The 258,672-nt window shown below is 43.0% G+C and overlaps 1 protein-coding gene, 1 long non-coding RNA gene, 1 other non-coding gene and 1 pseudogene across 5 annotated transcripts; 1 reads left to right on the top strand and 3 right to left on the bottom strand.

The window, feature by feature from the left end:
• Window positions 1-20,347: 20,347 nt before the first annotated feature.
• Window positions 20,348-152,560, bottom strand: FAM171A1 (family with sequence similarity 171 member A1). 3 transcript variants are annotated; one of them, XM_025000718.2, is made up of 8 exons: window positions 152,240-152,560; window positions 75,747-75,974; window positions 69,473-69,565; window positions 54,367-54,525; window positions 49,266-49,442; window positions 27,532-27,648; window positions 24,054-24,168; window positions 20,348-23,361 (listed from the first exon to the last, which is right to left on the bottom strand). In XM_025000718.2, exons 1-8 carry the CDS (start codon window positions 152,334-152,336, stop codon window positions 21,654-21,656), a joined length of 2,694 nt encoding a protein of 897 aa, XP_024856486.1. In that variant the 5' UTR covers window positions 152,337-152,560; the 3' UTR covers window positions 20,348-21,653.
• A 14,282-nt stretch (window positions 152,561-166,842) lies between these two features.
• LOC132346853 (uncharacterized) lies at window positions 166,843-188,733 on the bottom strand. The gene is made up of 2 exons (XR_009496818.1): window positions 188,592-188,733; window positions 166,843-167,168 (listed from the first exon to the last, which is right to left on the bottom strand). It is a non-coding gene; the product is annotated as an uncharacterized lncRNA (long non-coding RNA).
• A 7,795-nt stretch (window positions 188,734-196,528) lies between these two features.
• On the top strand, window positions 196,529-196,600 carry TRNAE-CUC (transfer RNA glutamic acid (anticodon CUC)). Its single transcript has one exon. It is a non-coding gene; the product is annotated as a tRNA-Glu (tRNA).
• Window positions 196,601-201,392: 4,792 nt separating this feature from the next.
• Window positions 201,393-201,784, bottom strand: LOC112449436 (uncharacterized; annotated as a pseudogene).
• Between the last annotated feature and the right edge of the window lie 56,888 nt (window positions 201,785-258,672).

Here is a 258,672-nt window from a genome sequence, read left to right on the forward strand (position 1 = left end):
GACATGTAACCATGAGAGTAGATCTGGAAGCAGTGAGCTTCTGTCTCTGCACGTTTCCCCCCTTATTCCTCTGAATTACAGCTGTGAGGGCAGGTGTGAGGTTAATTTTCTAAATCCCTTAAATGGCTCAATTTTGGAAGCTCCTGTCCTCCCTAGTCCTCCCCTTGAGAGCCAGTGTGGAGATGCCACACTGCTCCAGGGGATGCCGAGTGGAGTCAGGTCCCCGCTTTGTTTCTTCTCTGGATGTGAGCCCCCAACTCCCCATGCTGAGAAGTGCCCTCCTCTGCCCTAGGGCTTCCGCTGCCGTCCTCAACTGCCTCCGACTGCTTCTCTCCTTCTGATACTTTTTAAAAAAATGAAACAGCAGGACTGCAAGCTAAGAACAAATCCTTCTTGCCACAGCCTAGCACAATCAGTTTAAAATGCTGTTTGTTTTTTTTTTTTTTAAACGGAAATCATTTTAGAAAAAGTCATTACATGACATCTGAAATAGATAAATCAGGAAAGATTGGGAGATTCTGTCTCGGCTCTTGAGCTCACAGAACTCTGTTATATTTTAGAATAATTTGAAAACCAATTGCTTAGGATACTGAAGAAAGAGAAATTACTGGGGGGGAAAATATCAGTAAAAACACTCTGCCTGTTCCCTTAGCTGTTACAAATGTATGGTATAAGGAAATAAGACCAACTAGGGCTGTTTTTTTTTTTTTTAAACCATCAACTTGCACACTTTATTTTTTATTGTCTGTGTGTGTGTACGTATTTATTTATTGGCTGCACCACTCAGCTTGTGGGATCTTAGTTCCTTGGCCAGGAATCCGGGCCCACAGCAGTTAAAGTCCATGTCTTGACCACTGGACCGCCAGGGAATTCCCTTGGGCTCACTTATGAGAGAGCTTTCGTTGAGTTCTTTCATTTTCCCCATTCATAGTGATGGAGGCATTATGACCCGGGTGAACCAAATTAAAAAAAAAAAAAAATGGAGTAGGAAGTCAAAGACAGTGAGTCATACAGAACTATCTCTTTATCAGGATCAGATCCAACAAAAAGAATGATGAACAGGAAATGTCCAATATCAAGTGAGGTTAGAGTTAAAGAAACAAGTTCTACTTAAGCACAGAAAGAATAGAATCAACTTCATGGGCTTGTAACGAAGCCAAAGAGTGTGTCTAGCGTACTCCTTCAGTCTCTTAGTTGCGCTTTATCTAGGCCTAGGAAATGGCAACCCACTCCAGTGTTCTTGCCTGGAGAATCCCAGGGACGGGGGAGCATGGTGGGCTGCCGTCTATGGGGTTGCACAGAGACGGACACGACTGAAGCAACTTAGCAGCAACAGCAGCAGCAGCCCTCAGTTTAATGGTTGTGCGTTTGTCTAGGCTTCTGCCCTGGGAAAATTCAAAATAATGATTTAGGATGGGGATGCTGGTTCCTCTATCGCCTGCCTCTATGCTGCAACCCAGCATCTGTGCAGGTGGGGTCAGTGTCCCTGTGTTTAGCAGGGGAATCATGCCTCCCTTGAGCCCTACTCATCTTTCCTGCAAGCTTTTCCTCTGTTAGGTAGGTAGAATAGGGAAAAGGAGTCCAAAATGGCGGTGGCTAAAAGACAAGGAAGGTCCGAGGACCAGAGTGAAGAGTTCAGGCAGAACAAACAGAACAAACAGCACTCCTGGCTAAGCCCAATTTGCATAGGGCAGGCCCAGGTGGAGGAAAAAACATATAAAAGGAGGAGCCAAAGTGCTTTCTCTTGGACTCTCTCTCCCACGTGCGTACATGAGCTCACTCTCTCTCGCGCGCTCTCTCTCTCTCTCCCTATGCACTCCTCCACTCTTCTTCTCTTCGAGTCTTGGATTCTCCTGCTATCTTCTAAATAAAATGGAGCTGTAACACTGATTTGCCTAAGAGCTGTAACACGGTTTGTCCAAGACCTGAGAGCTGTGATGCGCCGAGGGCTTTAATGTCCGTTGCTCCAAATCTATGTTGTGACGAGACAAAGAACTGAGGAACATACACTCGTGCGACACCTCTATTGATTTGAAGTAAAGAGTTTGGCTTTTTCAACTACATCTGTCTGTTAAAAACTGTCAGATTGTGATCCTCCTCCTTTGGGAAGGAGGAAGAGGAGCATTTCATCCTGAACAAGAGGGACCCAGGCCCATTTGCCTCCACTAGTCCATCTGCAGGTATTTTTCAAGCAGTAACTTTTATAACAAAGCATCAGAGTTGAGTCTCTATAAATGTCCATTGGTAATCACACCAGTGTATTAACAAGGCCATATAGCCGGGCTGGAAGGGCACACAAACAGAGATAACAACCTGGTTCTAAAAGGAGAGGGTGAGATGTATGGGAAGAGTAGCATGGAAACTTACATTACCATATGTAAACTAGATAGCTAATGAGAATTTGCTGTATGGCTCAGGAAACTCAAACAGGGGCTCTGTATCAATCTAGAGGGGTGGGATGGGGCAGGAGATTAAAAAAACAAAGTTGTATCTGTATTCTAAAGTTAATGGAAGGGGAAGGGGAAAGGAGGATAAATAGTTTAATTTAGCCAAAATTTTTTACTTTAGAAGAATTGGTTGATTTAAGTCCTACAACCATTTCTAAGCACTAGCTTTCAAATTAACCAGTTGTTTGAATGAAATGGCAAATTTTCTTTCTTTCCCTCAAGCCAGGCTCACATGGCTACCACTTGGCAAAACCAATACAATATTGTAAAGTAATTAACCTCCAATTAAAGTAAATAAATTTATATTAAAAAATAAATAAAATAAAAATCAGCTGAAAAAAAATGCTTAGTAGTAAATAATAAAAAGCAGAAACTGTCAGGTTGGACATTTCTGGTCACTCTCAATGAACATCAGTCTTACAGACCATTGAAAGTGAAAGTGAAACTTAGTCACAAGTCGGTCGGACTCTGAGATCCCATGGACTGTAGCCTACCCTGCTCCTCTGTCAATGGAATTCTCCAGGCAAGAGTACTGGAGTGGGCTGCCATTTCCTTCTCCAGGGATCTTCCCAACCCAGGGATTGAACTTGAGTTTCCTGTATTGCAGGCAGATTCTTTACCAATTGAGCCACTTGGGAAGGCATACAAACTTTTAGGTGACAAAATGAGTTTCAATTTATTAATCAGAAAATTCAGTCCTGTGAACAGTCAAAACTTCTGCTGGTTTTGCCATTGGACTTTCCTTCCCGGGTGGGGTCACCATGATGGAGAACACAGGATCAGACCGGAGGGCTGTGGTTCGTGCCCTCCTCCTGCCACTCCAGTCTCCTCGCTATTAGAGGTTTCTTCTCCCTCCTCAGCGTCTGGCCCGGGGTTTAGGGGTAGAGGACTGGAGTTCACAGCACTGTTTTGTTTAAAGAAAGCCTCCAAGATGCTCCCACTCTCACGACTCTTTTGTAAGTGGGCTAAGAGAGTGGGAAAGTTCCTAGACATTTTCTTTGTGAGGTCTGCACACCTGTACTCTGCAACACCAGTATCAGCTTCTGGCAAAGCCCTTTCCCTTTCTGAGTCATTCAGAGCATTCTTTGCAAGACTATCTCATTCTTTTTTGCTGGAGTCCAGCTCCAGCAGCCAGGGATTCAACCTGAAGAGATGGACAGTGTTGGCGATGATGACGTAGCCTCTGACTCATAGTACAGAACTACATCTTGATGTAGCCCCTGACTCAAAGTACGGGACTACATGTTTATTTCAAGCTTCAGGTTCTTTTTTATACTTTGACAAAAGCATTAGGTCAGAGGTTTGACGTTTTTAGTCTCCCCTACCCAGATTTACTGTACTTAACTTGTGATTACATTGTAACTCATGCTACATTCCTCAGTTTATTTCTTATCTTTCTAAATCCTGTTTGCCCCTAGCATCTTTAAGATCATTATCTCCTAAAAAGGTTTCTAGCTATTCTTAATTATCCTAAACCCTAAACTCAGCAAACTTCTTTTGCCATAAACATTCCCCTCACAAACAGGTCTCAGATAATAATCCTTCCCATGGCCTCAAGCTGCGGCCTACGTGCTCATCCTGGGACATTCTTTGTAAAGATCCTTGAACAAATGTCAATGATTATTTTATAGATTATTTTCTGGGCACAACTGTAGAAGGCTTCATGCTTTCTCATGCTTCTCTCAAGCACCTTAACATTCTTTCCAGCCAACTCAACCAAAGAAAGGAAAGAACAAGTCAGAATCGCAAGGCCTAACTCCTTCATCCGGGGCCGTGCCTACGAGATGAGGAGAGGGGGTTGGGGCTGTGCCTCCATTTTGTCAGTAATGCCTAACGCAGTTTCTGATACTTTTTCTTTTTAAATTGAAGTATAGTAGACAGCAATGAGGTCAAACCAGTCAATCGTAAAGGAAATTAACCTTTACTCATTGGAAGGACTGATGCTGAAGCTGAAGCTCCAATACTTTGGCCACCTGATGCGAAGAGCTGACTCATTGCAAAAGACCCTGATGCTGGGAAAGATTGAAGGCAGGAGAGGGGGACAACAGAGGATGAGATGGTTGGATGGCATCAGTGACTCGATGGACATAAGTTTGAGCAAACTCCAGGAGATAGTGAAGGACAGGGAAACCTGGCGTGCTGCAGTCCATGAGGCTGCAAAGAGTCAGACACAACGTAGTGACTGAACAACAGCAATAGTTGATCTACAATATTTTGTTAGTTTCAGGTGTTCAGAGTGATTTTGTTTTATATATACATATTTTTTTCCAGATTATTTTCCATTAGAAACTGTTACAAGATAACTGAGTATAGTTCCCTGGGTCATATAGTAAATTCTTAGTTGCTTATCTTTTATTTATTTATTTATTGGATGTGCTGCACAGCATGTAGGATCTTGGTTCTTTGCTAGGGACCAAACCCATGCCTGATGAAGTAGAAGCTGGGAGTCTTAACTACTGGACCACTGGACTTATATAGGGAAGTCCCTATATAATTTATATATAGTAGTTTGTGTCTCTTAATCCCATACTCCTAATTATCCCTGCCCCCTCACTTTCCCCTTTGTTTTCTGCAGGACTAACTCATTCTTAAGAGAGTAAAGGCTGAAGTTTGTAGATGAATCTGGCCTGGCCTCCCTAAGTTCTCTGAACTCTGAACCACATGTAGCTGTGACATTATTTAGCAAGAGGCATCCCTCCTGTGTGCTTCCACATAGAGATGAGCCACTCCCGATTACTCCATGGCATAGTTTCCTCTATCAGACAGAATTTATCTTTCAAAGATGCTCACTCTGTTCACAACTTTACAATCTTGGAGGGGCATGCTGGCTGTACCACTTAATCTATTAACTATCCCCAGGGTCTTTTGGGGATCCCTGGTGGCTCAGCCTGTAAAGAATCTGCCTGCTATGCGGGAGACCTGGGTTTGATCCCGGGGTCGGGAAGATCCCCTGGAGAAGGAAATGGCAACCCACTCCAGTATTCTTGCCTGGAGAATCCCATGGACAGAAGACCTTGGTGGGCTACAGTCCATGGGGTCGCACAAGAGTTAGACACGACTGAGTGACATATATGTGTGTGTGTGTGTATATATATATATATGGACTTCTGAGGCTCCAAGGCTTCAATTCGGCATGAAATCTATACTACTCTTTCTGTTTAGTTTTTCTGTGTGAATTAACCTAAACTCAACCATCCTTGTGGTGGGAGAGTTTCATATACAGACGTCAGAGTCTTATATCTTGTCTACTTGCACGGTTGGTTAGTGTCTCAAATATATGTTTCCTCAACAAAACTGTATCAGGAGAACCAAGTGTGACAGCCTGGCATGGCAGGTGCAGGATCTGCTCCTCTTGGACCACAGAAGTTTTACAAGTAAAGTGCTTAGAGCATATTCCACAGAAGCAAATGCTGGGGCTACAGGACTTGGGGCTCTGTGGACTGGTTAGGAGTTCTACAACCTGAAGCAAGAATGGGAATTTTCTATTCACAACAATTTTAGACAACTCAGAACCTTTCCGTACTGGGACTGGTGACACTTGGAAGGAGAGAGTCAGACAGAGCCGTCACCCTGTTTCTGTCTCGGTCAAAAGCAGAGGGTATGAACAGGTAGATGGCAGAAGGGCCATGAAAGGATTTTGTCAGTTCAATTCAGTTCAGTTCAGTCACTCAGTCGTGTCCGACTCTTTGCAACCCCATGAACTACAGCACGCCAGGCCTTCCTTGTCCATCACCAACTCCCGGAGTTCACTCAAACTCACGTCCATCGAGTCGGTGATGCCATCCAGCCATCTCATCCTCTGTCATCCCCTTCTCCTCCTGCCCCAAATCCCTCCCAGCATCAGAGTCTTTTCCAGTGAGTCAACGCTTCGCATGAAGTGGCCAAAGTACTGGAGTTTCAGCTTCAGCATCATTCCTTCCAAAGAAATCCCAGGGCTGATCTCCTTTAGAATGGACTGGTTGGATCTCCTTGCAGTCCAAGGGACTCTCAAGAGTCTTCTCCAACACCACACTTCAAAAGCATCAATTCTTCGGCGCTCAGCTTTCTTCACAGTCCAACTCTCACATCCATACATCACCACAGGAAAAACCATAGCCTTGACTAGACAGACCTTTATTGGCAAAGTAATGTCTCTGCTTTTGAATATGCTGTCTAGGTTGGTCATAACTTTCCTTCCAAGGAGTAAGCGTCTTTTAATTTCATGGCTGCAGTCACCATCTGCAGTGATTTTGGAGCCCCCCAAAAATAAAGTCTGACACTGTTTCCACTCTTTCCCCATCTATTTCCCATGAAGTGATGGGACCAGATGCCATGATCTTTGTTTTCTCAAATTTGAGCTTTAAGCCAACTTTTTCACTCTCCACTTTCACTTTCATCAAGAGGCTTTTTAGTTCCTCTTCACTTTCTGCCATAAGGGTGGTGTCATCTGCATATCTGAGGTTATTGATATTTCTCCTGGCAATCTTAATTCCAGCTTGTGCTTCTTCCAGCCCAGCGTTTCTCATGATGTACTCTACATAGAAGTTAAATAAGCAGGGTGACAATATACAGCCTTGACGTACTCCTTTTCCTATTTGGAACCAGTCTGTTGTTCCATGTCCAGTTCTAACTGTTGCTTCCTGACCTGCATATAGGTTTCTCAAGAGGCAGGTCAGGTGATCTGGTATTCCCATCTCTTTCACAATTTTCCACAGTTTATTGTGATCCACACAGTCAAAGGCTTTGGCATAGTCAATAAAGCAGAAATAGATGTTTTTTCTGGAACTCTCTTGCTTTTTTGATGATCCAGTGGATGTTGGCAATTTGATCTCTGGTTCCTCTGCCTTTTCTAAAACCAGCTTGAACATCTGGAAGTTCACGGTTAATGTATTGCTGAAGCCTGGCTTGGAGAATTTTGAGCATTACTTTACTAGCGTGTGAGATGAGTGCAATTGTGCAATAGTTTAAGCATTCTTTGGCATTGCCTTTCTTCGGGATTGGAATGAAAACTGACCTTTTCCAGCCCTGTGGCCACTGCTGAGTTTTCCAAATTTGCTGGCATATTGAGTGCAGCACTTTCACAGCATCATCTTTCAGGATTTGAAATAGCTCAACTGGAATTCCATCACCTCCACTAGCTTTGTTCATAGTGATGCTTTCTAAGGCCCACTTGACTTCACATTCCAGGATGTCTGGCTCTAGGTGAGTGATCACACCATGGTGATTATCTTGGTCGTGAAGATCTTTTAGTCATTAGATCATACATTGAAACAATCGGGAGTGAATTTATCAAAGCAAGCAGATAGCAGATAATCATATTGGGTGAGTAATCTCATTGAGAATGTGGTGACTTAATCCACCAAGGGTTTCTGAAATCCTGAATTCCTAGGGCAGGAATGAAGCCTGTGTTACAGGCTTCAGAGGACAGAGGCAGAAAAAACTCTGAGTCATACTATGGCATTTTTATAATTATTCCAAAGGTTATTCTCAAATGAAAAAAGAAGTCATTGTTATTACGGTATTCCTAAAATCAGAGAGATTCTAAGTTATGAGAGATGCCATCATCTGACAGCTAATGTCCCCAAGGATAAAGTTAAGGACACTTCCTGTGTGTGAAAGGATTCCCAGCTTTTAATTAACACATGCATCACCTCACATATTTATCTATTTTTTTTTTTTTTGGAGAGAATGTTTACATTTTTCTCTCTTAGCAAATTCTAATTACTATACAACACAGCATTATCAACCTAGTCACCAAGTTTTTCATCTTATAATGGAAAACTTGTACCCTTTTACCAAGCTCTTCCTAATTCTCCCAACCCCCAGCCCTGGCAACTGCTCTTCTACCTTCTGTTTCTATGAGATTGACTTTATTTCTTTAGACTCCCCGTGTAAGTGATATCATGCAGTACGCTTCTGTGTCTGTCTTGCTTATTTAGCATAATGTTCTCCAGGTACATCCATGGCATTGCACATGGCAGGATTAAGTTTTTTATTCGATTAAAACAAATAAGGTACTGCTGAAAAATTCAAGATGTTAATGTGGTAGTAAGTTCAGCTTTATATCTTCTAGGTACATCTATCTGGAGTCTTATGCACAAAGAATAAACATTCAGAGAAATATTTCTGAGTTCTGTAGAACTGAGTTCTGTAAATAAGATTGTAAACCGACAGCATCCTACTCTTGGTTCCTGTTGTCTCCACTTCTTTTTCCCCAAAAAACTCTCTCCCTTGACTTTCTAAATGGAGTATAAATGTCACTCTTTCTTGGACCTCCCTGGGCTCTCCTTATCATGTTAGCCCTGATCTATTTTATCTGTGAATTATAGTTAAGTCAATCTGGGCTTTGTCTCAGCAGAAAAGGCACCTGTTCCTAAACTGACAGCTGTGATTGACATTGGGATTGGTCAGATGAGTTGGCTGGATGTTCACTTACTGTGCTTTGGGTTTATAGTGTGGGTGTATGTTAAGGCAACATGTCATCGTAAAGGCAGCCACAAGTGGATTTGTCCCCACGCACATTCATAGGTACACCTGCCAAGGTGTATACAAGGTCGAATGTAGAGCTTAAGAGAAACAAAGAAACTTAGTTAAGAAAAAAGGGAAGAAGAGGAGATTTTAAAAATTAATCCAAAACAAATCAACACAGGAGAAAAAAAGAACCCTCCTACACTGTTGATGGGAATGTAAATTGGTGCAGCCACTATAGAGAACAGTGTGGAGGTTCCTTAAAAACTAAAAATAGAGCTACTATATTATTAAATAATCCTACTCCTGGGCATATATCTGGACAAAATTATAATTCAAAAAGATACACGTACCCCAGTGTTAACTGCAACACTATTCACAATAAGCAAGACATGAAAGCAACCTAAATGTCCGTCAACAGATGAATGGATAAAGACAATGTGGTATGTATATATAATGGAATACTACACAGCCATAAAAAAGAATGCAAGAATGCCATTTGCAGCAACATGGATCGACCTAGAGATGATCATACTAACTGAATTAAGTCAGAAAGAGAAAAACAAATACCATACCATATCACATGTGCAATATACAAAAATGACACAATTAAACTTATATACAAAATTGAAATGCACCCATGGACATAGAAAATGAACTTATGATTACCAAAGGGGAAAAGGAATAGGAAAAATTAGGAGTTTGGGATTAACAGATACATTGTATTATATATAAAACAGATAACCAGCAAAGACCTATGGTATAACATAGGGAATTATATTCAATATTTTGTAATAACCTACAAGGGAAAAGAATTTGAAAAAGAATACACAGACACACATATATATCTGAAACACTTTGCTGTATACCTGAAACACCAGATTATAAATCAATTATACTTCAAAAAAAAAAAAAAACCCAACAGAAAAATGAAATTTAAAAGACAATTTAAAAACTCATTCTGTTAATCAGACAGGTTCTGTATCTTAACTTTGGTAAGTCTTTGTTCTCACTCCCTGCTTAATATCAAGGATGGAGACTATGTTCTGTGAACCAAATTAGAAAATGATTTTGATTGTCATTCACAAAATTCATGATTCTTATGTGCCTTCTCTGTTTCTATAATGGGAAAGCACTATAATTCTAAAGCAGAGGAAGTCAGGAATGATCTTTTATTCTCACTTGTATTAATAGAATGGAGAGCATCTAAAATGTAGCAAAATAAGACTTTGTTTTGTCATGGTGACTGGTGATCAATACAGTGGTGACTTAGGGTTGTAATGGTTGGGTGGACATGAGTGATCTAGGACTTTCTGATAAAAATGTTCATATCTTTTTATAAAAGGCTAAAAGCTTCTACAAGTGTACATTCCAGCTGATTTCCAAAGCAAAACAAGTCTTCAAGTGTCTAAATTGTATGTAATGTGTTTGCTTCATGTAACGCAAATCAATACCCCGTTTTCACTGACTAGTTTGTTTCAAGAGCTGAGCTGCCTGGTGTTGAGGTATTCAATTAACACAAAATGCTGAAAGGAATCAGATCAAGTCTTTAATCACAACTCTAGGATAAGCCAAGAGGCTAACTGGGAAAGTGCACCAGTCCCTGCAGTGTCCCGTCTTCCCCCTGGAGTGTGTGTGTGTGTGTGTTTGTGTGTGTGTCTGTGTGTGTGCATACCCTGGTGCAGGAGAGCAGCTTCCCTACACAGAAAAGCTTTGTAACTGCCTATGGTTGGACCTGAAAATTTTCATGTAGTTTTTTTAGCCAAGTGTTATATCTGGCTAGTAGATATATGCTTTATTTCTGGCCTCTGTGACATAGTGGTGACAAACTCAAACTGGTTGATGACAAAGGGAGAATTTACAGGAAGGGTATTGGAACATTTTAAGCAATGGAAAGAAGGGGATGAATAATTAAATTATGAGAAGGACAGTGATATTGGTGAGCTCTGGCAGCCAGGAGTCTCCTCTCACTCACCTCTTCCTTGTGTGAGTCAGGATTATTCTCTCTCATCGTGGCCTGGCTGCCTTAGGCAAAATGGGAACTTTATTGGAAAGCTAGTGGGGTGCCTCAGGTAATCAAAGGAATATGACTTTTAGCAACATTGCAATTTCATATATGCAATTCCACCACTAGTGTCACCTTTCCCAGTTCTGGTTAAAAAAAAAAAAAAAAAAGCTAGAGAAGAACTCTGATTGGCTCCTATCTGGATCAATCACTGTGAATGTGACCAATCAATCTACTCTCATTATGGAGATTCGGCCATTAGGCTCCACCTTGTCTATTGGGCATCATTTTCAGAGAAGGAATTATCAGCCAGAAAATGGCATTGAAGACATCTGTTCAAATACATGATAAGAAACGTCATTTTGGTTTTATGTCTAAGGGTGTAAAGAAAAGAAGAATGATTGAGAAAACTGAGCAAACAGCTTTTCATCTGCCAAATAACTCGTTTTATAAGTAGAGGAAAAACCAAGAGTCACTGCATGGTTCAGCAACTTTGTTTTTATAATTTATCAGTCAGTGTTTTTTTGAGCTCTTATATTCTTCTCCTTTATACGCACACATACTACTGTGGAAGTCTGAGGATACAAAGTGAATCAAAGATGAGGTTTCTGTTCCTTAAAAAAATTACATTTCCTCTATTCCTCTTTTACATTCAGCATACTAAAATTCTAGTTGATTAGCCGATTTGGAACCAGTCTGTTGTTCCATACCCAGTTCTAACTGTTTGCTTCTTAACCTGCATACAGATTTCTCAGGAGGCAGGTAAGGTGGTCTGGTATTCCCATCTCTTTCAGAATTGTCCAGAGTTGTGATCCACACAGTCAAAGGCTTTGGCATAGTCAATAAAGCAGAAGTAGATGTTTTTCTGGAACTCTGTTGCTTTTTAGACCATCCAACAGATGTTGCCAATTTGATCCCTGGTTCATCTGCCTTTTCTAAATCCACCTTGCACATCTGGAAGTTCACAATTCATGTATTGTTGAAGCCTGGCTTGGAGAATTTTGAGCATTACTGTGCTAGCGTGTGAGATGAGTGCAACTGTGTGATAGTTTGAGCATTCTTTGGCATTGCCTTTCTTTGGGATTGGAAAGAAAACTGACCTTTTCTAGTCCTGTGGCCACTGCTGTGATGGCATCTGGTCCCATCACTTGATGGCAAACACATGGGGAAACAATGGAAAGAGTAAGAAGCTTTATTTTCTTGGGCTCCAAAATCACTGCAGGTGGTGACTGCAGCCATGAAATTAAAAGATGCTTGCTCCTTGGAAGAAAAGCTATGACCAACCTAGACAGCATACTAAAAAGCAGAGACATTACTTTGCCAACAAAGGTCTGTCTAGTCAAGGCTATGGTTTTTCCAGTAGTCATGTATGGATGTGAGAGCTGGACTATAAAGAAAGCTGAGCGCCGAAGAATCGATGCTTTTGAACTGTGGTGTTGGAGAAGACTCTTGAGAGTCCCTTGGACTGCAAGGAGATCCAACCAGTCCATTCTGAAGGAGATCAGCCCTGGGATTTCTTTGGAAGGAATGATGCTAAAGCTGAAACTCCAGTACTTTGGCCACCTCATGCGAAGAGTTGACTCATTAGAAAAGACTCTGATGCTGGGAGGGATTGGGGGCAAGAGGAGAAGGGGTAAACAGAGGATGAGATGGCTGGATGGCATCACTGACTCGATGGACATGAGTCTGGGTGAACTCCAGGAGATGGTGATGGACAGGGAGGCCCGGCGTGCTGCGATTCATGGGGTCGCAAAGAGTCGGACACGACTGAGCGACTGATCTGATCTGATCTGAAGGATCGATGATGCCGACCTTTGCTCACCCTTGAAGCTTCACTCTACTAGAATCTGGACTCAATGTCTGCCCCAATTCAATGCTCAATTCTTCTCTGCCTAAGCCCCTTCATGAATATGCATGCACCCTTAGCTTAAAACGTCCCCCATTTTGCAGTTTGGGGAGACACAGCTTTAGGAAATATCCCCGGTGTTCCTCTTACTTAAAAAAAATTTTTTACACAAGTTTGTTACTTATTTTTTAAATGTATGCATACTCCATTCCCTTGGGCTTCCCTGCTGGCTCAGTGGTGAAGAATCTGCCTGCTAATGCAGGAGACACAGGTTTGATCTCTGGGTCAGGAAGATTCCCTGGAGAAGTAAATGGCAACCCACTCCAGTGTTCTTGCCTGGGAAATCCCATGGACAGAAGAGCCTGGTGGGCTACAGGCCATGAGGTCACAAAGAGTCAGACCTTGCTTAGTGACTGAACAATACTCCCATTCTCTTACTTGTTGCAAGTAATAAATCCCTCCTCCTGCTCTTTGGGTTGGTTGTGTCTTTTGGCTCAATAGCCACCAAGAGATGAATCCAGTTTGGGGGTACCATTATTATATTTAGTCTTTTGTGGTTTGGTTCCTTCATAAAATGTTGACACCAATTCTGATATGTGGGTTTTCCAACATCATCAAGCAACTCTCCATCAGCTGGGTGTCCTACAGTTTAACTCAGTTCTGACACTACCTACCTGGAAATAGCATCAGATCTCCCCAGGTTAAGGGCTCAGTCCACACTTCACATGTGTCTCAGTCCAGGTTGCTTCCGGTGCTTCTGATCAAATGGCTATAAATCACACCACCACCCTGTCTTTGGGTCCCATTAATTGAGTAGAGTGGGTCACTGGAGAAGGAAATGGCAACCCACTCCAGTATTCTTGCCTGGAGAATCCCAGAGACAGAGGAGCCTTGTGGGCTGCCATCTGTGGGGTTGCACACAGTCGGACATGACTGAAGTGACTTAGCAGCAGCAGCAGAGTGGGTCACAGAACTTAGAGAAATATTTTACTTCCTAGATTACTGGTTTATCATAAAAGGCTATAACTCAGGGACAGCCAGATGGAAGAGATGCACAAGGCAAGCGATGGGGAAGGAGGTAAGGAATTTCCAGGCCCTCTGGGTGTACCACTGTACCCAGATCTCCAAGTGTTCACCAACCTGGAAATTCTTTCAACCCCATCCTTTTGGGGTTTTATGACATAGGCATGATTGATCAAGTCATTGGCTTTTGGCAATCAATTCAATCTCCAGCACTGCTCCCCTCTTCCAAGGTCAAGGGTTTGGGAGTGCAAGTTCCAACCCTCCAATCACTGGATTGGCTCCTCAAGCAACTAGTTCCCATCCTTAGCTGTGGCCCTAAAATCACTTTATTAACACAAACTCAGGTGTGGTTGAAAGGAATTTGTTATGAAAGACATCTTTAATACTCTCATCACTTAGGAAATTCTAAGGATTTTAGGAGTTCTATGCCAGGAACAAGGATGAAGATGAAATGTATAATCCTTTTTATAAATCACACCTTATTTTGCCCGCCTCTCAAATCTCCCTTTAAGGATGAAGTCTCTCGTTTAACTGATGCTAGTTTGAGTTTGGTGTCTATTATCTGCAACCACACGAACACTATTACATATAAGTGACATGATTGGATTGTACATCACACTTACAGCAGTGTGGGCATGAATGAGGAGACTGGGGTGGGGTCAGTGCGGGGGGGGGGGGGCTGTGACAGCAGTGTTGCTTAGAAATGGGGGGAAGAGGGACAGTCTGGGAGATATTTAGCATATGATAAGTCTTCATGTAAGTATTTATTTTATCCTGACAGCAAAAACGAGGTTTCTGGATCAGCGGCAGACCTATCTTTATCATATGCTTCATTTCATCCTGTGGGGGTGGGGGAATGTGATGAAGATAGATACCACATCACACATATGAAAGGAGGTCTGTGGGAGAGGAACCCCTGAATTAAGAATTTTGGAGCTTTTAAAACAATCCTTTTTGGGAAGAGAAGGAAAGGTCCCTTTCTGTTATAATGAATGTAAATGAAGATCAATGAAAGAATAGCTCCAGGGGAGATAAATCTGTAAATCTCTGTGGAGTAATTCACTCTGTCCTCCAAGGAATGGTTGTATTCACTTAGCCTTAGACCCAGGATGCCAGTAAATTTTGCTCAGAAAGCCCTGACCAGCCAGAAACATGAAAGATTCACATTGCTTCCTGACAGCAGGCAAAATTGATAGGATGTGATTATTGAACCCGGGTGGTGAGGTTGGAAGAGGTTTGGAGGGTGACCTGAGGTTTCTGGCCGGGGAAATTGTATATGGTGAGGCTTTACACTGGGGTAGCAGATGAAGGAGGAAAGTTAGGAAAACTGGGCTTTTTGTTTTTTTGGGTGGAGGGCAGGCCGGGAGGTTCATGGGATGATCTATGATGATTACACTTTGGGACGAGTTGGTTTAGGTGTTTAAGGGTCAGCTGGATGGAGATGCATGGGCAGCAGTTGGAAACCAAGTCTGAATTCCAATAGCAGATTGGGCTGCAGACACAGCCATGGGAATCCTTCACAAGCAGTGCTCTAAAATAGCCATAGGTGTCACAAGAAGGGGAACAGAATAGAAGGGGAATATATAGTATGTGAGTAGGACAGAGGGTTGTCAACATCTAGATTTTTGACAGTGTGAACGAAACAGAGGAGAGCACTGGTCACGTGTCTTAGGCACATGCTGCTCAGCCTGGGGGGATGTTATTGACTGTGTTTGCCCTTCCCAACTGCAAATCTACAGCAGGACTGCTAACCTACCCTAGAAACAAAGGGGAAACCCATCATTCTCAGAGCTTCCCAACAGAAGGCGCTACCAAACTGTGACGTTTCTTCAGAATTTCTAAGGTAGTGAAGCCTAATTATTAACATCTCAGAATCAGCTGGGGGGAGTGTTTTGTTGTTGTTGTTTTGTTTTTAGTATCAGTGCCAGGTTTCCCCTGCTGAAATTTTGATTCTGATTGGTCTGTGATGGGATCCAGATACTTGAGCATGTTTTCCAGCTCCCAGGTGATGCTTCTGTGCTTCTGGGTTTGAGCACCACTGTTCTCAGGTTCGGAGAAGGCAATGGCAACCCACTCTAGTACTCTTGCCTGGAGAATCCCAGGGACGGGGGAGCCTGGTGGGCTACCATCTATGGGGTCGCACAGAGTCGGACACGACTGAAGCGACTTAGTAGCAGCAGCAGCAGCATTTCTCAGGTTACAAGCACATGAGCAACTAACTTAAGGAATTAAGAGCCTGCTACTGTATTTTGCAAAGGGATTTACCTTGGTGGCCACTTGCAAATAAGTTACGGTAATTGGGCACCTACCCCAACGTTATTGCTTTGTAGGTATGTCCTTACACGTGCGAGACCATCATGTAAGGAGGCTGCATTTTCATTGAGGTCCCTGGTTTACATCAGATATTTGGCAAATCATCTTATTTGGACAAAGAGAAGGATCACTCAGCTGAAGCATGTGGGAAGCAGTAAGCACGGGGAAAGATCCTGTTGTTCTGCTATCAGTTTCCTAAAAACTAGCTGAGAAGCTGCTGGTATAACAACAAAAATAACAACAAAGATGACTGTCACACACAGTATAGCAGCAGGATTAGGAAACTACAAGATTAAAAGGATAATTAGGAAGAGCTGTAACAATTTATACTTTTACAGAGCTTGCATTTTATAAGGAGGTTTATTTTTGTAATTAATTAATTTATTTTAATTGTAGGCTAATTACTTTACAATATTGTAGTGGTTTTGCCATACATTGACATGAATCAGTCATGGGTGTACAAATATTGTCTTTTTTGAACTCAACTTCCTCTTTTCCTCCTCTCAAGAGATAAGCAGTGCAGGTACCCTTCTACAACTCGTGAAGTTGGTCACTTGTCTGATTCCCGGAGCTAAGTGTTCTGTGTCCAAATCCAGGGTTCTTTCCGTGACCTTGGAATTTCATTCATCAGTATGGCTTACAAGGCTGCATACTCTGGTCATGTTTGCACATGGCATGTCATAGATGGCAGAGGGTGCAGATGAGCTGCCAGAAAGAGCAGCAGATGGAGAAGCCATCTGAGGAGGTGGACACATACAGGGCTAGGTGTCAGGAGACAGGGCTCTGTCTCGTGCTATGAGCTGAGTGTCTGTGTCCTCCCCAAATTCATATGTTGGGATCCTAGAGCCCAAGGTGATGATAGCATTAGGAGGTGGGACCTTCAGGGTGATTAGGTCATGAGGGTGGAGCCCTCATGAGTGGGATATGTGCCCTTATGGAGGAGGCCCCATAGAGCTCTCTCTACCCTTGTCCACACTGTGAGGATGTGACAAGAAGATGTCTGCTGTGAATCAGTAGGGTCCTCACCCCATCATGCTGGGTGCTCTGATCTCGTGGTCTCCGCAACCATGAGAAATAAACGTTTATTGTTCATAAGGCATCCAGTCTATGGCATTTTGAAAAACAGCCTGAACAAACTAAGTCATCCCATGTGGTCCCTCACTGCCTCTGTGAGGAGGTCGCTTCAACACTCTTGGCTCCAATTCCTCCTGTGTGAGATTACCAAGGCTCTTCCATATTCCACATTCTTAGGGGCTCTAATGACTGTTCATTCTACTGAGGGGAAACAGTCTAATAGGAATTATTAGCCACTTCTGGGTACCAGAACACCAGTATTAAACAAGTCACAATCTCTGTAAAGAATTATAAAGACTTTTATCAGAGATTTTGGTGTGTATTTATATCACAGCTTTGAAAATATAGTTTCAGGGGGGCGGGAAAGGGGGTTGAAATTTCTACTTCACCTAAAGAAGTTGCAAACTTCCAGTTAAAAAATTAAAAAGTCATGGGGATATAATGTACAGTATCATGACTATACTTAATAACGCTTTACTGCATATTTGAAAGTTTCTAGGAGAGTGGATCTTGAAAGTTCTTATCACAAGAAAAAAATTCTCTACCTATGTATGGTGACAGGTGTTGATTTGTGGTGATCACTTTGCAATATATACAAATACAGAATCATTATGTTGTACACCTGAAAATAATATAATGGTAATAAAATTAAAAGAATATATAATAATAATACTGTATATATAAGGTTGTATGTCATATAATATAATGTTGTATGTCAATTATAGCTCAACTAAGAAAAACTCTAAAGACCAAAAGGAAAAGAAAAAGAAATTGTGGGACTCTGAAATAGTTGAAAAATCACCACACATTTCTATCTATAACTATTCATTTTTATCTCCTTGTCCTCCAAATACAGAAGTCTGCAAAAGTAAAATTCAAGGGGATGAGCATGAGAAATCATATATAGAGGTTATTGTATGTGTGGCTTGATTATTTTTAGATTTTATGCTCTGTTTCCTTTTGGTTCTGGTTTCATTTTCTTGGGCACTCTGCCTCCCTGTTTTAGCATTATCTGTGTTTATACTAAATAGAGTTCCCTAAAGCACAGGGTCTCTGTTGTTTAAATAATGTTATATATCTCCTGGCATGGTTTACCACACATAAATTCACTTCTTTCATAAATTCCTCCCCAGTCTTACTATCTGATTCAGCAAAGAAGTCACTCCATGATGGATCAGTGAGTGAAGTTCCAAGATGCATCTTCATCGTTTCAGTTACATTAATTAATCATTAATGTAAAAAACTCTCAACAAATATTTATGCTTTTGCTGCTTGCAATAGGCTGGCTCTGACAGAAATCAACAAAAGCATTCTGCGAGAATCAATTATCAAATGGAATTTACAATTATGCATTTTATTATGATTTGTAATGCATTTTTAATTTAAATGCATTCATTTCCAGAGGGCAGGCCATGTATGAGACACACCACTGATTCTAGCTGAGTGACCTCAATTACTTAACCTCAAGCCTCCATTTAGTTAGGTGAAAAATAAAGAATAAACCCCACAAGATTTTGACAATTGAATGCATTGTTTCCAACATAATGTTTCCAGGTAGAGATTCAACAAACATCAGCCAGATCTCACTCATCTCACCTGGGAGACAGAAGCAGCGCCCGCTGCATCTTAGATGCACACTCACCTGTCTTTCCAGAAGAGAGCTATTTGTCTAGTCTCCTTAAGATGCAGGTGAAAAGTCACCACTAGGTGGCAGAAGCAAGGTGCCTTTGACGGCTTTAGTTCTTCACGCAATATAACTGACCTGGAACTCTGTGATAAGATAAATACACTGTTTAAAGTCCACACACTTAGGGTGCTCTTTCCAGAAAATTCGAGTCTGGTGAGCAAAGTTGGCTCCTTGAGCAAAAAAGTTAGCCTCTGAGCCTCTTTTTGGATCAGTGTAAGATGAGTGAGCTTCATCTTTGGCAGAATCAATTTCCCTTTGGCAAATACACGGCCTTGTCTTTCCAGGAACAGTCTCATGCTTATGGCTGGCTGCTCCACACTTTTCATTATCCTGCCTAACGAAAAGGAATCAGGAAAGCCCCCCTACCCCAATCTTCCTGCTGAATCTCACATCATTAGCACCGACAGGTAATGTGTTACACAGGTAACATGCATTGTAAGTGAAGTTCTTCTTGTTACTAATGCTTTAAGGAGATTATGACTGGCAGCACTGCAGGTTGAGCGACAAATGGGTGGGGACCTCTTGGCATTCCCCCATCACCTATGTCTGCTCTAGTATTCTTCCAGAGGCCACTTCTTTGGAGGGTAATTGACAAATGGTGCTTACCTGGAGTCTTAATGGTGTCTGCCAGGGTTCACCTGCCACCTACTGGTGAGAATGTTCACTTCTAAACAGTCCCCGACTTGTTAAACCACAGATTCGCATCTGTTCAGATACTTCAAAACACTGTCAGGAAATCTCTCAACCGTTTTAAAAGCAAAATACTAAACATCGACATTTGAGAATTTAAAATCATAAAAATCAGCTTGACTTGTTTTCTGCCTTGTGGAATTCATGACTAAAGATTTTATAACAAAACTAGTTTGCTTTACTTATTTCCACTGATTTGTTCTACATTGATGATTCCATGAATGGTTTTGATGAATAGTTTTCACACATCTGGGATGGTTCTGATCATTTGAATGACATCTTTTTGACGCTGGATCAATACTGAAAAGAAAAGAACACACCAGTTTCTTGTAAAGTATGGAAACACAATAAAATGTTACCTTGTTTTCTTGAATGAAACTGAACAGCAAGCTGGGCTTTTATGATTTAACCACGTGTCAATTCCTAGGTGTCTTATGTGTTAGTTTCTTTTGTTTAATTTTTATTGGTGTATAGTTGATTTATTGTGATAGTTTTAGGTGTACAGCAAAGTGAATCAGTTATATATATACACACATATATATATATCTCCATTCTTTTTTAGATTCTTTTCCCAGAGTATTGAGAAGAGCTCCCTGTGCTACACAGTAGGTCCTTACAGTTTTCTGTTTTATATTTAGCAGTGTGTATATGTCAATCCCAATCTCCCAATTTATCTCTCCCCACCATAGGTTAGCCTTTGAATGTAAGTTCAACAACTGCCCTTTCAGACTCCCTAGGAATGAAAAGAGAATTCTTAATGGCAACTCTATAACCAATAATGGCCCAGAATGAATGAAAAGAACCACAAGATAGGGTTTTTTTTTTTTTTTTTTCCTTCAGAGTTTATTCTGAGTTTTCATTTTTGGATAATCAAGCAGCTCTTTAAGGAGAATGCACAGAAGAGTCATTCTGGCACTTTTGGATAGTACATAAGATTTGTTTAATAGTCACATTCAGTCTACTTGCTCAGCCCATACTCCGTGTTTGGTGAGCAAGATCAGCCCATAGGATTTCAGAATTAATACGTAACCGTATATACAAACAGCCAATAAAACCATAATGGTGCCTAGTGGTCAAAGGGGTGGCGTGGGGGAGGGGATCACTAAAGTGTCCTCTAGGCTAGCTTAGCTAAACAGAATCCACGTCACACGTGAGGACGAGAGAGTACACTGAGCTGAAATGAGAATTCTGAGCACAAATGGGCACTTGGCAGCATGCAGTTGAAAGAAAAGGGGATCGTTTAATAACTTTATAAAATCCAGGCAGTTCAATCAAAGAAGTTAAGAAAAACAAACAAAAAAAGCAAAGTAAGGGACTGTCTGTCGTCACTGTAAAAAAGGCACTTGGAGTTAATGGGACCAGAATTGAAGGACTGGCAGCTGATTAAAAACTTCAGTACTATTTCATTAAAAGGCTTGGATGTTAAGAGGTGACACTCAGAAGTTCCTGAAAGGTGATATTGAAATAAACCACCGAGAAGCAGAACAGGTGACAAGGAAGGAATTAAATCCTTACAACCTAATTGTGTGTGTGTGTGTGTGTGTGTGTGTGTTTATCTGTAAAAAGCAAATCAGAAACGAAATCTAACCAAAGCAAAAACCTAAGCAAAGTAAGACCACGAAGCAGCGATGCATAGTTTTCCTTTGAGATAATGCATACCTCCAGACACTAAGTGCCAAGCTAATTTCTCAATAATAATTTCACAGGAGCATTATCATGATAAAATGGATTCAAGCAATGCAAAAAGAGTTTCTTCTGTTCCCAGAATCTGGAGGAGAACTGAGGTTATCATCAGAACCTAGTGACATCAGGACATCACGTGTGGTTTTTCAGTGTCCTCCAGGGTGGACACATCAAGTCCGGGGAACGACACTGACATTCAGACAGACACTACGTTCAGCCCTCTTCCTGGAGGCGAGGCATCCTGTATCATCATCCTTTCTTCTGAGTAAGAACTTGACTTCCTCTCTAACACTTAGACAGCGAACAGGGTAACTGCAGAAAAAAGTCCACTGCCCACGGCAGACGTAGCTCGACTTCCTCCACACACAGGTAAGCGCTTCCTTAAGAAAGAATTTTTGGCAACTGGATCTGGTCCCGGGTTGGGTGGCTCTGGACCGCTCATTTGATGTTGAATGCCATCAAGGGTCTCTCCTCCCGTTTCTGCCACGGGCTCTTCTTGTCTTCTCCCTGGTCGTCATCGTCCTCGTCGTCTTCCTCATCCTGTGGAGCGGATCTCCTCTGGTCGGGACTGGCCGCTGGCTCAGGGGCAACGTCCGAAATTCGCTTCGTCGTCTCCTCCTGCAGGCTGGGCAGCTGGCCGCCGCTCCTCCGGCTGGAGCCGTCCAGCAGGCACCGCAGAGCACTGTCCTCTGGTGTCCCGGCCGTGGTGCCGCCTTCGCTGCCGCTCTGGTCCATGTCCTCCAGGTACACGAGCTGCGTGTAGGCCGAGCTGTCCGCGGCCCTCGACTCCTTCTGCGGATGTTCCTGGACGGGTGGGTGGCTCTGCGGCAGAGTCGAGGGGTCTCCTCTTCCCTTCCGGGCGGATTTTGGTTCATTCATATCCACGCCAGAATCCAAACTGGCATCATTGCTTCCGTTCCTCCCTGCTCTTTGGAGATCAATGTAGGAATGTCTGACGTGCGCGTTGGACCGGCCGTCCAGGGAGACGAACCAGGCCCGGGGGTGGGGAAGGGGCTTCCCACCCCCGAGTTCCAGCAGCGCCTTTTCTGTCAGGAGCTGGACCTCGCTGTTCATCTGAGCCAAGGCCGCGTCGTTCAGAGATGCTGGGATGGAGAGCGACTCCGACATGGATGCGCTCTGCGGGGTCCACTCCCGGGCGCCCGTGTCCTGCAGGTGCTGCTGCGAGATGGCCTGGCAAGAGAGGGGCTGCGCTTGGATCTGCGCGGAGGGGTGTGGGAAGATCCCTGCATGCGGGCTGGATAGCTCGGCCTGCAGCCTTTCGATCTCCAGCTGCGGGTCGGCTGGGACGACCAGGGGCTGGCCCACGTACGAATGGTCCCCTGGGAGTTTCATGTAATGAGCCGGGATGACCAAGGCGGGTAATACTTTCCTGTAAACGCTGTCGTTGACCTGGTCCACGGAACTACAGCAGATCAGCTGGCCGGGTCGCGGGAAAGAGGTAGGTCTTTCCAGGTGGTCCACGGATCGCGACATCATACATTCAGTAGGTCTGCGCTCCAGCAGCTGGTCTTTCTCCGGAGATGAAGGCGCGGGGTACATGTGTTCCTGAATGGTGAGCTTACTTCCTGTGGAAATGTGGGTCACGGAGGCCTGACTCTCTCTGTCCTGCTTTTCGAATAAAGGCTGCGAGAGCATGGCGTTGTAACTCCTTCTGTAATCACTGTTGCCAGAGGACTCGTAGCCTTCCCTTTCCATAGGTTTCCTAGCCTTTAAGGGGAAGATCTCCACCGACTTATGGTAGTCTTTTCCCAACGTCCCACTCGGTGTCAGGTTGTCAAAGGAGATTTGGCTTTTGTCCTCTTCCTTATGAGACAGGAGTTCCTCCCGGGAGCTGAACTCCTGGGAGGTGCTGTAGGAGAGCTTCAGCATGGGTGTGTGCATGTCCACCTCTCCGTTGGAAGACATCATCTCTAAATGGACTCCACTCATCAGCTCCTTTGAGCCTGGGGCATCCGGGGGGCGGCCCTGGCTGGTGACAGAGAGTGGACCGGGGAATTCTGATTCCCGACGAGAAAACAACAGGTTGATGTGTGACATGGAAGTAGATTGATCCCTTTTGGAACTCTCCAGGGTGGCGGGAAGTTGCAGTTTTCTATGGTGCTGGCGGGGTTTCAAGCACTTCCGCCTGTGATCAAAGATACAAACCCCAAGATTAATATCTCAGAACAGTTAGGGTTCTAGCCTAAACCTAATTCTCAGTTCCCACAGGAAGAAACAAGACAACACTAATCAGCAGCCAGAAGCCTTCTCACCCTATACCCTCAGCCTTGTTTTGACGCTGAGGGCTGAAATCTGCAGACTGTACCCCAAGTGCATCCACATTATTCATTCAAAAGCAGAGTCAACAATAAATATTCTCGCAAGTCAATCAGATGAGGCATCACAGTAAGAAAAGTTTGGCTCTGTCCTTGAGAATATCATCTCTTGATTACCACTTAGGACTATTCTGAGGGAACTGTGACAACTGTTGAGCTTATTTTTTTATGACTCCTCTAAAAAAGACATTACTCACAGTGTAATATCCCACTTTGTTTGCAACTTATATGACAGATATTCAGTTCTTGCCCAACAAATTTTTAAAAATATTTATTTATTGGCTGCACTATGTGGCAATATGGGATCTTAGATCCTTAAACAGGGATCGAACCTGTGCTACCTGTATTGGATACTCAGAGTCTGACCCACTGGACCGCCAGGGAAGACCCTTGGATACATTGTTATGAGAAATAAAGTACCTCAACTCAGAAAAGGACCTCGATATCAATATTTGTGCAAGAAATTCCAAGTTAAAAAAAAGCCCCAATGATAAAACTTTACCTGCAATAATATAAAAGGAGACACAGCAAAACCAAAAGAATGAAAGCCATTCCTCCCAAGATGGCCAAAAGAAAGACTGTGTGATACGTGGTGATGTCCTGTGTAACAACCGGACCTGGAAGGTCAGAAAAGGGCATTTTAGATTTGTGAACACCTTTCACTAAAAAGAGAGCATAATGTTTTTCTTATTCTTCTTTGTTTTTGGCCATGTGTCATGTGGGATGTTAGTTCCCCAACCTAGGGATTGAACACGGGCCCTCGGCAATGAGAGTGTGAAGTCTTAACCACTGGCCCACCAGGGAAGTCCCTTTTTTCTTATTCTTATTGGCTGAAGTGTGGAACGGGGGCCAGATGCAAACATCCTTTAGATGTTGTGCCTGCAGCATCACCCAAATTCCCCTCAATGGAAAGGGATTTCCCAAACCATCACCAGAGCACTGTGAATACTCAAATTCTGTATGTAGCATCCACGGTCCCTCCTTAGTCAAGAAGATAGCTGCATTTAGTACCATGTTCATCATTCTAAATACATGACCTTTGAATATAAGAAAACTAGATACATGATCATCATATCATGAATGGGACTCATCCACTCAGAGACATGGCATGAAGACCTGGGGATTTTATGACACTGCAGAAGGAAAAAACAAATCAAAACATGAAATTTTACTCACACTTTCCCTGGGCAATGATTACTATGTACTGAGCCCTTGGCCTTAACAAATAAGTTGAAGTGTATGAAATAAATTTACTATGACTTAAAAAAATCTACAGCCTATTACAGGGACATCATGTGTTTCTAAAATGCCTCCTATTAAAAAAAATAACATCTTTCTAGTATCTTTTCAAAATGGCTAACCTGATGTGGCCACAGACCTCTCCAGAACTTACAGACAAGGTGATCAGAATTAAACCTATTTTCTCTTTAATTTACCTTGGGAAGAATCCCAAGAGGTACTTTAACTTACTCCTTATGTTCAATAGCAGTAAGAATCTGTCTTAACATTGCTAACAAGGGATTGACAGCAATAACGAAAATCTCCCCCAAATTACAATGTTTGGGCACTTACTGGTGTCTAAGTATGCTGACAGTGCTCCAAAAGATGGGAAGGAAGGAATAGTTATTACATATAACATCACAGGAGCATTGTTATGATTATTAAACACCATAAAGACCCACTTATTCATTGATTTTTGATATTTTAAGGGATACATTTCTTTCTAATCTTTAGGAGATAAGTCTCTTAAGCTAGATAAACCCAAGGAGACTTGTTGATTTTTGAAAATAGTGACATTACTTATGTTCAAAAGACAACATCATCCTTTCCCAATTATTAATCATTTCAATGGGGTGAAAGTGAATATTTAAAAAAGTTGGAAAAATTACTGACCACAATGGCCTTAACTGTTTACAGCCTTAATTGTTCAGAGAAAAAAAATTTTTTTTTTTTAACACAGAGCAACCCCACAAACACAGGTAATACCTTGGCAGGGGTCACCAAGAAATCTGAGATACACAAAAAAATAACTTCCAAATAATGGAAGTTCAGTCCTTTAAAGTACCCAAAATGTTATTATTTTATTGAGTTGGCCAAAAAGTTCCTTTAGGGTTTTCCCTAAGATGGTATGGGAAAACCTGAATGAACTTTTTGGCCAACCAAATATCTTCTGCTAAATGGAAATCTTTATAAAGATTTCCCTCATTTCCTTCTTAAACAGAGAATGAAAGAGAAAACTCTATTATTTTCTTGTTGGTTTCGGGTTCGTGAAAGCACAGCATTGCTGTGATTTGTTTTAATAAAAGTGATGATAAATACATATCCTGTGAGATTACCAGTATATGTATTTCTACATTAAATGCCACCAGGGTTTATACTATATATGTTTTTATGGCTTTTTGTCTCTTCCTTCGTTGCTCCTCAGCAAGCTTGGGTCAACCTACATCTAGTATCTAGTTCTCTCTCTTCTTTACAGAAGTAGCTATTAATCTGTCACATAACACATCATCAGGGTTCTTGGAAATAGATCTAAAATAAAATTTAACTCTAATGCACAGGCTTTGGTTTTTAAGGACTTTCTTTCTTTACTCATAATCATATTCTAGACACTTCAAATTTGGAGACTGGGACATTTATGTACTCACTTCATGCCCACATGGCTACAAGAACAATACAGTAAAGGGAAACGCATTCTCTTAAAACCTAGATGTGAAGTGTACGTTTTCTCAGGGTGGGACTATAAAGTAAAGGCAACAGATTTTTCAACACCCATCTTGGGTTGGCCTCTCTCAAATCAGTTACTTTGGGAGTCCTAAGTGTTCATTCCAGTGATAAAATATTTTGTACTTCCATTTTGGAACTGCCTTCCTGGTTAATTGACAAGGGTCAGCTTTTAATCATAGCACATCTTTTTAAATAAAGATTTAAAATTTATTTTTATTTTATTTTTTGAGGCCGACCATTTTTAATGTTGATATTGAATTTTTTACAATATTACAATCTATGTTTTGGCTTTTTGGCCCTGAGGAATGGGGGCTCTTAGCTCCCTGACCAGGGGTCAAATGTGCACTCCTGCATTGGAAGGTGAAGTCTTCACCACTGCACCACCAGGGAAATCCCCAGCATTTTGACCTAGCTCAACTACTTACTTTATTCACCAATCTTGGCGATCGGTGCATTTTAGATATGTCTAAGAAAAATCAACAAAGGAACCCTTGGAAACTCTGAGCATGAAGACTGGCCACCCATGAAGAGTTTCACTAAGGACAGCAGTCCAAAGGAGACAGAGTCTAAAGGCAAGGCATTGTGAGTAATGGAAGCCAGCACTGGAAAGACTTCTCCTAAGGTAACTATTTTGAAAAAACAAAACAAAACAAAACAATTCTAGAATACTCACAGGGATAAATCAGGGTGGTTAGGTTTAAAAATAAATTTACACTTTCGGTGAAAATATTGGTGAAATTAAATTTTAGGGGAAAATATGAATTAATTCATCTATCCTGAGTGGAGGAATATTCTTTTAGACATAAAACAACAGGTTTGCTTTTAAACCTTTCAGAAATGCCCAGTTGAGATTTTTGCCCCAGGAAGCCTTCCACAGTGACTTGCTGCTGCTCCCTCTAATGAGCGCCTTTTCCTACGTCCTCTCTTCTACCAGGCCACAGCTGTTTCAGGAATTAGGGAGGAGGTCTGAACCACTTCTGTGGGCTTTAGATTAAGAATTCCCTATGGCAGCTGTGTGAGCAGAACAGATTCGAGACAGGACTATTTTCTTTGCATTATTCTTACCCTGGATGGGGCAGTGCCAACCAGAACTCCCCCACCCCCACCAAATACCTTCTTCTCATCATTTGATTTTTCACACGTTCAACCATGTTTTAAAAAGATGCGATCTCTCTGCTGAAGTCACTTTCAAAAGCACAGGTAGCCTGAACCGTCAAAAAAAACTGGTTGCCTTCAGGTGTTGGGGACTCTGTTACCTGGGTTGGGAGGAGACATGGCAGCCACCCAGTACCCCAGCTGAGGGGCGATGTATGTCCACGTCAGCTGACTGCCTTCCTGGTGCACGAGGCCAAGACCGCTCTTCAGCCACGTTCCTGTGGGATGTGGAAAAAGACTTCAGCCAGATGCACGCGGAACTCCTAGTTAAGGCTTAAGCACATGGTACAAACCGCCTTAAGTTTCCCATTTAGAACCCATCAGAGAGCCAAACGGTCCAACTCTTGTGGAGCAACTGCGTCTAGCTTTCAGGAAAGCGTTTTTCCTGGCCTTCCTGATTACATTACTCTCAGCCACTGTATCACACGTCCCTGCTTCCAAACACAGATAATTTTAGCAGAAGCCTTTGGAGTTTACTCGTCTGTCACCATGGCCCATCTCCTCCAGAAGCCTTTGGAATTTAGAAGCAGAATAAAGGCAGCATAGAAAGGGTAGGTGGGAGGGGAAACTCCAGTCCTGTTTATATTCCTTATCCTCAAGCAAGTAAACGGATTTTCTATTTGGAATTGCAGACTGGTGCGATCAGAGTTGCTTCAGGAAGTTTAAAAATATATATAGAGAGAGACTCTTTGGTCCCATCTTTGCCAATTCTAACCCAGAAGCCTGGCTTAGGTGAGTAGTTTATGAAGCTTCCAGTTGGCTCTGATGTTGAGAGACACCGAGTGAGTCCAGGTCCGTGCTGCCTTTCAGTTAATACTTTAAAGAGTATTTCACACTAGTGAGCACCTACTGTGTGCTGGCTCGTCACAGCGACATGCTTTATACATGTTATCAGTAGTTTCACAACGACTCTACAGAAGAGGACTCGTTTTCCCCTTTTAGACACTGGAGACTGGTGAGACATGGAATTCTTCTGAGCTGTCCCAGGGGTAGAGAGCAAAGCAGGGGCAGAGTAGGTCTGTCTGTCCTCAAGGTTGGTGCTATTTCCTCTACTCTGCCCTGCTGCATTCCCGACTGAACTTGCCAGCATTTGCAACATTTTCACTTTGTAAGGTTCCCAGGGAGAGTGCTGGCTAGGGCCCCCACCAGCCCACGCACACCCACTGGACCCACCAGCCCAGACATATGGGTCACTTACACAGAGCTCCCCCTATGATTGATCACTCACCCCCTGAAATGGCCATGTGTGGATTCCTGTCCCCTCCAGGCCTAAATTTATCAGCTATGCACCAAATATTCCACCTTCCAGTCTCCAAATCCCTGCCTTTCCTAGGTATATACACACCACTGGGATTCCCAGATGGTGCTAGTGGTAAAGAACCTGCCTGCCAATGCAGGAGACATAAGAGACTCGAGTTCCATCCCTGGGTTGGGAAGATCCCCTGGAGGAGAGCATGGCAACCCACTCCAGTGTTCTTGCCTGGAGAATCCCATGGACAGAAGAGCCTGGTGGGCTACAGGCCATAGGGTTGTGAAGACTCTGATACAACTGAAGCAACTTAGCATGCACACACAAGGTGGCGAGAGTGGATTTCCTTCCCCTCCGAGGGGAAAAAAAACAATACTTGGCAGGGCTTCTAGGGCCTATCAGTTGCCATAGCAACATTCAAATGTATTGGGTGGAAAGGTGCCCCAGCATGCCTCCCATCCCTTCCCCTCCCTCCCTCTCCCCATGTTACTCCTCCTTCCTCCCCCCAGCTTTCCTCCTCCTCCTCTTCCCTTCCTCCTCCTCCTTTTCCCCTCCTCCTCCTCTTCCCCTCCTCATCCTCTTCCCCCCTTCTCCTCTTCCCTCCTCACCCTTCTTCCTCCTCTTCCTCAAAGACAGGAGTTGAACAAAGAAGGAAGATGGGGGAGGCCAGGCATCAGTGGGTGCTTTGTATTGTCCGACCTCCCCATGCAACTGGCTGAACCATGGCTCCGGAGGATTTCAAGTTAGACGAGAAAATAAGCTGGAAGCTCTATGAAGTATGAGGATACATTGGCTGAAGAGCATCAAGCCAGAGATGGTCCAGCCACTCTGAGCTTCACACACTCACTCCAGGAGCTGCTGAGGAAATGGAAACCAGGGCACGTGACACATGCAGCTAAAGCGGTTCTGTGTTGAGTCAGAAAGTCTGCCTGAAGGCAGAGAAGGGATTGTTTGCCACTGCTTCCGGTTTTCCCCTGGGGAACCCGCGCTGTTTAGCTCATGACTTACACACCCCACCCCACTCCCACACGCTCTCCCACAGGAGCAGCCCCGCCAGGATCTCCTATCAGCCAGGAAGCGGCCTGCATTCTTTGGTTTGCAGTTTCCCTCAGATTAGATTCTTGAGTCACTGCTCGTCAAGTGGAGCGGATACGAGGTTAGGCTAAAGGGACCCAGAGGAAAAGAGATGGGGGCTCAGAGTCCTAATTCCTGTTGATCACTCAGGGGAAAGCCACCTACCTGGATGGCTATGTTGCCCTGGCTTTCTACAGCGCAACACAGCCGCATCAACTGGAAATGGACTTTATTTTTCACATTTATTTGGCTGAGCCAGGTCTTAGTTGTGGCATAAGGGATCCAGTTCCCTGACCAGGGATCGAACCTCGGGACCCTGCATTAGGAGAGTGGAGTCTTAACCACTGGACCACCAAGAAGTCTTGGGAATGGACCCTTTTTTTTTTTTTTTTTTCCCCAGAAATGGACTTTTAAAATGTCTCCCAGTTACACTAGGAACAAGGCTAGTGAGTGGACACACCCACACACCCACACACACACACATACCATACAGGCACTGGAGCCTATGATGCTGGTGGGAGCCAGAAAAGCTAGGAAGGCAGAACACCAGCTGCTTTGGGAGCACAGTGAGGAAGGGATGCCCCCTGGGGATGAGGTGGGCTCTGGCGAACAGGCAGGACTTCACGTGGGGGTGGAGGGTGGGGGCGAGCAGAGAGAAAGAGGAGGGAACAGAAGCACAGAGGGGTGCAGAGTGTACCGGGCAAGCTTGATGCGTGATGCCAGGGACAAGAGGGAGGGAGCCCGGGGAGGGCTGGCGCAGGGGTCCCGGTGCCGTTAGCGATGAAAAGCCACCAGGACCCATCCTTGGAGGCACAAAGGTGAGGTCAGAGCTGTTCCGACCGCCTGCCCCTCCCTCACTTCTCCACCCGCTTAGTTCTTCCCAGGTTGGTCCTCCCAACAGACACTTTTACCCGAGTCCAGGATTTTGCCCTCCACTGTTTCAACCTCATATGGTTTCCCTCTCTTCCAAAAGCTTACCCATCCTTCAAGATTCAAGTCACATCCTGTTTATCCTAAGTCCCTCTTGCATGTAGGGGCCTTCCAGGTCCCATCAACCTATTTCTTCTGTCTTCTCAGCACCCAGAAATATTCCCAGCGTGGGAACACGGTGGTATTTGAGTGTGAAAGCCAGACGTGCAACCTCCTCCCCTGCCAAATAATATCAGATGACCTTCTGTGAAAAGCTGGGTGTGGTTGGCAGGAGAGATCTCCTTACAGGAGTGCAGTTAAGCTTGGGATTCTTCTCTTTCTGACCAGAGGGAACAAAGCCAGCTGGGAAAGAAGCATTTATTTCGGACTAAGTTTTCCGTAAAATGTACACGTGTTCAGTGAATAGAGGGTGACTCCATTTTAGGATTCAACAATCATGCTGTTATTGGCAAAAACTATTTCCAAGCTTTCTGTGTTTTGCGGAAGGAAACTGGCTGCAGGGAACACAAGAATTAATGAATTGTGTACCAGAAACATATGCTTCTCATCACTGAAATCCTGAGGGTGTGGGATGAGGGTGTTTTCCCACCTGAGGAACTGCACACATAAGAGATTTTTGTACTCGTGAATGGGAAGCCGGTGCCTGGAATGGAGGCAGGACAGACCAACCTCTGCAGAGTCTCTTTTGTTGAGTGGGTTATGTGACTGCTGGACCTGCAGCCAGGGTACAAAGAGTGAGGACTTTCCGTTCCTGTGGGCACCTCAGCGCTGCTCAGACAGATCAGGGGACGATCCATGCATGCCACCTTCATGCATGTGGCCATTGCCCAGGGAGGGTGGCTGACTGTGCAGTGGGTGTCAGGAGCAGGCGAGCTGGTGGCTACTTGTGTCTCTGTGCTGACGGAGCGCTGTGCTGTGCCAACTACGGAGGCTGCATGTGTGTGAAGGTGGGAGAGCCGTTCTCTGGCATCACCGGAGGAATGAAATCCCACGGTACTAAAATTTCTAGATCATCAGCTTCCAAATTGTTTTTAAAGCATTTGAACTCTTTCTCTTTAATTGAATCTTTGTATTAAGACAATTAAGAAATTAGTATATAAAACAGATAAACAGATAAAAGACAAGCTTCTCTGCAAACAGATGGCGAGAACTCCCCCACTCTACAACCCCCGGGACATCTCCCAAACATGGTTTGGGAGTTATTCTTTCATAGAACTTGGGTCAGATTTGCCAAAGTTTGAAAAGGCAGTTTTCTATAATTCTAAAAAGTGTCATTTACTCCTGCCTCATAAAGTAGAATATAATTTTGATTTTTTCATGGTAATTCAGGGTTATTGTTATGATCAACTGATGCTGGTCCTTAAATATTGATGCCCTTAGGTCCCTACGGAGGAACAAAGTTGTTTGCTCTAATACTAAACAGTTTCAACCCTGGCTGTGTTTTTCTTCCTTCTCCCACTTCCTCCCTCCCCTTCCTTCCCCTGCCCTTCCTATGGGCTTTTACCAGCTCTTCTCTCTCACCGCCACCAACTCCCATATCCCCACCAGGGAACCAGATAACCTGCTACATGAAGACTGCATCTAGAATAAAGTCCACAGGTAGCCACGTGACGGATGAACCCAGACGTGGAACTGAGATACTGTGAATCCAAGTTTACTACTTGGTTTCTTCAACACACACTCGCAGATCAGTTTTCGTCTGAATTCTCTAGAGTGAAACCTCATACAAGGGAAAGATTCAGAGATCCTTTCAAGGAGAAAGACTTTAGTTACCTATACAGCTGGCAAGGTTTGTGGGTATAAGCACCATGAGGTCTTTACTTGGAAGCTGCACTGAACCACAATGCTGATTACACACAGTAATTGACAGGCTCAGAAAGATACCCCTTGCATTTAGCTTATAAGGTCTGATGGGATCTCTTAGCAATCACCAGGGGTGCCACTTTCTTGCTTGGTTACCAAGCAGGAATGAAACCAGCCTTTATTTGCAAAATATAAAGAAGAGTTCAAATTTTAAACAAATAGCGATTCAAAGGGAAAAGAACTCTAAAATGTGAAAAAAGAGCTCCAAACATAATGTCTCATTAGAATATGACTGACAGGGTTCTGATTTTCCTTGCTTTTCCTGACTGGCCCACTTATTCTGCCTGGACGCCTCTATTTTATCTGCTGCACAAGCTCATCTCAGCATTTGGTAACAAGCAGAAAAGACTGTTAGGAGGAGCACTATTGGTTTTGAAAAGGAAACTGTAAGTGAACAACCTGCCCTTGTAATAGATGACACATTGCAGCTGGCAGCCTGCACCTCAGCCAATATACAGAGAAAGACTCTTACAATGGGACTTGTGACCATGTCACACCTTGGGACACTGGGCAGATGAAAGTCCAGCACGATCAAGGACCAACTGACAGCATGGACAATTTGCCTTTCCTAAGATAACGCCTAGTGTGAATTCCAGCTCTGCCGCTCGAGGAGGGTCCAGCTAGGGACAGGTAGTCTCTGGTGGCTGCTTCACAATTCCTTTGTCACATAAACAATAAACGCTTCATCACTTAAGCACTTGTAGTTGAGGATTCTACCAACATGCACAGCTAATGTATTCTTTTTTTTTTTTTTTAAGTCTGTATTGAATTTGTTATAATATTGTTTTATGTTTTGGTTTTTTGGCCGTGAAGCATGTGAGATCTTAACTTCAAGACCAGGGATTGGACACACACCCCCTGCACTGGAAGGTACACTCTTAACTACTGGACTGCCGGGGAATTCCCCTAACATATTCTAATTGATGCTTTTTTTTTTTTTTTTTTTTTTGTGAAAGAGGCTGCAGTGATTTTGACTAGGCCTATAAGCTGGGATGCGAAGAAATGTCACAGCCATGCAGAAAATACATCTCAAAAAAGTTTTATCAATTTAAAGGTGAATGTTCACTGTGAAATAGAATGCTTCTATTCCTACAACTTAACTGTTCACCATGAACTATCTGGAAACATTCATGGCAAGAGGTGAGAACACATACATGCATGACACATGCATGAACTTGGATGGTAGGAACCTCTTCTGTCCTGCCCTTCAGCTGTTGGCTTTGGCCGATGACCATCTCCTCACTTAGGCTGTGGTGACTTCCGGTGAATAATGGATATCGTGGGCATTCACATGTTTGAGGGCAGACTTCCTAAGAGAGATATACTGCTCAGGTCCAGAGTGAGTGCTTATTACTATTACTACTGATAACCATAGCCCGCTTCTCGCCCCCACTCCCCCACCCCCCGCTTCCAAGTATGTTGCATTTCTCTAGAAACCAGAACAAACTTACTTCCCAGGATTTCCATCTGCATTATCTTAAGCCATAACCTCTACTGCATTTTCCTACCAGCTGTACAATTAGAAGTGTCAAAGTCTGAGTCTGTTTTATCACATCCTTTAACAAAACCTTAGTGGGATGAGATCATCCAGAAAAACCAGAAAAGTCCACCAGCCCTTAAGTCACATTCATCGGTACGGCAGAAATAGCGACACTGCCTATTTTTATGACACTGTGGAGCAGCCTTCTTTTTTTCCAAATTAAAGTCTATGCCTTTGAATAGTATGTTCCCTTTCTTAGAATTATTTTTCCATGAACTCTGTGAGGAGGATACATTCCTTGTCAATTACACTGCAAAGTATTTGTTTACCTGGTGGTAAATTATCTAACCATGCTAGTTGAGAGCAATGGAACTGAAGAGTGAAAGTCATATACAGATGGTTGGATTCCTGTAGCTTCAGGCAAGTACATTTTGGACCGGTTTAAAGAAGAATAAAATTAACGGTAACTCACTATAACCAACGACCTTCTGTTCAAAGCATAAAATCACAGGTATAATGAATAATTAGAAATTAAAACAAGAAGGGCATCTGTATTCAGCTATAACATGTTCCCTGGGTATTTTTAGGGCATATTTTGAGGAATAGATTCTTAAAAATAAATTTGATCCAAGCAACTGATTTTTTTTTTCTCCTTTAAACTTTAGCTGAGTGATCACAAGGCTTACTGAAACAAATTTTAGGAGACGGCAGTAATGGGAAACTGTAAAGCTTCTGGCAAGGAGGGCTAGACAAAGTGTATGCCTTAAATAGGTAGCCAGAAGTATTAGCATGCATAATAGCATTAATAAAATTTAATGAGAGAATTTTCAATTTACAATAGGTATATATAAATTCCCAGAAAGTAGTATCAGAGTGGAGGCTAATTAAGCCCATATGGGGAGAAATTTTGTTCATTACCCACTAAATCTAACATTCATCTTGCAATTACATGTCAGATGGGGCTAGGTGAGGTACACAGTCCAGGATTTAGGAGGCATGGCCACTTATCTTCAGCATTAGAAGACTCATTCAAAACGAAGGGTGGCAGAAGAGAGTGAGGCGACAAGCATCTGGACAGATGTGGTAAGATGCTCCCAACCAGCGCTTTGTTCAAGAGGTTGGTATAGTGGAGATTTTGTTCAAATGCAGAGTCTGATTCAGTGGGTCTTGGAGCAAATCGTGAGATTTTGGAGTTTGAATATACCCCCTGTCCAAGGATCACTCTCTGAGTAGCAAAGCTCCACATTATTTGTACTTTTGTGGGTGTGGTGAATCTTTCAGAAAACCCTAGAACCATTTCCTACAATGTTGCCGGGGTGCATCAGCTGGGTGGCCAGTACGTGAAGCAACTTCAGAAATATTTCTAATATATTTCATGAATAATCTAGTCACTTGTCAGACGGCCGATTGGAAGTTGACACACATCTGAGTTCACTCCATAGGCTGCAGTGCATGAAGGCTTAGTGCCTCCAAGTGAACTGGTTGCTGTAGGTGTGGCCAAATTGGTTCCAATCTGGTGACCTCTGTGTTGACCATTTTTTTCTGCCCAGAATGTTCTTGCCCCCCAAGACAGTCCCATGTTAGGTTCCTATGTGTCCTGGCATCTCAGCTCAAATAGCACTCCTCCAAAGCCTCTGTCCAGCCAATCATTCTCCCTGACATCACCCTGCTTAAATTAAATTGTCCTACAGCACTTACTTAATGCCAACAAAGTAAACTGGTTCATTGTCTCCTCCATTCAGAACAAAAACTTCATAATTACAGGTGCCTTCCTTGACTTGTTTTGTCATTCAGTTCAGTTCAGTCACTCAATCGTCTCTGACTCTTTGTGACCCCGTGGACTGCAACATGCCAGGCCTCCCTGTCCATCACTAACTCCTGGAGTTTACTCAAACTCATGTCCATTGAGCTGGTGATGCCATCCAACCATCCCATTCTCTGTTGTCCCCTTCTCATCCAGTTTTCAATCTTTCCCAGCATCAGGGTCTTTTCCAATGAGCTTTGCATCAGGTGGCCAAAGTATTGGAGTTTCAGTTCAGCATCAGTCCTTCTAATGAATATTCAGGACTGATTTCCTTTAGGATTGACTGGTTGGATCTACTTTCAGTCAAGGGACTCTCAAGAGTCTTCTCCAATACCACAGCTCAAAAGCATCAATTCTTCAGTGCTCAGCTTTCTTTACAGTCCAACTCTCACATCTATACATAACTACTGGAAAAACCATAGCCTTGACTAGACAGACCTTTGCTGGCAAAGTAATGCCTCTGCTTTTTAATAGGCTGTCTAGGTTGGTCACAACTTTTCTTCCAAGGAGTAAGCATCTTTTAATTTCATGGCTGCATTTTTTCTCACCAAAAGCCTAGAACTGAGTAAAGTCTGGCACAAAGATGTTCACTATCTATTTGCTGTAATGAGTGAATTGTTCATTTTTTTAAAAAGAGAAGCCAAGAACAGAATTCCCCAGGAAATCTTTCAATATTTAAATGTTGGCAGCAAATTAAAACAAAACAAACAAATAAATGCCCCCAAATCAACTGTATGGGCCAAACAAAATATCTGGGAATGGATAGTTGCTCTGCATCCCCAGATCCAGTCCATTATTCTGTTAAGCCACATTAAGTCTTGGCATAGAAGGAGGAATGCACCAAAATCTGATATTCTAGAACAGGAAGAGGATTTAAAGCCTGAAGGAAATTGTGTTTTGAATCTCCCCTTCTCCATTCCTAGGATAACATACATGTGTACCAGGTACTTCCCCGTGCTGGATTTCAGCTTCTTTCTGATTAAGAAAGAATGTAGGGTTGCTATGAAAACAGTGATGAAAAATGTTGATTTATGGTCCTACCTGTTTTACTAATGAATGAGCTCAGCTGAGAATGAGTAGACAATGAAAGAAAAACCAAACTACTTTCCCCAAATGGTCCTATATTTCTTCCCCTCCAATTTAGGTATATTTCAAACTGCTTATATGAAATGGCAAGTTGTAATGCAGGGATCGAACCCATGTCTCCTGCACTGGCAGGTGGATTCTTAACCACTGGACCACCAGGGAAGTCCTGGGTATTCAATTTAAAGATACTAAGGCTTCACTGTACTTGTACATCTTGTCTGTCTCCCTTATATCATGCTTTACACAAAACACACAAACTAAATATAGGCTGAATTAGAACAATGATGATTATAATAATTATTAGTACTTACAGAACACTTTACCCAGTACTACGCACCACTGTAAGGGTTCTCCATTCTCAACAATTTTATGAGATGGGAAATGATAACTATTATTCCCATTTTACAGATGAGAAAACTGAGGCCCTGAGAGATTAATGGACTTGCTCAAGATCCAGAGGAGCCAGTGTTTACATCCAAGCTGTCTCAATTGCTGGGCTACAGCCTGCCTGTATTCGATACACTCTTGCCAAATGCTGTACAACCAGTGCAACATCCTGACCTATGAAAATGAATTTTACCTCTTAATTTCTCATTTCAGTGGAGACCACTGAAAACTGAAACTATTTTTAAAAAAATACTTGGTTTTAAAATAAATGATGGCAGCTTTGCCTTCCTAATTATTTTTCACCCAGGCCAATCTCAGAACGAGTATATTAATAATAGATGCAGTGCTTCAAATCCAGGCCAAAGGACAGCAAAGCAAGAAGGTTCTGAGGATCTCAGGTAGTAGGGAGAATACACACCTGCCATAGATAATCCACAAAGTAATTATTTTATAAGTGGTAATTAAGAGTTGACTACAACTTAAGACATTTTCTTTCAGGAGGAACATACTGATCTATATACACTCTGAGGCCACAAAGTGGGCAGCCATCATTTGTAAAACTTGCCAAAAATTGTTTCCATTCAACACCAGCATGAAAAGTTCTCCTATATAAATGGACCCTTTAGGAAAATTAAGTCTCTAAGGATAGGATTTTGAAACAAAGTGGACCTGAGCTATATATGGCTATAATTTAGCTAAAGTGATGGTATTGTTTTCTAAACTGTCTCATTTTCTTGTTGTTGTTGGGGGGGCTGGCTACAAACACAAAAGGCTTAACAATTTTTAGGAATGGACTGATAGTACAAGAGTGTTTTTTGAGTTGCTAGGCAACATCAGGAAACAAATGTCCATGTTCTGAGATCACTCAGCATTCGGTCTCCCTGTGGGCAGTGCATGTGTTCCACGGCCAGACTCCGTTCCACTCGGGCAACAGGAGTAGAACACCCCAACTGTGATGCTGATGATCTGCAGCAGCCAAAAGACACCAATCTGTGTCTCAAAAGCAGGTCACATTTTGCTGGCCACCTGGCAGCTGAGGTCTCTGGCCCAAGTTTTTGCTGGACTGGCATAATTTATCCAGATTAAGTCCTACACTTTTAACGGTTCTTTTCTGTTATTTCACTTCAATTAGCTTTCTCTGCAGGTAAATTATCTCCCCCCCACCACACTATATATCTAAGGGAAGCCTGATTCACTGGTATGGACAATTTTTTAAAAACTGAAGTACAGTGGATCTACAATGTTGTGCCAATCTCTGCTGCACAGCAAAGTAACTCAGTTTTACACATGTGCACATTATATCTGAGAATACAGAGACTCTTTTCCTGAGAATTATTTCTTTGTTTCTAAGAGATCACCTTCATTGTGAGAAGACCCATTTCAGGTGATCTTTCTCAAGGATATACTGACATTGTACTTCAGCAGGTAAGTTTGCTTCTTTCTTTGTTTAATTCCCTTAACTATTGAGTCTGGTCATTTTGGAAAAAAAAATTATAAAGATGATATGCATGGTTCTAAAGTTAGCATCACAGATGTAAATACATACTTAACTTTTAGAAACATGAATTCCTTTCTTTTGTTCTAACTTTTGCCCACACAATGCCCTATGGCTCATTCTTGTCATTCAGTCACTACACCTGTCTGGCAATTTGTCACCTGCTATGTAAGAGGCATGGCTCACGGTATATACAGAAAAAGACACACCAGTAATATTTTCATTTTCTTGAAGTGACAAATAGAATATAGTGTTTTAAGAACTCCCATCCTTTTCTCCCCTTGAGAAACAATGAAATGTAACAAAATCCTAGATCTGTACTTTAAATCAAGCTCCATTGTCAGGGATAGGCTGGCCATGACTTACCTAAAAGGGCTAGTTCGATGAGCGACAGCATCAACAGTAAAGCTCACCATCTATGCAGAGACGAACCCACTACCGGCCAATTATGAGCGAGTATCGCTGAATGCCTGATACGTATGCGCCATACATGATAAGAAGCTGGTTCAGTAACCAGCATTTCTATAGCAACGCACACCGCTCTGCAGGCTGCGTTCTGGGAAGGCAGTTAAAACTGGATTCTGCAATGTAGCTTCACTTGGAATCTGCTTTGATTTTTGTCACCTCATTAGAATGAAAGTATTCAAACCAAGTAACCCAAGTTATTATGAAACAGCAGCAACTTATCATAGAGAGGATCTTAAATCATGATTTCTCGGCCACGCAAGGTCAGTCGGTCACTTTCAATTCAAACCACTGACCTGGTTTGCTTATTCATAAGTGACCGTTCCCCAGGGCATCGAATCAGATTGCAGTCTGACCACCTGGGACATGGGGCAGCCATCTGCTGTCCCAGTTACGAGCTAAAGAGAGGAAATGCTATAAAAACAAGCCAGCACACCATCTTTTACTGTCCCGAAAGTCTTGGCTAAGATGCATTCACCATGACCGACAAAACTGCATTTGTCCTACTGGGGAAGAAAAGCAGCTTCTTTCAAAGGTCAAACTGGCCCCTGCACATTCCTGATGAGGTCACTGTATCCCATTCCCTCAGACACACTTGCATACTCAGGCCCCAGGTCCTGGCACTATACTGCTTTGCAAAAGAGACAGCATCATCAGAAGATCACGGGTTAAAGAAATCTGCTAATTCGTCAAAGGAAAAGACGTACATCACTGAATAGAGGCCCCACCTTGTACCGTAAATCAAATGGCATTTTAACAGGGCAGCTGCAGCAAGATCGGCACTGCCAGGAAATGCGGCAAAAGTTTTGACTCTAATGTGTGCAAGTCAGGCTTTTAAAAAAAATCTTTTTTCCTGAGAGTCCACACCACTATCAACCAATTCATACTGTTGTAACAGTTTAAGCAAAACCCAGCTTTACTTCTGTTCTAGGAGACCATTTATCTATTAGGTCACCCTTGTTTGAACATGTGGGTTAAAATACGGAGATGATAATTTTTTTAATGGGAAATTCTTTGCCTGTTCCAAAACAAAATAAAAAACCAAAAAAAACCAACTGTCATTCAAGAAAAAGAAAACTGTGAAAAACAGTAGCACCAAATCAAATCCACTCTAATGGTATTGGGAAGGGAGTATCTCTAATATATGCCAGAGAGCATGTGGAGAAAAGGGAACCCTCCCACACTCTTGGTGGAAATGTAAGTTGGTGCAGCCACTATAGAGAACAGTATGGAGGTTCCTTAAAAAACTAAAAATAGAGCTACCCCATGATCCAGCATTCTTACTCCTGGACATATATCCAGAGAAAACCAAAATTCGAAAAAAATATGGACCCCAATGTTCACTGCAGCACGATTCACAATAGCCAAGACTTGGAAGCAACCTAGATGCCCAACAAGAGATGAATGGATAAAGATGTGGTTCAAATATACAACAGAATATTATTCGGCCATAAAAAAGAATGAAATAATGCCATTTGCACCAACATGGAAGGATCTAGAGATTATCATACTAAGGTCAAGTAAGTGAGACAAAGACAAATTATCATATTATATCACTTATATGTGGAATCTAAAAAAAAAAAGAAAGTAGGTACCTCTACCATTTCTCTCATGAGTAAACTTTCAGTTATCCAGCAGTCAGGAATGGAAGTAATTGAATTAGCATTAAAATGTATATTGCCCTATAACCAAGGTGTTATCACTAAGCATCGGCTGTCATTCAGGGTAAAGTGCTGGAAGGCTGCCTGGATAACAGGAAGTACACACTGACTGAATCAGGCACCCTGTTTGGCCCTGCAGATGGAGAATACACTTGCATTTTAATAATAAGTGGTCAGAGCTCCCCTATGGAATGCATCTTAGATCAGGTGTCACAAACTTTTTCTGTAACAGTCCAGATAGCAAATATTTTTCACTTTGTGGGAACAGCTCTGTTGGTGCAGGAAAAGCTCTCACAGACCTAACATGAACAAAGATGGCATGGTTGTGTTCTAATGTCTTACTCCACTTGGGCTGCTGTAACAAAATTAACTGGATGGCTTATAAACAACAGTAATGCACTTCTTCATTCTAGAGGAAGCCAAGTCCAAGATCAAGGTGCTGGCTGATTCAGCTCTGGTGAGAGCTGGTTTCATTGGTTCACAGAGGTGCCTTTTCATTGTGTCCTCACATGCCATGTCCTCACATGTGGAAAGGCCAAGGGAGCCCTCTGGGGCCCCTTTCATAAGGTGACTAATCCCATTCATGGGGGCTGCGCCCTCATGACCTCCAAAGGCTAATACCATCATCACTTTGGGCATTAGGATTCTAACATATGAATTTGGGGAGAACACAAACATTCAGTCCATAGCACTCAATAGAATTTCATTCAGGGATGCTTAGATTTCATATAATTTTCATGTGTCATTAGATGCTCCCTTCTGATTCTTTCTTCAAACATTTAAAAGTGTAAAAACCATTCTAAGCTTTCAGGCCATAGTTTGTTGACCCTTATTTAAATGAGAAATTCTTAATGGATTCACAAGTTACTAGTTCTGGCTGTTAAACACTTTGAAATTCAAGTACTTTGATTTACCTGAAAAGTATATCAATTAAAGTGTTAAACTGGTTTGAAATGCTAATTGCATTTGAATCAATCATAAATAGTAGATAATTAGTAAATAGTGCTACATGCTTAATACGTGTTCCTATTTTTTTCCCCTGATCTTATAATATTCTTGGAACTTTTCATTTAACTGCAATAATTTAATTTCTACTTAAATAATGACATTATGGATTATATATAATAGTAGAAACACCCTTATGAAATATGTAGGCTTCTGTTGAGCTTAGTAAGTTAAAGAACATATGATTTCTTTGAAATGTCCATCCAAAACTTTAAAGACAAAGTTTTCAGAAAACTTGTTCTGATTCATTTGATCACTTTTGAATGACTTTCCAAATGTTGCCTTTTCAAACAATCTGTTGGAGCCTGGAATTCGACAGTTACAATTTTCACTGTATGGGCTAAGTGAAAAAGACCATTTAAGTGGAACTAGATCAACCATACAATGAAGATTCTCAATGACAGAAGGCTCAACGCCATCGAGAATATTTCCAGAGAGGAAGTAGAGAATTGGATAACTTACTTTTTAGAGGCTTCATGACAATGCACATTTCTTTGTTTTCACTGATTTCTACAGTGTATTAGTTTCCTTTTGCTCCTGTAATAAACAACCACAAACTCAGGGGCTTAAAACGACACAAGTGGGTATTCTCTTATATCTAGAGATCAGAAGCCTGAAATCGGTTTCACTGGGCTTAAGTCAGAGGATCAGTAGGGCTGGTTCTTTCTGGAGACTGACGGAAGAATCCGTTTCAGTTTCTTGTTTCCAGCTTCTCATGGCTGCTTCTGTTCCTTGGCTTGAGGTCCCATTCTCCTTTTCAAAGCGCATCCCTCCAATTTCTGCTTCCATCATTATGTCACCATCTCTGATTCCTCCTGCATCTTGCTTATAAGGACTGTTGTGATTACAGTGGATCCATGAGGATAATCCAGCAGAATTTCCCCATCTCAAGATTCTCAACTGAATCACATTGGCAAAGTCCTTGTACCATATCAAGTCATATTCACAGAGTCCAGGGGTTAGGATGTGGAACTTTTTGGGGGAGGGGGCAATTTTCCAGTCTACCACAGACATCAAACAAAAAAAATTTAAATAAGCTTTTGATCTTTGTGATCTGTATACAAAATAAACTAATGAGAGCAAGGATGCTGCTTCTACAGACCTGTGCCATATTGTTATGATGAATCTGTGTATGACTCCCTAGCGAAAGCATCACTGTATTAGGAATACAGCCTTTTATACCCCCACCTTATTTATCTATATTCAAATATATCCATTCAAAAATGAAGAGGCAGGAAGGAGTAGAAGAAGCACAGCAGCAGGGATAGAAGCTCTAGGGTGGAGAAAATGCAATACAACTGTTCTCTCTCCAGACAACCACTCAAAGCATCATTCTTTAAACATATAGATACAGGTCTAAACATATACAGATATAGATATATAGATATGTAAAGGTAAATTCTATGTATAGAATCATCTTTTACCAATGTTATAATATCTTAAACTGCTCTAAATCTTAAAATATCTAAATGCTGCTCATCTGATTCAATCATTCAGCAAACATTTTAGCTGGGTGCCTTGCAAGTGCCAGGGACTGTTCTGGATCATGAGGATTCAGAGATAAGGAAGACTCAATGAGGACACGGATAATGACTGAGACACTGTAAGGCCATGTTCTTACAGACTTCTAGTGCCACCGCTAAATGGACAACATGCTTAGGAGGGACCAAATTATTGGTCGGAGGATGGAGAAGGTAATTTGAGAGGAGAGACTCTGCTCGTGCAATCATGCAGTGTGACAAGTGATGAGGGGGACCAGGTACATCCAGGGAAGAGCACACAATTGGGTGTGGGAGCAGTGGAGGGTGTGCAGGAGACAGTGGCCGAAAGTGAGCTGGAAAGCTGGGTGGGGACAGCTCTGAAGACATCTGTGTGCCGTGCTGAGTGTGGACAGCCTCATGATGAGTAGCTCTGAGATGCTCTAACAGGGCAAAGGGTCTGTGGTTCTGACAGACAGCCCAGTGGCAACCCAGAAGCCCTGGTAGAGGGAAGGAGAGTGGCAGACAGGTAGACAGCTACAGGAACTGGTCAGAAAGAAGGCAGAGTCTGTACCCAGACAGAGGTTAATGAAGGAGATGAGAAGGTAGGTTGAAGAAACGCTGATCTGACATCAGCACGATCTTGCAAAGGACCAGACATGGCTGCCAGTGGTGCAGGGAGGTGAAGCAAAAGAATAAATGAGCGGGGGTGAACGTCCCTCTGGGCTGTCGATGCAGGGGGGCCTGGTTTGATCCCTGGTCAGGGAGCTAGATCCCACATGCTGCAAAGAAGATTCTGCCTGCTGCAACTAAGACCTGGAACAGCCAAATAAATAAATATTTAAAAAAAGAATAAATGTGGGGTAACTACTGGTGTGTGGTACCCTTAACAAAGAGAGGAAACACAGAAATGAACAGGCATAAAGGCAGAAGCATGCCTGTCTGTTACAGGCACATGAATCTGAGTTTCCTGAAGGATACCTAAAGGCAGATGTCTAATAGACAGTCAGGAACACAGATCAGAGAGCAGACTTAGGTGGATGGGTGGCTGTGCGAGTATGAGAAGTCAGAGGATACAGCCCCAGTGACTGCATATAAAGTGAATTAGGAGCTGGGCCCAGGGCAGAGCCCATATGGCAGGAGAGGAGGGCCCTGGGGGACACTGAGTCAGAGAGCCAAGGGAGGTGGGCCTTCCTGTCTAGAGAAAAGAAACCCTCTAATGCTTCAGAGACATAAACGGGATGAAGAGGTCACTTGATTCCACAATCAGGCAGCTGCTTCTGAGTATCACGACTGTGGTTTCAGGAGACTGGGAGACAGAAGCAGGATTGAAGTGAGTGAGAAGTGGCAGCAGCATGTGGACAACAATCCTTCAAGAAATCTGGGCTAACTAGGACTTCCCCGGTGGTCCAGTGGTTGAGAACCTGCCTTGCAATGCAGAGGATGCGGGTTCAATCTCTGGTCAGGGAACTAGGATCCCACATGCTGTGGAGCAACTACTGAGCCCATGCCCCTAGCTACTGAGCCCGTGCGCTGCAACCAGAGTCTGTGTGCCACAGTGAAAAATCCCACACGACACAACAAGAATCCTTCATGCTGTAACTAAGACCCAATACTGCCAAATATGTAAATAAATAAAAACTGAGCTAACAAGAATCTGGAAAGAAGTGGTCTGGATGTCATGGTTCGAGAAACCCTTCTGCAGAGTGCTAAAGAAACCCTTATCTTTGTTTACTGAATAAACTCTTAAGGTGTACTATGTACCAGGCACTGAACTAAGCTTCTTACAAATATTAACTCATTATTCCCTGGGGAGGTTAACTTGATACGTCAAATTAATTAGGTCACAGCACTCAGATATTTGATCAAACATGCCTGGAGGTTGCTGTGAAGGTATTTTTAAGATGAAATTAACATTTAATTCAGTAGATTTAAATCCACTGATTGAGTAGATTATGCTTCCTGTAGGTGGGCCTCATCTAACTAGTTGAAGGCCTTAAGAAAAACGTGGACCTCCCCCAGGCAAGGGGAAATTCTGCCAGCATATGGCCTTTTGGACTCAAATTGCAGCCTTAGTGTTTCTCTGGGTCTCCAGTCTGCCAGCCCATCCTTCAGATTTTGAACTTGCCAGCCTCTTCAAGTGTATCAGCCAGTTTCATAAAAGAAATCTCTCTCCCTCACAGAGACACACACAGACACAGACACACACACACAGGCACACACATAACACACCCACCCACACACCCACATCCTATTGGTTCTGTTTCTCTGGAGTACTCTGACAAATAAAGACACTCTCCATAACATTAGGTACTATTCTATGACCCAGAGAGGTTATGTAACTTGGCCAGGATCACACAGCCAATAGCTAGCAGAATCGAAATTCTAATCCGTTGTGTCTCAGAGTCCTTGCTCTTAACCACACACTCTACTTTGGAGCACTGCCTTGACGTGTTGGGGACCAACCCGGGTGGACAATGTGAGAAGGAGAATATACAAGGGACGAAGAGCCTCAGGCAAAATGCATGCTGTACAAGTGAGGAAACAGGACAGGTGGTTGGCCTGGGCAGGGCCTCAGAGTTTCCCAAATGGCAGATCCAGGGCTTCAGGAGGCAAAACGCAAGCTTTCCCCTCTCCTTCTACTTTCTGTCCCTGCTTCATCATCCACATCCTTTCCTCCCTACAGAACTCCTGTCTTCCTCAGGGGTTCCCTCAAGTTGCTTTCTCATGGGAGCCCAGGACTCCTTACATCCTGACCAGGAACATGTGACTCAAAGAGTCACCAAGCCATGCAGAATGCACACCAATGACAAAGTGCCCACATGACCCAGTGCCACATGTCCATGTGTGAGGATGATCCTTCTAACAAGTTTGGTGCATCTGGTAAAGCCATGGAATTCAACACAAATAACTATGCAGTCTGTTAGTAATTGTTTGGAAAATTAAACAAAACCAACGTAAAACAAACCACATCCCCTGCAAACTCCAGAAAGCCCAACAAGCATTTAATTCCAAATATAAATTCATAGAACTAGAATTTGACTACTCAAAGAATTCAGTTCAGTTCAGTTCAGTTCAGTCGCTCAGTAGTGTCTGACTCTTTGCGACCCCATGAATCACAACACGCCAGGCCTCCCTGTCCATCACCAACTCCCGGAGTTCACTCATGTGCATCGGGTAGGTGATGCCATCCAGCCATCTCATCCTCTGTTGTCCCCTTTTCCTCCTGCCCCCAATCCCTCCCAGCATCAGAGTCTTTTCCAATGAGTCAACTCTTCACATGAGGTGGCCAAGGTATTGGAGTTTCAGCTTTAGCATCATTCCTTCCAAAGAACACCCAGGGCTGATCTCCTCTAGAATGGACTGGTTGGATCTCCTTGCAGTCCAAGGGACTCTCAAGAGTCTTCTCCAACACCACAGTTCAAAAGCATCAATTCTTCGGTGCTCAGCTTTCTTCACAGTCCAACTCTCACATCTATACACGACCACTGGAAAAACCATAGCCTTGACTAGACGATTAGGTGTCTTTGAAAATACATTTGATACCAAAAATCTCCCAAGAATTTGTATGCATGGTCTAACAATTTAAAACTCTGAATTACGTTATCTGAAAACTTGTCTTTTCAAGTTTTACTTTCATGGGATTGAGAAACCAGTGGGGGTATAAGGTCCATTGTGTTGTCAAAATCCTAAACACAAGCATGTACTCCTTCCTGTAATCTTACTACAAAAGTCAACTGTAAAACTTTCTGGAGGAAAAGTCGTAAATACATATTAAAATCGTTAGAGTTTTGTACTTTTTGAAGTCAGCAAATCTTCTTTTAAAATTTTATCCTAGGGAAATAATCATGGCCATATACAAAGATTTAGCTACGAAGACATTTATCCCAGGACTGGTAAGAATAGTAACTTTTTTTTTCTAATTGTAGGAGATTGAGCAACTGAATTATGACATAAATATACAAGGGTATACTATGCAATATTAATATTGACATTGCAGAATAACCGTTGCTATGGAATAATAATACCAGGGAAAGATGTTCATGATAACAAATGCTTTTTAAAGGCAAGTTCCCACTCCAGTACTCTTGCCTGGAAAATCCCATGGACGGAGGAGCCTGGTAGGCTGCAGTCCATGGGGTCGCTAAGAGTCGGACACGACTGAGTGACTTCACTTTCACTTTTCTCTTTCATGCATTGGAGAAGGAAATGGCAACCCACTCTAGTGTTCTTGCCTGGAGAATCCCAGGGACAGGGGAGCCTGGTGGGCTGCCCTCTGTGGGGTCACACAGAGTCGGACACAACTGAAGCAACTTAGCATAGAACAGTACATAGCATATAATCCCCTTCATGTTAAATATGTATTTTTGGAAGGCAGCCTCTAAGAGGGCCCATGATGTCTACTCCTGCTGTCCATCCACCTGTGTGGTGTTCCCTGCATTGGAACAGCACTGGGCTCTGTGACCACCTGCATATGGAAAGAAGGAGGAAGAGGCCACTTTGACCTTTGATGACAAAAGACCTAAGTCGCCTAATGGTGACTTTCATTTTGCTCCTTTGCCCCTTTGTTTGCTGTTGTTATTGTTTAGTTGTGTCCAACTCTTTTGTGACCCCATGGACTATAGCCCTTCAGGCTCCTCTGTCCATGGGATTTCCCAGGCAAGAATACTGGAGTGGGTGGCCATGCCTTTCTCCAGGAGATCTTCCCTACCCAGGATCGAACCAATGTCTCCTACACTGGCAGGTGGATTCTTTACCACCGAGCCTCCTGAAATCTTGTACTTTTTGTTTGTCAATTTCTCTTGGGTCACTTGCTCCACAGCTCAGTGGAACCACGCTGTCATGGTGTGAGTGGCCCTGTGGGGATGCCCACGTGGTAAGGCATTGAAGCCTCTGGCCACCAGCCAGTGAGGATCTGATGCCTGAAAGCACACTGGTAGCCCCTGCTGGATCCTGAGAGGAGCTGGCTGACAGCCTGACTGCATCCTTGCTCAAGATCTGACTCAGAACCACCCAGCTCGATTGTGCCTGGGTTCCTGACTCTGGGATCCTGACTCCCTGAAATGGTGATGTTCACTGTGGTGTAAAGCTGCTGAGTTTTAGGGTCGGCTGTTATGCCGCAAGAGATAACCAATATACACATGCATAGTGCAATGGCTGGAAGGAAATGCAGGCTCATCTCCAACATACTGTGGGTTCAGATCCAGGCCTATTGCACTATATTAAACATAAGGAGAGTCACAAGAATTTTTGGTTTCCCAGTGCGTTAAAGGTTCTGTTACACTATACTTTAGTCAATTAAGTATGAAACAGCATTATGCCTAAAAAAGCTAATGTATCTATTTAAATTAAGAAATACTTTATTGTGAAAAATGCTTACCATCATCTGACAATACACAGTTGCCACAAATGTTCAATTTGTAAAAAATGCAGTATCTACAAAGTGCAATAAAGCGAAGTCTGCTTGTAATCTAAAATACGGTTAGTAGGTTTCTCTAGGTGATTTTTAGTTTCTTTTTTGTATAATATTGGCAATGTTGTCTTCCTTTTTCAGAACACAGAAAAAAGAAAACCATAAGACCAAGAGAGATTATGGGATCTTCTAAAGAATAAAAGGATAAAAGATTAGGAGAGGCAATTCAAGTCTAATAACCTTTAAAGATTCTTAAGCAAATTAGCTTAAGTGTGGAAAAAAAAAAAAAAAAGGTGTAAGCCTTACCCACCAGAAACCATGCAAAGTGCTGTGAGCAGCAGCATTCAATAACTTCAAGGAAAAGAGACTAGCACAGGCTTCTTAAAATGGAAATCGAACAGTAATGAAGTCCACTAGCCGATCGTTGGCACGGGAGTTTGCTTACCCAGTTTCTGGTCAAACCGCCACGCCGTAACATAGGCATTGTGCCTCAGACTGCTCTGTGTGGCCAGGGGCACGGTGACATAAATGGGGCCATCCACCAGCACCCGCGTTCCATCACTGCTGAGCAAGTGGACGCTGACGGCTGTGACAGGGGTTAGGTCGTACCTGGTGCTGTTTCCTGGAAGCAAGAGGCAGTCTCCATCACATGCACACACAGGACCCAGGTGGGGCTGCAGAAACTGTTTACAGAAAAATGTAACGGCTAACATCTACAAGGATTGGGCCTCCTACAAACCAGGGACTGCATTCAGCATCTTATATGCACAATCCTCACCATGACATCCTAAGGTAGGTAAAAATCCCCATTTTACACATAAACACACTGAGGCTCAGAGATGGGAGTCATGGAAACAGGTCCATGATAGACATTAGTGTGTGGTAGGGCTGAGATCCAAGTTCGGGTCTGTCCATTCTAACCACTGTCCTGTGCTTTCAAAAGGAGTTTCAAAATGGAAGGGGGACTGTCTGTATTGGGAGAGAAGGCATGTGTGTGAAACCCTGAAATCAACTTCTCTACAAAGCGAGCCCTGTACACATGTTAATTACTTGGCAGATCACCACATTGGAACCAAATGTTTTAAATCAGAGACTGCTTTTAAAAAATAAAAAAAAAGAATGAATTTCTTCAAGGAGTACTTCAAAATATTAACTTCTACTAAAAGGACACTATTGAAAACTTGCACTTGAAATATTTATGAGTTATTTTGGTTGCCATTGTTATTTTGATCTGTTTAAAAGGAATTTAATATACCAATTATTCTACATTAGAGGCCTTTTCTCCAAGCCAATGGTTTAATGACTATCTACTTTACAGATAAATTGGGGAATGCTTATGAAAGCGGTATTATATTTATACACTTAAGGGATCCATTTGAGAAGAATTTTTCTCCAGTGAAATATAATATATCATACAAAATGTATTCGGTCATAATTTAAAATCTTCCCTTGAATACAATGAAAACACACTGACAGAAAAATTTAAGCTACATTAGAACATAATTTATTGGGTTTCTTATTAAGCTCCTTATATACCTATCTACTTATCAATTAACTACCTGAGTTAATGCAAACCTCCAGTTAGGACTAAATTTAAACATTTAAAACCAATCTAGTGAATTTGAGAGTTTCACCAACCAGTGGTAGCTAACCTCTTTGCAGAGAAATTTCTATACAGCTAATGTTAGCACTTCGGAGAAGGCAATGGCAACCCACTCCAGTACTCTTGCCTGGAAAATCCCATGGACTGAGGGGCCTGGTAGGCTGCAGTCCATGGGGTCGCTAGGAGTCGGACACGACTGAGCGACTTCACTTTATTTTCTCACTTTCATGCATTGGAGAAGGAAATGGCAACCCACTCTAGTGTTCTTGCCTGGAGAATCCCAGGGATGGGGGGCCTGGTGGGCTGCCGTCTCTGGGGTCGCACAGAGTCGGACATGACTGAAGCGACTTAGCAGCAGTAGCAGCAGTAATGTTAGCACTACCTTTTATGATTCACATCTATCTCTGTTTTCCATTGAAGAAAAAGGGATGGAGATAAGGATTTTATCAAAAGGTCCACATCGGAAGCATAGATTCAAGTTCTGAAATCTTTTAACCTGACCATTTCATTGTAGGGTGAAGAGAACCAAAACCCAGAATTCACCATCTTTTTTTATCACAACATCCTGTGGACAGAGGACCTAAATGTATCCATTGCCCAAAGGCAACACAGCAGCCAAGCCAGATCTCTCTAGGCTCTGCTGAACTCTCCGGATGAGACAGGACTTAAAGACAGATTAAGTGACCTGACTTTATATAAGCAACTTACAGATAACGTTTTCAGTTAGGTAATGCTGCTTCTTTAAAAAAAAAAAAATTAAAAAGTTTTTTTTGGATGTGGACCATTTTAAAAGTCTTTATTGAATTTGTTACAATATTGCTTCTGTTTTGTTTTTTTTAATTGCTTTGTTTGTTTGGCTTTTTGGCCATGAGGCATGTAGGATCTTAGCTCCCTGATCAGGGGTCGAACCACACCCCCTGCATTGGAAGATGAAGTCTTAACCACTGGACCACCAGGGAAGTCCCCAAGGCTGCTTCTTTCATTAAAACGCCAGGCAGGAAGTCTAACCCCGGAAGCAGCAGGTAGAGCAGAAAAGTACTCCACTCTCACCCTCCATCCTTTCCTTACACTTAACACTGCCTCTTGACTCTTAGAAATGGCATCCCTGTTGTCCCTACTCATCCCCTTTTGAGTCTTCATTTCGTATAATCTTGCACATCCCTGGCCCAGGAAGCCCTAGTCCCAGAACCAGATCTGCTACCAACTAATTATGTGGCCTCCCCCAAGTTATTTCACTCTTCTGGGGTCTGTTGCTCTGAGCTGCAAAACTAAGGAGGTTGGACTAGATGCTTTCTTATGAATCTATAGAAAGAAACAAACTGTACTACAAACATTCAAAGTAAGAACAGCACTGAAGAAAGAAGCATATTCATTTAAAGCAATGTGTACTACCAGGTGCATGAGATTTAACATTCTTTAGAAAGTTCTCTGTTCAAAGACATGGCAAGCAATTATATCTGCTTTCTTGAGGGCTCTCTCCTCTCTCAGTGCTTCCACTCCATACCTTCCAAAGGGCTCTCGACCCCCCCCATTTTTCTTATTCTGGAAGCACTCATGCTTTGAAGGGCTACACTGTTTACCTTCCAGCCCTTCTTATGAGACGGCAACTCCTTACAAAACATGGAGTTCTCTATACAAGGACTCTCTCCTTCTTGATGTTCCATCTTGATATTACCTGACTCCTATCACATCCCAATAAAGACAAGCAGAAGCAGCACCCCAGGACCAAGCTAGGAGGCCGCCGACTCATCACTTAGAACAAAAGGGGTTTTGCCCAGATAGCATCCAAAGTTCTGTTTGGCTTTGCACGTTAGTCATATCACTGACTCCTCTCTGTCTTCCCTTAGTTGCCAGCAGAAGTAATTTCTTAAAAACCCTTGCGAACATCACAGAGCAGGTCTGGGCTTTCTTAGCAACCACAGGGGAAGCATGAGGCTGTGAGGATGCACAGGGAAGAGAAAGTGAGGAAGCAACTGAAAGCTCCACGTGGCTGCATTTCTACAGCTCTGGAAACTCTTTCAAAGTGGTGGCAGGAATAAATAACCCCCCTTAGGACACACCAGGGAAGCCAGTCACTCTCCAATCACACTTATGGTCTCTGTTTACTTCACTGAATTCTACTGATAACCTGCCATCTCACATGGATTAGTGTGGTCCAGGCTCTCACACTAAGTTGAAACCTCTTAGGCGCATTTTATAAAACAGGAGGCAAAGGTGGGGCAGAAGAGAAGCCCCAGTTAATGGGCTGCAGGGGTGCCAAGTGGATACCACGCTGGTGGCTGCCTTTCCTGGGAGGAGGCCTGATTCTTCCTAGGTCAACTGGCCAGTTATTTCAGTGGAAAACAAGCTGAATATAACCTTCCAAAGACTTTCTCTCTTCCCTCTGAAATAACAGAGTGATTTTAAAATAAAACAACTCCTCTAAAATCAATTGTTCTATGTCTTCTCTCTGCCTTACTGTCATCTTGCGTTTTATAATTTATTCAAGACATCTTGGAACTGGAGCACAGAAAAATGACTGAGGTCATCCCGCCAACTTCGGGGTTTTATGATGGAGGCTGGATTGGCGGTTTCATGATGGCCTGATTATTATGTTCCCTGAAATACTATTTCCCTCCCAGGCCTATCCATTTAAATGAAAAGTCAACTTTTTTCCCCAACAATATTCACTTAAGATGAACCATGCAACTCTTCTGGGTGTTGGTGATTGACAATTTATTGCATCATTATCAACACAAACATTCAAGGAAAAAGAAACATTTCTCAAAACAGGTACCACAGAGGGAAGAAAAACAGGTAGCAAATCACCGGGTGACCTTGAACTGTAACCAGACATTTATCCACATTCTACAAAATGGATCATATGTTGCAGGGATGAAAGGCTTTTGCAGGATGATCAGTTTCTGTAAAGCACTAGACGATTAGGCGAAATTCAATCAAAGCATCCCTGGGAAATACAGCAACGTACTCACCTCATGGGATTCAACCCAGAACAGCCTTTGTTTTTCAAGTTTATGTTGTGACTCATGTAAAGTATTGGGGAAAGAGAAAGGGGGAGACAAGAAAATGACTCAGGAATTGAGACTCCACCACCCTTTGTTCACCAGAAGGAGGAACGGGGACCATGTTAGCACGGAGTTCTCTTGAGCGCAAATGGAGGTAAAAGGCAGTCTCTCACCAATAAGGAATTATTACCTGTTTTCTGACTGGTGGCTTTCTGTTTCTGTGATCTTTGAGTTCTGTGAGTCCCGCCGGCATAGGGTGAGAATGACTGAGTGGACTTACAGATCTGCCAGGAGATGATTCAAAATCAACTATAAAGCCTGAACACTTGGCCGAGTGGAAGGCAGAAAGAGCAAGCTCAGAGAAAGGGAGGCTGTGAGAAAAGGCTGGATGGACTCAGCCCCTGCAGTCCAGAGTCTTCCCGCCCTGAAGTGCTCCATGTGCTGGTGGCTGGGGGCGCTGCTGTGCTCCTCTGGGAATCAGATTCAATGCCACCCACCCTTCCCTTTCCAGCTGTAATGTGTGGTGAGTAGGGGTGTACATCTCTGCACAGCTGGGCAGGCTGCTCCACCAAAAATGTTCCAGGGGCAAGTGGAGCGAGGTTGAAAACAGGACAGAAAACCTCCAACTCTGATCTGACACTTGAAAAATTCAATGAAAAGAACTTCTGGGAATTAAATATATTTAGGCAGCCAAAGGAGAGCTCAGAGAGGGTGCTTAAGGCAACTGGTCCCAGCAGAAAGGTTCAGCATTTCAAATTCATGAAAATTCAACCCCGCAGTGGTGCAGAATAAATTCCTTAAATGACGGTTTCAGTGCACCAGAACTTGTAGACAGATCTCCCCCTTCTGCACCTCTGGTCCTCCACTTAGAAAGATACAAACACCTATAAAAGATGCAAACACAGATTCCCCCTGCAGAAGACAGACGAGATTGTTACCTGTTCCGTTTCCATCTAATCCTCGCAAATAAGGAAAGCCGTCCACCTCGGAGGGGGAGCTGGCGGCTGTGAGAAAGGCGGTCAGGTCACTGTAGCTGGTGTTCTCCGGCAGCCGCAGGGCTCTTCTCTGGAAGTGCACTCGAGGCTGCGGCCGGGCACCTGCAGATATGAACCTCTGAGTTACCTCCCGGAGAAGCAGTTTCTGTTTTTAGAAAATGCAAACCCTGGAGAGGCTCCTCTAAGGTTTCAGCGTGGCTCCCCTGCCCCCACTCCTCCCCACATCCCTTCTCATGGCCCATTCACGCGGGGCACAGAGATATGACAACATGCTATTATGGGGACAGAAATAATAGCCCATTGTCACGTCTGCTTTGACACAGGATGTTATTTAGGGTTTTCACAAAAAGCTCTATTTGTGAGCAGTCTTTTCACTGCCCAGTCTTGGTCTACGGGTAGGGGTATCGTTTTGGGAAAGAGAGTCTACGTAAGTGAAATGAGTAGATGGCAATCAACATCTTGAAACACACAAGGCAAGAGAAATCCTTTGAGACTGTTACAAACACATCCTTAGTCTTCCTAGTAAAATCCAGTCTAAGTGCATAGATCACGCTGGAGCAGAGCAGGCGGCAGATGTGCCGCTGGACAAGAAATGCAAAGAACCCACAGTGAAATGTCTCTTGGCCTTCCGTCTACTCTGGTGGGTGCATCCAACTCCTGACTATTATGTTATAGATTTTATGATGAGCCTCTTGAACGGATGTGAGAACCACTCCTTCCAGGAAACCCTGTGCAGAAGGACGGCTTGAGCCGACAGCCCCGTTAGACAGTTACCTTGTGACACCATCCGCAGTTTGACTTTGCTCCAGATCTTGTTTTGACTGTAAAACCTGAATGCGTTTTTATCTAATGATGTAGTGAGGGTCACGAGATATAAACGTACTAAATCAGTTTGCACACAATCAGCAAAAAACATCATGAAGACAAAAACTCACAGAGATGGGAGTTGGGAGCATTTACTGATGGAAGTACACATCTCTCTGGGTTAAATAAAGTGATTCCTCAAACACAGTGGTCTGCCCTGATGTTCTGGCCATTGTATAACCTGCTCCAGGCTTGAGGGAGACCATATTTCTCTGTGGTCAGCTGGCTGCTCCCTCTCCTTCCAATTCGTGGTTGTTCTGACACAGCAGCTCTGCCCAGGGCTCATGTTCTTTCATGTCTCCACCAAGGTTACTTTTCACTCTGGATCAGAAACTTTTAGGGGAGGAATAAGCCTGTCAGGAAGTGTTCTAGGGGAATTCTCTAGTGGTCCAGTGGTTAGGACTTGGCATTTTCACTGCTGAAGATCCAGGTTCAGTCCCTGGTTGGGAAATTCAGATCCTGCAAGCTGCCATAGCATGGCCGAAAACCAACCAAACAAAAACCAGAACTGCTGTCAATAAGGGAGTTCTGGAGCTCCAAGGATCATCTAATCTAAGTCTCTTCCGATAGGTGAGGCCACAAAAGCCCAAATGGGCTCACCAGCAACACAGACTTACGGGGTGGGCTGCCTTGACCATGGATGACTGAGGAGGTCACGATGGTACCCTTACCTCCTGGAAACTACTGACTGCATTTCTCAAATGACTGGTCCTCCATAAACACTGGCCCAGCTCTGGAGCCCGTGGGAGCCAGATGCCCAAGCTCGCAATGGTCCTGTTTAATCTGGCTGTTTCCACTGAAGCCAGGTGGACACGCACATCAGTCCTGTTCCATTCCAGACCATTGGTGTCCTTTCCTTACCCCTAAAACACAGCCGTGGTGATGCCCTGGCATCCCTGCTGCTGTGTCGGTTAACTTTCAGCTTGCCTTAGCCTTCTCTCCTCTTCCTCTGATCTCACACCACAGTGATGTCTTCTTGCTGTCCCCTCCTTGGTCTGCACAGAGCTTGGGCGCCTCATGATCTGGGGGTGCTCCACGCATGCTGGGAGCACTGGCCTCACCGGATCCCTCTCCCATCCACCTCCCACACCTTCTGTCTGCCTCTTTCCTTCTTCTCTAAGCTGTCCTCAGAGATTGAAGGTCAAAGCAATCCTTTCTCATCCATCTCCTCACCCTCAACTATATTTCAACATCTTATCCTCCTATTCCCATTTTCTTTTCTTTTTTATTTTTTTGTTAGATAGACACATGACTTTTGGAGTGGTCTCAAACTGCTTGAGCTGCCTTTATTTTTTTAATGTTTTAAAATTAATTTTTATTGGAGTATTGTTGCTTTGGTGGCTCAGCGGTAAAGAATCTGCCTGCCAATGCAGGAGCCACAGAAGATATGGGTTCGATTCCTGGGTCAGAAAGATTCCCTGGAGGAGGGAATGGCCACCCACTCCAGTACTGTTGCCTGAAAAATTCCATGGACAGAGGAGCCTGGCAGGCTACAGTCCATGGGGTTGCAAAGAGCTGGACACGACTGAGCGACTGAGCACAAAGGCACAGAGTTGCTTTACAATGTTGTGTTAGTTTCTGCTGTGCAGCAAAGAGAATCAGCTGTAAGTATACATATAATCCCCTCTTTCTTGGATTTCCCTCCCATTTAGGTCACTATTATTTTTTCAATGATAGTGAACTTTCTGTGATTTGGTTCCCATTCTCCACTGTTCTTCATTCTAAACAACATTGCTGATGTCTGGGTTTTACACACTGAGAAATGGGAAACTCACTACTAGGAATGAAGGGAGGGCATGTCTGCAGTGTTAAGGTGCAAAGAGGGGCCGTTTCCTCATGAGGGTCGAGGCAGAAAGCAGAGGCCAGGCTGGTTACCTCAGAACATGGGTCGGGTACTGTGTGCCCCTTCAGACCCCCTGAGATGGGCAGGTTGAGGTCACTATGAAGGCTTCTTTGGCTGAAAGAAACAGAAACCCACTCAGCCTAGACCAAGGAAAAGGGGAGGCTGCTGAAAGATGAAAGGGAATCCTGCTGAGCCCCAGGAAAGCAGTCCAGCCAGGCCTTACGGGGACCAGCCTAGGACCCCGATACCACAACCAGGGCTGTTCCCAGTTCTCAAGCCACTGGGCATTTCATCTCCATTCTTTTTTTTTTATATTTAAAATTTTAATAATTTGATGCTTTAGTTTTTAAAAGTTCTCCTTAAATTCTATTTAAAAAGGTATCCTTTTCAGATTGAGGGGGTTTTAAATAGGTGACTCCTTTTGTCATTGGTTCCTCATTTTTCTTTTTTTTTGGCCACATCTCTTAGCATGTGGAACTTCTCTGACCAGGAATCAAACCCACATCCCCTGCAGTGGAAGCGTGGAGTCTTAATCTTACTGGACTGCCAGGGAAGCCCCAGTTCCTTATTTTTTAAAATTAAAGTACAATTGATTCACAATATTATGATAGCTTCAGGTGAACAGAAAGGTGATTGAGTTATACATATATAATTTTTTCAGGTTATTTTCCATTATAGGTTCTTACAAGATATTGAATAGTATTCCCTGTTATATAGTAAATCCTTGACGCTTATCTATTTTATATATAGTAATGTGCATCTGTTAATCCCAAACTCCGAGTTTACCCCCACCCACCTCTTTCCCCTTTGGTAACCATAAGTTTGTTTTTGATGTCTGTGAGTCTATTTCTGTTTTGTAAACAGATTCATTTGTATTATTTGTTAGATTCCACATATAAGTTACATCATAGGTCATCCAATTCTGAATCCTCCTGTCTCTGTCTCTCTGCGTGTCTACTTCTCTCTGCCTCTGTGTCTCTGTGTGTCTGTCTCTGCCTCACTCTCGTGCCTGCTCTTACTCCCCGGCTCATCGTGCATTTCCCTGGGAGCTGCATCTCTCCCCTCCTCTCTGCCCCTGCTGCCTTCCTTCCCTTTTCTGTGCAGGAGAAACTGCTCCTAGGCCAGACATGCGTGTCTGTTTTTGGTGGCAGGAGGAGTACTGGGGGGGGAGCACAGAAGGGCGATGTGGAGGCAGGTTTCCTAGGAGATGTGGCTGGTCCAGCTGCTTTGACACACGCTGTGACCAGCACGCACTGATACCTGTGGGGGATCAAACATAGTCCTCCCAGGAGAAAAGGCAAGACCTCTGCCTGGTGAAACGACCAAAGAAACATCTAAGGAGTATAAGGGTTGAAATATTCTAAGCCACAGTGCAAATACAATCTAAAGTGGGTGTGTGTAGGCTGGGCAGGGAATGGTATGTTCTTAAGCCTAAATTTATGTATGAAAGCTGCTACGTTCCCACACTTTTCAGGAAGGACTGGACTGGGTGTGGATGGATGGTGGAGGGGGACAGGGCTGTCTCTCTTCTGTGGATGTCCCTCCCCCACACTCCCCACAGCAGCTGCTTCAAACATCCGCTGTTCTTCTCAAACTTGGGGCTCAACTGCCATCCCCCAAATGCTCATACCCAACTGTACTGAAAACACCAGGGAACCACTTCTGTCTGCACTTCAAAACCTTTCTTCCATCACCTCTGCTGCCTTTCTAGCCCTGCCCTCCCCCAAGGTCAACCCAAGTATTCTGACTTTGCTTGTTTTATTGTAAGACTTGTTATTTGACCAGTTTTTCTGGACTTCATCAAAAGTCTCTCTCTCTAGGGGCTTTTCTTCCCCAGTCAACACATATATTCCTTAGTTTCTCATTGAGAACAATGAGACACGACTTTCACTCTGTTCTCCCCATCAGTCTCCTCTCCTTCCACCCAATGCCCAGGGACGTGGCTTTCACCCTCAGTGCACGCTGCCCTTGGAAATGTCAACTGACGACTGCATAATCTGCAAACCCTGTGACCCTCGCTTGCCTTCACCCCTCCAGCCCTTCACAATGGGGTGCACTGTTCCCCACCCCCGCCAGCAGCCCTCCCTGCTGGCGGTGGCGGTCCTGCCCTCTGCTCTCTGCCGAGTCGCAGGCCTTTGCTCTACGAGTGCTTTCTTTTCCTCCTACTTCTGAGGAGAGATCCTGAAGGCTCAGCACAGTTGCCTCTGCCTGTTCCTGACTCTCTCCTGACTTGTTGCCCTTGCTGCAGCCTCATAGTTACCTTCCTGTCCTGCCGGGGACTCTGCTAAGCTCCATGCCTTTTCAGCACCTTGACCTGGATGCCCACCAGGCACTAAAACCATCACTACCTTCTCTCCCACTTGACAAAGACCTACTCCCCCCAACACCCAGGTGTGATTCCGGGTTGTCAAAATTGTTTTCCCTTTCTACTCTTCTGCACATTCATTCAAGGGACTGCCCCATCTTCCCTTATCAATGTTTCTAGCATTGTCTTTTCCTTCCATTCTGCCTCCACCCTACATGATCTTATACCATCCCTGCCTTCAACTATCACAAAAGTCTCCTAACTTCCCTGTGCTCTAGCCTCATCCCTTTCCTGCCTCATCTATTGATGACTCTCAAATTCTGCTTTGACCATGACCTTACCCTACCTGGAAACTTTCAATGGATCCACCACTTCCAAAATTAATAAAGGAGGCAACAAATCAGAGACCAACGTAGACTCAAACTACAGCTCCACTTATGAGAGGTGAAGTTCAGCGCTTTAGGATTTACAAAGTTCTGGTACACACATTATTTCACGTAGTAATCTGTGTGTGCTATACTCAGTCACTCAGTCATGTCTGACTCTTTGCGACCCCAAGGACTGTAGCCCGTCAGGCTGCTCTGTCCAAGGGATTTTCCCGGCAAGAATACTGAAGCACTGGAGAAGTGATTCTCCAGGATGAAGAAGATGTGGTACATATATATGATGGGATATTACTCAGCCATAGAAAAGAACGAAATGAGGCCATCTGCAACAACACGGATGGACCTGGAGATTATCATACTGAGTGAAGTTAAGTCAGACATAGAAAGATAAATATATGATACAGCTTTTATGTGGAATCTAAAAAATAAAATAAATGAATGACTATAACAAAACAGAAACAGACTCAAGATACACAGAACGAACTAGTGGTTTCCAGTAGAGACAGGGAAGGGGGGAGGGGCAAAATAAGGGTAGGAGATTAAGAGGTATAATTGCTAGGTATAAAACAAATAAGTACAAGGATATAAGATACAGCATAGGGAATATAGGTTATATTGCATAATAACTTCAAGTGGAGTATCACTATGTTGTACATCGAAACTAATTTAACACTGTAAATCAACTATACTTCAATTTTTAAAAAAAGGAGGAAAAAAATGCAATTTGCAAGCACTCTGTGACAAGGAGCGTATTTATGGATCCAGCCTCTGGTGGTAAAGAGCCCTCTGGTAATCGGTGCCTATGTTGGCCCTTCTGCTTCACCACACTGTTAACTTGAAACTGCTGCAGGCTTTCTATATAAAACGCTGTCAACAATGACTGGAGGAGGGAATAGCAAACCACGTCAGTATTCGTGCCTTGAGAACCCTATGAACAGTATGAAAAGGCAACAATGATAAGACAACCGCTTTCCTGACTTTCCAAACGAAACTGAGTGCTAAGTCGTTTCCATTGGAAACATGTGCTTACTTTGAACCATGTGTGCATGTGTGCCTGTATGTGCACACGCGCGTGTGTGTGTGAGAGAGAGAGCGAGAGAGACAGAGAGAGAGAAAGCAATCTCCATAGTTCCACCTGGTCTGATGAGAACGGTTTTAGGGTGTATGCGGTCTGAATTTAGATACCTACCTACAGATAGGAAAACAAGTGAGCGTCAGCAGTCTTTTTATTGTTCAAGGAAAATGCTCATTAACCATGAGCTTATTCTATTTTATTTGGTTGTAAACATTTCAAAACAAAACTTCACCTGAAGCATTAAATCTTGCTAATGAGAACACCTCTGCTTCTCTCATCTCCATCTCTCAGCCAGTGGCCTTCATTCTTTCAAATCTTTTGCTCTAGTGTCACATAAAACCAAACAACGGGGCATCACCCCAAACTATGCACACAATACGTGTGAGGCTCTGTCACCAAACTGTCATCTCACCATCTCCCCCTTCCTCTGGGGGAGTCTGACACATAACATCTAGGCAACACAAAAATTCAAATGGCTGACAGCACTTACATTTCTGACTGGCAAGAGTTTATTTTTTGCTTCTCTGACTCCATTTAAAAAATAAAGAAATGCACCTACACTTGACTAGTTTGAGAATAAAAATTTGAATATAACATTTAGAAATTCAGTTTATATTGGTTTTTCAGAACAGAACTGCAAAGACCAAAAATGATCTACATAAGGTTCTCCTTCCAGCTGGTAAGAAAACAAGAAACAAGATCACCTAGTGTTATCCTGCTACGTCTGTACTCTACTGAGACAAGGAAAGGTACAACTAGTACAACTCAAAAAGTAAGGTGAACTTAAACATTAACAAAGTGTAGACAATCTTTATGGAGAAGGCAATGGCACCCCACTCCAGTACTCTTGCCTGGAAAGTCCCATGGACGGAGGAGCCTGGTGGGCTGCAGTCCATGGGGTCTCAGAGTCAGACACGACTGAGCAACTTCACTTTCACTTTTCACTTTCATGCATTGGAGAAGGAAATGGCAACCCACTCCAGTGATCTTGCCTGGAGAATCCCAGGGACGGGGGAGCCTGGTGGGCTGCCGTCTATGGGGTCGCACAGAGTTGGACACGACTGAAGTGACTTAGCAGACAATTTTTAAAAGCTGGAATGCAAATGAGAAAGGGAAAGGGAGAAATAAATGGTTCTCAGTTTCTGGTTACATAAAAGAGGGAAGTGATACAGCAGACTGAATAAATTAATCATAACAAAAACTACCTGGATGTCTTACATCCCTAGGCTTATAATATGACCAAACTTCCTGCTCCTTAGAGAGAGAGAGAGAGCAATTCTAATACTCTGGCTGTGTGTCTGTGTGCATGTGGGTACCGATGAACTGTCCTCCTCTTAGCAGCCATGACAAAGCAAATAATTAACTGTAGCATGAGCGATCTATACAGGAAGTACAAAAAGCAGTGGGATCTGGATGGATTTTTAAATATACATTTACTCAACCTTTCAATGAACTGCTCATTGTATACCGATACTAAAGTGGGCATGGGGCCAGGCCCTGGGAGTGTAAGGTGAATATGACCCCTTCCTCACTCTTCAGGTTTTTCAGTTTTGTCTGGGAGCTAAGACAATACTGCCAGATATGGCAGGAAGGGTGGTTTTGTGATAAGATACAGAACCCTCAGCTGGAGGGCTGTTTTAATTCTCCTTCCTGGTTACTGATAAGGAATGAAGGGGGCATAAGGGAGGCAGGGATGGGTGGAATCCAAGGTTGGAGCCAGAAGGTGTGGAAGGCACATGGATGCCTAGTTCTGGGTTTAGGGAAGCTCTGGGACCATGTGGCAGGAGTTGGTGAATTTCACTTGAATGCTGTGCCATTAACAAGACTCCATGAATCCCCAGTCTGCTGCTTTCTGCTACAGCCAGCTCCCTTTTGGGATTCATACTTTCTGTTCCCTTTGAATCTGGGCTTGTAGGTGGCCTGGTATGATCACAGATCTGTTGCATCTCATGATTCTATCATTAGCTAAGATCCTCACCTCTTCTGGGTTCTTAGTTCAATTCTAAGAAAAGGAAGAGAGAGAAGAACTTGGGTTGGGGAGATCTACTGGAAAGGAAATGGCAACCCACTTCAGTGTTTTTGCCTGGAAAAATCCCATGGATAGAGGTGCCTGGCGGGGTTGCAAAGAGTTGGACATGACTGAGCAACTAAGCATAGACACATGGGCTTGAATACTTGCCCACTAAAGAGTGGGAGATCTCTAGTCTACTCTAGGAGATCAAACCAGTCAATCCTAAAGGAAATCAACCCTGAGTATTCATTGGAAGGACTGATGCTGAAGCTGAAGCTCCAATACTTTGGCCACCTGATGCAAAGAGCTGACTCATTGGAAAAGACTGTGATGCTGGGAAAGACTGAAGGCAGGAGGAGAAGGGGATGACAAAAGATGAGCTAGTTGGATAGTATCAGTGACTCAATGGATATATGAGTTTGAGCAAACTCTGGGAAATGATGAAGGACAGGGAAGCCTGGCGTGCTGCAGCCCATGGCTTCACAAAGAGTCAGAACACAACTGGCAACCGAACAACAACACAGAATGGGAGAAAACAGTGGTGTGGGGGTTAGAGGGGATGAAATAGCCATCTTGGAGAGTCGGAAAACAAGTAACTCCTCCAGCTGCATGTTCTGCTGTGGCCATGAGTGGCTGAGTCACCCAGGGTCAGAAGTTATTTATTCAGGCAAAGATGGCAGTATTACTCACAAAAGCCAAGACACAGAAACAATGGAAGTGTCCACTGATGGATGAATGGATACAGGAAGTGTATGTATGTGTATATATGTATATGTATACACACACACACACACATATATGCAGTGGAATATTATTCAGCCATAAAAGGAAGGAAATTCTGCCATTTGGGTCAACGTGGATAGACCCTGAGGACATTATGTTAGACATTATGACTGAAATAAATCAGTCAGAGAAATCAGCCAGAGAAAGACAATAAATCAGTCAGAGAAAGACAATATTGTATGATTTCACCTATAAGTGGAATTAGAATGGTAGCCAAAGGCAGGAGGCAGGGGGTGAGAAGAACAGATAAAGGTGGTCAAAGGCACAAACCTCCAGTTATAAGATGAATATGTTCTGGGGACGTAATACATGGCCTGGTGTCTGCAGCAGACTTGGGTATGGTATAAGCTTGGAGGAGGAGGTCACCATTAACCCCACCATAGAGCTGCCAGAACTTACACAAGACTGGGGAAACAGACTCTTGGTGGGCACAAACAGAATCTGTGTGTACCAGGACCCAGGAGAAAGGAGCAGTGACCCCACAAGAGACTGACCCAGACATGCCTGTGAGTGTCCGGGAGTCTCTGGTGGAGGCATGGGTTGGTGGTGGCCTGCTGCAGGGTTGGGGGCACCGAGTGTAGCAATGCATGCATGGGACCTTTTGAAGGAAGTTGCCATTATTTTCACTACCTCCACCATAGTATGGCCCCAGGTAAATAACAGGTCAAGTCAGTCTTGGGAAGCATCACTATGAACAAAGCTAGTGGAGGTGATGGAATTCCAGTTGAGCTATTTCAAATCCTAAAAGATGATGCTGTGAAAGTGCTGCACTCAATATGCCAGCAAATTTGGAAAACTCAGCAGTGGCCACAGGACTGGAAAAGGTCCGTTTTCATTCCAATCCCAAAGAAAGGCAATGCCAAAGAATGCTCAAACTACTGCACAACTGCACTCATCTCACATGCTAGTAAAGTAATGCTCAAAATTCTCAAAGCCAGGCTTCAGCAATATGTGAACTGTGAACTTCCAGATGTTCAAGCTGGTTTTAGAAAAGGCAGAGGAACCAGAGATCAAACTGCCAACATCTGCTGGATCATCGAAAAAGCAAGAAGAGTTCCATAAAAAATCTACTTCTGCTTTATTGACTATGCCAAAGCCTTTGACTGTGTGGATCACAGTAAAGTGTGGAAAATTCTGAAAGAGATGGGAATACCAGACCACCTAACCTGCCTCTTGAGTAAACCTATATGCAGGTCAGGAAGCAACAGTTAGAACTGGACACGGAAAAACAGACTGGTTCCAAATAGGAAAAGGAGTACGTCAAGGCCGTATATTGTCACTCTGCTTATTTAACTTATATGCAGAGTACATCATGAGAAATGCTGGGCTGGATGAAGCACAAGCTGGAATCAAGATTGCCGGGAGAAATGTCAACAACCTCAGACATGCAGATGATACCATCCTTATGGCATAAAGTGAAGAAAAACTAAAGAGCCTCTTGATGAAAGTGAAAGAGGAGAGTGAAAAAGTTGGTTTAAAGCTCAACATTCAAAAAACTAAGATCACGGCAACTGGTCCCATCACTTCATGGCAAATAGATGGGGAAATGGTGGAAATGGTGTCAGACTTTATTTTTCTGGGCTCCAAAATCACTGCATATTGTGATTGCAGACATGAAATTAAAAAACGGTTACTCCTTGGAAGGAAAGTTTTGACTAACCTAGACAGTATATTAAAAAGCAGAGATTTTACTTTGCCAAAAAGGTCCATCTTGTCAGTTCAGTTCAGTTCAGTCGCGTCCAACTCCTTGTGACCCCATGAACTGCAGCACGCCAGGGCTCCCTGTCCATCACCAACTCCCGGAGTTTACCCAAACTCATGTCCATTGAGTCAGTGATGCCACCCAACCGTCTCATCCTTTGTCGTCCCCTTCTCCTCCTGCCCTCAAATCTTTCTCAGCATCAGGGTCTTTTCAAATGAGTCAGCTCTTTGCATCAAGTGGCCAAAGTACTAGAGTTTCAGCTTCAAGGCTACGGTTTTTCCAGTAGTCATGTATGGATTTGAGAGTTGGACTATAAAGACAGCTGAGCACCAAAGAATTGATGCTTTTGGCCTGGCGTGCTGTGGTTCATGGGGTCGCAAAGAGTCGACGTGACTGAGTGGCTGAACTGAACTGAACTGATTGTATATTTGACAGATGCTAAGAGAGTAGATCTTAAAAGTTCTCATCACAAGAAAAAACTGTGTGATAATGGATGTTAAGTAGACTTATGGTGGTGATCACTGTATAATATATACACATATCAAATCATTGAAGATATATGTCTTAGTTCAGTCGCTCAGTCGTGTCTGACTCTTTGCGACCCCATGAATTGCAGCATGCCATGCCTCCCTGTCCATCACCAACTCCCGGAGTTCACTCAAACTCACGTCCATCGAGTTGGTGATGCCATCCAGCCATCTCATCCTCTGTCGTCCCCTTCTCCTCCTGCCCCAGTCCCTCCCAGCATCAGAGTCTTTTCCAATGAGTCAACTCTTCACATGAGGTGGCCAAGGTACTGGAGTTTCAGCTTTAGTATCATTCCTTCCAAAGAACACTCAGGGCTGATCTCCTTTAGAATGGACTGGTTGGATCTTCTTGCAGTCCAAGGGACTCTCAAGAGTCTTCTCCAATACCACAGTTCAAAAGCATCAATTCTTCGGTGCTCAGCTTTCTTCATAGTCCAACTCTCACATCCATACACGACCACAGGAAAAACCATAACCTTGACTAGATGGACCTTTGTTGGCAAAGTAATGTTTCTGCTTTTGAATATGCTATCTAGGTTGGTCATAACTTTCCTTCCAAGGAGTAAGCGTCTTTTAATTTCATGGCTGCAATCACAATATGCAGTGATTTTGGAGCCCCCCAAAATAAAGTCTGACACTGTTTCCACTGTTTCCCCATCTATTTCTCATGAAGTGATGGGACCAGATGCCATGATCTTCGTTTTCTGAATGTTGAGCTTTAAGTCAACTTTTTCACTCTCCTCTTTCACTTTCATCAAGAGGCTTTTGAGTTCCTCTTCACTTTCTGCCATAAGGGTGGTGTCATCTGCATATCTGAGGTTATTGATATTTCTCCCAGCAATCTGATTCCAGCTTGTGCTTCCTCTAGCCCAGCGTTTCTCATGATGTACTCTGCATATAAGTTAAATAAGCAGGGTGACAGTATACAGCCTTGACGTACTCCTTTTCCTATTTGGAACCAGTCTGTTGTTTCATATCCAGTTCTAACTGTTGCTTCCTGACCTGCATATAGGTTTCTCAAGAGGCTGGTCAGGTGATCTGGTATTCCCATCTCTTTCAGAATTTTCCACTTTACTGTGATCCACACAGTCAAAGGCTTTGGCACAGTCAGTAAAGCAGAAATAGATGTTCTTCTGGAACTCTTTTGCTTTTTCAATGATCCAGTGGATTTTGGCAATCTGGTTTCTCTGCCTTTTCTAAAACCAGCTTGAACATCTGGAAGTTCACAGTTCACATATTGCTGAAGCCTGGCTTTGAGAATTTTGAGCATTACTTTACTAGTGTGTGAGATGAGTGCAATTGTGCGGTAGTTTGAGCATTCTTTGGCATAAGACTGGAGGTGGGGAACCATTATACTTCCGTTGTGAAACAACAATGGAAAAGGTAATTAAGGAGAAACTGGAGGTCCCAAGCCCAACAGCCCCCACTGTGGTCCTGATGTGAAAGGATGCTGAGGACTCAGGCCTAGTTCTGCTGTCTCTTAGGAGAAAAGCAGGAGATGACTTAGGGCTCACTGCAGATGACATTAAAATCTATATATCTATTCCTGTTATCTCTCCCAAACTCAGTTCACATATGCTCCCAGACATTTCTCCTTATTTCTCTTTACACACGTCATCTAAGAGCAGCATGTTAACCTCCTTGTTTGTTCCCACAGCTATGCAATAAAAAAAGGAATAAAGTCACCTCACTTGGAGGTGGCACATGGATGTGGTTAGGCAGAGAATGATTGGTGTAAATAGTATTAAAATAAAGGAATAAACAAAACAAAGAAAAACAGGGGGCTCCCCAGGTGGCACTAGTGGTAAAGAACCCACCTGCCAATACAGGAGATTGGGAGATTGGGTTCAATCCCTGGGTCGGGAAGATCCCCTGGAGGAGGGCATGGCAACCCACTCCAGTATTCTTCCCTGGGGAATCCCAAGGACACAAGAGCCTGGTGGGCTACAGTCCATGGGGTTGCAGAGTCGGATACGACTGATGCAACTTAGCACAAATAAAAATGGTTTTTCCAGTAGTTATGTATGTATGTGAGAGTTGAACCATAAAGAAGGCTGAGCACCAAAGAACTGATGCTTTTGAACTGTGGTGCTGGAGAAGACTCTTGAGAGTCCCTTGGACTTCAAGGAGATCAAACAAGTCTATTCTAAAGGAAATCAACTGAATATTCATTAGAAGGACTGATACTGAAGCTGAAGCTCCAATATTTGGGCCACCTGATGTGAGGAGCCTATTCACTAGAAAAGACCCTGATGCTAGGAAGAACGGAGGGCAAGAGGAGAAGAGGGTGACAGAGGATGAGATGGTTGGATGGCATCACTGAATCAATGGACATGAGTTTGAGCAAGCTCCAGGAGATAGTAAAGGACAGGGAAGCCTGGTGTTATGCAGTCCATGGGGTCACAAAGAGTTGGACATGACTTAAGGACTGAACAACAACAAAAAGTAAACAAAAAAAAAGAATCTGATGAAACATTAAAAGACAGGAAATATCATTCTCAGGCCGGTGGCTAAGATGGAAGAAACCAATCATCTCAGCAAAAAAAAGGTTTGACACAAGTCTGATTCCCAGTTCCAATGCCAGCCCCAAACAAAGGGCAAATTCCACAAACCTTCTCTACCAGATTTTCTGGAAGAGAGGTTAGAGGGGTGAGGTCACATTTACACCACTGCACATGAGATGGGCTAAAAACACAAGGGGATAAGAGATAGAAAAAGGCCACACTTGAATGCCTGGGAATTTTTTGTTTTCTTTTTTGGGTGGGAGGAGAAATTTTTTTTATTGTAAAAAACACCTAATATTAAATTACTCTCTTAACCAGGTTTTTTTTTGGCAGGGGGAGGCATGCTACGTGGGATCTTAGTTTCCCAAACAGATCAAATCTATGTCCCCTGCATTGGGAGCATAGAGTCTTAACCCCACTGGACTGCCAGGCAAGTCCCCATTTAACCAGTTTTATGTGTCCAGTGCACCAATGTGAAGTATATTTGCACTGTTGTGCAACAGATCTCTAGAACTGTCCTGTTTTGCAAAACTGAAACTCTAGGGAGTTTCCTGGGGGTCTAGTGGTTAGGACTTGCATTTCCACTGCAGGGGGTGTGGGTTCAACCCCTGGTCAGGCAACTAAGATCTCACAAGCCACAAGGCCTAGCCAAAAAAATTAAAAACAAACAAAATCCCCTGAAACTCTATATACTCAAATGCTTATGAAACTTTTCAGAGTGACCCTATCCATTGGTCACTGAGGCCCAGGCAGGGTCTGGATTCTGACTCTGGGATGAATTTTCTCACCTTTGAAGAAGAGAGGGACATGGTGTGAAAGAGGGCAGAGCCTCTTACCCCTCTGCACTTCAAGGCTGGGTTGATAACAAACAAGGCCACAGCCAACAGTTTCACCGAAATGCCAATGTGTCCATGCACTTGTAGGGACTAGAGCCATTATGTCCAGCTGTGGACATGCTCGTGGCCATCACTACCTGACTACCCATTCCTCATATTTTAACAGTTGGCCCCAAAGTTACCATCGCTCCTCTTTTTAAGTATCAGACATACCTTGGAATCCTGAGACTATCTGGACAACATCTTCATACACCATCAGGGTAGCGGATCGTTCTGGAAGCAGGCCCAGGCTTAGTGAAGAAAATACTGCGGAAACAAAGATGGATATGAGGAAATTCTGATTTCTAAATCAAAGTGCCCATGCCAATTTTTTAAGTACTCTGCATTCTTTGGATTCTCTGGGTTCAAATCAATCAACAACATTGATTTTTTAGTAATGTGACATAATAATAAATATATATCTTTTCTCTACCTCTGGTTCCTGGCTCAAATTCCTGAGTCACCAGAGTATCTTTCTGATCTGATGAGGAGACTCAGGGTGGCCTCCTGTATGCGGACTGGTCACCAAAAAGATCAAACCATGATAAGAATCTTGGAACTTTCAGGCTCACTTCCCATCATTCAGAGAGAATAGATGGGGTGGAAAGCTCAGTTCATGATTGATCACACCTGCCATAATTGATGAAGCTGCCATGAGAGTCCCAAAGGTACAGGCTTTGGGGAACTTCAAGCTGGTGAGTACATTTATGTGCTAGGAGGGTGGTGCACCTCAGCTCCACAGGGATAGAAGCTCCCATGGCGAGGACCCTTCTGGATCTCACCCTGTTGCACCTCTTCATGTGGCTGTTCATCTGCATCCATTATGATACTTGTTATAAACCAGCAAATGTAAGTCATTGTTTTTCTGAGTTCTGGGAGTCATTATAGTGAAAGAAAGGGAGGGATGCATGGGAACCTCTGATATATAGCTGATTGGTCAGAAGTACAGATGACCACTTAGGGCTTGTGTCTGAATTAGAGGACAGTCTCATGGGACTGAGCCCTTAATCGGTAGCATTTGGGCTAATTTTGGACAGCTATTGTCAGACCCTGATGTTGGGAAAGATTGAAGGCAAGAGGACAAGGGTATGACAGAGGGCGAGATGGTTGGACGGCATCACCACTCAATGGACATGAGTTTAAGCAAGCTCCAGGAGATGGTGAAAGACAGGGAAGCCTGGCGTGCTAGGGGGTCTCAAAGAGTTGGACACAACTGAGTGACTGAACAACTGTCAGAATGGAAGTGAATTGTAAGACATCCATTTGGTATCCAGAGAGGAGGAGAACTGGTTGGTTTGAGAAGAAAACCCACTTACTAGGTGTCAGAATTATCATAAACAGAGAGAAAGGAAACAGTTTGTCCTTTAAGTATTGTTAGCAAAAGTCTTTCAAAACTCCATGAGTCCTGCAGTCTCCCATATAACAACTGCTTAGCCTACAACAGTTAACTACATATTTTCTATTCTTTAGAAGTTCTTAGTAAAGTATCTGAACCTCTTCACATTAGGAATCTAATAAAGCTACAATGCACACAGTGTATGTATGTAAAATATTGGATATTAACATTAAAAAAGACTCACAAGTGAGCTTAGGTTAATGGGTACCTCATGATAAAATTTTTTTTTCCTCTGTATTTTGGGAACTAATAAGATGACACTTTCCAGGTGGCACTAATGGTAAAGAATCCACCTGCCAATGCAGGAGATGTAACAGATGCCGGTTCAATCCCTGGGTGGGAAAGATCCCTTGGAGTAGGAATTGGCAACCCACTCCAGTATTCTTGCCTGGAAAATTCCATGGAGAGAGGAGCCTGGCGAGCTACAGTCCATGGGATCACAAAGAGTCGGACAAGACTGAAGCAGCTGAACACAAGATGACAGAACTTGTGCTACTTAAAATTCTTGTTTAATTTTAAGTAGACCTCGACTTCCAACCTAAAAATTCACAAAGCCTACATGTTTCTTGGGAATTCCCTGGCTGAACAGTAGTTAGGACTCAGTGCTTTCACTGCCAGGGTCTGGATTCTATCCCTGGTTGAGGAATTAAGATCCTGCATGCTTCAGGGTGTGGCCAGGGAGAAAAACCTACATGCTTCTGGGTAGAACATGAATTGAAGAAAAAACCCAAATCAATGTAGTATGGAATAACAATAATCACTAACATTACTGAACCCTCACTGACATGTCAGACTTTATTCTAGGTGGTTTAATTTGGATAATTTATTTAACTTTGAAAACAGCTCTCTGAAAGAGGTATTATTAACATGCCCCTTTGACAGGTAAGGAGACAGGTTTCTAGATAAGGAATTAACTTGTCCAAGATCCCAAATCTGGTAAGTAACTGGAGCCAGGATTTGAACTCTGGAGTCTGACCTTCACCTCTACGCTTCACAGACTTAAGTTCAAAGCCTCTTAGACTCCATCCAGGCCTAAGTTCCTATGTCAGTTTCTGCCATACATTAACATGAATCAGCCATAGGTATCTGTGTATCCATCATTCACATTGAACAGATGTCATATTTGCTTCAGATTCAAGCCACTTAATCGTGTCTGATTCTTTGGGACCCCGTGGACTGTAGCGGGCTGCCATTTCCTTCTCCAGGGGATCTTCCTGACCCAGGGATCGAACTCACGTCTCCTGTATTGCAGGCAGATTCTTTACCTGCTGAGCCAATGGGGAAGATTGAATCAGCCATAGGTATACATATGTTACCTCCCTCTTGAACTTCCCTCCCACCTCCCATCCCATCCCACCTCTCTAGGTTGTCACAGAATACCAGTTTGAGCTCCCTGAGTCATATAGCAAATTTCCACTGGCTATCTATTTCACATATGGTAATGTACATGTTCCCATTGAGAGAGTAGTCTCTACATTTAAAGAGGAAGAAAGTAAGGCCTAGAGAGGTAAAGTAACTTTCAGGGAAAATATTAGGAGCCAGAAATACCAAATGCTAAGTAGAGCAATTATTGGGTTCATTCAGGTTTTTGGTAGGATGCTACAGAAAAACCCAAATTAATTTTTGGCCAATCCAATATTCAGCACAATTGGCTCTGGACAGTGCTAGAGGGGACCAATGAGGGGTTGGCCATGGACATGACCCCTCTTTCTACACAGTCCATTTATTTAGCTGCCATCATGTATAAGGCCCAGAGCTAGACGTGCAGAATAGATCACCGTTGGGGGCAGTCTGTGCCCTTACGGGATCTACATTAGATGGAGGCTAAGACACACAACCAAGCGCTACACGACAAGCAGAATGTGACAAAGTGCCCGACAAAGAAGGGCGGACCTTGGTGCTGGGAAAACAATCCAGGGTTCCTCCTAACGTTAAACAAAGAGTCACCGTGCGACCCAGGAACACCACTCCCAGGCACATGCCCAGGAGAACTGAGAATATGTGTTCACACAAACACTTGTACATGAAAGTTCATAGCAACATCAGTCATAATAGCCACAAAGTGGAAACTAAAGGCTGAACATGCTTGGTGTCCCACAGGCAGCTTAAATCCAATCTATGCTATATTCGTCATTGACTATGACCCCAACACTCATGCTTTTCCTTCCCATCTCCTGCACCTCCACCCCCACCTCCACCCACTTTTGTAGGAGCCCCAAGCTTGGGGACAGGGATATACACAGGGAAGGAGTAAGGGATTTCTTTCAGTCAACCTTAGGGAACCACAAGGTGGCCCATCACCCATCTGTTATCCTATCCACTCCATCACCAGTCAGAAACTTGAGATTCAACTCACATTCAGTCAACTTTCTTTCCCTTGTATCTCTCCCATCCATTCTCCAAGGCTTTCTGAATTCTGCCTGCTAAATATTCCTCAGGTTTATCTCCTTTTCTCTAAAATGTTCCTAAAGGATTTCCTCAATTGTACCTATTTCCAACCCACTTTCCATAGCTCTCAAAGCAGTGGTCCCAAATTACAGTCAACATTTTTATCCATAAATACCTGGGGGATGGGGGTTATTGTGGGGAGTTCAGTTCAGTTCAGTCACTCAGTTGTGTCCGACTCTTTGTGACCCCATGAATTGCAGCACGCCAGGCCTCGCTGTCCATCACCAACTCCCGGAGTTCACTCAAACTCATGCCCATCGAGTCGGTGATGCCCTCCCGCCATCTCATCCTCTGTCATCCCTTTCTCCTCCTGCCCCCAATCCCTCCCAGCATCAGAGTCTTTTCCAATGAGTCAACTCTTCGCATGAGGTGGCCAAAGTATTGGAGTTTCAGCTTTAGCATCAGTCCTTCCAATGAACACCCAGGACTGATCTCCTTTAGGATGGATTGGTTGGATCTCCTTGCAGTCCAAGGGACTCTCAAGAGTCTTCTCCAACACCACAGTTCAAAAGCATCAATTCTTCAGCACTCAGCTTTCTTCACAGTCCAACTCTCACATCCATACATGACCACTGGAAAAACCATAGCCTTGACTAGACGGGAGTAGGAACTGTTTATTAAAATCCAGATTCCTTGGTCAATCTGTACAGTCAAATGGGTGAGTCCTGGAATCTGTATATTTTTACAAGCATCTTCTGATGCTAATATCTATTCATCCTCAAGACTCAGCTGCCCTCTCAGCCTCCCCAGGAAACTCCTTCATTTGCTCATGTAGGCTGGTGGACCTGTCCTCCCCAGCATCCCCATCTGCACATAAATCTATCAGAGTATTGATCCCATCAGGAGGAACTGGCTTCTGTGGCTGACTTCATAACTAATGGATAAACCTCCCAGAAGCAAGTCCTGAGTCTCTAGACTTGTATTCTCAGTGGCCAGGGCAGTGTCTGACATATAGTAGGCATTTGACAGGTATAAACTGAACTAAAGAGAATTTTGTGGATGAGGGTAGGTGCTGGGGCTGGATGAGACAGGCATAGCCGCACTTAGCTTCCATGGGCCCCAGAGACAGTGGGAACCATGGTGAGGCAGGTCCCGTGGTGCAGAGGTGAGCATGAATACTGGCCTTGCACCAGGCACTGTGTCAGGTGCTACGCATTTATTGAGCACCGACCATGTTTTAGACCCTGTAAGTGAGTGCACCTACGTTAAATACTTTTTACTCAGAACTGCTCTACAAGGTGGTATCAGGTCCATTTTGCAGAGACTGGCATCAAAGCTGGAGGGGCTCAAGCATAGATTTGGAGCCAGAACCCAGGTCATCTGGTTTCCAAAGTCCATCCTCCCCCCATTACCCTGGCAACAAATGTGCTGGCAGATAATGTGGTCCAGGCACTAGATGGAGTCTGAAGTAAAGGGACAGAGGGGGCACCATCTGTGCTCCCACCTACCCCATCCCCAGCTGAACTCACCTCAGGCTCCATCCTTGCCCCTGGTGGTACGCCAACTGCTTTGCAGGGGTGAAAGGTCATGCAATATTGTGATTTATAATACGTAATATATATTTGGTCTGGGTCTCATTTCTGGCTCACAGCTCCTAAAACCCTTGGAATTTCCTAAGTGATATGGGCAATAAAGGAATCTTCTGTTATTCGTATCAAATGAATGGGACTTTCAATGGGAGTTTCAGTTAATATAATGACTTTTAGGAAAGCTTCACGATAACCTAAGAAGGGGAACTGGTTGCCAGGGGAAACCGTGTGACTAGAGGCTGGAATCTCTCAGTCTCACCGTCCTCTCCCCCTGACCTCCAGGGAGGAGAGAGTGGCTGGAGGTTGAATCAATCACTAATGGCTAATGCTTTAATCAGTTATGCCCACATGATGAAGTTTCCATAAAACCCAAGAGGATGGGGTTGGGTGAGCCTCTTGGTTGGTGAGCACCAGAGGTGCTAGGAGGTGGTACAGCTGGCCAGGGACGGAGGCTCCACGCCTCTTCCCACAGACCTTGGCCTACACATGTCTTCATCTGGCTGGGCCTTTAATAACCTTTACAATAAACTGGTAAGCTAGCAAGTACCAGCTGGGGTTGCAGACTCGGCGACACATTGCTGGATGTGTGGAAACACCATGACACATTTGGTGATTAGACGCGCTAGAAGTGGAATGGAGTATTGAGAGTGGAGGAGCACCAGGAGGGCTTTTCCTGAGCAGGTAAGAAGGTGGGGCAGAGAAAGACAGTCTGGCCATCAGGCCCACCTTTTGGCAGCCTTGCTCTCAGATGCTAAAGTGAGATGAGGAAGCCCCATTTCAGAGCACTGTCCCAATGCCACTGGCTGGTTATGACCCATCGTGTACAGAATGGAACAGTGGAGAAATGAGTAGAAAAGGCTTTGGTTCCATTGTACAAATAGCATTGTGGAGCCCAGCCAGCTTCACACCAGATTCCACCTTCCCTGCACATAAGAGGCACCAAAAACTAGGGCAGAGAATGCACATGTATTTTCCTAATTGTCTGACTTAACGCTTACAAAGTCATTTCTGTGTCTGACTCCACCCCTAGCCTGATCATATGCCCTGTTTTAGAGAAAGGTAAAGACCACCTTACCAGGTAACCGGATGGGCTTCCAGGGGGCAGAGTTTGGCACGTAGGCATGCTTTGTGGCCGTGACAATCAGCTGACTGCCCAGCTTATACTGGAATTTGATGAAGGCGACGCCATCTGTCCCCGAGGTACCAGAGGCAATGGAGACCTGGTTGGTGAAAATCTCAATGAGCGCGTCAGGGACAGGCTGATGGGTGCTGGCATCACTGATGTGGACCTTCAGGGTGACCTCTGGAAGAAGGACAGAGCAACAGAGAACGGTTATTAACTGGGGAACTCCAACAGCGATTCTGTAATAACAGCGAAGGGAGGTAGCAAGTATTCATGGGATATGCTTAGAAAATCTAGACTGGGGACTTTTCTGGTGGTCCAATGGTTAAGACTTCGTGCATCCAATGGTTAAGACTTCCTGTATCCAATGAAGAGTGCACAAGTTTGATCCCTGGTCGGGGAACTAAGATCCCATATTCTATAAGGTGCAGCCAAAACAATGTTTTTAATTAGAAAAAAAAATTCTAGATCTACATCTAAAATATAAATCGTTTTAACCAGAAACATTCTCTTCTTAGCAATTCTTTTTTACTTTACATGATTCCTTATCTTCCTCAAAACCACTGCCTATAACAAACTCCTTTCCTCCTGGCTCCTCCTGGCGGCCCCCCGCCCCCAACAATAATAATTAAGAGAAATATCTCTATTCCTTTAAGACACTGTGCAACAAATACCACGCTTTCTGATCCTGCCCAGTGTTGCTGGTAAACACAGCCTAAGCAAAGCTCAGGCTGCTACACAAGGACCCTGCAGGCACTAAGGTTTGCAGCAAAATTGTGACCTGCAGCAAAATTGTTCAACAATCTGTGATGAACATGGATGTGTACAGCTCAGGGTCGCTGTGCTGGTAATCATGAAGACATGACTGAAAAGTAGTCCCTGCACACAGTACCACCAAGGGGGTGGGCAGACTATCTAAGCAATGTGTCCTGCCCAAACCATGGACCCGCCCCAGTTGTTACTCCATTTAAGGAACCTCCTCCCTTGGGAGGGAGGAAAAGCACCTATTACTTGGTTTTGTTGGATCCCTCGTGCTGCAGCCTTCCCAAAAAATCTTGACTGAATTTCTCTTCCTGATTCCTACTGATTAAAGTGTTCAAGGGCTCGGTTGGTATCACACAGTTAATGCGTTTTTTGGCTAGATGACCATAAGGAATAGCTAAAGAACCCTAGACCCAGGAGTTACATGAGGTCTGCACCCAATAAATCTCTCAAAAACCTTGCAGAGAAAAAAGTGCTACAAAAACTGAACCTGGTTACTCCCTACTATAGGAGAAAACTACTGCCAAAAGAGGGATAAAATCAACATCAAGAAAATCAAGCATATGGCATTACAAAGCATATCTAGTCGATTCCTGCCAATCTTATCAGTGTTATCTTAATGCAGATTCGCAGCACACATTTGCTTTCTTATGGAGCTGGTCTTACTTGCCCCCAGTTATAAATGAATTAATACTCTCATAGCAGAAACCCTCTACAACAGGACAAGTGGGAAGGTGCTTTGTGGTGTTGCACACGGACGATTTACATAATCTTGTAATGCAACATTCACTAGCAACCGGGATTACAAAGTTTCTGCTTTCTCTTCACTGCTGGCTGAGAAGGCAAAAGCAGCGGAAACTTGGAAAAAGTAAAATAATTTCTGAATAAACACAAGAAAGGAGTTCTCCAAAGGTATGGACACCAAGCAGGGAATAAAGAAGATGTGACGAGTTGAGAGAATGGGACTGACACATGTATACTACTATGCATCAAATAGATCACTAATGAGAACCTAGCAAAGAGGTTATTGCGCAGGGAACTACACTCAGTGCTCTGTGATAACTTAAATGAGAAAGAAATCCAAAAAAGAGGGGATATATGTATGCATATAGCTGATTCACTTTGCTGTAGAGTAGAAATTAACATCTTAAAGCAACTACATTCCAATAAAAATTAAGTAAAAAAAGAGAAGAGTTTTCTTATAATCAATGCCCTGGGTTCTACCACTTTAACATGGGAAACCTAGTATAGATTCTTCAATTATATACCTTGAAAAAGATTATTTAGCTACTTCTTTTGGTGTAACAGGATGTGAAAACACATCATTGTGGTTAGGTAATTATTACAGACTACTGGGGTGTCATATGTATTAAAATTTTGCAATTTGTTTTATTATATGAATAAAGAACAGCAGGAACAGCCCACTCATTTGGTAGGTCTACATTTAGCTCATATTTTAAAAATTAGACTTTATTTTTAAAAGCAGTTTTAGGTTCACAGCAAAATTGAGTGAAAGTTACAGAAATGTCCCACTGGGGTATCATTTTTATAGAAACACTTATATTATCCATTCAACAGCAAACAAGATTATTCCCATTAAAAGACAACCAAGGGAGTGATCTTATCATGAGGTGGGGCAGTTCAGTTCAGTTGCTCAGTCTTGTCTGAATCTTTGCGACCCTATGGATTGCAGCACACCCAGCTTCCCTGTCCATCACTAATTCCTGGAGTTAGTGATGCTAACTTGCTTAAACTCATGTCCATCAAGTCAGTGATGCCATCCAACTATCTCACCCTCTGAGAAGAGGTGGGGCACTACATACTATTTATTTATCTCATTTTGCAGAGAAAAGGAAGACCCTATAAATGGCCCGAGACCTAAATATGCAGGAAGATCTACTACTGGGCATTTATCCAGAGAAAATTCTAATTTGAAAATTCTAATTCTATTAATTCTAATACATGCACATCAGTGTTCATAGCAGCACTATTCACAAGCAGGACATGGAAGCAACCTGAATATCCATCAACAGATGGATAAAAAAGATGTGGTATATATATACAGTGGACTGTTACTTAGCCATAAGAAAGAATGAAAAAATGTCATCTACAGCAGCATGAATGAGAGATTATCATATTAAGTGAGGTAAGTCAGAAAAAGAAAAAAAACACCATACAATATCACTTGGAGAAGGAAATGGAGACCCACTCCAATATTCTTGCCTGGAGAATTCCATGGACAGAAGAGCCTGGTGAGCTACAGTCCATGGGGTTGCAAAGAGTCAGACACAACTGAGCAACTAATACACTTTCATCACTTATATGTGGAATCTAAAATATGACACAAATGAACTTATTTACAAAACAGAAACAGACTCACAGACAGAGAACAGACTTACAGTTACCAAAGGGGAAGGTGTGGGCGAGGGATAACTTAGGAGTTTGGGATTAGCAGATACAAATTACTATATACAAAACAGATAAACAGCAAGGTTCTACTGTATAGTACCCAGAACTATATTCAATATCCTGTAATAAACCATACTGGAAAAGAATATATATATACACACACACATACACTGAATCATATTGCTATACAACAGAATCTAACACAACATTGTAAATCAGCTATACTTCCATAAAAAACATTATCCTGAGTATGTCTGTAAGGGTGATTTGGAGAAGATGAACATTTAACTGAATAAAGCAGATCACCCTCCTTCATGTGAGTGGGCCTTGTCCAATCAGTTGAAGGCCTGAAGAGAACAAAATGTCCCCCCAGAGTAAAGGGAGACTTCCTCTTGCCTACCAGCCTCTGAACATTGGCATCTCCTGCTTTCAGACTTGAACTGAATGTCAGATCTTCCCTGATCTCAAGTCTACCAGTGTTTGAACTAGAACTATACCATCATCTCTCCTGGACATCTGGCTTGCTGGCTTACCCTTTAGACCTTGGGACTTGACAGCCTCCATGATCACGTGAGCCAGTTCCTTAGAATAAATCTCTTCCTATAGGCCCATACATCTCATTGGCTCTGTTCTCTGGAGAACCCTGACTACCGCTGCATCCATCATGGGTTCCGATTCTGCAGTGCGTGGTGGGTGGACCCTGGGAGTGTGTGCTCAGACCTCTTCTTGTTTCACACTCTTACTCAGCATTATTTCATGATCAGGAATTCAGTTACCACCTCTACAGCATGCTTCTCAAATTCTCATGGACCAGTGGTAGAATCAAGAAGGGAAAAACAAGTGCTCAGGAATTCTTCCTCCCCTATAATTCAGAACTCCTTTACTCTTGGCAGATTTGAAAAGTTTGACTCTGTGGGCACAAACCAAGTCATTTTCAAAGAGCATATCTGCTTGGTGGGTAGAACACTAAACATTATCTTTTAGTCTAGCATGATCTTTTCATCATCCCCTATCTGCCCACAGACTTAGAACTAAAGGAGACAAGCCTGTTTCAAATTGCTGGTTGGAGAGGAGGCACCCACACAGCAAGTTCAGAGCAAAGACCACAGCAGGAGCGAGAGGAAGGAATCGCAGTGCACCCTTCACAGGGGCACAGCACTTAGCAGAACTGCCTGTGGACACCGAGGGGCCATGCCTCCTCTCCTCCCCTTTTATATTCAAATAGTAATTTATGTCTTTAGTTTTTTCCCACAAATGATAGAAGACATTTACTTCATAACTTCTCATGCCAACTCTAAAATCGACATTCTTCATCGGTCCTATAGTCACCTGCTGAAGAGTACTGCTCCAGATTGCAGCCCCTTCTGTGGTTCTCACTGGGAACACAGCTGGGAGAACCATGCTCATCTCAGTCTGAATAGCCACCAGGCCTTGGTTTCACATCTACTGTAAAAAGATCTGACTTATCACGGAAGGAAAAGTGAAATCTATGGGCTCCATCGTTTTTTGGGTTTTTTTTTTTTTTTGGTTTCTTTCTGTGAAGTTTTTGGCTTCCTCTGATCATTTTTCATGCTTTTTTATACTCCCTCAAATTGGCCTTGATGCTGGGATTTTAATATTTTTCTTCCCTTTTGGTGTTTAGAGCTGTTGGTTCCCACAGCAACCCACCTTGCTGGGAACCAAGTGTTTGCTGGGTTGGTCCATCAGGCTCTGTGGGAAGAAAGTCCACTTCCACCAGCAGATCAAGCAAAGGCTTTCAGTCCAAGCTGCCCAAATGCCCTTTGCTGCTGACCATCAGGGAGAGCAGCAGAAAAGCGAGTCACTGGACTCAGTCTCCAGCGCTGTGATTAGTTATATTTAACTCAAATTCAGGGGAGTCACAACAGCTTCCCATCTCTTATGTCAAAATATAAAAAGTTAGTCATTTGAAAATATTTTCTAAATGGGAGGTTATTTTTAAAATGTTACCTGACCTTTGCTTGAAGAGATTCTGCTCCATACTACTTGGTGCTAACTTTTAACAATATCTGTATATTTATAGAATTGCCACTTCTTTATACAGCAATTACAGGTATATCCTGAGCTGGCCATGTAAAGGGGGAGTTTTCTATCCACTTACTTTACTTCTTTTGGAAATATGAAAGGTTTATCTTCCTTTGTAAGATATCTGATGAAACAAGAATGCATTTTATTTTACTAGCGTTTTCTTATAATTTATTTTCTCTGGTCTCATAGAGTGCATATGCATCTTACCTTGTTCAATTTTATTTTCTTCTTAAAATTTAGTGAATCGTGTGAATGTGCATTCTCATGTACAATCATGTTAGTTCACCTGTCTGTAAGATTACTGTATTGTAAGATGAAACATGTTTTTTTTCTTTTTTGTTTTTTTATGTATCATTTGTGTGAGAAGTATAATAAATCTATTACAGTAGAGTACTATATAGCCTATTGTGTTAGGTGGGTACCTACAGTAACTCTGGCGGACTTATGAACAAATTTGGCTTATGAATATGCTCTCAGAATGGAACTCATTCGTATGTAGGGGACTCATTATACTTTTCCTTTGTTTTTCAACAGTTTGATTAAAAAAAATTAGTGAATCATATCCTTTAAGCAAATTATATGTTTTCTAAAAGAGACATATCTATAATATTATAGACTGTGTAATATTGCTACTGAAACACAAGTCGGTGTGCCCAATGCACAAAGGCCAAACAATACCAAAACATCAGAGTGTGGGGGAGAAAGGTTTATTTAGGGTTGTGCAAGAAGACAGGTGGCTCATGCCTTAAAAACCGCAAATTCCCTAAAAGCTCTCAGCTAAGCCCTTTTCTAGGAAAGGTGAGGGAGGTGAGGGATGAGTTGTAAATACCATCAGTTCTTTGTGTCTGAGCTTTTGTTCCTGAGGTCAGGTCACAGTCAGCTAACAACATTCCTGTACAACTCCACCACGCCAATGTTACTCTGTTTTGACAAGAAAGGTCCCAAGGTATGACTTTCATCCTGCGAGGTCCAGTCCTGGCTGAAAGGAAGAGGATCTAGGCTGGTGGCTTCCTCAGGCCAGGTCCCCAGGCGCTGTCCAGCTGTGATGGCTGAGGGAGCCAGGCGTCCAGGACCCAGCTGGCTTTCAGGCTCCTCAGGTGGCACAAATGGCGGGGCCTGAGTCCCACAGACTGTGTCCTCTGCAGATGGCCACTGCCATGAAGTCACAGAGGCGGGGATGGGGGAGAGGGTCACTGCAGCCTCAAGGCCTGGGTCTGGCCATTGGGTAGCCTTGGCGAGAGCTCTGGAGCCCTGTAGACGCAGCCCCCAGCCTGTTCCCTGGGCCCCTCACTCATCTGCTGGCCCAACGGTGAGTGAGCTGGAGGGCCTCAAGGAGAAGGCCTGGATCTGCTTCTTACCTCATTCTCTGCTTGACAACTACCACTCCATAGACCATTAGCTGAAAATGCCCTCACTAATGGCTGCTCGCTGACAGTTGGCTGCTTGCGGGTATGGTGCACAGCGTCACCGTGTGCTAAGGGCTGCACTCAGGGCAGTGATGCTCTATTACAATATTAGATATCATCTATAATATCATGCATTATATAATCTATATATTAATATGAATTATATCACTATAGTATGCAAATATATTAAAATGATACCAATATATCAATATTAGTATATTAATAGTCAATGAATTGTATATTAATTACATAATTGCAATGTGTATTAATATATTACTTGCATTATATAATATTACCATTATATATTATATATTACATAATATATAGTTATATAGATTATATAAATATTATATCACATTCTTACATATTGTCTGTATAATATAATATATAATGCATGCATATGTGCTCAGTTGTGTCTGACTGTTTGTGACACCATGGACTGTAGCCCACCAGGTTCCCTTGTCCATGGGATTTTCCAGGCAGGAATACTGGAGTGGGTTGCCACTTCCGTCTCTAGGGGATCCTTCCAATTCAGGGATCAAATCCATGTCTCCTGTGTCTTCTGCATTGGTAGGATTCTTTACCACTGAGCCACCTGGGAAGCCCATAATATATAATAGAGCTCAAAGCATTTGACAATTTTTGTGTGGGTTTCATTCTAAAAATAATATTGAGCTTGGTGTTCTGTGCAGAAGAGAAGGGACAAATGCAGGCATGTGTCAGAGGGACACACAGGCTGGCATGAGTGTCTTCTGGCTGCCCCGATGGTCCCCTCAGCATCTGTTCTCTATTAACCACCTTTTGCTCTTGATTGTATCAAGAGGTGCCCTAAAGCCTCTCTATTAACCTGAGGTCACAATATCTGATACAGAATTCCCACCCATGTGAGGCTTTCCTCACAAATGTGTAGCTTAATTATCAGTGGAGGACTATGATCTCCAAACTTCCATTTGAACTTCTACTCACTTGAAAAAGCCCATAAGATATGTTTGCTGCTGCAGCCCTGGGAACTCAGGATCCCACTTTGCGCCTTTCTGTGTTTTCCAGTCTCTAGCAACTGACTCCCACCTGAACCTCATGAAAAGATGGCTCAGTGATGACTCCCGGTCACAGCTTGTTTGGAACATGGATGAAAGCCCTGGTGCAGGAAGTGAGTAAGTGCCGGTCCCAGGCACCCTCCTGCTGGCCACCCATGCTCTGCAGGGCAAATGCTTTGAGCTTACTCCCCATCACATCTCCACAGGCTCTGCACACAGAATATTCTCTCACCTCAACCCCTTGTGTCTGTCCCTCTCATACCTGAACTTATGTCTTGGCAGGGCTGCCAGGATCTCTGGTGCCATAAACCAATGGATTCTTCTCCCTTCCCACAAGAGATATATAAAGAGGATGGAACTGCAGATCATTTCATTAATTACACTTTCTAAGCAACAACACCAAATTGCCAAGAACGTAGAAATACATGATAAACATTCACATTAGTACAGCAATTAAAGAAGCTATGGTAATGTACATAGAATACATGATATATACATGTATGACATATCTTTTTTTCAAGTGACAGGATGCCTTCTCTCCCTGTACTTGAAGCACTGTATAATGGAAATAGAAAATGCAATACTCAAATACCAACAACCTGCTATGACTTTTTGAATGAAGATGCTGTTAAGTCTGTCTATTCGCCAATAAGTTAAATGGCAGAAGTCATTCTCTGCTATTATACCTGGTACAAAATGAGGCTTTCTGAGGCTGCTTCCACACACAGGTTATGCTATAAAAGTAACTATAAAGTGATTATACTCTTGCAACTCATCAAGGGTTTATTTAGGGTATATACCCCAGAATAAACCAAAAACTACTGCTGGATTTACCTGATTCAACTGTACAACTTACATATATAAACAAGTGCTCCCAAGCGAAATAATTTAACTGGGTTTCTACGATCACACCTAAAAGTTATCTAAAAGCAAATGACACTGATACAATCCCACTCTTTTAAAATGACAGCAGAAATCATGTCGATGTAGCTTTAAAAGTACCATATGAAAATATAATTGCTTATCTTGGGGGAAACTTTTCTGAAAAAAATCAAACCAATTTAAAATAAAAGAATGCTTTAACTCTTCAAAAGAAATCAGAATTGAAGCAGTTATTGAATACCAAAATGATGCTAAATATATCAAAAAGAAAAAGCCTCAGTTCCAGTTGTTAAGAACTTTCCCATAAAAATCGATGCATATATATATAAACCTAACAGAGCATCCTTGTTTTCCTCAGATATGAAAGAGAAAGTGTTAGTCATTCAGTTGTGTCTGACTCTTTGCGACCCCATGGACTGTAACCCAAAGGCAATGCCAAAGAATGCTCAAACTACCCCACAATTGCACTCATCTCACATGCTAGTAAAGTAATGCTTAAAATTCTCCAAGCCAGGCTTCAGCAATACATGAACCATGAACTTCCAGATGTTTAAGCTGGTTTTAGAAAAGGCAGAGGAGCCAGAGATCAAATTGCCAACATCCGCTGGATCATCGAAAAAGCAAGAGAGTTCCAGAAAAACATCTATTTCTGCTTTATTGACTATGCCAAAGCCTTTGACTGTGTGGATCACAATAAACTGTGGAAATTCTGAAGAGATGGGAATACCAGACCACCTGACCTGCCTTGTGAGAAACCTGTATGCAGGTCAGGAAACAACAGTTAGAACTGGACATGGAACAACAGACTGGTTCCAAATAGGAAAAGGAGTACGTCAAGGCTGTATATTGTCACCCTGCTTATTTAACTTATATGCAGAGTACATCATGAGAAACACCGGGCTGGAGGAAGCACAAGCTGGAATCAAGATTGCTGGGAGAAATATCCATAACCTCAGATATGCAGGTGACACCACCCTTATGGCAGAAAGTGAAGAGGAACTCAAAAGCCTCTTGATGAAAGTGAAAGAGGAGAGTGAAAAAGTTGGCTTAAAGCTCAACATTCAGAAAACAAAGATCATGGCATCCGGTCCCATCACTTCATGGCAAATAGATGGGAAAACAGTGGAAACAGTGGCTGACTTTATTTTTCTGGGCTCCAAAATCACTGGAGATGGTGATTGCAGCCATGAAATTAGAAGACGTGTACTCTTGGAAGGAAAGTTATGACCAACCTAGACAGCATATTAAAAAGCAGAGACATTACTTAGCCAACAAAGGTCCGTCTAGTCAAGGCTATGGTTTTTCCAGTGGTCATGTATGGATGTGAGAGTTGGACTGTAAAGAAAGCTGAGTGCTGAAGAATTGATGCTTTTGAACTGTGGTGTTGGAGAAGACTCTTGCGAGTCCCTTGGACTGCAAGGAGATCTAACCAGTCCATTCTAAAGGAGATCAGTCCTGGGTGTTCATTGGAAGGACTGATGATGCCACCTGATGAGAAGAGATGACTCATTTGAAAATACCCTGATGCTGGGAAAGATTGAGGGCAGGAGGAGAAGGGGATGACAGACGATGAGATGGTTGGATGGCATCACCAACTCGATGGACATGGGTTTGGGTGGACTCCGGGAGTTGGTGATGGACAGGCAGCCCTGGCATGCTGCGATTCATGGGGTAGCAAAGAGTCAGACACGACTGAGCGACTGAACTGAACTGGACTATAGCCCACCAGGCTCCTCTGTCCATGGGATTTCCCAGGCAGGAATACTGGAGTGGGTTGCCATTCCTGTCTCCAGAGGGATTTTCCTGACCCAGGAATTGAGCCGAGGTCTCCTGCATTGCTGGCGGATTCTTTACCATCTGAGCCACTATGGGAAAGCATGTTATGACTACAACAGCGAAGTGTAAATACGGTAACTTTTTCTCTAAGCTTCATACAATCTCCTTCACAGTTAAAGAAACGAACAGTGATGATGCAACACTGCAGTGACAAGAGAAGCCAGAGGGATTTGTAAGGAAATCACTATAAGAAACCACTTGAAGAAGACTTCGGTTTTATTGGTATTTTAAGCTTTTCACAAAGGTACAAAGTCCCCTTAAGAGAATTTGGAAGAATCTGCAAACTGTGAAGTTAATGAGCAGCATTAAGCATGTCTATAAAATTAACATACACACCACAGCCAAGCTTTAAAGATGTGTTGGAAGATGTTCATGGAATGGTTGCCAAGGGAACCTGGTGGAGGAAAAATTCTCTCTCTGCATGTGTATGTCTTTCCAGATCACCTTATATCTAAAGATATGCAATAAGACAAACATTTAAATGAATTTTAAAATATATTCTAAAGAAAATTTTGAACTCAAAAAAAAAAAAAAGATATGCACTTTTAATAGTTTGTCCAGGTCGCAGTCAAGAGCAAAATTACATGGCATTTCTTTTGAATAAGAAGCTTTCAGATGTTTATTATTAAAAAAAAATTTTAGCAAGTCATTTCTCTCTCTAGGAAGAGATCAGTTAGAAAGTGCTAAATGGTGCGAGTTGTGGGGAAGCTGACATTAATTACTTTTAGAATTTTAAAAAAGGGGCAAAAAAGGCAAACCAAAGAGACTTGCTGGAAGGTTGTGAATAGTCCAAGTGTGTGAGGCTCGCTGGCACTTGAAATGTCACTGCATGAAAGATAAAGATACAAGATCAAAACATGAGGCAAAGGTCCTGGAAGCAGCTGTGGTCAGAGCAGTGGTTAAATTACACACATGTGCTTCTCTTTCCAAAGAAGCAGAATTACTTAACAAGCAAGCTGCTGCTGCTGCTGCTAAGTCACTTCAGTCGTGTCCGACTCTGTGCGACCCCAGAGATGGCAGCCCACCAGGCTCCCCCATCCCTGGGATTCTCCAGGCAAGAACACTGGAGTGGGTTGCCATTTCCTTCTCCAATGCATGAAAGTGAAAAGTGAAAGTAAAGTCGCTCAGTCGTGTCCGACCCTTAGCGACCCCATGGATCGCAGCCTTCCAGGCTCCTCCGTCCACAGGATTCTCCAGACAGGAGTACTGGAGTGGGGTACCATTGCCTTCTCCAACAAGCAAGCTAGAGTGGACCTATTATTAAAATTTTCTTTTCAGAACTGTAATGGAAAGTAACCTTTAAAAATTGTATAAAAATGAAAAATAAATAAATAAAATTCTTAAAAATTCTATATACCCATAAAATTTTTTCTTTTCTGTTTTAGATGAAGCTTAATCACTAGGGTGCTTTAGGGTCTTTGATATGAACTTCGGCGCGGGGGGGGGGGTGGCGCGGTACTCGGAGGGCAGGAGGTGCGGGGGGGCATGTACAGAACATGTTTCACAGCCAAATCATCTGGGGTCAGCTTCCGGGCTCCTCATTTCAGAATTAGGTGGTCTCAGTCAAGTCTGTCAGCCTCTTTGAGTCTCCATTCCTTTTTTTGTTTACTTTGATTAAATCTAAGTAAACAAGCAAATAAATTCCAGAATCTGAGAAACATAAAGGCAGAGAGAAACATGTTTGTTTTCATAGTCTCTATGAAACTAAGTACTATGCTCCTAGAATATTTGTTCTGGGAAATCTCTATAGGTTGCCATATCCCAGGACTCAGGTGAGGAGGTTAATGAAAAGTGGTCAAGGGTCCAATTTTGCAGCACCCAGATGCGCTCTGAGAAGGGGAAAATTGGAGGCATGGCATCCCAAAGTACCAAAGCTAATCAGCATGAGGGAAGTCAGAAAAGGAAGGAGCTGGCAAGACTTTAGCCCTCATGAGTCTCCATTTCTTCATCCATATAACAGGGGTTCCAGATGCCTTGAAAACATTGTAGGATTCACAGGAGAAGAAAGGGGATGATGTATGTAAGGTGTCTGTGGGCACAAGATCATTCCCGATTTTGCCCCCTTGCCAGTGTTCCTCTAACTTTACCTGGTGAAACAAACCACTCCTCACACCTCTTCCTTCTCCAAAAGCCTCTCAATGGAAGAAAAATGAAAAAGGAAAGACGTTTTGCAGTGCGTTTTGCAGAGCACAGGGCTTGGGGCTCTGACCTCCTGGATTTGTCTCTCTTCTCTCCACTTACTGCTCTGTGCTCTTAACCGGAGTTTTCCCATCTGTAAAAAATGCAGGTGATGCCCCCTATAACTGTCTCTGAGGGCTGCCATGAGATGCCAAGTATAAGGGGCTGGCATGCAGCTCAGCACATGGTGAGGGTTTAATGAGCTTCCTCTTTCCCAACATCTGACTCTGAAACAAGGATCGTCAAAGGTTTTCAGGAAGTTTATGAATGCCTTCCTAAAAAGTTTCATGCAAGGAGCTGACTACGGCTGACTGTGGTTTGTGGAAGATACTCTTTCTCCTTCACACCCATCACTGACAATTCCCAAGGACACAGAGAGCTGGAAGGGTGGCAGAAGTCACTGTTAATGTTCTGCTGAACATGAATTCTCATGGGCTCCCGCATTTCTGCACATTTCATGAGCCAGGCACTGACTACCAGTGGCTGTGGACTGTCTCTTCAAGGATGTTTACTTAAATGGTGGAGACGGTGTGGAGAAAAGGGAGCCCTCCTGCACTCTTGGTGGGAATGTAAGTTGGTGCAAGCACTGTGGAGAACAGTATGGAGGTTGTTTGGAAAACTAAAAATAGAATTACCATATGATTCAGCAATCCCACTCCTGGGCATATACTCAGACAAAACTATAATTTGAAAAAGATACACGTACCCTTATGCTCATAGCAGCATTATTCACAGTAGCCAAAACATGGAAGCAACCCAAATGTCCATAGACAGATGAATGGATAAGATGCAGTTCATATATACAATGGAATACTCCTCAGCCATAAAAAAGAACAAAATAATGCCATTTACAGCAACAAGGATGTACCTGGAGATTACCATACTAAGTGAAGTAAGTCAGAAAGAGAAATACCATATGATATCATTTATAGGTGGAATGTAAAATATGGCACAAATATGCTTCAGACACAACTGAAGCAACTTAGCACAGGCTTCTCTCCTGTAACGTAACCCACCTCATGTACACGTATCACTGGGCCCCCTCTGAATTGCCCTCTAGGAAAAGCATAAGGATGAGATTGCTGATCCTCTGGCAATGCTACTGCTGTGAGTCTTTGATTCCAAAATGTTGTGTCTTCTGCATGTGTGAGTGCTAATTCACCTTAGATGTGTCCAACTCTTTGCAACGCTATGGACTGCAGCCAGCCAGGCTCCTGTCGTGGGATTCTCCAGGCAAAAATACTGGAGTGGATTGCCATGTCCTCCTCCAGGGGTCTTCCCAACTCAGGGATCAAACCTGCGTCTCTTACGTCTCCTGCACTGGCACGCAGGTTCTTTACCATTAGCGCCACCTGGGAAACCCTGTGTCTTCTACCAGCATCTATAAAACCACAGCTGACTAGCTTACTAGCTGACAAGTAGGGCAGACTCTCAGTCTCTTTACAATTTTTTAAAAAAATACTGTAGATATCAATTATATTGTATTTATTTATTTATTTGGCTGCAGGGCATGCAGGATCTTAGTTCTCCTGACCAGCGATTGAACTTGTGCCCCCTACAATGGAAGCACAGTTTTAACCATGGAACCACCAGGGAGTCCCCCTTTTACAGTTCTTGACAGCCACTCAGGAATCCAGGGAAGTCCAGGAACTGTGAAAGTACTGAGGCTAGGATCCTGGAAGAGGGGGCGGGAGAGTCAGAGAAAAAACAACCGAGACAAGACAGTCCCAGGCTTTGGGTAGTGCCTTTTGGCTTAGGAAGGTTCTTTTTAACCAGCACGTTTTAAAATTCTATCAGAAAGGACCAAGGTTTCCCTTTTCTCTTGGCAAATCCTAATCATTCCCACACCTCTACACCTACTCCCACCTACCCACCACTCTGCTGCACTAAATTTCCAGGGTTATTCCAGTATGTTCTACAATGGCACAGCCTTCCCTGTAGGACAAGAGGGAGAAGCAGAATCTGAGGGGTTTGCCCTCCAAGCATTATGGTGCAATGTGTATCCCTGGGTCAGGAAGATCCCCTGGAGGAGGGCATGGCACCCCACTCTAGTATTCTTGCCTAGAGAAGCCCCATGGACAGAGGAGCCTGGCGGGCTACAGTCCATGGGCTGCAAAAAGTCAGACACGATCGAGCGACTTAGCACAGCACGCCTGTATTTATTTTCAAAGCACTGATCATTTACGCTCCCTTTTAAACTTTAGGAGCTGAAAAGTCCTATTTATGTCATCATAAGCAAAAACTGAGGAGTGCAATGAAAATTCTGTTAATTAGCTGCTATCCATTTAACATTTGAAAATGTACATTTGTTTAGTGAAACACCATTTGTGCTTGTTACATCTATTTGAGTAAATGCTCGTTTAATGAGACAGCACTGTAGACTATGCTCACGCCCACATATTATAAAACCTTATAATGTTCTAATTAACACAAATATTTATGGAATCCAATTTACAGGCGTTTTCTAAGAAATTTAAAAGTTTTCACAACACAATTTAACTTTCCTGCTTGATCTGAAGGGGAAAAAAAATCGGACTCTTCTGAACAACAGAAGAGTTGGTCCTTGTGATGTTTTTCCACAGTGATGGTCAGCATATAATATTTTCCACTCCATTTACATTTATAGAATTGGTTCTTCATTTGTGCCAAATGGATTAATATTTTGCCTTCTAACTTTTATAGCTCATATATTGGCATCAACATCAATAAAGGGATTTTATTTTCTGCTCCTGCCTTGAAAATGAGTTCCATACTCCTCTTCACTGCCAACTCAGTTAATAATTCTGCAACATAAGATGGAGATTTATTTTTCCAGGTTGTAGTACAGATGATCTGCCATGTTTTGACTTATACTTGGAAATCCAGGCTATTTTTAGCTCCACCTTCAGAAAAGCATGGCAACCCAGTCCAGTATTCTTGCCTGGAAAATTCCATGGTCAGAGGAGCCTGGTGGGCTATAGTCCATGACACAAAGAGTCAGACACAACTGAGCAGCTAACACTTTCACTTCACAAAGGCATTATTAAATGTCACCTGTTAAATGGAACATAGGTATAGACTGTACAGAGAATAATCATTTGGCTCAGGCCAAGAACTCAAGGTGGGGCTTCCCTGGTGGCTCAGATGTAAGGAATCCCTCTGCCAATGCAGGAGACGTGGGTTTGTTCCCTGGTCGGGGAGATCCCCTGGAAAAGGAAATGGCAACCCACTCCAGTATTCTTGCCTGGGAAATACCATGGACAGAGGAGTCTGGCAGGCTACCGTCCACAGGATTGCAAAAGAGTCAAACATGACTTGTCGACTAAACAACAACAACCAGAACTCAAAAGTTCAAAGGGTGCCCCAAAGACAGCCCATTGGCCCAAAGAATTTGGGACACAAAGGTAGGCAGAAAAGTCCACACGTGAAAGAGATTAAAATGAAGTTCCAGGGTGGCCCAGTGAATGGTTTTCCCTGCACATTATCAGGGAGGGAGAGGGTGCCTGTGAGTAAAGTGTTCCCTGGGAACCTGGGGATGGGGAGAAGTAGTAGGAAGTGTTGGAGGCTTCACCCCTACAAAGAAGACAGAGTGAGCTCTTGGCTGTGCTATAACCTTGACCCCTTCATTGTACCCGAGGAGCTGCAGCTTTCATTCATGTAGCTTGTTTGTACCTGAGATAGGATCATCAGAGTGGATAGGTATATTAATCATGTCTTTTTAGGGACTTCCCTGATGGTTCAGTGGTGAAGAATCTGCCTTCCAATGCAGGAGATGAGGGTTTGATCCCTGATCAGGGAACTAAGAGCCCACATGCCTCGAGACAATTAAGCCCTGGCACTGCAAATAGAGAAAGCCTGTGCATGCAACGAAGAGCCCAGGCACTGCAACAAAGACCCAGCACAAAAATTAATAAAAAATAAAATAAGTAATTAATTTAAAAAATTGTCTATTTTGTATTTTGCCACTTTGATCTCTTGGGTCTTTTCTGACGCAGGAGGGACTGCATTTCCTAAGGCTAGTTGATTCCATGAGATGGTAAATTATTACCTTGGAGGGCTCACCTGTGAGCCTGCCTTCAGCTGCAAACTAACCCATCCAGAGCCCACACCCCAACCATCTCCTTTATGGAGTTCGAATTCCAGCCCCAGGTTGCTATCCACCTGCTGTAATCTTCCCAGGGCCAGATATCAGACAACTGCACACAGCCCCCGTGCTCCAGAGCCTGCTGAAATTATTCAAACTAGCCAATCCTAACCCTGCCTGGCCTGCTTATCCTGCTCCACACATTCTTTTACAAGAAATCCACAATAAAGGCTTTTGTCTATGTTCTCCTCTCAGGCCCTTTGCCTCCTGGCTGGCCCTGGTGCTTCCCTATGTGTCCCCCTGGAGTGATGTACCCCTTCCTCTTGGGAAAAATGAGCATAACAAATGATCTCTTCCATGGCAGTCATCTCCTGGTCTGTTGACCTCCCCATACCTGAATAATAATACAATCCAGGAGTTCCCTGGTGGTTCAGGGGTTGGGAATCCACCTGCCAATACAGGCGACACAGGTTCCGCCTCTGCTCTGGAAGACCCCACATGCTGCCAAGCAACTAAGCCCCTGTGCCACAACTGCTGAGCCCACTCGCCTCGTGTCCGAGTTCCACAAGAGAAGCCACCGCAATGAGAAGCCCGGACAGTGCAACTAGAGTAGCCCCTGCTTGCTGAGAAACCCCAAGCACAGCAACAAAGACCCAACACAGCCATATATATATACATATATATATGATCTATATTTTAAAACAGTGGGTGATTCCAGGTTTTCCCAGCTGAGGATAAGCCACGACCAGAGAATTGGTGCAGAATTAGTTAGGATTACACTTGTGATGAAGAAGAACTTTCTAAAAGTGCTGGCTGCATGGATAAACAGTATGTTCCATATCACAGAAAATACTTAAGAAGTGAGAAGAAATGGCTCATCAGGCAGGCACAATGGAGCACTTCGATCAGACCCGATGAACCTCTAAGTTACCATCCAGATTCTGTGACAGTCATAGAAGGACTTGGTGTATCAGGAAGTGAGTGAGAAATTGCAGACCCTCGATAGCAGAGGGTCACTGAAGATTTTTGAGCAGGAGGGTGAAGCAATTCATCTTTTAAAAATAGGCAAAATGGACCAAAACAGAGGAAGACTATTGGTGGAAGAATTCATGGAGGGATTCCTATTGAAGTCCAGTCCCAAGACGACAGAGAATGGCTTTCTGGTGCATATGTGGGGTGCATAATGGTGTGGACAGAAACAGGAGGAAGGGTAAACCTTCCTGACCCCGCCTTCTCAACACAGGTGAGGAGAGAGACTTGGGCAGAGGCTCCAAGTGGAACAGATGTCAAAATATTATGAGGGCAGGGTCTGAGAGCATTGGACACTGACCTACAAAGGACCCACCCAAGCAGTTCATGCTTATTACAATCAACACATCACAGCTTTCACATTTGGGTACAACTTGACTGTATATTTCTTGCCAGGTCCACCCCATCTTCACACTCAGAAGCACATTTATCCAAATCAGTTGATGCAAAAAGATTTTGAGTTATGGATTTAAGTTCAGGTCTTTCACTGAGGCTAGGACAGGTAATGTATCTTTTGGTTCTCCTTTGACAAAGTCACATTCAAGTATTATAATTGTGCAAAGGAAAGATGTTTAAATCATTTTGTCGTTGATATCAGCAAATTTAGTCATGTGCTTAACTTTTTTAGGATGAGATGTTCTTTTGAAATTGATGGTCATGATCATCCATTTGGGGGTGAAGATTCTTAAGGATGACCCCAAAAATAGAAATAAGGACAATGGCAGAAAACTGCATCCTGGACACAACAATCTTCACACAAAGAACCAGCAATTACTTCGGGATTCCCGTTTTTCTGCTCAATTAGGTCACATCTACCTTCTTTCTTATCAGAACTAAATTTAGCAAACACCCACCACAGTGATCACTTCCTAGAACAAGGCTTTCCATCAGCCCACAGTGATTCTAGCAAGACCTGATGATCCTTTCCAGGGCTCCGGATTATGACATTTCGTGAGTACAGATGCATGCTTAGATCTAATGTACTGTGAGATGGTCTTTGTTGAGTGATCTTATTTCATGCTCCCATGTGCTAACCCAGGCACGGATGACACCACCCACACATCCTCAGTGGGCCAAATGCTGACTTGTTTTTCAGGAAGCTGTGAATCGACACAAATCTTATAACTTCCCACTCACTTGCCTGGAGCAGTTGGATACCCATAGGCCATATGGGGACTGAATCCATGACCCTCACGGAACATCCATGGGGTTTTAAAAAGCTTGAGCTAACAAGCCACACACAGGATTAAACAGTTATGATTTTATCCTAAAATAGGAAGGAACTCGAGGAAGACTCCCAAACAATCACATTGACCACACAAAAATGTAAATATGTTCTTCCAGCATTGTGATGTTTCCTTTCCAATCAATCAGCTAGTTGAATATTTAGTGCTTATTTGGGAACAGGGAGGCAATGTGGGAAAATGAAGACTTTTACCATTGTTTTTTTTTTTGGTTGCACCTTTGGCCTGTGGGATCTCAGTTCCCCGACGAGGGATCAAACCCACGCCCCCTGCAGTGGAAGCACAGAGGCTTAACCACTGGACCACCAGGGAAGTCCCAAGATTTTTACTTTTAATTTTTAGAAAGGATTAAACATTTTTATCATTTTCAAGCTGTCCATATTCGCGCTTTAATCTTTCAAAATCAGTGGCTGCTGTGCACACGACCCAAGTGAAATATGTTCTACTCCATGTCCAAGTACACATAGAGGGTTTTCTTAGGAAGGGTGTGTACTGTAATTAGGCAGAAAGCAAAACTGTTACCTCATTGTGAAAGTTAATAAATGTTTGAAGAGAAAGTCTTATAAATAGGCAAACATCTGCTAACGTTTAGTTTTTAAAAGCAGAAAGTTAGTTTTTAAAGATATGGAACAGCTTAGACACATTACTTCGACAAAGCCTATTTCAATCAATATTTCCATAAATAGCTGTCCTAGTTTTTCAACTTTAGAAAAAACAAATACAGTCTTAACACAAACAGCTATTTCTTGGTATAAACGTGGTTCTGCTTTAAACTTTGCACATTCTGCTTTCTTGCTCATTCCTTATTACCATGTAATTTGTGAATAATAAATTAATGAATGCAGAAAACTTAAACATGAATATAATACATACTAGGGGTAAGCAGAAACCAAATTATCTTATTTTCCAATGTACATATTTACTGAAATAACTGATATTCAAGGAACTCTCTATAACTCACACTTTTAAAAATCACATAAAACAAGCCCCAGTATTACTTTACAGTGAAATACTCTATAGCATGTAAATTTTTTAACGTGGAATTTCCTATTTTACTTAAAATTTTTTAAAAAAGTGGAATATAATCGCTTTACAATGTTGTGTTAGTTTCTCCTGTACAACAACAGGAATCAGCTATATGTATACATATGTCTCCTCCCTCTTGGACTACCCCCGCCGTCTTGGACCACCTCTAGGTCGTCAGAGAGCATTGAGCTGGGCTCCCTGTGCTATAGAGCAGCTTCCCACTGGCTATTTATTTTACACATAGTGGTGTATATATCTCAGTGCTATTCTCCCAATTCGTCCCACCCTGTCCTTCCCCCGACCCCTGTGCCCCCACTCGGCACCGTCCACAAGTCCTTTCTTTACATCTGTGTCTCTATTCCTGCCCTGCAAATAGGTTCATCGTACCATTTTTTCTAGATTCCATACGTATAGCATCTGAATTTAAATCTACAAAGAAAAAAACTCTTTGGAAGTGAAGAATCTAACTTCTAAATGTTTGCTTCAAGACCTAAAGGAAATCTGCATTTTCTTGCTTTGATTAATGAAAACCATGGGAAAGATACTAACATTTTAATATAGAAAGTGTTTAGTAATTATTAAATTACTTTTGCTTAATGATAGGGTAAACCTTCAGTTTGGAGCAAAGAAGAGTGTAAAAGGTATGTTTAATTTCTAAACTCTGATCTCTAACTTTGATAGTTCTCAGAGATTTATGGGTGTTTCTTTTTGGCTGCACCGGGTCTTAGTTGCAGCATATGGGATCTACTTCCCTGACCAGGGACTGAACCCAGGCCCCCTGCATTAGGAGCATGGACTCTTAGCCACTGGACCACCAGGGAAATCCCTGGGGCTTATTCTTAAGCACTAGAAACAAGCTGCCTTTGGGGTCTAGGGCCAGCCATTCTAGCCATAAGAGAAAGCTGAGCTTCATCAGCCAATTACATTTGATAGTTACAGTTTTCTTTCTAGTCTTGAATGACCAAATATGTAAGAGAATGGCCTGCTTCCACTTTCTCCTGCCATGATTGTATGAGGGTGGGTATGGATCTAGGGAGTGAGTTTGGTGAGGGAAGATATGGGTGGCAAACAGAACCATAAATATGATTTTTTTTTAAAAACCGTATATATGCGTGGGGTATTAAAGCTTCCAAAGAACTATCACATGGGTTCTATGATTTGATCTTGGTAATAATCTCAGGATCCAGAGCAGGTCATGTCCCCTTAAAGGCAAATGTGACCTAAAAAGCTTCAAAGTGAAAGTGTTAGTCGCTCAGTCGTGTCTGACTCTTTGTGACCCCACAGACTATAGCCTGCCAGGCTCCTCTGTTCGTGGAATTCTCCAGGCAAGCATACTGGAATGGGTTGCCATGCCCTTCTCCAGGGGATTTTCCTGACCCAGGGATCAAACTTGGGTCTCCCTCATTGTAGGCAGATTATTTAACATCTGAGCCACTCCGAGGCCCAGCCGTGCAGTAGCCTGTGATTGGCCCTGGCTGGCTCTGTAGGGGAGCAGCAGCTGGGAGCCAGCCCCCTCTCAGCTACAACCCTATACTAAAAGCTATGTAAAAGCACTCTCCACCTGGTCTGTTTTTTTTTTTTTTTTAATTTAATTTATCTTGCTTTATTTATTTATTTGACTATAAGCATGTGGGATCTAGTTCCCTGACCAGGAATTGAACCCACAGCCCCTGCACTGGAAGCACAGAGTCTTAACCACCAAGGAAGTCCCTGGCCTGTCTTTAAAATGAAAGGTTCTTCTTAGAGAAAGATCTGTTAGGTCTCAGCCTCTAGCCTCCAGAAATCTTCTCTCTGTCTCTCCACCTCCCAGAGTTGGAAAGCGGCTCTATGACAGAATGGACCTTAGCCACTGGGAAAGATGGTGAGGGTGGGGCGGGAAGGGAGAAGACCCAGGAGGAACAGAGCCCAGGGAGCAGTGGGCGGAGGGAACCCCAGGGATTCAGGATGGAGAGCTCTGAGCATCACCTGCTTTGTCTGCAGTTACAGCCCACATGGTCCTTTTCAGTCCCCCAGGCAATACACATTTACAACTCTTGCCTTCCTTTTCAAAAATGGGCCACCAATTTTAAATTCCAAGTCTAAGCACTCCTATTTGAAGGCTGAGCAGGCTTTTGTATGTTTACAAGCACTGTGTGGGACAAGCTATCTGCCAACACATGTATAACATCAACATATCATTTCAAAAGTTTCCATTCGCATTTAATGTTTCAATCAGTTAGAATGGAGGGAGGGGGCTTTCCTGGTGGCTCAGTGGATAAGGCTGGTGCACTGGGATTGGCCCAGAGGGATGGGATGGGGAGGGAGGAGGGAGGGGGGTCCAGGATGGGGAACACACGTACACCCATGGCTGATTCATGTCAATGTATGGCAAAACCACTACAATATTGTAAAGTAATTAGCCTTCAATTAAAATAAATAAATTAAAAAAAATAAAAAATAAGATTAAAAAGAATCCACCTGCCAATGGAGGGTGCAGGGGACATGGGTTCTATCCCTGGTCTGGGAAGATCCCACATGCTGTGGGACACTAAGCTGGGATGCTGCAATTACTGAAGCCCAAGCGCTTGGAAATCATGCTCCACAATTAGAGAAGCCACTGCAAAGAGAAGACCATGCGCTGCAACTGGAGAGTAGCCCCTGCTTGCTGCAAGTGGAGAAGACCTGTGAACAGCAATGAAGATCCAGCGCAGCCATAAATAAATAAATTAAATTAATCTTAGAAAAAGAAAAGAGTGGAGGGAGGAGATGGAAAAAATTAAACCCAGATTCCCTTTCCATTACTTTTGACCCATTTGCTGCAAAAGTGGGGAATGGCATTTGAAGGCTCCAGTCTGCGTGAAGTGACCTTCTCTGTGCAAATGCTTTTTTTCCTCCTTTAAACAGATGCCATCTCCCTCTTGTCATTAAAAATGAATAGTCAATAAGGCGGGATGATCACCAGTCATCCTGAGACTCCCCTTAAACAAGCTCTAAAATGCTGATTTGGGGGCTTTGACTGAAATTTCAGCTCACATCTGCTGGGTTTAGAGCACCTCCTCTCTGTTTTCAAAATAGCTTTGATATTTTAAAACTCTATTGAATTTGCTACAATATTGCTTCCGGTTTTTTATGTTCTGATCTTTTGGCCGCAAGACATGTAGGATCTTAGCTCACTGACCTGGGATCGAACCTGTACCCCCTGCACTGGAAGGCAAAGTCTTGACCACTGGACTGCCAGGGAAGACCCTGGTACACTCTCTATTTCCCCAAAGTTGCCTGCCATCCAAGCCCCAGGCACTGCCTTTCAAATCTGACCAGATCAGAAGGTCACCAAAAAAGGAGCTAAAGAGTCCCCTGCATATAATACAGCTCTGGAAAGAACCACAGGGAAGAATGTTCAGGGTCCAAAGAAGTAAGGTTAGGCACGGAGGTGACACTCCTACTGACCCGTCATCCTCACCCCCAGCCCCGGTGCCACGTTGCTGCTGAGCTAAGGAAGTGAGCCTCTGCTTATGCAGGGAGGTTTCCAACACTACTTGGCCTTGGAGCCCCTTCCTGAAAACAGACGGAAGCTGAAGGAGCTTGGAGGTGGCTCTGGCTGGAACCAGTGAGGTGAGGCTGGAGACAGCAGGGTGCCCTGGAGCATCACCTGCTATGAGCCCCTCACCTGTCTCCCCACACCTGGAGGGCTGGGCCACTTGGAGAGCCACAGAAGTGCTCTCTGCAAATTAAACTGTGACTTAAAAAAAAAAAAAAATCTGGCACCAGAACATCAACCAACTACTGAGTTCAGCACTTCTTGCTTTTTGAGCAAGACGTTCTTGATGAAGTAAGCAGAGTGCTGAGTTCATTCTGGCAGGAGCTCTGTACCTCCCTGGATGCCAGCCACAGAGCACGGGGCTGGGGAACCAGCTCCAGAGAGTCCTGGAATCAAACAGCCCTTGATGAGAACGCATTTCCTCCGCCATGGAAACACATCTGGAAATCCTACTCGGAACAACACGAGCTGCTTGGCAGCCACGGAACTTCTCTCTGTTCTAGGAATCAGCAGCTGGAGAAGGGGAATCAGGGAGATACAGCAGCCTTGGGAGGGAGAATTCCACCACCAGTGGCCGAAAGGCCCCCAGACCCCTTGCCCCAGGCACAGCCTATTCCACGGCCCAACAGCTTTGTATATTAGAAAATCTTTCGTTTTCCCAACCTGACATTTTCCCCTCTGTAACTTGTCTCCTTGCTACTCTAACTGGGGCTTTGAGAGTCAAAAATTAATACTTAGTTTCCCTCCTAAAGACCCAGCCCAGCAAGAATTTGGAGACAGTATCTAAAGCATAGGTGGGCTGGGGGAAAGGATGAAGAAGGAAGGGATAGTCAGGGAGTTTGGGATGGACATGTACACACTGCTAAATTTTAAATGGATAACCAACAAGGACCTACTGTATAGCACATGGAACTCTGCTCAATGTTATGCGGCAGCCTGGATGGGAGGGGAGTTTAAGGGAGAATGGATACATGTATATGTATGGCTGAATTTCTCTGCTGTGGCCTGAAACTATCACATTGTTAATCGGCTATACTCCAATATAAAATAAAAAGTTAAAAAAAAAAAGTAGGTTGCCTCTATACCAATCAGATAAACTTTCACAAGCCAACTTTACAATAAATGAGGAACTGACCATTTTTAAAACACAGGAGACCTGGGTGCATGTAGATTTTAATTGGTGCTTTTGCATATTTCCAAATCTTTTATAATAAAGTACATCCAAACTAAAAGGAAGATTAAGAGACATAAATACACATTCCACGGGTAAAGAAGAGGATAGCCCTGCCGGGTGGGTAACTCCATTCACTCTGCACAGTGCCATCCTGAATTTGGGGAAAAAATGAAAAAACAATGCATTTATGGATTTGCAGGCATGTGTGATCTCAGGAGGGCAAGTCTCCTCTGTTCCTGAAGGAGAGGAGTTCATTTCCTGCCAGAACTGAGCAGAGCTTCGTGGAGTCCACACTCTGAGCAAGTAGGAACTGCCCCTGCCCTGTCCTTGACCTACAGGACTCAACACAAGGACCCGCAGAGATCTGGCCTCTCCTCCCAGGATCTTGCCTGAAGTTGCCTCTGTCTCGCTGACAGATATTTCCTGTTGACAATACGCTTCCCTGATCAGAACCAGAGACGCCAACTCCACTGCCAAAAGCCGATGATGTGCAGGGGTGACATGCCGAGTCTGATCATACGGTCTCGGGTAGGATAAACCACCACCCTGTCATTGGAAAGGACTTCAAATGGGAGGCCACATACAATGGTATAAAAACACAGGCCTGAGAGCACATCATCATCTTCACTGAGATCTTGTCATTATTGGAAAAAAAAAAAAAGAACAAGAGAGAGAAGAAAAACCCATTTGGCATGTTTGAGAATTCTTTAATTTAGCTGATTAACCGAACGCTCATTGTTAAAAACACAGCAGACTTGCGCACTTGCAGACGTGAACTTTTGTAACACTGCCTATTTGCAAGTCTTTTTAAGGCCAGCAATGTGTAGAAAAGCATAATTTGGGGCATGAACCACGTTCACCGTAGAAGGAAGACAGTTACTGGGTCTGTCTGGCCAGCTACCCAACACCACAGGCTGAACGTGGCAGGGAGGTCCCTGTTAGTATCATGTGATTTTCGGGAAAAGAGTTCAAGGAACTCCACCCCATCCCCCAACCCTGGTGGCAGACCAAGGCATTTCATCTCAACTCTACAGAGGGGGAGCATGACCCCCACATGGCCCACCTTCCCGATGTGCCTGGGGGAAAGGTCAGGGTGATGGGGCACCCTGATCCCCATCCCCCTCTCTGGATTGCCCCCAAGGCACAGAGCCTGCAAGGCCAGAGCAGCAGGAAAGGGGCTGAACCAGCTCCATCTAGGCCATCTCATTCTCCTCTTCTGGAGTCAGGAGGTATGCTGTGGATGAGCCTAGCCTGTCCTCATATCGCAGCAGTAAATTCTCAGATACCAGCTGGAATTAGGGAAAGAGGGTACCTCCAAGCCTTTCTTAAACAACTAACCTGATCGAGGTATAATTTAGATGCAATCAAGTCCACCCATTCTAGGTGTACAGTTGGATGAATTGTTACAAATGTGCACAGTCACGTAATCACCACCACAATGCATATGAATAGAGAAGTTGCCATCACCTCCCAAAGTTTCTTGTCCCCTGATCTGTTTAGACCTGAGATCCATCTGATAAAGGCAGGCTGGGTTCTACTTTGGTACTATGTAGCTCTGCCACTTAAGAGCTGCATGACTGGATTCAGTTATCCAATCTCTGTCTTGGGTTTTCCATATTAAAAATTGGGAGCAGTAATAACATTTAACACATCATTTACTTTGTGTGTGAATTATATGATATATTAAGTGCAGAACATCTAGAGTTGTGCCTAGTGTGTAGCTAGCCTTCCAGGTATGTCAGGTGGCACTGCTGTCATCATTGTCATCATCACAACATCATCATATCACCACCTTCATCACCATCATCATTATCACCACCATCATCACCATCATCATATCACCATCATCACCATCATCCTCACCATCACCACTATCCTCCTCACCATCATCACCATCATCATCATCACCCTCACCCTCACCATCCTCACCATCATCACCCTCACCATCACAGTCACCATCATCCTCAGCAGCATCATCATCATCGTCACCCTCACCACCATCCTCACCATCATCACCCTCACCCTCACCATCACCCTCACCATCATCACCCTCACCACCATCATCAGCATCATCATCACCCTCACCATCATCATCACCATTATCACCCTCACCATCACCATTACCCTCACCACCATCACCCTCACCATCCTCACCCTCACCATCATCACCCTCACCATCACCCTCACCATCATCACCCTCACTATCACCCTCACCATCATCACCCTTACCATCACCATCATCACCCTCACCATCACCATGATCACCCTCACCACCATCACTGTCACCCTCACCATCATCACCATCACCCTCACCATCACCCTCACCATCATAACTCTCACCATCACCCTCACCATCATCCTCACCATCCTCACCATCACTATCACCATCCTCACCATCACTATCACGCTCACCATCATCACCATCATCCTCACCATCCTCACCATCACTATCATGCTCACCATCATCACCCTCACCATCACCCTCACCACCATCACCATCATCACCATCACTCTCACCATCCTCACCATCATCCTCACCATCCTCACCATCATCACCATCACTCCCACCATCATCACCCTCACCATCACCATCATCACCATCATCCTCACCATCCTCCTCACCATCCTCACCAACCTTACCATCACCATCACTCTCACCATCACCCTCACCATCCTCACCCTCACCATCCTCACCCTCACCATCCTCACCCTCACCGTCACCCTCACCATCATCACCCTCACCACCATCATCACCATCACTGTCACCCTCACCATCATCACCATCACCCTCACCATCATCCTCACCATCCTCACCATCACCATCACTCTCACCATCACCCTCACCATCATCCTCACCATCCTCACCATCACTATCACCCTCACCATCCTCACCATCCTCCTCATCATCCTCACCATCACCATCACTCTCACCATCACCCTCACTCTCATCCTCACCATCCTCACCATCACTATCACCCTCACCATCCTCACCATCATCCTCACCATCCTCACCATCACGCTCACCACCATCACCCTCACCATCACCCTCACCACCATCACCATCATCACCATCATCCTCACCACCATCACCATCATCCTCACCATCCTCACCATCATTATCACCCTCACCATCATCACCTTCACCATCACCCTCACCATCATCACCCTCACCATCATCACCATCATCCTCACCATCCTCACCATCATCCTCACCATCACTATCACCCTCACCATCCTCACCATCATTCTCACCATCATCCTCACCACCATCACCCTCACCACCCTCACCATCATCACCCTCACCATCACCCTCACCACCCTCACCATCATCACCCTCACCATCATCACCATCATCCTCACCATCCTCACCATCACTATCACCCTCACCATCCTCACCATCATCCTCACCATCATCCTCACCATCCTCACCATCCTCACCATCACAAGGTAAGGCTGGGCTACCTTCTCTGTGGCTGGATTTCTCTCCTATGGAGGGTGCTTGTGACAGGGTCCTGGGAAAATCACCTTTTAGTACTGCATCATCCCATAACTCTAAACCTCTTAGTGCCTTTGCCTTATGGGTTTATTCACCAAGGTCTCAGTAACACTCTCCTCAATTAAAGAGTTTACTACTCTCTAACATGCCAAGCTTGCTGAGACCCTGACCGCATTGGCAACCCCTCTCTGTTCCTCTGGGACCAGCCTGATGTCCCCTCAGTCCCAAGCTCAGGCCTTACGACAGCCCGATGTCCTTTTCATTGAAGATAAGGAGGGGCTGGGAGGAACTGAGATTTTTACTTTTTCTCCCCTGACCACCAGTATAAGGTAGGAAATTAATACAGAAAAATATAGCAGAAAGAAAAAAAATCCCACACACACAACCCCATCTCCCAGAGACAACTAAATCTAACATTCTGGCATACTTCCTCTCAGAGGTGGTTTTTTTTTTTTTTCTTTTGGTTTATTGCCATTTTTCCTTCCATAGTAAAAGGTTATATTTTACATATACATTTTTACATTCTAACTTAAATTTGGCATATATAGATTTTCCCTTGTTACTAAAGATGTGCATTGAAGATTATGTAACATTCCATCTTACGGATATGTCATCTGAGTATCCTTTATTCTGGACTTGTAGGTTGTCTCCAGCTTTGCATTACTACAAATAATGCTACGAGTGCCCTTGTGTATAATTTCCGGGTTTGGAATGACAGGCATTCCTGGGTTTGTTGAGAAGCTGTATTTTCTGTTTAGACTGTCTGGGCTGCTTCTGGGAATGTGCAGACATCACCGCAGAGTGTGGCTGCCTTCCTCACCAAACCATTTACTCTCCATGTGTTGGAAGGACGTGCTTTGGTGTTTGTCCAAACTGCCAAGTTAGTATTTGCTAAGTAAAGAGCTTCTTAGGGCCCTATTCTTCCAATGAGAAAAGATCCAGTGAACTTGGTTCTTGATGTCTAGGAAGCCATTCTAGCATTTAGGACCAGTTTTCCAGATGCTGACATAGTGATGAGGCAAGATGGACACCTCCATCCAAAGGGATCTTTTTACCTCTTAAGACACCATCACTTTCTTCTCTAATCCCCAACAAGTGCGAAGGTTTAAGCAGAATTACAAAGAAGGCTATATCTGCGAGGCACCATTTTTCACTCATCTGATAGGCAAAATTGAAAAGCTGGATGGTACACTGTGTTGGCATAACTGTGTCAAAGCGGGCACTCCACATTTCCTCCTGGTGGGAACACACGTCAGCACAGACCCTCTGGAGGGCAACGTGGCAGCATACATCAAAGTCACGGGTGCACATGTGCTTTGACAAGCAAGTCTCCTTTTATGAATTTATTCCACAGTCAGACTCATGCATTCCCTGACACAAGGTAAAAAAGAAATGTCATTCAGCTCACCAGGAGTCCTGAAGCAGGTCTGGGTGACACAGGGAGGAAAGAGTCAAGTGACGTTTGGGATCCTCAGTATCTAACAGGGGAGCTGTCTACGCAGATACCTTCTGGGGGAAGCTGATGAAAGATGACACGTGCCGACAGCTGTGCGGGGGTTGGGGAAGGTAGATTTTTAAGTTTAAGGGAGCAGGAGAAAGGCAGGTCATGCCAGACAAAGCGAGGAACGTGTAGGAAGAAAGGCACTTTTGAAATGGGGAGGTCTGAGGACAGAAGGGGCCAGTGAGACCTGGACCGAGGCTGCATGGCTGTCTGCAGACAGAGAGCAAAGCAAACCGGTACAGTCATGGAGCTGGTGTTGTGGTCAGCAGCAGACGAGTCTGATGCCATTAAAAAGATCTGGATTGACCCTGTCACCTCATCACTAAACCGAAGCATGGGACTCACTTATATACATTTATCTGCCGTGTGCTAAGATGTAAGAGGTCTGGGTTAGACCCCTGGGTCAGGAAGATACCCTGGAGGCGGGCATGGCAACCTACTCCATTATTCTTGCCTGGAGAATCCCATGGACAGAGTAGCCTGGTGGGCTATGGCCCATAGGGTCACACAGAGTTGGACACGATTGAAGTGACTTAGCACACATGCAAGCCAAGAGGGGTTAAGATGAATGAGCTCAATGATGGGGAACCTGGAACTTTCTTAGCAGGAAAAGTGACATAATGACATCCACTGTTATGAAAACACTGGGAGCTCGAGGCTCCCCCATCTTAATTCTCAGGGGGAATGAAGCCGGAGGAGAAGAGAGATCAGGGATTCCTTCCAGGTGGACCTGAGCTCCAGCTCAGCCCCTCTGGGATGGGAACAGCTACTCAGATCAAAGACCAAATCCCACCGCCACACAGAGAGGGGCCACGAGCCTGGATGCACACCTGCAGGCAGCACATTGAACAGAAAGTCTGCAGTTACCTCCATCCTCCTGCAGGGAAAGCCGTTCACCCAAGACAGTCCCCTTCGGACCTTGGAGGAAAGGCATCTTGGGCTAAATGCCCTCAGATCAGATCAGTCGCTCAGTCGTGTCCGACTCTTTGCGACCCCATGAATCGCAGCATGCCAGGCCTCCCTGTCCATCACCAACTCCCGGAGTTCACTCAGACTCATGTCCATCGAGTCAGTGATGCCATCCAGCCATCTCATCCTCTGTCGTCCCCTTCTCCTTTTGCCTCCAATCCCTCCCAGCATCAGAGTCTTTTCCAATGAGTCAACTCTTCGCATGAGGTGGCCAAAGTACTGGAGTTTCAGCTTTAGTATCATTCCTTCCAAAGAAATCCCAGGGCTGATCTCCTTCAGAATGGACTGGTTGGATCTCCTTGCAGTACAAGGGACTCTCAAGAGTCTTCCCCAACACCACAGTTCAAAAGCATCAATTCTTCAGCGCTCAGCCTTCTTCACAGTCCAACTCTCACATCCATACATGACCACAGGAAAAACCATAGCCTTGACTAGACGAACCTTTGTTGGCAAAGTAATGTCTCTGCTTTTGAATATGCTATCTAGGCTGGTCATAACTTCTCTTCCAAGGAGTAAGTGTCTTTTAATTTCATGGCTGCAGTCACCATCTGTAGTGATTTTGGAGCCCAGAAAAATAAAGTCTGACACTCTTTCCACTGTTTCCCCATCTATTTCCCATGAAATGATAGGACCGGATGCCATGATCTTTGTTTTCTGAATGTTGAGCTTTAAGCCAACTTTTTCACTCTCCTCTTTCACCTTCATCAAGAGGCTTTTTAGTTCCTCTTCACTTTCTGCCATAAGGGTGGTGTCGTCTGCATGTCTGAGGTTATTGATATTTCTCCCGGCAATCTTGATTCCAGCTTGTGTTTCTTCCAGTCCAGCCTTTCTCATGATGTACTCTGCATATAAGTTAAATAAGCAGGGTGACAATATACACCCTTGACGTACTCCTTTTCCTATTTGGAACCAGTCTGTTGTTCCATGTCCAGTGCTAACTGTTGCTTCCTGACCTGCATACAAATTTCTCAAGAGGCAGATCAGGTGGTCTGGTATTCCCATCTCTTTCAGAATTTTCCACAGTTTATTGTGACCAAGCGTAGGCGGCTGCGACGGGCGCTCTAAAGTGCGGCCGAGAGGAGCTACCCCACGTCCAAGGTCGGGGCAGAAGCTGGGAGGACCCCATGCCCGAAGGGTGGCGGCCAAGAGGAGTTACCCACGTCCGAGGTCAGGGGCAGCGGCTGAGAGTGCCAGGCTGCGACGGCGCAGGAATGGCCGAGAGGAGCTACCCCACATCCGAGGTCAGGGGCAGCGGCCGGGAGGAGATACCCCATGCCCTTAAGCCCGAGGCCAGGGGTGGCGGGCGGGAGGAGCTACCCCACGTCCAAGGAGCTGTGGCTGCGCGGGCACAGGAGGGCCTAGAGGAGCTATCCCACGTTGAAGGTCAGGAAGGGTGCTGGTGAGGAGATACCCCTCGTCCAAGGTAAGGAGCATTGGCTGTGCTTTGCTGGAGCAGCCGGGAAGAGATACCCCACGCCCAAGGTAAGAGAAACCCAAGTAAGATGGTAGGTGTTGCAAGAGGGCATCAGAGGGCAGACACACTGAAACCATACTCACAGAAAACTAGTCAATCTAATCACACTAGGACCACAGCCTTGTCTAACTCAATGAAACTAAGCCATGCCTGCGGGGTGACCCAAGATGGGCGGGTCATGGTGGAGAGATCTGACAGAATGTGGTCCACTGGAGAAGGGAATGGCAAACCACTTTAGTATTCTTGCCTTGAGAACCCCATGAACAGTATAAAAAGGCAAAATGATAGGATACTGAAAGAGAAACTCCCCAGGTCAGTAGGTGCCCAATATGCTACTGGAGATTAGTGGAGAAATAACTCCAGAAAGAATGAAGGGATGGAGCCAAAGCAAAAAGAATACCCAGCTGTGGATGTGACTGGTGATAGAAGCAAGGTCCGATGCTGTAAAGAGCAATATTGCATAGGAACCTGGAATGTCAGGTCCATGAATCAAGGCAAATTGGAAGTGGTCAAACAAGAGATGGCATGGGTGAATGTCGACATTCTAGGAATCAGCGAACTGAAATGGACTGGAATGGGTGAATTTAACTCAGATGACCATTATATCTACTACTTTGGGCAGGAATCCCTCAGAAGAAATGGAGTAGCCATCATGATCAACAAAAGAGTCTGAAATGCAGTACTTGGATGCAATCTCAAAAATGACAAAATGATCTCTGTTCGTTTCCAAGGCAAACAATTCAATATCACAGTAATCCAAGTCTATGCCCCAACCAGTAATGCTGAAGAAGCTGAAGTTGAACGGTTCTATGAAGACCCATAAGACCTTTTAGAACTAACACCCAAAAAAGATGTCCTTTTCATTATAGGGGACTGGAATGCAAAAGTAGGAAGTCAAGAAACACCTAGAGTAACAGGCAAATTTGGCCTTGGAATATGGAATGAAGCAGGGCAAAGACTGATAGAGTTTTGCCAAGAAAATGCACTGGTCATAACAAACACCCTCTTCCAACAACACAAGAGAAGACTCTATACATGGACATCACCAGATGGTCAACACCGAAATCAGATTGATTATATTCTAAATGCCCTAACAGGGGCTAAAACTGGTTCCTCTCAAGTGGTTCAGAAAATATCAACTTTTTGGTTATTTTTTAGGAGTTGTGAAGTGTATGCAGTCTTAGTTTTCCTCTGTTGTTCAGTGTTAGTTGCTTAGTTGTGTCTGACTCTTTGCAACCCTATGGACTGTAGCCCACCAAGCTCCTCTGTCTGTGGGATTCTCCAGGCAAGGATACTGGTGTGGGCTGCCATTTCCTACTCCAGGGGCTCTTTCCAACCTAGGGATCGAACCCGCATCTCCTGCATTGCAGGCGGATGCTTTACCGTCTGAGCCACCAGTGAAGCCCTTTCTTCTGTTGATGCTGCTGCTGCTGCTAAGTCACTTCAATCGTGTCCAACTCTGTGCGACCCCATAGATGGAAGCCCACTAGGCTCCCCCACCCTGGGATTCTCCAGGCAAGAACACCGGAGTGGGTTGCCATTTCCTTCTCCAATGCATGAAACTGAAAAGTGAAAGTGAAGTCGCTCATTTGTGTCCGACCCTCAGCGACCCCATGGACTGCAGCCTACCAGGCTCCTCCATCCATGGGGTTTTCTAGGCAAGAGTACTGGAGTGGTGTGCCATTGCCTTCTCTGCTTTCCTCTCTTCGCGTACACTTAATTCCTTTTCTTTATATCCTTCAAAGTGTGCTTAATACTCTAATTCTCTTCCCTTAGCTTGGAAACTCCCTAAGTGTCTTCTCGCGACTTCCGTGGGAGCACAGTGCCCTGGCCCACACCCCGTGGGTGCATCCTCGCGACTTCCGTGGGAGCACAGTGCCCTGGCCCATACCCCGTGGGTGCATCCTCGCGACTTCCGTGGGAGCACAGTGCCCTGGCCCATACCCCGTGGGTGCATCCTCGCGACTTCCGTGGGAGCACAGTGCCCTGGCCCACACCCCGTGGGTGCAGTGATCCTTCCTATTTGGGAACCGAGCTTGTACCCTCTCTCTTGCTAAAAGCAAACAATGAAGCAGTCCCACGCTGTTCCTGGGAAAGCAGTGACATTTGACAGCCACAAGAGGAAAATTCAGAGGTCTCTTGATGGATTATGAGAAATAAGTGGCCTCAGAGGGAGCTGAAGGAAGAAAAGAGAAGAAAAACCATGAAGTCGCCAATGGGATGCCCATCCCCCACCCCTTGTTTCAGTATAAAGCTCATCAAGGTGTTCAGAGAACAAGCAAGGAGATTGGTGTGTGGGTAGCTACATAGGGGAGATATTCAGCCTCAAAAGGAAGGTGAAGAGACCTCAGGAAGCACAGGACACATGCCCATTTCCATAGTCAAGCCTGCGGATGGCATGACTACTTAAAACCGAGCAAGATCCCAGGGGCCTTCCTAGGACTGACCACCCGCCTCCGATGTCCTCCACCTGCCTTTGTCTGTAGAAAACCTTCAGTAAAAGAATGAATTTAGTCAGAGAAGTGAGAAGATGCAGAAGCAGAGAAAAGCAGTCAAACGGGGCAAAATAATAATAGTTTCGTCATCCAACAAAGTCAAGGACCTTCTCAAGGGCTATAGATAATATTCTGAGCCATATCCTGTGAGCTGTCTTGTAAGTACTGAAACCCCCACCGGGTGGAAGAAGTTAACTGTAGGATGACCAAATAGCAGCCATGATATAAGGTACCACAATTCTGAGAAGTAGCCTCAAAGAAATGAGAACAAACCAACTCTGGAACTGAAGATTAACTGTACTTAAAACAATCAAGATGGCACCAATCAGACCACAGAGGACCAATTTCAAGATGATCATCAGGACTGACAGCACTGTTCTGCACGTAGCCCCCTCCTTCCACTTATGCACTGACTCCCGTTTAAAAACTCTCCCCACTGATTGACAAGCGGGAGTTGGCCTTTGGAGATGAGGCTGCCTTCTCCCCAGGTCGCCAGGCTCCTGAATAAAGCAGCCTTTCCTTTCAACCAACACTCGTCTCTCAAATATTGGCTTTCGAGCAGCTGGATCTGAGTTTACTAACGCTTAACTGAGTCACAGAAATTTGGCCCCTCTTTTCTGTCACTTGTTCCTTCCAGTAGAAAGCACATGTTTGCCATAAAAGAAAAAATACATCTCCCGTCAATTAAAAAGTCAGACATGGCCAAGGATTTTTGAACACATATGGGGAAGACTCTAAAAAGTGGAGTGGGAATGGGGAAACCAACAAACGTGAAAAAATCCTCAATCCAAGAAAGGCATAGAATATATACAAAAATACTTTTATAACATTCTTCACCATCTGGAGCCCTTTTAATTAAAGAGATTAAAAACAGCAGGTAAAACTACTTAAGCTTTTATATTAAATAGATCATTTAAAACTATATGGCAATCATGCTCTTAGGAAATTGTCTTCTCCTTGTTCTACCTATATAGTTAGAGTAATGTTGTGCAGTGAATGTGTTGAAAATTATCAGTGAAAGGCATAGAAGAATTTAGGTAATTCAGCTGACTTTTAATCGCTCTCAAATGGTTTCTAAAAAACAAATTTGAAAAGAGAGTCTAATGGTGATGTAATGTGGGCAGATTGTGTGTTGACCTTGGCACTTAAATTCACATCACTGTCACAAGCACACTGGTTACCTTATATTTAATCATTTTGTGGCCTGACTCAAGAAGGCCACCATATAAAAGAATTTCCTTCTACATTCAAGTTTGCTACTGGAGAAAGGTAATTCAGGTGATATACTACTCTTTTAAAAATTTTATTTATTTATTTTAGTTTTGGCGGTGCTGGGACCTCACTGCTGCGCTGGCTTTTCTACAGTTGTGGGGAGCGGGGGCTACTCTCTAGCTGTGGGGCGTGGGCTTCCCATTGCAGTGGCTTCTCTTGCTGCGGAGCACGGGCTCTAGGGTGTGAGGGCTTCGGTAGTTGTGTCTCCCAGCCTCTGGAGCACAGGCTCAGTAGTTGTAATGCACAGGCTTAGTTGCCCTGTGGCACGTGGGATCTTCTTGGACCAGGGATCGAACCCATGTCTCCTGCATTGGCAGGTGGATTCTTTACCATTAAGCTGCCAGGGAAGACCCTTTGTTATGCTTTAGAATACTCAAAATAATAAATGCTTTAAGTAAGCAATAAGGTAGCTCATGAGATTTCCCTGGAGGGAATCAGCTTTGAATCTTAGAAGCCACCCAAGAGGTTTGTTTTACATTTTTTTTTTTTTTTTCATTAAAACTATGACCCAGTGTCACAGTCAAATAACCAATTTACACTTGGGTACAACTTTGACTGAAATAAAACTTTTCTGCCAACCATTCAACCACAAACTGAAACACAAACATTTTTAATTTTTTCTAAGTCTCAAATTTTGATATATTCAAACACTAGCCTTCCCTATCAGAAATCTAAACCCTTTAATAAAAACAGAGAGAAAAAAAAGGGATGCTCCAAAATCAGAATGGCTTGTGCCTCAGATGCAAAAGAAAGACTATGCTGACTGCATTTCATATCATCATAAGCTCATAAAACTGCAGAGACTCAGCCTCTCTATAAGATGAAATGTTTAGAAGAGAAATTGACCTGACAGTCATTTCCAGCTCTGTAGTTATGCAAAGAATACATACAGCTCTGACTTCTATCTTACATTATGTATTATGCAGTTGAGAAACAAATAGTAGATACTGTTGCTGACTGCGAGCTAAAACATCTATTAATACATATTATGGTGTGCCATAGTGCAAAATTTTGCAAGAAATAAAACTCTAGTGGTTATGATTCATTTCACATGAACACTTATTGGGTGCCTCTTTATGTTTAAGTAGTAACTTCAGGCCTGATACAAGTGTGGGTTATCAGATCTTTCAAAATCTTTACAGAGATTAGAAGGCTGTAGAAAAAGACTACTGGGGTTAAAAACAGCTTTCCAAAATTGTTCAAAATGGACAAATAATGCTTTGCTTTCTTTGACAGCTGTTCAATAACTGAATACAGCTGGGGAAGAGAGACAGCTGCCAAGAGATTTCTATTTGGTTTGCCCCAGGTTTTCTTTTCCAGGATGCTTTCCAACATTCAAACGAATCTTATCCTGAGCACATTAAAAAAGGAGACTCTTATTTGAATTTTTTTCCATCATGCTCCATCCTGTTAGATAACGTGAACTGTGAGTTTAAAGAAGACAGCCTTAAGGCTAAGGCAATTCCACTCACCTAAACTTTTTTTTTTTGGAATATAGTTGCTTTACAATGTTGTGTTAGTTTCTGCTGTACAATGAAGTGAATCAGCTATACATATACATATATCCTTTCCCTCTTGGGGTGGAGGTATGATTGATTGCCTTGAAGTTATCTTCCACTGGATACTGTACTCATTCAAGGACAATGATCCGTAGCTGACACTATTAGTCACTATTACCAGAACACTTAATGGTCACTATGCCATAGACCATATAGTCAAACCAGTAGTTGTGTATGGATGTGAGAGTTTGACCATAAAGAAGGTTGAGTGCTGAACAATTAGTGCTTTTGAACTGTGGTGCTGGAGGAGACTCTTGGACCAGCAAGGAGATCAAACCAGTCAATCCTAAAGGAAATCAACCCTGCATATTCACTGAAACGACTGATACTGAAGCTGAAGCACCAATACTTCGGCCATCTTATGCAAAGAGCCGACTGTACTGGAAAAGATCCTGATCTTGAGAAAGATTGAAGACAAAAGGAGAAGAGGGTGGCAGAGGATGGGAGGGTCAGACAGCATCACCGACTCAACAGGCATGAATCTGAGCAAACTCCAGGAGATAGTGAAGGATAGGGAAGCCTGGTGTGCTGCAGTCCATGGGGTCGCAAAGAGTTGGACACAACTTAGCGACTGAAAAACAAAATTCATGTTCAAATGAAAAGCATGAGGATGGTAGAGCTCTTCCAGAAACAGCAAGTAAGCTGTCCATCAAGTGGTCCCTTGGAGTGGGGATATGCTGGGAAGTTCATCTCAGTGTCCAGGTCTGGTCTTCATCCCTGATGGAGATCTTGCCCCTAGATGGACTTACCTCTACCAGGCTGAAGGAGACTGATGTATGAAAACAAAACGCCAGCGTCTTAATCTGCAATGAAAAATACACCTCCCCTTAAGGTGGCAGTACTTTTCACCAGATAACTGGTACTTTCTCTCCCTTAAAAGTTGATCAACCCATGAAGCCAACTTATAATCAGAAATTTACTTGGTGGATCACTTAGAATTAGAAAAGGGAGAGCTAACTATAGGATTTGAGCACATAGCATCAGCGTAAAATAAACCAGTGCATACATCTCCACAATCAGAAAGGTCTTGTGTAAAGGACCATGATAACTCCTACCCTTGTGTTATGGTTTTACTTAAAGTAAGTGGGAGGGAATACAGTTGGGAGAAAAGAACAGGATATTAAGACTTCAATGTGATACAGCACCTAGGTTAGTTTCACAATTAAAAACAATCCTTAAACACAGCACAAACACTTCCAAAGTTACCGCCATCCATCTGCCAGAAAAAGCTTCGACTTTCAGTACTACTGAAAATATAATGGTGACAAAGTCCACGTAGAGCACACACTATTTCAAAATGGAGTATCCACACTGGGAAGGCTGGTGGGTAATCAATTTTGCCAGAGTGCTGCCACCTAACTTTTAGCTCGAATTCTTGAAATGCATACACAGATAGCAAGCGAAGTGAATGACAGCAAGATAAATATGAGTCTCAGTCTCCTCCCCAAAATGTGTAAGGCTGAAGAGGGAAACTGACATGGATAAAGTGTGACTTGAAAACTCAACACATAGGCATCTACCTGTCACAACGACGTGTCATATGTCCAACTGAGACCCAACTTTCTTTACTTCCATCTTTTCCTCAGAGACCATGAAGTTATTGAAGCAGAGAAGCCCATGCCCAGCAGGGTAGGAATGGAAGGCCAGCCCAGTACAACGCAGATCCTTCTCCAGTCCTCCAGTCTCCATACTCTAAGAGCTCCATCCTCTTTCCTCTTTGAAGGAAACATTCTTTATATATTGGAACCAGATATATTTTATTCCCATAGCATAACATACTGTTCATGCTCCAAGTTTTAATCACTGTCTCCTGGCAATCTCTGCATTGCCCAAAAGCACTTCTGAGGGCATTAACTCCAGTCAACCTCTGGCCTCAGTTACTATCCATCTATAACACACCCCCATCTGAGATCGACTATTTGTTTGACTCACATCACACACATCTACCCAAGGAATGGTTAAGAGGTTTCCCATCGACAGTCTTAAAATCCACTTAACCACCAGTGTCTATTAAACGCTTAGATGCAAGGTTGGGGGCGGGAGGGGGGAAGAGTCCATTAAAAAGGCAAAAAACCAAACCAGCCCATCCATATCCTCGCTGTCAGGGGAGGCACCACAATTTAGTCATGGATCTAATAACAAATCTCAGGCAGACCAACCCCGACTAAATAAAGGCCTTTACACTTCTAATCACTCTCTGAGTGAAAACATCTGGAGGCAGTCATCTAACCGACACCGGTTCCCTCACAGCCTGGGACTTAGAGCAAAACGGAGAAGCAGAGGAAGTGACAAGACTTGAGATGAGCTAGAGGCACATCGCATGACACATCTGTCTAATCAACAACTAAAAGGAACGAACCAGTTAGAGAAAAAAATAGTAAGATATGACCTGCACTTCCTACCTCCTTCTCCGAGAGTGGTGGAGTACCAGGTCACCTTTCTGGCAAAATCTCCACACACAAAGCACTGTCTACAATTTCCAGTTACTCTTTAAGTGGAGAGAGAACTTAAAAAAATTTTCTTTTTCATCTAATTTTCAGCTCTACTTCTTCTATCACAGATTCTTTTATTTGTCTTCTTCTTATGATTATTGGCCATGCTGCACAGCTTGTGGGACATTAGTTCCCCAATCAGGGATCGAACCTGGGCCCTTGGCAGTGAACGCGCTGAGTCCTAACTACTGGACTGCCAGGGAAGTCCCGAGAGAGAACTTTTAAAAACCCTTGAGAAACAACCTGCTCCAGAATCTTTCTAGCTTTTAATGTCGCCCTCTTCCCCATTTTTTTAATGGTTGTTATAACCCAAACCTTTTTGGCAGTGGCTGGGCCAGTCATACCAGGGACACTCAGGGAACCTGAAATGGAGGTGGGGAGGGGAGTACCCAGAGAGGGGACGAGGCTGGTGGGGCCTCATCCACAAGCCAAAAGAAATCAATTGAGACTGAGAGCTCTTGGCAAGCTTGGCATGCTTATGGCACTGCAATCCACCACCAGGAAAAAGGAGGATGGTGTCTGCTTTATAAGGTAAAGTGAAAGTCACTCAGACTCTTTGCGACCCCAATGGACTATACAGTCCATGGAATTCTCCAGGCCAGCACACTGGAGTGGGTAGCTGTTCCCTTCTCCAGGGGATCCTCCCAACCCAGGGATCGAAAGCAGGTCTCCTGCATTGCAGGCGGATTCTTTACCAGCTGAGCCACAAGGGAAGCCCTTATTATGAGGTGAAACTCCTCTTAATTGTTGATACTTCAAGAGCTCCCACCAGATCACCTTTCTGCTCAACTCCACACAGCCATTAACTGATTTTTGGCACTGAGTCTAAACTGATTTCCTTGGCCTGTGGACCCTACAGACTTGGGCCCGGCCAGCCTTATCCCCGGCTCTGGGTGCTCCCCTTCTCCACCTCCATTTCAGGCTCTCCTGGTGTGGCTGGGTCTGGGCTCTGGCCCTCCCCCGGCCCTTCCTCTCCACTCCATCCAACCAAACCCCACTGCCCTTCTAGGACGGGCTCAGTTCCACCTTCTCTTGCCCCATGTTCAGTGTACCCCAACGCCGCGTAGCCCAAACACATGTGTCTCGTTTATGGCAGGGTGTTTTATGTCCTGCTGCAACTTAGGAGTTTCAAAGGCTTACTGTGTTACATGGGAGCCCTCGAGGAGAATTACGCTCTACAGCTGGCTACATCCCACAACGTGCACCCCTTTCTTCTTCTCTTCTCCAAATGACACCCTCGTCTTCACTCCTAGCAGGACTTGGCTTCCAGGTCCAATCAAGCCAGGAAATGAGTGACGGGTGGACATTGAGAGTGGACACTGGTAAGCAAAGGCCATTTGACTCTGACCTGGGTGAGGATGCATCCTAAAGGGTCAAGAGAAACTGCTCTTCTCCATCCCATCATTTTATCTTCTATTCATTTTTCAACAAACATAATTTCAGACTCCTTACTTGTGAACTATGTTTTTAAATAAACATTCTTTTAAAATAATCTAGATAAAGATAAATTTGGCTGCACTGGGTCTTAGTTATGGCACTCAGGATCTAGTTCCTTGACCAGGAATCGAACCTGGTCCCCCTGCATTGGGAGTGTGGAATCTTAGCCACTGGATTACTGGCGAAGTCCTATACACTACACTCTTGACTTCAACCTAGTACTGATGAAAGGTATCTAGGGCAAGCTAGATAGTTAGTTGCTCAGTCGTGTCTGACTCTTTGCGACCCTATGGACTCTAGCCCACCAGGCTCCTCTGTCCATGGAGTTCTCCGGGCAAGAATACTAGAGTGGGTTGCCATGTCTTCCTCCAGGGGATCTAGGGCAAAGCACATTCTAAACACTCCAAGGATGCACAAGATTAGGATATTTATGATGAACTGTGCAGAAAAAGAATCATTTTTCCATGGCAGCTAATCACTCCTTAATTTATGTGTTGGGTAAGTTTAGATTCTTCTGTGTTATGTTCTATTAATAACTCATACAAGAGTCAACTGGACTCAATTTCTCCCTCCCACTCCTTTGCTCCCGTAACCCACAAGTTCATTCACAGTGGGTCTGTCGATGCAGATTCAGTAAGTAATTAAAAATGTCTCAATTGGCTGCCTCAAGAGGGAGTAAGAGCTTCCTGTTACCTTTGGTTTTTTTGGCCAGGAGGACACAGCCACACATGGTGGTTTTTGGCCACTCAATTGTGGCCACAATGCATGCGAAATGATTCACCATCTCTTTCTTCCCTCAAGTACCCATCATAAATCAACATATTCTCTAGCTTACAAAACTAGATAGCTGAAAAAACATCTAAAATTGTATTGACTGCTTACTCAGAGGCAGGCACTGTGCCAAATCTACTTATACAGATCAAATGATATAAAATATACACTTATATTTGACATTTAAAATCAATAAATGTAATTGGAGTACAGTCTGTAAAAATACTGAATCACTGTACTCTACACCTGAAACTAATATAATATTGCAATTCAACTATACTTCAATAAACAAATGTAAAAGTAAAAAAGAAATAAATATACACTCTAGGTTTTAGAGGAAGCATTCACTTAAAAATTTGAGATCAAATCACCAGAAGACAGTACAGGATGGCAGCTGAAAGCTCTGAGACCAGAACGCCTGGGGTCAATCCTAGCTTCGTCCGTAGTGCTGAGTAACCTAGAGCAAGGGGCCTACCTTTCCCAGTCTTGGCCCTCATGGGATGTTAGGGAAGGAGTAAGTCAGCACATCCACGGTGCTTAGAACAGTGCCTGGCTGGGGATCCCCTAGTGGTCCAGTGGTTACGACTCCGCACTTTCACTTCTGAGGGCGCAGGTTCAGTCCCTGGTCGTGGAACTAAGATCCCGTGTGCCGTGCAGCGCTGGGGGAAAAGAGTCAGAACAGTGCCTGGCTAAGAGCTTACCAGGTCTTAGCTACTACTGTTATCTCTACCAGGATAGCAAAGATGACCTAGTTGGCCACTCTCTCTACCTCCTAGCTTGCCTCAGAACAGTCTAGACAGGGATAACTACGTAGACGCTTCATAAATCTACCAGTGCTTTTGCACCCTTTAAGAAACATATATATATGTATATTTAAGCTTTTTATTTTGTATTGGAGAACAGCTGGCTAACAGTATTGGAACAGTTTCTGGTGGACAGCAAAGGGACTCAGCCATATTATATGCACATGTATCTATTCTCCCCCAAACCCCACTCTCATCCAGGCTGCCACATAACATTAAGCAGAGTTCCCTTTGCTATACAGAAGGATCTGTTGGTTATCCATTTTAAATATAACAGTGTGTACTTGTCCATCCCAAATGTCCTAACTATCCCTTCCCCCCAGCAAGCGTAAGTTGGAAGAAACATTTTTTTAGATGCTATTAACTAAATATCCTGTAGAATTAACAGTGGTAGTTGGACTTGGTGAGTACTTAGCCAGGCACTGTTCTGATTTTTCCCCCCATACTGTATGGCTCTCAGGATCCCCTCTTCAATCCTAGGGGACCAGGGATTGAACCCATGCCCTGAGCAGGGAAAGCAAGAAGTCCTAACCACTGGACCGAATAATAAGAACCTACTGTATAGCACAGGGAACTCTAGTTAGTGCATTGTGGTGATCTGAATGGGAAAGAAATCCAAAAGGGAGGGGATATATGTATACATATGGCTGATTCACTTTGCTGTTCAGTAGAAACTAACACAACATTGTAAAGCAACTAAACGCCAGTAAAAATTAATTTTAAAAAGAAATATCTTTTTAAAAACAAACATTACACTATTGGGTTTTCATCAGAAGCTAGGCTATTCTGAATGAGAACTGACAGGTAACAGGTAACTTGGCATCTAACCCTCTAAGTACACGAACACTGGTGCCCCGAAGAACTCGGTCTTTCTGTACATCACTTGCTGTGGAACAGAATGAACCCACGCGTGGGTGTCTTGCACTGAAGTTATGCAGGAGTCTGGCTACTTCCATTTGAGCAAGGTCATCCCTTTTCCTTCACTGAAGTGAAGTGAAGTTGCTCAGTCGTGTCCGACTCTGTGACCCCATGGACTACAGCCTCCCAGGCTCCTCTGTCAATGGGATTTTCCAGGCAAGAGTACTGGAATGGGTTGCCATTTCCTTCTCCAAAAGTGATGATTTCCTCACTGATTTTTGTCTCTAGTCCCTGTCTAGCCCCAGGGACTTGGAAACCTAGTTTCCAAACAGTTCAAGCCTTGGCAGCATCTCCACTCCAAGTTCTAGTACCTGGTGACTGCAAGCAACGCCAGGGCACCAGCAGCAGACTTGGCTGCTGACTATCACGGTTGAGACGGGAAACCACACATTCATGGCTGAGCTGCTCCTTGGGATGGATAACATCGCCTTGGAAAATACTTCAAACAACCCTGTGGAGTGGGTAAATTACACAAAGAACCTGTGGCTCAGGGCCAAACTAATTCATCCTTGCTCATGCAACACCTAAGGAGAACTGGCAAAGTCACGGCTGCAGTGAGTCACCATGACCAAGATTCCGAAGGTTCCAGGTGGAAGGAAGCCCCCAGGTGCAGTGATGAGGGCAGAATGAGAGACGGTAGATGCTGGGGTGCAAAGAAACTCGAAAAGACAGGGGGACATATATTTGGACAGATCTTCATTTTTGAGTTTAAAATATACTGGGATTTCCCTGGTGGTCCAGTGGTTAAGAATCCGCCTTGCAATGCAGAGGCTGCAAGTTCAATCCCTGGTTGGGGAACTAAGATCCCACATGCTGGGTAGTGACTATGCCTACACACTGCAACTACTGGGTCCTCACATCACAGCTAGAGAGTCCATGTGCTTGCTGCAAGGAAAGCTCCCGGGTGACAAAACGAAGATCCCATGTGCTGCAACTAAGACCCCAAACAGCCAAATTCATTAATTAGTTAAAAAAATAATCATATATACTTGAACTAATAACTAAAAGTTTATCAACAGGACTGCTGACCAACTGGCCAGAATGAACAGATGGGGTCTGAGAGTCCCTGATTTCCAATGGAGGTTCCATTTGGCTCTGGAGGTGACACCCACGATCTGGACTGAGCAATAAGTATAGCTTGTTCCTCTTTACCACTGTGATTTCTGTCCTGGACACATGACCAGAGCAGATCCACAAAAAAAGGAATAGTAGAGTTCTTTCTGGGGCTGCTGGGAACAGGGGTGCATATGGCCCTATGACCCACTGAAAGCCATTTGAGGATCTCAAGGGGAGATCCTCAGGATAAAGCTGACACCAAGGAAAGAGAAACAGAAAAAAAGGAATCAGGACTCCTTAGTGAATGTGCTGAGCTGTATCAAAATCTGCCTGATGTTAGCATCATGCCTTTTGGCTTTTCAGTTTCATAAACCAATACACCCTTTGCTGTTTGAGCCAGCCTCGTTTAAAAAAAAAAATATTTGGCTTTGAACCATGGTGCTGGAGAAGACTTCTGAGAATCCCTTGGACAGCAAGGGAATCAAACCAGTCAATCCTACTGGAAATCAACCCGAATATTCATTGAAAGGACTGATGATGAAGCTGAAGCTCCAAAATTTTGGCCACCTGAGGTGAAGAGCTGATTCACTGGAAAAGACCCTGATGCTGGGAAAGACTGAAGGCAGGAGGAGAAGGGGATGAGATGGTTGGATGGCATCACCGACTCGACATGAGTTTGAGCAAACTCCAGGGGGTAGTAAAGGACAGAGAAGCCTGGTGTGCTGCAGTCTATGGGGTCACAAAGAGTCACACACGACTGAGCGAGTGAACAACAACACCAACAAAATTAATTTGGCTGTGTCAGGTCTTAGTTGGAGCACATAGGACCTTCCGTTGCAGCTTGAGGTCTTTCTAGGTGTGGCTCATGGGCTTAATTGCTCTGCAGCATGTGGGATCTTAGTCCCTCCACCAGGGATTGAACCCGAATCCCCTGCATTGCAAGGTGGATTCTTAACCACTGGACCACCAGGGAAGCCCCCTAAACCAGCCTTGTGTTGCGTTTCTTTTACTTGCCATCTCAAGAGTCCTGTTGCAACATGCATTTAAGATAAACACTTGACTGCAAAGCGTGGCAGTGCGACTTGCTGAACACTGTGAGTTTAATTCACTTGGTAAATATTTTTCTCTCTTGAGATGGTTGGTATAAACAGTAAGCTTCAGTCTATTTCGGACTGAATTATTTTACTATACTGTCAAAATCATGATTCCCTACTATTTTTTAAAGCCATTTCTTTGGGAGCCAAGAAGAGAGCAAACAGAAGTGAAAGACAAAGCAGAAAAGCTTCTGAGTCCAGGGAAGAGAGATGAGAGCCAACCGGATTTCACAGACTGGTGCAGAAACTTATTCTGGTCATTATTAATAAGATCACCTAATAATAAAACAAGAGCAATGCACCAATCAATCAAAAGCACTGCAGTTAACTCCTGGCACAAATGTAAATACCACCCACAGGTAGTCTTATCAACCTTCTCCACTGTTGCCTGAGAAATGCTCCCTGTAGCACGTTTCCACCCCCTGTAAGGACATTCCTGCAGCATAAGGACATTCCTGTGGGCTGAGGTTTGCAAAAGCTGCGGACTTCGCTCAGGTTCACAGGACTACAAAGTGGGCGGAGCCAGGCATTGGTAGACCCAGGTCTTCTGACTCAAATCCGGAGCATGTTGTGTCTCCCCAGTGGTTTGGTAGGTACCTCATGTCTAGGAAAGTCAGGAGGCTGACACCAAAGAGGTCTTCCTCAGACCTCCTATAAGAGCAAAACATTAAGAAATGAGCATGCTGGACAGTCTAAAAAAGAAAATGACCAACATCTGAATTTTAAAAGTTACCCTAGAAACACACCCCTCCTTTACCACACTTCCATTCCTAATCCCCACTGGGCACAAAGCTTTGGCTGGTACTTGAAAGACCTAACATTCAAAAGTTAGATATAGGCTGATGACAGCACTGATTTTATATTTTTCAAAAAATACAATTGAGATTCAGGAGCTCAAGTACTAACATCTAGAATACCTAAAAATTTGTACTAGCATTTTTGAGGCATTTGCATTTTTTCTGAGAGTTCAGAAATCAATCTATTTTATGTATGTATGTATGAATGCATGTATGTGTATACTTTTTATTAAAGTATAGTTGATTTACAATGTTGTGTTAATTTCTTCTGTACAGCAAAGTCATTCAGATTTATATACATACTTTTCAGATTCTTTTCTATTATTGGTTATTATAAGATATTGAATATAGTTCTCTGTGCTGTACTTGTTGTTTATCTATTTTATTAATATATATAATAGTGTTAATTCCAAACTCTTAATTTATCCCTCCCCTATCCCCTTATCTCTATGGTAACCATAGGTTTGTTTTCCATGTCTGTGTGTCTGTTTCTTTTGTAACAAAGTTCATCTTTATCTTTTTTTTAGATTCCGCATATAAGTGATTTCATATGATATTTGTTCTTCTCTGTCTGAATTACTTCACTTAGTATGATGATCTCTAGATTCATCCATGTGGCTGCAAATGGCATTATTTCATTCTTTTTTATGATGAATCATAGTCCACTGTGGGCTTCCCAGGTGGTACAGTGGTAAAGAACCTGCCTGCCAATGCAGGAGTCGTAAGATATGTGGGTTCGATCTCTGGGTCGGGAAGACCCCCTGGATCCCCCACTCCAGTATTCTTGCCTGGAGAATCCCATGGACAGAGGAGCCTAGAGGGCTACAGTCCATAGGGTTGCAAAGAGTCAGACATGACCGAAGCAACTTGCCCACATTCATGTAGTCTATTGTACATATGTACCACATCTTCTTTAGTGATGCTGTTTTTATAAAAAACAATTCAGGCCTGTGTTTCAAGGAGTCTGAGTAGGAATAATTGGAGGATCAACTCCTAAGGAAGAATTATAAAGAGATGATATTTTACCCATGGCTTCATGCTAGAACCTCAAGTTTTTCTGATAATTCCTAAATTATATAATTCATAGTAACTTTGAACATTTTTGGGGGGCTTCAACTGAACAGGGTATCCAAAGGGTATCTTTAGTTTAAATATACCAAAGGCCTTTGAAAAATAGTGGGGAGGGAATTCCACAGCACTTTAACTAGCAGTAGGGAAAAAAATCCTCTTTCAAGACTGTTACGGCTCACTTATCATGGTTTTAATAAACTTTCACTTAAGAAAAAAACACTCTTCTTAGCAGATATATCATGTAAACAGTCCAAAAAATTAAATATCTTCACTGAAATACTGACTTTGGAATTCATCCTGATGTATGATTCAGATGCGTGTGACATTTTCAGAGCTATAGAAAATCAGTGCTCACCTGGATCTCACCTATTCAAAAAATAAATTTAGTACAAGGGAGATCTTAATAGTTCTCTATTTAAAGCTGGTATATCTCCAAGCACAAGCAGAATTTCATCTTGTTGTAATTTAGACCTGGAACAGTTGAGGGGAAAGTCACTATATTGGATGCACCTTCACAATAGATATAAGAATGAACAATACTTATGATGTGTATGTCACTAAAATGAACACCAGTTAATAAAGGTTAAGGATAATTAACAAAGTCATTAATTATGGCACTGCTTTTGCTTCTGTTGTCATGACTAACAATCTGTTTTCACATTTTTTGCCTTCATTACACTTGTTAATAGCCATAAATAAATAAATTAACAGGAGAGACATACTATTAGATATACATTTTACCTGAAATAAAAAATAAAGGAGACCAATGACATTTGTGAAGAATATATTCTGACAGTCTTAAGAGCCTCAAATTTGAACATGGCATATATTTTCTCTTATAAAACTTGTGTTTTTAGTTAAAAAGCATCACTTTGTAAAACCTCTTGCCTTCCATGCTAAACGAACAGTTAACTTCCTTCTTGAGATTATTTTATTTTTTAGAAAAAGCTTTCAATTTGAGAACAGTTTTAGATTCACATAAAAATTGCAAAGATGGTACACAGTGTTCCCATATATCTCTAATCAGTTCCTCCTATTACTAACATCTTATATTAAATTGGCACATTTGTTACAATTAATGAACCAGTATCAATAGACATCAAAATTGTCAGGTGGCAGAACACCTAGAAGTTATGATGAACACCTAGAAATCTGCACTGATACCTACATTTATCAAACTTAAAATAAGTTTCCAATTTGGAATAGAAGAGAATTCATTTTGCAAGAGGTTCTAGAAGAGATAAGCAGCATGGATAATAAAAACTTACTGAAGGAAAAATTTGTTTAAAATCCCATCTCATTTATCTAAGGGTTTATCTAATAATTTCTAGAACAAACTGGGGAAAGTTCCCAAATATTCCATTTTTGGTATCAAAACACCTCCGTTTAGCTCATAAAAAAGCCCTACTTGAGAACTCCTGGTTTCTGTCACTAATTTATGTAACAAATCCTATTTTCAGTTGACTGAAGGATATGCTCTAGAGATAATTCCCTAAATCACTACAAAATTCAAATTAGCAAAAAATCAAAGAGGTAAAAGTTTACAATTTGATTCAAGAGTTTCCTTGTCTTTTTTTTCAATTGCTGGCAAAAATCATTGTCCTAACTTTAGCTTTACTGTTCATTAATGAAGATTTGCAATAAGATCCTTGGCATTGCTTATCAATTAAATGTGGAAGACTCCGCTCACAGTTTTTTTCAAAAATCTGCATTCGAAACAATTGGAAGAAAGGATCAGAGATGGAAAAGGGATACATTTCAGCAAAGCAGAAAGACAAGCTGTCCTCAAGTTATCAGCCACTATGCAGAGCTGGAAACAACCTCGGGAGGTACCTAGCACTTCTGAAGATGCCCATGGAATCCTGACTCTTCTGCAGAGGTGAAGAAGTCAGATACCACTGCCCCAAACAGAGGGAGGTCCACAGAAATAATTTTTCTTAATGATAATAATAAAGGAGGAGGAGGAGGAGAAGGTTGGCCTCTACTCCCATCTGATTTCAGAGTCTGCTACCTTCAAAATGCAGTTTAGACTAAGCCCTTGACCTCAGCACGAGAATCACAAGTGTCCTTTACTGGATTGGAGGCCCCTCCCCCCAGAGATCCTCATTCCCTAGCTCTGAGGCAAGGCCCAGGAAACTGTATAATTCACGAGCATCTCAGGATTCAGATATACATCCTTGATGACACTTGGAGACACTGACCTGGGGCTACAAGCCACAGGTGACCTGCGGGCCAAACCAGCTCTCTCCACCCAGGGACTTGCCCTGCAGGACTTGTAGCCATAGGACAAATGTGTCAACCTAATTACATGTCACAATGTTCGGGAGTGCTGTCGTGACAGGCTTCTCTCAGCCAGTCCTAACCCTGAATTACATTCAATTCCACACGTGGTAACTCTCTCAGGTTAACTCCCCTCAGGTCACATCAACCAGCTGCACAGCACGAAGGACTAATGACAAATGGAAAGTGAACATGAATTCTGCTCCCATAAAATCTTAGCTCCAATCTGAGGCTCTCTGGTATTCCCAGTCAGAGCCTCCTCACTCCCACTTAGCAGTGATCTCAGAAACGGAGTAAGTATCGTGCCGCTACTGAAAGAGCCTGGAAGCCTCCCCTTTGAGTCACGGCTCAGAAGGACACCTGCCGTGTGCTCCCTCCACAAGCAAGGTTCTGCCACGTGCTGTTCCTCCTCCGCACCAGAGCTCAGAGAATCCTTCATGACCACGCACGATGCTGAAACACAGCCGGTCTCAACTCTGGCTGAATCCCGGGGCGGGAGGGCATTGGAAGGTGTTCAGGCCCCACCAGAGCCCTGACTCCAAATTTCTGGTTGCCTCCCGGGCCTCAGCATTGCTTTAAAAGGCTCACAGGTACTGATAACGTCCACCCAGGGGTGAGACCCACCAGGAACGCTTTTGTTCTTCACAAGATGGACATCCTGCAAGTGGACACAGTTTTCTGTGCTCTGCCTCACAAATGGAATAATCAATTACTGCTGAACGAAACTGAGTGTACTTACGTACCAGACAGCTTCCACTGCCGTAACAGCTAAGCAACCCCAGGGATGAAGACGGACCGTGGGACGCCGTAACACCTGCTGTCACGTCCCCTCCAGGGTGAAGGCGGTTCAGGGAAGGATCGAGCTGCCTTCTCACTGTGCCTCTAGCTCTGGGTTGAGACATGTTCTAAAAGTTCTCACAGTTGGCAAAGCCAGCGGCTTTCACCAAATCCTGGGACGTCTTGCTGAAAAGTCACCATGATCAAAAATAAGAGCCAAAAAACAGCTAATTCCAGCAACTAACTACCTTCTGCCAGTCATAAGGGTGGCCAGATTTGGCAAATAAAAACGCAGCACACTTGGTCAATTTGAATTTCAGATGAACAAATGATTTTTTCAAAGTGTGATTACATCCAGTGCAATATTTGGGCACACTTAACACTAAAAATGGAGAGGGCAATGGCACCCCACTCCAGTACTCTTGCCTGGAAAATCCCATGGATAGAGGAGCCTGGTGGGCTGCAGTCCATGAGGTCGCTAAGAGTCGGATACAACTAAGCGACTTCACTTTCACTTTTCACTTTCATGCATTGGAGAAGGAAACGGCAACCCACTCCAGTGTTCTTGCCTGGAGAATCCCAGGGACCGGGGAGCCTGGTGGGCTTCCGTCTATGGGGTCGCACAGAGTCGGACACGACTGAAGTGACTTAGCAGCAGCAGCAACACTAAAAAATTTATTCACTGTTTAACTGAAACACCTCTTGACCGAGTGTCTTGTGTTTTATCTGGCACCTGTACCAGTACCGGCCCCAGAAGAGTCCATTTGTCACCTTTTGCTGCTTTGTTTCAGGAGAAAGAGATGATGGTATTACAAGGCTTAAAAAAACATTTGAAAACCCTCTGTTTGCTCCCCAACAAAACACTTCGGTCTTCATGGTATAGAAATTACCCAGAACAGAATATCAACAGAATATCCCTCTCTTCTTTTCAAAGAACTGAGTTCTTTAGCTCTGAACAAAGCACAAGAAGGAGGAGAAACTTTTGTTGCTGGCTGCAGCTGAGCAAATTGATCAAACAAAGGAAGCATTCAGCTCACACTTTGCATCTCACATACACACACAGACTTCAGCAAACCCTATGGAAAAAGCAGAAATGGTGAGGAAATTTCATCTGGCTAATCTCGTAATTACGAAGTTTGATTTCCGGTTTCTGCTCTTATAGAGAGATGGAGAGAAGACACCAGGAGAGAAGGAGAGAGAGGAGAAGGTAGAAAATCTGCATAATCGGATTTACTCTTTCAGCAAATCCTGAGCACCAGAGGACCGAGGAGAGACAGATGGATGGCGGACACACACGGCAGGGTGGTGAGTGTCAGGATGGAGTTTTCTGCTGAATCCTTGGCATCTGGAGCTGTGCCTGTAACATGGAAGCATTCAACCATTCATGTTCAGTCTCAAAGTTGTGTCTGACTCTTTGCAACCCCATGGACAGTAGCCCACCAGGTTCTTCTGTCCATGGGATTTCCCACCTGGAAAATACTGGAGTGGGTTGCCATTTCCTTTTCCAGGGGACCTTGCCAACTCAGGGACTGAACCCACATCTCCTGCATCTCCTGCATTGCAGGTGAAATCTTTACCGCTGAGCCATCGGTGATTCAACCATTCATATTCATGTTCAATATTTGTGGAGTAAAGAGCAAAGGTATGTGTACAGACCTGGAGAAGGGAAAGAGGAAATCAGAGATGGCTCCCCGAGGGTATGATGCCTGATGCTCTAGGAAGAGTGAAAATGAGTTGGTCAGGCAAAAGCATTCTGGCCAGGAGGAAAGGCTGCTGCAAAGACACGGCAAAGCCCGAGCTCTGGGCTCCTGTGAGTGAAGAGATCCGCCCACTGAACAGCGAGAGCACAGGTGGGAGGTCTGGAAAGAGGCTGGATGGGATGGAGATCAGTCAGTCCATTGGGAAGATGACCGGAAATGGAAGCCCCAGAGGAGAGAGGATGCTCCAGAGTCCAGAGGGGGAGCTGTGGGTCACACCTTCCTCTTAAGTGGAGGAAAGGAGGGACCCAAAGGAGACTAAGGAAGGGGACCCTCGCATGAGGGGAGGAGCCAGGAGAAGCCACAGTCACAGGAGCCCAGACAGCGTGTCCCAGAGATGGAGGGGCTGGTGTCAGAAGAGAGAGAAAAAAGAGGGTTAATGATGATTAACCAGAGGGATGATTCTGGGGCTTCCCAGGTGGCTCAGAGGTAATGAACCTGCCTGCAGTGCAGGAGATGCAGGTTCGAGCCCTGGGTTGGGAAGATCCCCTGGAGAAGGAAATGACAACTGACTCCAATATTCTTGCCTGGATTATCCCACAGACAGAGGAGTCTGGCAGGCTACAGTCCGTGGACTTGCAGAGTCAGACTCAAGTGAGTGACTAAATCACCACCACCAAGGGATGACTTGGGGGTGACAAGTGGAGAAATTGGGCGCAGACAACAGCGTTTGTGGCAGTGGGGTGGGAGAAGTGGATAGTCTGAGGGGCAATGGGGCCACAGAGGTGCTGTTTCACAGGTGTGCCCTTAGGGTGAGAGGGGCCTCAAGATATGCTGAGATGCAGAGATGGAGCCCCAGGCAGGAAGACACTGATCACACAGCTCAGGGATGAAAGCAAGCTGGGATTCAGTGAACCAAGACAGTGGTGGGAGGGCTTTTTTAAAATTCCTTTCCCTTGTGTCCCTTCTGGAAGCCCCTGATGCCCTATGGTATGAACTAGCCATGGCCCAGCCCAGTCCTAAGCATCCTGGCTCTTACCAGACGAGTGGCAAGAAGATGAACATTGCAAAAGGTCGTTGACTAGGGGATGCAACTCCACCCCATCCATTTAGAAACACAAAACAAAACCACAAAACCCCATGAGCTGGAAAGAGGAAGGCTCATACAGATCAGTCCTGCTGCTGGCTCCTCTAATGTCTCCGAGACTCTTTGGGCAGCCAAGAATCTCCATGGAGATAAATTACGAAAAGGTCACCCAGGAATTCTGCTGCCTCAGCAGTGACTGAACCAACTTCTGTGCAGGGACAATGAAGAACATGCAGCCGGGGCAGCTGGCTGCTGTGGCACTGTGTTATCTAGGAGTGGTGCAAAACCCATGTCTTTTGCATAAAACAACTCAAAGATCTAGTCAGTCTTTACTCTTTAAAAAAAATTATGGAAACGAAATCGGGCACTCTACATCTCTGCCTAACAACAGTCAACTATTATTTCTTTAAATGAGCCCCAAACAGCTGGCAATAAATGACTTATTCAAGATGCCATTTGCACAAGCCTAAAAACCGCACGAACATAACATGGATTAAAAACTTCTAAGCTTCACGGTTTGTAAGAGTCTCACTCCGCTGAAAAAGAAACAGTATAAAAAGGCAGTTCAGTATCAAGTGCAAACTGGAACCAGACCAACCACCAACTTCTGTTCCTCCTTGAAATTGTTTTTGTCAGGTGATAAACACACACAGTCCGGCTGGAGATGGTCTAAAGACAGAATAAAGATAATGGAACTTGAAGTCCACAATCAGGGTCACCAGGGGCTATGGAGAGTTTTTTTTATTATGCACATAACAAGTACATAATAAGCATTTTAACTGTATGGATGTATAAGGGAGTGACTACTTACACAGAAAACGTAGTGCAGTCCCTTCCAAGACATCTGTGTCCATCCCAACAACCGAACGGATGACACCGACTACCTACATTGAAACTATGCTTTGAATAAGGTGAGAATAAATTTTCTAGGTAGCTTTACTTTATCATCCTTTCATTATCATCTTTTATCATCCCTTCAATTGAGATGTTGAAAATCTAAGGAAAAAGAAGTAGCTCATATACCTGGTGGCAGACACAGTGGCTGAAGAACAGGCCATATGAGAGCAGCCAGACCCAATGGACTGCGTCCTGGTTCTGCCTCTGTCTGTCTCTAAACATTAGGATCTGAAGGGCAGTGGCAGAATTACTATCTCAAGTGTGATCCCTTGGCCAGCAGCACGGTAAAAGCCACAGCATCTTAGGGACCACACCAAACCCACTAGGTCAGGATGCACATTAACCAGACCCGCCAGGGGGGCTCATCCAAGTTGGAGTTTGGGAAGCAGTGATCAGAGGAGCAAGACTGCCTGGCTTTCAATCTGGTTACCTCGTACCTAAGTGTTAGTCACTCAGTCATGTCTGACCCTTTGCGAACCCATGGACTATAGCCCGCCAGGCTCCTCTGTCTATGGAATTTTTCAGGCAAGAATACTGGAATGGGTTGCCATTTCCTTCTCCAGGGGAATCTTCCCAACCCAGAGATTGAACCCAGGTCTCCCACATTGCAGGCAGATTCTTCACCATCTGAGCCACCAGGGAAGCCCTACCGCACACCTGAAGATAATACTAATATGGAGACCAGTCACATCGCCTCAGGAAGTTATCAAGTGCTACTTTCATTACATTTCATCGTATAACATTTCCAATTTTACTGACCTTTCTCTAAAGTAACAGAGTCTTCTCTTTCTTTATCCAGAGGCCTTAAGTTTTCGAAGCAGTTTGGCTTCATGCTACCATCTAAGGTCATGCCAGCTTTATATCATGTTCAGTAATAGGGTGGGGTGAAATAGAAAACATTTTTTTCAAGTTCAATTTTAGATATGATTATATATTTTTTTCTTTTTATTTTTTTGGGGGGACAATTGTTAACTGACTCATTAGCAAACCAGGTGTTTTCCCAGCAAGCTAGGAAGTTGTTTGGAGCATTATCCAAAAAAGTGACATGTAATCAGAACCACACAGAAGAGGCCAGGGCCGGTGCCATGAAAAGCACGGAACACAGAATTCCCTGCTGATCCAGTGGATAAGCATCCGCCTACCAATGCGGAGGACACTGGTTCCTTCCCTCGTAGGGAAGGTCCCACATGCCTTGGAGCAACTAAGCCTGTGCACCACAACTACTGAGCCCGTGTGCCAGAGCCTGTGCTCTGCAACAAGAGAAGCCACCGCAATGAGAAGCCCGCACGTGGCAACCAAGAGCTGCCCCGGCTCGCTGTAACTAGAGAAAGCCCGCAAGCACCAACGAAGACACAGTGAACTAAAAATAAATAAGTAATTTAAAAAAATTTTTTTAAAGCACAGAACAGAGCTGTGTGTACAGGTGTTCACAGCAGATCTACGCATACGCATCTCCATCTGGAGCACCAGTCCTGCTAACTGAAGAGCTCACTGCATCCATGATACTGTAAACTCTGGCACAGTGGGAATCGCGAATCTATTTTATTCTGTCTGACAAAGTGTAGGAGGGGCTTAACAAATATCCATGAATGAGTCAGTGAATAAACAAATAGCACTAACTCCAGGTTCTCCCTACAGCACTCTGCACCTTATCTTTCAATTCCCCGCAAAGGTGAGAGAATTCAAGGGCCCCCACGCCACTCCAGATTGCCCATCAGCCACTCCCCACACTGAGATGTTTCTTCTGAGGCTCCCATGATGGCCACTGGAGGGGCCTTCTCCTCTGGGAACAAAATCACTCCCACCCCATCACTACAATAGTTACCATCAGCTCCCTTATCTCCTTCACTTTAGGACTTGGAAAGATAAACACAGCAACTTTAATAACCCTTATATACAAGAAGATCTGGGCATAGGTGGCTATTTTCAACAACATGGCTTAATCTCCAAAATATACAAACAGCTCATGCCTCTCAATAACAAAAAAAGCAAACAACCCAATCCAAAAATGGGCAGAAGATCTAAATAGACATTTCTCCAAAGACATACAGATGGCCAATAAGAACATGAAAAGATGTTCAACATTGCTAATTATTAGAGAAATGCAAATCAAGAACACAATGAGATATCACACTAGTAAGAAGGGCCATCATTAAAAAGTCTACAAATAATAAATGCTGGAGAGGGTGTGGAGAAAAGGGAACCCTCCTACACTGTTGGTGGGAATGTATGTTGGTGCACCAATGTGAAGAACAGTATGGAGGTTCCTCAGAAAATGTATACCTGTGGTGGATTCATTTTGATATTTGTCAAAACTAATACAATTATGTAAAGTTTAAAAATAAAATAAAATTAAAAAAAAAAAAAAAATAGAGTTACCATTTGATCCAGCAATCCCACTTCTAGGTACATATCCGGAGAAAACCGTAATCCAAAAAGATACATGCATCCCAATGTTCATTGTAGCTCTATTCACAATAGCCAGGAGATGGAAGAAACCTAAGTGTCCATCAACAGATGAAAAGCATAAAGAAAATGTGGTACATATATACAATGGAATGTTACTCAGCCACAAACAAGAATGAAATAGTGCCATTTGCAGCAACATGGACGGACCTAGAGAATATCATAGCAAGTAAGACAGAGAAAGACAAATATGTTATTGTTTATATGTGCAATCTTAAAAAAGGTACAAATGAACATATCTACAAAACAGAAATAGAATAACAGATGTAGAAAACAAACATGATTACCAGTGGGTAGGCAGGCAGTGGGGGGATAAGTTGGGAGATTGGGACTGACACATACATACTGCTATATATAAAATAGATGATCAACAAGGACCTACTATATGGCACAGGGAACTCTACTCAATACTCAATAATAACCTATGTGGAAAAAGAATCTGAAAAAGAGTAGATAGATACATATACATAACTAACTTACTTTTCTGTACACCTGAAACTAACGCAACATTGTAAATCAACTACAGTCCAACATAAAATAAAAATTAAACAACAAAACATCAAAGTCTCCTCCTTCTGCTGCTGAAACTGATGTTAAGGAGGCTGGCCTTTCTGTACCCTTTTGGCTGCTGTGATGTAGACTGCTTTCTCTTAACTCAACTGAAAAAGCAAGAACAAGAATAGGGAAAGAAAGGAGAGGAGATTGGGAACAAAGAGGGTAACTGCCTTCTCAATCAATTACACACGATTAGCAGAAGAGGCTCAGGTTGCAGACAGTTACACTAGAAAGGCCTTTGATATTGGACTATCTGGTTAAAGATTTACCAACCAAGCAGAATAGATGGGAAAAGAGGATTGATAATAATCAGGAAGAGGAAGCCAGAGCAGACATGGCAACCAGTTCACAGACTTAGAATCACACCCACTACTCATTATGCTCCTATGGGATAAGAGATGAGTTTATTAGCAAGCTCAGCAACTCCACTGATTATTTTTCTTAAAGAGGAAAAAAAAAAAAAAAACCCAGCTCTTTTTCTAATGCTTTATAAACTCAGAAGGCTTGGGTGCAGGTGATATTATTCTCATGTCCCTGAAAAATCTACCATTCACATGGATGGGTGTGTGGCCCGAGGAGTGCCCCCCCACTTTTCTCTACATAATTAATTATTAGCCTTCAAATCCTGGCTCCAAAGCCACTTCCCTGGGAAGCCTCTCTGACAGCTATCTCCTCCTCTGCATCCCTGAATGCTTTGCTGTTTGCTTATCGATGCTTCCCTCAAGGGGGCTTGAGTTCCTGAAAAGAGGGGCTGGATCTTAATAATTGTTGAAAATTATCTCTAAACAGTGAGTGTGAATCCCTGGAACGAACAACTGAGAGATGCTGAGAGAAGTGCAGTAGGGTGCAGGTGGGATGGCCACTTCTAGGCGGTACTGACATACGACTGTAAGCTATATTGTCTTTCACGTATAAAAAGGAATAATCTCTCTCCCAAATACCTTTTGGGATTGTGGGAAACAAAATGAACCTGAAAGCACTTGAAACTCTAAAGGAATCTATAAATGTAACATCAACATTTTGGTGGTAAAAGCTAAGGAAAGCAGATTCTTTACTGGATGGATCAATGGATGGATGGGTGGATGAGTGGATGGATGGATGAATGGATGGGTGGATGGATGGGTGGGTAGGTGGGTGGGTGGATGGATGGATGGATGGGTGGATGGATGGATGAATAAGTGGGAGGGCAGGCAGATGAATGGTTGGATAGGTGGATTGTTGGGTGGATAAAGAGTAGTTAACCAGCCACGAAGCAGCTAACAGGAAGATAAAGGGAGGAAGCATCTAATTTCAAGTCTTTCCAGACCATCCTCTCAGGGAAACATCTCCCCAAGGATTCTGAATTTAGCAATGGGAAGATGGGAGAAGGGAATAGCCCCACCTAATTAACAAAATGTTATCTAATGAGTACACATAAACAACAGCCCTGGTCTAAAAGCTAGTAACTCCTCTCTCATATTTACATAGCATTTATGTAGTATTTTAACATGTATTGATTTAGAATGTATAAGTTTAATATTTAATGTGACATAAATAGATTGCCATCAAGGTTCTCAAAGAACCATCATTAGAGGCAAGGATTCTATTTTTAAATTTTAAAAAAAGGCAAATGAGTTTCAACAACAGTTTAAAAAACTAGTTCAAAAATAGGGGAGAAAGTTCATAATAGGAGAGTGTTTAATCAGTTTTAACTTTAACTGAAAATGTAAGTTGCAGCACAAGAATGAGGTCTAAAGAAAACACAAAGTGTGCATTAAAAATGATTTGAACAGTTTTCTCTGTCTAGAGGTGAATGAACTAAAAAAGATCCCTTTCTGAGTTTAATTTCACTAGGCAGTCTTTAGGTTTACAGTAAAGGAAAAATATATCCATAAACTGTGTGCCGAGTATCTGCCAAGGGAGGTTGTTTAGGAAGGAGACTTAATTTTGCTGCGGCCATACAGAGTCCTGCAGGGACTCTGCCTGGGGAGCAGAGCCACATTTTAAAAGGGCTCCCTGTGCTCCAGCAGATGGACTGCAAACTTGACCAGACTGCAGACACCATGTCCTCCACCCTCACCAGTTGAATGCATTAACTTCTCTATCCCCTTCCCATATGCTTTTTCACACAGTCACAAACACGTCCAGCAGATGGTAGGTAAAAAAGAAAGAAATCCATCAGCCGAGCAAAAAGTGAAAAACCTTTTTCTAAAGGAGGCATCCAATCTCCTCCAACCTCTGATTAGATGGGAATATTTTAAATAATCAAATGGCACGAAACACAAGTAATGTCTTTCACGCCATCCTCAAGAAGCACTGCCCTTTTGTATTACAATATGTGGGATAATAACTTCATGGATCTAATGCTAGTCTGTTTTCCTAACTCGGAATAATCACAGATTTTCTTAATATCAAAAAATACTGACACAATAATAGGGCCACCAGCAGTTCCCAGCAGGTGATTTTTCTCCACATTAAACAACAAACAAATGCCAGGGTCAGCATTTCAGGAATCAGACCGAACAATCCCATCTCATGAGCATCGTGGCAAGAAAATGTTCTAAGTTCAGGAAAAAAAATCCTCTCCTTTCATGAAATCTCTATTTTAATCTAAACAACAGAAAGGCTATTTATGCTACTAAATCTGTAGGTCTGGGTAGAAGCCAGACAAAGGACTTGGGAGAAGCACCTCCACTAAAAGGCAACAGTATACACAGCAGGGAAATCGGACACAGGTGTCACTGTTCTTTGCATGGATACAGTTTCTTAAAAAAAAAAAGAGGCTGCTCTGAGTGAGTGAGTGAGCGTCACTCAGTCGTGTCCGACTCCTTGCGACCCTATGGACTATATGTACCCTTCCAGGCTCTTCTGTCCATGGAATTCTCCAGACAAGAATACTTAAGTGGGTTGCCATTTCCTTCTCTAGAGGCTGCTCTGAAGTAGAATAAAAGTTAGGAAAGGCCATATGAGGGGAGAAATAGAACTGAAAAAAGAGGACCTGACTCACCTTTTCCCCCGTCCCAGATGTGGCTCTCTGGAGCAGCTTGGTTCTGTGAAATCCACACGAAGACATGCACATGCAGCTGAAGACGCCCAGTGTATATTTTTACAGGTTAACAGCACCAGCAGAGGAAATAAGCAGACAACCCTATGTGCGTGTGTGCTCAGTTGTGTCTGACTCTTTGCGACCCGGAGGACTGTAGCCCACTAGGCTCCTCTGTCCATGGAATTTTTCAGGCAAGAATTCTGGAACAAGTTGCTATTTCCTCCTCCAGGGAATCTTCCCAACCCAGGGACTGAACCTGCATCTCTTATGTCTTCTGCATTGGCAGGCAGATTCTTTACCCCTGCGTCACCTGATCCTATCTGGTCTCAATTTCCAAATGATAGACTCAGTCTTTAGGGGAGTATTTTAAATCTCAAGGAATTCCACTTATTACAGTAGATCATCTCTTGGTATGCCTGGCTCTGAATCAAAATGTCTTACTTCTGTGAATAGATACGTTTAGAACTTTATTGTTTATCTTAAGTTTAAAAAAAGGCTATTAGAATACTTTGAGGAATTGAATCAATACATTTATGACTCAAAAGGGATAGTGATGTACCCCCAGTAATTTCTAGAAGCTGCTTGGTCATTAAGAGATCCTAGCACTTTTTGGAATGTATCGACTCTTGCACCTTCCAACTGGTATATATGTTGAGGTTTCTTTTAAAGAGGAGAACAGGCATAGAAACAGTCCTACAGAACTTCTAGCTTTGCATTAGTAGGATGCAAATAATAGACTCTGGAAAGGTTGTTTTTATTTTCTTTTTCTCTTCTATTCCTTTTCCACTCTGACACACACACACACCATGGCTTATCTGGTTGATATGTGATAAAATAGTTCTACATGATCAGATGGGATGGATATTCACTGGGGAGGTAATGTGGTCATGTGACAGTCTTCAATAAAATATCAAAGAAAAATAAAAGTATGCATGAAAATACTGTTGAAAATAAACATAATGGTGAAATTTTAATTTTAATTTTTAAAAGTGCTCCAAGACTCTTCAAAAACTAAAGCCATTTACAGCTGAAAAATGAAACGTATGCACTATATTATCTATTTGGGCATCTATGTATCTATCTATTTGGTACATATAAATCTGCCCACTAAAAAGCCTAAAATTAAAAAGTCTAGTGCCACCAAAAGTTGGTGAGAATATGGAACATCAGAAATTCTCACATATATTCTATTTATGTATAGAAAGATACAACTAATTTAGAAAAAGGTCTAGTGGTACCTTATGAAACTAAACATTTTGCTGGGTTATAGGGTATGTATTTTACTAAGAGCAATGAAAGCATATAAAAACATATATATATGTTTAACTGTATAAAATGTTCACAACTGTATAAAATGTTCACAACTGTATAAAATGTTCACAGCAACTCTATTTACAACAGCCCCAAACCAGAAACAACTTGTTTCTATAGGAGAATGGATATACATACTGCAGAACATTCCTCCAGTGGAATATTATTCAGCAATAAAAATAAGTGATCCATTGTTTCAAGAAACACATGGATAGACCTCAAAAAAAATTATGGTAAACAAAAGAAGCCAGGGTCCATACTGCATGATTCCAGTTATAGGAAGTTCTAGCACAGGCAAGAAAGTAATCCAAGGTGGAAAAAATTAGAACAGTGGTTTCCCCTAAGAGGCAGGGGCAGAAACTTACTGAGGGGGCATAAGGGAAATTTCTGGAATGATATTCCATACCATAATGGGATTTAGGGTTGCACAGGTGAATGCATACGTCAACACTTAAGGTGCGTGTATTTCCTTGTATGTAAATTTTCCTATGAGAGAGAAATCAAACACATATTGAATGCTAATTAATGATATTCATGCTGCAGCATTTGGAAGAAGGGGCACAGTAATTTGATACATATTTTAAAATTCATGGGAAAAGGAGATGGATTAATTAATGCACAGAAGGATGAATGAATTGAGAGATAAGTAACAAAGCAGGTATGTGCTTGTGTGCTAAGTCGCTTCAGTCGTGTTCCATTCTTTGCAACCCTATGGACTGTAGCCTGCCAGGCTCCTCTGTCCATGTGATTTTCCAGGCAAGAATACCGGAGTGGGTTGCCATGCCCTCCTCCAGGGGATCTTCCTAACCCAGGGATCGAAACTACATCTCTTATGTCTTCTGCATTGGCAGACGGGTTCTTTCTGGCTGCTGCTGCTGCTAAGTCACTTCAGTCGTGTCCGACTCTGTGCGACCCCATATGCGGCAGCCCACCAGGCTCCCCCGTCCCTGGGATTCTTAAGGCAAGAACATGAGAGTGGGTTGCCATTTCCTTCTCCAATGCATAAAAGTGAAAAGTGAAAGTGAAGTCGCTCAGTTGTCTCTGACTCTTCACGACCCAATGGACGGCAGGCTACCAGGCTCCTCCGTCCACTGGATTTTCCAGGCTAGCACCACCAATAAGGCAAGTATAGTAAAATGTTAATTAGAGAATCCCAGTGGTTAGTATGGGGTATTCCCTGTAAATTTCTTTTAATTTTTTTAGTGGACAAATATTTTCATGAATATTGGAAGTAAGTTGGAAAAAATTTATTATAGTCCCATAATGGTATCATTTAGAAATTTATTTTCACGATCATTGTATAAGCAAAGAGGAACTAAGAAGCCTTTTTTTTTTTTTGAGAGTGAAAAAGATTAAACTTTTGCAAGTAGATTTAAATGCCAAATAAACACTGTATTTCACACCTACTTTGGAGTGAATAAAGCCCCCACTTGATGCCCAAAGAGGACAAGGGCATATTTACAATCCAAATATACCTGAAGGGCTGTTTTGCAAATAACCACATACTTTCCTACCCATGACTCTCCAGTTGCTGGGTTCTAACAGGTCCCTCTTGTTACAAAAAACTGCTTGCCAAATACTAATGGGCTTTGAACACAAACTAGAAGGTTCCAGCCAGGCTAGGTGTAACTCCAAAATCCCACCTTGCTCGAGTGGACCTCCCTCAGGAGCTCAAAAGAATTCCTGGTGAGAGCCCCTTATGTCTTCTACACATCTGCATTCCCCATAACATCAAGCCCAGGAGATGCTCTTAGGATGCTCAGAAGTAACTGTTCAGGGTGGCTTTCTGAGGCTCAAAGGCCAACAAGGTTCACACAGCGGATATTTTTGTCTTTCTTTATAAAAACAAATGGGTCCATCCAGAGCCCCCTTATTTATACTGGTAAAATGCCAAGAGGGTCAAAACTGTGGGAAGTTCTACTTTAATCCTCCAATTCATAAAGCAGCCCAGTGTGAGAGTGAAGGCTGCCTGGTGTTGCATGGTGGACTCTGTCACTTACTGTGTGATTTTTTGGGGTAAATGGTTTAACTTCTTTATGCCTCACATTCCTCTTCTATAAAACGAAGCTGGTATTTACAGCTTTTGTAGGATTGATGTGCAGATTAAATTAAGATAATCCATCAAGGTGCTCAGCATCATGCCTGGCAAGTAATCAGCACCTAGTACTTGTTAGTTAATCATCCTGATGACTTTTTCATGTTTAAGTGAGTGAAGCTGAGACTGCCTGTCACTGTTATACTGATGTAACAGGAATTATAAGAGACAATGCAAATACTTACTGTTCAAAGAATTTGGTAAACTATAATTATGGAAAGAAACTTCACTTCCACGTTCTCAGGGTCAATGTGACAAAACTCAGGACCACTTTAAATAAAGAATTTGGGATAGCCAAAAAAATTAATGCTTGTAAATTGTGGTGCTGAAGAAGACTCTTGAGAGTCCTTTGGATTGCAAGGAGATCAAACCAGTCAATCCTAAAGGAAATCAACCCTAAACAGTCATCAGAAGGACTGATGCTGAAGCTTAGGCTCCAATAATTTGGCCACCTGAGGTGAAGAGCTGACTCATTGTTAAAGACTCTGACGCTGAGAAAGATTGAGGGCGGGAGGAGAAGGGGACGACAGAGGACGAGATGGTGGGATGGTATCACTGACTCAATGTATATGAGTTTGAGCAAGCTGTGGGAGTTGGTGATGGATAGGGAAGCCTGGCGTGCTGCAGTCCATGGGGTCACAGAGTCGGTCATGACTGAGCAACTGAACAAAGCTGCCTTAGGTTTTCCTCACATGTGCCTCCAGAGTTTAGAGCTTAGTCCATAGAGTTTAGGGTCCTACAGTCTCAGGGCAGGAAGGGACAGAGAAGACTCCCTGACAACAGTCCTTCTGGAGACTCTTGGAAAGAAAACCCTTGGGTTGTCTTCTTCCCTGCTCTTCTCAGCATCTCCAGCAGCAGGGAAACCTGCCTGCAGCCTCTCCGTCCACTGGAGACACCATGATCCCTCTTTACACTGTGGCTATGTGGGCAGGACGAGATGCCCAAAGCTGTCCCACCCTCACAGTAGCACTTTCTAATGTCATGTGGAATGGCAAAAAGAACTACAGCAGAGGCGAGGAAGGCCACGACTCAAAGACAGGGAGGTTGTCCTAAATTGTCTTGTGGGCCCAACAAGAATCTGCCTGCAATGTGGGAGACCTGGGTTCGATCTCTGGGTCGGTAAGATCCCCTGGAGAAGGGAATGGCAACCCACTCCAGTATTCTTGCCTGAAGAATTCCATGGACAAAGGAGCCTGGCAGGCTCATAGTCCATAGTGTGGCAAAGAGTCGGACACGACTGAGCCACCAACACTTTCACTTTCAGCCTAGCCACATGAACCCTTAAAAGCTGGGAACTTTCTCTGGTCATGGTCAGAGAGACAGGGCAGAAGGAGAAATCAGAAAGATATGACATGTGAACAGGACTCCGCATTCTGCTGCTGGTTTGACAGTGGGAGGGGCAAGGTGACAAAGGATACAGGTGGCCTTAAGGAGTGAAGACAGGCTCGCGGCTGTCAGCCAGCCAGGGACCATTGCTTGCTTTCTGTGAGGAACTCAATTCTGATGACAACTTGGATGAGAGTTTGGAAGCGAACTCTAACCTGGAGCCTCCAAGAAGGTCCCTGCCCTACTGGTGCTTTGATTTTGGCCTGTGATGCCCTGAGCAGAGCCTCAGCTGAGCGGAGCCCATACCTCCCACCCAGAGAAACTGTGGGGTCATATCCGTGCTGCTTCATGTCACTGATTTGGGCTAATCTGTGAAGCAGCCGTAGAAAATGAATGTAATAGCCCTTAAAATACCTGAGTTTCCCAGCAGGTCTTCTGGTATCTTTATTTATTTATTTCGTTTAGAGCAAACACTCTCTGGGACTGGATCATCTTTCACAAACAAGGCTTTGAGGCTGCTCACTTAGCTGCCCTGCTTTTAAGAACAACAATGAGATGCCCCCAACTTCTTCCATCTGATGAACTCGGTTCAGCTATTCTGGGGCTGAACCTGTCATGACCAGTCAGGATGAGGTTCTACTGGAGGACTGTGTGAATGTTGGGGCCTTGGGTCCAGCCCTGTGCTTGCTAACATTATGGACGTGAAATGGAAAGCACAGCATACAAAGTCAAGAGACCCAGATTCAAGTTCTCCTTGGAATATGTTCTGCAGGGTAAACAGCAAGCTTAAATTTGGCCTCCTATGACCAAATATAATTCTCCAAGTGTGGTGAGAGCAGCACATGACACAGCAGGTTTATGTCTGAATCTGCTCTAGAAACCACAAATTCAAGGCAGTCCAAAATCCATCCTGCCATAGATGGAATGTCTGTGTCCCCCTCAGAATGAATATGTTGAAACCTAATCTCCAATGTGATGGTATCTGAAGATGGGGCTTTTGGGAGGAGATAACGTCATGAGGGTGGGAATCTCATGAATGGGATTAGTGCCCTGATAAGTAAGAGACCTCAGAGAGCTCTCTCTCCCATTCTGCTATGTGAGGACATCTGCAAAGCAGAAGTGGGCTCCTACCATACACCACATGTGCCAATTCCTTGATCTTGGATTTCTCAACCTCCCAAACTGTGAAAAATAAATTTCTGCTGCTTATTAGCCCACCAGTCTATGGCAATCTGTTACAGCAGCTTGAACGGACTAAGATATCCACTGTCCACCTTTATTTAATAAGAAAGTATGATCACTCTCCCAACAAAGTAGTCATTCAAATCACTAATAAAATAGTATTAGAAATCAACTATAAATTATAAATAAACTAAGAACAAGCAAATGAATAGAATGCTGTTAATAATAAAATATTAAGACCCAAGTCACACATGCTTTAATTTTCTCTGTTAAGACAGATTTCCATTTAAAAAATGCTTCTTGTTGACCCTTCTCTCTGAGAGGAAAGATCTCAGCTCTAATTGTGGTGCAAAGGAAACAAACCACAACCACATTCGACTATGATCAGAACAAAGTCATTCATGAGACTCTGCTACTAATTACTGGTTTGAAATCAGAGGTCTTACTAATATGACTCACCTTATGGACTGAGCTAGCTTTCATCAATGTTTAGTCTTCAGTTCGGCTCTGTCAAAGTGACAGTAAATTCTTTCCTTCAATATGAATTCAGCAATTTTTCTATTCAAATTCCGAGCTCAGAAAAGTACGTCTAGGCACATGAAATGTTCATTTGACTTGGACATGGTTGTCTCTTCTCATTACACTCATGTGTCTCTATCCCTATGGGGTACAGCTCAAAACAAAACAAATGAGAAACAAACCAGTCTTTTATAGGTTCAGTACTCACTTCTCTTAAGCTAGCTTTTTCAAAACCCTTTTCTACTTTCCACAATCTCAAAAAATCTTGCCTGTTCTCATATTTGAGTATGTTTATGTATTTCATAGAAAACTCAGGGTTTGAACTATTTGAACATATTAAATCTGTATTTGATCATACTATCACCAATGTAAGCACTATGAGTTTTACCTAATTGTTAATGAAAATTACTATTCACAGCTTCAACTGATATTGGAAATCACCACAGCATCAATATTGTCCAATCAATGCTGTCCCTGCTTAAATATTTGATCACCAAAAGGCCACCTCTTACCTAACTTACAACTTTTAGAAGCAATAAGTGGTGTTCTGCGTGCTTGCTGCTGCTGCTGCTAAGTCAATTCAGTCATGTCCGACTCTGCGACCCCATAGATGGCAGCCCACCAGGCTCCTCCATCCCTGGGATTCTCAGGGCAAGAACACTGGAGTGTGCCATTTCCTTCTCCAATGCATGAAAGTGAAAAGTGAAAGTGAAGTCACTCAGTCGTGTCCGACTCCTAGCGACCCCATGAACTGCAGCCCACCAGGCTCCTCCGTCCATGGGATTTTCCAGGCAAGAGTACTGGAGTGGGGTGCCATTGCCTTCTCTGTTCTGCGTGCTTATGTTCTCTCAAATACAACTTCCTGTGTCCTACTGTGGACAAATCCTTGAAATATCTAGAAATAAATATCATAGAGAACTTAGAGCTGGATTTTAGTCATGCAAGTGTTAATAGGTTTCATCATACTCAAGAGACTCTTGTCTAATTACATTAAAGTACCTTGGTTAGGTCCTTCCTAATTTATTTTTCTATTTCTGTTCTGATTGGATTGTAAAATATGAGAGGGTAAGCACCCCTAAGTAACCAAGCTTACCCCAAAATATACTGTCCCTTCCACATCACCCTTTTTTGCATAACAAGTGTTTAGCACAGGGTCTTCATACAGAGGGGCTTCCCTGGTGGCTCAGTGGTAAAGAATCCCCAGCCAAGCAGGAGTCACAGCTTCGACCCCTGGGTAGGGAAGATACCCTGGAGAAGGAAATGGCAACCCACTCCAGTATTCTTGCCCGGGAAGTCCCACAGACAGAGGAGCCTGGTGGGCTACAGTCCATGGGGTTACAAAGAGTTGGACATGACTTAGCAACTGAGCACACACACTTCATACAGTAGACGCTCAACATTTAGGATTTTAAGGATGAAAAAGAGGAGCATGGAGTGAAGAAAGTGAAGATATACAACCAGCACCCAGGGGATGACAATGGAACAGTCTAGCTGGAGGCGATGATTTAACCTGGCGAAGAACAGGAGATAAAGTTGGAACAGACATGTGAGGAAAGGCCAGATGTCATAATTTAGACTCCATACTTTGGGCAACCGAAGGAGTCAAGTTTTTCTGTGGGAGAGAAACATGAGTAAAATGGTGTTTGTAGAGGGTCACATGGAGAGAGCTTGAGTTGAAAGAATGGACTACAACAGAAAGACACACTGAAAGTGAAAGTGAAGTTGCTCAGTCGTGTCAGACTCTGCAACCTCATGAACTGTAGCCTACCAGGCTCCTCCGTCCATGGGATTTTCCAGGCAAGAACACCGGAGTGGGGTGCCATTGCCTTCTCCAGAAAGACACACTACTTTGCACAAGTATCTATGAGGGCAAAAAGAGGCCTGGGAGGGAGAACGCAGAGAGGTGACTGAATGACTGCTGATGAGATGAGAAGGGAAGGCAAGAATGATGCCTGAACATGAGGCAAGATCTTGCTAACAAACAAAAGTCATAGTCCACTGAGCTCCTTCGGAAAAATGTGAGTGATTTTGGTGGTGGTGGTGGTGGTGGTGGTGGTGGTGGTGAGGCCCTTAAGATTTCCCCCAATGATCCCCAACAATGCTCCAATTTGGTATAATCTTGTTAAATAGATGCAAAAAAAAAAAGTCCAGACCCGTCTCCAAATGTTATCAGCAGCAGCTTGATCCCCCAAAGTGGTCCACACTGAACAATTACCCTGGGTGTATGGGTGCATCTCTTCTCATAGTCCTTGGGGTCGATGCCTGAATTGGTTTTCTTTATTTTTATTTTAATATTTATTTATTTGGCTGTGCCAGGTCTCAGTTGGGACACACAAGACTCTTAGTTATGGCGTGTGGGATCTAGTTCCCCAACCAGGGATGGAACCTTGGCCCCCTGCATTGGGAGCACAGAATCTTAGCCACTGGACCACCAGGCAAGTACTGTATTGGTTTTCTATTATACCACTTTAGCAAGGGACCACAACTCAGCAGCTTAAAACAACATGAATTTACCATCTATAGTTCTGGAGGTCAGAAGCCCCAGATTAGCATCACTGAGTGAAAGTGAAGATGACAGCAAGGCAGCATTCCTTCTGGGAGCCAGATGGGAGAATCCATTTCCTCATCTTTTCCCTTGTCCAGAGGCTGCCTGCATTACTTGGCACTTGGCCCTTCCTGTCTTCCTTCATAGCCGTGAAGCATCTTCATTGTCTCTCTGACCCTCTGCCTCTGTTGTCACATGTCCCTCCCTGACTCTGACCTTCCTGCCTCCCTCTTATAAGCACCATCCAGAGTCATCTTCCCATCTGAAGATCCTTAACTGCATTATCTCTGCCAAGTCCCTCCTGCAATGTAAAGTACTATGGTATTCACAGGTTTCAGGGAGCAGGATGTGGACACCTTTGGGGGCCATGACTCCATCTTCCACAGGGTCTGTGTGGCTAGAGAACACCATTATCTGAGGGTCCCTTCACTTTCAGACTGGGTTTCCTCCTCTTCAGAAGAAGAATATAAACTTAACCTCAAAGATCCTTCTGACACTGTATAAACCCATCTACCAGGATCTAAAGACATCTATATAATTGTGCTCTATAGATGCACCCTTATGATTACCAACTGAACAGCTTCTAAAGTAGAGAAAGGATCTAAGGGCACATCCAGATTTTAGTCCAGTTAATAGATAAGCTGCTAAGTTAAGGTAAGGTGAATTGGAGAAGGAGGCTGGCGGTTGAGTTTGTCAACACCATGTGCTGATTAGAGATGTCCAGTAGCTTGCTGGACAGAAAGAAATAGAGCAAAGACACCAGGTCAAGGCAAGAGAGAGAAAATCTGGAATCATCCACAAATAGGTTTTAATTAGTGGAATCTCTATGGGTTAATAGATCCTTCAAGGGGTAAAGGAAAGAAGAAAGAGCAAACATTTGGAGCTTCACTTTTACTGAGAAGAGGAGGAGCTGGCAAATCATTTCAAACCGAGGCTTGATCAGAGGAAGGTGGAGTCATCTTAAATATGCAGACTGAACTGTTAACTTTAAGGGAACTCACTATGAAACCCTTTCTAAAGTGGGTGGTTTTGGGTCACACTGCAGAATTTAAGAACGATTAATTTCATATAATCAGATCAGATCAAATCAGTCGCTCAGTCGTGTCCGACTCTTTGCAACCCCATGAATCGCAGCACGCCAGGCCTCCCTGTCCATCACCAACTCCCGGAGTTCACCCAGACTCAAGTCCATCGAGTCAGTGATGCCATCCAGCCATCTCATCCTCTGTCGTCCCCTTCTCCTCTTGCCCCCAATCCCTCCCAGCATCAGAGTCTTTTCCAATGAGTCAACTCTTCGCATGAGATGGCCAAAGTACTGGAGTTTCAGCTTTAGCATCATTCCTTCCAAAGAAATCCCAGGGCTGATCTCCTTCAGAATGGACTGGTTGGATCTCCTTGCAGTCCAAGGGACTCTCAAGAGTCTTCTCCAACACCACAGTTCAAAAGCATCAATTCTTCAGCACTCAGCCTTCTTCACAGTCCAACTCTCACGTCCATACATGACCATAGGAAAAACCATAGCCTTGACTAGACGAACCTTTGTTGGCAAAGTAATGTCTCTGCTTTAGAATATGCTATCTAGGTTGGTCTATTTAGGATGCTGAAGCTTAATTTTAAAAATACTTTTAAAGTACATTCATTTCCATATTTGTTGGAGCTGAATACTTCAGCCAGGGCTGTGGTCTTTCAAAGTCCTGAAGTAGGAACTTCCCTGATAGTAGAGTGGGCAGGAATACACCTGCCAATGCAGGGGACATAGGTTCGATCTATGGTCCAGAGGATTCCACATGCAGCGGGGCGACTAAGCCCATGCACCAGGACTACTGAGCCCGAGTGCCTAGAGCCCATGCCCTGGAGCAAGAGAAGCCACACCAACGAGAAGCCTGCGCATGGCAACTGGAGAGTAGTCCCTGCTCTCTACTACTAGAGAAACCCCACACGTGGCAACAAAGACCCAGCTCAACCAGAAATAAAATAAATAAAAAGTCCTGAAGTCATATCTGGTGAAATCAAATAAAAATGACTTGTTTACAATATTACTCTATAACTGGATCAAACTATAAAAGCATTATTGAAGTATATGTGTTATCACAGGACAAATTCTTCCAATTAGACTTCTGAAATCTAATGGATGAAAACATTTACATACAATTCTCCCTCCACATACAGTATTATATATGTCTGTTGTCTGTTTAACTTATTTCCCTGTGCTTTTTTAGTAAGTAGCATTTACTAAAATTACTAAATTAGCAGGTCTTCCCTGGTGGCTTAGCTGGTAAAGAATCCATCTGCAATTCAGGAGACTCCGATTCGATTCCTGGGTCAGAAAGTTCCCCTGGAGGAGCGATAGGCTACGCACTCCAGTATTCTTGCCTAGAGAATTCCCACGGACAGAGGAGCCTGGCGGGCTACGGTCCATGGGGTTGCAAAGAACTGGATACAATTGAGTGACTAAGCACAGCACAGTGTTTGCCAAAAATAGTAAAGATAAACTGTTAGATTTACAGAGATATCAGTAATTTGTTTAAAAATGAAGGCTTGATTAAAACTTAGAAAGTACTTTCATTTGCAAGCTATTAGTTCAGGAATTCATCCAATGGTTTCTTTCTCTCGGTTAGATTTTTTAAGTTAATAAGTTGTAAGTTACCAAGTACAAACAGGATACCAAAAGAATTCTTAAAGTCATTTCAAAGACTTCGCCAGAAATTCTCGACAGTGCAGTTGCTTCTGCACAGCATTCCCACACCTGGCTTGCAAGGAAGCCCAGCAGTCTTGGCAAGTTCAAGTCCCACAGTTTCCCAGGATGTGAGCCTATTTAGATGTGAGTTTTATTTAGATGTTACGCTCTTAATATACTGTCAGCATAAGTCATGCTTGTTGGATGAACCTCCTGATAGTTTTCATCCCTTCGTGATCTGATCATGATGTTCTAACAACAGAAATTTGAATTTGGCTAAGAACAGATCTCTCACAGAGAAGAGAGAGAGGCAACCATTCATCTCAGTTGTTATGACAGATTGTAGCTTTTCTGAGATGAACAAAAAGTTCGCACATCATTACAAAATACCTTACTGTTAGACAGTGAACGGCAACCTAGCTCTGATTTTTCTTTTGTCATATAAAGAGAATTTTCTGGGTTTTGTGTGTGCCTGCGTGTGCTCAGTTGTGTCCGACTCTTTACAGCCCCTTGGACTATAGTCCACCAGGCTCCTCTGTCCATGAAATCTTCCAGGCAAGAATACTGAGGTGCGGTGCCATTTGCCCCTCCAGGAGATCTTTCTGACCCAGGGAGTGAACCTGCCACTCTTATCCCTTCTGCATTGGCAGGTGGATTCTTTACCACTAGCACCACCTGGGAAATCCCATAAAGAGAGTGTTGGGGTTCACAAATACATCTCTGTGGGCCATGTCTGCACAGCTTATGGTTCTTCAAGTGGCCTGACCCTGAGCCCCCTGCCCCCATCAAGCCAGTCTCAGTGTACAGTTGTGTAAGAGGAGGGAGAAAGTCCGAATGAGTGGATGCTTGTGAATAATCATTTCTGTAAAATTCCCAGAAAAAAATTAGATACTGTAAACACTTTAGGGCAACTTAGATGAAAACACTTCATAAAAACATGCAATCATATGCTGGAGCTAGTTCAAATACATAATCAGCAAAGCCAAGCCTCATGGTGACAGCGAACCATTGCCTTTGAAGCCCCTTTGCTGACTCAAAGCAGCTACAGTAGGAAGAGCCAAACCTTAAATTTTATCTTGAATATATAAAGAGCGAAGTTATGCCAAGAAATTCTGCAGATGTTAGTTTCCTCAGATGACAGAACAGAGGTTCATTTAATAAAGAAGGTGTCATTTAGCCCCAGGACTATAATGGGAATACTCTGGTCTATGATTTGTGTGCTCAAGATCTCTAGTTTTTCCTAATCTAAACTTGGTTGGTACGTAACATCTGTGTGAACACAATGCAAGTTCAAAGCATGATTCACAGGGACTTCCCTGGCGGTCCAGTGGTCAGGACTCTGAGCTTCCACTGCCAAGGACATGGGTTCAATCCCTAGTTGGGGAACTAAGATACTGCAAGCCTGGCTTTCGAAGACAAAACAAACAAACAAAATCCCCAAGTATGATTCATGTCATAGTTTCCATTACAGTAAAAGCAAAACTCTTACAAATTAGGTTTCCAGGAAGGTAAATATTGAAGGTTTTTTTTTCCTTAAAATGCATGCATGGTGCCCTATAGTACATGTATTGGGTTGGCCAAAAACTTAATTTGGGTCTTTCATAAGATGGAATGGAAACACCTTAGTGAACTCTTTGGCCAACGCGGTGCTAGCCATCTTCAATTTTTTACCCTTTCGACACCAGCTCTGTGCTAAACCATTTACAACCTGCTGTGGAAAATGCAAAGTGAAATCAGAGGGATTATTCGTTTTCATTGTGTATGTGGCCCCAGAGAGCAGAGAAGACATGAATTTTAAACTATGTTACAAGATGTAAGTGTCAAGACCATCTGAAGAACTCAGCTGGATGAAGGTGCCCTTCTAATATCAAAGGAGCAATTGTCCTGTTGCCTGAAAAATGGTATGAGCTCAAAATCCAGATGCCAGCTAGTGAGACCCTGTGTCATGGCTGAGCTCCTGGGCTCAACGTTTTAAAAAACCATCCTACACAGTCAAGGAAGTAATCCTGGGGAAAAAGATTCCAAGATTCTTGGATCTCCCACTTCAACCATACCACATACTAAGGCACTCCTTAGTACCTTAGTTATTGTTGTTTAGAAGCTAAATCATGTCCAACTCTTTGCAACCCCATTGACTATAGCCCACCAGGCTCCTCTGTCCAGAATTCCCCAGGCAAGAATACTGCAGTGGGTTGCCAGTTCCTTCTCCAGGGGATCTTCCCAACCCAGGGATCAAACACGCATCTCTTTATGTTTCCCGTATTGGCAGATGGGTTCTTCACTACCTGTGCCACTTGGATGCCCAAGGTACTCCTGCTGCTGCTGCTGCTGCTGCTGCTAAGGTTGAGCATTTCTCACCCACTGCACAGAATATTCCATTTTTGAGACTTCAGTTACTAGGTAAGATTTTCAGCAGCAATATCTCTGCAAAATGTGGTCTTAGACCTAAACCTAGTAGATCTGTTTTGTTCCAGTTAAGGCTATACCTTCCCCTATTTTATATGTACATGAACTTACTATTTCCATATTCCTATTTCAAGTGCAAAACAAAAAAATTCCACCCATTCCTTGGAATTAATGGCCTTGTTGAAACACAAATATCATATTCATTGAAATAGCTGATTCAAACATCAGTAGGGTATTAATGAAGAAGGCTGCAATTCAACACTGATGAGCTAATGTCCTAAACATTTATTTCCTACACGAAGAGATACATGAGTCTTTTCTGTACCTTGTCAATGTCCCCCTTCCCTGATATGCATGACTAAATTTATACACAATTCAGAATGGTCCTATTCCAGCACAGCTATAGAAAAAGCAGTTCATGAAAGAGATGCCAGCGAATAATGTCGCAGGCGATGAATAGGAAAACCTTTAACTCAACAAACTAAACCCAGCGGACTGTGGGGGGCACCTACTTTCCCTATCGGAACATCAGAGGTGGAAATCCACCAGGGTTCTCTGCTCCCAGGCACTCCTGGGCTCGGAAAATTCGTCAGAAGGGAAGACGGTGAGCGGTGGGCAAGAAGGAAAGAGGGAAAGGTAAGGTCCAGCAGGAGGATGGACCGCTCGCGGTGCATTCAGTCTGCAAGGCAGACTTCACAGAACACACACCTTCCTGGAGGAAAGGACACCTCGAGGCGAGGAGTCTGGGAGTCGGGGCGGGGGTGGGGGGCTACAGAGCTGCAGGGAAATCCTCCAGGTGGACCTGAGAGGCCCGGCGAGGCCCAGCATCGGTGTCCTGGGGGTATGCCAGGCGTTTACCTGGGGCGGCCTCATTCGCCGTTTTGAAAAGCCAGGCAACAGAGAAGCATTCAATTTAGACCCCACAAACGGGTGCAAAAGAAGCTTTAGGCGTCCCCCACAAATACATTCTTATTTTGAAAACAAAAGACAGGCTTGTGGCCATTCTCAGAGGCGATCACGTTCCTCCCAGGGCTGGAAAGCAGATTGGCAAAGGCCAAAGATGAGACAAAAGGCATGAGCCCTGGAAATGATTTAAAATAACAACAACAACAACAAAATTGATTAGGGCCTCCCAGTTCCAATTCTGTCTCCCCTTCCGGGGATGATTCCTGGGCTATCCAGCAAATCCCTTAAGGCCTGGGATAAGGAAGGGGAGGAGACCCCGAAACTTTCCCAAACTGCGGCAGGCTGGAGGCGGGCAGTGACCGCGGACCTCGGGGGTCCGGGGCGCAGGGGGCACCCCAGGGGCGGCGGCCACCCCGTCAGCCGCCGCAACAAAAGGGCCGAGCGCAGCCTTCGTGACCGGGCTTCGAGCACCCGAGCCCCGAGGTGGGGAGCGGGCGATGGCTACCGGGGGGCGACGGCTCTAGCCCGGGCGAAGGAGGAGATGGAGCCGCGTGTCCGCGTCGTGCATACAGGATCCTCGGCTGCATCCAAACCTGCCACCCGAGGAGCCTGCAGCGGATGCCACCCGCACTCCCGGCGGCCCACGGCCCCTCGGGAGTATCTGCCCGGGCATCGCGGCTTCCCCGGGCGGCGCCGCCCCCGTCGGGAGCGCGGCACTGGGCTGCGGGCCCGGTGGCGGCGGCTCGGGTTCGGGTTTCGGCCGCCGCGGGGACACAATGCGGCCCGGGAGCCCCGCCGCCTCTGCCGCAGGCCCGCGGCCGACACAAAGCCCGCCGCCGCCGCCGGCCCTCGAGCCTCTCGGGCCCCGCTGCCTACCGACCTTGGGCTCCGGCGCCAGGCTCCCGCAGCGTCTTGGTCACCGCCTTCCAGACGTGGCAGCCCAGCAGGCAGAGCAGGAGCGCCGCCGACCTGCTCATCTCCGCGCCGCAGGGCCCCGGGCGGCGCGGGCTGGCCGATCACCGGCTCGGAGCGGCGCGTCACGGGCGGTCGGCCGCCGCGCCTCCCTCCATGTCGCCTGGCTCCGCGCGCGCCGGGCCCCGCCGCCCGATTGGCCGCGCCCCCGCCCGGCGCGGCGCCGGGCCCCGCAGCCCACGGCCGCTCCCGCCTCCGCGCGCCCCGGTGGGTTTCCCCGAAGAGAGCCGCCACCGCGCCGCCGCTGCCGCCGCCTTAACCCCTTCGCGCCCCCGCCCGCCGAGGCGCCCCGGCCTGGGGCCATGGTGCCACCTGGCGGCCGCGCGCCCACCCGCCCGCCCGCGTCGCCACCCCGCTCGGGTCCACCCTGCGCTCCCGCCGACCTCGGGGGGCCGTGGACGAGACCTTGGCGCCCACAGCGCCCGGCCACTTGGGAGTAACTACACCCGCCTTTCAGGCCCATACCCTCGCACTTGGTTAGCTGATGGCCCTCCGGAGGCACTGGGGGCTCCCCATGTGACTTAGCTTGGTTTCTGCAGGATCGCGCCTCTGTGCAGCTCTTCCTGTCTCAATCCACCCGGGAACTCTAGGGGAGATTCCACACCCAACGTCCAAGGTCCGCGGGCGCAGAAAGCCCCAGGCCATGTGTGCAGCAGGCGGCCCTCAGCGTCTAAGCGTTGACCGTGAACATCTCCAGGTTGAAGGATAGGTTGGGGAGGAAATTTACATTTATTAAGTGCTTTTTGCTTCCCATTTTTGTCTTCATAATATATGATCTCAGAGGTAGGTAGTGTAGACCCCATTTACAGATGGGAAAAATCGAGCCTAAGGAGATTTAAGGAATTTGTCCTTAGCACATAGCTCCAACGTTCCAATAAGACAGTCATTCTGGCCCTGGGTTGACGCTCTCCACAAAAAGTTCGGGAGGTACTCCCACCTCCCATCCCAAGTTCCTTTCCAGAACTTGCTCTTGTCTGGGTGCCTTCCTCCATACAACCCTCATGTCCCCTGACCCTCTCCACCCCATCTTCCAACCAGCACTGTGGGGACCCTGGGGCTTCTGTCTGGTACCTCCGCTTTGGGGAGTTCCACACAGGCTCACCAGAGGCCCAGTGCTGCCTCCAGAACAGTAGGCCAGAGGAGGGTTATTACTGTAATTTTATTAATTGGGCATTAAGGCATGGCAGGCACTGTACCAAAAAGAGAATGAAGGATGGCGCTTGCCCAGTTGGCTTATTATAGACAATCCTTGTGAGATACAATAAAACCCGGAGGAGGGGAAGCCCTTGTGTGTGTTATTCGCACCCGGAGGACCAATGCCTCAATTAGTGCAAACTGGGCACCTGCACAGGGTTGGGGGTAGTCAAGAAGGCAGAAAAGAAAATCCACAATTAGGGACTGCCTGATGCCTCCTCCTCCTGACTTCCAGTGTCAAAGCCTTAGGGTAATTCCAGAGTCCACATCAGAGCCAGGAGAGAGGAGCATGTGAGAGGACCCTCGGGATAAGTCTGACCTCAAGTCCAGCGTGGGTTCCTGCCCACAGGAGTACAGAGTCCAGGCCCCCGAGCTTGCTGGGTGGAGGATGGCTGTTGCAGTTGGGCAGTCTCAAAGTTTTCAAGTCACTTTCTTGGGCTGGGGGGGCTGCTTCTAAGAAAAGAGACATTAAGTCCATCCCAGAGCTGAAACTTCTCCCTTCATATCTTTTGAGGATGTGCCTTTGTCCGGGATGTTGGTTTTAAGAGACAAGACTAGCCTGAGCAAAATAATAATAGAGAACTAGGTAGTTTTACTTTACCTGGGACTCCTACAACATCCTGTGAGCAAAGTGTCAGGTCTCCTGAGGGAACTGAGGATACAATTATATTTGGAGTTCCTAGTATATGCCACCCTCAAATTGGAGATATCTTCTTGTAACAACTTACTTGGGTGGTATTATTATTCCTATTTTATGGATGAACAAACTGAGGCTCAGTGACAAATAATTTGCCCATAATATCTGGGTCTGATGGCCGCAAACTCAAATTCCCTATATCAGGTTACCTCCAAGAAAAAATTTCTTGCCAATGATTCAGGTTACCTCTAGCTATGTTCACATTGTTTTACAAACGGGGATTCGAATCCCAGTAAGGTCTGAATGTTGTTAATAGTTTCTGATGAATGGTATTGTGCCAATGTCAATTTCCTGGTTTTGATAGTGTGCTTTAATTATATACGATATTACACTTGGGAGAAGCTGTGAGGAGCTGGGTGCAGGGTGTTAGGGACCTCTCTGCAGGTCTTTTATAACTTCTTGTGAGTCTGTCATTATTCAAAAAAAAAAAAACCCAACCTTCTTCTATACTGTTTTTCTCCTAAGATTTATTGTTCACCCAAAACACCGGTATTTGGGATCCTGAGTGAATGATAGTTGCTCAGTCATGCCTGACTCTATGCAACCCCATGGACTGTAAGCCTGCCAGACTCTTCTGGAATTCTCCAGGCAAGAGTGGGTTGCCATTTCCTTCTCCATTTGGGATCCTATATCTATGCTAATATAGAGTTCTAGAACTCTTAAGAGTGGGAGAAGCCTATGTAAAGACATTGATTAGTTTAATCAAGTTTGGGTCACAGTCAGGACTTGTAGATGGTCAAGATAATAGTTGTTATTACTGTGTGTGTAACGAAATTTCTGTGGATGACATGGCACTTTAGGAGCAGTTTATATATCTTGATAGCACCATTGAGGCTTGTATAAATAGCTTCAGAACCACCAGCCCCATTCCATTTTGCAGATGAAACAGAAAGAGGTTAAATACCTTGCATAAGAGGTTAAATACCCATCTCAAAGCCAAGGAGAGAGCCGAGGCCCCTGTAAACATTGTGCCCTCACATGGATGTTTTCCAGCTACTTGGGTGGGAGGCTAAGAACACACAAATTCTGCAAAATCACACCAGCAACTGCACTTTGCATATTATCTGCCCGGCATTACATAAGAATTAAATAATCATCCTTCTCCACTACCAGAATAAAAGAATATGGTTTACCTTTTCTCCTGTTTCAGAAACCAGACTCCCACTTAGTAACCGTGGGGTTGGGGGTGGGGGAGTCACTGCTTGGGAGGGAGTGTTTGCAGAACAATGGAAATCAGAAGTGTTCTTTCCTTCTAGAACTTTTCCTGTTGCTCTTATTAAAATCTCACATTGTTTGACTAAAGATGAATTATGACTGTACTTACTTGAAATTGCTTAGAAGTTGCCTGACTGCATTTCATTTCAATTTTCGAGTTCTCTGCCAAAAGCAGTGATGCCATATACAGAACTTTCCTGGCTGAGTTTTTCCAGAGACCTTGACTTCAGAGGCTGTGTCAAGGTGTCTTAGTCTAAGATTATTTCTCCTGTTGAAATCTTTCCTGATGTTGGTGCCCATGAGGTGGAATTTTAATTGTCTGAATTTATTTCAAGAGGTGTGTCTTTCCTTCTCCCCTTTCTCCTCCTGACCCCATGCTCCCCCTGGTCTGCTCCTGAGTGAGAAACAGCCTGTGAACAACAAACTCAGTATGAGATCTGTACAGATCAGGAAGTGTGTCATGGCCATTCCAACTCCTGTTTGCTGACGCTTTTATTAAAGTTAGATAAAATGTAGCCAGAGGTGGAAATTGGAAGGGCTCAGCAATTTTTTTCAAAATGTCTTGGCCGTCCATTTGGAAAAGACAATGATGAAAGGTGAAGAAATTACTGAAAAGGAGCTGATGTTCCTAATGCTTGCACATTCCCCTCTATTGGTGAGTCACACCCATGTCAGTCCATGAGCCTTTCCAATAGGATCTTCTTTCAGCTTCCTGAGAGAAGTTGCAAATGTGTATTAACCTACAACAGTGACTCCCTGGGGTAGGGGATTCAGGTCCCCTGTATAATTGTTCTTCTTTATGCCTCTGCATCCCTAGAGGAGTCTGGGATGCAGCAGTAGGTCTTGGCTGTTGAAGAGGCTATTCAGAGGCTGGCGGATACCTGAGAACCTGATTGCCTGTTCCATTAGCTCAAACCTTTGCTGGTGATTGAATGACAGTCCTGTAGTCCAGTGGGGCTCAAGGAAAGTAGAAACCTCAGCTTCTGTGGATGAGGAATGTCATCTGTCAAATCAGTAAACAAAGGATGTTGCAGCCATCAAGGCTTCAGTCTCTGCAGCCAGCCCCCTCACCCTCACTGTGCACCCTGATGGGATTCAGGATGGAGAAAAGCAGGCTCCTGGCCCCCAGAATAGTTAAGGTGCATAACAAAGGAATGATTTCAGTAAGTCCAGTCTCTTGCATCTTTCCACACACAGAAATGAGCTAAATTCATTAACTGGTTCTGTTTGGTGTTTCTTTAATTAGCAGTAATCTTTTCATGTTCCAACTGCTTACTTTGGGGGGTTACTTGTTTGTTTGCTTGTTTGTGTTTTTTTTCCCCCCCAAATTTCGGTATTTCCTGGCTCCTCGCTTGCCTTTTTGGGACAGTCCTTCAGAGCTATCTGAGAGGCTGTCTCCTGGGCTTAAGTCCCCAGTATGTCCACCAAATAAAATATAATTCTCTACTTTTAGGCTGCACAAAAACATAGTTAGGGAAAAGACAGGAAGCTAATGGTGAAAATGGAGAAGGTAATTAACAGTAATTGAGCTCATGTTTTGTGGCTCATTCTGTACCCCCAACAGGGAGGAAAGCTTCACTGTGCTGTAGGCTCCAGTCAGTTTCAGGTTAACTCAATCTGAGTGGTATTTATTTTTATTTTTTTAGGTCACACACTATCACATGTGGGATCCTAGTTCCCTGCCCAGGGATGGAATCCATGCCCCCTGCATTGGGACTACAGAGTCTTAATCACTAAACCGCCAGGGAAGTCCCTGAGTGGTACTTGCTTACCCTTTTCCTTTATCATCATTTCCTCTTTGCTTAATATTGAGGCTCTTGACCCAAAGCTACCTGCTGCCAGGTCATTTCTCCTAATGCCCTGTGCTGTGTGCTAAGTTGCTTCAGTCATGTCCAACTCTTTGTGACCCCCATGGACTCTAGCCAGCCAGTCTCCTCTGTCCGTGGGATTCCCCAGGCAAGAATACTGGAGTGGGTTTCCATGTCCTCCTTCAGGAGATCTCCCAGATCCAGGGACTGAATCCATATCTCTTTAGTCTCCTGCATTGGCAGGCGCGTTCTTTACCTGGGAAGTCCTCCTAATGCCCTGCTGCTGCTGCTGCTAAGTTGCTTCAGTCGTGTGCTTCAGACGGCAGCCCACCAGGCTCCCTCGTCCCTGGGATTCTCCAGGCAAGAACACTGGAGTGGGCTGCCGTTTCCTTCTCCAATGCATGAAAGTGAAAAGTGAAAGTGAAGTCGCTCAGTCGTGTCTGACTTGTAGCGACCCCATGAACTGCAGCCTACCAGGCTCCTCCATCCATGGGATTTTCCAGGCAGGAGTACTGGAGTGGGTTGCCATTTTCCTGTTTAATTATTAAACAAAAGCTCTCTTCCTCCGACAGTGACCTTCATGACAGGCCCCATAAACATGGACGTGGGGTCGAGGAGGTGATTTGCCAGCTCAAACAACACAATGGGTTTAGACATTAATTATTATAATATTAATTTAGTCATTCAGCCACTCATTAAAAATCTAAGCTCTACTGAGAACAGAGCATCTGTCTAACTCGTCGCCATATTCCCAGCATCTAGAAAAAATATCTGGCACAAAGTAGATGCTCAGTAATGCTAGCTGGGATTTCCCTGATGGTCCAGTAGCTAAGACTCCAGGTCCCCAGTGCAGGGCGCCCAGGTCTGGTCCCTGGTAGGAAGCTAGATCTCACATGCTGCAGTGAAGATAGAAGGTCCTATGTGCCACAACTAAGACCCAGCACAGCCAAGTAAATAAATACATATTACAAAACCAAGTACTGAATTGAAGAGGCCTGATCCTCACTCGGCACACACTGACAGGTGACTGCCAGGAGCCCTGAGTGGGAAAGTATAGGAGAGGAGAATAAGAAGTCACATTGTTTTAGAAATGTTTGAAATGTATTTGTTTTGGCTGTTGGTGGGTCTTCATCGCTGCCAGAGGGCTTTCTCTAGTTGCCCTGAGTGGTTGTGGTTCTTGGGCTTCTCATTTTGGTGGCTTGGGCTCCAGAGCACTGGCTCAGTAATTGTGGCACAGGGGTTATTTGCCCCACAGCAGGTAGGATCTTAGTTCCCAGACCAGGGATCAAACCCATGTCCCCTGCTTTGGCAGGTGGATTCTTAATCACTAGATCACCAGGGAAGTCCCAAAAGGAACATTCTTAAGCTGACAAAAAGCATCAAACAAATGGACAGAGGAATGCCACAACCTAGAGGTTTCCCTTTCACCCACTCCCAAATCAATGCCTTGCTAAGAATAGGATTCCTTTGCAGGGAGCCTTCTTTGGAAGGCTTCAGTGTCTTCCCGTGTACAGTAAACCCTCTGTACACGGAGGCAAATTTGCTGACTCCAGGCTGGCCAGGCTTAGACTTCAGCTTTGTGACTCTTAAGACAGTCACTTCATTGTTCGTTGTCTTGGTTTGCTCCTTTGTCAGTGGCGACAAAAAGAGTGGTACCTCTGTCCAAGGGCTGTCATGTAGATTTGGTGAGATAGTGGACAGAGCCTGGCTGTGGTAGCAGCTGTGGTATGCAAAGTAGTCATTTCTCCCTGCAGAAAGAGGGTGGTTCTGAAGCTGAAAGGTTCTTGGGCAGCGGTGGGGACCACTGGCTTGGCCTTAAGCCTGCCCTGTGTGGTGCTGCTGGCTTTGACTCTTCAGATGAAGTGGAGATGCTTTCAAGCTGTTTCTTCCAGGACAGACACTCATGTGACTTTGAACTTTCTTGTTCACAATCCATTCTGCTGGGCTGTGGACCCTGCACAGACCCCCAGATGCAAGGAATGAAGGAAGCAGATGCCTCCTGGACTAAGACAGATGCTTCATGGAGGAGAGTGGAAATCAGCAGTCCCTGGGCTCCCTTCCATGGCCTGTCACATTGTCTTATCTCGTTCAAGGGAGAGCCAGGTAAGCATAACAGGGTGGGAGAATGGCCAGGCCGTCTTTAGCAGTGTGCAGGCTAGGACCAGCTGAGGAAGTCAGGGAGGAGAAAGACATTTGCCCCCAAACAACAATAAACAAATGGGACCTAATTTAACTTAAAAGCTTTTGCACAGCAAAGAAAACCATAATGAGATGAAACGAAAACCTTCAGAATGAGAGAAAGCATTTGCAAATGAAGCAACTGACAAGGGATTAATCTCCAAAATATACTTACAAGTATACTTTGCAAATATGCAACTCAATTTTTAAAAACCCAATCAAAAAATGGATAGAAGACCTAAATATACTCTTCTCCAAAGAAGACAGACAGATGGCCAGGAGGACATGAGAAGATGCTCAACATTAGCAAGTGTTACATAAATGCAGATCAAAACTACAATGAGGTATCATGTCACACTGGTCAGAATGGCCATCATCTAAAAATCTACAGGTAATAAATGTTGGAGAGGATATGGAGAAAAGGGACCCTTTTGCACTTTTGGTGGGAATGTAAATTGATACAACCGCTATGGAGAACTGTATGGCGGTTCCTTAAAAACTAAAAATAGAACTACCATATGACCTCACAATCCCATTCCTGGGCATATAGGCTGAGAAAACCATAATTCAAAAAGACACATGTACCCAAATGGTCACTGCAGCACTAATTACAATAGTCAGGACATGGAAGCAATCTGAGGTCTTTAATGTTAATCTACTTACCAGTTCACATAAAAAAAAATAACCAAGTTGTCAAAGTATGAAGATTCTTTTCCTCTTAACAAAGCCACAAAGCGTGAAACATAATCTGGAATTGATTCTTTTATAAGTATCATTACACAAAATGTTTGCAAGTTAAAACTGGAATACAGGAGAGAAAATAAAGCATTTTGTTTTACTGGTGTCCTTGGAAATTTATGTTCTAAACTGAGAGCCAAATCAAGAGCAGGTAGGTACTTGTGGCTGACAGAGCTTGAATGTGATTCTGACAGTGTATCTAACTTTGAACTTAGAAATCATTTCCTTCAACTTTTGCCCTCAAACACACCCATACACCAAAAATTATGGTCTACTTTTTTTAAAGCTTGCATAAGAATAAAAGGCTTCCCAGGTGGTGTAGTGGTAAAGAATTCACCTGCAGGAGATATTTGACATACACATCTGTGGTGGGGATTAGCCACAATGTTAGAAGCACATAGGGGTTCCCTGGTGGTTCAGATAGTAGAGAATCTGCCTGCAATGTGGGAGTCCTGGGTTCGATCCCTGGGTTGGGAAGATCCCTTGGAGTAGGAAATGGCAACCCACTCCTGTGTTCTTGCTTGGAATATTCCATGGACAGAGAGGCCTGGTAGGCTATAGTCCATGGGGTCAAAAAGAGTCAGACACTGAGCGCATAAAAATAAAAGATTTTAAAACCTGGGAGAGATGGTGATCTACTGCCCACTGACATGAAAGGAAATAGCAATTGCAAGGGAAAATGATACATGAGTTAGAATTATACGAAAATGGACACAGCCATCCAGGAAAGAAGTGGGGGAAGATGGTAGTTGGATGAATTGAATAGAATCTACCTTAGAAGATTCTAGAAAAGGGAGGTGGGAGGCAGGCTTTAGAGGGACGATCCATATGTACACATACAGCTGATTCACTTTGTTGTACAGCAGAAACTAACACAACATTGTAAAACAATTATAGTAGTAGACTGAAGCGACTTAGCAGCAGCAGCAGTAGTCACTCAGTCGTGTCTGACTCTTTGCGACCCCACAGACTATAGCCCACCAGGCTCCTCTGTCCATGGGATTCTCCAGGCACGGATACTGGAATGGGTTGCCATTCCATTCTCCAGAGGATCTTCCCGACCCAGGGATTGAATCCGGGTCCCCTGCATTGAAGGCAGATTCTTTACGATATGAGCTATAGAGAAAACAATTATACTCCAATAGTAAAATTAGAGGGGAAAAAAAAAGTTCTAGAAAAAAGCTGTATTCATTAAACTTCTCCAGAGGCAGCTGCAGCTATGACTTGATCTCAGTGCACATTCATTGTTTTGCTTGCAGGGCATCCAGACTCCCTGCATTTGGTAATGAAACTGATACTTATCTAAAGCATCTACCCTCACTTTCCTCTCAGTCCAGGTTCCAAGGGGTGACATGTGATCCAGGTTTGGCCAGTCAGCATGGAAACCCTCACCCCCACATCTAGCCAGTTCAGAGGTGGAATCATGATTCAGTCAGTTCAAATTAGAATCAATTCCAAAACACTTTTAGAATTTGAAACTCTTGAGAGACAGGAGAGCTTTTCCAGCTGGAATTAACGAGAGCAGATGATAAAAGATGGCAATGTCTGGCAGCCATCTTGCACCAAGAGGTAAGAACCTCAGAATGGAGCCAAAACAAAGCAAAGCAGGAGTAAGAGGTAGAGTAATACAAATCCAGCCAGAATCTTCCAGGGACTTTCACTTGGTGAGTGAATAAACTCCATTTCTTTTTCTTTTAGCCATTTTGAATTGGGCTTTCTATGCTCAACCCAAAGAATCTGGCTTATGCGGTTGGAGAAGAGAGATGGGGAGTGCCCACAGTCTACTGGTTTTTACTGCTTCCCTCAGGAGGAAGTGGCATTTACCTAACTCCCCGCTGCTCACTGACTGTGGCTGTTATCACAGTGAAGAAAACCTTCCAGAAGACTGAACTTTTTCAGGATGGCACTTTTAGGATATTTTCCATGTGGATAAGTGTACGAGAGACATACGACGGCAAAATCAGAAACTCTGGACTTGCCAGTTAATTCCCTCTTTAGCTTTTCTTTACACCAGGGGAAGAAAGACCCTAAAAGCATGGTAATTTTTTGTGTTTTAGACCCTAAATTTTTATTACGCTTTGAAATTTAACCTACGATCATTCTCTCTTTTTGTTGCACATACATCTGCATCAGACACCAACAGTGACCAGATCTGCCTTTGACCTCCCTAACGGGAACTTAATTGTCTTTTATGCCCAAGTGGTCACCATACACCACCACCTGTGATGCCTCCCAGGCAGGAGGAGAGGACAATCTTTTTTTCATGTGTGTGGAGTAAATCACACAAGCCAGTCAGTATACAGATTGACTTCTATATACTGTAGAATATAACCATCGCCGAAAACTGAATTCTTGAATATGAGTGTTATCCTGGCCAATAAAAATAGAAATCACCATAGAGGAGTTAATTAAACATAATAAACAGTTCAGGCGGAACAGGAAACTGCTATTTTTCCTGTCTCCAAAGCTTCTATTACAGGGGAAGGAAGAGCTTATCAGCAAAGAAGCAGGAACGGGAGAAGAACGGGAGCCTCACAGCAAGGACTGAGTGTTGGGTGCTGAAGAAAAGCAAAGTCACAGGTTTCATCCCTGGTCCAGTTTCAGTCCATGCCTGGGAGGAAGGGAGGGACGTACAAAACCGTTTGTGCAGATCAGTTATCTATAGAGAGTACCATGTAAAACAGCGAGGATTATGGTTACAACATCACACTGGGATTTGCAGGTAGGGGTACCAAAACAGTTTTTGGTGACAAGGTAATACATGTCAAAGAGACTGAGGAGACTGAAAAAAGTAAGTGCAGAGAAGATGCTCTGTAGAGAAAGGGGAGGGTGAGCAGAGGGAGAAAAGCAGTTGTAGGAACACGTATGATGAAGGGAAGTCCTTCTCTGCTTGAACTGTGGAGACTCAAAGAAACTCATTAAGAAACCAAATAGAAAAAAAAAAATTAAAAAAAACAGAAAACACACTGCACTGCAAATATGTCAGTAGGACTGAGCCTCGCAATAACTTGAAAAGCAACCTAAATGTCTGTTGACTGATGAATGGGTAAAGAAGACGTGGTACATATATACAATGGACTATGACTGAGTCATAAAAAAAAGAAATATTGCCATTTGCAGCAACAATTATCATACAAAGTGAAGTAAGTCAGAAAGAGAAAGACAAATGCCATATGATATCATTTTTATGTGGAATCTAAAAAATATACAAATGGATGTATTTACAAAACAGAAGTAGACTCACAGAGAAAACAAACTTATGGTTACCAAAGTAGGGGGAGGAGAGATAAATTAGGAGTTTGGGATGAACAGATATGCTGACTGCTATATGAATTGATTATGATCAGTATGATTACTGATTAACAGATGAACAGATTACTATATATAAAATAAACAAGGATCTACCGTATACCACAAGGAACTATACTCAATATCTTGTAATAACCTCTAATGGAAAAGAAATTGAAAAAGAATATACATATATATTTATGCACACACACAACTGAATCACTTTACTGTACAGCTGAAATTATCACAACATTGTAATTAACTGTACTTTGATGAAAAAAGTCTCAGCGTGAAAGTGGACAGAAGATTTCCATGGGATTTCACAAAGAACCAAGGTCTTTCTCTTCCATACAGAATCTTACAAAGTTAACGATGGATGAGATGGCCCATAAAACGAGGAAACCACCTCTTTCCATGATGTTCTAGAATTGCGCATATCACCTGGCGTTGTGAGAACAGGATCAGCCTTTGCTAGATGCGGGGCCTCTGGGACTTGAAAACAGATCATTTTCCCTTTCTGGGAGCTCAGGCCTCCTGTCTCTCCCCCACAACCTGAAGATAGCTGCTCACATCTGCTCGGTTCCTCCCCCACTGAGAGCACCATCTGTCCTGGTGAAAGATGAGGGAGGTTCAGACCTGAGGAGCTGCTGCAGACATAACCCCACCACAGACACTGTGGTCCAGCTGCTGAGGAGTAAAGCCCAGGAAAACTCCTCAGGCTAAGTTGATCAATGTAAAAAGTACAGTGGAGGGAAGATGATGGATAAAGATAAGTTCTTCTAGTGTTTCAACTTGTCCCTAAGGTAACCATTTGTGCTGAGGTCCTGAGAGCTGAAAGGTGGCCAATTATAAAGAGACAGGGGCTGGGGAATTCCCTGGTGGTCCAGTGGTTAAGACTCTGGCTCTCAAGGCAGGGGGCATGGGTTCAATCCCTTGTTTGAGAACTAAGATCCTGCATGCCATATGGGGTGGCAAAAAAAAAAAAGGGGCGGGGGCTGGAGGAAACTCTGAAGAGGAACAAGGACAGAATGAACAAGGACAGAGTGAGATTTTTTACCACTTTAATATAGGTACATTTATTTACTTCGGTGCCAGAAATGCAGAAAGATGAGGGTAAGCTGAAGAGAATCTGAGAGGCACTAGGACCATTTAAGAGGAAATGGAACATCAATTTTCTATGACTGACCAGTGAGCAGTCAAATTTATGAAGAGGATTGAAGATGAAGATATATACCTCATTATGGTAAGAGAATAAGTGAGATAAGAAATGAGAATATTTAAGCAAATTTTCAAGATGGCAGTAATTCAAAGACCCAAATAAATGAAACTGAGATGAGAAATGTAGATTTGAATGTCTCCCAACCAAATTAAAACAATAGCCCAAACTCAACTGGCTAGTTTATTCATTGGATTATTAATTTTCAAGGAAGCAATTATAGTACTCAGTTTGGATTTTCTACAAGTTCAAGAACTTCTCCCTTTTGGGGACAATTGGGGCAGAGACCCTGATTGCATGATTTTTGCCAAGTTTTCTCTTTCAGACTTATATTCTGCATTTCTGAACAATGGGATGAAAATAGAGTTTGTGGAGGTGACAAAATAAGACTATACATGAAATGAAAGCACTCAGCAATCTGAAAGCTCTAAACATATAATAATAGTGACTATAAACTCCTTACTATTTCAAATTTCCTTTGTCTTCCTTTCCAAGTCACATCCATGGAAGTCATGACTTTCACAGTAAATTTAGGGATTAGATGCCCTCTTTAGATGACCCTAAACATTGGCCATTGGGAGATTAGAGATACCAGCACCCTGGAGTAGACATCTGGAAAACCTGAAATTAAAAATCACCATGAGTTGTATTTAGGTGGTTGTCCCAATAAACCCAGGGAAGATCCCCTTGGAGGGATCCACTCCAGTATTCTTGCCTGGAAAATCCCATGGACAGAGGTGTCTGGCAGGCTGTAGTCCATGGGGTCCCAGAGTTGGACACAACTGAGTGACTGAGCACACACACACACGTAAATCACTATGTCTGACTCCAACTAACAATACTTCTATATGAGCTTTAAATAAGCACTGAAGCATAGTGTGGTCAAACCAAAGGAGATACCATCAAAAGATGAGTGGCAATCATCATGAGTGGTAAAGGAAAAGGGTGGGGACCAGCCTCTCTTCTATCACTCAGACTAAAAACAAATGAGTCCCTTTTAAAAATTTATGTGCTTAATTTATTTGACTGCTTCAGGACTTAGTTGTGGCATGTAGGATCTTCGTTGCATCACGAGGGATCTTTTGTTGTGGCACATGGACTCTCTAGTTGTGGCACATGGGCTTAGCTGCTCCAGGGCATGTGGGATCTCAGCTCCCTGACCAGATCAAACCTGTGTCCCCTGCATGGCAAGGACCACCAGGGAGGTCCCTAATGAGCAGCTTTTTGATGCTAGCAATTCTGATCAGTGTGAGGTGATACCTCACTGCAGTTTTGATCTGGATTTCTCTAATAATTAGTGATGTTGAGCATCTTTACATGTGCATTTTAACCATCTGAATGTCTTCTTTGGAGATATGTCTATTTAGAGCATCTGCCCATTTTTTGATTGGGTTGTGTTTTTTGATATTGAGCTACATAAGCTGTTTTTATATTTTGGAGATTAATCCCTTGTCAGTTGCTTCATTTGCAAATATTTTCTCCCATTGTGAGGGTAAAAGAACAAAATAATGCCATTTTGCAGCAACATGTCTAGACCTAGAGGTTGTCATACTGAGTGAAACGTCAGACACAAAAAGACAAATACCATATGATATCGCTTATCTGTGGAATCTTTTTTTAAAAGGCTACAAATGAACTTATTTGCAAAACAGAAATAGAGTTACAGATGGAGAAAATAAATTTATGGTTCCTGGTGGGCAAGGAGGAGGAGAGGGACAAATCGGAAGATTGGGATCACCACATATACACTACATGCAAAATACAATAGATAAGTAATAAGGACCTATTGTGTAGCAAAGGGGATTCTATTCAATACTCTGTAATGACCTATATGGGGAAAGAGGCTTAAAAAGTGGATACATGTGTATGTATAACTGACTCACTTTGCTGTACACTTGAAACTAACACAACATGGTAAATACTCCAATAAAAAATTTAAAAACAAAAACAAACAAAAAACCAGTGAGTTGTAGGGAGGGGAGTTAGTGTTTAATGCGTAAACACTTGCAGTTTTGCAAGATGAAAAGAGTTCCAAGGATGGATGGTGATGACAGGACCACAACAACGCGAATGGATTTCATGTAGGTGATCTGCACACTGAAAAACGGTTAAGATGGTAAATTTTATGTATGTGTGGCCACAGTTTAAAAACTTATGAAGAAAACTTATGAGTCACCTTTGATTCCTACATTCATTCTTTAATTAGATGAGCTAACCTGAGGAGAGATTTTGAGAGGGTAGGAGATGAGATTCAGAAGTCAATGAATGTTGATGTAACACTTCTCACTCCCAGCTGGCTGCCTGGAAGCAGAGATATTTCTCTACCAAGCGATGCTTCTGACACCAGCTCTGACCATCACCAACACAGGAGCTTGTCACCAGCTCTTCTATACCACTTCAGGCAATCAGACCTCTGGCCCAGAGCGAGTAGGCTCACTTCTCTTCCCTCAGACCAGCTCCATGTGAGAGGAGTAGGAAACAGATGGGAAAGGCGCTTTGAAATCTAAAACAAAAAAGCAAACAATCCAGCATGAGTTTCCACAACAGAATGATGTAACTTGGAGTGACTTTCCGTGCCTTTCTGGATAACAGGAAGACTCATTATGATTTCATAAAGACTCTCATGGCTCATATATTGGATATCCTGCCCCTTGGTGGTTTCACTGTGAAACAGAAGCAAAAATAAGCAAGTGAGTGCTCTGGGAGCAGGATTAAGGACTTCAGCCAGAAATAATTTTCCAAGTTTTGTGTCAACAGGTGATGTATAACACAATATTCTCATCCTGGCAAGTCCAAAGCTAAAAATGTAAACAAAATAAACCAAAATAACAGTAGACCAGGAAACCAGTACAAAGATTCTTCTACTTTATTTTTTGGAAGCTGCTTTTTAGAGAGGAGCTATGATTTTCCAGCCTGATGCCTGTCCCTAACCGGAGAAGGCAATGGCACGCCACTCCAGTACTCTTGCCTGGAAAATCCCATGGACGGAGGAGCCTGGTAGGCTGCAGTCCATGTGGTCATGAAGAGTCAGACACGACTGAGTGACTTCCCTTTCACTTTTCACTTTCATGCATTGGAGAAGGAAATGGCATCCCACTCCAGTGTTCTTGCCTAGAGAATCCCAGGGACGGGAGAGCCTGGTGGGCTGCCGTCTCTGGGGTTGCACAGAGTTGGACACGACTGAAGCGACTTAGCAGCAGCAGCAGCAAGGAGCCTTGTTAGGCCTTCCCAGGTGTCTTCCCAGGAGAGTAGTAAAGGACCTGCCTGCCAATGCAGGAGATGTAAGAGACCCAAGTTCAATCCCTGGGTCAGGAAGATCCCCTGCAGAAGGAAATGGAAACCCACTCCATTATTCTTGCCTAAAGAATTCCATGGACAAAGGAGCCTGGCAGGCTACAGTCCACAGTGTCGCAAAGAGTAGGACACGACTGAAGCGACTAGGCGCACAAGAAGCCTTGTTAAGACATCTTTTCCAGATTACTCCTGCCATGAAATTTTAATGCCACAGACATATCTGTTTATGCACTTTATGTACATCTGGTTTATACATTTAAAAAGTATGATCTTTTTGTCCCTCAAGAAGCAATCCTGCCCTCTACTTTGGGCTAATATTGTTAAGAATTACGTTCTAAAAAGACAACAAAAGAGTATGTGTGCAGAAGTTCACTTAGTTTACTTAGAAATTTACTTAGAAACTTACTAAGTCATTCTAAACATACTGCTTCCTTTTTAATTTCTTCTTTTACGTGATTTATTTTTTTTACAGGAACTTCAATGCATAGCTTTTCTTTTTTTCAATTATGATTTTTATTGGAGAATAATTGCTTTACAATATTGTGTTGGCCTCTGTACCTGATTTATTTTATTCTGTATATACATGTCAGCTAGCACCTCAAAGTATTCTGCTGTCCAAATTCTCTTCAGCCTCCAAATTTCCTGAGAGGCTGAGGGTTATAGCCTGAGTCCAGTAGACTCATACATTCTGTCCAATCTTGCTCCCGTTTCCTTCCTAATAGGTGTTATGTACAGTTACAGCCCCAATGCAATTTCTGCATTCTAACCTCCATCTGAGTCAGCTTCTGGAGGAGAGCTGAAATCCACAGGGCAGGAGATCCAGAAGAACAGGGTGGGACCCTCCGGCATATGCTGAAGCTCTCTCCACAGGCAAACTTTCTTCTTTAAAGAAGCTTCAGTTCTGTTCTTGTAGCCTTTCAACTCAGTAAATCAGGCCCACTCAAATAATCAAGGATAACCTCCCTTAAAGTCAAGTGATTATGGATCTTGGTCACAACCTCAAATACCTTCACAGCAACACCTAGTTTCATGTTTGAATAACTGGGATTGTAGCCTAACCAAGCCAACACATAAAACTGATAATCACAGTCTATTCTTTGTCTACTGAACACCCATAGTTGGTGAGAAAGTTAAGTTGCTCAGTCGTATCCGACTCTTTACGACCCGGTGGACTGTAGCCCACCAGGCTCCTCCGTCCATGGGATTCTCCAGGCAAGAATACTGGAGTGGGTTGCATTCTTTGTCTACCGAACATCCATAACCATCCCCTTAAACCATAAAGACAATGACAAGGTCATGCTTCCACCCAAATCTATACAATTATCCTGTATACAACCCAAATGAAATGCAGCAGCACCCTGGGGCCCCTACCCTGTGGCCTTTGTCTGTCTTTTGTCTGCAGAGAAACTTTAGCCAGACAAAAAGTTTAATCAGAGAAGGGAGAAAATGCATAAGCAAATAAGAGCAGTCAAACAGGACAAAACAATAATAATTGAGTCAAGTAAGCAAAGTCAAGGACCTTTAGTTCCTCCTCAAAGGCTACTGGAGAAGGCAATGGCACCCCACTCCAGTACTCTTGCCTGGAAAATCCCATGGATGGAGGAGACTGGTGGGCTGCAGTCCATGGGGTCTCGAAGAGTCGGACACGACTGAGCAACTTCACTTTCATTTTTCACTTTCATGCATTGGAGAAGGAAATGCCATCCCACTCCAGTGTTCTTGCCTAGAGAATCCCAGGGATGGGGGAGCCTGGTGGGCTGCTGTCTATGGGGTCGCACAGAGTCGGACACGACTGAAGTGACTTAGCAGCAGCAAGGGCTACAGGTAATATTCTGAGCCATATCTTTTGAGCTGTTTTACAGATACTGAAAGTCCCACCAGCTGGAAGAAGTTAACCACATGATGAGCAGACTGTAGCCATGACATCTGCGTGCTCAATCACTCAGTCGTGTCCGACTTTTTAGATCATAGCCCACAAGTCTCCTCCGTCCTTGGAATTTTTCAGGCAAGAATATTGGAGTGGGTTGCCATTTCCTATTCCATCACATAAGCTGACACAGTTCTGAGAACTGGCCTCAAGGAAATGGGAACAAACCAACCCTGGAACTGAACATTAACTGTACTGAAGACAATCAAGATGATGCTGGTCAGGCCACCAATGACCAATTTCAAGATGACTGTCAGAGCTGACTGTGCTGTTATGCATGTAGCTTGCCCCTCACCCCCACCCGTCTATCAAAGCTCTTGCCCACTAACTGCCATTTGTCGGGGGCAGTGGAAGTTGGCCTATGGACAGAAGCTGCTTGCCCCCCAGGTTGCTGGCCTCTGAAAGAAAGCAACTTTTCACCAAACTTGCCTCTTTATTGGGCTTCCCTTGTGGCTCAGCTGGTAAAGAATCCACCTGCAATGGGAGACCTGGATTCAATCCCTGGGTTGGGAAGATCCCCTGGAGAAGGGAAAAGCAACCCACTCCAGTATCCTGGCCTGGAGAATTCCATGGACTGTATAGTCCTCGGGGTTGCTAAGAGTCAGACATGACTGCCTCTTTATTGGCTCTTTATTGGCTTGTGAGTGGCAAGCAGCTGGACCCACTTTGTTTTAAAATGATGTTTATACTTCAGAACTTCTACGTTGTTGGGGTTTTTTGTTTTTTGTTTTTTTTTGACTGTACCAGGTCTTAGTTGCAGCACGCGGCATCTTCATTGCCACATGTGGGATCTTTGGTGAGGCACGCAGGATCTTTAGTTGCAGCAAGTGGGATCTAGTTCCTCGACCAGGGATCAAACCCCCCTGCATTGGGAGTCTTAGCCACTGGACCACCAGGGAAGTCCTTGGACCCACCATTGCTTACAGTTTTTGGCTCCCAGCGTGGGGCTGCTGGGCTCTTGCGATATCTGGCTCCTGGGGGGTTTTCACTGAGCAGAGCCGCCAGGACGACACCCCAGGATGGCTGTGAGGAGCTGCTGCTTGAGGTTACCTGGCCTGAGAGAGGGGCTTGGGGGGATGTTCCTGGCAGCTGCCAAAACCATCTCTTTTGGGGATCCTCCCTGTTTCTCCACTGCTTGGCAGTGACTGTCAATGTACACTTTTCCTTCGTGGAACGGAAACATGCATCTGGACGAGCTGACAAGTTCCAACACCAGGTAAGTCCACCAGTATGCACCCAGGCTGCCTGCTCTTCGGAGCACCAAGTGCTCTTTGGGCATTTTGCCAATTGTTGCTGATGTGTGTCTACCACTGGGAACCGTTTGTGTGTACTCACTGCTATTTGGGCATTTTGTCCTTTGGTTCTGACGTGTGTCTGGGGGCCCCCACCTGTCACGTGTTTATGGAGCAAGATAGTGGACTAGGTTCCTCTTCCTCTCGTTCCAGTCCTGTAAGCTAAAGTCCTCTAGCGATGACACACAGGCTGTACCCAAGCACATTATTGCCACTGACTCACATGGGGCCCCCAAAGCCCCTTCCACACTTCTCTGTCAAGGCCTTTCGCAGAGACAGATGCTGTTGAGTACCATTCTCCTTCATCTGCTCAAAACATGTTACAGAGGATGCCTCTATTCCTTAAGAGTGAAAAGGGGGGTGGGGTGAAAAGCAAAGTATAAAATCACTAGTATAACAAAATCATAACCACGTACAAAAACAATACATTTTCTGAGTTCAGGTTTCCGATAAAAACAAAGGAAATAGGCATAAATCATGCCACCTGTTTTCCTTGGCTCCTTTCTTTCTTATAGGTAAAAACATTTAAAATAAGACATTAATGATGTAACTTCATTTTCAGAATACTGATTATAAATAGATCTGGATCTGTGTGTGGATGTAAAAGAATTGTGGATCCCCAGATAGATATCAAAATATTTGGCAAAACTAATACAATATTGTAAAGTTTAAAAATAAAATAAAATTAAAAAAAAGAAAAAAAAACTTGAATGCAAAATGATGATTGCTACTGGTGATTCTTCTAGACTGCAAGGATTAAGAACATCTATTCCAACTTGGTGTCCAGTTGCCTATAGGGGCTGTGTTTTTCTAGGAGACCTAAGATGTTCAACCATAGCCAAATGAGGTCTGTCATGGTTCAGGCCACACAGCAAGACTATTTCAATGAGTTGACCTGCTTTTAAAATAAAATCTCAGATTGTGGTCTCTTAGGTGTCAAAATGGGCTGAAGGTTCCACCCTGCTGAGAGAAATTACACTCGCTTCTGCTGGTGCATTTCTAGAAGAAAGTTCCTGGCTTATGGTTTTCTAGGCTGCAAAGGCAGTGAAGTTATGTCCCACCTTTGTGCAAGGTTTTCTGTGGCCACAATGACAGGCAGCCATCCACCCCTTTATGTCCTTCACAATCCTCCTGCCAGGGCAATGCCTTTTCTCACTGACACCTTCCCTGAGACTTTAGCATTGCACAACCAATGAGCAGGGATGGGGAAGGTTGTGACCCGACTTCCTATTTTGCAAGAGCTCCCAGCTTTGTCATTTACCTTCCCTGCTCTATTGCTGTTGTTCAGTCATTCAATCATGTCCGACTCTTTGAGACTCCATGGACTGCAGCATGCCAGGCTCCTCTGTCCTCCACTATCTCCCAGAGTTCACTCAAATTCATGTCCATTGAGTCAGTGACACTGTCTAATCATCTCATCCTCTAGGGCTCTCTTCTCCTCCTGCCTTCAACCTTTCCCAGCTTTCTAATGAGTTGGCTCTTTGCATCAGGTGGCCAAAGTACAGAGATTCAGCTTCAGCATCAGTCCTTCGAATGAATATTCAAGGTTGATTTCCTTTAGGATTGACTGGTTTGATCTCCTTGCAGTCCAGGGCACTTTCAAGAGTCTTCTCCAACACCAGAATTCAAAATCATCAATTCTGCGGCACTCAGCCTTCTTTATGGTCCATCTCTCACATCCATACGCGACTACTGGAAAACCCACAGATTTGACTATAGGGACATTTGCTGGCAAACTGATGTCTCTTTTTAATACACTGTCTGGGTTTGTCATAGCTTTCCTTCCAAGGAGCAAGTGTCTTTTAATTTCGTAGCTGCAGTCAGGCCCAAAGGTAACAGGTGGCCTCAGTGTCCACCTGCCCTAAATGGATTTGTATTTCTTCTTTGTTCCTGGTCTTAGAAATTCACCTCATTATCTTCTGATTTGATTTTTGCACACAAAAGGGTGATTTTTATATTTGACCTAGCATTTTTACATTGAAAGTTTCAGGCTATCTTGTCTATATCATCTTTCCAGAAACTGAAGTCTGATTCTGTGGATCCATTTTTTTTTAAATTCTGATGTTTGCTTGGTGACGAGCACTATGGACTTCTTAAAGGCTGACCTAGGAATTGAGGAAATAAACAAGGAGGGCAGTTGGACTAGAAAGGGTCAGGCACAAGGGGGTGGAAACAGGAAACAGAGTCTGTGGTTACTAGGCGGTTGGGATAGTTGGGTGGTGGCCATGCAGTGTGTGTGTGCATGGGTGTGATACAGCAGGAGGGGGAGATGTGTGCAGCAGGAGCAGATAGTAGATGTCAAGTTCTTAGAACTGGCAATTGTCCCTGTTCCATACAAGGCAGTGACCGGGCTTGCAATAGAACCTACTATAACCTCAGCAACAAGGACAAGGGACTGGATGACTCACGTTAGAAAAAGATGAGGAAATGTGTTTGGAAAGAAGCAATAGAGCATCTAGCAATGGAGAGACAGAGGCGTGTCATGGAAATCATACCGAATTAAATATATAAACAGCTGAATTCAAGCCCTGGATCTGCAACTAGTGAGACTCTATTATTATTTAAAATTTTATGGAGTATAGTTGATTTACAGTATTGTGTTAATTTCTGCTGTACAGCAAAGGGCGTCAGATATACATAAATACACATTCTTTTTCATATTTTTTCTCATTATAGTTTAGCACCGTATATTGAATGCAGTTCCCTGTGCTATACACTGGGACCTTGTGGTTTATTCATTCTATATATAATAGTTTGTATCACTGATTCCAAACTCCCAATCCATCTCTCCCCCAACCCCCTCCCCCTTGGCAACCATAAGTCTGTTCTCTATGTCTGTGAGAGACTCTTGTTACTTTTATTAAATTGATCAATTTGTGCTCCAGATGTCAATAAACTACTAAGGATACAGAGTAATTGAGGATGGTGATAGAGAACATGGGTTTAACTTTGGAAAACAGCATGAAGTTTCCTCAAAAAGTTAAAAATAGCACTACTATATGATCCAGCAAGCCCACTCCTGGTATTCGTCCAAAGGAAATGAAATCAGGAGTCTGAAGAGATATCTGCACCCCCATTTCACTGCAGCATTTTTCAGAATAGCTAAGATATGAAAACAACCCAAATGTCCATCAATGGATGAACGGATAAAGAAGATGTTATATAGACAGACAGACAGATATTCTGTAGCCATGAGAAAGAAGTAAGCACTGCCATTTGTGACAACATGGATGGAACTTGAGGGCATTGTGTTAACTGAGACAAGTCAGGTGGGAAAAGACACATACTGTATATCACTTACATGTGAAATCTAAAAAACCTGAATTCATAGAAGCAGGAAAAAACCCTCAAAAGCTGAAACTCATAGAAACAGAGATCCCCTGGAGAAGGAAATGGCAACCCACTCCAGCATTCTTGCCTGGAAAATCCCATGGTCAGAGGAGCCTGGCAGGCTACAGTCCACGGGGTTGCAGAAGAGTTGGACACGACTTAGCAATTAAATAACAGCAATACCATAGAAGCAGAATGGTGGCTACCATGGGGTAGGGATGCGGGGGAAGAAGAGAGATGTTTTTTAAGGGTAAACCTTAAAACTGGTAGATAAATCAGTCCTGGAGAGCTAATGCACAGGGTGGAGATGATAGTCAACAATGCTGTACTATAAACTTCCAAAGTTGCTAAGAAAGCAAATCTTAATTGTTCCCACCACAAAAAAGAAATGATAATTATGTTACATGTTAGAGGTATTAGCTAGAACTAAGGTGGTAATCATATTGCAATATACAAATGTATCAAATCAACGCACCTTAAACTACATTTTTTGCACCTAAATGCACATTATTATATATAATTATATCTCAGTTAAAAAATAAAGATGAACATAGGTTTTGGAGTCAGGCAGACCTGAACTTCAAGTTGCTCATCTATAAAACTGGATTAATGATATTTCCCTCTTAGGGTATTATGAGGACTAACATGACAAATGCCAAACCGTTAATAACCTTTAAGAATGATTTGTTATTATCTTTTACAAGTTGATAGAAATTCAGGAATCCTTGAAGACAATGCAAGTTTTGGGGGTCAAGGTGGCAACTAGAGCAAGATTATCATCACCTTAATTATATGTCCCTTTTGTCACTGCTTATCTTGACCATTTGTTTTGAACTTAGCATTTACACTGCTTTTTCTGATTTGGTTTATGTCATCTCCTAATACTAAAACTTGTAAAGTTTGGACTGTATATTGATGCACATAATTCATTCCTTATTAGTATTATTCAATTGGTCTTTTGCGTTTCTGCTGACCCCAGAATATCTATATTAGATTTGAAATTTTTACTGGACAGAGGTAAGACATGCAAGCTTAGTCTGCGTATTGTCATCCCATCACCTTTTTTGGATTTTATTTTTCAGTGTCCCTGAGTCACAATTTCTTTAACCAGATTCTCTGCAGGGGGATAGTGTTGTAATTTCTAATAAAAGGGAATCTAAAGAACTATTTATTGACCATTCATTCATTTAAAAAGTAGTTATTGAACTCTTATTATGCTACACTGAGAGGAGGAAGACAAGTAAGGCAGGTTCCTTTTCCTCAAGATGTTTGCTGTCAAGTAGAGCAAAGGAATAAAGGGACAGGCAAAAGAAGCTTCTCAGTTGGATCAAAGAAAAAGTACAAGGAAGGAAGTGAAGTCGCTCAGTCGTGTCCAACTCTTTGAGACCCCATGGACTGTAGCCTACCAGGCTCCTCCGTCCATGGGATTCTCCAGGCAAGAGTACTATTAGTTTCTGTTCTTTCCTAATGAAACTGTAGCTTTCAAAATACCATTTGACTTAATGTAATTTAATTAAACAAATACATCTCGATGACCTACTAAGCTGAGTCCTTGTGAATGAATAAGACAACACCCTGATTCTCAAGGAGTCTGGAGGACTGGTGCTATAGATTTAGATTTCCTTGTATACCCACCTGGGCCCCTGCCCCTCGTTAAGTGAGACAAAATTGAAGGAATTTATCATGGCACACACAGGATCATTAAGTTCTCCAGAAATTCCCCTTATGCTATTCTCTATAAAACAGAATACTTAAAAGAGTTGCTTCACTTCACATGTCTTGATAAATAATTATTGAGGTAAGATGTGTTTCTCTGAAATGGAAAACACTGTAAGTTTCCTGCTGGAATTGACTGAGAGTAGTTTCAGTAGCTGTTCAAATTCTTGCCGATTTCTCCTGAATGGATCCTTTTGTTTTGATGGCTTTCCTTATGTAAACCACCTTTATTTTCTTTGGAGAAGACTCGCCAAAGCAAAATCACTTGTTAATATTAGGATAATTGCTGATTCCCTTCCTTTCTGGCACTGAAGATGTAAGAAAGATCTTACATCTTTCTTACATGTAAGAACAGAGCCTGCCCTGGCATTGTAGAGTTCATCTGTGGAAAACTATACAACACAAAATGTTTCTATTGCCTCAGGGGAATTCAGTGTGTCCTTTAAAACACATTTTTTTTTTTTTTTATTACAGGGAATTTCCTGTTTTTTTTTTCCCCTAAATTAAAGCATGGGTTTTCCTTTTAAATCAACATACTGAAGTTTTTTCACTTAATTAATTTACTTATGAAACATTTCTGTTGTTGTTAGATGATTCAATATTTAAGTTCTTTCTATATGAAATCAAAACAACTGTTTTGATTCACTCACACAGATGGTAATTTGTGAATAAAAGAAAGCAAATTAGAAAACAAAGAAAGCAAACCAAATAAATGCACAACTGTTGTTTTGGCAATTTATGCCACCATCCCCCAAACCTGGCTTCTTGAAATTTTCACTTTCTAAACATCACTGAGTTTTCCTAGATGGGACATAAAAAAGGATCAGTACCCAATTATGACATGGGGATTTCCCTGACCACTGTGCACTCTCAGACAACAATTGGGAATCTCAAGGCTGTGCTTCAAGACTGAAGAGATTCCGAAGTCAGCAATAGAGATGTCACTGGTTTAACAGGTGGGGAGGGATCTTACACGTCTGAAGCAAGGTCCTGGAGCAACACCCCACTGTTTAGAGGTGGAAGGCGGGTAGGATGGGTAGGAGAGTGTGGGGAATTATCAGTTACAGGGAAATTGACCTCAGGTGGGATCATTAGTTACCAGGGAAACCAGTTGAGGAACACACCCTTCACCTCGCCTTTGATTAAGAATAATCACCAGCTGGTGAGACCTGGGGCAAGTACCAGGAAGGTCAGTTGTGTGAGTAGGTGTAGGTGAAGCAGGCACTGGTCAGACAGGGGATGTATAGAGAGCAAGAGAGCAATCACATTAACTGACCTGACCACACACACAGTATTCTATAATTCAACTCTGACACTATCTGCTTAGAGACAGATCTCACAGGTTAAGGACTCAGTCCTACAAGACTGCCCCATTCCCCAACCCCTATCAGACATCAGTCACAGATCAGGTTATCACCTGTGCTTCTGACTGGCGATAAATTAGAGGTTCCAGTGACCCCTTCCTGGCATTTGATAAATTTGCTAGAGCAGCTTACTGAGCTCAGAGAAGCACTTTACATATTATATCATTGAAAGTGAAAGCTGCTTAGTCGTGTCCAACTCTTTTCGACCTCATGGTCTATACTGTCCGTGGAATTCTTCAGTCCACAATACTGGAGTAGGTAGCCTTTCCCTTCTCCAGGGGATCTTCCCAACCCAGGGATTGATCCGAGGTCTCCTGCATTGTGGGCAGATTCTTTAACAGCTGAGCCACAAGGGAAGCCCAAGAATACTGGAGTGGGTAGCCTATCCCTTCTCCAGAGGGTCTTCCTGACCCAGGAATCAAACTGGGGTCTCCTGCATTGCAGGCGGATTCTTTACCAACTGAGCTATCAGGGAAGCCCTATAATAAACTAGATCACTAGTTTATTATAAAAGGAGAGAACTCAGGAGCGCCAGATAGAAAAGATGCAGATGTGTGGGACAGAGTCTGATGCTTCCTTGCCTTCTCCAGGCTTCACACTCCTCCAGAGCCTCCTCGTGTTCCCACACCTCCACCCAGAAGCTCTCCAAACCGTGTCCTTCTGAGTTTTAGGGAGGCTTCATTACACGCATGTGTACATGCTAAGTCACTTCAGTCGTGTCAGACTCTACAACCCTATGGACTGTAGCCTGCCAGGCTCCTCTGTCCATGGGACTCTCCAGGCAAGAATACTGGAGTGGGTTGCTGTTGCTTCCTCCAGGGGATCTTCCTGACCCAGGGATGGAACCAGCGTCTCTTACATCTCTAGCATTGGTAGGCGGCTTCTTGACCACTAGCACCACCTGGGAAACCCAGTTTCATTACATAGGCATAACCAATTAAGTCATTGGCCACAGGTGATTGATTCAACCTCCAGCTCCTCTCCCCTCCTCAGAAATCAGAGAGTGGGGGCTTAAGTTCCAACCTTCTATCCATCATTGGTTCCCTTGGCAACCAGCCTCCATCTTTAGGTGCTTTCCAAAAATCACTACATTAACATAAACTCTAGTATGGTTGAAATAACATATATGTTAGAAATAACAAAAGACACATTAAATATATTCACATATGAGTTAGAGTTTCTTTATATTATCCCAGCTTTGAAGAAGAAAGGATTTAAGGATTGCATGGATTCACTAATGAGTTTTTTTATGCTAATAGCAAGACAGGTAGAGAGGATTGGGAGAAGTCTAAGTGAGGGAAAGTGAAGTCACTCAGTTGTGTTCCACTCTCTGCAACCCCATTGACTGTAGCCCACCAGGCTGCTCCATCCATGGGATTTTCCAAGCAAGAGTACTGGAGTGGGTTGCCATTTCCTTCTCCAGGGAGAAGTCTAGAGAAGTTTCAATTTAGATATATAAGGAAATGCATTTAATCTTGGTAAGATTAAAATATCTTAGAAGAAGAGCTTGGAGAAGCTTTTCATTTTTTATTTTGAAGGAGGAAGAGGAGGAATGGAGAGATGATAAGCAGTTGCTATGAGATGTGGAATTTTAGGGAAAGCAGTGGCTTAACACAAGTTTTAGGAAGTTTTCCTGTGTGTTGTACAATGTAATTTCTCCTTTTGTGTCTCCTCAGGAGACATTCTAGAAAGACTTACCTTACTTTCTGAGGCTTTTTGGAGCTAGAGACATTCCTTCTCACTGTGTCATCCTGCTAAAACCAGTTTCAAGGTAGCCTGGGGGCCCCCTTGTGTATTAGTCTGCTGAGGCTGCCATAACTAAATACCCTGGGTGGGGTAGATAAACAACAGAAATTTATTTCCTCTATTTTCTAGAGTTAGAAGTCCAAGATCAAGGTGCCAGAGGGGTTGGGTTCCACTGAGGTCTCTCTATTTGGCTTGCATATGGCCATCCTCCTGCTGTTTATGCATCCCAGAGCATGCCTCTGGTGTCTCCCTATAAATTCTGATCTCTACTTCTTATGAGGACACCTATCAGACTGGATTAGGGCTCACTGTAACAGCCTCATTTTAACTTAATTACCTCTTTTAGATACTTTCTCCAAAAACAGTCACATTCTGAGGTACTAGAGGGTTAGAACTTCAACACACAAATTTTGGGGAAACATAGCTCCATCGATAACATTATCCATGGATAATGTTATCCATAGAGCTTCATAGAGCTTCCAGATATACTGTGGTTTATTACATCAGGAACATGAACTGTTAGAGCTAGAAGAAATGTTAGACTATTTAGCCTACTTTCACTGTATTGGTAAGTAGTGTAAAGAAGTAAAAAGTTACAAATTGCCCAAGTTCAGCCTGTTATACCTCTGTGTCCATGATAGGATTTGGAATATTTATTTTATTCTTCATAATTCAGCTCAGCCATTCTTACTTTCCATGATTCCTTTTTCTGACTAAATCAAAGTTTGTCAGTTTGTACAATCTCTCTAACCATGAGTTCATCTGCACTGAAATTTGAATATACTTGTATTTACTTTTGCAAGTTTTCACAAGCTAAAGGAATATGGATCAAGTCTTTAGGAATTTCTAGACAATCTAAATTATGCACTAAAAAATTAATTAAACTTTTGGATCAGGAACCGGATAGAAAAAAAGGCTTCTTAGTGTAGGTATTATCTACCTTATGGGAATTGCTAATCTCAGGCAGTTTATCACCATGGAGTGGGGGAAATTTTCACTTGATTCCTCAGGAGGGAAAAATATGGGAGAAACCCCTTCCTGTCCCTTCACCTGAGAGAGGAAGTGGTTTATCTGATCAATGAGACTAAAATAAAGAACTGAGTATGTAAAATTGGCTCCTCCTGGTTTTTTGGCTTATTTGTCCACAGAGAATGTTTATAGATTTCTGCCTCAGTTTTCCATGAGGTAAGCATATATGCTCTACCTTCTAGATTATGGGATCATTTCCCTCTTTCTTACTATTGTGGTTAAATAAGTGTTAGGCTGCAATTCAGAGAAAAGATGCCTGTTCTGCAGATGAAAATTCTCCCTTGGGAAAGTTGTTCTGAAGTCTAGTCTTCAGGTGGATTATTAGAGAGCTGCTTATCATCTTAGTTCTCTTTTTCCTCCACTCTAAACTTATTAGGAATAAAATTAATATTTTGATTTCATATGTGTGATTATTGTATGCATTTTTAATTACTTCTTGAATTTATATATCAGGGAAATATTTGATTATTTATTACCTTTGAAACCAGAGGAATTTAAAAGAAAGCAAAACAAATTTTAGTTTCCACTAAAGACATCAGGCTCAAGAGGCATTGTGATCGCCACTCAGGGTAAATATAAAGGAAACCATATGTAGGAACAGCATAGTAAAACTGCTGAAAAAAACAAAGCCAAAGGGAAATACCAAAAAGCAGCTGGAGGGTGATAAAACATAACCTCAAAGAAGGAACAATAAGACTGACAGCTGACCCCAAAACAGAAACAATGGAAGCCATAATTCAATGAGCAACATCTTCTTGGTGATGAAAGAAAATAACTGAAAACTTTGAACACTATATGTAATTAAAAATTTCCTTCTAAAATTGTTATGAAATAAAGATATTTTTGTAGAGAACTTGCTATCAGCAGAACTGCACTGAAATAAAGAACAAGACTAATAAAATGTATTAATCTCTAGTAAGCAGATCAAGCAAAAAAAAAAAAAAATGGGAGAGAGAAAGAAAGAGAAGGCACACTAATATGAGAAATAAAATGGAAACCTAACTATAGATCTTATAAATGATAAAAAAGATGCTAGGAGAACATTTTTTTTAATCATTTTTAAGAGCTATAGTTAGGTTTTCTTTTTATTTCTCATATTAGTGTGACTTCCACTTTCTTTCAAGAGAACATTATGAACAACTTTCTGCCAATAAATTCAGCAAATAAGATGACATGGACAAATGCCTTGAAAAACAGAACTTACCCAAACTAATGGAATAAGCAATAGAAAAACTTCATAGTATTATATATGTTAAGTGATTTGAATCTATGGAATCTATCATTTAAAACCTTCCAACGAAGAAAAATCCCTGCCAGTTTTACTAGTGACTTCTAAACATTTAAGGAACAGATAATGCTAATCTTACACAAACCCTACCAGAGAACAGAAAAAGCAGAAATGTTTTCCACTTTTTTTTTTTTTTAAAACACAAGGCTAGTATAAACTTGATACTAAATATGACAAGGATTTTAGAGGAAAGACAATTACAGACCAATCCCTTTCATGAGCACAGAAGAAAAAAAATCCAAAACAAAACTCTAGCAAATTGAAATCTAATTATAAAAAGAAGGATAGAAATCCTGAAGGTCATGGCCAATGCAACTAGGAATATATGAAGTATATAAAAAAAAACAATGGTATAAAGGTTATAAAGGAAGAAGTAAGCTGCCATTACTCACATATTACATGGCTTCATGTATCAGAAAAATCTACAAGAATGTATAGGCAACTCGTTGGACTTAGATGAATTTAACAAGGTTGTTGGATACAAGTTCAGAATATAAACAGTTGCATTTCTATATGATAGCAATAAGCAGTTAGAAAATGATATTAAAATAGAGTTTACACTAACACAAAGTTGTAAAATATATAGGAATAAATCTAAAAGAGTGCAAGATGTCCGCACTGAAAAATACAAAGTACCGCCGAAAGAAATGAAAAAAGATTTAAAGAAATAGAAGAATATGCCATATTCATGGCTCGAAGACTCAGTATGCTATCAGTTCCCCCACCATGTTGGTCCATAGACATGCCACAGCCCAGTAAAAGTCTGAGCAGAATTTAGTTTTGGTGAGAACTGAAAAGCTGATTCTAAAATTTATATGGAAATGCAAAGAACCTAGGATCTTTGCATTTTTAAAGCCAGACTTTAAAAATAATTACATAAATGAATATTCATACCACTAGAAACCAACTTATTGTAGGGTTATCATAATATCAAGATGGGGGATGGTACTGGCAGAGGGTAATAGTCAAATAGATTAGTGGAAGAGAATAGAGATTCTATGCTGCTGCTAAGTTGTTTCAGTCGTGTCCAACTCTGTGTGACCCCATAGACAGCAGCCCACTAGGCTCTCCTGTCGATGGGATTCTCTAGGCAAAATTACCGGAGTGGGTTGCCATTGCCTTCTCGGAGAGATTCAATAATCAGACCTAAACACAGCGATTACCTGATTTCTGAAGGATCCCCACTGAAACTCAATAGGAAAAGGACACTCTTTAGGGGGAAAAAAAAAAGTTCAATCAAGTCTATATCAACATGAAAAAAACCATCATCCCTATTTTTTACTATCTCAAAATCAATTCCATCAGGATTGTATATCTAAATATGACAGGTTTAAAAAAAAAAAGCTTTGAGACAACAACATAGGATAATATCTTCATGACCTTTGGAAAAAGAAAGATTTATCAAAAAGGATATGGCAAACAGCAAAAATTAAGAATTTTAATTCTCCCAAACAAATCATTTGAAGGCCAAAAAGCAAACCTGAGGGTAGTATAATATATTTACAACACGTATAGCTGCTGCTGCTAAGTCGCTTCAGTCATGTCTGACTCTGTGTGACCCCATAGATGGCAGCCCACCAGGCCCCGCCGTCCCTGGGATTCTCCAGACAAAAACACTGGAGTGGGTTGCCATTTCCTTCTCCAGTGCATGAAAGTGAAAAGCGAAAGTGAACGAGTGCTATTTATCAAATATATTAAGAACTGCTAGTGAAGTCAAATAAAGTGAAAGTCACTCGGTCATGTCTGACTCTTTGTGATCCTATGGACTGTCAGCCGCCAGGCTTCTCTGTCCTTGAAATGCTCCAGACAAGAATACTGGAGTGGGTTGCCATTTCCTTCTCCAGGGACCCTTTCTGACCCAGGGATTGAACCTGGGTCTCCCACATTGCAGGCAGATTCTTTGAACTGCTACAAATCAATAAGAAAAATACACATACATACACAACCCAACAGACAAGTTGGTTTGGACAGTCACCTCAAAAAAGGTTATATCCAATAAACACGTGCTCATCTCTTCATTAAACAGGGGAAGTAAAATCAAAACCACAATGTAGTAGGATTGTATAAATACCAAAAAGGTCAAAACTTAAAAGACAAATGGTGCCAAATGTTGGTGAGGAAGTGGAGTCATTGCATCTCTCTTATGCTGTTGGTGGGGATGTAAATTCCAACGATCACTTTGGGGAATCGCCAGTGGAAGGTGGCCATTCCCTATGGTCAGGGAGCCTTGTCCTGGTTTTCTGTGAACAGTTTTGACTCATGTATATTTTTTCAGAATGCTTTTAGTTTAGCATTTGTCCTTGACTTTTTCATTTAAACAAAATGTTGTTACTGATTGTTGTACTCAAATAAGTCAGGGAAAGTTTAATGGACTTCTATTTTATTCATCCAGCTTTTGCCTTGTAGCCTGGGACACATATGACTAAAGATAGTTTCTACTGTAACATACTGTTGAATCTTTAAAGCAACCAGAGATAACACACTTCTGAAACACTTAAGTCCCAGGGATAGCTATTATATTTCCAGTTTTAACTTGTAGTGAACGCTCTTGACACTGCTGCCCCTGCTGGCCATTTGGTGTAATATAAGCCTGTTGTGCCAAAACCGTTACGCACTGGCCTGAAAGAAGCATAGAACCAGTAAGCTGCCAGCTGGTATAGTCAGTGGGAAAGTTCAGAAATTATGTTAGATGTATTTGAAATATATGTAGAAAATAGAGGCTGAGAAAATATAGTGAATTAAGGGTAGTCTAAATACTCTTACTACAGTGGTTTTACTATGTATTGCTTGATATAAATATACAATTGTCTATTTACTTATGCCATTATTTGGCAATGCTTTATTTCACAGTAAATTTTCTTGGGAGTAGTGGGATCAAATGATGGTAGTGTATGTGTAATAAGAAAAGTACTGCTGCAGTTTCTCAAGGAAAATGATGATATATTATTTTCACAAAATAATTGTTGATATCAACTGTCCATCCTGGGGCAAAGTGACATGACTGACCATGTGAGAACCAAAAGGCACAAACAGACCTAAGAAATGTCTGCACATACATTAAGGCAGTAGTCATCTGAGGAAGTCTGTAAGCAGCCACAAAAGGAGGATTTACATGTCATTTCATAAAGCATGACTTTTCATTAAGACGAAATGATGAATTGCAAATTAATTTTGCTCATTTTAAAATTTCAAGTTATCTTGTGCAGACACAAAATGAAGTGATAGGCTCACTCTATAAGCAGAACAGGAACTTTTCAAACAGTTATTAAATGATAACAGTTTTATAGCAATGCATTGATGTTAAATAGAAAATCACAAGAGCTGAATAGCTGAATTTTCACCTCTACTTGATTGAGTCAGTGTAAAAGTTATAAAATCCATTCCATTAAAGAGAAAAATGTATGATATGGTGGTGAATGCTACTATGGATTCACTTAAACAACACTAAAGATAATATTCTGTGGTGATAGTACAAATGTGAATTTTGGTAGAATATTACACTGAGATAAAAACAATATTATTAAATAAAGAAACCTATGGAGTAGAATGGAGAAGGCAATGGCAACCCACTCCAGTACTCTTGCCTGGAAAATCTCATGGACAGAGGAGCCTGGTAGACTGCAGTTCATGGGGTCGCACAGAGTCGGACACGACTGAAATGACTTAGCAGCAGCGTGGAGTAGCAATGTATTTGGAATTGGTTGTAGTGCACATTCACTTTGCTTATGTGTCAAAAAATGTCCTTTTCTTTTGTTTATCCAAAGACACTATCAAAAGAGTGAAAAGACAACCCACAGAGAAGGAGAAAATATTTGCAAATCATTTATCTGATAAGGTATTAATATGAACAATATATAAAGAACTCCTACAACTTAACAATGAGACCAAAAAAAAAAAAAAAAACTCAGTTAAAAAATGGACAAGAGTCTTATATTTCTTCAAAGTGCTCACTCAATCGTATCTGACTCTTTGCTACCTCATGGACCAAAGCCCATCAGACTCCTCTGTCCACGGGATTTTTCGAGGCAAGAATACTGGAGTTGGTTGCCAATTTCTTCTCCAGGAGATCTTCCCAACCCAGGGACCAAACCCAAGTCTCCTGCATTGGTAGATGGGCTCTTTACCACTGAGCCACCTGGGAAACCCACATATATGTATGTGTATATATACATATATATCATCTATTTGCTACTCATTATTGTTTTAGAAATATATGAGCATTTTAATATTACTTTGTTAATATACCTAATGTCATGCAATGGTATTAGAAGAGGGTCCTTTATATTTTGGTTGAATTTTGTTCACAATACATTGAAAATATTAATCAAAATGTTAAAAGACCCTGCAGCTGTTGAAGCTTTTACCACTTTGAATTATTGAAAACTGAGTTTGTAATGAGAAAGGCATTGAAATTTATCCCTAGAAAAGCAATTGGCAGCGGGAGGGGGTGCAAATAAATGAAAAAGTCTCAAATACTGTACCAGATTTAATTTTGAAACTGTATTTTGAACTATATTGACATGTTTGATAGAGTTCTTACTTTTAATTGGACATATTTATATTCTAACCAAAAGTAAATTTAATTGAGAAGGCCTATAATTTTGCTATAAATATATGTGGCAAAACATCTGAAAGAAATTTAGACAGACAATGTATTTCTTAAGTTTTGCTTATAAAGTATTTGCTGAAGGAAAGTTTTTTTTTTTTTAATTGGAATATAATTGCTTTACAATGTTGTGTTAGTCTCTGCTGTACAATGAAGTGAACCAGATATGTGCATATATCCCCTCCCGCTTGAGTCTCCTGCCCACCCCCACATTCCATCCCTCCACGTCATCACAGAGCACCAAGCTGAGCAGCCTGCGCTATGCAGCAGCTTCCCGCTAGCTATCTATTTTAAATACAGTAGTGTGTATATGTCAGTCCTAATCTCCCAATTTGTCCTATCCTCCCCTTACCCCTCTGAGTCCACATGTTCATTCTCTACGTCTTCATCACTATTCCTGCCCTGGACGGAAAGTATTTTAAATAGAGAAAAAGACAGTATTTATGGAAAATATTAGGCTTTATATTTACACATTATAAGGTGACAGAAACTAGAATTGAGATGATCTTTCATTAAACACTTTGCTCTGAGCTTACATAGTACCTATGAGCTTTCTCTCATAGAAAGAGCATTTGTATTAAAATATATATTCTATGGAGAAGAGTCTACTGAAAGTGTCAACCACCAAGTTTATTAGGCATAAAATGCAATATGGATGAAATTTTGCAAAACATATTTGTAAGACTGTATTAAAATATATGTTCTTCAGAAAAAAAAAATACTAGATCTGGCTAAAACTCTAATTTATGTATGTGACTATGTACCAAGAAGTTACCCTGTTTTTTAAAAAAAAATCACATTATGAATATGAATGTTTTTTAGAATTTTACTTTAAGGTACATGGGTACGTGTGCATTTGTGCTAAGTCTCTTCAGTCATGTTTGACTCTTTGTGACCCCCATAGACTATAGCCCACCAGGCTTTTCTGTTCATGGATTCTCTAGGCAAGAATATGGGAATAGGTTGCTGTGCCCTCCTCCAGGGGATCTTCCTGACCCAGGGATCGAACCTGCGTCGCTTATGTCTTCTGCATTTGCAGGCAGGTTCTCTACCACTAGTGCCACCTGAGGTATACGTTATTTTAATATTTTAGAAGAGATTTTATTTTTGAAAATCAGTTTTGAATCATCTTTCTACAAAGGTCTACCAATTTACTGAAAAAATTTGTTGGCTAGTAAATAAATTTTATTTTTTATTCTATATTCTGGCCACACCTTGAAACTTGCAGGATCTCAGTTCCTCAATCAAGGATTGAACAGAGGCTCCTGGTAGTGGAACCATGGTGTCCTAACCACTGGCCCAATAGGGATTTTTTTTTAATGCCAAGCTATGCAGCATGCAGGATCCGAGTTCCCCAACCAGGGACAGAACCTCTGCCCTTTGTGTTGGGAGTGTGAAATCTTAACCCCTGGACTATCAGGGAAGGCTCTACATTTTAATTATTTTTAATACCACCCTTTACTCTCAAAAGTGTCTCAGTTTAGATGATTTAAAATACATGGTCACTATCTGTGACTCAGCAATTTCACTCCAAAGGACAGGTCCAACCTATGTACATAAAAGCAACATAAGACATCTATAAGAATATTCATAGCAGATTATTTGTAATAACCCCAAGCTTGAAACAATCAAATAACTAAAAGTAGAATGAATAAATAGGCCTCACCTATGGCTCCATATGAGGATCACCTGGAAGGCTTTCAGGCCACACTTTCAAGGATTCCAGGGAACCTCAGTCTCTAAGACACACTGCTGACACCTTCCTTTGGAAATTATGAGAACCCTGAGGTCCATGCCTTCTTTCTGCCTCTTTCTCCTTGTCCAGATGTAACCCCCTGACATAAAACTGAGTGTGAACTCAATTCTCTGAACATTCATTGCTGTGGTTTCCCTTCTACTTAGAATCATTTTCTGGCCCCACTATGGAAAACACAGTTTTGCAATGAGACACATGGCCAGGTCAGGCCAGATTCCCCTTCAATCCTGGGAGACCTTGGGCTGTTTTGGCCTTTTGACACCCTTGTAGACCAGCTCAGTAAATAAAAGGATTAAGACAGTCTTGCAAGGAAGAACTTAAATGTTCCTCACCAAATGACTCCTATTCTCCTTCCTGATTTCAAACACGACTCTTTCCCTCACACTTACTAGTGAAAGAATCACAGCATCAGCATCCTCTCTTGGTCCCCTGTGCAGAGGCGAGGATATTCCCCAAATTGGCTCAGGCACAGGAGAGGAGAGGCTTCAGGGAATTCCTTGTCTTTCCTCCCGGAGGGCTTGAAGAAGTGATGCTGCTGCTCTCAAATCTCCATAAAAAACCTGTTAGTGATGACTTACCATCCTTTTCACAGACTGAAAAATGAATGCATAGAGAGGTGAAGTGGTGAAGGAGGCCCAAGGCGTCTCCTGGAGCCCGAGCTCCTGTAGCTGCTTCCGCTTCTGGGAGTCTGTCCCTTCCACTTCCGGGAGCGGGCGCGCTCGGCCGGCATCTTGTTGAGTTGAGCTCACAGTCAGGAGCCCTTGGCAAACGGCTCACGTGGGCTCCACACCACCTTAGAAATCTGGAGGACGTCATTTTGCCCCACAATTCTGAAGTAAAATATCTTTGCTTGAGTGTGTACTAAGTCCCTTCAGTCGTGTCCAACTCTTTGCGACATTATGGACTGAAGCCAGGCTCCTCAAAACATAGGATTCTGGAGGCAAGAATACTGGAATGGGTTGCCATGCCCTCCTCCAAGGAATCTTCCTAATCCAGGGATCGAACCCATGTCTCTTATGTCTTCTGAGTTGACAGGTGGGTTCTTTACCACTGACGCTTACTTGGGAAGCCCCAAATATGTTTAAGTCTGTCTTTTTTTGTGAGAAGTGTTATGACAGTGTGGTAGTTAATAGGACAGTGTGGTAATTAGACAAATCAAAACAAGACAAAGCCTCACCATCTGATATACATCCTTTACATGTATTGTTGTTACATGATCCATCTTCATATTTTTAACTAAAGAAAAAATAGAATAAAGTAATTGTACAAGTTCTTCTAAGGCATTTTGTTTACACTGTGCTTGACTTCAGCCTACTTTTTGTATACTATAGGACATTTTCCAAGCTGCTGTGTAAAAATATCGAGGGCTCAGTAGATGGCGCTGCTATACTATCCTTTTGGTCAGATTTAAGAATTGTTGCTTTCTGGGATACTAGTCAAAAACAGGAGTTGGGAGGGAAACTCAGATTTCTTAACCTAATTCTAGGCAGATATCAAGATTCTGAGTCTTATTTTTTCCAAACCCTTTAAAATTCTGCACCTTAAACAAATTAGAAATGTTGTGAAAACATTTGTTCCTTGGGTATTTCTCTTAAAAAAAAAAAGTATTGAAGCATAGTTGATTTACAATGTTCTATTAATTTCTGCAGTACAGCAAAGTTTTGAGTATATATTCTTTTCCATTATGGTTTATCACAGGATATTGAATTTAGTTCTCTGGGCTATGCAGTAGGACTTTGTTGTTTATCTGTTCCATACATACTAGTTTGCGTCTGCTAATCCCAAACTCCCAATCCTTACCTCCCCCAGCCCCGTCCCCCTTGGCAACCACCAGTCTGTTCTCTGTGTCTGTGTGGAAACTTTGGCTGCTCTTCATCTTCCCTAACACTCTCTGTCAATCTCCTTTTTCTAAAAAACTTTTTTTTTATTGAAAATTTCAAGTGTATACAAAAATAGAATAGAAGAATAAACTTTTATGTTTCATCATTTAAATATTGTTGTTCAGTTGCTAAGTCGTGTCTGACTCTTTGCAACTCCATGAACTGCATGCAGCACACCGGGCTCCCCTGTCCTTCATTGTCTTCCTGAGTTTGGTGAAACTCATGTCCATTGAGTCAGTGATTCCATCCTACCATCTCAGCCTCTATCACCCCCTTCTCCTCTTGCCCTCAGTCTTTCCCAACATCAGGGTCTTTTCTGATGAGTAGGCTCTTCACATCAGGAGGCCAAACTATTGGAGCTTTAATTTCAGCAAAGAATATTCAGGGTTGACTTCCTTTAGGATTGACTGGTTTGATCTCCTTACTGTCCAAGAGGCTCTCAAGAGCCTTCTTCAGCACCACAGTTCGAAAGCATCAACTCTTTGGCACCCATTCATGGCCCATCTTGACTGATATATACCCATCCATCTCCCCCAGATTATTTGAAACAACTCTTATCATCCCAGGATGTTACTCTAAAAGATAAGGATTCTTTCTCTTAACCGTAACCTCAATACCATGATCACACTTAAAAATAATCAGTAATTATTCCTTAATCACATAAAATAACTAGTCAAGGTACAAATATTCACAATTGTCCCATCGCATTTTTGCAGTTTGTTTGACTCAGGATTCAAAGTAAAATACATAAAATGCAAACATAGGTGTGTCTCTAAAAAGTCTTTGAATCTATGGATTCTTTCCTCTGTGTCTCCCTCCTGCCCCTTTGATTTTTAAAAAATGGGGCTGCTCATCCTATAGACTTTCCCACAATCTGGATTTTGCCGATTGTGTCCCAGGTTGTTTATTTTGCTCCTTTGTCTCCATATTTTCTGAAAATTGGTGTCATATTTGATAGGATTTAAGTCCAGTTTTTTTGGCCCCAGTTTGCAAAGTGCTCCAGTATATCCTCTCGGTATCTCTTTCCAGTCAAGGAGTTGGGCCTCTCTGCAAGGACTAAAGTCACATTTCAAACAACGAGAGGCAGGAATTCCCAGTTATTCATGTACATGTTATATGTGACTTTTCCCTTCTTTCTACACCTACATTACATGGCAATCTGGGAGGGGTTCCTTAACTGAAACATTTGCTGCATCCAAATAATAACTTCTTTGCCAAAAATGATTCCTTATATACTTTGGATTCTGCAAGCCCAAGTTTCTTCTCCAATTTATAATCTAATTTTATTTTTCATGCACCCGGGGCTTTCAAGGATGGAATCCAGAAAACTTAAAAATTATCTTATATTGTTCTATTTAATTATTAAAAAGTAAACCAGATAACCTTCCATCTGTCCAGGCTATTTGGCTGAATTAAGAGAAGGCAAAACAGAGTGAAAGCTAATTGCTCCCCTAAAACCCCAGAGAAAATTAAGTGATATGACATTTTCTCTTATATTCATAAACTTGCTGAATAATATGTTAAAGGGGAGAAAGAAAACAGGTCTACAATATTGTTGAAATTTAACTTCATATTTATCTCTTTTTCTCTTCAAATTCTCAGTTAAGGAACTAAACCAAAGAAAGGAAATAAAACATGAAGGAGAAAAGAGGAGCCTTTTGTTTAAATTGGTAGAAAAATCATAAGCCTAGACTGGGATCTGCCGTTTTCATGCTTCATCTAAGTATCTGTGGAACTTCAAATTATCTCTAAAAACACAAATATAAAAAGGAAGAAAATTCTCTATTATGTTTCTAAACCTTGGGTTGCAGTGGGGGAGATGATAATGCCAGCATCTTTCTTGCTTTTACCATATTATGGCACGTTTTCCTTGATGTAATTTTTTTTTTTTTACAGTGGGACATTATTTAAGTCATTGTTTGTCACGGTGTTTAAAAAATAATCTTTTTTTTGTTGTTGCCTTCCTGGGTCTGGCAGATCTGCTGGAGAAGGGATAGGCTACCCACTCCAGTATTCTTGGGCTTTCTTCGTGGCTCAGCTGGTAAAGAATCTGCCTGCAATGCAGGAGACCTGGGTTTGATCCCTGGGTTGTGAAGATCCCCTAGAGAAGGGAAAGGCTACCCACTCCAGTATTCTGGCCTGGAGAAATCCGTGGACTGTATAGAGTCAGACATGACTGAGCGACTTTCACTAGAAAAGGGTTGACATACAATAGTGTGTTAGTTCAGGTGTACACATAGCAATCTGACAATCAAATACATTACCAAATGACCACCAGGACAAGCCCAGTAACCCTCTGTAACCATGCAGTACAGCGCTATTGACTATATTCCTTATGCTGTATACTAATTACATCTCCATGACATTTACTTTATAACTGGAAGTTTGTATCTCTTAACCCTTTTCACCTATTCCTCCCAACCCCTACCCCATTTCCTTTAACAAATAATCATTTTTGATCGCCTTTATTCTTGTTTAAATTCACTTCAGTAAAATACTTGTTAAAAATAAAATCTAAATATTGACCGATAGATAATTAGATGGTTGATAGATTAAAATTTTTTTTTTTTTTCCTGCGAGACTGTTAAGGGTATCTGTGGACACACAGAGAAAGTATTTTGCAGGATGGAGATGTTAACTAACTTTCTCCATGACTAAATGTTAGGCTTTCTAAAGCTGTGATAGCTATTGAAGAATTTCTTTAATAGTAATTATTCACCATCCTTGAACACAAAGGGTTCACTAACGAGTAAACAATCTATCTTACTCAAGACTGAGAGGTGCAGGAAAATTAGGAGGCCAGGGTCACACTTACTGAAAGGGTCCATTCCCATCAGGTAAAGGAGGAGAAATGCACAGCATGACCCACAGCTCATTAGACGTGGGAGGAAGCCTAGAGTCATTTCATGATGGGAAACCAGGCATAGAAGGGATAACTGATCATTTCACCATCTCACGCCTTGTTAGAGGCAGAGCAAGAAGTAGATCTGAGAAACCCTGATTTTGAGTCCCTCTCAATACATTCTGGTGCCTTAGTAAGCCTAAAGGGCATCAGGGAAAACCACGTGTTACAACCAGTCCCTGGTGGTTTTATTTATTTTATTTTAATGTGATTTAATTTTTAATAGGGCTTCCCTGGTGGCTCAAATGGTAAAGAATCTCCCTGGATTGCGGGAGATCTGAGCTCAATCCCTGGGTCGGGAAGATCCTCTGGAGAAGGGAATGGCAATCCACTCCAGTATGCTTGCCTGGAGAATTCCAGGGACAGAGGAGCCTTGTGGGCTACAGTCCATCGGGTTGCAAAGAGTCAGACACAACTGAGCAACACACACACACACAATTTTTAATAATAAATGATTGTTTCAAGTCACTCTGTTTTGGAGTGTCTTTTATCTTTAATTTAATTTTAAAAATTTGTCTGTGCCATATGGCATACAGGATCTTAGTCCCCCAACCAGGGATCGAACCCATGTGCCCTTCATTGGAAGCATAGAGTCTTAGGCATGTCCCCAGACAATGGTGTTTTTAAATGAATGCTGTATTGTTTAAGGCCACAGACCAGAACACAGTCTTCAGATCTAAGGTTGTGTTAATACTTTTTTTTCATGTTTTCCAATCACACACTTGAAGATTAACAGTATCTTCAGCAAAGTCATCTTTCAGAGTTGTGGTAAACAATACACAAATGTAGGGACTTCTCTGGAAGCCCACTGGTTACGATTCTTTATTTCTACTGCAGGGGTTGCAGGTTCGATCCCTGGTCAGAGAACTAAGATCCCACATGCTGCGCTGCCCTCTTCCTCTCAAAAGCAACACACAAATACAGTAAAATCCCCCACTTATAAACCTTCAGGTTTCGAACTTTCGAAGATGTGAACATGCATTCCTATGACCAGTCACGTAAGTTAGTTCACATGTCTGGTGTACATTGTCACGTGCATCCATCCTCTACAAATGGTTGTGTTTTTGTGCACTTTACTGTACAGCACTGATAGAGTACAGTAGTGCAGTATCTTTATTTCAAGCCCAGGATATTGGGAAGCAAGTAAGTATAAAAGCAGTGGTATTATAGCCAATTGTGTTAGTTGGGTACATAGGCTAACTTTATTGGACTTATAGACAAATTGGACTTACGAACATGCTCTCAGAATGGAACTCAGTTATATGTAGGGGATTTACTGTTTGTGTGTGTGTCTATAACAATAGGAATTCTTCTATTTGAGGAGTCAGCCACCAGAGGGTGGCACTGCTAATTCGCTTCAGTCATGTCCAACTCTGTGTGACCCCATAGACGGCAGGCCACAAGGCTCCCCCCTCCCTGGGATTCTCCAGGCAAGAACACTGGAGTGGGTTGCCATTTCCTTCTCCAATGCATGAAAGTGAAAAGTGAAAGTGAAGTCGCTCAGTCGTGTCCGACTCTTAGCGACCCCATGGACTGCAGCCTACCAGGCTCCTCCATCCATGGGATTTTCCAGGCAAGAGTACTGGAGTGGGGTGCCATGGCACACAATCTCTCTTTCTCCACGGAGGGTGAACATTATCTGACCTGTTATTGATATAACTTACTGCAGGAAGGACTGGGCCCCTGTCTGCTTGCTTCCCCTGCCCCTGTGTTACCTCCTGCCCTCATCTGCTGGGGTCTGGGCTGTGTCAGAGCATTCCCTCTGGTTTCCTGGTTTCCAGCCTTCCATGCTGCTGCCAGAGAGGTATTTATGACTACATGGCTTTCTTGTTTAAAATTCTTCATGGGCATTGTCTCTTTAGGGGATTCCATGGCATCTATTTTAGCCATTTATCACAGGAAATTGCAATGGTTTGTTTATGCGCCTGCCTTCTATAAGAGCATCCTCTAAGATGAGATCTTAGCTCCATTCTTTCTTTATTTTTATTTTTGGTAGCCCGAACTCCTAGCCGGATTAAATGAAGGGTCCATCATCAGTGAGAAACTCTACCATCCATATAATATTTTGACACACGTAGAAGTTCACTGGCTGTCTTTGCCTTGCCTCTGATTCATATACTAGAAGACCAAGGAGGGGTCTGAAATGCTGCCTTGAAGGGGGCATTCCTCGTTATAGCCACTTGAAGAGGGCTCTGGAGTTCACCATTGCTTGAAACATACACTTATGTACTTAAAAAATTGAACATCTTAAAGGGGATTTGCTCACAGCTGACAGGAGTAAGGCTATGTGGACTAGAGCCCGAGGCATGTGACAGGTGGGGTGCCTGGGAGATCAGGAGGGAGCAAGACAGTTGTCCCAGGGGAGGTTTCCAACAAAACGCTTAGGTCTCGCGGTCAAGGGGGAGATGGCCTTGTTCGCACCAGCAGTCCTCTCCTGGACCATTTTGACAGCAGGGCTCTGTTTTGCTAACCCTTGAATTAAATAATGCAGATAAATGGTCAATTAAAAAAGTTTTGGTTCTTTTATACTTGGGAACTTGGGAAGGCATGTGATAAAAAAGAAACTCAAGTAGTACAAAAGGACAAAATAAAATTTGTTTTAAAAAGAGCAAGCAAGAAGCTTTTAGTTTGTCTATTTTGTCTTCCTTACTTTTTATTTTTCCTCATGGAAAATACACTCCTTTCCCCAATGTTTGAAACTACTTTATTTTCAAAAGGATTGGTCAGTTATCATCATAGTTTTATAAGCTTCCCGATCTGAGTTTTAAAGAGGTCCCATCTAAAATGTGGTCATGCAGTTATTCATATTTATACACATTCTTCTCAACTCTGGGTTTACAAAACTCATAACACACTTACCTACATCAGCACTGAGCAGCTGGTATAGGATGTTGGCTAGAAATGAGCATGGTGGGAAAATCAGATGCCTAATTTCTGCACCAATTAGTTGCAAATGAAAGTTGGATTGAAACCCTCAGAATAACTTGAGTTTGTAACCTTTCCCTTCTCACATCTTGCTGGCAAATGATGTACAGCAGGGAAAAAAAATCTGGAGTTGAATAGAGGATTATTCTGTTTTGTCTAGACATAAAATCTATGCCTAGACTTAGAACAATTTAGAAGAATAGGTGAAAATTATTGCTATATCTAAATAAGTCCCAGTTGTAGGAGATCTTGAGACAAAAATATTTTCAAGGAATGTTGATATTTCAAAGATGCAAATGAGACTTCTGTATTTTGGATTTGATGAGTACTTAATACTGACTCCATTTTGAAGATATAAAATTTTAAAGGGTGTTGACAATTTAAATATTTCTTAATGTGGTCCCTATTGCATCGTTTAAAAAGCTGTGGAAATGAAGAAAAAGATTACAGACTGGAAGCATGCTAAAGCTTTGGGGAAAATCTGGTGTTTCAAAGGCAGGTGATAAAAAAGAATCAAGAAAAAATATCTTGAGACACAAAACAAGAGAACCCATTGGAGAAAGGGATTTTTATGACAATTTGAAGGTTCCACAGCCTGTTGACCTATATAGTTGTCATTCAAGATAAAGTGTTTGGTGTGTTGCTATGTGCAGAGAGGCACTCGGTAAAAATTGTTGCTGGTGATGAAAAGTTTATTATGGAGAAAAAAGGAATTTTGTGGATGAAGGAAAGGAAATTTGTAAGACAACACATCCAAATGTCTTAAATGACCTTAGAATATTTTTTAAAAGATAGATAACTGGGAACTTCCTTGGTGGTCCAGTGGTAGGACTCTATGCTCTCAATGCAGGGGGCACAGGTTTGATACCTGTTCAAGGAACTAAGATCCTGCATGCCACATAGGATGCACAGCCAAAAAAGAGTAAAGTTAACTGAGTTTTGTAATAATGTATAATGTAAAATAATCTGAAAAAGAAAAAAATATGTATGTATAACTGAATTACTTTTCACTATACCTGAAACATTGTAAATCAACTACAATACAAAATTTTAAAAAGGTATATAGATAACTGAGTAAACTATTTTCTTCAAGTATACAATAAGGATTTGAAGTGATTATCTGAGCAAATAAATTAATTCATTCTACGCTAAAACATTTCAGGTAGAAATAAAAATTGAATTTCCATAGCCTTTTGTGCTGTGCTTAGTCACTTAGTCGTTTCCAACTCTTTGCAACCCCATGGACTGCAGTCCACCAGGCTGCAGGAAATCCATGGGGATTCTCCAGGCAAGAATACTGGAGTGGGTTGCCATGCTCTCCTCCAGGGTAGCTTCCCAACTCAGGGATTGAATCCAGGTCTCCTGCGTTGCAAGTGGATTCTTTACCACACTGAGTCACCAGGGAGTGACTGGAGTGGGTAGCCTATCCCTCTTCAGGGGATCTGCCTGACCCAGGAATCAAACTGGGGTCTCCTGCATTGCAGGCAGATTCTTTACCAGATGAGCTACCAAGGAACCCCCAGTAGCCTTCTATTGACATACAGTGTTCAGTGATTCACCTAACCTGGTAAAAGCATGTGTTATAGATAATTGTTCAGATTACGTATTAAGTATTTACTGTGATTTCTGAAGTTCACATGTTGACAAGCTTTGTTTTTTAAAGCCTTAAGTGATTTTTTTACAATATTGCTTCTGTTTGACATTTTTGGTTCTTTGGCTGCAAGGCATATGGAAATCTTAGCTCCCCAACCAGGGATAGAATCTGCAGCCCCTGCATTGTCTTAACTACAGGACCACCAGGGAAGTCACCATTGGCTTTTTTTTTTTTTTAACAGATTCCCTTTAAATTTTTTTTTAATTAATTTATTTTTTGCTATGCTGTGTCTTTGTTGCTGTGAGGGCTTTTCTCTAGTTGAGGAGAGGCGGTGGGGGCAAGGAGGGACTACTCTCCATGTGAGGAACTCAGCCTTGGATTTACAGTGGTTTGTCTTGTTGCAGAGCATGGGCTCTAAGGGGTGTGGGCTTTAGTAGCTGTGGCTCCAGAGCTCTAGCGCGCAGGCCCAGTGGTTGTGGTGTATGGTCTTAGTTGCTCTGGGGTTTGTGGGATCTTCCCAGACCAGGAATAGAACCAGTGTCTCCTGCATGGCAGAGGGATTCCTTACCACTAAGCCAGGAGGAAAGCCCCCCACTGATTATTCTTAAATGAATGTTTTCAAGTTAGATTCCTCTACTAGGATTCCCTTCTTCTAGGGAATATCTCCTTCATTCCAATATTTACACAAAGATAATGCCTGGCTGTTTTTTTAAGTGAACAAAGTTTGTTGGAGGGGAGTCCAGAATTAGAAAAACAAAGACAATTTGAAATGCATACTCCTTCATTTGAGGATTTTTCACTGGATTTGCTTTGCTGCCAGGTTCCAGTTGGCCGATCTTTCTTACCCTGTTTTGCCTCCATGATTTTGTTTGGGGTGAAGGAATGGAGAAGACAGTTGACCCTGAGTTGTATCTGAAGTTGGCCGTGGGGTGATGGGGGAACGGAGTATTCTCTCCTGCTCAGGGAAGCTGCCTTTCATTCACCACGGGACATGGAGTCTCCGGGCACATCCTACATGGGGCTGTTTTAATTCTCAGCAAGGTCAGAAGATTTCCTTTCCCTCAGGGTTCACAGTCATTTGCAATCTCCCAATCTTTCCACTACCCGTTAGACAAACTCCCTGCCATAAACTGGACAGAACTTCAAAAGACAAAGTTCGCCACCACACGAGGTGGTGCTGGGATGACAGAACTCCCTTCTGTGGGGAAGGGGGGAAGGGAAACCTGCCACGGGCTGGGACTCAGGTGCCCCGCAATGTGCAGACTCTCTCAGTGACCGTTCCCACCCCAGAAGGTAGACATGTGCCTTTCTCCTTACAGAGAAAGAAGGCAGCCAGGGAAACCCAGCACAGACTCACAGGGTGAGGAGGAACGTCACATAGCAGGAACTCCAAAAAACATGAAAACAAAACTTGTGGCTTTAGACCTTGTAGAAGTGAAAGGAGAAAAAGAGGTAAGAAGGGAGAGGACTCATGCTTCCATGGAGAAAAGCAGTCCTAGCAGAGGTGAGGCTGGGAAGTCAGTCAGTAATAACTTTATTCCCCTAGCAATGACTGAATTAAAAAATAAATATCTCAGAGGCTCCCTTTTGTTGCCAGACAATGGTTTAGGAGCCAAAACTCCATTAGTGAAAGACCAAGTCTCTCCTATCATGGAATTTATGAATAAATTGAGTAAAGAAGATGTGGCATATATATACAATGGAATAAAAGAATGAAATAGTGCCATTTGCAGCAACAACGATGAACCTAGAGGTTGTCATACTAAGCAAAGTAAGCCAGAAAGAGAGACAAATACCATACATTGTCACTTGTACGTGGAACCTAAAATATGACACAAATGAACTTATCTATGAAACAGAAACAGACTCACAGACAGAGAGAACAGACCTGTGGTTGCCAAGGGGAAGGGAGCTGGGAGAGGGATGGAGTGGGAGGTTGAGGCTAGCAGATATAAGCTATTATGTACGGGGTGGATGAACAACAAGGTCCTGCTGCGTAGCACAGGGAAGTATATTCAATATTCTGTGATAAGCCATAATGGAAAAGAATAGGAAAAAGAATGTGTATATATATGTATAAGAATGTATATATATGTGTATGTATGAGTCATTTTTCTGTAGAGTAGAAATTAACATTGTAAATATAATATTCCAGTACTAGAGATAGATAGGAGAAGGCAATGGCACCCCACTCCAGTACCCTTGCCTGGAAAATCCCATGGACAGAGGAGCCTGGTAGGCTGCAGTCCATGGGGTCGCTAAGAGTCGGACATGACTGAGCAACTTCACTTTCACTTTTCACTTTCATGCATTGGAGAAGGAAATAGCAACCCATTCCAGTGATCTTGCCTGGAGAATCCCAGGGATGGCGGAGCCTGGTGGGCTGCCGTCTATGGGGTCACACAGAGTCGGACACGACTGAAGTGACTTGGCAGCAGCAGCAGCAGAGATAGATAATTGGAGAAGGCAATGGCACCCCACTCCAGTACTCTTGCCTGGAAAAGCCCATGGACGGAGGAGCCTGGTAGGCTGCAGTCCATGGGGTCGCCAAGCTTCGGACATGACTGAGCGACTTAACTTTCACTTTTCACTTTCATGCATTGGAGAAGGAAATGACAACCCACTCCAGTGTTCTTGCCTGGAGAATCCCACGGATGGGGGAGCCTGATGGGCTTCTGTCTATGGGGTCACACAGAGTTGGAAACGACTGAAGTGACTTAGCAGCAGCAGAGATAGATAATAACCAGGTATCTCATTAAACAAATAAATAGACCATGTAAGTTCAACTGGTAATAGGTGCTGGGAAGTAAAATAAACCAGGGACTAAAGAGTAATGTGTTTGTGCTTAATTGATAAGGAATCAGGGAAGGCTTCTGGGAGGAGCTGGTATTTCAACAGAGCACTTCGAATGAGGAGTGAACAAGTCATGTGTGTGATTTATTACTAAAACTAGAGAGTTCTTTTCTTTCCCTCCAGATCAGGAGGGAGGTTGTCCCCAGAAGTGGGACCACAGCCCCACTTCTGGAATCACAAAGAGACCAGGGAATTAGAGATCTTCTGTAGCCATGAGGATGGAGGGGACTAATGTTAGAGTTGTGGCTGGGCTACTGGATCTGAGAAGGGGTAAAGGGGTGGCAATACCCCCAGTTCCTGTGAAGCTGTGACCCAGATTTCAAGCTGGGTGACAGGGGGTGGAGGAAAAGGTCTGGTTGGCTCTGGAGGGATAGGACATGAATTCCAGCACTGTCACTCATCAACTGGCTGACCTGGGCAAGGTATTTGACATCTCTGTGCATCCGTTTATTTATCTGGACAATGGGGTTTGAATGGTCCTTCTGTCATAGGGTTATGGCTTAGATTAACTGAGCTAATATGTATGTAGCATCCTTAGGATAGTGCCTGGCACATAATAAATTCTATACATATGTGGCTTTTTTTTTAATTGGAGTATAATTGCTTTACAATGTTGTGTTAGTTTGTGCTGTACAACGAAGTGGGTTGGCTCTATGTACATATATATCCACTCCCTCTTAAGCCTCCCTCCCCCCATTCCACCTCTCTAGGTCATCACAGAGCATTTAGCTGAGCTCCCTGTGCTATACAGCTGCTTCCCACTAGTTATCTGTTTTATACAGGGTAGTGTATATATGTCAAACCTAATCTCACGATTCATCCCACCTCTCTTTCCCCCAGTCCCCCTCCCTCTCCATATACACATGTCTGTTCTCTACATCTGTATCTCTATTCCTGCTCTGGGAATAAGTTCACCTGTACCATTTTTCTATGTTCCACATATAAGCGATAATTTATGATATTTGTTTTTCTCTTTCTTACTTCACTCTGTATGACAGTCTCTTGTTCCATCCAAGTCTCTACTGATGACCCAATTTCCTTCCTTTTTACGCGGCCCCATGGGATGTAGCCCACCAGGCTCCTCTATCCATGGAATTTTCCAGGCAAGAATACTGGAGTAGGTAGTCCTTCCCTTCTCTAGGGGATCTTCTCGACCCAGGGATTGAACCCAGATCTCCTGGATTGCAGATGGGTTCTTCACCATCTGAGCCACCAGGGAAGCCCCCTAAATATGGAATGATTCATGAATTTGCATGTCATCCTTGCTCAAGGGCCATGCTAGTCTTCGCTGCTGCTGCTGCTAAGTCGCTTCAGTTGTGTCCGACTCTGTGTGACCCCATAGACAGCAGCCCGCCAGGCTCCTCCGTCCCTGGGATTCTCCAGACAAGAACACTGGAGTGGGTTGCCATTTCCTTCTCCAATGCATGAAAGTGAAAAGTGAAAGTGAAGTTACTCAGTTGTGTCCGACTCTTCGCCACCCCATGGGCTGCAGCCTACCAGGCTCCTCTGCCCATGGGATTTTCCAGGCAAGAGTACTGGAGTGGGTTGCCATTGCCTTCTCCGCTAGTCTTCTCTATAATGTTCCAATTTTAGTATATGTGCTGCCAAAGCGAGCACTTTTAATGGCTGAGTAGTATTCCGCTGTATATATGTGCCACATCTTCTCTATGTGTTCCTCTGTTGTTGGCCTGTGGCTGTTATTAACACATCACCCTCCTCAGGGGACCCAAAGCTCTCCCCGCTTTTCCTGCACCCCCGTTCAAGAGGCTGATTAAACATGGCTGACAATAAGTCATTGTTTTACCCTGTTGAAGCCAGTGTCTTCAGGATGTACGTGGCCCCTGCAGCTTTCCTTACTGAATCCAAACATGAAAAGGCTGAATGTTTTCACCTCCCAAACAGCCCAGTGAAAGGCACAGGGAAGATGCTGTGGCTTCTGGGAGCTTTTGCTGACTCCTGGAGAGGATTGCTTCCATAGCAATGAATACAACTTTCTGGCCTCTTTCTACATAGACCTGAGAGGGGGGAAATTACACATTGAATCTTCCTTCAGAAACCTAGGGACATCTTCGCTGTTGTTGTTCAGTCGCTCAGTTGTGTCCGACTCTTTGCAACCCCATGGACAGCAGCACCTTAAGCACTATGTCTTTTAAGTCCCTTTGCAGAGAATTCTACTCTGTAGCTTGAAGGAATATGCAACAGAAATAGAGAACATGGTGATCATTTAAAAAAATGCCCTTCTGATTATGCCACTCCTCTGCCTGAGACATTTAATTTTATTTGCTTATTAAAAATTTTTTTTTAATTTGTTTATTGAGTTATGCTGAATCTTAGTTGCAGCACATAGGATTCTGGCTCTTCATTGCTGCACACAGGGTTTATAAATGGCATGCAAACTCTTAGTTGTGGCATGTGGGATCTAGTTCCCTGCCCAAGGGTTGCACCCAGGTCCCTGCATTGGGAGTGTGGAGTCTTAGCCACTGGACCACCAGGGAAGTCCCACGTCAAAGACACTTTAATATTAAAACTGGCCTGTTGCTTCCTGGACAAAGTGCAAGCTCCGGCTTGAGAACATTCATGCTCAGCCCCTACTTGCCTTTCCAGCTTCGTTGATCCACTCCCCGCAGGCCTCCCCATGGAACATCTTCCAGTTTTTGCAGCCAGTCAAGCTCTTTCTGGTCTCCACTTTTTTCTTTTTTTTTTTTTTCTGGCCATGCCTCACAGCATATAGGATCTTAGTTCCCCGGTCTGGGATTAAACTCACGTCCCTTGCAGTGGAAATGTGGAGTCTTAGCCACAGGACCCCAGGGAAGCCTCTGGCCTTCACGTCTGCTGTGTGCTGCTCCTCAGCCTGAAGCATGGCTCCCTACTCCCTAGCCTCTGCTGTCCTTTACCTGACCAACCTAATTCATCCTGAAAGTCTCTGCTTACCATTCTTTCTTCAGGGCAGCCCTCTCGGGTCTTCCAAGTCTGGTTAGGGGCCCTCTTAGGGGCTGACTTAGCAATTGTCACTTTCCTCATCACTGACAATATTAAATTGTGACTCAGAGAGGTCTGAGAACCTCCTCAAATGTTCCCCATCCAGCTGGACCTTCAGTGTCAGAGTAGGGATTGATGAGTTTATAGATTGAAGGCATGTTCTTTGCTTTCAGGGGTTTACAGTTTGTTTGATGGGAAGGCTGAAGATTACACTGAACACACATTTCAGTGAGTTTCTCCAGTGAGTGGGTTTCTGGGAAGATTTTGCCCAAAGTCAGATCACAGAAGACTGAGAGCATTGAGAGATGAGGCTGGGGAAGCAAGCAGGGGGCCAATCACAATGCCTTTGTAAGTGAGATGAAAGAGTGTGGAGTCATCGGAGCACAGTAGGTGACAAAGAAGAGTGTTAAGCGCGGGAGATTGGCTTTCCTCAAAGCTGACCACGACAAAACAATTACACACGTCTTATCTGCACAGTCCAGCCCTGATTAGCTTCTTTTCCTCCAGGGAATTGGAAAGCCTCACTTTTGAGACTCACGCCGATGTGTCAAAGTCCAATGCTGCCCCTCATCAGCTGTGCAACCTGATACAAGTGAGTTCAGTCCTCCAAACAGCAATATCATTATAGAAACCACAGCAGCAATACCAGGACCTACTTATCTGGATTTTGAGAATTAAAGGAGATAATAAAGCAAAGGGACTGGAACAGAATACAGAAGTAAATCATAACGGTGGACAGTAACAGTGACAGTAGAAATAATAATAGGAATCCTACACATGAAAAGATGCTCAAGATTGCTAATTATTAGAAAAGTGCAAATCAAAACTACAAATGAGGTACCACCTCACACCAATCAGAAGGCCATCACCAAAAGGTCTAAAATAATAAATGCTGGAGAGGGTGTGGAGAAAAGGGAACCCTCCTATACTGTTAGTGGGAATATAATTGATACAGCCACTATGGAAAACTATGGAGCTTCTTTACAAAACTGAAAATAGAGTTACCATATGACTCTGCAATCCCACTCCTGGCATATATCCAGAGAAACTCTGATTTGAAAAGATACCTGAACCCCAATGTTCATAGTGGCACTGTTTACAATAGCCAAGAGATGGAAGCAACCTGGATGTCCATCAACCAATGAATGGATAATGAAGATATGGTATAAGGCTTCTGTAGTGATCTGGTGGTTGAGAATCTGCCTGCCAATGCAGGGGACATGGGTTCTATTCCTGCTCTGGGAAGGTCAAACATGCCATGGAGCAACTAAGCCCCTGGACCATAACTACCGAGCCCATGTGCCACAGCTACTGAAACCTGAGCACCTAGAACCCATGCTCTGCAACTAGAGAGTGGCCCCCACTCTCCACAACTAGAGAAAGCCCACACATGGCAGCAAAGACCCAGCACAGCCAAAAATAAATACAATTTTAAAAAAGGAAGATGTGGGACATATATACAGTGGAATACTACTCAACCATTAAAAAGAAGGAAATAATGTCATTTGCAGCAACACGGATGGACACAGAGATTGTCATACTGAGTGAAGCAAGTCAGAGAAAGACAAATATATAATATTACTTATATGTGGAATCTAAAAAATGATACAAATGAACTTATTTATAAAACAGAAATAGATTCACAGACATAGGAAAAATGTTTATGGTTACCAAAGGAGAAACGATTAGGGAGGGATAAATTAGGAGCTTGGGATTAATAGATACACACAACTACATATAAAATAGATAATCAACAAGGACTTACTGTATAGCAAGGGGTACTATATTCAATATCTTATAATAAACTAAAATGAAAAAGAATCTGAAAAGAAAAAAATATATATATGTATCTGAATCACTTTGCTGTACATCTGAAACTAATGCAGCATTGTAAATCGGCTATACTTCAACAAAAAATAATAAGAGTGCTACAGGTATTCTTTCAAAGTAACAGCATGCGGCGGCTGTTCACAGGGTTGTTAACTCATATTGTGCAGATGCTGTTTCCTGAGGGCAGCCCCCTGGGAGGTCTCCCTCCCTCGCCTCCATCCCCCATCCCTCGTCTATTGCACAGGATTGACACTGCCCCAGTAGCAGGGAGTCCCTGGAGCTAAAGGACCCCTCACTAAAGCAGAAGAAGTGGAATGCGGAGGGCAGGAGGGGAGAGAGGAAAGGACAGAAGGGTCTGGGTGGGTAAGAATAGTCTGGAAATCTAAGGAGAAAGAGGCTTTTCTTCTGACAGGCAGGGATTAGCCATGCACTGCCCCCTCCCCCCAACACATAGCATGCATGTTTGCTTGCATATATGTGCATGTCCACACACACACACACACAGTGAAAAAGCATGGGGCGGGGAAGCTTGCGGGAGTGGTAGAAAGATATTTATTCTCAGACTTCCCCTTGTGGACTACATAATAGGATAAATGGCTTTAAATTGGGCTAAAAAGACAACTTACAGTGTTTTCCTGTCCCCCGTGTGAGTGTGACAATCTGGGCTAGAGTCACGCCTCCCTCCCTCTCATCAGCACCCCTGGGGTGTTGAGCTCAGGTATGTTATTATTACCACTGCTGTAATTATTTCAACGTGAATCCAAGAATTTCCTCCATTGAAGTCCATGGGAGATCTGGATTTCCTTGGGTGATCAAAGTGTAGACTCAAGGTGTGAAAAATGGAGGTCAATTTAGGGTTAATCTTCCCTGGAAATGTGCTTCTATGTCTGAAATTAACCTTATCTAAATAATGATTAGAAAGGCAATCGTTCTTGGGTAGTGAGTCGCATCCCCCCATTCTCAAGGCTCTATCTTCTGTTAAGTCTCCCTCCTCCACCACCATCAGCACCACCACCCTGTCTCCACACTGCTTCAGGCCGTTAGTGTCTTACCTCTGCTATGTAGATTTGAATTCCCTTTTTAAAGGGATTCGCACAGAGAAAGATTACTGAAACTAACTGAGCTCCCCTCGCCAACTAGGAAGATGAGAACAAGGTGCTTCAGCCTCTTGTCCACATTGACACCATTCACAACCTACTGCCTGTTCTAAGAGCAAATGTGAGTTGCTCACAAATATCAGGGCAGCAGACTCCACACTCAGCTTTCAGAGACAACTCCCTTCTTTCTGAATCCAGGGCCAACAATCCTGTAACTCTGGAGATGAGCTGCGAACGGGCCAGAAATGAAATCGAAACCCTGGGCAAGGTGTAGCCTGAAATCTGTCTACTGAGAGACTGAAAGGGAGTGAGGGACTCACCTGAGGGCTTTGCTGGGGTGCCCATGATTTCAGTAATAATTGGGGTAATGGTGTCAACGTTGAAAAATAAAGGGATTTTACACAAAAAAATGAACATATAATTTAGAATGAGTGCTAATCTCTACTTGAGTTTTGGTATAGCATTCTGTTCCTATTATTCAAATTGATTTCATTTTTCAATATTGATGCTATTTTTTATTATTTTTTTAAAGAAGTTGAATTTATTTATTTACTTATTTTTAAAATTTTAGCTGCCCTGGGTCTTTGTTTCAACGTACTGGCTTCGTGTAGTGGTGCAGGGGCATCTCTAGTTGCAGTGCAGGGGCTTAGTTACCCCATGGCATATGGGAACTTATTTCCATGACCAGGGAGGAAACTCACATCCCCTGTATTGGAAGGCGGATTCTCAACCAGTGGACCTCCAGGGAAATCCCTCAGTACTTACTTTAAAGGCTGATGGGTTTGTAGGTTTGGATAATTCTGTGATGAAAATCTTTACTGGGGACTCAGTGATTGCTACAAAGATGGACTCCAGAGGGAGGTCCCAGCCAAAGTTTACTTTCCTATGAGAGCCTCTGGAAACACCTGAGGCTTAATAGAGGAAATTAAACTTTGCTTATAGTATCTTCAGGGAGAGCATCTGAAAGTGCAGAGGCAACATGGTTATGCTGTAACCAGACTGCTCTATAATAAGAGATGCCTTCCAGTTTAATGCCTCCTTAATAAACTATGGAAGACCCAGAAACAATGGTGTTTGCTCCTTTTTTTTTTTTTTTTTTTCCACACTGTGCAGCAGGTGGGATCTTAGTTCCCTGACTGGGGATTGAACACATGCACGCTGCATTGGGAGCATGGAGTCTTAACCGCTAGACCTCCAGAAAAGTCCTGTTTGCTACATTTTTATGCAGCAGCATTTGAACCAATTCATGGTATCCTTAAAGAATGATTAATTTTCCACCCACCTGAACTAGGCTGCAAGATTTCTCCCACTGTCTATTCAGTCCTTTTTTTCATACTATTGAATTACTGGCCGAGCTGGGGATCTGGTAGCTGGGCGTGGCCATGTGACCAAGACAGGCCAGCGGTTTACAAGTGAAGGGAGGTGAACCACTTCCTCCTTTGTACTTCCTGTCCTTAAGGGGCAAGGCCATGACCTGTTTTTGCCTCTGTTCTGCAGGCGAGTAGGTAGTTGTGATAGAGCAACTGGCTTGAACCATGAGATGGAAACTGTTTGGAGGATGATAGAGCACAGGAAAGAATAACCTGGATCTTTGATGATTATATGGCTTCCATTCCAGCCTTGGATTGCCTTCCCAAACTTTCATGTGAAAGAGAAAAAACCGACCAGGCTTTTAAAGCCTTAGTTGTTTTAATCTTTCTCTAACAGCAACCAAACCTGTCCTTACCCATATATTCACATATCAGGCTAGCAGCAGATGCAAACTGTGATTATTTGCCTCAAGAGAAGACTGTCCTCTCTCGCCTTTCCTTTTTCAACACATACTCCTTGTGTATTCCTATGGCCATTTCAATACAAATGGTAGGTTTTAATGTCATACTATTGGATTGGCCCAAAAGTTTGTTCTGGTTTTCTGTAAGATGGTTTTCTTTGAGAAAAACCCAGATGAACTTTTGGGCCAACCCAATATTTCAGTGTTGATTTCTGTAGTATTTAGGCAGCCACTTACCCATAGAAAGCTATGTTTCTATTCTTCCACGATGAATCAGATGACCCCGTGCATTCATCTTCAGATATTTGTTGAGTGCATGTACTAAGCTAGACTGAGTCTCTGATTTATGACAAACAAACAAATCTCAGATTTATGTGCATCACATGCAAAGAAAATGCTGTTTTGTATTGAGAATTACTTTAGTTGGCCAAGAGGCAATTTCTAGGAGGAAAAGATAAAGTCTCATGCAAGATTTCAAAATTTCTTTCCAAATTCTCAAATTTCCATTTTTTAAAACTCAGCTTACTATAGTTTGGCTTCCCTCATAGCTCAGTTGGTAAAGAATCCGCCTGCAATGCAGGAGACCCTGGTTCAATTCCTGGGCTGGGAAGATCTGCTGGAGAAGGGATAGGCTACCCACTCCAGTATTCTTGGGCTTCCCTTGTGGCTCAGCTGGTAAAGAATCTGCCTGCAATGCAGGAGACCTGGGTTCGATCCCTGGGTTGGGAAGATCCCCTGGAGAAGGGAAAGGCTACCCACTCCAGTATTCTGGTCTGGAGAATTCCATGGACTGTATAGACCATGGGGTCTCAGTCGGATATGACTGAGTGACTTTCACTTCAGTCACTTCATTGTAGTTGAAGCAAGTAAAGAACATAGTCACTCATCAGAAGGATGTTTCATTCAGAATTCCAGCTTTGTGTGTACTTTTAGAAAAAGCACTAGGATTTCTGTGTGTTCACATACCTAGAAGGATTCAAGGGCTTTACATTGGCTAATGTAGTCCTTACAACATGAGGTGGGTAGTGCACCTTGCTATTATCTCCATTATGTAGATGACGAAACTAACACTCAGAGAGGCTGAGTGATGTGCAGTGGGACAGTCAAGACTTGAATCCTGATCTGACTACCAGACTCCAAACTCTTAACCCAACTCTATACTGCATGTTTACACACATACTTAAAAACCAGTGGACTTTTTTGTGGTGTTTCTAACAGCTTTTTTCTCTGGCTCAGCTATAATGACCCTATTTTTATGTAGCACTTATAAATGTCTTGTTGTTAATGTAAAGAAGTCACAGGCAAGAAGCTAGGAAAATATTCTAACAGTATAGTGATTACATCCATGTTATCAACATGTAGAAATATTTTTTAAAGTTTTTATTTATTTGGCTTCCCTGGATCCTACTGTCAAGATGTAGAAATATATATATATATTTAATATTTACTTTTATTTACTTGTTTATCTGGCTGCCCTGGGGCTCAGTTGCAGCACGCTGGATCTAGTTTCCTAGCCAGGGATTGAATCTCAGCCCCCTGCACCGGGAGTGCGGAGTCTCTGCCACTGGACCACGAGGGAAGTCCCAACACGTAGAATTATTTGACTTTGGTTGCTTCTGATAGTGGAGGATAACTGGTAGCACTGATAGCATTGAGAGAAGGAATTTAATAGCAACTAGTCTCACTGTCGGAGAAGGCAATGGCACCACACTCCAGAACTCCTGCCTGGAAAATCCCACGGTCGGAGGAGCCTGGTAGGCTGCAGTCCATGGGGTCACTGAGGGTCGGACACGACTGAGCGACTTCACTTTCACTTTTCAGTTTCATGCATTGGAGAAGGAAATGGCAACCCACTCCAGTGTTCTTGCCTGGAGAATCCCAGGGACGGGGGAGCCTGGTGGGTTGCCATCTATGGGGTCACACAGAGTCGGACACGACTGAAGTGACTTAGCAGCAGCAGCAGCAGCAGCCTCACTGTAACTAAAAGACATCATGATACAGCAATGAATTAACTTTTTCTAAACTAATAAATCAAAAAATTAACATTATATTATTACCTCTATGCTCCTACTGAAGAGAACATCTCTAGAACTCTCATTTCTAAATAAAAAGAACCCTTAATGACTACATTAATCAAATATTCTTTGTGGGCCAAATATTGGTCTTTTTAAGGTATCCTTTTGGATCAATAGCATTTAGAAATAAGACTAGTGAGGAAAGTGAGTATATAAGCTAGAGAATTCTATTTTATTCCCTAAGTGAAATATAGTTTTAAAGTAATGAGCCTAATTTTCTTATGTGTGAGTGGTTGTGAGGGTGTAGTTCCATAAAAGTTTTAAGTATGACAGTAACAGTAGAATAATTGTAGAGTTTTTTAAATTTAATTTTTTATATTTTCCCTTCAATGTCCCCCCCTCCACCTTTTAAAAAATTTACAATGGTGTATTAGTTTCTGGTGCATAGCAGGATGATTTAGTTATATATACAAATACATATTTTTTTCAGATTCTTTTCCCTTGGAGGTTATCATAAAATACTGAGCATAATTCCCAATTGTATAGTTTAAAATTTTTGTTTATTTATTTGGCTGAGCCAGGTCTTAGCTGCAGCATGCAGGCTGTTAGTTGCAGCATGCAGGGTCTAGTTTCCCCACCAGGGATCAAATCCTGACCCTTTATATTGGGAGCGCAGAGTCTTACCAAAGGAATCATTGGGACACAATGGTCCTTTGGGATGCTTATTTTCAGTTCAGTTCAGTTCAGTCACTCAGTCGTGTCTGACTCTTTGTGACCCCATGAATCGTAGCATGCCAGGCCTCCCTGTCCATCACCAACTCCCTGAGTTCACTCAGACTCACGTCCATCGAGTCAGTGATGCCATCCAGCCATCTCATCCTCTGTCGTCCCCTCTTCCCCCTGCCCCCAATCCCTCCCAGCATCAGAGTCTTTTCCAATGAGTCAACTCTTCACATGAGGTGGCCAAAGTATTGGAGTTTCAGCTTTAGCATCATTCTTTCCAAAGAAATCCCAGGGCTGATCTCCTTCAGAATGGACTGGTTGGATCTCCTTGCAGTCCAAGGGACTCTCAAGAGTCTTCTCCAACACCACAGTTCAAAAGCATCAGTTCTTCGGTGCTCAGCTTTCTTCACAGTCCAACTCTCGCATCCATAAATAACCACTGGAAAAACCATACCCTTGACTAGACGGACCTTTGTTGGCAAAGTAATGTCTCTGCTTTTCAATATGCTATCTAGGTTGGTCATAACTTTTCTTCCAAGGAGTAAGCGTCTTTTAATTTCATGGCTTCAGTCACCATCTGCAGTGATTTTGGAGCCCCCCAAAATGAAGTCTGACACTGTTTCCACTATTTCCCCATCCCATGCTTATTTTTTAAAAGTAACAAATTACAGAAAATGTATTCATTGACAATAAGACTGGAGAAACAGATAGCTTTCTCTCTGGCTAATATTCTTCTAGCAACCAAATTGCTTATCTGTTTTTGCCTCAGCTGGTTGCTGAATAATTGGTGGAAACCTGTCCTTTCTCTACTTCTCTAAGTTAAACTTTAAAAAATCCCAGCAATCTTCCCAGGAATGTTCTGTGCATCCTGAAAAGTTATTGATCTTCCTGTTTAATTCTCCTCTGTTCTAAGAAATACGTGAGATTTAAAACTTAGTGATAAAGAGACGTGACAGGCATCTGAAGAGGTGACAGAAGCTCAGTTTCCAAAGAGCAGTCTGTAAGACTTTTGTTACTTTCATTTCAAATGTGAGACAACAGTGCTCTCTGCCCATGTGAATATCCAAGACCAACAAATGACAGCCCAAGAGAACAGAGTCTGATAAAAATGAAGTTGATTGCCTGGAGCCACCTGCCAGCTGAAATCTGTTGATAAGCGCTCCATAAATTGTAATATGAACAGCTCATCCTCCAGTTTCAGAGGGGAGCCGGCTACACCCACCACACAGATAACAGTCTCAGGTTCTCCAGTCTGGAGGGAAAAGGTTATAAATAAGTCTCTTCTTTCTCCTTAACCCAGCTGCTGTGCAAAGGAAACTGGCAAATCAGTGACATTGGTCACCCACATTGATCCTGGTTTCTGCAACCTAAGAGTGGAAACCAACAGTGCAAACTCTTTCCGAGTCACAGAGCAGTGTCTAATCAGTGTCACGTCGACACCATTAATCACTATTCCTAGGGCCAGAGGGTCCTTTGGTTAATGGTGTGACTTCCTGAGCTGGGCTTCTCACTATCAGCAGGATTTATGCCTCATTATTCTCTTGGCTCAAGAGTTCCTCATGTTTCATAAGGTTTTCCTCTTCCCACAGGATGAGGAGGAAGAGGACGACTCCCATTCTGTGTTGTGCTTTGTTTTTTCCTTTGAATTGTGAATGATCTCTGCTCTTCACCCTTGTAAGCCATAGCTGTATTTGATGGGTTCCTAGATTTATTGGTTCAATTAAGGCTCTGTCTACATGACGCTAACTGGTAGGTTTGATCTAGTTCCTGATGGAAGTGGTGAGTTGGGTGATGAAAAGGAATGACCTGATTGCTGCTCAGTTGACTAGAACCTGTCCAAGTGGCCCCTGAACTGTGAGGAAATAACCAGGGAACATTCTGTGACGATGTGATGGAATGGAAATCTGAAGCCTTTCCAAAATATCTCCTTGACAGGGTGTCTTTTGCACCCCCTATTTCTATGGCATAGCAATTCTAGTCTTGTTTCTGCCAAGTATAGCTACCTGTCTATTATTTTATGTTAACCAGCTATGTATGTATGCATGCTAAGTCAATTCAGTTACGTCTGACTCTTTGCAACCCTATGGACTATAGCCCACGAGGTTTCTCTGTCCATGGGATTCTCCAGGCAAGAATACTGCAGTGGGTTGCCATGCCATCCTCCAGGGGATCTTCCCAACCCACGGATGGAACCCGTGTCTCTTATGTTTCCTGCATTGGCAGGCAGGTTCTTTACCACTAGCGCCACCTGGGAAGCCCATTAACCAGCTATGGGGTGTCAGTAAAATGTGAGTTTGGGGGAGGTCAGTCATAACAACCCCTTTTAATGAATTCCTGGTCCATCAAGTTATTCAGATATGATGTCATAAGCTATCCGACCTGAGGGAAACACTCAGGTTGGAAAAGTGATTTAAAACCAACAGAAATGCTATAGCAGACACTGTAGGTAGCCTACTACTCTCTCATTTCCCTGGACTTCAACACTCACAGAACCCCAGCAGACTGAGATATTCGGGGCCAATGTGCTTGATGGGTCTTCCCAGCCTCAGGAGTGAACATTGATACTGCAAATCCATTTCCCTTGCCTGTTCCAAGAATATACAGATTCAGACATGTGACATGAGGAGTCAAATATCTGGAGAAGGAATTGGCTGGAGGTTTTGAGAAAGTTTTGTGCTCTGTGAAAAGTCAGTATGGGAGAAATAACCATCGTTTACCACCTCTGGACAAGCTTCTGTGATGAGGTGACTTTGGAAGCTTCTGTATCAGTCTTGCCACTTTCGGTGGGAAATGAAGAGTGGGTAAATGAAAAGTGGCAGTTCTAACAAGTTGAGGACGGAAAATGGACAGGAACACATTCACCGAAGGACTAATTATCCTAGAACCACCTTTCCTTGGGTTTTCTGAAAAATTATATGGGATAATGAACCCATTCTTATACCCCTACTACTACTACTACTAAGTCACTTCAGTCGTGTCTGACTCTCTGCAACCCCAAGGACTGCAGCCTACCAGGCTTCTCTGTCCATGGGATTCTCCAGGCAAGAATACTGGAGTGGGTTGCCATTTCCTTCTCCAAAGCGTGAAAGTGGAAAGTGAAAGTGAAGTCACTTAGTCGTGTCCGACTCTTAGCCACCCCATGGACTGCAGCCTACCAGGCTCCTCCATCCATGGGGTTTTCCGGGCAACAGTACTAGAGTGGGGTGCCATTGCCTTCTCCCTCTTATACCCCTAAAACACCCCTAATGTATCATTATTTGAGTTTTCTGCAACTTGCAGCTGAAAAACATTCCAACAGACCTAAGCTTGAAACCAGGGTAATATCACCATTGAAAGCATGATGTCATGCTCTGAAACCTTCAGCAAAACTGATCCTCTCGGCTCTGATACAAGTTGAAGCTCTCTCAAAGAAGCCCTGTCAAAGAAAAAAAAAAATTTAAGTTCTAGATTAAATATCAGGAATCAGAGGATACACACATAAATTCAGAGAGGAAGTCAAATCTAGAACTTGATTGTGAGGGCAAAAATGATATTGATTCTTACTGTGAAGACTGAAATATACACATTTTGCTAAGTGAAAGAGGTTAGACACAGAAAGCACATACCGTGACAACTCCTTTATATGAAGTGTCCAGAATAGGCAAGTCCACAGAAACAAAAGCACGTTCGTGTTTGCCAGGGCTGGGAGTCGGGTGGGCTGTGGGAAGGGATTGGGGGGCAAAACAGTACCGGATTTCCTTTTTGGATGATGTAAATGTTCTGGAACTGGATAGTGCTGGTGGTTGCATAACACTAAATGCACAGTCACTAAACTATATACTTAAGATTATTACATGGCAAAGTTTATGTTATGTGTGGTTTTACCACAACCAAAACATTTTTTAAAGAAACACGAAATAAGCATAGAGCAACAGCGATGAGATAAAAAGAAGCACCCCTGTTCATGAACTAAATTCATCCAGTCTTTGAAAAAACTTCAATTTAAAAAGTGTTGTTTTCTCCCTTCTTTTAAGATAAATTAAATGGTGGCTGTTGACAAAATACATTGTCAGTTGATTGATTATTTGTCATGTCCTAAGGGCTACCAATCAGCTGTGAAACATTTATTAGGTCCTTGTCTATACCAGGACTGACCTAAGCTCTGAAAATGAGAAGTGAAGGGTTGCTTAAGAAAAACCTTGTCTGAAAACAAAATTTTGGTTCTGTTAATTAAGCCTCTTTCATGGACAAAAGCCATGCTTATCCAAATAAAAAGAGTTACCAGCTCTCAGTGGAACAGAGTAAAATGTTTAACTCTAGTTGAAAGTATGAAATTTTGATTGATGTGACCAAGTTCTAGAGAAAAGTGGGGATCAATGTTGCCAATATTTTATGCAATCTATTAGGGTAAAACTATAATTTCAGTTCCAGTTCAATAGGGTTGTCCAATAGAGAAAGAGTCTGAGATACTTAGTTGAAAATAAGCTGTCCTTTCACTGTGTATAACAGCTTCAATGCCATTACTAATATCCCTGTTACTCCAAGTACTGCAGCTGTCGATTAAACAATTGAATAGGCTCAATTATCATCACTTTAACTGAGACACAAATTACATATTTGAAGCAGTTACTGCTTATTTTTCAATGAGGATGAATAATTTTATTTCCCCAAAACATTTCTTTTGGAACACAACTGACAAAGTAAGTCAATAAGAAGTGGAGAGATTGTTTGGCGAACTGGGCTTCCAGATTGGGCTGGAAGTATGAGTAGGTATACCTTCAAATGTGTACTTGTGTTTTTAACAATCCCTCTTTCAAAGGGTGTGTGTTGTGGCTTCCTAAATGTGGATCCATTCTTGGTGGACATGCATTATCTTTGTTAATTTTTTGGTATATTAATTCTTATCTTTTTTGGTCTCTGTCTCATCATTTCTCTGTCTCTTTCTCAAGATTTGTACAAACTGAAGAAGCCTGGAGGGAAATAAGTGTTGTGCCTTAGATGTATGTGTGTGTGTATGGGTGTGTGCTCAGTCGCATCCAACTCTGTGACCCCATGGTCTGTAGCCCGCCAGGCTCCTCTGTCCGGGGAATTTTCCAGGCAAGAATACTGGAGTGGGTAGCCATTTCTTACTCCAAGGGATATTCCCAACCCAGGGACTGAATCTGCATCTCCTGCATTGGCAGACAGATTCTTTACCACTGAGCCACCTGGGAAGCCCTGCCTTAGATGTAGGACAGAGAAAACGATTTAAGGAAAATTTGCCTGTCATGGGTGTATTCTCTTAGCTCTTAAAAGGAAGACACCTGTAATTAGAATTGATCTTGGGATGAAGTCCTTTTATAGAGTGTGAACTCCTATAGTTCAGAGAGTAGTTAAACATAAGATTGGAGATTTCAGTGGCTTTGGGAAAGACTTGAGTGGAGTGGCTTTATTCCTTCTTGCTTTGCTACACTGTATGCTGAAGCGATCCTGTGAGATTGGATTTCTGATTTTTTTTGGTTTATCAAAAGGGAACAGGGAGATTTCGAAGTGGGAGATTCACACCCAGTCTTTTAGTAATTTTCCAGCAGGCTACACTGAGCTCTGGTCATAAATCTCAATAGAAGATGGTTTCCTTCACTCTGCTGGCAACCAGCCTTGTTTCCTCAGACCATTAATCTGTGGAGAGCATCCCCAAACCTTCGCTTCCCCCCCTCCTCTGAATCTCGAGGTCTCACGGAGTGGGAGAAAGTACAGCTGACAATCGCTGTTTTCTCTTGCGTAGGATGAACCTCCCTTTGATCTTGACTCTTGACTTTATGGCAGCCAGCCACATCCCGGAAGGAAGAAGCAGGACAAGAGTTGGGGCAAGTCATATTTATTTTAGAGGACCCCAAACAGGCAGGAAGAACATTCAAATACGAACAGCTATCCATACCATGGATCAGAGCAGTGCAGAAATCTGCAAAATGTGATTCAAAAAAAGACATTCTTGAAAGGTTTGAAAATCCTAGAATGTCATCTTTCAAGGGACCAGAAACATTATCAGGAAGAATGCACGACCCAGGATCAGTTGCTTTTATGAGATCGTGTGATGGCTAGGGGAAGGGTGGACAGAAATCAAAGGATTTGCCTTTCCTATTGGCATGGTTTCCAGTCCCCGATTTCCCTGCTTGTTGTGATAACTGGACTGGACTCGTGTCTTACTCCTTGCAGAGCCAACACCAACACTGGGATTAGGAATGCATGTTAGGCAGTGCCTTTTCCCAAGCAGCTGCCTCATGTCTTATTTAGAGAGCATCACCTTATATAAATCAACAGGAAAATATCTCTGCCTGTCTCCTGGAGCAAAGGGTAGCCCAGTAACCTCCTTCCCATGAAGTGGAACTGAAATCCTGCACACGTGCACCAAAGGGCCTGGCTCCTGGCCCTCAGCTGGCCATCTGTTTTCTGGAAAACAGGACCACCTTCTCTCTGGGCGGGGCACAGATGGGTAGGCATTTTGCTTTTAGATCAGGCCAGGGCTGTGTGTTTGTTTTCTGTGGGACAGTACTTAAATTGCAAACACCCTATTCTAGTTAAGGAAGTCTTCCTCTGGAAAATATTTGCTATCCTGGGAAGGTGATGTGCAGGTTCTATGGCTCCCATTATTCACCTTTGAGTTAAAATTTGGAGTTGTTGTTGTTCAGTCACTCAGTTGGGTCCAACTCTTTGCAACCCCATGGACTGCAGCATGCCAGGCTTCCCTGTCCTTCACCATCTCCCAGAGCTTGCTCAAACTCATGTCCCTTGAGTCAGTGATGCCATTCAATCATCTCTTCCTCTGTCGTCCCCTTCTCCTGCTGCCTTCAATCTTTCCCAGCAGGGTCTTTTCTAATGAGTCAACTCTTTGCAACAGGTGGTCAAAATATTGGAACTTCGGCTTCAGCATCAGTCCTTCCAATAAATATTCAGGATTGATTTCCTTTAGGATTGACTGGTTTGATCTCCTTGCAGTCCAAGGGACTCTCAAGAGTCTTCTCCAACAGCACAGTTCAAAAGCATCAATTCTTCAGCACTCAGCATTTTTAATGGTCCAACTCTCACATCCATATAAGACTACTGGGTTTGGAGAATCTTCAAAAATCTTGGAAAGTATAAGCTCTCTTTTCTCTTATCTAGTTTGGTTGAGTGATCCTTTTTCTGTATCTGGACCAGCTAACATTGTGAATAGAGCTAAAGGATTTTCCTTCTGTGGCTCTCTGATGAGCCAAATTGATGAGCAAATTGATGAATCTGGAGTAAGGTGGCTTGAGTTGGAACTGAAGGTAAGTAATTCACCTTCAATGACTTATGGAAGTGAATGATTCCTAAAGGGAAGCTCCTTTAAGTGATGCCAAAAGATTATTGATAAATAGGATTATTGTTGTATAGTCTTAAATAATCTCTATGATGTAAATATCCTAATATTGCATTTTTCTTTGAGTACTATACAGAAATGTATCTCTATAAGTACATCTAATATCTAATTTAATAAAATAAATAATATTTAGGTGAAACATAAAGGTGTCCCTTTTCCTTAATCCTTGGTAAGCAGAAAGAAAAAGTCTTATGAACCCGATATTCATTGCATCTTCACTGCAAGCAATTTCTTTGCTTTCATAAAACTATCTGAATATGAAGAAATCACTGTACACAAACACTGGAAAGTTTGATAGATTGCAGGATAAAAGATCATTAGCTTTATAAATGTATTGAATGTGAAGTTAAATTTAGTAGCAAGAGTCACAAGTTTATTTTCTTTTTTATACTGCTATTATACTTATATGTATTTATTCTATCAGTATGTATTCTCTGTAGATCATTTTAAAAATTCAGAAAATAACAAGAATAACAAGAAAAGAATAAATATCCCGGGACTTGCCTGGTGGTTCAGTGGCTGAGACTTTGTACTCCCTATTTAGGGGACCAGGTTTGATCCCTGGTTTCATGAAACTAGATCCCACATGCCACAGCTAAGAGTCCACATTCTACAATTAAAGATCTCACACACTGCAATGATTATCATGTGTGCTGCAACTAACATCTGTCGCCACCAAATAAATACATGTTTTTTAAAGTGAATTTAGGAAGAAAAGAATAAATATCCATAACAATTAAAATTTCCAGAGATTAAACACTAGTAAAATGTTGGTATACTGCCTTCCACTCTTAATATATAGTTTTTTTGTGTATCATAAATATTATATATTCTATGATACATATATGTATTATACATACATAATGCATATGTGTTGTTGTTGTTGAGTTGCTAAGTCATGTCTGACTCTTTGTGACCCCATGGACTATAACATGCCAGGTTCCTCTGTCTTCCACTATCTCCCAGAGTTTGCTCAAACTCATGTCCATTGAGTCAGTAATGCTATCTAACCATCTCATCTTCTGCTGCCCCCCTCTCCTTTTGCCTTCAGCCTTTCCCCAAATCAGGGTGTTTTCCAGTGAGTCAGCTCTTCGCATCAGGTGGCCAAATTATTGCAGCTCTAGCTTTAGCAGCAGTCTTTTCAATGAATGCTGCTGCTATTGCTAAGTCACTTCAGTCGTGTCTGACTCTGTGTGACCCCATAGACGGCAGCCCACCAGGCTCCCCCGTCCCTGGGATTCTCCAGGCAAGAACACTGGAGTGGGTTGCCATTGCCTTCTCCAATGCATGAAAGTGAAAAGTGAAAGTGAAGTCGCTCAGTCATGTCCAACCCTCAGCAACCCCATGGACTGCAGCCTACCAGGCTCCTCCGTCCATGGGATTCTCCAGGCAGGAGTACTGGAGTGGGGTGCCATTGCCTTCTCCGTTTCAATGAATATTCAGGGATAATTTGCATTAGGATTAACTGATTTGGTCTCCTTGCTGTCCAAGGGACTGTCAATAGTCTTGTCCAGCACCACAATTAGAAAGCATTAATTCTTTGGTGCTCAGCTTTCTTTATGGTCCAAGTCTCACTTCCATACATGACTATTGGAAAAACCATAGCTTTGACAATATGGACCTTTGTTGGCAAAGAGTTTGCTCTGCTTTTTAATACGCTGTCTAGGTTTGTATTGCGTTCCTTCCAAGGAGCAAGTGTCTTTTAATTTCATGGCTGCAGTCACAATCCACAGTGATTTTGGAGCCCAAGAAAAGAAAATTTGTCAGTTTCCACTTTTTCCCCTTCTATTTGCCTGCCATGAAGTGATGGGACTCAGTGTTGCGTTTCAAGCCAGTTTTTTCACTCTCCTCTTTCACCCGCATCAAGAGGCTATTTCCTGTTTACTTTCTGCCATTAGAGTTTTATCATCTGCATATCTGAGATTATTGATATTTCTCCTGACAATCTTGATTCCAACTTGTGATTCATCCAGCTGGCATTTCACAAGATGTACTCTGCCTATGAATTAAATCAGCAGAGTGACAATATACAGCCTTGTTGTACTCCTTTCCCAATTTTGAACCAGTCTGTTGTTCCATGTCTGGTTCTAACTGTTGCTTTAACTTGCATACAGGTTTCTCAGGAGACAGGAAAGATGGTCTGGTATTCCCATCTCTCTAAGAATTTTCCACAGTTTGTTGTGATCCACATAGTCAAAGGCTTTAGTGTAGTTAATGAAGCAGAAGTAGATGTTTTTCTGGAGTTCTCTTGCTTCCTCTATGATCTAACAAACTTTGTCAATTTGGTCTCTGGTTCCTCTGCCTTTTCTATACCCAGCTTGTACATCTGAAAGTTTTCGGTTTGCGTACTGCTGAAGCCTAACTTGAAGGCTTTTGCACATAATCTAGCTAGCATGTGAAATGAGTGCAATTGTATAGTGGTTTGAATATTCTTTGGCATTGTGTTTCTTTGGGATTGAAATGAAAACTGACTTTTTCCAGTGGCCACTGTGGCTACTTCTGAATTTTCCAAATTTGCTGGCATATTGAGTGCAGCACTTTATTTAAAATAGCTGAGCTATTTTAAATAGCTCAGCTGGAATTCCATAACCTCCAGTAGCTTTGTTCATAATAATGGTTACTAAGGCCCACTTGACTTCAGACTCCAGGATGTCCAGCTCTAGATGAATGACCACACCAATGGTTATTTGGGTAATTAAGATCTTTTTTGTATAGTTTTTCCATGTTTATACATATAAGTACAAAATTTAGCCTATACCTTATATATAATTTTGTGTCCTATTATTTTCATAACCTTGTAGTGCTTTTCAATTATTATTTAATTTTCAAGAACATTTTGGTAATTATGGGTTGCATAAAGTCACATGTTGGTTTTTCCAGTGGTCATGTATGGATGTGAGAGTTGGACTGTGAAGAAAGCTGAGCGCTGAAGAATTGATGCTTTTGAACTGTGGTGTTGGAGAAGACTCTTGAGAGTCCCTTGGACTGCAAGGAGATCCAACCAGTCCATTCTGAAGGAGATCAGCCCTGGGATTTCTTTGGAAGGAATGATGCTAATGCTGAAACTTCAGTATTTTGGCCACCTCATGTGAAGAGTTGACTCATTGGAAAAGACTCTGATGCTGGGAGGGATTGGAGGCAGGAGGAAAATGGGATGACAGAGGATGAGTTGGCTGGATGGCATCACTGACTCGATGGACATGAGTCTGAGTGAACTCAGGGAGTTGGTGATGGACAGGGAGGCCTGGTGTGGTGCAATTCATGGGGTCACAAAGAGTTGGACACAACTGAGCGACTGAACTGAACTGAAAGTCATGTGATGGAATACCTATGTTCTAGTAGATTGGTCTATATTTCCTTCTATTGCTTTATAATGTATTATTTAAAGTTAAACTGTGTTTTCCCATCAACTAATCATGCATGTGTGTCAAGATTTCTTCCACCAATGGTATTATTTACTAATCTTTACTCTCCTTGTTCTTGACTCTATAAACCATGGGCTTGTATCAACCACTTTCCAATCCTTAGTAATCTCCAGGAAATCTAGTAAGTGTTTTGAGAGTTCAGTCATTAGTTACTTTCTCTTACCCATATGAGCAACATGGTATTTAGCTTCTGGGTGGTTTGTTTCAGTGCAGTGGAATAGTCTGTAGCTTATTCTGTTATCAGAGCTGTCACCTCTCTAAAGTGTTTCCCAGCTGGGAAAAATCTTCTTTGTCTTTTTTCCTCTAAAAAGACAGCAGAAAATGAAACATTTTATCAAGCTGTTTTATACATTAAACAATTTTTTATATATACATCTCCCTTTTTAGATTGCTTTATTTTAAACAAAGTTAAATTATCTGGATGAAAAATAGAAATTCATTCTACTCTACAGATTTGGTGCTTTAAAGAGAAATTTTCCAGAAATTTTAAGGTATTTGTGAAATTTGTCTGAATAATTTAAAGAAATAAAAGGGTTGAAGTTTTCATACTTTCTCCCAATGCACTATCATTGTATTGATGTAATTGTTTTCCTTTGTTTTCTTTGTCTTTCATTTTTTAAAAGATATTTTATTGCCATGGAACTTTTGTGGTTACAAAACAGGGATGCTCTAAGAGCATCATTTTCCAGGGTCCAAAGTAGCCTATGCTCTCCTCTCTCACCACTGAGCTCCTGTCTGCTGGCTGGAGCTCTTCAGGGCCTTTTGAGTTCAGGTTGAATCGTATATTGGACGTTTTAAGGGAATTTGACTGTAAACAGACTGAAGCAGTTATTCTGCCATCTGTGGTGTGTGAGTCTAATCATGGCCACTTTCTTGACCAGCCAATCTGGGAATGGCCAGATTGAATGTCTCATGGAGAGAGCTCATCCTAGGAAATGAGGTCTGGCTGGAGCCTTGCCAAACAACTGTCTAAAGGTTAGGAAACTCAACTTACAGTCATGGGTCTGCCATCTGGCTGTGTGGCCTCGGGCCACACTGTGACTCCCCTGAGATTTACTTTTTTCCTCTGTAAAATGGAAGATTGATTCTGTTGTGCCTATTTTCTAGAGTTATGGTGAGAATTCAATGGGAAGATGAATGGAAAGGCACTTTGTAAAGCACACAGTCCTAGACAATTCTGGGGTTAAAGTCATTGTTGTATAAAGTGTGATAGGGTGAAAGTGGCTGTAAGAACATGTGCATGATCAACTAGATCCAACTATGATTCAACTAGACTTCTATTGTGCAAGTTACGATTTATATTCTGTAAGTTATATTTATGTCATTAGAGCATATGCTTTTGAATTGCCTGAATGGTAGTTGTTCATCCAGGTAGACTAAGATATATTGAGATATGCCTGGGTTTGTAAAGACTCATTTCATTTGCAAAGGATGCTTTCAGAAGAAAAACATCTAGAATCCTACTATTGTTCCGAGTATGAACACTTTATTGGTGATGAATCTCAGTTGGAAGATAGACTCAGAAGTCAGGTGGATGTATAGGAAATAATTCCCTTTTGCTGTGGGGGGAGGATTATTGGGAGAAGGTAGCCTGGGATCTGTAGCCTAATGGGATTGCTAAATTTTCATCTGAAATTTGGGGTACTTTACAAGGCTACTGGCACAACTCCAAAACCATAGACCTCCCTCACTAGGTAGACTGCTTCCTCTTAGCAGACAGCAGGTCAGAACATAAGTCTTTAGGAAGAAAACGAAGGACCTGTGGTGGAATGTTGAGTTCCTTCTTCAAAACACACTGGTAAGATATGTCATGCAGGTGAGAAGAGTGAGGGATGAGAGAAGAAAAGAGATAGGATCCTACGTGTTTATGTTCTCTGCCTAGTTGGGAAATGTGGACCAATATTTGTCACACATAACTATGCACCCTTGTCCTCTGGAAAAGAATGAACATAATATGCAGCGAGACCAGGAGTGTTCCCCGGATGGAGGCCCCTCCACACGGAAACATGAAGAGTAGGAAAGAAGAGTTCCATTTAACATAGGGCTCAGCTGGTGCCTCGTATCAAAGCAAGGGTTTGGAATACTCCTTAGGTTATAATCACAGGCTCAAGGGCAAGCCACCAGAGAACCACACACTATTAGGGATGGAAGAACATTTTGAGATTAACTGTGAATTTTCCCTTAGTCCCTTTCCACTCCAATTAAATTGCATTATAAAGTTTGTGATTGACCTCATTAAGGGTGACATTTCCCTATGTTCATTTAACTAAAAAGAATTTTATTTATCATTTCTTAACATACTTTTTATGTCACTTTCCATGTTAACACTGAACAATCCTTCATTTTGTGAGGGATCCTAATGTCAACAGAAGTAAGTCGTGTGAGATCAGATGATAGATTATGTCTGGAGTCCACAAGGCCACTTAGTTTATATTTGTTAAAATCAAGGAAGTTCATAATTCTGTATTTTATAAAGGAAGCCTCCCTAACTGTAATTTCCTTCATCAAGCAATGGTTATGTGGACAGCCAATGCCTTTTCTGTGATTTTATTTCATTTTCCCTAAAAGTCACTTAACCTTTAAATTTGAAGTTCTTAAGAAACTTACTTGAATCTGATGAACTCCTTGCTGCTCTTCTGAAAGATATACTATTGGGTTAGTCAAAAATTTGTGCAGATTTTTATATAAGATGGGAAAACCCAAATGAGATTTTTGGCCAACCCAATATTTAAAATGAAGTCTGTGAAATAATGAACAGATGTCTGAAGTTTCCACACAGTGGTCTGGCCAAAGCCCTGCAATCCTGGTTACCCCTGATTGAAGGAAGACCTCTCCAAGGGCTCCAGGAGCTCATGAAAAGTATTTGAGGAAAAGGCCGTGTCTCATAAGACTTCCCCGATGGCTCAGCAGCAAAGATGATGGGTTTGATCCCTGGGTTGGGAAGATCCCCCGGAGGAGGAAACGGCAACCCACTCCAGTATTCTTGCCTAGAGAATCCCATCGACAGAGGAGCCTGGTAAGCTACATACAGTCCATAGGGTCACAAAAAGTCAGACATAACTGAGCATGCAGGAATGTGCATAGAATGATTGAATAGTTTGTTTGGCTAGTGGAAGTTAAGGGAATCCTCTGGAGGAAAGGAGGGAGAGGGGGAAATGAACAGAGAAATCAAAGAGAGGAAGATGTGGAGAGGAGAAATGAAACAAAAAGAAAAACTGGGGTGGTTTTGAAATATCTGCGTGTCACCCATTGAGGGGCTAAGACACTGCCTCTCTCCAGGTTCAGCCTTTTCTGTTTTAGGCTGATCATTTGCAGTTAATGTTTGATGTCTCCTCTTTATGTCTCCTGTAGAGGTGACCAGACTTAGTCTTCCTAAAGCACAACTCTAATTGTTCTCTGGCCCAAACATTCACCCTCTCTCATTATTTCCTGGACCCAGCGAGGGTGGTGCCTTGTAAGCCCAGTTCTTTTGGCATCCACTGCTCCCACAGCAACAACCATGCTATAGCTAAAGGCATGGCTGGGTGAGATATGAATTTAGTTCCCAGATTATAACTGGTGCCACATAACCCAGACAAGTTCTCATGGGCAAGTCATCCTGGCTGTTAAAAAAGGGTGACAATGGATGTGGGTGAAGCAGTCTCAGCGCCAGGAAATGTCTAATGAAACACATGTCCTCTTAAAAGTGGATTGGCATTTCATTGTACTGAGGTCAGGACAATTTGTGTGTGTCAAAGCCATTTTCCCCAGTGAGTCACCTGGATGGTCAGCCAGGGGCAATGCAGCATAACTGAGACAGGGCATTGCATTATGCTAACACCATAGGTTGGTCAAGGTGGCCTTACCTGAGGCTTAAAGGATGGACTCAGAGACTATAAGTAGTGATTCTAAGACAGCGACTCTGTGACCTTGAAGAAAGGAGGATTTCCTGTTAATCCAGGACTCTGGGCCAAAGCTGACCACCCACTGTCATCAAACTTCCGTGGGGAGAAAAGCAATGTCACCGCTCCCAGCCCTCTGAGCAGCAGCCTGGCCCCTTGGCCTCTGAGCTTCTGCCTGCTGTTCTCAGAATGTTTGAGGAGGAAACCTTTGAATATGGCTAATAGCATTCTTATAACTTGCTCACCAGAGGCCGGCCCCATCACCCGCCCTGATTAGTGCTGGAAGTTGGGAGTCTGGATGCTGGCTTCCTGCAGGCGAGGCTGGGAGGCTGAGCTGCAGCCAGCAATTCATGGAGGTCACTAGGCTGGGGTCCTCCTCTGTGTTTTCCTGTCCCCTGAAGCAGCACTTTGAATAAACAGCTCTTTCTTCTCACAAACCAAGACATGAAAAACACTTCTGGGGTCCTACTCACTGCTTGCCAGATTCTGTTTTCTGCACCCCTTTCTTGCATTCTCTCAGATTTCTGCCTTTTTGGGGAGTGTATCACTGAGACTAACAGGAGTTGGGCAAATAGGCCACAAGCTTCATATGATTCCATTTGAGAATGGTCTTAGTTACAGGGATCTCATCTGTGTTTGGAAAAATTGTTTTCTTAAAGGACTTTCCCTTGCAGCAATCAAGATTTAAAAAATTCCACAGAGAAATATTTCCATTCCTGGTCATGCTTGATACCATGCATCACTTAGAACTGAATGAACATAATTAAAACAAGGAGGAGATTCAAACACACGTGGAAATATCAAGACTTTTGAGCGTCAGCACAGGGATATAAAACTGGCATCTCTCATTACCCTCTGTTCTTTTTTCCCAGTTTTACTGACTCCGTCAAGGACTCTACACGTACATGGGAACAACAGGCATGCGTGTACTCCTCAAACATGCAATTCCCTAACTATAGACAGACCCCCCAGATTTTTGATGATGGTGATTTCTTTAGGACAAACAAACATAAGACACTTGGAGGGAAAAAAATTCCTGAAATGTAAATAACATTTTGAATAACAGTCTGGCTGCTGCATGATTAGAAATCATTCTGTTTTCTTGTTTACTCCATGTTCATCACTTAGAAACCACTGAGTAAGTCATACACTCACCCAGCTTTCTCTTGGAAGGTGATTTAGGTGACTTTTGCTTTTTCACTGTATGTGTGCATCTGGAGGTAAGGGAAATCTGGTATTTTCTCATCCTCTGGTCTCCTGCTTCATGTTTTCTGAACTAAACAGCAATAATTCCATTTTCTTGAGTGTAAAATTTATTTGGATATCCCCACTGTTGTCATCCTCATCTGAGCAAGCTTTGTTTCTTGCCTGAATGAGTAAGAGTCCGTACAACTGGTCTCATTCTGATTCTCTTATCGTCCATTGTCTACATAGTAGCAAGAGAAATACACAAAACAAAACAAATATAAAAACTAACCCACAAAACCGCCAAAAAATTAAATTATGGAGTTCTTTCTTGAAACTGCCCCATGGCTCTCCACCAAACTCCAATTCAAATTCCTTACCATGGCTAACAAGGTCTTACCTGAGTTGACCCCTGCTTTTCCCTCTGATTTACCTGTAAAAGAGTTTTTAAAAAATATTTTGAATTTTAATAAATGTATTATATTTGTGGGCCTCACAGGTGGTGCTGGTGGTAAAGAACCTGCATGCCAATGCAGGAGATGTAAGAGACCTGGGTTCTATCCCTGGGTTGGGAATATTCCCCTGGAGGAGGGCATGGCAACTCACTCCAGTATTATTGCCTGAAGAATCCCATGGACAGAAGAGCCTGGTGGGCTACAGTTTACAGGGTTGTAAAGAGTCGGACATGACTGAAGTGACTTAGCATGCACACGTTATATTTGCAACTCTCATCATAATCCATTTTTAGAACATTTTTATCATGTCAAAAAATTATCATGAGACCATGTATTGTAAATCTCTACTCTTTCCTCCAGTAAAGCACAGATTCTACTTTATAGCTCTATAAATTTAACTATTCTGGATAGTTTGTATAAATGGAATCATTAAATATGCAGACTTTTGCATCTGGCTTCTTTAATTTAGCATCGTGTTTTTGAGCTTCATCTGTGTTATGACACGCTCACTACTTCATTTGTTTTATTGCTGAATGATACCCCTTTGCATGGATGCACCACTTTTTGTTCATCCATTCACCTCTTGTTGGGCACAAAGATTGCTTCCAGTTTCTGACTATTATGAATAATGCTGGTATGAGCAGTTACATACAAGTCTTTCTGTGGCTGCATGTTTTCATTTTTCTTGGTTACATCCCTAAGAGTGTTTCTATGGGAAGCTATTAACTTTTAAAGAAACTACCAAGCTAATTTCCCAAGTGGATGTACCATTTTACACTCCTATCAGCAATGTGTGAGAGTTCCTGTTGCTCCATGTCCTTGCCAGTATTTTATCTATGATTATAGTCATTTTAGTGCTTCTTCTGCACCTCTGAAGAGGATCATGTGAATTTTCTCCTTTGTTAATAATATTATATATTATATTATTTTTGGATGTTAAACAAATTGCATTCCTGGGGTAAATCTCATTTGGTCATGGTGTATAATTCTTCCTATATGTAGCTGGGTTCACTTTGCTAATATTTTGTTAAGGATTTTAGTGTCTCTATTCTTTAAGGATTTTTTTTTCCTTGTGGTATATTTTTGTGGCTTTGGTACCAGGGTAATGCTGACCTTGGGGCTTCCTAGGTGGTTAAGCAGTAAAGAATCTGCCTGCCAATGCAGGAGACACAGGAGTCGAAGATTCGATCCCTGGGTCAGGACAATTCCCTAGAGAAGGGAATAGCAACCCACTCCAGTATTCTTACCTGAGAAATCCAATGGATTTCTGAGGCTGGATCTTCTCTGAGGCTGGCGGGCTACAGTCCATGGTGTTGCAAAGAGTCAGACATGTCTCAGTGACTTAGCACACATGTTGTAGCAACTATCAAGTCTGACTTTCTTTCCTTCTAAAAGCTTTTTTTTTTTCCTTTAGTAACTCACCTGGATTGAATCTGTGAATTCTCTCTCTCCTGCCCTGTGTGGACACTAATTTTTTTCTTGCTTTTATCTTTAAGTCTCATTTCTGTGGAGTTGCTGCCGTGTGTTTGCATTCATCTGAAGATACATCAGGGGTTGTACTCTAATCCCACCAGGTTGTAAGGCTTCTACTCTCTGCTGATATCTATAGGGGAAGGGGGCTGTGGACAAAAGTCAAACTTCAGGCCGTTTTCAAGTTGGCCTGGGTTCTTTTTTCCCTTTGAGATCCTTTATGTCTTCTTTGTGCTTGGACACAGAATCTGTTGGTTAGGAGTGTGTGAATGAGTTGATCTTGTTCTGGACTCTGCTGTATATACAAACAGATTCCAGCCAACCTGGGATAGCTGGAAAATTCACCAAGCCCCCAGAGCTATGTTTCCTCTTAGAACTGCCTTTTAAATTCCTAGCTGATCTGCCAATCTTTGCTTTATCCAAACAGAACAACAATCTTAGTCTACTGGAGTGACTTCCTCTTCCTTTCTCTTGCTGTTGCAATGACCACTTTAGCTGGTAATGTTCCAGGTCAAGTAAGCCCCCTATGCTGGCAAGAATAAAGCTGTTGGTTTTCATGGTCTAATCTGCCCTGGTTGTATCTAAGGAATTTAGGGATTGGGGAATGAGGAGAGATAGGAACAGCTTCAATGAAGAACTGTTTGCTTTGAGCACATAGTGACCCAGCATGAGGGAAGGAGGGCTCCAGATAGGCTACATGGTGAGTTAAGTCAGCTTATGGTTAAAAAATGTTCATAGATAGTATTCTAAAAGAACAATTCCTAGGGATAACTGAATGATGTATGCACTAGCATTTTCTTATGAGATTTCTATGAAGCATACCTTTGCAGAGATGATTTCTCTAAAATTTCCTACACAAATACTGTATATTTTGCCTTTGTTTTGTTTGTCCTAACAAATTGTTATATGTTTAGTCTATTCATTTAGATGAGATTTTACTCACACAGTTAACTTTTAAGATAAGTAATAAAAATAAGGAGTTTAGGGAAGTGTGTTCAGAATAGTCTGGTGAACTCTGATTAAATGAAAAATTATACTCCAAGAGACCTTGGAAGCATTGCAAAATAGCCTTAAGCGGGGACTAAGAATTAGGGGAAATCTGCACTGCCACTGTCTTCCAGTAATTGCTTCTTCTCCATCTCTATTAGTCATCCGACTGCAGTTAAAATAACATTTATTGCTTTCTGGTTAATGTTCTAGAACAAACGATCAGGAAGTCATGAAAACAGAGACAAAGGGTAATCTTGAAATCAGTGAGGTGTCTTAACCAGCCTTTCCTCTCAACTTATTGTAATTGGTTACAGGCAGAGAAGATAGAGCATTAACTGCTTCACCCTTACCCAGAATATGTGAGTGAAGTGGAAGCATAAGATAGAAAGTTAGGACTCTGAAAGGGTCTCCTGTACAGAAAGGTATAGGCGTGGTATGCGTGCATGTGTGCTAAGTCGCTTCAGTTGTGTCTGACTCCTTGTGACCCTATAAACTGTAACCCATCAGGCTCCTCTGTCCATGGGATTTTCTAGACACGAATACTGGAGAGGGTTGGCATGCCCTCCTCCAGGGGATTTTCCCAACCGAGAGATCAAACCCGCATCTCCTGTGGCTCCTGTATTGCAGGTGGATTCTTTACTGCTGAGCCAGTGGGCAAGCTACAGGAGTGGTATGGATTGAGACTGTTAGGGGAGAGGGTGCCATTGTAAATACCAGAGCCTAAGATTCCAGTGAATTTGGGTATGAGGGCTGGATTGGGGAAGGGTAGGAGTATGATAAGACCAGCCATCCTTCTTACTTATGTAACCATTTTTTCCCCCTTGATAAAGGGGCTTTATCACCAATTTGTCGTATTGCTTTTTCCTTAGGAACCAGTGATGTTGCTGATGGGGAAAACCTCAGTGTAAACATTTCGAGGCTTCTGGCTCATATAATAATCTATGCTGTGCCTCATTCCATCTTCTTCTTAATATGTGGTCTTAAAGTTTAAGTTGTCTTCTTTTTAGCAACATGTACTGTGGTCTTTATTCCAAATACTCAGACATTGCCTTTTGAGTTGACAGAGTCCGGGTTCTTCTCTGCATCTACTATCTTCAAAGAACATTTTGGGTAAATTAAGTTACACTTGGTGTCCTCTGATGACTCAGTAGACCCTTGGTGGCAAGCACTCCAGGGGTTGCCTCCCTGGGGATCTGGGTTAGATAGTTAGACACAATGTCCTCAGGAATTTGCCTTTGAACTGTCTCTCTCATTTTTTTCTCCCTTTGGAATATTTCTCTTCTCTTGCCCCCTAAGTTGCCATAAACACCACGTTTTATCTAGACTCCCATTCCCCAAGCTTGGACTTTGGCATGAGTCTTATTAGCAAGTCAGGCCCAATCCCTGTTTAGAAACTAAGAGGCTCTCTATTTTCTTATTATGAAGTACACATATCCCTGCCTTGGTCTAGGATCCCTCCTCATCTGAGCTCACACAAGCCCTTCAAAGATGTATCATATTTTGTCTGCACTTCATCACAGACCCTCTGTTCTTTGCTGTCTCCAGAGCATTTTCTCTGAAACTTGCTTGCTGTCATATTTGATTTTACTTTTATATTTTATTTAAATTTCATTATTTTATTTTATGGCATGTACTTTTTCGTCAGGCCTCTCTGCTGGCTCAGATGGTAAAGAATCTGCCTGCATTGAAGGAGACATGGGTTTGTTCCCTGGGTTGGGAAGATCCTCTGGAGAATAGAATGGGTACCCACTCCAGTATTCTTATCTGGAGAATTCTGTGGACAGAGAAGCCTGGAGAGCTACAGTCCATGGGGTCACAAAGAGTCAGACACAACTGAGTGACTAACGCTTTATCTTCTCTTCTGCCTGTGCTGTGCTTAGTTGTGTGCAACTCTGTGCAACCTTGGACTGTAGCCCCCCAGGCTCCTCTGTCCATGGGGATTCTCCAGGCAAGAATACTAGACTGGGCTGCCATGCTCTCCTCCAGGGGATCTTCCCAACCCAGGGATTGAACCCAGGTCTCCTGCATTTCAGGCAGGTTCTTTACCATCTGAGCCACCAGGGAAGCCCAAGAATATTAGAGTGAGTAGCCTACCCCTTCTCCAGAGGATCTTCCCAATCCAGGAATCAAACCAGGGTCTCCTGCCTTGCAGGCAGATTCTTTACCAGCTGAACTACCAGGGAGTCTTCAGGACTTTATATTCCAGGAAGCCTCCATGGATGTTTCTGTGTTTACTCTCCTATGAATTTCTCTTGAGCTTCATGACTAACTCTCCAATAACTCAGAAAATTTTGTATTGACTTCTATTACCCACTAATTGTTTCCAAATCTTGATTTTCCGAATTAAAAAAATTTTGTTTAAATGATAATCCTATTACATAATTCTCCAGTGTGTTTAACATGTTCCCAGCAGTCCTAGGATTATAATAATTCCAAATAAGCAATCTTTGCTTGATTGATTCTGCATTGTCACTAATGAAGATGATGGTCAGTTCCACAAACATAGCACTTGTTCTTTTCTTCACAGTTACTCCAAGATAATTTTAACATCCTTTAGGAGACTGTTTGGCATTAAAGGGGTAGCATAAAACGGCTTAAGCTACTCCCCTGGAAACCTTTTCTCATAACACAGTCACTCATGTGAACAGTGTTCTTATGTTTCCTTTAAATGGCACTAAAATATCTCCCTTACCTATTCCCTGCCTGTTAGGAGTGCTAAGACCTCTCATGTAACAATTCCCACTTTCACTCTGTTCTTCCCCACTGCTATTTCAGGCAAAACATGTACACTGAGTTTAAAAAAAAAATTCCCTTAGATCATTGTCATTATGTGTGGATTCAAGCTAACCATATAAATGTAATACAAGCATTGTGGACTTTGAAACATAAGCACAGCATTCTGGTATCATATGGGTTATCATCCCTAAGGCTGGTGAGAATCTTGGTCCAAACACCCATCATAGTAAATACAGCCCAAGCTTCTGTTGTCCTCAGGTCACTGGAATTTAGTTATTCTATTCTACAGAACTGGAAGTGAAAATTAATCAACTTTTAGGGAGTAGGTTAGTCATCTTTTCTTATAGGGAATGGTGTCATTGATCCCTAAAGAACACTGGCCTTTGGTTTCCCTATTACACAGCAGGAATTCAGTCATGGGTTTCCAACAGCCTCCTCAGATTTCTTTACTCTGCTCCATTCTCACCCTTGCTTTCAGAGGTCTGCATTTTGAGTGATTTTCTGCTGGAAGTAGAATTTTTCTTGAGTTAAAGCTCACATCTGAAGCTCCATTTTGTTTCTCTCCAGGTTTCCTTTACATTTTGTTTATTTTCTCCACTCTTCATCATCCAGGTCATTAACAAAGATGCCCAATGATCAAAAACATCCTCAAATGAGTTTACTATTTATGTGTTACCTACCCAATGTCTCGAGAAAATTGTATGATGTATTTTCTGACCCATTTTTCATTTATCTTCAGTTAAGCTTTTTTTTTTTTTTTTTTTTAGTTTGAGCTGTTGACACTAATTTATAGCACTGGATCATCCCATTTTATTGTAAAAAATCCAGGTTAAAAATTTAGCTTCACATTAATTTCTCAGGGCTGAGTATTGTTTTCTTTGTTCACCTGTAAAACAACAAATCATTTCTGAAGTATTCTCCAGAGATGTACATGATTGAGGTAAGTGCAGTTAAGACACCATCCATAATACACAATGTATTCTAAATCCTCAGACTTGGCTAGGAGTGTCTTCTCTCTCTTTCATCATTCTTTTGCTAAATCCAGGACATTTTCATAGTCCCCAAAGCCTGGTCTGTTTCATTATGCTTTTAGCTGCTAACTCTAGAATTTCCCTCCTCTGACACCCACTGTTTGATTTCTTCCATGTTAGGAGATTTGCAGTAGAGTTTAGATTTAGAAAGAATACTTTTGGAAGAAACAGAATTGCACCCATACCAACGGGGATAGAATTCCTTCCTTCTTAGTGAGATTATTTGTAACATGGGATTAAACTTGATCAGCAACAAGCATTAAAGTTTCAGTTTCAGTTCGCTAAGAAAATCCCAGATCTTGTCTGAATGGTGTGTAGGGAATGTCAGTATTAGCAGGAGATTTATGTCCAGAAATCAGAGTCTCTCTGTTGCAAAGTGGTCTTTTACAAAGGGGAAGAGAGGGAGCTGGTCTGTGTTGTTGAAATGCTCATGGGTGACTGGAGAAACTGAACAGGGTTCAAGAGGTTGACGAGATGGCCTCCTGGGTTCTGCAGGCAGGCATCTTCCCTGCTATCTATGACCACTAATATCCCAGAGCCTCTCTATGCAAGACTGGGTTTCAGTTGTCCAGTTGTTTGTTTTGGAAATGTCACAATAAATAACCGAAGAGAGGATGTTAGGAAAAGTCTCCTTGGGGAAGGCTATGAATTCTTTGGGCACATAAAGCCTCATGCATGTGGCCTCTAAGAAGAGGAAATTGCTTTAGATAATATTTGCTTTTTCTACATTCCCTGAGGACGATAAAACAGAAACAGGAACACAAAGAAGGAGGAAAAAAAGCTTTTATTGGTTCGCTGAGTCAGCCTTCTCTTTGGGTCATTTTGGTCAAACAAGGGAATAGGGACATTTGGTGCTGAGCTGATTGAGTGCTCTGGGACCCTGGAGTTAGATACCTGGTTTGTGAGACGCACTCCCACCTCCAAGACTGGGTCAGCTCGTTCTCTGTGTTACTGGTGGGGCTGTCCCGTATTGACTATGTGTCTGTTCCATTTCATCTGCTGCAGTGCATGCTTCTGGTGCAGTATGAGTTTGGAGACAGCTTTGTCATCCTGGCTAAGAGAGAGAAAGGGTCAAAACCAAAGCACCTTTTGTGACAAAAGTACAATCTTGTCTGCGCACGTGCACGGTGCTCTCTCCTCCCTACTCTCTTTGAGTACCAGTCCTGTGAGGGTTTTGGCACAGGGACAACAGCTCCAAGAATCCATGAATCAGAGCCAAATCTTACAACACCCAGAAGAGGAAATGCTCCTTATGCAAGGTCCACAGACGTGGGACCCTTGCTCAGGGGACAGAAGGGAGCACTCCCCTGGCCCTCACTCAGAGGAGGAAATGTCTCCCAAGGAGTCTCTGAATTACTCAGAGCCCATCAAAGAAAGGACAGTACTCTCCTGCAGAGTTGCTTATTTTTCCTCCTAATTACCAAAGCATGAGGGTGTCTTTTTTTGCAGTGTTGATTTGGAGATTCTGAATTTAAAGCTGTGCCTCATTTAGCTTGCGAAAGAGATTTTAAACAGCTCAGCAGGAATTCAAAGGATTCCTCGACCTGGGAGAGGTGAGCAGAAGGGTGGGGATACTGACTTGCTGACATTTTCAAAGGAGTGGTTAAGCGGGACAAAGACTGACAAACAACCATGGGAGGCGGAAGCCACTGTATTGAAAATAAAGGACTTTAGGGAGAAAAGTTCCCTTAGCCATCTAAAGGGGGTCACACTGTATGAAAGTGATTAATTATACTCTAAATCTCAGAGGAAGATTCCTCTAATGTTGTGGATGACAGAAATGAAGAATGAACCGTATTATCTGATCTGAAATAGGGAGTTAGAAGTTGCTGAAGAGATACATATGGCTGATAGAGCCGAAGAAACAAGAGAGAGTTTAAAATAAACCCAGGAAAGGCTTATTGAAATATAATTATTTTTTTTTGCTGTACAAGCAATAGAACAATGCTCTTTTGGGAGTATAATTGACATTTGTTTTAAAAAGGGAGAAAATGACAACGACAACAACAAACGAAAGCACAAATCAGGCGTGCAGACCGATGAGGAACTGTGCCATCCTGGCAGCCTCCTGTTCCGTCTTTCTATGCACAGGTGTAGTGTGTGGGTCCACCAATAGGCTGGGCTAGTCTGGGTCCTCTGAGTGGTAGATGCCAAGATGAGATTAATGTGCAAAGATGTCTACAGAGGAAACACCTGTGTGAGAAAAAAATGAGAAAGCCAGGAAGGAATGGAGAGCCGTCAGACCACAGCGCAAGCCTGACCCTGAGTGAAGGAGACAAGGAAGAAAATTTGGATGGAAATGTGCAAAATAGCTATGCCATTTGAGGAAGTTTCAACAAGACTGTTGGGGAATCCTTGAGCCCAAGACAGGCCCCATGTCTGAAAGGAGTCCATGTCTCCAAGGTGTGCCCAGCTGTGCTCAGTCATAGGTTGGGAGCAACCTATGGGAAGCATGACCTTGATGCGAACATGATGATAGATTTCAGAGCATACAGCTGGATGGTTAGGTCAATTACACTTCCTGTAGTTGGAAGTTTTCACCATGGATTCCCATGGCCATCACTGTTACTCAATGGAGTATTCATAATAGCAGTATGATCTTCTGTGGAAATAAAGGGAACCTTTAAGGTCATTGTTCAACCCTCTTGTTTTGCCCAGGACTTGGGTACATGGAGCTGGATGACTTTCAGTATGGGGCACCTAGGGAAGTGGAGCTGATTTTCTTGGAATGTTCTAGTTTTTTTGACTCTCATATTCTCATTCTCATGTTCTTTCCACTGAGTTAGTGTCACTAAAAAGTTGTGGGCTGGATCACAGTTCTTTTTTTAATAATTTTATTTATTTATTTATTTGGGGCTGGTCTGGGTCTTCCTTACTGTGTGGGCTTTTCTCCTGTTGCAGTGAGAGGGGGCTCCTCTCTAGTTGTGGTGCATGGGCTTCTGATTGCAGTGGCTTCTCTTGTTGCAGAGCACGCTCTAGGACATGAAGGCTTCAGTAGTTTCCACCCCCAGGCTCTAAGCACAGGCTCAGTAATTGTGGTGCTTGGGCTTAGTTGCTCCACTGCACATGGGATCTTCCCAGATCAAGGATTGAACCTATGTCTCCTGCATTGGCAGGCAGATTCTTTACCACTGAGCCACCAGGGAGGAGCCTCTAGATCACAGTTCTTAAAAATGTATTTCTGATGATAAAATTGTGTATATTCTAGAAAATTTGGAAAATAAACAGAAATAACAAGAACCATATTACTCATAACTTGCCTAACCAAGGCCCCCATTTCTTAACCTTTTAGTGTATTATTTCCTTATAGTTTTTCTATGAATTTTTTAATATATTGAAGGTCAGACGGTAGAAAATTTGTATCTTGGTTTTTCCATATGGCATCATGATGCAGGCATTTCCTATGCTGTAAAAACTTCATTAACTTAAGTAACTCATCCATCTTTGATTTAATTATGAACTATGTGAGAAAACAAAGGAAAATTTAAGAACGTTTAGGTTGAGTATTAACCTTTCAAAGAAACATTTCTGAATCATATTATTTCAATGTGGGATTTTTATCAGACGGGCAAAATTTACAGTGATCCTAGTTCACTTCTTAGAATATCCTTTCTCTGATGTTTAAAGAAAACTTTCAGTCTGACTTTCTAAACTTCAGAATACTACATTTTTATAAGAAGGACATTTTTTCCTGTTCTCTATTTTGAGATATTTGCTCCTATTCATGCTTTGGAATTTTTGCTTTATTTTGTTTCATTAGCATTTTGAAAGTCCATCCTAAAGGAGATCAATCCTGGGTATTCATTGGAAGGACTGTTGAAGCTGAAACTCCAATACTTTGGCCATCTGATGTGAAGAGCTGACTCATTTGAAAAAACCCTGATGCTGGGAAAGATTGAGGGCAGGAGAAGAAGGGGACGAGAGAGGATAAGATGGTTTGATGGCATCACCGACTCAATGGACATGGGTTTGGGTGGACTCAGGGAGTTGGTCATGGACAGGGAGGCCTGGCGTGCTGTGGTTCATGGGGTCGCAAAAAGTCGGACACGACTGAGCAACTGAACTGAACTGAACTGATGCTGGGAAAGATTGAGGGAGGGAGGAGAAGGGGACAACAAAGGATGAGATGGTTGGATGGCATCACTGACTCAATGGACATGAGTTTGGGTAGACTCCGGGAGTCGGTGATGGACAGGGAGGCCTGGCGTGCTGCAGTTCATGGGGTCGCAGAGAGTCAGACACAACTGAGCAACTGAACTGAACTGAAGAAAATCTTTCCTAGCCAGCCTTTCCTGGTAATTGTAAATATCAGAAGAGGATGAGCAAAAAGTGGTTAAAAACACAAACTTTGGAATTAGACAGATTGGGGTATGAACCTCAGCTTGGTCCTGGTTGTGCAACTTTATATACATTCTTCAATCTCTGTGAGCTTCTGTTTAATGATCTATGAACTGGAAAAAGCAACATATATCTCACTTGGTTTATGTTAAGATCACAAGGATTAATGCAAAGAAAATCCTTCACAGAGATCTTGTATGTGGATGATGACTAAACAAAATCACCACTATCATTGTCTTAGGCTTTATTTGTTAATGTTTTATTTATTATTAATTTTTAATCTGTTGATGATTTAACCAGAATGGCGTATCTCATTCATCCAGTAAAGCCAGACATTTCTTTTCCCCATCAATGACATTGACAAAGTAGTTTTTCCAGGACCCATCTCCACTTGAAAGGTTCATTATCAATCAACTGGATACGGTTTATACTGTAAATACACAGAAATCTTACAGTAAAGCACCAAGCATCCAGTCTATGGCTTATCAATACTTGAATTATTAACTGTGACCAGTGTCTCCTGTAACCAGGGAGCATTTGTTTATAGCTTCATGTATAAAATAGTGTGCCTCAGTCTCAAAGTTGGATTTTCAAGCTCCCAGTACAGGTAATAGCAGAAGCCCTAGTTTAACCCATTTCTGGGATCTGCTGCTGCTGCTGCTGAGTCACTTCAGTCATGTCCAACTCTGTGCGACCCCATAGACGGCAGCCCAGCAGGCTCTGCCGTCCCTGGGATTCTCCAGGCAAGAACACTGGACTGGGTTGCCATTTCCTTCTCCAATGTACGAAAGTGAAAAGGGAAAGTGAAGTCGTTCAGTCGTGACCGACTCTTTGCGACCCCGTGGACTGCAGCCCACCAGGCTCCTCCATCCATGGGATTTTCCAGGCAAGAGTACTGGAGCAGGGTGCCACTGCCTTCTCCTTTCTGGGATCCACTCACCTCTTTTCACATGTGTAGGAATGCTGGTGTGTTCACTGGACTCTAGTGGCACACTGAGAAGTCCTGTCCCATCCAATTCTACCTCAGTGTTAGGAGGTCTTGACCATTGGGCAGAAGCTGGCCTTAGCCTATGCTATTAAATCATAGTAGCTTTGGTGCACTGCTCCAGCAGCTAGCGTGGCTGTGAGTGGGGCATCCTGTCCCAGCTGTAGTGAGGTAGGGGGCATGCCTCAGTGACATATTCAGTGAAAAGTACTTCCATTCAAACTGGCAGGGCTCCATGGCTATACTCTTCTGTTGGTTCATTCATTACTCCCATGTGGCATGAGGTTGGTGCCACAGCTCAAGCACATTTTTTTTTTTTTTTTAACATTTATTTGTCTGTGTCAGATCTTAGTGGTGTTGTTGGATTATGCAGGGTCTTCTGTTGTGGAGCATGGCCTCCAGAGCTTGTGGACTCGGTAGTTGCAGCACATGGGCTTGTAGGATCCTAGTTTCCTGACCAGGGATCGAACCTGCATCCCCTGCATTGCAAGGAAGATTCGTAACCACTGGACCACCAGGCAAGTCCCTCCGGCATTGTTGGTAGGGCCTGCCTCTCCTTTTGTTTAGCTGGACCATATCTTACAGAGGGTTTTTTTTTTTTTTAATCACACAGATTGAAGAATGTCTTTCAGGTGTATGAATATATTTATATTGGTTGGATATAAAATTCTTGGGTCACAACTTTCTCCCACTCAAAACGCAATGGACTATGTTTTTTTGTTATTTGGTATTTAATGTTGCAGAGTCACTGAAGGCCACACTAGTTTTAATTACATTTTTGATAAAACCTTTCCTGCCTTGGTGCTGATAGAATTTTTCTTAATCTACCTGATTAAGAAAACTTCCTCCAATCCCTTAACCCCTTCACAAAGAACTTACTCTATCCTTAGTCCAGGTGGAACAGCTCTGATTAGCCTATGACCCTGCCCTTAGAGGCACAGCTAATTGGCTCATGGGTGACAACTATCCAAAGCTGGGTTGGTTATAGCTTGACTCTCATTGGTATTGTTGTTTGGTTCATTGACCATCTGTAATCTTATCCAGAAACTTGTAAGTGGAGAGCAGAGACTGAGTTTGTTACCTATAGGAAGTTAAAGGTTTCATTTGGAGCCAGCCATTATGAGCCATGTATAAATGAATACATAAGCAAAGAAGCCAGTTTGTTGAAAAATTTGGATGAAACAGTTATGGAATAAGAGCGAGATGGGGAGAGCAGAAGAAGAGGAGGGAAAAATATCTGATGGTTGCTTTTTCCCACTAAGCCCAGCTATTCCACCATCAACTGATGTCTATAGATTCTCCTGCATCCTCCCCATAGCTACACAGTTAAACTACTTATAGAGATTGTCCTGCCTGTCAACACAACAACTGAGACATTCTTATAATCTACTTTCCCTCAAAGGATATCTAATTGTGGATTTGTTTTAAGTGATTTTGTTTGGAATGTTCTTTTGATATACAGGCTTGGTTCCCTAGCTCCTGGAAATTTGCTTACATTATTGCTTCTATCTCAAATATTCTGGTCTCTTTTTAAAGAATCTACTCTCATTCTTAGGCTGGAACACTGTCACATCTGTCATTATCTCTCCTTTTCAACTTGACTCTGCATTCTGTGATATTATTTTAATTTTCTTCGTTTACTATATTAAATTATTTTTTGAGGTGTTCTTTCTGAAACAATTTCCTTCCCATAGTTCTACGGACTTTCAGGCTTCTTTTGCCTTTTCTTGGTTTTCCATTCTAGAACAATAGCTATAGAGAATGAAGATTGCTCTTGGCTACATTTACTGTCCACTTGAACAGTGGAATACTGTCCACTTGGGCTGCAAGGAGATCTAACCAGTCCATTCTGAAGGAGATCAGCCCTGGGATTTCTTTGGAAGGAATGATGCTAAAGCTGAAACTCCAGTACTTTGGCCACCTCATGCGAAGAGTTGACTCATTGGAAAAGACTCTGATGCTGGGAGGGATTGGGGGCAAGAGGAGAAGGGGACGACAGAGGATGAGATGGCTGGATGGCATCACTGACTGGATGGACGTGAGTCTGACTGAACTCTGGGAGTTGGTGATGGACAGGGAGGCCTGGCATGTTGCGATTCATGGGGTTGCAAAGAGTCGGACACGACTGAGCGACCGATCTAATCTGATCTGAATGCTGGTTATGGTATATCCTGAGATTTATAGCTGAAGGACTGCTTAATATGTATAAGTCTCATCTCTGTTTCCAGGGTTAAGGAGGTACCTATTCATTTATTTGTGTGTGTGTGTGTGTGTGTGTGTGTGTATGGCTGCACTGGTCTTAGTTGCAGCATGAGGGATCTAGTTCCCTGACCAGGGATTGAGCCCTGCTTTGGGAGCATGGTGTCTTAGCCACTGGACCACCAGAGAAGTCCCTATATATAATACATTTTTGTGGTCGAAATAAAATTCACCTGGTGTAAAAATTTTAATTATGCTTCAGAAATTCATGTGTCCTCCTTGTACAGGTACTATGCTAATTGTTTCTGTGCTGTCAGTTTTGAAGTGAGCACAGTACATACTTGTGATTCTGATGAGCTGAGGTGAAGTTATCTCTTGCTTTACTGCCCCGTCTTCTGAAAAACTAACACAGGGAAGGCCGTGCACCATGGCACCTCCTTTGCCTTCACTCTGATCTGCAGGAGAACCACATCCACTCCCCACTTCCTGCCCCACTGTTTCTGGGAATTATGTCTGGTATCTGAATGGACAGAAAGATGGGAAGGCTATAAGTTAGGGAGAGATTGGGAGGGAATGAAGAGGAAAGGGAGAATTTATGAAGACTCACCCCACCCCTCAAAGCAGAATCTACATGTGTAAGAAATGATTGTTCCAGATGCTACAGACCCTGGGTCTCTGAGTCCAGAGGCAGACAGAATGAGTTCCAGCTCTTCTCTCCTGGGAGGTCTAGGTGTCTCTTTCCGTAGCACACATGAGCAGCTGACTGTTTTTCTTCATTTGGTTCTGTAAGACTTAAATTCCTCCCAGGTTCTGGCATTTGACTGTTGTCTGTCTTCGTTTTTCATTTCCTTTTCTTTCTTTTCTCTTCTTGTCTCTCTTTTTCTTTCTTTTTATCTTTCAGTTTTCTTTCTTTTAAAGGCAGTTTGGGAGGGGGTATAGCTTGACTTTCTTTGGTATGGCTCATTCACTAAAAATTATTTAATCAACACTAGATATGCCAGGTACTTGCTGGATTGTGGAGATACCAGTTCAGTTCAGTTCAGTCGCTCAGTTGTGTCCGACTTTTTGCGACCCCATGGACTGCAGCATGCCAGGCTTCCCTGTCCATCACAACTCCCAGAGCCTGTTCAAACTCATGTCCTTCAAATTGGTGATGCCATCCAACCATCTCATCCTCTGTCTTCCTCTTCTCCTCCTGTCTTCAATCTTGCCCAGCATCAGGGTCTTTTCCAATGAGTCAGTTCTTCACATCAGGTGGCCAAAGTATTGGAGTTTCAGCTTCAGCACCAGTTCTTTCAATGAACATTCAGGACTGGGATTTCCTTTAGGATTGATTGGTTTGATATAAAGATAAGTAATTTTTGCCTGCAAGATCAGAGGCTGATGGGGAAATTTATATAAATACAGATGATTATGAAAACAAATAGAAATTAACATTAAGTATGTAAGCAAGATGGGCTTCCCTGGTGGCTTAGATGGTAAAGAATCCACCTGCAATGTAGATCTGAGTTTGATCCCTGGGTCGGGAAGATCCCCTGGAGAAGGGAATGGCTACCCACTCCAGTATTCTTGCCTAGAGAATTCTATGGACAGAGGAGCCTGGCAGGCTACAGTCCATGGGGTTGTGAAGAGTCAGATACAACTGAGCAACTAACACTTTCACTTTCTCATATAAGCAAGATTTACAAGATACAGAGTCTTTAGGGCCTGCATAGCCTAAGATATTTGCTATTTGGACCTTTACAGATAAAATTTTTGGATTCCTGGCATAGTGTACAAGGAACTACAAAGAGTTCAGAATTTCCAGGACAAGCCTGTGAGCTTGGGTTGGAGAGTGAAGCAGGGGCCAGATGACTGAGGACATGCTTGTCAGGTAAGGAACCAATGAGTGACTCAAAGCGGCCTCTTCAGGTAAGGAACCAGAGCATGAGACTAGTTCCTTGGTGTCTACTCATCATTCTGAGGAATCTTCCAGCATTAAGTACAAGCCAGATAATTCAGTCATGTGACTGTAATCCATGAGGAGCACTGCTGTCTGAGACACAGAAAGGGATCTTGGGGTTAGTAAGTGTCTTCTCTGTAGCTCCCTTCTTTACTAACTCTTGCAACTCCTGCCAGGCCAGGCCAGGCAGGGTGCCCTGTTTCATCATGCATAGTTCCCAGGGATGCAAGCCTGCTGCTTCCTCTTGGAACCCAAGGCCAGCAGCCTTTCTCAGCAGAAGGGAGCTTTAGAGGGTAAGAAAGTGCCCTTGTCATTCTTCCCCAACCAGCGGGGAGAGGCCCAGCCTTCGCAGTCTCTGCAGAAGACAGAAGGGCTAGTGATCAGAATTTGGATAAAAATGCCTTTTAGGCCAGGAGGGCCTGAGAGTATTGGGTGAAGTTCAAGGTGAGCTGGGGCTGATGGGCAAAGGATGGAAAGTGAGGCTCTCCTACACCTTTCAGGCAGTGTCTTTCCCCACATCCTGGCCCCTAAGTTTGCTCTTTCTTAGAAACCTGTGACCCTGAGAGGTGACTGATCGTAGGACTTGGACACTGGGACAGCAGAGCCCATGGCTGACATTGGCGGGTCAGGAGCATAGTTGGAAAGAGAACCAGGGCTCAGAGGGCCCCATCCAGCCACCGAGGGTCTATGCTCTCACCAACCCCTTCCAGTCCATTCACCCTCCTTGCACATTAAGAGGAAAATATGATCCGTGATGGCATGTGTTAAAAGGCTTGAGGAAAGGATAAGGCCCAGTGAAATCAGAGCCAAGGGATCATTCCCTTCCCACTGTGGCTGACGAGCAGATGAGGAGGAACAAAGTCTCCTTGTGGAATGAATCGTCTCCTGGGTTGAGTTAATAAAATGGCACCATGGGAGGCAGGCCCACTGACTCCCTGCCAGGACCAGAAGCTCAGCTGGAGTTTCTGAGTCTGAGAAACCCCAGGGATAAGACTCTGGTTATTGTGGGTGGATATCCCACCTCCACAGAGAGATGCCCTAACCTCTCCAGAGAGTGTTTGAACAATTGCAAACGAATAGGAAAAGTAAATGGTGTGGCTTGGTGAATGCTCCACTTACCGCGAAACACAGAGTGTTGATGGGAGCTATCTGCCTGGTTATTCAATTTATTATAAAAATGATCTCATAACTGAGGAATCTCAAAGTCATAATAATTATTAAATCTTCATCCCAAATGACTGGCATATTTGTTTTTTTTTTTAACTTTTTATTTTATATTGGAGTATAGTCAATTAATAATGTTGTGATAGTTTCAGGGGACAGCAGAGTGACTCAGTCACTCGTATACATGTGTCCATTCTCCCCCAAACTCCCCTCTCATCCACGCTGCCACATAACATTGAGCAGACTTCCCTGTACAATATGGGTCCTTGTTATCCATTTTAAATTTAGCAGGCTTTACACATCCATCCCAAACTCCATAACTATCCTTTCTCCCCATCCTTCCCCCACCCTGGCAACCATAAGTTCATTCTCCAAGTCTGTGAGTCTCAAGTGACTGAGAGGAGACTGAAAAGGCATTCACTGTCTTGGGAAATTCAATCGGAGTTAAAAATTAAGCCCAGAAGAGGCTTTCAGCAACAAAGGTAATGATGTCTCTAAATTTTATTTAGTATTGAGAATACTACTTTGGGTTAAATGCCAGTTAGGCTGCTGTCCAAGTGATACATGAACTATTCAGGTGATCTAGACATAGCTTTGGTTTCTTGTCAAGTCATGGAAAATCTATGATGTAGTTCTTCTTGCTTTAATAAAATGTGAGAGGATCAATGGGTTAGTGTTGAAGCTACAACAATAACTTGCATTAATGTTGTTGCGGTGTTGATTTTTTTCCCCCCAAAGAGTTGGATCAAATAGTTTCTGCCTGTATGGTTTTCATTATTTAAGGCTAAATTGAGAATAAGGTCACTTTTGAACAGTAAGACCAGATCTGAGAAAAACAAAATATCCTTAGTTATTTAAATCATTGTCATCACCCTGTGAAGGTGGCCAGGTCCCCACAGACCCAGTCTTCTGCCTGCCCTGCAGATAATGAGATGTGGTACATAGCATCTTCAGGGGCTCCCCTGGTGGTGCAGAGGTAAAGAATCCGCCTGCAATGAAGGAGACGCAGGTTTGATCCCTGGGTCAGGAATATCCCCTGAAGAAGGGAATGGCAACCCACTCCAGTATTCTTGCCTGGGAAATCCCATGGACAGAGGAGCCTGGTGGGCTATAGTCCATGGGGTCACAAGAATGGGACAGGACTGAGTGACTAAACAACAACAACATCACCCTTTCACCTCTGTGTAAAAGGTGGTAAGGAAAGTAAATTAAATACAAATTAAAAGTGTTTAGGGACTTCCCTGGTGGCTCAGATGGTAAAGACTCTGCCTGCAATGTGGGACTCTTGGGTTCAATCATTGGTTTGGGAAAAGCCCTTGGAGGAGGGGAGGGCATGGCCACCCATTCCAGTAATTCTTGCTGGAGCATCCCCATGGATAGAGGAGCCTGGCGGGCTACAGTCCATAGGGTTGCAAAGAGTCGGACATGACTGACCAACTAAGCTCACACTTGTAGTCCAGGGACTAAGACTTTGTGTGCCCAATGCAGGGGCCCAGCCAGGGGCCCCTAGTCACGGAACTATATCCCACATGCCACAACCAAAAGTTCTACATGCCGCTGTTATAGCTAAAAGATCCTGCAAAGACCCAGCGCAGTCAAAAAAAGAAAAGTGCTTAGTATAACACATGAGGAGATGTAATACACTGCATGACCTCATGTGTGCATGTTCTTTTAGTTTAAAAATGAATCATTCACCTATCATGCTTCAGACATACAGTGTGTTCACCACTAGGTAGGGGATGAAATAGGGAACAAATCTAAGTTTCTGTCCTCCTGAAACTTACATGGAAGGACACAAACAAAGAGCTCATGTAAGCTGAAATCTCATCAAGGCCAGCATGGCCTGGTGGAGATGGCCTTGGTGGGAAATTAAGAAACTTATGCTCTACATTTCCCCTAAAGTCAAGAACAAGACAAGGATGCCCACTCTCACCACTACTATTCAACATAATTTTGGAAGTTTTAGCCACAGCAATCAGAGAAGAAAAAGAAACTCAGTTCAGTTCAGTTCAATCGCTCAAGTCGTGTCTGATTCTTTGTGACCCTATGAATCGCAGCACGCTAGGCCTCCCTGTCCATCACCAACTCCCAGAGTTCACCCAGACTCACGTCCATTGAGTCAGTGATGCCATCCAGCCATCTCATCCTCTGTCGTTCCCTTCTCCTCCTGCCTTCAATATTTCCCAGCATCAGGGTCTTTTCCAATGAGTCAACTCTTCGCATGAGGTGGCCAACTCTGGAGTTTCAGTTTCAGCATCATTCCTTCCAAAGAAATCCCAGGGCTGATCTCCTTCAGAATGGACTGGTTGGATCTCCTTGCAGTCCAAGGGACTCTCAAGAGTCTTCTCCAACACCACACTTCAAAAGCATCAGTTCTTTGGTGTTCAGCCTTCTTCACAGTCCAACTCTCACATCCATACATGACCACAGGAAAAACCATAGCCTTGACTAGATGGACCTTTGTTGGCAAAGTAATGTCTCTGCTTTTCAATATGCTATCTACGTTTGTCATAACTTTCCTTCCAAGGAGTAAGCATCTTTTAATTTCATGGCTGTAGTCACCATCTGCAGTGATTTTGGAGCCCCCCAAAATAAAGTCTGACACTGTTTCCACTGTTTCCCCATCTATTTCCCATGAAGTGATGGGACCGGATGCCATGATCTTTGTTTTCTGAATGTTGAGCTTTAAGCCAACTTTTTCACTCTCCACTTTCACTTTCATCAAGAGGATTTTGAGTTCCTCTTCACTTTCTGCCATAAGGGTGGTGTCATCTGCATATCTGAGTTTATTGATATTTCTCCTGGCAATCTTGATTCCAGCTTGTGTTTCTTCCAGTCCAGCGTTTCTCATGATGTACTCTGCATATAAGTTAAATAAACAGGGTGACAATATACAGCCTTGACGAAGTCCTTTTCCTATTTGGAACCAGTCTGTTGTTCCATGTCCAGTGCTAACTGTTGCTTCTTGACCTGCATACAAATTTCTCAAGAGGCAGATCAGGTGGTCTGGTATTGCCATCTCTTTCTAAATTTTCCACAGTTTATTATGATCCATACAGTCAAAGGCTTTGGCATAGTCAATAAAGCAGAAATAGATGCTTTTCTGGAACTCTCTTGCTTTTTCCATGATCTGGCTAATGTTGGCACTTTGATTTATGGTTCCTCTGCCTTTTCTAAAACCAGCTTGAACATCAGGAACTTCACAGTTCATGTATTGCGGAAGCCTGGCTTGGAGAATTTTGAGCATTACTTTACTAGTATGTGAGATGAGTGCAATTGTGCGGTAGTTTGAGCATTCTTTGGCATTGCCTTTCTTTGGGATTGGAATGAAAACGGACCTTTTCCAGTCCTGTGGCCACTGCTGAGTTTCCCAAATTTGCTGGCATACTGAGTACAGCACTTTCACAGCATCATCTTTCAGGATTTGAAAGAGCTCAACTGGAATGCCATCACCTCCACTAGCTTTGTTCGTAGTGATGCTTTCTAACGACCACTTGACTTCACATTCCAGGATGTCTGGCTCTAGGTCAGTGATCACACCATCGTGATTATCTGGGTCATGAAGATCTTTTTTGTACAGTTCTTCTTTGTATTCTTGCCACCTCTTCTTAATATCTTCTGCTTCTGTTAGGTCCATACCATTTCTGTCCTTTATCGAGCCCATCTTTGCATGAAATGTCCCCTTGGTATCTCTAATTTTCTTGAAGAGATCTCTAGTCTTTCCCATTCTGTTGTTTTCCTCTATTTCTTTGCATTGATCACTGAGGAAGGCTTTCTTATCTTTTCTTGCTATTCTTTGGAACTCTGCATTCAGATGCTTATATCTTTCCTTTTCTCCTTTGCTTTTCACTTCTCTTCTTTTCACAGCTATTTGTAAGGCCTCCCCAGACAGCCATTTTGCTTTTTTGCATTTCTTTTCCGTGGGGATGGTCTTGATCCCAGTCTCCTGTACAATGTCACGAACCTCATTCCATAGTTCATCAGGCACTCTATCTATCAGATCTAGGCCCTTAAATCTATTTCTCACTTCCACTGTATAATCATAAGGGATTTGATTTAGGTCATACCTCAATGGCCTAGTGGTTTCCCCTACTTTCTTCAGTTTCAGTCTGAATTTGGTAATAAGGAGTTCATGATCTGAGCCACAGTCAGCTCCTGGTCTTTTTTTGCTGACTGTATAGAGCTTCTCCATCTTTGGGTGCAAGGAATATAATCAATCTGATTTCGGTGTTGACCATCTGGTGATGTCCATGTGTAGAGTCTTCTCTTGTGTTGTTGGAAGAGGGTATTTGCTATGACCAGTGCATTTTCTTGGCAAAACTCTATTAGTTTTTGCCCTGCTTCATTCCATATTCCAAGGCCAAATTTGCCTGTTACTCTAGGTGTTCCTTGACTTCCTACTTTTGCATTCCAGTCCCCTATAATGAAAAGGACATCTTTTTTGGGTGTTAGTTCTAGAAGGTCTTGTAGGTCTTCATAGAACCGTTCAACTTCAGCATCTTCAGCGTTACTGGTTGGGGCATAGACTTGGATTACTGTGATATTGAATGGTTTGCCTTGGAAACGAACAGAGATCATTCTGTCATTTTTGAGATTGCATCCAAGTACTGCCTTTTGGACTCTTTTGTTGACCACGATGGCTACTCCATTTCTTCTGAGGAATTCCTGCCCACAGTAGTAGATATAATGGTCATCTGAGTTAAATTCACCCATTCCAGTCCATTTCAGTTCGCTGATTCCTAGAATGTCGACATTCACCCTTGCCATCTCTTGTTTGACCACTTCCAATTTGCCTTGATTCATGGACCTGACATTCCAGGTTCCTATGCAATATTGCTCTTTACAGCATCAGACCTTGCTTCTATCACCAGTCACATCCACAACTGGGTGTTGTTTTGCTTTGGCTCTATCCCTTCATTCTTTCTGCAGTTATTTCTCCACTGATCTCCAGTAGCATATTGGGCACCTACCGACCTGGGGAGTTCCTCTTTCAGTATCCTATCATTTTGCCTTTTCATACTGTTCATGGGGTTCTCAAGGCAAGAATACTGAAGTGGTTTGCCATTCCCTTCTCCAGTGGACCACATTCTGTCAGATCTCTCCACCATGACCCGCCCGTCTTGGGTTGCCCCACGGGCATGGCTTAGTTTCTTTGAGTTAGACAAGGCTGTGGTCCTAGTGTGATTAGATTGACTAGTTTTCTGTGAGTATGTTTCATACTCTCAGCTGCTGCTGCTTACCTTGGACGAGGGGTATCTCCTCACCACCGCCCTTCCTGACCTTCAACGTGGGATAGCTCCTCTAGGCCCTCCTGCGCCGGTGCAGCCACTGCTCCTTGGAGGTGAGGTTGGTCCTCCCGGCTGCCACCCCTGACCTCGTTCGCCGGGTAGCTCCTCTTGGTTGTCGCCTCTGACCTCAGATGCAGGGTAGCTCCTCTCGGCCACCACCCCTGACCTCGGACTTGGGTAGCTCTTCTCGGCTTTTCCTGTGCGGTCGCAGCCTGGCACTCTCAGCCACTGCCCCTGACCTCGGATGTGGGGTAACTCCTTTGGCCACTGCCCTTCGGGCAGGGGGTCCTCCCAGCTTCAAGGAATCCAAATTGGAAAAGAAGAAGTAAAACTCTCACTGTTTGCAGATGACATGATCCTCTACATAGAAAACCCTAAAGACTCCACCAGAAAATTACTAGAGCTAATCAATGAATATAGTAAAGTTTCAGGATATAAAATTAACACACAGAAATCCCTTGCATTCCTATATACTAATAATGAGAAAACAGAAAGAGAAATTAAGGAAAAAATTCCATTCACCATTGCAACAAAAAGAATAAAATACTTAGGAATAAATTTACCTAAAGAAACAAAAGACCTATATATAGAAAACTATAAAACACTGATGAAAGAAATCAAAGAGGACACAAATATATGGAGAAATATACCATGTTCATAGATTGAAAGAATCAATATAGTGAAAATGAGTATACTACCCAAAGCAATCTATAGATTCAATGCAATCCCTATCAAGCTACCATCAGATTTTTTCAGCAAACTAGAACAAATAATTTCACAATTTGTATGGATATACAAAAAGCCTCAAATAGTCAAGGCAATCTTGAGAAAGAAGAATGGAACTGGAGGAATCAACCTACCTGACTTCAGGCTATACTACAAAGCAACAGTCATCAAGACAGTATGGTACTGGCACAAAGACAGAAACATAGATCAATGGAACAAAATAGAAAGCCCAGAGATAAATCCATGCACCTATGGACACCTTACCTTTGACAAAGGAGGCAAGAATATACAATGGAGAAAAGATATTCTCTTTAATAAGTGGCACTGGGAAAACCGGTCAACCACTTGTAAAAGAATAAAACTAGAACACTTTCTAACACCATACACAAAAACAAACTCAAAATGGGTAAAAGATCTAAATGTAAGACCAGAAACTATAACACTCCTAGAGGAAAACATAGGCAAAACACTCGCTGGTGTAAATCACAGCAGGATCCTCTATGACCCACCTCCCAGAATAATGGAAATAAAAGCAAAAATAAACAAATGGGACCTAATTAAACTTAAAATCTTTTGTACAACGAAGGAAACTGAAACAAGGTGAAAAGATAACCTTCAGAATGGGAGAAAATAATAGCAAATGAAGCAACTGACAAAGAATTAATCTCAAAAATATACAAGCAACTCCTGCAGCTCAATTCCAGAAAAATAAGCTACCCAATCAAAAAATGGACCAAAGAACTAAAAAGACATTTCTCCAAAGAAGACATACAGATGGCTAACAAACACATGAAAAAATGCTCAACATCACTCATTATCAGAGAGATGCAAATCAAAACCCCAATGAGGTACCATTTCACGCTGGTCAGATGGCTGCTATCAAAAAGTCTATATACAATAAATGCTGGAGAGGGTGTGGAGAAAAAGTCCCTCTTATACTGTTGGTGGGAACACAAACTAGTACAGCCACTATAGAGAACAGTGTGGAGATTTCTTAAAAAACTGGAAATGGAACTGCCATATGACCCAGCAACCCTACTGCTGGGCATACACACTGAGGAAACCAGAATTGAAAGAGACACGTGTACCCCAGTGTTCATCGCAGCACTGTTTACAATAGCCAGGACATGAAAGCAACCTAGATGTCCATAGGCAGATGAATGGATAAGAAAGCTGTGATACATATACACAATGGAATATTACTCACCTATTAAAAAGAACACATTTGAATCAGTTCTAATGAGGTGGATGAAACTGGAGCCTATTATACAGAGTGAAGTAAGTCAGAAAGAAAAACACCAATACAGTATATTAATGCATATATGTGGAATTTAGAAAGATGGTAATAATGACCCTATATGTGAGACAGCAAAAGAGACACGGATGTAAAGAACAGACTTTTGGACTCTGTGGGAGAAGGCGAGGGTGGGATGATTTGAGAGACTAGCATTGAAACATATATATTATCATATGTGAAATAGATTGCCAGTCCAGGTTCGATGCATGAGACAGGGTGCTCAGGGCTGGTGCATTGGGATGACCCTGAGGGATGGAATGGGGAGGAAGGTGGGAGGGAGGGTCAGGATGGGGAACATATGTACACCCATGGCTGATTCATGTCAATGTATGGCACCTTTATTTGTTGGTCCACTGACCAAGGTCATCCAGCACTCCTCTGCTTGGCACTCTGATCCCAGTAGCCCAGGTTATCTCCCTGACACAAAGAGCCTTTGTAGACAATGAATGCTGTGTTTAGTCTCTCAGTCATGTCTGACTCTTTGCAACCCCATGGACTGTAGCCTGCCAGGCTCCTCTGTCCATGGAATTCTCCAGGCCAGAATACTGGAGTGGGTAGCTATTCCTTTCTCCAGGGGATCTTCCTAACCCAGGGATTGAACCCAGGTCTCTGGCATTGCAGGCAGATTCTTTACTGTCTGAGCCACCAGGGAAGCCCAGACAGTAAGTCCACTGCAAATTTAAAATCCCACATGATAAGTCTTTTAAATATTAATCCAAAGGTGTCTTTTAATTAATTCTTTAGGGGATGATTTCAACCTATTTGCAGGGCAGGAATAGAGATGCAGATAGAATGGATGTGTGGACACAGTGGACAAGAGGGATGCGGATGAATTGGGAGAGTCGGATTGACATATGTACCTATGTACATGAATATGTGTAAAATAGGTAGCTAGGATAGGGAAGCTGCTGGATAGCACAGGGAGCTTAGCCCAGTGCTCCGGGATGACCTAGAGAGGTAGGAAGGAGATCCAAGAGGGAGGGGACATGGGTATTCATATAGCTGACTCATGTTGTTGTACAGCAGAAACTAACACAATATTGTAAAACAACTATATATATGCTTAGTCGCTCAGTCATGTCTGACTCTTTGTGACCTTATAGACTATAGCCCGCCAGTCTCCTCTGTCCCTGGGGATTCTCTAGGCAAGAATACTGGAGAGGGTTGCCACGCCCTCCTCCAGGGAATCTTCCCAACCCAGGTCTCCAATATTGCAGGTGGGTTCTTTACCATCTGAGCCACCAGGGAAGCCCCTATACCCTAATTTGAAAAAAGACACCTTTGGCATGTTTGTGGAAACTTGAATGTGTAGATATGATTAGATAATAAAAAATTATCAATAATTTTCTTAGGAGTAATAATATTGTGATTATGTAAAAAGTATCTTTATTTTTAGGAGTTCATGATAATATATTTAGTGGTAAAATGTCATGATGTCTATAACTTACTTTCAAATGACTTGCAGTATTATCTATGTAGATAAAACAAATATGGCAAAGTGTTAAAATTTTTGGATTCTAGATGACAGTTCTATGTATGATTGTCCTCCTATTCTCCTCTATGTTGGAGGATTTTCATAAAAAGCATTGAAAAAAGTGACAGAGTAGATGTGTATGATCTTGGGAATAATTGTGACCCCAAAGTGTTATCTGTTTCAGGCTTTCCTCCCACTAAAACTGCACTTGAACCATAAGTGTTGGAGACTAATCTTCCCTCCAAGAAAGCGTTCCTCCGGTTTCTTTGGCAGTTACCCTGTGTTTTCAAAATCTTTGCTGTCAAGAAGTTCTTCCTTATGTCTGTCTTCGTGAAATCAATGACATTCTTGGCTATTTTGGTCTTTTCCGATCTCAAAACATAGCTGGAGGTTTGGAGCAGGTACTAGATTTCTACTTTTCTTTAGGATTCAGATTCCCAGAGACATTTTGGAATGGCTGGCGAGAAAAGTGTCTTCCCAGTGTGTTCTGATATCTACCTGGAAACTCTGAAGGGAAAGGGGATGCAGGGTCCGGATGTGGAGTCAGCCATGCCATCCTGTCCTCTCGCTTCATTTACTGCTCAGAACGGATGTCTTCCTTTCCTGATTGCCTGAGTGAAACAGTACCCCACCACTCTATCCTTGTTCCCTTGATTTTCTTTTTTAAGGAGTGTTGATCACTGCCTGACATTATATCACACATTGTTATTTATTTATGGCTCTTCTCCAGGAGAAGGCATGCTCTGAGAGAGTGGGGTCTGGGCCACACCAGCAGTCCTCCAACTTGATGTGCGTCAGAACCTCCAGGAGGGCTTTTTAAAACATGGAATTCTGGGGCCACCCCCAGAGCTTGTAGTTCAGTAGATCTGAGATGGAGCCGCAGTAAATTTGAATTTCTAACAAGATCCCATGTGATCTTGATGCTTCTGGCTCTGGTACCCCATCTTGGGAACCAAGGGTCTGTTTTCAGCTAACATGTCCCAGCATGTGGAATAGTGAATACTCCGTGAGTACTTGTTGGATGGATGAATGAATGAATGAGAGAGTGCGAGCTGGCTGGCAGATAGGACCACTGGGCTGTGGAAATGGGAGAACTTTGAAAACCAAGTAACTAGGCACTGAGGAAACCAAATTAGTTCCCACACTGAAGGCCTTTGACTTGTGGCCCATGTCCAGATGTGGTTTGCTAAGAAGAGAACTTGCGCACACAAAACCATTGCTTTAAATCATTCTTCCAACACTTAACAGGGAATTTAGGGATGTTTAGGGACATTTTAAACTTTTGAGGATGATGTCATAGAGGGTAAATTCTGTCTAATTCCCTTTAGTACCTTTATCAGAGATCACAGTAGGAGACAACCCAGTGGTTTTTATTGGAACAATCCAGTGGTCTGCATTTGCAGGACCTTTCTTCTGTTTTGGCTCTAGTGTCTTCCTAGCCTGCTTTTCCTTTGTTAGGGATGTTTCCTCCTAGTCAGTTTCATTCTACATGAAAGGCCATTATAAGAGATACTTCATTGAATTTGCATGCTTTGGGCTACCTGGGTGGCCACAAACAGGACATTTGAATTTGATCTCTACAATCTCACAGAACCAATCAGTGCCCCCAAAGACTTTTCCACAAGCTCTATTTGATTATTATTTTTCTGCTGTTAGAAACGAAACACACTGTCAGCCATGTGGAGAACTGGGTTAGTGAACAAAATGCTGGAGAATAAGAAGAGAACAGTCTTGGACTTCCTTGGTGGTCCAGTGGTTGGGAGATGCCACCGTAATGAGAAGCCCTTGCATTGAAACCAGAGAGTAGTCCCCACTCGCCACAACTAGAGAAAGCCTGTGCTCAGCAACAAAGACCCAGCACAGCACCCCTGCCACCAAAAAAAAAGTCTTAAAAGTGAAAGTGAAAGTCACTCAGTCATGTCTGACTCTTTGTGACCCCACGGACTATACAGTCCATGGAATTCTCTGGGCCAGAATACTGGAGTGGGTAGCCTTTCCCTTCTCCAGGGGATCTTCCCAAGCCAGGGATTGAACCCAGGTCTCCCACATTGAGGGCGGATTCTTTACCAGCTGAGCCACAAGAGAAAGCCTGTGCACAGCAACAAAGACCCAGCACAACACCCCCTCTCCCCCCAGAAAAGAACAGAACAGTCTTAGGTATTAGTATTAGCTGCTGCTGCTGTTGCTGCTAAGTCGCTTCAGTCATGTCTGACTCTGTGCGACCGCATAGAAGGCAGCCCACCAGGCTCTGCCATCCCTGGGATTCTCCAGCCAAGAACACTGGAGTGGGTTGCCATTTCCTTCTCCAATGCATGAAAGTGAAAAGTGAAGGTGAAGTCACTCAGTCGTGACTGACTCTTTGCGACGCCATGGACTGCAGCCTACCAGGCTCCTCTGTCCATGGGATTTTCCATGCAAGAATACTGGAGTGGGATGCTATTGCCTTCTCCCATTAGTAGTGGCAGTATTTTCTATTTGCCTAAAACAATTGTTTCCAAACTGCACAAATGATCTCATCTCCTTGAAATTATTCTGTGGAGGACAGGTTAGTGTTTAAGGAAATTTGGGCCAGTGGAGTTCTTGAAGATGTACATTCGTTGCCAAGCCTGTGTACCCATGCCCTACAGTGAAGATGAAGGGCATCTAGCCTGAAAATGCATGTGTGTGTATACACACACACAAACACACACACTAACTAAATACATGAGTCTGCACACTGGAATCCAATCTGAAGAAGCAGAACTGCCCCCCTGTGCTCCAACGGTTGGGGGAGTAGGGGTCTGGTACATTTTCAAGGCTCTGTTTTGGTGTCAGATTGAGTGGAGATAGAGCATCCATTAATTTTGCAGAGCATCTGGGATCTTTAAAGCCAGAAAGAGCCACACAATTTATCAATCTTAATTTGCTCACGCTGCAGTTGGACAGAGGAGATCTCTGGGAAACGCTGACAGGACCCAGATGTTCTTCGTCCAGTTGTCACAGTCACCCGCAGAGCCCCACACCCCCGACTTCCTCAGCCTGAAAGCCAAGTCCCCCTCACTTGGCCCACTGACCTAATGCCTACATGGTGTTAAGTCCCCAAAACACACCAAGTTGGTTAGGTATCCTGTGGGCAACTCTTCTTGTAACTAGGAAATTCCAAATTGTCAGCTGTCAGCCCTGGGACCAGGGTGAAACTTTCAATCTGATAAACATTTGAGTTCTTATTAGTGGATTGAGAGAGAATTGGCCAACCCACATACACAGGATATTCTCAAATCTCAGAAATGCTCTCCCACGTCAGCTGTGTTCTAAGTCCAATGAAAGAGTACGATGATCATGTCATTATTTTAGGTTCCTTGAAGATAGGAATCAAATCTTCTATGTCTTTTATTTTCCTACAGTTTCTCCTATAATGCCATGCTCAATTAATATATAATATATATAATGCAATATATATGTAATAATTATATATAATATATAATGCAATGCTCAATTAATATTGTATTTGTCTGAATGGGACCATTCGCAAAGAGTCAGACACGACTGAGCAACTGAAATGAACTGAACTGAATGGGACCATTGGATTTCCACCAACTAACCCATTTTCATATACTCATCTTCTCCTTTTAAATTTCTTCTTTAAAATGGAGTGTTTTGTTCCATTGAGTTAAAAACAATCATATTTCTCTACCTTTTAGTTTCTGATTTCCTGTAGACCCTATCTTGGACCAGACTCTGGGCAAACAGAAGGAATAAGACAGATAACATTTTTGCCTCCACATGCATTAATATCTGGTTTGAGGCAGAGAAATAAACAACTCTTTCAGAGTGATAAATCCTATAGGGTCAAAGTAGGGAAGGTACTGGGTTTGAAATAGATGGGGAAAAAATGGAAACTGACAGATTTTATTGTCTTGGGCTCCAAAATCACTGTGGACGGTGACTGCAGCCATGAAATTAAAAGACGCTTGCTCCTTGGAAGGAAAGATACGACAAACCTAGATAGCGTATTAAAAAGTAGAGACATCACTTTGCTGACAAAGATCCTTACAGTGAAAGCTATGGCTTTTCCAGTAGTTATGTACAGATGTGAGAGTTGGACCATAAAGAAGGTTGAGCACCAAAGAATTGATGCTTTTGAATTATGGTGCTAGAGAGGACTCTTGAGAGTCCCTTGGACAGCAAAAAGATCAAACTAGTCAATCCTGAAGAAAATCAGTCCTGAATATTCATTGGAAGGACTGCTGCTGAAGCTGAAGCTTCAATTCTCTGGCCACCTGATGTGAAGAGTCAACTCACTGGAAAAGACCCTAACACTGGGAAAGATTCAGGGCTGGAGGAGAAGGGGACAACAGAGGATGAGATGGTTGGATGGCATCACCGACTCAATGGACATAAGTTTGAGCAAACTCTGGAAGATGGTGAAGGACAGGGAAGCTTGGTATGCTGCAGTCCATGGAGCTGCAAAGAGTCAGACACGACTTACTGACTGAACAATAACAACAACAGCCCATTTTGTATCCTAGCCCAGGGGTCAGGAAGGAGGAAACAATTCTGATTTGATTCCTAAACCAGAATCAAATGAGGGGTGAAGGACTTCCCTGGTGGTCCATTGGCTGGGACTCCCCACTCCCAAAACAGAGGGACTGAGTCTGATTCCTGGTCAGAGAACTAGATCCTGCATGCCTCAACTAAGACCCAGCACAGTAAAATAAATAAATTTTTAAAAATATCGAGTCGCCAGTCTAGGTTTGATGCACGATACTGGATGCTTGGGGCTGGTGCACTGGGACGACCCAGAGGGATGGTATGGGGAGGGAGGAGGGTTCAGGATGGAGAACACATGTATACCTGTGGTGGATTCATTTTGATATATGGCAAAACCAATACAATATTGTAAAGTTAAAAAATAAAATAAAAAATAAATAGATCAGTAGTGAATCTTAGCACATGATTCACAAAGGAGTGGTGCCTGATTTTTGTCGTTGCCACAGTTGATTTGATGACTGGGAGAGAAGGAGTCATTTCCTTGCACTTTCCCAGTGGCGCCCTTGCTCATGGAAAGAACAGGCAACTTTTCTTCTATGACATACAGGTGTGAGAGTTTTGGCATTTGCACTGTTCCTTTGAATTTAGCCATTATTTCAGAAGGCCTCAGTAAAAATATAAATGCTTCCTGGGTGTGTGCTTTGTGGCTCCATGGACTGTAGCCCTCCAGTCTCCTCTCTCCATGGGATTATTCCAACGAGAATAGTGGAGTGCGTTGCCATTTCCTATTCCAAGGTATCTTCCTGACCCAGGGATCAAACCCAAGTCTCTGGCATCTCCTGCATCGGCAGGCAGATTCTTTACTGCTAGCGCCACCTGGGAAGCCAGGGAGACATAATTACGACATCATTACCCATTAGCAACTTTAGGTGAAATAAATCCTCTCTTAATGTCTTCTCATCAGCTCTCTGGGTTCTGTGGAAATGAGCAAGAAAACTGTCAAAATTTGAAGGGAGGAGGTGAGGTTCAGAAGAAGGAAAACCAGAGATGGGAAGGTCTTGAGGTTCCCAGCTGGGTTGGGGGACATTATTTCCACCTGGGGTTACTAGTCCTAGTTTTACTCCACTCAGAAGGTCCCAGGACCAAGTCAGTTGGGAAAACGCATATATAAAGTGAAAGGTTCTTTATAATAGGACTGTTTAGAGTCTCTGTGATGCCAAGATGCAATGTGATTCTCTGAGAGATGTTGTAACATTAAACAATTCACAACTATATTTGACCATGGAACCCCCTTGGTGGAAAATTTTCTGGGATTAGTGTTCCAGGCAACACACTTTGGGAAATTCTGGTTTGGAGGATGGAGTGAGCAGTGAAAGGAAATGCAACTCCAGGAGGGACCCCATTATATCACTGTGATGATGAAAGCATGACGTTTGTAGAGCATATTGGACTGATTCCTTTTTAGCCAAGGATCAGGTTTCTTTCTTGCATGAATATCTGTTTAAGCCTCACCTATGGACTATTTTAGTTCTGTAAAGAATCATCCATTCATTCACTCATTCATTCATCCAAATTTTTTTTATGAGATTAAAGTTTTGCACTGTGCTCTCCAAAATGAGGCAGGCTCATATAGAGTGTCTTTGCTTGCTCATTTGCTTCCTAGCGAAATGAGCAAAT

Source organism: Bos taurus, chromosome 13, assembly GCF_002263795.3.
Source record: "Bos taurus isolate L1 Dominette 01449 registration number 42190680 breed Hereford chromosome 13, ARS-UCD2.0, whole genome shotgun sequence".
Classification (NCBI taxonomy): domain Eukaryota; kingdom Metazoa; phylum Chordata; class Mammalia; order Artiodactyla; family Bovidae; genus Bos; species Bos taurus.

Bases quoted from the DNA above. Each gene is read 5' to 3' on its own strand.
- FAM171A1 (XM_025000718.2), bottom strand. From the start codon at position 152,336: ATGAGCAGGTCGGCGGCGCTCCTGCTCTGCCTGCTGGGCTGCCACGTC. The intron at 75,975-152,239 runs GTCGGTAGGCAG...TCCTTCTTCCAG, and splicing joins GCCTGGCGCCGGAGCCCAAG to AGGTCACCCTGAAGGTCCAC. The intron at 27,649-49,265 runs GTAAGCAAACTC...CACATCCCACAG, and splicing joins GCGGTTTGACCAGAAACTGG to GAACGTGGCTGAAGAGCGGT.